Source organism: Aythya ferina (genome assembly GCF_964211825.1).
Source record: "Aythya ferina genome assembly, chromosome: 3".
NCBI lineage: Eukaryota > Metazoa > Chordata > Aves > Anseriformes > Anatidae > Aythya > Aythya ferina.
The window spans coordinates 12,473,859-12,699,975 of NC_140298.1; the positions used below are offsets into that span (position 1 = coordinate 12,473,859).

The 226,117-nt window shown below is 47.1% G+C and overlaps 6 protein-coding genes and 1 long non-coding RNA gene across 37 annotated transcripts; 3 read left to right on the forward strand and 4 right to left on the reverse strand.

Annotated features, from left to right (window-relative positions):
- The first annotated feature begins 5,129 nt into the window (after window positions 1–5,129).
- Window positions 5,130–34,371, forward strand: HNRNPLL (heterogeneous nuclear ribonucleoprotein L like). Of its 2 annotated transcripts, none has more exons than XM_084515868.1 (13): window positions 5,130–5,445; window positions 12,812–12,930; window positions 14,148–14,385; window positions 19,163–19,262; window positions 21,491–21,576; window positions 21,665–21,737; window positions 25,669–25,740; window positions 27,127–27,344; window positions 27,510–27,631; window positions 28,050–28,251; window positions 29,140–29,197; window positions 29,315–29,413; window positions 31,055–34,371. In XM_084515868.1, the coding sequence occupies exons 1-13, from the start codon at window positions 5,236–5,238 to the stop codon at window positions 31,108–31,110; spliced, it is 1,653 nt and encodes a 550-aa protein (XP_084371994.1). In that variant the 5' UTR covers window positions 5,130–5,235; the 3' UTR covers window positions 31,111–34,371. The 2 variants fall into 2 exon arrangements, with proteins under 2 accessions (XP_084371994.1, XP_084371995.1); XM_084515869.1 differs by having other exon boundaries at window positions 5,131–5,445; window positions 19,163–19,248; window positions 21,480–21,576.
- Window positions 34,372–46,186: 11,815 nt separating this feature from the next.
- Window positions 46,187–87,639, forward strand: ATL2 (atlastin GTPase 2). Of its 17 annotated transcripts, XM_084515466.1 has the most exons (15): window positions 61,979–62,040; window positions 62,160–62,449; window positions 65,210–65,490; window positions 69,448–69,582; window positions 70,996–71,100; window positions 72,263–72,313; window positions 74,457–74,513; window positions 75,516–75,608; window positions 75,876–76,014; window positions 76,814–76,941; window positions 79,256–79,312; window positions 80,563–80,634; window positions 83,224–83,655; window positions 85,027–85,041; window positions 85,139–85,883. In XM_084515466.1, exons 1-15 carry the CDS (start codon window positions 61,994–61,996, stop codon window positions 85,244–85,246), a joined length of 2,010 nt encoding a protein of 669 aa, XP_084371592.1. In that variant the 5' UTR covers window positions 61,979–61,993; the 3' UTR covers window positions 85,247–85,883. The 17 variants fall into 17 exon arrangements, with proteins under 17 accessions (XP_084371587.1, XP_084371599.1, XP_084371585.1 ...); XM_084515461.1 differs by lacking the exons at window positions 61,979–62,040; window positions 62,160–62,449; window positions 85,027–85,041 and adding exons at window positions 46,187–46,461; window positions 47,167–47,263 and having other exon boundaries at window positions 85,660–87,639; XM_084515473.1 differs by lacking the exons at window positions 61,979–62,040; window positions 62,160–62,449 and adding exons at window positions 46,191–46,461; window positions 47,167–47,263 and having other exon boundaries at window positions 85,027–85,302.
- A 1,664-nt stretch (window positions 87,640–89,303) lies between these two features.
- EIF4A3 (eukaryotic translation initiation factor 4A3) lies at window positions 89,304–96,912 on the reverse strand. Its single transcript, XM_084515475.1, has 12 exons — window positions 96,681–96,912; window positions 96,356–96,428; window positions 95,454–95,520; window positions 94,364–94,426; window positions 93,757–93,889; window positions 92,637–92,717; window positions 92,119–92,260; window positions 91,277–91,415; window positions 90,525–90,640; window positions 89,948–90,055; window positions 89,737–89,864; window positions 89,304–89,513 (listed from the first exon to the last, which is right to left on the reverse strand). The coding sequence occupies exons 1-12, from the start codon at window positions 96,850–96,852 to the stop codon at window positions 89,497–89,499; spliced, it is 1,239 nt and encodes a 412-aa protein (XP_084371601.1). The 5' UTR covers window positions 96,853–96,912; the 3' UTR covers window positions 89,304–89,496.
- Window positions 96,913–96,974: 62 nt separating this feature from the next.
- On the forward strand, window positions 96,975–112,469 carry LOC311434965 (ninein-like protein). Of its 5 annotated transcripts, none has more exons than XM_084515491.1 (19): window positions 96,975–97,093; window positions 97,267–97,436; window positions 98,565–98,724; window positions 98,971–99,107; window positions 99,188–99,325; window positions 99,613–99,751; window positions 100,453–100,563; window positions 101,203–101,292; window positions 103,086–103,185; window positions 103,676–103,743; window positions 104,231–104,367; window positions 105,478–105,582; window positions 106,229–106,298; window positions 107,428–107,679; window positions 108,034–108,246; window positions 109,084–109,200; window positions 109,296–109,536; window positions 109,875–110,077; window positions 111,956–112,469. In XM_084515491.1, the coding sequence occupies exons 4-17, from the start codon at window positions 99,040–99,042 to the stop codon at window positions 109,482–109,484; spliced, it is 1,797 nt and encodes a 598-aa protein (XP_084371617.1). In that variant the 5' UTR covers window positions 96,975–97,093; window positions 97,267–97,436; window positions 98,565–98,724; window positions 98,971–99,039; the 3' UTR covers window positions 109,485–109,536; window positions 109,875–110,077; window positions 111,956–112,469. The 5 variants fall into 5 exon arrangements, with proteins under 5 accessions (XP_084371617.1, XP_084371620.1, XP_084371619.1 ...); XM_084515494.1 differs by having other exon boundaries at window positions 101,212–101,292; XM_084515492.1 differs by having other exon boundaries at window positions 96,989–97,093; window positions 97,267–97,412.
- On the reverse strand, window positions 110,175–114,293 carry GINS1 (GINS complex subunit 1). Its single transcript, XM_084515496.1, has 7 exons — window positions 114,201–114,293; window positions 114,042–114,106; window positions 113,865–113,960; window positions 113,463–113,553; window positions 112,829–112,945; window positions 111,935–112,009; window positions 110,175–111,773 (listed from the first exon to the last, which is right to left on the reverse strand). Exons 1-7 carry the CDS (start codon window positions 114,273–114,275, stop codon window positions 111,705–111,707), a joined length of 588 nt encoding a protein of 195 aa, XP_084371622.1. The 5' UTR covers window positions 114,276–114,293; the 3' UTR covers window positions 110,175–111,704.
- Window positions 114,294–115,468: 1,175 nt separating this feature from the next.
- On the reverse strand, window positions 115,469–220,862 carry SLC8A1 (solute carrier family 8 member A1). 9 transcript variants are annotated; one of them, XM_084515504.1, is made up of 11 exons: window positions 220,723–220,861; window positions 194,775–196,610; window positions 134,680–134,786; window positions 132,266–132,286; window positions 131,526–131,543; window positions 131,391–131,405; window positions 130,956–131,024; window positions 130,029–130,159; window positions 129,140–129,239; window positions 125,764–126,039; window positions 115,469–124,187 (listed from the first exon to the last, which is right to left on the reverse strand). In XM_084515504.1, the coding sequence occupies exons 1-11, from the start codon at window positions 220,773–220,775 to the stop codon at window positions 123,811–123,813; spliced, it is 3,003 nt and encodes a 1,000-aa protein (XP_084371630.1). In that variant the 5' UTR covers window positions 220,776–220,861; the 3' UTR covers window positions 115,469–123,810. The 9 variants fall into 9 exon arrangements, with proteins under 9 accessions (XP_084371630.1, XP_084371629.1, XP_084371623.1 ...); XM_084515503.1 differs by lacking the exon at window positions 220,723–220,861 and adding an exon at window positions 211,704–211,724; XM_084515497.1 differs by lacking the exon at window positions 220,723–220,861 and adding an exon at window positions 205,939–206,273.
- LOC311434971 lies at window positions 183,845–191,417 on the reverse strand. 2 transcript variants are annotated; one of them, XR_014691860.1, is made up of 3 exons: window positions 191,257–191,417; window positions 186,756–190,680; window positions 183,845–186,658 (listed from the first exon to the last, which is right to left on the reverse strand). It is a non-coding gene; the product is annotated as an uncharacterized lncRNA (long non-coding RNA). The 2 variants fall into 2 exon arrangements; XR_014691861.1 differs by having other exon boundaries at window positions 183,845–190,680.
- Window positions 220,863–226,117: the final 5,255 nt, after the last annotated feature.

The window sequence follows — 226,117 nt, forward strand, 5'->3', positions numbered from 1 at the left end:
GCTGCACACTATGTCTGAGAAACACCACAGAATGACCACCAGTCTGGTCACCTGTTTATCTCTTTTAGCAACAGATAAACACATGTGCCAAGATTACAAAGGAAAAAAATCGAGTGTGTGAAGCCAAAAATGTCTATAATGCAAAATGCTAAGAGACAAATGCAGGCTGATTTTGCCCCTGTGTCCTTATCCTGCTGTGGTAAGGACTTTATTTCATCACGGGTGCCTGGCTTTCCTGGTGTACCGGACAGGGTGTGAGCAAGAGCTCGGTCTTTGCCTTCCTCCCACTCGCCCAGGAGCCTCGCACATGCTTGCAGTTCACTCCTCACCTCTTCCGCTGGTGACAGACAGATTTGTTTTCTTCTCAGTGTTTTTTTGTTACTGTAGGGAAGTGCATCGCTGCTGTGCAAGGTGAGCAGGTGCCGGGGCCTCCTGCTGCAGAGGACGGGCATGTAGACAGCTTTTGGCCACAGGTACTCTTAATATTTTTTCAAGGGACCGTGGGAAATGCCTAGGGCCCGATAACATGGATGATGCAAATTTATTTAATTCTGAGATTTTCAGCCCCAGTGTAAGAAAATGAGGAATAAACAGAGAGCGGCTGGCTGCGGGCAGCTGGTCCGTGTACCCAGTGCCTGGTTTGAGGAGAAAGCAAGGAGAATTAAAACGTCTTTTCCAAACAAATAACAAAAAATATATAGAAGTAAACTTCTCTATCTATCAGACTACCACAGCTGTTTATTGACCCGAATGCACACAGATTTAGGTGTTCAAGCCAGCATCAAACATGCTGAGCAGGCACGGTTTGTCTTGACAGTACCTAGTCTATTGCATGCTTAGTGCTCCTGTTTTTTTACTTCAGAAATCTTGCACCAAATTCACAAGATTAGGCATCTATAAGCTGCTAGCAGACTGCAAAGAGAGATTGCTTGCCAGTGCTGTCCAGCCTAGAGGAGGGCATGGATAAATCCAAATCCAAATAAGCGCTGAGAAATAAATTTCCAGCTGTTTGTCTGGGCTTGATGGTGTTGTCCTCACCCCTCTGCAGCTGAGGCAGTGGTAACTTCCAGAGGCAGGGTGGGCAGAGCTGTTGAGACTAAATGAAAAAAAAAAAAAAAAAAAAAAAAAAGAGCAAAACAGCAAAACCCCTGCAGATTCGTGCCACAGCTGTAGGTAACGAGCACTGATGTAATTGCCCTTGACTTTGCTGCTTGCCAGACTTCACAATCAACCTGTGTGCTACATACTTATCTTGGATATGTTACTGGGTCAGTCCATCAGCCCTCAGCAGCCTTGAGTTTTTGGCAAAGGGGATGAGTTGAAATGACTAACGTGTGAAAGCCACGCTAAGCAGTGCTGTTGGAAGGGAGACCTTAAGCCTTGAATGTAAGAAGTCCAGCAGTGCAGAGCTTCCCAGGGGCTGTCACCCACCACTGCAAGCCGAGACCCTATCCTTCAGGCATTAATGGGTCAGAGAAGTTGAGTTTTGGGTGAGCAAGAACAAAGCCCTCAGCAGCAGAGCCTTCCCTTCCACCAATGGATACTTTCATGGGTAACCAAGGTGCTTCTACCTGTGCCTCTTAAATCAGAGAAATGATCACTATAGGAGAACCATCAAGGAGGAAAAAGGTATAAATGGGACAAAAAGGAAAATAAAAGAGTAGACAAGAGCCCACTTAAGGCTATTTATGAAAGAGAAAGGTAAGGGAGCAGCTTCTGACTCAGAAAATCCTTAAACTTCTGGCTAGTGGAAACTACAAAGCATACCTGTGAACACTAACTCCATACATCCCATTTTTTTCCATTTTGCCATGCACACCTGCTGCTGGCAGCTCTCCAGGACAGGACACTGCCTTCCCTTTGGTCTGGCACACTTTTACGTCACCTCTGATTGACCCAACCAAAAAGCATAGCCTGGGTCTCAGTGTCATATCACCCCTAACCCACTCAGCACAGTAGTGTGTGATGGCTGAAGGGCTCATTTCAACTCACATTTGAGAGTCATATCCAGACCATGTTTACGTGTCACCTTCTTGTTAACGTCCCCCGTGATTGTCATCACTGAATCAATGTATGGTAGTTGTTTTTCGCTTATGACCAAGCAAACAAACCCCTTTTTCCATTTTCCTTTTTCATTGCTCCTTGCATTTTTGTGGCACCTACAAACAGAGATCTTAGTACTGAAAGTGTAATATGTTAGCATGGCACGTGTAATATGAAGTATGGCAATGTAACGTGTTAGTACAATCCTCACCACAATGAGCTAATAGCTTCATGGAATGTAAATTATGGTAAAGGATGTAAGAAATACACGGCAGCAGGAGGAGAGATGTGGAGAGAAAATTGTACTGGTAATGACGTGTTCCCAAACTATGTTCATAATTAGGTGGTTTAAATTTCTACAAGGTTTGAGGATTTTTCTTCATGTCATTGTTTTGGCCTATATGTAATTATTTGGTTGTACTTGACTGCATGGTGGCAAGTAAATAATGCTAATTGCTTTTCTTATTGGAGGGTAGCGGACTGAAACCGTGACTTCTGTTTATCAGCTCTGGGTAATAAAAATTGTATGGAAAGAACTATTTCAGGCAATTTTGGCAGCTTTCATCTCCTCTCTCTTCCATAGAAAAGCAGCAGGTCTGACAAGCAACATACCAGCAAAATCTGACTGCTGAGTCAGATGCTCGGTTTCAAACTTACATAACTGGGATGTATTTCCATATTCCCTCCTGCCTGTCGTGTGCATGAAGCACAAACAGAGGGAAGGACTGGTCCAAGTCTGCTCGCAGTAGCTTAGTGCAGAAGCCAGTGTTGCAACTGAAATAGGAAAAATATCTTGACATCTCCACTGTGGAATGATTAAATACCACATTATGTCAGTGAAGCAGTCTGCTACCAACCATGTGCTGCACAGAAGCATGCTGAAACTTTTCTCTGAACGCTCATTAAATACAAATTTGGTCAAACAGTAAGTCACTTCTTGATTTTCAGAAAGTAATTACAAATACACGTGGGAAAAGAAAATTTAATTAGTAGAGAAAATTATCGCAGCCTTTCAATGCCATTTTCTGACCGTACCTCTGGTACATTCTGTGATTTCTCAGGCTGTTATTTTTTGCAATGATACGGTGCAAATGTCTGCTAAAATCCCACAGTTCTAGCACATAAAGCTAATTTACCAGAAACTTCATATGGCAAGTAGGCACTTATGTCCAAAGCAGAAATATCGGTAGGGTAACATATGTTGTGTATTTAGAAATAAGTCAAGTGCCAAGAAAAGTAAGTTTCATGTCTTCACAGACACCGTGTTCCTCGTTGACTGCTTGAACCTGAACAGACATACATACAGCTTCATATGTGGCCTGGATGCTCTCAAACTTGTAACAGGTATTTGATAAAAATTAAAAGTAAGCATGAGAAATACTGAAAGAAAAACAGGAGTTAAGAAACAAAGACCAAAGAGAAAAACCAAGAAGATGAGAGGCGCTGCGAGGGAGGCTAAATCAAATGTATGTGTCTGCAGATGGCATGGTGAAATGAGCTACCTGAGAGATGCAGATTCAAGTCAGGTCAGGCAGAAAGAGAAACCGAGCCTGGGCCTCCCACTTCTTGGAGGAATGCCTTCACCAGGGGGTTTCAGACGAACAGAAAATGTGTAAACAGCAAACCGTTTGCTTTCTTTTGTAGCCTGCAAGCACCGTTTCAGACTGAACAACGTTTTGATACAAGCATTTTTATTTTTTATATTATTTTTTTCCCCTCCCCTAAACAAGAAGAAAAGAATAACGTTTATTTTGGCCGCCTTCTGAATCACTTCCTTTGCTCTCACTTGGCTGCTGAGCTGCAAAACCCATTCCTCGCACAGCCCTGCGCCCGCTCTCCATTGACCTACTTTCAGCCACATCCACCTGGGCCTGGCAGCACAATCTGCTTCAGCCAAAAAGCACCGTGAGGCCCTTCTATCATCAAGAGCCTTCCTCCAGAAGGAGGATGGGGACTGTGACAGAGATGGGGACTGCGACAGACAGGCGTGGGCTGCGAGACACCGTCAGCAGCACCTCCCTGAAGAAGGGACCCATCTCCTGGTGGCATCGCCTGGGTGAGGTGTGCTGTGCCACCAGCACACGGCAGCCCTGTCACAAGGCGTAGCGCCAGTGATGGAGCCATGGGGGTCACAGCAAGGGTGCAGGCAGCTCTCCATGCCACAGCCCACATCGGTGAGGCGTTGCTCTTCACCTGGAGGGAAGGTGTGGGGAGCTGGGGGTCGGCCTCTTCTCACAGTGACAGGACCAGAGGGGATGGCCTCAAGTTGCACCAGTGGTTTAGGTTGGAAACGAGGAGACATTTCTCCTCAGAAATAGCCAGGCACTGGGACGGGTTGCCCAGGGAGGTGGTGGAGTCACCGTTCCTGGGGGTGTTCAGGGAAAGGCTGGATGTGGTGCTTGGGGACATGGTTAGTGGGTGATGGTGGTGCTTGGACCAGGTGATCTTGAAGGTTTTTTGTGACTGATTCTGTGACTGTGTGAACACGGGGCCACGCCAGCCCACCGGGGCAGCCCCACGAGCTCCCTTTCCTCAGGAGGAAGCTGAGTGCCGGGCACGGAGCCACCTGCAGCAGCCCCAGCTCCCCTCAATGTCTCCCCGTGACCTTGCCGCTCGCCGCCGTGCCGTGGCTGGGGACACACGGGCTCTCCTGCCCTTCAGCCTGGGCAGCGGGCGGCTCCCGCAGCGTGCCCTTCATCGCTGGGAGCCGCCGGGAAGGAGACAAAGGCGGCTCCGGCTCCGCGCGAGGGGCCGGGCGCTGAGGAGCCGTTGGGGCCGCCCGTTGGGGCCGCCTCGCGCTCCCCCCGCCCACCCCCACTGCCGAGCCCTCAGACATCAAAGCGCGCAGCAGGCGGGAGGGGGGGAGGGCGGGACCGCGGACCTCGCGGCGGGCTGACGGACGTAACCACCCACCAATCGCAGAGGCGGTGTCGGGAGACGGGCGTATCGTCTAGCCAATAACAGCAGCGCCCTCTCTCCCGCCCCGGCTCGCAGCCAATCGCCGCGCAGATAGCCGGCGGGGGGGCGTGACCCGCTGGCGGGGCGGGGAGGGGGTGTGCGGGGGGACGGAGCGCGGAGCATCTCTCGCGGGCGCCGCCGCCGCCGTGAGGCGCCGCTCCCGGCCCCGCTCCTCACGCTCGCCGCCGCCGCCCGGCCCTCGTCGTTCCGCGTCCCCCCCCCCCGCACCCCGCCATGTCGTCCCCGTCGTCCGGGGAGCGGTACGAGGAGGAGGAGGAGGAGGACGGCGCCTACGAGAGCCAGGCCAAGCGACTGAAGCCCAGCGCCGCCTCCGCCGCCGCCGCCGCCGCTGAGGAAGGGGAGATCGAGTACAGCGGAGCCGAGGAGGGCGAGAGCCGGCGGGACAAGGCCCCTCCGCCGCGGGGAGGCGGCTTCTCGGGCGGGGTGAGGAGATTGGGGGGGGGCGAGGGTCCCTCTGAGGGGAGAGGGGTCCCTCTGAGGTGAGGGGGGCTCCCTGTGAGGGGGGGGGCTCCTTGTGAGGGGCTGAGGGTCTTATTTTTGGGTCTGGGAATGCTGCTGACCCACCCCTCCCCAAAATATACACCCTCCTTTCCATAATAACCCCCCTCCCCTATCAAACAACCCCTCCCCAAATCCCTCTCCCCCCTCATTTCCCCTCAGGGGGCTCCCTGCTGGATGCCCGCCGCCTTTTCCCCCCTATTAAATCTGTGGGGTTATAACGGGGAGGCTCCGCTTTCCCCCCCCCCTCCCCTCCATGAGGCGCAGCCTGAGGGAAAGGAAGGGCCCTGAGCTCGCTGGGAGTCCGCCAGCCCGGCGCGATTTGGGCTCTTTTTTTTTTTTTTCTCCTTTTTTTTTTTTTTTTTTTGTAACAGTCCGAGGCTTGCCTCCGTGCCGTGGGCAGCTTGTTGTTGTTGTTGCCTTTTGGGATATTGCCATCGCAAGTTTTGTGCTCTCCCTGTTGCTGGGTGTAACTATAGAAACGGACGGCGGGGGAAGAAAGCGAGGCAGAGGGTTTGCTTCTAGCCTTCTGTTTTACCTTATTGTCTGGCAGCACACGGCAGCGAGCCTGATCGTAAGTGGCTGTCGCCTTTCTAAATCTGCTCGTTCCTCTGCTTTCTCCCCACCCCCGGCCACGAACACGGGAGATCACTGTACTTTTTTGCTACGTTTTTCGTGAATTTTTACCTAAGTATCAGGATGGTCCCTGATCCACCCGTCTGGGCTAACAGCGCTTTTGTGTGTACCCTGTGGTTTCTTACTTCGCTAATTGTCCAGATGCTGCTAAGAATTTCTTCTTGATGGCACTTTCTGTTTCCTACTTGAGAAAGCAAAATCAAGGAAGCATTGGCTTAGTGGCAGACCTGGCAATTTAGAGTACTTCTGTCTCATGATTTGACAAAATGAACTTGCTCAACACCAGGGTAAATCAATGAGAGTCTCTTTGCTGTTGATCATCTCTCTGCAGGGTTAGTAGAAGAGTTCCCTGGTATGCTGCAGCAAAGTTGCACCATTTGAGAGAATAATCTAAAGTCTATGATTTCTTGTCACAGAGAATCAGCTCTGTTGCAGTGAAGCCTCCGCAATGTGCCCTGTCATAGAGGCTGCTAGGCTGCTTTGAAATTAGATCTTAGTATGAAAAAAAGTATGCTTGCTTAAATTATCTTGAAGTTCTGTCCTTTAGGAGAGCTGGACATCACAGGATGTTTCAAGTAGGATCAAGGTACTGCTGTTGCGTTTCTTCTTTTCTTCAGTATTTTACAAAATCAGCTAGTTCTTCTTTCAGCTTTTCAGCTCCTCTTTCCTTCAGCTCTTCTTTCCTTCATTTTGGGGTCTTGCTTTGATCGTCTTCATCTTGATCTTAGTATCTCAGTTTATCCCAGTTAACACGCAGGACACACAGCCATGCCCCTTTAGGTTACACGAGTACAGACTATATACAGACTTTACATTTTGGATTTAAAGAACAGCAAGTGCTGAGTCTGATGAGCAAAGAAACAGAAGCAAGCATGTAGGAAGTCTAGAACATGAGGACTTCCAGGCAGCGTGTTGAGTCAGTTGCAGTGTGCCTGAAGGAAGTGTGGAGTTGCCGATTCTTGTTCTCCTAATGCTCTGTAATGGTTTGCTGGCAAAGCTGTATTGACAGCAGCAGTATTGGAGAGGCACCAGTTGTCTTGATGACAGAGATCGAACTAGGTTCTTAGGAGCAAGCTGTAACATCAAGGGGGTACGTGAAAAACGAACATCTGAGTGCTTTTATTAGTAGTTCTGTCTGGGGCTCATGAGAGGAAAAATGTCAGTATCTACTCATACTTAATTTGTGTGAATTTTAGCTTTTTCACTGATTTAAAAAAATGCAGGAAATTGATATATCTGTTTCCTAAGGCATATCATCTTCCTTTCTGACCCAGAGAAACATCCTTAGCATGTGAAAATTATTTCTGGTTCAGGGCAAAGATGTAAGATGGCAGTACGTTGAGAAGGGGAAGAAGTGCAGGTAAGCTGGGTTGCTCAGAAGAGCAGAAAAAGAGTAAGTGAAGGTGAGGCAGGAAGAACTGTAGGGAGTGGGGAACTAGGAGGGAGGAAGGGGAAAATGGATGACGGGTAGAAGGAGTGGTTAGAAGTCTGCCTCAGTGTGTATCTCCTAGAATACAGGCTGTTTCGTGGTAGAACCTGTCTAGTGTTCCCTTTGTCGGGCTACGTTTATTGTCATGGCATTTCCTTGTTCCTCTGTGATTGTTTCATCAGGTTGAGTAAGCCCTTCATGCCTCTAAGTTCTGTATTTTTGCAAATGGGTGCCCTGGAGAGCTGCTTTTGAAAGTGCTTAGAGGGCCTTTCAGCTCCATCCGCTCTCCGTCCCTGAAATGTCTTTTCTTGATTAACGTTGCATTTATATAACCTCATTTTTCTCTAGTATCCACCTGCCTCACTGTCTCCGACATAACTATTCTTAAACACTTCTGCGAAGTAAAGAGGATTTAGTATCCTTGTTCTTGCATTTGGGGAAGTGTGGTATCTAAACATGCAAGAACAGGTTACTGCAAGGTTAGATAGGGATGTGAACTTGCAACATTTCAGCTGCTCTGCTGAAACTTCCAATGTGCAATGCTCTCTCTCGCCTTGCAGTAATGGAAACCAACTCACCTCAAAAGTCGATTGCTTCATGCATGTCACAGGCAGTTGCAGTAACGGTAGCTAGATGGCAACGAGTTCAGATCCTGGCCTGTTTTGTGGTAACTTGCTCATGCATCTGTATATCTTAAATGAAATACATCCTAGAAATCTGTTATGGATCTATTTAAGTATAAATCGTCCTCCTTCCTTTGTCCTCTATCAAAAAAGTGCCTATTGCCTTCAGGCTAGTTGCTCTTCGTCTTCCAGCGCTTCAGGTATTTATGACTGGTAATCATTGCCTGCTGATGCTCGACTTTTATTTTATTTTTGGGAAAGACGTATTTGGATTGTGCTGAACAGAGAGGAAAATAATGATTCAGAATTTGCAAAAAGGGGTCAGAGTGCAGGTACTGTGCTCTGTAGTGGTTGCAATCGCTGAAAGGACGCCATGGTAGGGAGTGCTAGGAAGAGCTATGTATTAAACAAGAGAAATTAAATATCCCCAAACTCCACATCTAAAACAAAACTGAGATTGCCAGGTAGCCTTCTAGTACATGGATTGTGACTAGACTTAACTGCTTTATCTCCCCTGCTTTTCCCCCTCTCCCCACCAAAAACCCCACCAACCAACCAAAAATCTAAAACCAACCATCCAAACAAGCAAGCAAACAAACAAAACCAACAGGATATACAAAACTGGTACGTTCTTCTCCTTCAACGAACCTTAACTTGCTTGGTTCTTCTGAGACCCTGCCTTATTTCACCCTATACTGGGAATACCCTTGTCGCTGCAAAGCTACAGGAATTCCAGGTGGCGTGGGGAGAGGTTTCTCCTGTACCTCTGCAGGGAAGAGACAGAAGTGCTGAAGTCGGGGAGGTGTGCTCAGCAGGGATGGTACGACGATGCGAACGGCTTTAAGTAATGCCATCCTCAGGTAGTACAGCTGGTGGTGGAAGAGTGTGCAGGAAACAGTGCCTGTCTGCTCATGGGAGCCTTTCTTTCTCTGTCAGGCAAGCGAGACCCCATACAACTGGAACCCTGTATGATTTTCTTGTATTTTTTTTTTTCCTTTTCTGAACAGCAAATAGTTTGTTAGCAAGAAACCACTGATATATTTTTAAAATGTTGCCTAAAAATATGTAGGTGAGTAAAGAAAGGAAGTTAAAATGCTACTGTTCTTCTTCGGAGCTGTTTCCGTTGCGGTCATATGCATGTGAAGTAACCAAGCACATGAATGTGATGAAGTTATGGCAGCACTTTCCTGCATGCCTCATCTCTGGAAGCTCGGTTTCAGCGTTAAGCATTTTTAAGCTGATAGCCTCTTTCTTGAGGTACCTTTTCTTGTCATCTTACTGGTCTGGAGCACTTAGAAAGGGAGTCTGTTGCCATTCTCCATTTAATAACTGCGTTGTCTGCCCAGCTAATGATTCTTCAAGAATTGTTATTGAGCTTTCAAAAGATCCCTTAGGCAATGTATATTTGGTGAGTGCAGCAGTAACGTTAGCTAATCTGTTCTCCTGGCTTTGGTGCAGGGCAGGCGTCACGTTGGAGTTCAGCGTGGGGTTTCTGTGCCATCGTGGGAGATGGAGTTGCTGAAAGCCCCCTTTGTAAGCAGACAAATACCGGTGTTGGTTAATCTGTAGGTGAGCAGATGCTTTGATGTAACCTTTGTGTGCTACAGTTGGCACAGAGATACAGTTTTCAAGATACAGTGGCTGTGAGATCATGGTCAAAGTCCTGTATTTTTCACCTATGGGAAGAAAGGTGGCCATCAGCCGGATGATTTGTGTACGTTCTGACCTTGGCTGTGAAGACACTTCACGCTGACAGACATATTTGCTTTTTCATGTGGTCTCGTGGTTTGATTTCTCCTTTTAGAGGAAATCAGGGAGTGTTCTAGATTTGCTCAATACTGCAGCTTGGTAGCTACAAAACTCGTTTGACAATAACACGTATGTCTGCCCTTCGTGAATACTTTTTTGTGCTCAAACATATGCCCGTGGCACGTGTCTGTGTCGTTCAGCAATGTGCTCTGTGAGCGCTAGTTTGTGGCTTCCTGGCTTAGGAATGACTTGTGCTCGGTTCTCGTGCTGCTGCTTATTGCTTCTGGTTAGAAGCTATCTTGAGTAAAGCTGAGGCCTTCTGCTTTGGCCAATTGCACCTTTACTGGTTTTATCTGTGTTTCTGAAACGAGACAGTGATATTTATAGAGAAATGATATGTAGACAGCTCTTAATTTCATGGCAAATTACTGAGATTTCACTGTTGTTTTTTTACTTCATGCTTCTCATGCTTCTCTGTGTTACTACAATAGCAGCAGTGTTATGACTTATTCTTGCTAAATATCCTACTAAAGCATGCACTGTGTATGACGTTAGGGGAGAAAACACTTGGATTTCAAAGCCAAATTTCTGTCTTAACTATAAAAGGAAGCAGAATTTGTATTTGCTGATGGTTCTGAGATTAGTTCCAGCTGAAGCAGAGTGGGTACCTGTACACGTGCATGTAACTCAGGTGTAATGGATTCACAGATACAGGTATAAAAGTATTTCTACTAATATTAGGAAGCTTTTTATCTTGAGTAGGCAGATCTAAATGACTGCTAATAAATACAAAGGAAAATGCATGACAAAAACACATGAACTAGAGCAGAAGATGAGCTGGGAAGGATGGAGACAACTTTCCATCAGGAAGCGTTCTTTGAAAAGCTTGACTTTATGGGGGTGCTAATTAACTAAGGTAACTGCTTTAGTCAGTCTTTGTTTTGGTGCGGAAACCAGTGCTTATAGTTACCAACTGATAGATAGAGAAATATTTTCACGTGAGGTTTCTTGAAGACATTAAAAGAAGAAGCAAAGGGGGGGAAAAAGTGCAGTGTCAACCAGGATCTTGATACAGTAATAACTATGCAGGGCAATTAATAATTGATTTAATAACTTCTAAATAAAGCAAAGCTGCCTGCTAGCTTAACATCTTAGAGTACTAGACTTTGCAGGAAAAACGGGTAATTAGTGTTTTCTGTTGAAGGTTTCCGTAGGTGCTTCTTTCAGCTTAGAAAAGTGTGTGTGGGTAAAGAAGAGAGAAGCTGAAAATAAAAATAACTGTTCTTTCTGCAATAATCTCAGTACCTGCAGTTCAAAGAGTTACGTTTTTATGACTAACTTGAACGCTGTCGCCGGTAATAGACCTCAGCTGGTTAATTTGGGATATGTGGTATCTTAGGTAAATATCAGCAGTCGTGTTTTCCCACAGTTGTCACAGCTCTTATTTAAAGAAATGTGTTGCTACTTGAAATGCTTTCGTAGCGCAGATGACTAGAATGTGAATTAAGCTTAAAAATCGTGCACCAGGTTGTTCTGACAAAGTCCCAAATCCTGGCTTACAGCTCACAAATTCTTGATTGAAAGAAAAGAATACATGATTGCTTTGGGAGAGCTGCGTGTGGAACACAGGAGTTAAGTGCACGGGACTCAGTTTGTAGTTACCTGGGGCATGTTGTTGCCTTGACTCTAGTACAAAAAGATAGGGAAGAGAGGAATGTCTGTAGCAGTAGTGGCAGTCATTGTGGTTACCTAATTACCGGAGCTGAAAACTCCTTTGGGCTGCAGATGGGAATCTCTCTAGTTCCAGAAGATGCTATATTCCTCCTAAAAATAGTGAAAAAATCAGCAAGACTTGCTTCTTAGGTCAAATGCATCGATGCTGTTGCTAAATTTCAGTACAAGAACTTGACACTGCCTTTACCTGTGTTAAATCCGAGTGTTGCTAAGTACTGTGTAGTTCATGCAGTCTTTATTATGTCTAATCCTTTTTTTATTGGCTAACATGATTTCATTCTTTTTTCCACCCTTGGTTTAGAACAAATAAGGTGCGTTTCAGCCCTCCTTTAGGCTTCCCGTGGAAAGATGAGCTGATGGCAGGCCAAATTTGGTCACACAGAACTGAATGTGAAGCCGTTTCAGCACTAGCTCTGAGAAATGTTTGTAGTGGGGTTCTGTGTGCTGATGTGCAACGGCTGCAAGTATTGATGATAATCAGACTTGCAATGAAAAGAAGAAAAGTGCCCATATGTGTCAAAGTTGAGAGCCTTTTAAAAGCATGTATGAAGAGCATTCAGAATTGGAAAGGAGTTCTGGTTCAAATTCTATTTCAGGTATAGGACTGAGCTGGCATTTTCTTGCGTTGTGGGGTACAGCTCTGCATATAGTAGGAAAATAATCAATTTTGATTCAGTTTCCTGTTGGCCCTTATTTGTTCTTGCTTTATTGTTTTTCCCTCTCAGGAAGCAAGATTCCTCTCAAACAAACATTGGCATAAACAAACAGGAAATGTGTCAGAAATGTTTTCTGTTGTGCGTTTCCAAATATCTTTTTCTGTTTTGGAGAAACGGGGTGAAAGACCTTCAATTCAATCGAGTTTTAGTATATTTGTTTCATATTAGAAAAATCTTGCCTGTTAATTAAATCTGCAAATAACTTTATTTTGAGTAGGCTTCAGCAACTAAACTTCGCAGTCCATTTGGAAAGAGGAGTAGAATTGTTTAAAGTATGCTTGGATTGCACATTTAGATGCCTACTTCTGGACCCGGCATTGTGTATGCCAAATAGTTTTAGTTAATGATAGCAGTGTTCCTCGTTCTGTATTGAATTTTAAATGTCGCTGTTCTGTTGTTGCTAGGATGCAGGGGGAAGTCATCACAAAGTCTCTGTTTCTCCTGTCGTCCATGTCCGAGGGCTGTGTGAATCCGTTGTGGAAGCAGATCTTGTGGAAGCTCTCGAAAAGTTTGGAACCATATGGTAGGTCGAACAGTGTCAAGTCATGTCCCTGGACAGGTTGAAAGAATGACTTAGAAATCACTTAGACCTCTTTAAATACCTTACAACGGCCTCTTTGAATCCAGAACTTAGTTGGTAGGAAAACGTAACAATTTTTTAGCTGCATAAAGATTCTCTTTTTCCACACAAAAGTCTGGTTAAGCATACAATGCATGTTCTAGCATCTGCTGTCAGACCTCAGGAGCACAGCTAATCCTAGCCTGACATATGAGCTGTAACAGAACTGCAGAATAGCAGGAGAGTGGCTGTCTTGACATAAATGGATATACCAGGGATAAGGATGTGCCACAAAGCAGATGAGGTGGTTTTTTTCCACAGGCTTTGTATGGGAGGTGTGCTTATGATAGTCCCTTCAGTGTCCAAAGGTTACATACCCTAAACATTCTTCATCTGTGAGCAAAACAATAAAGGTGAATTGGTAGAGACAGCTTATCCCGAGTGCTTCATTCTGGAAGCATGCGTTTCTTTTCAATTCAGTGCTCGTAATGAAGTTATATAACATTTTGTAAATAGTACGGTGGTATTTTTTGCTGCCTAAATATTTAAATAACTGAATTACACTTCTATCAATATCTTGAAATAAATTAATAAAATGAGCACAAGCTTTTTAAGGAATACAGATAGGTGTGCTTTAGGCTGAGAAGTTTATTGTTCCAAAAACTAAACCTGCTGAGGCCTCTTGGATTTGTCAGTATATTAATTTGGTTAACTGTTGGTTAACTGTTTGGTTCTGTTTATTTCTTCTAAGGTAGTTTTGTGTCAGAAAAAGTGTATTTTAATCTCATAGTAACAAAGGTGTTTAGTTTCATGTACCAGCTTTGAATGCTTTTTGTAATTTGCATTTGCTTTGATCCCTTATGTTATAAATGTCTTTAACAAAATTAAAAAAAGACAAGGTAGTTCTAGTAAATGATTACTTAATCATCGTATCGGTTGAACATTCATTTGTATTTAATGTTTTCAGGAAAACTACTGCTCGTTACTTATTTTTCTAACGGATGCATTTCTTAGTTTTATGTGAGTGCTATAGAACTGTGTGACCTGGTTCGTGAAAGGGAGACCTTGCTTCCTTTTATGTCCTAGTTTAGACTTCTTCAGAAAAATGAAATTACCTATGACACTTACTGGATTTCAGAGTAAGTGTATGAGAGAATTTACCATAATGTTTCTCTTACCAGCTACGTCATGATGATGCCATTTAAGCGCCAGGCTCTGGTGGAGTTTGAAAACATAGAAAGTGCCAAGAAATGCGTAACGTTTGCAGCAGATGAACCTGTATACATTGCTGGACAGCAGGCCTTTTTCAACTATTCAACAAGTAAGAGGATTACTCGGCCAGGGAACACGGATGACCCATCTGGTGGAAATAAAGTTCTCCTGCTGTCCATTCAGAATCCTCTCTACCCAATTACAGTGGTACGTTGTTATTATTATTATTTTAATAGTAAAAGGCTGTTGAGGAACAACCTGTTACATTATTTCCACTATGTCCTATTTGTTAAAATTCTACACTGTCAAGCTGAGTCAGGAATTATAGTCGCCTACCAAATGTTTACATCATCTTCATATAAGTAACATGCAGATTCTGGGGGAAAAAAGTGGTTTTTTTTTTGTTTGTTTTGTTTTTTTTTTGATGATTCAGTCCTGTTGTACAGATATTTTGCAATACATTTAAAGACTCCAGTGGTCAAGATTTTGAAATGTTTAAGTTGCTTCATACTTCAGAAGTATTTCCAAATGTGTTGCCATAACATCAGGAACGTTGTTTAGCTTTTAGGCCCTGAGGCGGGTATGTTTAAACAGCGAGTTGTTTTTCCAGTAAGGAAGGTTATTCTACTGCAGCTATTCATTCTTAGGTATTTTTCTGTGGAAAATTGAAACTTCATCTGTTGATGATCAACCACAGTTTGGTAGAATCTTCCTCACTTTTTTTGGAGGGTTGATACGTTTTACTTCTCAGTTACTGTAGTCGTGGTATATATACAGTTGCATCCTAATTTATTGTCATCTGTTTATGGCAGAATTAGTTGAGTTTTAGTGCTACAGAAACTTTTTGCTAGTATTTAATGATACATATTTTCTCACGCACTGAATGTTTGCTTATCTTTTTCATAGCAATTTACAATCTCTGTTGAATTGCATAGGAATGCTTCAAGGGAAAAAACAAGTCTGCTTAAAGCAGACTTGTTACACTGTGATATATGTATGATATAGGCATAAGTTACTTGTTTTTAGAGAAATGTATAGACATAGGACAGTAGGGATCAATTGAAGTGCTTGGGTTGTGTGGAGCCATGTAACTTAATATAAGTGTTCTATCAATGGCGCATAAAGCAGAATTTATTAGCAGATTGAAACTTAGCATTCCTGGAACTACATAATTATAAACAAACAGTTCCATATCATGCTTTTTGCTTTGTTTTGTTGTGAACATAGATAAGTTTTTGGCCTTTGATTCATTAGCACATGGTGAATTTTCTTTTTTCCATCAGTTTTATTTGTAGAAGAGCATGACAAGGTATGAGTTGCATTTTCATGAGGATCTAAAAATACACCTGCTTTGAGCTGTGTGAACAAATCCATTGAGTAAATTGAATTACTCTTTGCACATGACTGTAAAACAGATTTTGGAAACTGTTTCATTCATGTATTTTAAACTTGGTTTGTAAAAGCAGCTGAACTCAAAGTAGATGCTTGACTAAACCGTGGAAGCAGAAACATCAGACTTGGCTAGGGGAGTTTCATGGAAATTCTGAGCATGAAGCCTCTAGCCCAGCAGCTCCTTACAAAGAAAAACAAACAACAAAAAAGGCCACTTTATTTTTCTTCCTGACTGTCCAGAGTATACGAATGAGCACTAAAAGCAGACAGATTTCCAAAATTAATTGCAAGCACTAGAGCTTGCACTAGTCTGCACAGACAGTGCAGACTAGTTGAATCATAGCCACTGGGAAGAGCAATTTTGGAGAATCGCAGAGTGGTTTGCGTTGGAAGGCACCTTAAAGACTGTCCAGTTCCAGCCCCCTGCCATGGGCAGGGACACCTCCCACCAGCCCAGGTTGCCCAAAGCCCCATCCAGCCTGGCCTTGAGCACCTCCAGGGATGGGGCATCCACAGCTTCTCTGGGCAGCCTGTGCCAGTGCCTCACCACCCTCTGAGTGAAGAATTTCTTCCTAATGTCTGATCTACACCTACCCTTTTTTAGTTTAAAATGATTCCCCCTTGTCCTATCACTGCACTCCCTGGCAGGGTCCAGCTTCCTTGTAGACCCCGTTAAGGTACTGGAAGGCCGTTATAAGGTCTCCCTGGAGCCTTCTCTTCTGCAGGCTGAACAACCCCAGCTCCCTTAGCCTGTCTTCACAGGAGGGGTGCTCCAGCCCAGCTGGAGGTAGGTGCTCCAGTTACTTCAGGATGCCTGAGGCAAAGTGGCAAAGTCTGCATTATTGGAGAGGAAAGGGGGAAAAAAAAAAGCCAAACACCCCCTTTTTCTTCTAAATTATTCTCTCCTAAGTGTGAACTCTTCTACAGGTTTCTGTAGATGATTCTATGATACAGTTAGAAGATGCAGATGAAATATTGTGACCAGTTTTAAGTGGCAAGTCTAAATAATGACAACAAACTGCTCAATAGTTCTTAAGAGCTTCTCTTTCAAAACAACATACGTTGTTTGCAGAGAAATTAGTCTGCTCAAGGGCATCTTGTGGAAGAAGCTAAATTGTTCTCCAATTTTGCTGCTGTTTATTCCAGCCACTATAATTATGACTTGCTTCTTTTCTAGCAGATTTATTTTATTATTTTTATTTTTAGAGGCGTGTGGCAGGGAAGGAAAGAAAGGCAGGTTAACTGTATTTAACTCCTAATTGCTTCTCACCCCTTGTTGGATGGAGGGGAGGGTGTGTTTTGAGAATGTTTGTGCCCAAGAGGTGCCATATAGAGCTCTTTGAAGTTCTGTTTCCTAATTTATTTCCACGTGTGCAGACCTTTGTCAAGGATTTGTGTTTAAGAAGAGGCAAACTTGTCTGTTCAAACAGACATCAAAGTGACCTATGCCTCTGCAGTCTTTACGAGTGTGTTCAGCTCTACCTCTGTTCTTGCCTCTTAGGTTTAGAGGGTGAGTAAGAACTTCTGTACCTGCATGAGGAAAATGTGGTATGCCTTCGTAGTTGGAACATTTTAAATTTAACTATCGACTTCTTTTGAGATTAAGTTGCTCTAAGATTAAGATGCTCTAGTGCGTAGGTAATGTGGGCGTTAAATCTTTATTTGAAATATGATCCCACATTTCTCTATCTTGTGAATTACTTGGTTGATTTGATAATCTGAAGTATCTGAATTAACAGATTTAAAAAAAAAACAACAAACACCTGTCTATGTGCGTGCTGGTTAACCACACAAATGGTGTTTTGAGTAGAGCTTAAATTTTGAAAGAACTTTTTTTTAATTAACTCTGAAGGAATCTTTTGAAAGGTGAATTCTGAAAGAAAGGCATATGCCATAAAATTACTGTCTTCTGGAGCTGGGAAGTCTTTGGGACTCTTTTCTTCCAAACAAGAAGAGATGGAGTGCAGCCGTTTGTGCTATTCAGTGTGCCTACAAAATAAAAATAGTTTCATAAGTTTCATTTTTATGGGTTAGGGCATTTAGAATCCCTTCTAAAAATGTCTGTCCATTGTCTTAAAAACCTAAGGTTGACAAACTCCTTTACTTGCTTCATTTAGCTGTGTAAAACAGTCACTAGAGACTAGAGTGTCTGGTGCAAGGCCCCTAAACATGGACAGATTTATTATTATTATTTTTTTAATGTGGCAACACATCCATATATTAAGGCTTGTGGTATTTTTGTATGAGCCAGGAGTTATGCCACTGCAACTGTAGCCAGCAATAAGACACCCTTTTTTCTGTTTTTTTCTACGTCTATGTCTTTTAAGAAATTCAGCATGCTCCCCTGCCCTTTGCTTCCCAATTGCTATCTTATTCTGCAGAAGCTAATAAATGTTACACCTACTTCCTTCTCTCTCTTGTTTCCCAAATAAGCCTGGGGATGTACACTACATTCTTGGAATGAATATGATTTAGATATACAGAAAGGAAGGGAAAAACAGATCGTAGTAGAGTGATTCACTGAGATGTCAGTGCCTTCACCTGCTAGGGTTAACTACAAAACTGGCTGTCTAGTCAGCCTTCAGTGCCCTCAAGTCTTTAAACGTGATCTAACAGGTCTGTTGTTTCAAGAAACCATGGTTCCAAGGTTCTTAGCTTCTCAAGGCCTGTTCTTCAGATTTCTGAGTGTGGGTGTATAATCACGATTAAAAAGATGCATTTTTCATGGCCAAATTCATGCCTCAGTCTAGTTTCTGGTACCATTATGTCTGAATTGTGTGTAATGGACAGTTTGAGGTACCGCGCATCAGATCAAGTCAGGCTTATGAGGTGTTAGGAGTAAGGCAAGTTTCTGTCCTTAGTGTTTGGTTCCCCTGCTGCACTGAGAATGGACTCGAATTTTATTGGTTCCTTTTAATATAGAGAAATGCTTGTGAACGCATTGCTCTAACAGTGAGTTTGTATGAATCCGGTGCTCTCTCCCAGAACTGTTCTCTGCCTGAAGTGGAGAAGCACAGCAACTACTTAGTGTCTTTTAATTTAGGTGAATAGGGTTGAAATTCTCATTTAGATAAGCTTCCTAAGGTTGTACTGTGAACTTCCCTACGTGACTTTTCTGAAGATGAACAAGAACAATTAAAACCCAACAGTAACAAAACCAAAATCTCAGTTGCGGGGGTTTTGAGAAATGAACTGTGCTGTAACTACAATGCCATCTTATCTCTGTTTGCTTTGGTGAAACTACTACAGTGAGGCTACAGCGCGTGATTCAAAGGCAGCACCAGCTTGGAACGTAGATGCAGTTATTGCATTTTAGCACTCTTAATTTAAGATACTTGTTGTTAAACTAATACTTGTATGAGTACATCTTGTGTAAGTTTTTTCCTGTTTTTGAGTTTTTGCTGCCTGTGTAACACCATCCTATAAAAATGCTAATTGTAGAACTATAAATTGTATAGGGAAAATTGTAAATGAAAAGTTAAAAAGCCTTTTCTTTGCTTTTTGTCACTTACATGCTAAAACAAGAAAATGTTCTGTGAACATAAATTGTTTGAAATTTAGCTCTAACTGGAAGTTTTTTCTTCTTTCTTAGGATGTCTTGTATACTGTGTGCAACCCTGTTGGGAAAGTTCAGCGCATTGTGATATTCAAGAGGAATGGAATACAAGCTATGGTTGAATATCCTTTTTGGAGTGTGATTTTTTTTTTTTTTCTTGTAGGTTCTCTACTGCATATGGGGCTTTAACATGAGAATCACAGAAAAATACAATGTAATTTTGAGACAAATATTTAGTTTGTACCCAAGACATTTTAATTTCTGATGTGTATAAGACAAAGCGTCACTCATGTAATCATCATAGGAAAATGATTTGTCAACAGTGGTCTTGATAACCATGTTTATACGTGACCTTAAGGTAATAACTGTTCACATGAAATATGCCGTGGATTTAACAACTCATTAGGCAGAAAAGTTTCATGTCTTCTAGCTGTATGGATTCTCAACGAATGGGTAAGGGATTCTTCAAACTTCTGAAATAGTTCTAATATAGACTGCTGGTCTTACTGTTTTGACTTCAATGAAGCACGAGACCAGCTTAGGCCTTCTTAATCAGTTTATTGTGTGTTGAGAAAATTCCCTGCTCTCTTTTCTTACTGTTTACTGTATTTGTGGAATTAAGTTGTACATCGGATGAATGCTCAGACTTGTTAATGTGTTATTGTGGTTTGCAGAGTACAAAGTCTGATATGATTAAGCCTTAGATTATAAAACTCTAAGACTTATTCCTAGAGATTGATTGCCGTCCATTTCTGTAGCTGCTATTTGGAGAAAATTGTACAGGAATCTCAGGTATTGTTCTGTGATTTCAGGTACTACCCGTGTGGCAGGCTTCATTGGTGCTCATTTTAGTGCTTCAGTAGTGATCATTTCTGTAACATGTCACTGATTTAACTAGTGGCTGCGCTGATGATTTGTCAGGCAAAAAGAATTGCCCTGAATTTCATAAAAGCAAATGAATTGCTGTTTATCTGTGTAGAAGGCTTAAGCCGTGCATCTTAGCAGGATCTTTGACTTCCTATGGTAGTGTGGTAAGTTTGTGGCAAGCAGCGTTGTTTGGGTTAGGTGGCTTGTTGTATTGTTGGGGGATTATTCTGTGAAAGATTAGGGAAGTTGTGGGGAGGATACTGCACGTGTTCTGAAAGTACCGTATTTCTGCCCTTTAAATGAAATTCTGCAACATACCTTTTAAACAAACAAAAAAAAAAACAACACCAAAAACAACAGCAATTATTAAAAAAAAAAAAAAAAAAAAAAAAGAAGAAGAAAGAAAACCAACCTTGCAAATGTATGCGAAGTATAGGTAGCAGTATAGATACACAGTTGAAGGGGCGATGCTTCAAGACAAGACTTGCCTGAAAGGTTCCAAAATTTACTCAAATTTCAGTGATAATTGCAGTACTCTTCACTTCTGCAGATGTGGTCCTACAATTCTAGTCAGCACACAACTTCCTAGAGGCTTGAGAAGCTTAACTTTTCTCACTCAAACCTTTGGCAAACTTGAGCTAGTTAAAGTAAATAAATAAATTCCACTGCAAGCTTAGGTCACAGTGGAAGAAGTTGGGCTGAATGAATTTGGTAAAAACAAAAGGGACATGGCATTGAAACAGAATACTTATGAGATTTTAAGTAACTATATCAAGTGATGGCACAAAATGGTCTGCTGCAGGGTTCAGGACTTCTGGTGCAGTATGTTGCTGAATATGTATGAGATCATGGATTTCCGTGAGGCAAGGCGCACGTGCAAATTTCTGATAGTAATAGAACTAATCTTGGGGTATGCAGAGGATATGAAATAACCTGCTTGTGGGAGCCTTGAGCAGTGGATTTAAAGCAATCTGCTTATTGTGTTGTTGATTGCAAGATGTCTGCTGGTTCATTCAGAGCATCCCTTTTGGTTCTGTGATTGTTTTCTTTGGCGAACAAGCTAAAAAAGGGTTTACTCAATTCTTTTCACTGTAAAGGAACTGCTGACTTCATTAGACTCCCTACCCACATGTCTCTAGCTGCTGGTAGCTGTGAGAAGGGATGCATTGTCTTAAGTCACGCCTTCTCACCCACAAATTTCCATCTCTTTCCCAATGATGCAGCTTGATTTTTCCCTTTTGGTTGTGTTTCAAATAGTCTATTGCTGGTAGCATCTATCTCCTCTGACTAAACTTACTAAATCCACCGGAGTATCCTTTTCAAAATAACATAAACTCAGAGCATCAACAAAATTTACATTTGTAAAGAGTTTAGAGTTCTTGTATGGTCATAGCGAACTATCTGCAGGCGACAGAAATAAATCTATTTCAGAAGAAAGGGACGTGGATGAGACACCTTGGGAAAAAATCCTTAACATGATGTGCATGTTTGAATCAGTGTTTTGTGCCCAGAAGGCAAAGGCAGCACTCAATGGAGCAGATATCTATGCAGGATGCTGTACACTAAAAATTGAATATGCAAGGGTAATGCTTGGACCTTCTCTCTTACTTTTGCTAGCGAAATATTTATACTCCAGACTTAACCTTTTTCACTTTTACTTTATTCGAACAGCCAACTCGACTTAATGTCATTAGAAACGACAACGATAGTTGGGACTACACTAAACCGTATCTGGGCCGACGAGGTAGGTTTCCGTACGTTATCGCGGTAGATGTATGGCTATACTAATGACAATCCTTTATACGTGGTCAGGCTGTATCGCAATAGTCATTTCAAAGCGAGCCAGTGCTGCTGAAGGCTGTGTTCACAAGCCAACCTGTAACCCAGGAAATTAACCCTGAGCCCTAGTGCCCCCTACTGCCGTGTGCTTGAGCCACTTAGTTCAACAAGGAGCCCACACCTGCAAGCACCTTCGCAGTTCTCAAGGACTTGCATTTCTCCAAGCAGCTCTCTCTCTTTGGAGGAGAGGAAACCTGGTACAGACTATTCCTTACAAACTACAAACTTGCACACTGCTTCTCCTGCGAAAGGACTCTTTTTTTTTCCCCTATGTTGGACGAGGCATTAAGAAGGATAGAGGACTTCAGCAGGCTGACTCTACACTTCATCATGCACCACATCGGCATCAGCAAAACCAAACCAAAACAAAAAATCAAACCCTCTGAAAAACCTCAGACTTGCAATTCACCTTGTCTGCATACTGCATGCACCACCACCACAAGTTTTAAAAGGAGGACACTTTTCAGTACTTCAGATTTGCATGGGATGAATAACATGATAGACTGTACCCACTCTGTTCAAGCTTGTATGTATGATGGTCTTATTGCCCTTAAAATTAAAACTGAAAAATTGAGAACCTCCAAAATTAAGAACCTCTCTTGTTGATATCATTGACATTGTAATCTTCTTATTACTTGCTGTATATGAGAGTTGCATTCAGTCTTAAGAGTGTCAATATTGTCTAGTAGTAGGGAAATTCAGTCCTGACCCATAGATAGTTGGAACTGAGCAGTGCAATATCAGATAGGTCCCCTCAGTTATATTTAAATATTAAAACAGGGAGATTCATAATTGATACAGGCATACTGTCTCTTGAGTACTCAGCTGTAAAAACTACCAAAGCGTGACTCATGTCAGTGGGAATTATGACTATATATGTAAAGACAAACTGCTGTGTAGCCTGACTCCTGTAAAGCATTTATTTAAAAATAATCTGTAAATACTGAGTGCAGTGTTGAGTAACTTATGTACAATAATGTGTGCAATGTGAAGTTAGAAAAGTGAAGACAATGTGTCCAAGATAGAGTATCTACTTATCAAAGGCTATATGAGAGCCTGGGCTTTAGCTGTCTCAAGTGACATGCGCTTTCAAAGTAATTCTGCTGAGACGCTGGGCTTGAAAAACTGTTGTACGACTCAAAACATAGGGCTTGAATTTTCAGAATGAAGTTCTTGTAAAAAGTTAACAAGGGAGCTACAGTATTGGTTGCAGCTTGTATATTATGACTATTTGTATGAGGGTGCAATTTTTTTCTCAAATTTCAAAACGCTACTTTGAAGAAACTCAAGGACAAGAAAAAATCATGAGGGATTGGATATGAAAATCTGAAGGATTAATATGACCCTTGTATCTTCTGATCATGGCGGTGTTTGGAGGGTGACTTGTAATATGGTGCATGTAATTGCATTATGTAATTGGCCTGCAGATATGGCTGTATGAACTAAGTGTTCCCCAAGGAAAAAAAAAAAACAAAAAACAAAGAAACAAAAAAAACAACAGTGGAAAATGAAAAACTTGAGAGGTATAGCTTGCTCTTTCTCAAGAACTCTTACTCTACTCTTTTGTTTTCCTTTTTTTGTTACTCTGAATGCCATTCTCTGTTTGGTGTATATCACTACTGCACATATGTGAAAAATGATTATATTTGTATTACGTAGCATGATTTTTCATTTAGTGCGGCCCACATCCATTTGTCTGGAAAATGAGAATGTAAACTGTTGAATGAACACACTGAAAAGAGAGCAGGTGTCTAGAGCAATTACGTCCATGAAGTAATCCAGGACTTGTTTTGAGAGAGTTCTGGTATGTGTGCTTCAACTTGCTCTTGCAGCAACGTTGTTTAGGTTTTGAACTTAATCTGACCCAAGCTGTAGTGGTCTGACTTCACCAAACAAGATTTTAGTCCAGAGGAATTCCATTCTGAGGACAGGCATGCTAATGCATCCTTTCAGAATTTCATTCTGCTCCCCCTGTGCTTTTCCCCTGTCCCTCATGCCCCCCGTGTTGTGTTCCCCTCCACCCCAAAAAAAAACAACCAAACAAAAAAAAAGGACACAGAGGAAATGTGTTTTCTTAATGATATTTTTTTTAAAGAACTCTTTTCTCTATGGTAACAAATTACTTACTTCCCCTGAGTATTGCTGTGCTTAAAAAAGCTTCTTAACAAGTGCCATACTGCATTAGACTGAACCAAAAAAAATCCACCTGTCCTTTAGTATTCTACTGGCTTTTAGCCAGAGAGTTCAAACTGTAGTTTGGAACATTTCTTTTGGTGGTAATAACAGGGTACTCAGCAACTCAGGGACCTGATTAAAAAAAAAATAATAAAAATAAAAATAAAAATTGTAAATCCTGAATGAAAAGAATCTTTATTTTTAACACAGATCAGTTCTTATGTTCCATTGCCTGTTTGCACAAATGTTTCTACTGGCGCAATGAAGTTAGTTCAAGGAAGGAACAAGCCTGGGGAGACCAGAGGGTAGTGGACTGCTCCACCACCAGGAGGAAATATTTGTCAAACTATGAACTCCTGGAATTCTTCCTTTAGAAACTACAGTCTTTCACTTATTACTGTGTACTCTTTCAAAGGATTTAGCTTCCACAGACTGGAATGATAAATTTGATTTTCTGAAAGATGTTTACTACATACAGTTTAAATGCTAAAAATATTTAATATGACTGCCCAATTCTTTTCCAGAGCTAAGAGCGACAGAGCTGTGACTAGAAAAAGGAATGGAAAAACATAACTTGACCAAAATAATCTTTGCTCTGTATGGGCAAAGGCACTCAGCACTGTTCTCTATTCAATCTTTATTGCCAAAGTAAATGTCTGGAACCTGTTCTCAAAATCCTGAGCAGAAAGGGCACATTTTCATCTCCCACTGTTGTGTTGTCTATCATGAATATTTTTTGTTCTTTAAGGGAAGTAACTCCAGCTGCATTGGGCTGGGATTGTCATTTTCAGCAGTCACCCTTAAATTTCCGTGGAACTATCTTAAGCTGAAAAATATCTTGCCCCATGCTTTCCACAAAGAAGTCTGGAAATATATTTTTCTGTGCCATGGAGCATGTATCTGGTTAGAAAATACAGCTTTGACTGCAATGCACTGCTTTCCTCCAGTAATGTAGACCCCTTGCTTAACTTTATGACATAGAGAACTGGGTTTTCTTAAAGGATTGACCGTTGGTTAAGCGCATTATTCAGTAATGTTTCTCTTCAGTTGACCTGTGATGTGCTGCTGATAATGCAATAATGTACAATCCTTTCAGCACGCCCATAAGTCAGTAGGTGTTCTGTAAATATAAATGTACACGTATGTAATGCTCTCTGTTTACTGATTATGAAACCATGTAATACAGGTTGTTGTTGGCTTATGCTGAAACTTCTTGAAAGAAGCCCACTTTGAAAATGTGTTGCTGTTGAAGCTAATATTATGATTCAGGTACTGTCTTTCAAAAGTACTGCATTTCAAATTTGTTTTAAGAGACACATAGGTAAATCCTGCTGTATGGTGTTATCTATACTAATGTGTGATGTCTGTTTAGGAAAACTATTGGGTATTTCCTTAGTCTTTAAATGTCTGCATCTCCTCATTGGCTACTGCCCCCAATCAGCTTAAGTGGAATTTGTTATGCAAATGACAGTCTTTTAATTTCGGTGTCCCAGGGCTATACCTTGTGGTTTTAGATGTATAATGAATGAGAAATTGCTTAAAATTAACAAGGACTCAAATTACATTTTTGCTTCTTAACTAGAAGCTTTGTGTCTTAACTGGAGACATCATGTGCATACTTGTCCATAGTAAACTGTTTCCTTTCCCTTCCCGTATGTTAGACAGAGGGAAGGGCCGCCAGAGGCAAGCTATTTTGGGAGAGCACCCATCGTCATTTAGACATGATGGTTACGGTAAGTAACACAGCATGACAGGTGGTTTTGATTTCTGTACATGTTATGTGGAATTCCGAATATTCAATCGGTGCATAACTGTGGACCTCTACAGCGTGAGTAGTTCCCTATTGTTCTGTGCATGTGGTGCTGTCAGTCCGTGGTCTAAAAATGCTAGTGATGGACTCAAATCTGTAGAGTCTTCATTGCCATAACTCTTCCTTCTATGGAGAGTATCCAGCTTTACAAATACGTTCATTTGAAGAATGTTTTCTCTCAGTTGCCATCACTCTAGCAATGATTGGAAAGTAACATCACCACTGGGAAAGCTGTTTTTTTTTCTAGAAAATGGCAGCATAGCTTCATCAATGGTTTCATGCAACCAAAAGCTCTATGATATCTTTGTGTGCAAAGAAGTGACTTGTTCTGAAAAGGTATAGCCATGTGACTACTTAGGAATGATATGTTGGAGTTAGTTCTATAAAGTGATGCAGTTATTACCGGTGCTATCTGAAGTGAAGATCTGCCATTATTTTCATGGTTTGGATCAAGACCTAAAGGTTTTGAAACTAGTGTCTGGGTTTAGATATGACTATTCCAATTATTTACTGTCAGGTGCAATGTGATTTGTCTTGCATCTTTCTTTTGAAATGTATTATTTCGCCATGTACATTGACCTTCTATCTACTGTTTCCAAAGGCTCCTCAAATCACCAGCATTTGAGTTGGGCCTTGTGTTCAGTGGCCTTCTTTTTTCATTCTTCTGATGCACTCTTCCACCTTAAGTAACGTGGCTTTCTACTCCTGTACTGCTTTCTCCTCCTCATTACTGCTTTTTGCTAATGGGGAAAAAAAGGCAAAAGTCCCTTCTATACTCAGCTTATGTGAATTTCATAATATTTATTGTCTCAGAAGAACAGGGATCCCCTACTCTGTCTAATACTGATGTTTCCTGTAAACAAGAAAAATATTGCATGCTAGCAACATCTCTTCATTTAAAAAGAAGTGGTACCTGTCACTTTACCAGTAGTGGAAAATAAATCATCTTTGTTTTGTATTAGTACTAATAATGAAAACTGATAATCTTGAAGGAATATATCCCGTAATTCAAGCTATCATTAAAATAATTACTGAAATAGCATTTTTTTCCATTTGTGTATAAAAACAATACCATGAAATGGCTCCTCCCTTGTTATCTGGTGATATAAGAATAGACATAGAATATTAAGGGACATAGAAGAGGTCTCTTTTTTATTTTAAATTGGAAAAAACATCAATGGAAACCATGATAAACCTTTTTTTCACCCTGCTCATTTTAATTATGCATTATGTATATGGGATTTAATGCATGATTAAGTAGTGAGACTTGTTTCTAACCATCTGATAACATGATGTTTCATCTCCTTAGGGTCACATGGTCCCTTGTTGCCATTACCAAGCCGCTACCGAATGGGATCTCGAGACACTCCAGAACTCGTTGCTTATCCATTGCCCCAGGCATCCTCCTCATACATGCATGGTGGAAATCCTTCTGGGTCAGTTGTCATGGTTAGTGGATTGCATCAGCTAAAGATGAACTGTTCAAGGGTCTTCAACCTGTTCTGCTTGTACGGAAACATTGAGAAGGTAAGGCATAATTTGGTAGAAGCTTTGAAGCTACTGCAGTGGATTTAGTTATTTTGGAGAAAGCCTGGCTGGGACGGTCTAAAAATATTCCCTGACAGTGTGTGAAATTCTTAATTGGGGCTGTTCATCGCAATGTCACTTTTTTTTTTTCCTTATTTATTTTAGGTGAAATTTATGAAGACTATTCCAGGCACAGCACTGGTTGAAATGGGTGATGAGTACGCTGTAGAAAGAGCTGTCACACATCTCAACAATGTCAAGTTATTTGGAAAGAGACTTAATGTCTGGTAAATATGTTTTGTAAGATTAATGGTCTGAGAGTGGGCAGACGTATTGAGGTTGCAAAGACAGGGTATCCTGTTGTTCTTTTATCATTGTTAGAGTTATGATTTCCAATTTACAACTATTATTTTACTCCAATATATTGTTGTGAATTTGACAGCTGTCAAATTCAGTGCAAACTCATACTAATGACATATATAGGTGCTAATGGATTGGTTGTTAATAAGCTGTATTGACTAATGTGTCTTATCCACCCTTTCTACAGTTATTAAGGAAGGTATCAAATCCAACTTTTCTTGTTCTTCTATTTCAAATTGTTGTAAAGAAATGTCAGGTCTGTTCTGGCTAGATCAATAATCTGTGTGCGAAGTATACAAGTTTTGATTGTTTAAAAATCTTTTACTCTATATTCTTAAATCCCAGTGTTTCCAAGCAGCATTCAGTAGTTCCAAGCCAGATATTTGAACTGGAGGATGGCACGAGTAGTTACAAAGATTTTGCAATGAGTAAGAATAATCGTTTCACCAGTGCTGGCCAAGCATCTAAAAACATCATCCAACCACCCTCTTGTGTGCTGCATTATTATAATGTTCCCTTGTGCGTAACTGAAGAAACATTTGTGAAGGTAGGCAGTTGCAATGACTGTGACAAATAGTGCTTGGGGGCCTTATCCTAGCTTTATGGCGTGCTACTTTTAAAATGAAATAACTGGGATAGTTTGGGGATAGCAACTGGGAGATAATTAGTTCTTAAAATAGCTTTGTAGCCTCTCTCTATAGAAGCCACTACATTTTTACTATTCTGGCCTTACTCTCTTTTTAAAGTGAAAAACAAGATCTTGGAAATAATTTTTTTGTGGAGGTTGAGAAAAAGACTTGTTAAAGAAAGCCAAACATAGTGAAAATTAAGACTGCAGTCCATAAGGGTTTACTGACTCCCTGAGATGATTATTCTAATGACTACTAAGATGTTTTAGAATGGAGAAGAGCTTGCATAAGGAACAGTTTGTACAGTTGCATCCTAAATAAACACTGGATGCTTAAGATATATTATACTGGGCCTCTGAAGTGGAGTCAGTGGTAATTATTTTTCAGTTCAGTGATTTTTATTTTTTTTGTGTGCCTCAGGCTTCATCTTGAAATTTAAATCTGGTTCACAAGTGATATGCTTGTATGTACAACTTTTGCGCTACTGTATTGAAGTGGAAATGTCAACTTGTTTTTTAAATGTATATTTGAGGTGATAGTGACACCTATATTCTAAAAACTGTGCCTATAAAATGTTTGGGAAAACATGGATACAGAAGCCTTGCTTTGCAGGCCATAGAATGGTATTCTAAAGAGTTATTAATCTAAACAAGATTCTTAAATATTCGTCTTCCATAAGGTCTTGGAAGCTCTCATAAAGAGACAGTATTTTCCTTTCTGTGTATCTTCCAGGAACTTAGATTTTTGCTAATGTGTTTATGTGCATTTTTGCTGGGGTTTTACATCTTATTTTATTTTTGTGACAGCTATGTGAGGATCATGAAGTTCTCAGCTTTATTAAATACAAAGTGTTTGATCCAAAACGTAAGTAAACTTGGACCCATTCAAGGGGTTATTTAAGTTCCAGTTCTGATGAGAGCATGCACTGTCAGGAACAGGTTATTTATCCCCCCTCCTCTTTTTTGTTTCTTATTTTGACAGCCTCTGCCAAAACACTCTCTGGTCTGTTGGAATGGGAATGTAAGACAGATGCAGTTGAAGCTCTCACTGTACTTAATCACTACCAGATAAGAGTCCCAAGTAAGTCAGTTTTACTGATATTACTGCTATCAGTTTTTTTCTTTCATGTTGTTACTGTCTTTGTACAAAGTAAAGCTTTACCAGCTCAGTCTGCAGCTAGAAATGGCATTATTTTCATTACATGCTTAGTGTGTGTGTGTATATATATATATCACAGTATACAAATATACCTGGTACAGTGTATCTAGTCCTTTGTAGTTTAGGTTCTGTCTAAATGACACTAATTTTTCCTAGCTTTTGAGTCAACCTGTAGAACTCCAAACATGTTCTGCAACTTTGAAGTTCCAGAAAGTTGTAGGGGGGGGGGAAAAAAAGCGATTTGTGACACAAAAATGAAAGCAGAAAAACTATTGCTTATAATCCACTGTCAAAATCAAACCCAACATATACTGTCTTAACAAAGCTCTTTTGTATCCTTCTCAATAAGTGCAGAGAAATTTGCAATACCTTTGGGTAGAAGATTATTGGAAGTTGCACAGCTTGCTGCTGTGAGTTCAGTGCTCCTGTAGTGGGTTCTCTTTCAAATCGGAAACTTGGAGGCCAAACTAAATAAGAAGGAGGCCAAACTAGTAAGAATGGAGAGGGAGTTCACCTGCTAATTAAATGCACAGTGGGACAGATCTGCATTGGACAATTAAGACAGTTTATAGAAGTAAATGGAATTATTCCAGGTGTTCACCAACATAACTTTGAATCCAGCTTGGTGCCTAACATTATTTTAAGCTACCTTCTCCAAGCTGTTAAGAATTTGTCTCTGCCTGGCAAGTTTCACTAGCTTAAATCTTTCCTATCTCCCCCACCTTTGTGCACCTTCTCAATAATGGACTAAAATTATTTCAGGGGCAGGAATTTTCGTTAAGGTACTCTTGATAACATACTGTTCACAACTTCACATTTATCTCTCAGTTTGGGGTCAAGTTAGACAACAGAAGAATTTACTCTTTCAACATTTAAAAAAAAAAAAAAAAAAAAGCAAACCCTGATGTGTAATCACATACAGCTATTGCTGGAAAACACAATATTTTAAACTAAGGACCGTTTGTTAAGGCTTGCTGTAATAAGGTTGGCTGATGCATCTTCCTTGACCTGAGAGTACCAACCGTGTGCTGGCTGTGGGACTTGGCAGCCTTTCCAAGTAAAGGGAGATTATCTTATGCTTGGCTTTCTGGGAAGTCCTGGGTGTCCTAATTTTTTTTTTTTTTCCCATCAGACATGCATAAATACTGTCCAGTGTCACTCTATCTCTGATAGAAATTCTAAATCCTGACTTTGTGAAATATTTATGCAATTTGCCTTTGAAACTGTCTGTTGAACACTACTCTTGTAAACAGCTCAGATGGGAAGGCAGACAGCAATAATGGCGAAGTCTTTCTTGTGTATAGTACGATATTTGGAATTCTGTCTGCATTCCCTGTGATCAGGCCCATCACTTTGCTTTTATGTCTAAAAAATGCTGGTAAACTATAAAGAACACCTACTTAGAGGTCATCTGGTGTCTGCTGGCTGTTGAGGGTTTGGGGGGAAGCATTACATCCACAGAAGTGGTAAAATTGTCAGATTATGCAAGGTGATTTCCTTGATCAGCAGGAGAGCCATGCACAGGGCACTTTACTGAGCATGTTCCATGTTGTTTCCTGACAGATGGCTCTAACCCTTATACCTTGAAGCTTTGCTTCTCTACTTCATCGCATTTATAGAGAAGAGGACTGCATGTTAAGAGCTACATTCACCTTGATTTGCAAGTTTGAAACTACACTTCGTTCACAAAGCTCTAAAGTGGTTGCTCTAATGTTGCCTTGTTTCAACTTAATTCTAATATCTTTTATCTTGTTTTATAATAAATGGATGTTCCTTCATAAAATACTAAACAGATTTTTTTTTCTTTTTGCCTCTAAGAAATACGTGTTGTAAGCTTACTACAAAGTCTCTCTTTCGTTAGTGTAGTATCTTCAGATCTCTAAGGAAGCACCAGTAGTGTAAACAAGGCAGCGTACCATTCAGACCTTAAAATGTCCATTGTTTTCTTCCAAAATTGAAATATATTTGCGTTTTTGAGGATGTTTAAAGATTAGCAAGTATTTTTCCATTTGTAGTCTTAATTGGCAAATAGAACTGTTACATTGGAATTTTAAATGTAGAACTTGTTTTTCAGTATGTTAAGTGGTGAAGTATGTTGCAATTCTAAAAAGCTTGTATTTATAAAGCGCTTTAATCAGGTTAATGTTGCACATACTGAATTTTTAGCAGTGTAGGCTTACTTGATTTATAGTTCAGACAAAGCTAACATAGCAAATTATTAATTGTACATGTGTATGGTGTGAATTCATACTTATTTATAGTGTGTTTTTTTTTTTTAAAAAAAAAAAAACTATTTTCAGTTTGCATTAGCATGATGGCATCTATAGCTAGTCCCACCATAGGGGCCTTTTTAAAATTAAAATTGCAAGCTTGTATCAGTGTGTTCATCCTCATTTTCCATAACTTAAATTTAAATCTTGGTGTTTAACATATCCTTTTTGAATTCTTTTAAGTAGTTATTATGACTTATTAAATGGTAAAAGTTGGATATATGAGAACAGAAGATTATTCACAGTAGAAATCAAGGTGGTGGAAAAAGTTAAAACAAAAAGCAAGCCCCACCATACCTGGATTGTTGATTTCATTTACACTGGATTCCTTTATCAATGTTTACTTTTGTCTGATTTACCTTACACTTTTGTTACGATGATGGAAGGATTCATAGGGTGAATAGACTTGACTAGCCTCTCGCTTAAACTGAGGTTGTCTCTGCGGGGTTCAGAGAATATAACCCTAATCACATGATGTGAAACTAGTGAGATGAGAAATCTTCCACTTTGGGGAAAATGAGTTACTTGTGTCCCAGGACTTCGGCGCCTCAGTTCTCTCTTCTAGAACTGAAGTTGCACCTTGTTTGGGCCCAACCCCCAGAAACAGGAATCCAAGCAGGAAGTCTGGGAGCTCTTGTCCCAGGCCTGGTGCTTGTTCCCCTTTCTGATTTTGCAGCAAAGTGTTTAGTGCCTCTTTTAGTTCCGCTCTTAGTGATCCAAATAATTTCATCAGGTGTTTTCTTTTATCACACAAGTCCTTCATTCTGTCTTTATGGATTTTATCCGTATCCATCCTTTATGCAAAATTATATTAACGCAGTATGCTTGTCCTTGAGAAAGTATGTTGCAGTATGTTTACAGACTGTGGGCATTGCACATGTTTTTAAATACAGACTAGATTTTCCCCGTTTTTAATTTCAAGGCAAATACACGTAATGACACCAGGGGAAATGTCAGCTGTTCTTCAGGTTTTCCCATCAACTATGATTCATTTTCATCCTGTCTGCCTCCATTTTATTCATGTTCCAGGTAATGAGTATTTCAGGAGTTCAAAGCAGGCTTCTAATACATCTGAACTGGGAACTGAAGGACTGCTGCTCTTTGGCAACTCTTTCTGCACAAGGTTTGGAATAATACCGGCCGCTAGTCTGGAAGATGACAAACAGACTTGCATTGTAGTGGCACTGCTAGTGCTCTTTCAGCCTTAGTGCTTTTCTCCCAGAAACTGCTTCCAGAGAACTCTAGCCTGGAAGGCGATGTGCCATAGCCAGCTACTTGCCAGTAGTGCTGGGTACTAGTGTTCTGTGCTGCCAAGTGGTTTAATTGTGAAACATCTCTCCCAGTCATTCCTTTCTCTTCCATCACCTTGAATGTTCTGTGGAAACCAGTTCCTCCTGTCATAACTTGCATTGCTATTTGTATCAATGTTGTTTGAGAAGTCAAGTGGTTTGCAGTTAAGCATTAAAACTAGTGTGTTATCTGTTGGTCCGGTTTGGGATGTAGGATGTGACCCTAAGAGCATTCAGGTTTAAAAAAGAAAAAGAAAAAAAAGCACTTTAATGTTTCTGTATCCTCGGTGGATCACAGCATTCAGTGCCTAAGATGCTCAGGTGAACAGCATCTTTCCTGTGGCTGCTCAGATCAGTCTGAAAACACTGAAAACAGACTAGCTTTTGGTGTATCTGAGAGTACGTGACACCAACTGGAAGTCCCTGTTTTGCAAAATGAGTAGCCTGTGCCATGTGGGGAAGAAAAGAGTAGAGACTGAGAAGTTGTTTAACCTTCTTCCTACATAAAATAATCATCTTCTTCATGTAAAAGTTGAGAACATGAAAATTCCTTGTTGGTCTCTGGCTGTAAAAAGAAAATAATGTCATTTCCTGGGCCCACAAGGATAGATAGCTGTCCTCAGGGAGGAATGAGGTTGGTCTCCTCCTTCCAAAATCGAGGTCTGTGTTCACCTGTAATCTTGCTCTTTAGAATAGAGCCAAAGCAGTGGGGCAGGTAAAGAGTTGCTCCGAGGGGAGTGACGTTTGTGTGTAATTTGGCAGCCTACCACTTACTGTATTTGTCAGATTAAAATTAAACTACTAAGGTCTCTCAATGCAGTTTTTTCTGTCCCTTTTGCATAAGCCATATATGCAAAATAGTGAGCACTGCTATGCATATTTCTTGCTTGCAAGCAGCTTGCGTTCACGCTGTAATATATTCACGTCTGTTCCACTGTTTAAAAAAAAAAAAGGTTATTTTTTCTAATTGCTCACCTTTCATTGGAAGTAAATGATACATTGAGGTGGAGATCTGTTCATCTTCTTTCATGGTACTCTAATCTTTCTTTGTACTCATTTCCCCTTACATGCAAGAATTGGGAAGAGTTGCTTTTTGACTTTCTATACCACCACAGCAAGATGGAGTGTATCACTAGGGTGATATAAGAAAAGATTTAAAAGGAACCATTCAGGAAATGTTCGGGTGTTTTACTTCATGAAAGGAATGATACAACTTAATGTGATGTTGCTAATTCTGTCTTTTAGTAGGGGATGTTTGGGGTAAGCTGGCTTGTAACTGGCTGAAACCCTCTATTGTAATTAAATGCAACTTGCTCCTTTTCCTGCTGTGTGTTTCCTTGTGAACAGAGCTTGAATTTGTTTGAATATTATGATGTCTTAGCAGGAGACATTCAGTCTCTTCCTTTAAATAATACATTGGAGTCTGAGAACACAAACACACTTGCTCATTTCTTTTTCCACTTCTGGGTTGTGTTTAAATATCTCTTGGATTTTCGTGAGTCTTCTTTTGAAAATACCTTGTATTCTTACATCGGTAGCTACTCGGGTATTTTTGGACGCTCCAGCTTTTTATGTCTACCCAATCTGTTGGTTTATTCCCTTTTGGCAATTACAGAGGTGGTATTAAAAATAATCTTGTTTGCATTGGCATGGCCTTGTCTAGAAATAGCGTGCAAGAAGGCATGGGAAAATAAAACCTGGTTATGGGCTCTGCTTTCTGTGAAGAGTTCTTAATGCAGAAAACATAATTCTTCTGATTATTGACCTTAAAGTAGATGCAGCTATGCTGAAGCTGAGAGCCTTCCACCTTCACAGATCTGGAATCTCAAAGGTAACTTGGGAGTGTCCTGCTGTAAGATTTGCCTTGCAGTAATTACACGTTGCAGCTGTCGTGTGTGATGCTCTGACCAAACCCTGGCGTGTTATCACAGAGGAGCTGATACTGCCCTCTGTATATCTGGCTAAATATAATAATCTGTCAGCCCTAAAAACAAGACAAATCTTGATTTAGATCCCCTGTGAGTAACAGCCCCAAAGAAAAGAAAAATTAAAGTCACCACTGCAGCCTGGTGCTCCCCAGAGTGCTTCAGGTGTGTTGGTTCGCTGCCAATGCTGTTCTATATTGTAGGTTGCATTGCTCCAAGACTGAGAAAGGCCTCAGTGAATAAAAGCATGCCAGAAGTAAATTGTCTCACCTGGTTTGTCGTGGAATTCATGAGTGTGTGGACTAATCTGGTCTAAGCAAGAGACAAGAGCTGCTGTGAGACCCCTGGAAAGGAGGCGCAAAGGAACAAGGGGTGAGCACAGTTCACTGGACCTGCATTTGTCTCCTGGTTCGGGTGCTGGCAAGGATGAGAGGTGGATGTTAAACTGCAGCCAGATGAAGTGGCTGCACGTGTTTAAAGGCCATTCTGTCTTAGAAGTGAGGTTATTTGCACTTCTTTCACTTCTTCTAACTTATGCCATTTTTTCCTCTCAACTGTTAAGAGGACATGTTTTAAACTAATCTACCCTCATCCCAGCCCACCTCTGCTTCCATAATAAGTTGTCTGGGAGTCAACTGAACTGTGAAAAATGCTAATATTCACAAAGGAAGGCTGAGCTGAGAAATTTTTGGTGTCATTCTTCACCTGTAAACCAAAGGATTTGTTTTTTGTTTTTTGTTTTTTGTTTTTTTTGCCTCACCTGTTTCACCCTAGATGCACCAGGTAGCCAGTAAAATAATACCGTGCTCTCAGTTGCACCATGAAAACTGGCACTTGTGGAGAGGGGTGATCAGATGTGTTCACGTGGCAAGGCATTATTTCTGGCGTGCCGTTCAGGTTCTTTGCTAAAGCTGGCAGGGGACAAAGTCTGCGACGAAGGTAAGCTGAAGCAAATAGCTGTTCAGGAGTGGGGATGATGAGGGCCCCGAGTCCGGCAGCTGATTTGTAAAAGGTAAAGAGCTCCCATTCCTAGACAGTTGTATAAGCAAGTGAATGGAACAGAAATATTCTGTGCTTTTAAGTCTCCTAATGCATAATGCTCTTTCCCCGTTAAAAATAAAAGGGTTCTTTCTCCACAGACTGTGATTCCCACAGGATGTGGAGGAACCTAGCACAGCCGGATTAGTAGTGCTTTGGCTGCGTTCCTCTAAGGGAAATAACTTCAGTCCCTTTTCTTGCGTTCAAAAAGCCTTGGTGTCTGTCCTATGCCAAGCCTTCCTGGGCTGGCCTTTCACTGCCAGCTCCCTGGGCTAGAGCCACGCATTAATTTAGATAGGTTCTCTCCTCTTCCTTTTGAACGTTGCAGCTGCTGATGTGAGGTCTTCATTTCTGGCATGATTTATTTAACTTTTTCCTTCTCTGGTGTTTGTAGAGCAGCTGCAGCCTGAATGGGCCTTCACACACGGGAATGAGTACTGCAGAAATGCGACAGGGAGCCAGCAGCTACGTGGTACATTAAAAAGCAAGATAATTAACCCTCTTTTCCAAAGCATCCAGGAATATCAATAGGTCCTGGCAGGGGCCATATAGCAGAATTCATCAGACCATAGCACTACAGTGGGTTTGTAGCGTGGGGGATGGCTGAGGTTAGCAGTTGCTGCAGAGTACAAGATGTAATTATTTAATTTCATGTAAGCCATTACCTGTTTATTTTCTCCTGCCACCGTTTCCTCTCTCCATTAGTGAGCTCATCCTTCTTTAACCTAGTAAGAAAAGTAGGTTGCAAATATCTGTGCTCCATGCAAATTGAAGTCCATAGCAATCAATTAAGCCCCTAGAAGTTATTAGTTGGGGTGCTTGCCTACTAAAACTCCTCTCTGTGGGACTCATTTTCTCTCCCGTAGGCTTTTAAAACAGCAGGCTTTGGATGTTTTAGGAAGCACAATTCGTGTTAGTTGATGATTTCCCTGTAATCTAAGTGTAAACTTCTGGCCTTTTTAAATTTACAGTGCTGATGCAGGGATTTGAATGTAATATAGATTATGCTTCTATTTTCTCTTCTGTTAACCACAGCACTGAAACTGCTAAATCAGATTAAATCAGTGAGCTCCAGATAAGCACCCTCACCAGAGGCTTCAGGAGGCTGAGAAACAGCCCCGTCAGACACTGGCCTGGGTAATCTGTCTTGAAGTTACTGTGTAGCTGCTGGCTGAACCATGGGCACCTGAAACTCTTCACTAGTTTAAGGCAGGAATCCCACTCACTGAGCTTTCACTTCTTACTTACCTATTCTTTTGGGAGGAGCTTTTAAAATTAGAAATAAATTCTTGAGCTCTGAGGATATAGCTCAAACCAGAATATTTTAGTTATACTTAAGTACGTTCATCTCGCCCAATAATTCTCTGCAGGTTTTTCATCTTCTTTTTGCTAAAGTTGTCTGCCTTTTTAAAGATCTTTCTTGTGCCTCTAATGCTTCCTTTTGTGTGTGTGTGGTTTTTTTTCTTAATATGAAGCAGTAAGAACTAATGACAGGATTTAGGTTAGGACTCTGCTATTGATTTATTTCAAAGCATTTCAGAATAACATCCTCTCTAGTCTTGCTTTTAACAGCTACAGCTTTTATCTAATAATAATGAAAACCTACCCTAACACCCAAAAGGATGAGCTTCCCTCCATGAAGACAAATGAGGTGATACTTCCCTGTGTCTTTTGGGATATGGACCCCAAGTTCACAGTTAGGTGTGACCCCATGGCTTTTCTAGCATAGGCCATGACAAACTATTTATGCTCGAGCGTTGCATTCACCTGTCCCAGCCGTCTGTATCCTTGATGACCATGTCATTAAAAATAAAGAGAGCTCTTCCTTTTTATCTCTCAAAGCTTTCAAGCAAAGACTGTTCATCTGTCTTTGCTTTCTGCATATTCTGAAGCTTCTTAGGAAATAGAGCAGGCACGTTGGGGTATGCAGGGACAGTAAAAGCTAACCTTACTCTTTTAGACTGGCAGAGAGCGAGCAGTGGCACTAGTCCCAGGACCACCTGCACAACCTCCATTTCTCACTGCTGAAAACAGCCTGAGCTTTCCAGGAACTCTCCCTTGCGGACCTTTCTAGTGAGCATCCCGGTAAGGATAAACCTTTCACAGGGAGCATTTTGCAAGCACTTGGGCTACTTCTCTTATTCTCCTCTTCAGGTGTTAATGTTTACCACCTCCCCAGTGGTAGTGTGGCTGCCTGTAGCCCTGTATCGGCTGGATTCCTATTAAACACCATGAAAATCAGTGTTTCCAACAGCGTCAGCCTCTTCCATTCCTGTGTTGAGTCATGTGCAAGGGCTGGGCTGAGGCCTGGTTAGCTCATGAGCCAAAAAGGGCGCAGCAGAGCCATAACAACAAACGGCCCAGAGCTCCCAGTTTCACCAGTAGTACAGGAACTTGTCCACGCCTGTCCTCGCAGCTCTGCAAGGAGTCTGTTTAGCCAAACGCCACCACTAACCCTGAGCCAGCCTCGTAGCCGGGGCTGTGCAGTGCCAACACCTGGTTTGCTAGTGAAGGAGCAGCTCGCCCCTTCAGCTTGCAGGACCTTCACAAGCGTGCTAGTCCTCACGGGCACAGCCGGGCTGCTTGCCCTCCTGGCACTACAATTATCTCGGGTCAGGGAGGCCCAGGGCACCTCAGGGAATGCTACTGGACTGGTCGTGCTGGTGTGGGGAGCAGGCGCAGCCTGAACCTGTCCCTGCATGGGCTGTGTGGGTGAGGACTTGCTGATTTCTGCCAGGAACCTGGTAAAAGTGAGTACAGGAGGGCAGTGAAGGATGGGGGGGGGCTGTTGCCACAGTGACATTTTGTGGCTACTTCTCTACGGGCCTCCCATTATGGATTTGTGCCTCCCATCCCTCTCCTGGCTGCTTTCAGGGCCTCTAGTTCTACTTACAAATAAATGATACCATATTTAATAAAGAAGATGGAAAAATGGCTCTCTATGTATAGTCCTGGATTCCCTGTGTGCTAGGCACAGCCCAGCTCATACCATCTACATGACTGGAAGTTGCTTCTGAATTACATACGCACGTACGGTGTCTTCTCAGCCTCCTTTGCCTGAGGAATTGCAAATAAATTGCCTCTTTTGGGTCTGGTAGCCTTTGTGGCAATCTTGACACAATGTTCAAACCTGACAACTCCATCAGATGCACTTTTGGAGCGTGTGACCAGGAGGATTAGGAAGGAAAGCTCCTGGTTTTGTGTCTCTGGGTCTCTAGGCCAGGCTTTGGGGTCTTTAGTGCCTTGTGGAGGGCCCTGCCCTGCTGGCAGGGGACAGCAGGTGGCAGCAAGGAATTCAGGTCCCTTTGTGCCCACCTCTCCCAGCACTTCAGCTGTGGGCAGGGTCTGCAGCCAAAGGCTGGTGGTTGGGCTGGGGATGGTAACACCGTACAGGAGCCCTGTTTTAGGTAGCTTTTACTCTGCCTTTGCTTTGTGCTCGTAGGCTGCTCGAGGTCACAGGATGCTCTCCTGCAGTCCCTGTGCTGTATCACCGCAGGGATGTACGAAGCCAGACGTGTGCAGGAGCTCCCAGCTGCCCGAGCACTCTGTTATTTGCCAGGACAGCCCCTCGGGCTCGTGCGGGGCAGTTTGCCGAGACATCTGTGAGCGAAGAGAGACTGCAGGAGTGTGCCAAGGGCAGCAAGCCCATGCCTTGCCCATCATGGCTACGCTTTGGAGAGGGTGGTGTGTGTACTGTTGTTCCTGCAGAAACCCATCCTCGCCCTGGGAATCCTCTCTGGGTTATCCAGAAACCCCCGCCTTGGAAAACTCGACGTCTGAATCTCTGCTGCAGCCTTGCCAGCTCCGGGGTGTGAGGGAAGGCGTCTCTGCAACCCCTCTCCTAAAAAGCAGCGTTGCAAAAGAGCTCCCCTAGATAACCCAGAAACCTGGATTTGATTCCACTTGTGTAAGCAACTTAATCTACCAGGCGAGGGAGGAGGTTTCATCCCTTTTCCTTGGGGGAGCTGATACGCTTCCAGACGTGTGCAAATGCCCTTGATGCTTCAGGGAAAGTGGCTAAACGTCAGCCTGCCTTTGGAAGAATAAATGGGTTCACTTCCACGGGGGGACAGAATGGAAAAAGACCCAGTGACCAGATGCAGTGGCGTGGGGCCTCAGAAAAGAATTTGTTAAATAAACATGAAGAGGTTTAGCGAGGGGACATTAGACTGCACCATCACGACGGGCTGTAGACGGAGAGGCTGGCGAGGGAGGAATGTGAATGCTGCTGGAGACTTCCTTGGGTCACAGCAGGAGCCCGGCCAAGGCTCGGTCTCAGCAGCTGTTTGCTGCCGAGCTCTGGCCCCTTCCCTGGCTTCCTTTGTGCTGCCTTCGCTCCTGGCAAAGCCCAGGGCCAGCTGCAACGTTGGAGCCAGGTAGCGCGTGGCCAAACGAAAACAATTGGGTGTGACATACCCCTTGTTGGTTATTTTGGGGAAGGTGTCTGTCTTCTTTTTGGTTTCTGTCCTCGTTAAAGGTAACAGAAACTGGCCTCAGACAGGGTTTCAGGAGGTGAGTGGTGTTGGTCACACAGCAACTCCGTAACGCGGTGAAAACCTCGGCACCTTGGTCTGGCTGAGCCATCGCCCTCCCTGCCTTCAGCCTGGTCTCTCCCCTGCTCTCCTTTCCTTCTGCATTTGCTGTATTTGGTGCTGTATTTTGTTTTCCTTTTGCCTGTGCGGACCAGGGCATGTGTTCCCGAAGAGGCAGCCCCAGTCCAGAGGTCTTTCACGGCGCTTAACCTTGGCCATGGATTTTGTAACTCCTGGGGGAGGGCAGCTCAGTTTGGCATTTCTAGCACCGTCCTCCACCTCCAGGCTCTGCGTTAACTCTTGCACAAGCTGCCCTGGTGCTTTGGAGCTGCCTGGCCGGGGACAGGAGCGAGCAGAAAGGGGAAGGGAAGCTGCCAGCAGTTCCTCATGGCCTGTAAATGAAACAAACCAGCTCTGCATGATCAAACCCCTCTGAGCAAGGTGCTGCTGCTTCTGCCAACCGAGATTTAACCCAAGGGGTGAGGGCAGTTCGGCTTTGAAACAGCCAGAAAGTTTTCTGGGTTAAAGAACCACCACGATTCTCTGAAAGCACGCATGGTTTGTGCTGCCTACCTCTGTGGCATCTCCTGGAGCTGACAGGCACAGCCCTCGGGCTCAGATCCCTGCTTCTCAGACAGCATCGTGCCTTTTAGGCCCCTCGATTAATGCTTGGACTTAATTACATTGCAGCAGCTGGCTCCCTTGCCCAGCTGTGGAAAGAGTCAGGGATTTTAAGTAACAGATTTTGCCTTTTGAACCTTTTTTTTAATTTTCTGGGGCTGTTTTTTTTTTTTTTAGCAGTGCTGGTGGGAAGGGGCTCATTGACATCTCTCATCCAGCCCACCCTTAGAGCAGGGCTGGGGCAGAGCAGCAGGGGCTTTGGGCAGCTGGGGCTTAAAATGTCAAGGATGGAGACCCCTCCTCTCCGGGCACATGTCCCAGGTCTGCGCCATCCTTCTGGGGAAGTTTTCCTCATGCCTTGCCTGAACCAGCCAGGCTGTAATTTATGTTATACTGCCTTGACCTCTCGGGAAGACTGGCCCCATCCTCCCTGTACCTGCCTCCCAAAGAACCACGGGCTCTTGCTAAATCCTCCCAAGCCCCTCTCCTTCTACTAACAGCCGGACATCTTCACTGCTCCTGGCTGAGATGGGTCTAAACCAGCAATCTCCACCCCTAGGCCTGTGGTGGGGTGTTAAGTTCCCTCCTCTCCTCCTTCCCTTGCATCTGGGGTGTGCCAGGCAGCCCGGAGCCAGCCGGTCCCCCCCGATCATCTGCAGGATGGTGTCAGATGCCCGAGGCTGCTCCCCCCCAAGGTCTGAAAGATTAGCCTGGAAGTTTTCCGGGTGGGAGATGTCCCAGGGCTGAGGTCAGGGACAGAAATGTAACGTGTGTTATACAATCCCCTGTTAAATAATCGTCCGGGGCCGCTGTGCCTGCCGGGTGGCTGCAGCTGGCGGTGGAGCTGCCTGGAAAACAGGCTGTGCTTTGCAGGGCTGCTGTACCCCAGGCAAGGAGCAGGAAAAGCAATTACATGCTTTGGGGCATCCCGTGCTTTGTCCCATCCTCGCTGCTGCCCTGGGCTTCCCCATTGCCAGCTGCTTTTGGCACAGCAGGCTCACAAGGGCACGAGCTATCTGCAAACCCAGCGTCGTGCTGTTTGCAGCAGGGAGCTGCTCTCTGCATCTCTCAAAGCTGTGGTGAAGCAAAAACTGGGGCTGGGCCACCCTCACACTCTCAAGTCGCCGATTTTGGGCACTGCTGCCCACCTGGGACTGGATAACAGCCCTGTGCAAATGATTTCAAAGATGCTGCAGAACAAAGCAGCTGAAAAAAAGCACGTGGAGGACACCGGGAGCGCTGTAGGAAGGGCGAGGGGTGATCCATGTTGCAAACAAAGCTGGGGAGAGGCCGCGCCGTGCTGTGAGCCTTGCTGCCTTGGGGTTGCCTTCCTTGAGCATGCATTTACAGCTAGTTAGCCTATTTTTGCTGGGTATTTTCTTCCTAATAAGGAGATTTGGCAGGTGGCCGTGCTCCCCTGAGGGTGAGGGAGAACAGCTCAACAAACTGGCACAGGGCAGGGTGAGCTCTTCTTGTTTCCAGCTCAGAGGGTAGAGGGGAAATGGAGACAGCGGGGGGTGACGGGATGGCATGAAGGGAGCTCGAGTTATCCCTCAGTTGCGTTGTGCCCCCAAATCCTGCTCCGACAGGCACAGAGCGGTGTCGGGGTGGTGTAGGAACGATGCTTACAAAGCAGAGGGGGAGTCACGGGATGGGTTCCCTGCGGTCCCTTCTGCTCCATCCCGGAGGCTGCTGTGGGGCAGATCACTCGTGCCACACACACGGCTCACCTGCCCCCACAGCAGGCTGCCCTGCTTTTCCTTTACGGTGCACTGCTCACAGCCCAGGTGCTGCAAAGCTGCAGCACGTCGTGTGCTCATCTCTCTCTGCTGGCAGGTCCTTCGGTGCCCGGCTTCGTGCGATCCAGGGAGGCATTCTGGCTTAACGCAGCTATTTTGTTGTTTAATCCTGCTTGCTTTCCTTTTAACACCTTTCCAAACATCTTAAGCTATCCTTTGTGGTGCTCACCCACTGTTTAAACTGAGAACAAATGATTGTAACTTCATCCTGGGATCTCCAACGAATTTGAGTTTGGGCAGCCAACCCTCTACTACACCCAGGCTGCATTTACCCAAGGTGGGGAGAACCAGGTAAGGAGTAAAAAGCTTCATTTCTTTATTTCTCTTTCTCCCAAGCTAACGTTACTTATCCGCTCAAAACAGATGACATCCCCCTGACTATTATTTCCAAATCTTCCTATGTTTTTTTTCCTGTGATAAGCCATTGGAGCCTTCTTTTGTCAAACTACCTCGATGTGCCGAAAGCCGCTGTCACACTGGCCTTTTGTGGCTGACCTGGTGCACAGAGCAAGGACAGCGCCTGAGTGCATTTTACTTCTGGAAAAGTTGTCTTCCTGGAGGACCCAGACACACTCTCAATGAGCAGTTCTCGGCAAAAAAACTTGCACTGTGCTCTTCTGCGAGGACACGTGCGCTTTGATGGCATTGGAGCAAGCCAGGGAGCAGGACTGGGGCGGGCAGGTACCAGCCCCTGTGACTGTGCCTTGCCCATGCTCTGCCCTCCCCACTCTCTCCCATGTTATGGAGGAGTTTTGGGGCAGGACAACCTCTGCGTCAGACTGGCATAAAGCCAAAGGCAACAGGACCTTGCTCTCACCCCATCCTCTGGGTACTGCTAAAGCTCGACCGCCTGTTTCACTGCAGTTACCCACGGCCGTGGTGCAGGCCCCCTGCTCAGGTGCATTGAAAGGGGCTTGGAGAAAGACCAAACACCATTTTCTAGAGCATAATCTAGTTTTTACTGAGAGTAGATTCGATCTAATTAAATTCACACGTTAACCCAGGCGGATTTAAGCAGCACATTCTGCTTTGTGTCCTAGGCTTGGCCTAGGTTGGCCTGAATCTGGAAATGCAGGTGGCAGAGCTGGGCTGGTGCTTCATGTCTAGGCTCAGCCCCGGGCTTGGATTTGATGCCAGAGGTTGAATCCAGGCAGCTTCAGCCCTGTGTTAAGGATTGTGCCCCCAAACCAAGCCTGGCTCAGAGCAGAACATGCGAGCCAGCCCTTTCCTTTCCTAAGGCCATCGTGCTGGTGGACGAAGCTTTGATCCCCAGAGACCCAGAAGCCACTACAGGGTCTCACACCAGCTCCTGCTGATGACTCTTTGAGCTTGGGCTTTGCTACCTGTGTCCTTGGTAAGGCTCAAGATAGCCCAAATCTTCTCCCATTCAGGGGAGAAGCCAAGCAGGGCAGGGTAGGCTGTGGCTGAGCTGCACCTCAGCTTTTTTTTGGGCCGTGGGAACTCACAGCAGAACCCCTCTTTTAAGCAAAACTCATCTCTCCCGCAGCTAGTCTGGACCTGCACTGGAAGAAACCATCTGAAACCCTGGGAATGAACCACCAGCCTCCTTGTGGGACCTGTAAATCTCGCCCAGCAGAGCCCCAGTCACGTAGCTGTGAAGGATGCAAATAAACTCCGCTGGGTAATGAGCACCCTTTGTACACCGGGGCAATCACATTCAGCCCTGCAAACAACCAGGAGCCAGGTCTGCCTGCACAGGGCTCAATGCAAAACACCCTCCCCGGGTGTAGAGCTGCACCGCTTTACTCAAATCAGTACAAGCCAGCGATGCCTGGCCCTGGGGAGGAGGAGTTAGCTTGCGATGCGAAAGCTCAGGTAAGCTCCAAGGGCAGCACGCCAAGCAGTCAGTCTCACTCCACTACATTAAATAATAAAACGTCTACTCAGCATTTTTCCCAAACGAGACCCTAAATTGATGCTTTCATCCCAAATCGGCTCTGGTAAAGTGACCTTTTTATGCTGAAGAAGCACCAGCAATGTGGACTGAAGCATGGTATCACCAATTGTGTGGGCACCACTGAGCTCTCCTCTTTGTGAGCCAAGAGCCTTGCTGTTTGTAGCAGCAGAGCACAACAGCTCCGTGCCCTGGGGGGAGGCCCTACTGGTTCAGTGATTATTTCTGTTTGATGGGCATTGCAGTGACAGCTGGAGCAATCCCTCTTTTTCTAGGACAAGAGGTTTGGGAGCTAGAGTCCAGGCAGATGGCTAAGTCTTTTCTCTCTGGTGGCTTTGCTGGGCTGAGGAGCCATTCAGAAAGGCCACCAAAGGGACCTGAACCCCTAGGTACATAGAAAGGTCCAGGATAGGTGAAAAAAAAAATTAAACTTTTGTGGAGAAACATTTCATCATGCTGCCATTTGCCACGTGTGTACACACTCCCCACCCCCAGGCTGGTGTCGCTGACCTGCACACAGGCAGGTCACGAAGCCAGAGGCAGACGCAGCCTCTGGGCAAGGCCAGGGGCAGCGTGCTGCCTGTAGACTGAGACATCTCCTTCGACCGTGGGCAGCCCGGGGGGTTGCAGGTGTGTTAGTGCTCTGTTAGCAGCACTGCACCCTCTGTAAGAGTCAGCATGGAGCCCAGGCTTTGGAGGTGGCCACATCTCATTATGCTGTTGCATAACAGCAAGATGGAGATTGCACCGTGTTTATACAGAGCCAAATGATAGGCGTTAGTTTGAGTAAATGTTTGCACATGAAAGCTTCAGCTGGTTAGAGCTCTTCGTTTCCAGCAGCAGAAGTAAACCACTTAGTTATTCAATCCTCTGAAAACTTCAATCACCCTGATAAGGGAAGACAATCACCCTGATAAGGCAGGGCAGAGGAGAAGACTTCCTCCCCATTTGCACCTGTGGGATTGCCACCACCCCAGAGAAGGGAGCAGAGCCTCCCAAAGCACTACCACCGTGCAGAGCATCGCCCTGGAGCCTGCCCACTGCCCTTCCCCTGGTTGTGCTACAGCCCCTTGATTTAAACCCCTTAATCCTGGGGAGATTGTGCAACGACTCTTTCGGGCTGAGAACGGATTACGCCCCGCTTCAAAGGTGCTTGGCACTGGGGCTGCAATCCCAGTTTTGTGTTGGGGGGGGGGGGTGGCAGTAAACTGGCCCAGCCCCTCACGCGAAAGCACCTGCAGGCAATTCCTGCAGCTGATGCCTAGCAACACGCTCTGAGCTGCTCCGACAACAGCTAAAATTCAACGATATTTCATCCTTCCTCCCCAGAGGAGCAGCTCTTGAGTCATCACCGGGGGAGATGGGACGTGTCTCCCACTCAGCTTGCTATAAATGAGTGGTATGCGAGGGGCTGCTCGGTGTCTCTTGAGCACATGTGCTGCTGCCAGCTGAAACGGCCTCTCCTTTAGGCATGCAGGACAGCTGCAGGTTCAGGAGATTTGGTAAATTGTTTTTTTCCTCCTCTTCCTAACTCTCGTTTGGCTCCCAACAGCCTCTCTGCTTCCTCAGAGCTCTCTGCAGGTAAGCTGCTTTGCCCAGGTAGGGGCGGTGCCCCGTATTTCTGTGCTCATGCAGGGCTGAAGGTATCCAACCTGGCATGGATATGAGCTCAGCTCTACTTTAGCTTTGCCTGGGCAAACCTTAAGTCATGTGCTTGCTCCACACCACAGCAAACACGCACATAGCTACAAGCTCAGGGCTGTGCTCAGCGCTCTTTGGTGATGTGATGAGTTTGGGATCACCTGTGTGATGTACACATCTGAGAGAGGCGCTTGTGGGGAGCGGAGAACATCAGTGAGGGAAAAAAGCAAGGAAACCGAGCTTGTTTGTGGGGCTGGGGTCCCCACAAAGGTGGTGAGGCAAATGCCAGCCAGCCCGGGCAGGCCCCAGTGTGTGGGCAGGGAACAAGGTTTGCTATAGAGTCTTCTGTAGCCTGGGTGAGTCTCAGTGGGAAAAGCAAGATGAGAGGCCTTGTGGGGTTTGTCCTAGCTCTAAGGGGCATGCGTTTGGCTCCGTGAGCAAGCCTGAGAGCCGGGTGGATTTCTCAATGGGAGGCTGTTAGGAAATCTCAGGCTTGGCTGAGTGACGTGGCTGCCTCGGCGGTGTCTGGTCGGGTAGCAGCTCCCCCCCAGCTGCTCCCAGAGCCAGCAGCAGGGATGTCTTCTTGCTGAGGACAGGGGGGTTTGCCAGAAGAACCACCTTTATCTCACTGCTGGCTGTTCTCAGCTTTGCCTACAGCCCTGCACAGCCTGGAGGGAAGAGCGAGACCGGCCCTGTCATTTGTTTGGACTCCACAGCCCTGAACAGATGAGGAGAGACACTGGTAAGTGCAATACTTCTGCTAGAGGCCTCTCCAGCTCATCCCAGGACCCGCTGCCCTTTAGGATGGGAGACTGCTCCATTCCCCAGCCCCGGCGTGGTGTTCAGTGTGACTCAGGTGGGTGTTGGGCTTGCTGATTTGTCGCCCTGAAAGTCACCTTAAGCAAACCCAGCAGCATCACAAAGGTTAGAGACAGGGATAGAGAAGTGCTTTACACAGAAAAGTGTGAAAAATCTGAGTCTGATCCAGTATTTATTTTTTTAGTGTCAAGTCAATGCTTGGCTTAAGCAGTCCTAACGCCAACTCTTTGCTAGCCTGCCTCCGAGGAAAGTGGCAAGCAGCTGGGAGGGTAGTGGAGATGGGGACCTTCACTGCCAGGAGTTAACATTTTGGGGGCAAAATTCTTAGCTCAGAGAACATCTCCTTTCTTCATGGGAACAGGACAGAATGAAGCTGGAGCCTTCTGACCTCTAAGTTCTTGACTTCTGTTCTCACGTTACAGCAGCAGCAAATCCTACTGCATGGGGTAGAAATCTATCCATCTGTACACGCAGTATTTCAAACACTTCTCCACGTAAACTGTTCCTGACTTGATCAGAAATAAGGTTGTTTACTAACAACTGAACTGGGAAACGTACTGGAAGTAGAGTGTGTTCTCGGTCCTTTCTGATGTCAAGGAAAGTTTTGCTGTTGACTTGGGATGAGGCTAGAAGGACGGGCAGTGACGCACTCACTTTCCATAGCACGCTGCCACAAATAAGCCAGGGATATTAAACTGCAGGAGGCCTATGGCAAGATTTTTCTCTGCCCTTCTCTACGAAGGGGTGGCATTCTGCTGCTGTTTATACTGACTTAAGTCTAGCTCAGTGAAATTCTTCTTGATGGTTTTATGGTATTGTATATTTTAACTATTAAAAGTGGAATAACTGAATGTGTGAGATTAGTTTGGCCGCTGTATCCTCCTGCAGTTATCTGCTCTGGTTGTGCTAGCTCTTTTGGATGTTAAGGTCCCTCAGGCAGGGACTGTCACCAAGTGGGATGGATCCCAACGTGATGAAGGCCCAAGGTGCTACCAAAAGAAGGATTTGGAGGTGGTTTAGAAATAACTGTGAGGCCACAACAGAGAGCGTGTTGGCTTTTGATCTGACTTCTCCTTCCACCTCCACTTAGTCCAGACTAATTAAAACTTGTGGTTGCTGTCACTTGGAAGCTGTGTCTCGGGGATAAGGCAGTGTAACTCAGGACCTCTACAGAGAGGGAGCAGGTACATGGCTGTGGTGAGCCAGCTTTCTGCAAAGCTGCTCCCACCTCACATTGACCAGGGGAAGAAGCCATGGTCGCTCAGACTGAGCAGGAATAATGTTTAGGTCTTTAATAACAAGCCTAACACCCTTCTGTAGATTAATGAAACACTATGGATATCTTAAAGGAGGCTGTAGGGAGGTGAGGTTGGTCTGTTCTCCCACATACCTGGTGACAGGATGAGGGAAAATGGGCTGAAGGTGCGCCAGGGGAGGTTTATGTTGGATGTTAGGAAGAAATCCTTCACTGAAAGGGTTGTGAGGCATTGGGGTGGGTGGAAGTGGTGGAGTCACCGTCCCTGGAGGTCTTTAAAAGACGTTTAGATGTAGAGCTTAGGGATATGGGTTAGTGGAGGACTGTTAGTGCTAGGTCAGAGGTTGGACCGGGTGATAGTGGAGATCTTTTCCAACCTAGGTGACTCTGTGAGGGCTGCTGGGGCACAGCCGGGGGGGGTGTGGGGGGGAACACCTCATGGCCGCCCCTTCCCAGCAGCGGGCGGCGCTAGGACCCGGCGCGCCCGCTCCTTGAAGCGCGAGCGCGCGCGCCGCCGGCGGCCGCGCGAGGCCTGGGCGGCGGAGCTCTGACGTCACGGCGAGTTAATTTTAAACCCGCACAAGATGGCGGCCAGGGACGCGGCGCGGCGCAGGGGTCCGGCCCGCCAACGGCCCGAGCCCGCAGGTAACGCGCCCCCCCCCCCGCCAACGGCCCCGCCAACGGCCCCGCCGAGGCCCTCAGGCGCCCGCTAACGGCAGCGGGGCCGCCCGCGCGGCTCCCGGCGGCGAGGCGAGGCGCGGGGCCGCGTCCCGGTGGTGTGTGTGTGTGGGGGGGGAGGCCCCGGGTGTTCTCCTTTCCCCCCCCCGGTCCTCCTCAAAATGGCGGGAGGGGGGATCCGGGGGGCTCCGGGGGTTTTGGGCTCGGTCTGTGGCGCTGGGGGAGCCGGGGCAGGCCCCGGGGAGCCGCTTTCCCCCCTCGGTGCGGGGAAGGAGGCGGCTGGCACGGGGCTGGCGGCCGGAATGCGGCCTCCTGGGCCGGGGGGGGCAGCTCTGCGGCCGGAGTTTGCACAGGGCCTCTGCGCGAGGTCGTCTCCCTTAGGGGGTCTTACCAGCGCTGCTCAAACGCCTCATCTCTACAGCTATATATGTGCCTTTGTACGGGTTCGTTTCTCCAGGATATCCCACCAGGATAGCTCAAAAGCTTCGTCTGTACAGCTGTACCCACCGTAAATCCATTTTATGGAGGACCCAGGGCTTGCAGAGGGACTGCCAGACTTAACCAGGCTACCACACTAAACCAGACTACCAGACTAAATCCGAATTGCATCAGGTTTTAGCACCGAACTGTTCTCACATCTCCGTACAACTCTCGCTTAATTTGTTGGAGTGGTTGAACTGGGCACGGTTAAAACAAAAGCCAGCAGGTGCCATGTGGCGTTGTTGGTTTGAGTGGCTTCATCTGCCAGCCAGTGAGGAATGGGGAAGTCTAACAGCGCTGTAAACTGGCAGGTGCAGGGCAGCCACTCTGCTGACTTTCTTATAGGGAGGAAAAGGCAAAAACTACTGAGCGTGTGGAAGTGGCTGGGTATGTTTGGCAGCGCTGCAATTTTAATGACTTAAAGCAGTCCAGAGATTGAAATCGAGGATATAATTGCTTGAGTATTGGTTTCTTTTTACTCCCTCCCCTGCTAGCGCTGCTGAATTTTCTTTGGTGGTTCTCTGCTCTCAGCAGTATGTGGCTTAATAATCTTAGATAAAGTGTTTAGACCATTGCTTAACTTTCTTGGGGTCAGAGTAAGCACCAGCACACCTGTAATAAGTGGCCTTTAAGGTAGCTATGTCATCACTAGCGATGGAAACAAGAGCATGTCACTATTAAGTTGCTTAGGTATTTTAGGCATGGAGCAGCTTAATTGACAGGGTCTGCCTGTACAGCTGTGGGTGATCTGTGCTTGCCTGCAGAAGAGCTTTCTGTATAATGAAATAAAGGAGTGTGGTAGACTGGAATAGTTGGAAGAAGAGGAATGTAACAGGAGAGGCTTAGAACTTCTCTTGTACCACTACCAAGTGTTGCTTAACAGCTGTTCTGTTCCAGCTTACAGTAAAGTCACTAATGATGTTATAATCCCTCCTTAAATAATAGCCACAGCTCTCTGGTGTTTCAACTGGAAATCTTTTGAAAGCAGGGAGAGGGGTGTTGCAGAAGGCTGGATTCTTCCCTTCTCATGTTGTTCCCTTGCTGGCAGCTTATAGGCACTTCTGAAATAGTTCATGTAAAAACTGTTCTGTGCTGGAACTACCCAGAAAGCATTCTTTTAGATATGTTGCCCTCTCCTTGTTCAGGAGGCTGCTCCTGTTTGGGTCAGGTGGGCTGGAGTGCGTGAGCCAGATCTCGTAGGGGGGCTGATACATCTCAGGTGCCGTGTGGTGACTGTGGTCCCTGTGTTCCAGTTCAATATCCGTGATTAATGTTTCGTTACTGACTAGACTAATGAAGTGCTACTGACTGGAGCAAGATACGGTGATACCTGAGTGTCTGTGCTCTCCCCATGTCCTAGTAAGAACAGGAGCACTGCCTCGAGCTGCCTGGACTGTGGATAAATGCAGGTGTGTTGGAGAGAAGGAGGAATGGGGATTTTTCTCCGCAATAGCAAAGCGCTTAGCTCCTGATGGCAGTGTCACAACCTCTCCAGCTCTGAGGGTTGCCCAACTGTGAGAACAGATGTAACGAGCAGACTGAAGTGCAGGTAAATGACTCTGTTTTTGCTTTGGTAGTGAACCATGTCTTGGTGTGCTAATCTCTTAGCACAAGTTGGATCACAGGTTTTATTCAGCACTGTAACTTGTTTCAACTTTGTGCCTGTCATTAGTAGAATGTTGTACATCTCAGCACAGCCTGTAAAAGGTTTTAACAGCTCCAAGGACATTCATGAGGAAAGCTGCCAAGTTTCACTAAAATCTGTCTTTCAGTAAAGTTTGAAGTTGTTTTTTGTAACTGCACTGTAGTTACAAAACGAACTCTATCTGGGGGATGATTTTTGAGGTTCTGATATGGCAGTCTTCTAATGGGAAGTTTTAATCTTTAAAGTTTGACTTGTTTCCTTGTTCTTGCTGTGTGCTGTGCCCACAGTGGGATCTTCAACTTGCCAGTTTGAGTGCTGTTTTCCACCTTTTTGCTAAATCCTGTGGTAACATCTCAAACTTTCTACACTAGCGTTTCAAGGTTTTGTCTTTAATCTCAACTATGGAAAGTGAACAAGACACAAATATTTTATAGGTATCTGCGTAGGCTTGCTGTTTTTGTCATTCATGAGCCACTAGAAACTTTCAGAAGTAATTACAGGCATTGGTTCTGAAGACTTTATTCTTACTGGAAAATGAGTGGTCTATTTCTCAAAACACTTGGGACTATTTCTCAAAACACTTCCAGCAACCTGAACTTTAATGTTGAGCTGTCCAGGAGGAAAGATGAAAGCAGCTTTACTTATTTGCTGAAGGTTGTTCTTGACATTAAGAATATTAATTTATCCTAGAGCTGACTTTGACGCTGTAGTGCTGTAAAGTTGATTTACATCTGAGTATATTTGCTGGGTGGGGGTTTGTTATGAACACCAGAACAAACATATGTTTCATGAGCAAGTTTGAAATACATGTGAAAACTTGGCTAAGATTGATGTCTGCTACTTTGCTTAACTGCGAAGAGATGATCGATACAAAACAAGTACTGCCTATTAGAGTAAGGATGGTAATCAAGTCATTACTAGCGACAAATTAATATGTAATAGGAACTGATTTTCTCAGGGCATTGATGGCTAACTTGGCTTGGCTTCTAACTTCTGTTTATATCAGAAAGATATTAATATATTTTGTGTAGCGTTCATTTCCAGGAAAGCAAGTTTTTTTTTTTTTTTTGTATAGTAAAGACATGTTTTGTAACACATTCACTATAAAAAATCTGAGGAACTCAGAAGGTGTTTAAACTTTGGAAGTCTTTTCTCTATCCACTTAGCAAACTCGAAATGAAATCTGGGGGATTTTGAGGATCTGTCTGTCTTCTTCCCACTGGTAGTTCTTGGTTGACTGAATTTTTATCTCCCAAGACTGGAAGGTTACGCCCATTATCACGCCCATTATCTCCTGTAGCTGTACAAACAAGTTGCTGTGAGGTGACCTAAAGCAGAAAGTAATGCTGAGCAAGTAACTACCTGCTGGTGTCGGACCGGAGTTCTTGCTCTGCAGCAAAGCAAGGAGCTCACCCTCTCTTTTCCTTTTGGGAGCGAGCATACGCATGCCATTAGAGCACCATGGAGGGTAAGTTCACTTAATGAATTGCCTCCATGGCAGGTTATTCGTGTGCTTGCATATCCTGAAGCTATCCAATTGCTTTGCCTGGAGTCAGCTACTGCAAACCCTTGTTACTATGTGGGGTTGTTACTCCTTAAGGTTACAAGGCTGTTTTGTTCCACATTCTGGTGTGCGAATAGTAGGTCTTAGTGCTTAGTATGATCTCTGAAGCTAAATAGGTCTTTTCTCCCTTTCCCATTAAGTAAACAGAGAAAAAATAGCTATGCTAATTTTATAGTGGTTACTAGCTGGCTCCTCTTAATGGCTGGAAGAGCTTAAAGTGGAATGGTTGACACCAAAGATGGCATTACTGAGCCACGCAGCGTCCAGGGTGGCCTGACAAAAACTCCCCGACTGGATGCAGGTAACTGAGTTACAGGATGGCTTGGTGAATGCATGAGCAGGGCTAAGAGGCTGAAATAATGATGCGTTATTTTCTTAGCAAATTTAATGCAAAAGAGAAGTTCATTTGAAAACAAAATGCAGAAATGATTCTCGAAAGGCTGATATTGAAAAGTCTTTCGCCCTGCTTTTCTCTGTCTTACAGGAATGGGTAAGAAGTGTCAAGGCTGTAAGAGTGCACAGGGTGCCTTTTGAGAAAGGACTCAGCTTACAGCTTGATCACTGGGCCTCTGATTTACAGCTTGGGTGTTGTAGGAAGGGTCTTCTTATAGACTTCTGCTAAGAGTGGAGATGTCTTGTTCATGTTGTTCACATCTAACTTTTCTTCTAGCTGTATTTTCAGCTTTACTTTCATGTGTAGAGATTGAACTAATTGGTTGAACTAATTTGGGCTCACATGACAGTGACTTTTAGTGACTTTTGCATGGCAAGGTGTTTTTTTTTTTTTTTTTTTTTTTTTTTTTTTTTTGGTGCTACTTAAGCCTTGGCAGGTTTCTCTTAGACTGAAATAGAAGCTAAAACCTGGAAGGTAGCAGAGTTGGAGACTTGAACTAATAAAATGTTGTACAGATTACAGGCATAGGGTTTAGAATATAATTATCAGTAAATTGATACTGGAAAGCAGAATGTGGTTTGGTCTTATGCAAGTTGTTGCTTGATTGAGATGAGAATCAGGTTCCAGTCTGTAGGTAGTGTCAGAGCACAATACAGGCATGTTGGATTTGTAAGCTTTTGCGGCTATCGGTAAAATATTTGAAGCGTCTCTTGAGCAATAAATTGTGTAATGATTCTAGGACAAGGCTTTTTTTCTCCTTGGTTTGAAAATCGTATAGAAGCCTGTTGGAGAGTATATTAACTGCTTGTACTGATGTGTTAGGACTAATCCTCGTACATTGTGTGTGCTTGGAAAAGTTGTTCTCACCTCTTATCTTCTTGAACAGGATGGTACTGCTGAGTGGAAGAGTGACTGTGGTTATTTTAACTGTCTCTGTAAGCCCAATCCTGCGATACCACTCCTGCAAACTTGTATGCTTTGTCCTGTTTCCCTCCCTTCCCCACCCCTTTCTGCATTTTCAGCCACAGAGGTAGGTGTAAGGGTCTTCTGGTTTTGGCTTGTGGCTGTTTGTTTACCTTGATCTCTGTGCTGTGATCTATGTGCAGAACCTTAAATAATGGGGAGAAATGAAAGCATGTGTAAATCCTCTGCCTAATATGGCAGTCATTACTGTAGTGATTTCAGGAGAGGAGCATTCACTTGAACTGCTGGGCATGGAGGCAGCAGCTCGGCTTCCTTTACTTCTATTGCACAAACATAGAATAGCAGGGAAAATACCGGTGTAGAAAGCAACCTTAAAGGTTCTTGATACAAGAAAAATAATTTCAGAAGTCATCTTGCTTTTAATTGGAGTGTTTTCTTGAATGCTTTGCAGTTCTAAACTAATACTAGGGGATTGTTCTTGGTAATGACAGCAGTGTGACTCCAAACAAGGGCTGAAAGCTGCCCTTGAGGCGTTATCACATATCTTCCAAGCAACAAAGTCTTAAGCTTGTCATGGGGATAAGGGCGGGAATGCAGCACAAAATACTTAAAAGGAAATGTTTCTAAATGCTACCGTGTCAGGCTTCTTAGTACGGAAATTGTTTGGAAAAGTGCAGTAAGCAGTGCTTTCGGGTGTTGGGGCACGGAACTGGGGTATTTTCTACATCTAATAGTACTGTAGAAATAAGTGGCTATTGGAAATCTATCGTACATCCTGTTCTGAGATTTAAAAAGGGAAAGAATCTTTCCAAATAAAATAATGGTGATAGGAGCATTAAAAGAAGCAACTTCTGAAAAAAATGAAGTTAAATAGCAATAGAAGAATAAATGCTGTTCACTGTGAACACTAGGATAGCAGATTTGAATAACTCCTTGTGGAACCTTCAGGTGCTACTGAGAGTCCCGCTTATTTGGAAGACCCTTAAAATGCAGTCTACTACATTTAAAGAGGTTGGAAGTTGGCTTGTGCTACACTGAGACTAAGAATAACATTGGGTGTAAGTACTTTGAGTTGCAGACATATCACTGTTGCATTAAGCAAATATCAAACCGAGCCGTTTGGTCTAAACCCTTGTTGACTTCTCATTTCTGTAGTGCCCTAGAACTGACCAGATTAAGCTTTGGGGAGCTTTACAAAGCAGCACACCGCTATCTTTGTTTGGGTTCATCTTGTAAACTTGGCCTTATCCCCAGGGTTTATCCTCAATACACTGAGAAGAAAGACTTCTGGCACCCACAGACTGAGATCACTGCATGGGGTCTACAAAGACAAATCCGTTGGCTGCAGGAGGATTAAACATAGTTTTCAGACAGTTGCATATTTTCTTCCTGTACCCAAGTGCGAGGTGGCAATTAAAGCACTTGTAGATTAAGCATACGATGTGCTGTCCTGCAGAAAAGTAGTTGGATTGGCACTGAGAGCTTGAGGTAAATACCAGTAGTAACCTGTTTCCCTTCTCTCTGCTCCTTAAATCTGGGATTATTCCCTCTTTTCCTCAGTGCTGTGCTCCCCACAAGGCTAGACTGTTAGCACACAGGTAACAATGGCATTTGCTGTTCCAGGAAAGTGCTGGCTAAAAAAAAAAAGTGAAGACTTATTAATGCTGTTTGAGGCTGCTGTATTAACAAGGGCCATGAATGATGCTAAAGAAGATTAGGTAAGCGTTGAGCCCTTTGGACTGATGCAAAGGTGCTTGTAGCGTGGAACTGAGCTACTGAAGTGGGAGAGTTTTACAGCGCCCATGTGACAAATTAACTGCTGTGATTTTTGAAACCAAGACTCAGCAGAGATCTCTGAATAGGTACAGTATTTTCAGTAGGAGTGTCCAAGGGAACTCTCCTCTAGCACAGGAGGGCCTGTGCTAAGCTCAAGGTCTTGCCACCAGTTACCCACTCCTGACAAAACTAAAGCTGGTGTTAACCTGCGTTTGCAGAGGAAGGAGACCTTGTTAAGTGAAGGTTAACAAGTGTGCTGGCTAACCCTACCTAAATCTGAGCTCTTTCACATCTAGACAAATCCTTGGCAACACACCGTCTGATCCAGTTACAGCCCAGTTGTCTCCCCATCTTCGCAGAGTTATCACATATCGCTCGGTCAGTCCCCACATGAACGCACTCCTTAGCTGTACTTGTGTGTTCGGGGGCTCTGGAGAAGTTTTCCAGCTTGCCTGGCTGGTAGTTAACAAAGCCAAATGTTTCTTTTGGCACCGGTGCTGAGTCAAGCATCTTGTGCCTCCCCCTCGTTTGTGCTGGTGCAGCTGTTTCAGAGGCTGCGGGGTGCACACCGCATCATCTCGTGTGCGTGTTTGTTCAAGATAAGTTTGTGCCTGGACCAAGGACAGTGGTGCCAACGCAGAGGGCAGCAGTCCTGTGCTGTTCAGCAGTACAGATGAATTTACCCTATGCCCTGGGGTCAGATAATGCAGTTGCGTGGCTCCACTTTGCCTGTCTTCACCTCTGGTGCTTGTTGGACTCTTACAGAACTGATAGAGCTCGTAGAAAACGATTCGTATTGGATTGCTTTTTCTGCTGGGGTGTTTTTTTTTTTTTTTTTAATTGGCTTGGCTCTCAGCAGCGCTGGATGCGTTGCAAAATTAGCAGGGAAGGCAGCGTGGTGCTGCGTGGGGCTGCGAATGGGAAGGAGTGGGAGAGCCCTTGTGTGAGGGGGAGCTTAAACCTCGGCTGTGCTGCTGGAGCAGCCTTGGGGAGGGAGGAGGCAGTTCCTGGCACCGTCCCGTTGGCAGAAAAGATGCACTTTGAGCTGGTGTCTTTGCAAGGGACTTCTGCCTGGCAGAGATGTGGAAATGGTGGGGAGCGGGTGCGGGGTTGTGAACGGTGTGGGCTCGGTTAGGTGTTGCGTGGGTCAGTTGCAGGTTAGTGGTTAGCAGCAGGGACTACGGGGAAAACTGCTCGTGGTGTAACCCCATGAAAACAATTTCTTCCTTCAGCCCCGATGAAAGCACCGCACGCAAGGTGTGACTTTCTTTTTGTTTCAGTTATCCCCGAGATGTGATTTGTGTGGTCGGCTTCGCCTCTTCCTGTTTTGCTTCTCGGTGTTCTGGGCGCTGTTTTGTTTGTATGTGCTGTGTTTCCCTCTGCTGTGCACGTGAAAGGGAAGCATGACCGAGGAAAACTGTGTGTGTGTTACTGACACTGCCAGGCTAACCATTTTCCTCGGAAGAGAGAGGAGGAAGGGACCAAAATCATCCATGAAGATGTCTGCAGGTAGTTACTGTGTCAGCTCTGCTGGTTACATGATCTAGAGAAGGCAGTTTCTTAATGGAAACACAATCTCTCCCTGCACTGCTCTTACCTCTGAAATTAAATCTGGAAAACTAATACAATTATGGAGTACAGTGCTGGAAAAGCTGGATGGAGGCTGTCTAAGCTGCAGGTATTTCAGGGGAGGCAGGAAACTGGATGCAGGCTGAAGGCTAGGCTAGAAGAGCACTTTGCTTGGAAGCTTCAGATGAGAGCATGGCCTGATACAGAAGAAGCCTCCTGACTTGCTCTTTTCCTCAAACCTGTTGATGTTCCTGACTGACAGCTTGTTTATCCTGGAAGTGAATATGGAAACTTGCCCTCCAGCATGTCTCCCTGTGTAGCAAAACTCAGCACTTGCTTGAGCCTGTGGCCACAGAACAGATGCAGCAGGGTGTCTAAAGCTGTTCTGGCTACTAATCTAAAGATCAAACGTGGGATAATTGCAGTTGGCATCTCCCACCTTGTTCCTATCTCCCTGTTCTCCTCACTCCAAACCGTGGTTTGGGATAGCTGGTCATTCTCTTGGTTGCTGACATGTGGGAAGTGCATACAAAGTATGTAAGCTGCAGTTATGCACTAAAACAATTAGAAAATATCAGCTGGATTTTCTTGGGTGAGCAACGACCTTAAGGGTGAGGAGAAGGCCTTGTAGTACTTCCATCTACCTTCGTCTTCATATTTTAAAGCAGCGTTCTTTGAGGGGGCTGGAAAAGTACTGGTAAACCTTATTGTGGGTAGAGATCCTGGTAGGCTCTTCAGTGAGTATGCTAATAATAGCTGTGGTTTTTCAGCAGAGTGGAAGGATGAGGAGCGTGCTTTGTCACTATCCCTACCCTCCAAGTTTTCCCTTGTAGCTATGGAGAAACATCCTTCTAAGTTCATGATGTGCTTTCGGGAAAGCAGTCCTTTTATATAAAAAACTCTTTTTGCTGCTTGCTTTCCAGGGCTGGGTCACAGTTTGTGCTGCTCCTGCCTTAGCATCTGCTCATCGGTGTGCTCTTGCTTGTGTGCATTTACTGCAAATAGCCCAATCTGAAGGTTAACTTTCTTGCTGCACCTCTTCATTGAAGGGGAGAGAAAAGCTGGAGGGAGGCTTCGTTTTAATGGAGAATGCAAAATGCCAGCGTAGTGTTTTGCATGGCTGTGGGAGAGCTCTCTGCTCCTGCATGCAGACCCTTCAACAGAGAAAGCAATTTAAAGCACTTCGGGAGTAGACAGACCTATTGTCTGATCAGTTATGATGCTTCGTAGGTATCTAGGTCATCAGAATATCTTTTTTCCTTTTTCCTGGCAGAACTGTAGCTTCAGGTTTTTTGCTTCTGCTAGTAGTTTATGTAACAGTTCCAGATCTGTCCCTTAACATCCCATTGCCCTGAAGGAGCAGAGAGAGTTAAATGTGCCTTTCTCCCCCCTTCTCCTCCTCTGCCACTCTTGTTTGGATATCCAATAAGTCTTTGGAACTTAGCTCATCAGTCCTATTTATAGCTGAAGTATTCAAAACATTTAATTATTTCTGGCCTTAAAATGAGCTACTTGGCAGTATTTGCTAGGCAGCAATAGGGAAGCAGTGATGCATTAAGATCTGCAGCAGCCCCGTAACTTTCATATGGGTCTTGCTGGGAGTTAATTGCATGGAGGTGGACTGCTGGAGAAAGGAGAGGACAATTTTGTGGCTTAAACCTACTTTTTTTTTTTTTTTTTTTTCATCGGATGTGCCAGATTTTTTACCTTGTCCAAATAAGGCTTGAAGGTTAACCTATTTTTTTTTTCTCTGCTCTGGAATTGAATTCACACATGCCTACACTCCCCTTGGTTCACTACATCGAAATGAGAAACATTTAAATAATTTGTCTTTCTGCCTAATGAAGATTTCCTAGGTGAGGCTCCGAGAGAAAGCATCGCATTTAGATGTGGTGCAGTGACTTCTTCATGATAACTTATTTTAAGCTTTTACTTGAAGCTGTGAACTCCCTCGGGGTGTGGAGGTACAGCAGGATTTCAAGCCAGATAGGTGAGAGTTGGTGCAGTCTGCCTCAGCTTGCTTCCCCATTCAAGTGTGGGGGGACCTGGACTGAACTGTGGGTGGAGTGGGGTGTGTTTGGGGGGGATTTGGGTCACTTTGTAAGGATGCAGATGTGTTATTTCTGTAGAGCATTGGGAAAAAGAGTTGAGGGATGCCGAGTGCTGATGTAGCAAGTTGTGACAGAACTTCTGATTTACAATGGACACCTAGCAAAGTGCAGCTTTCCATATAAGCAGGGTTATTAAGACTACGAGCTTGAAGACTTGGACTTTCCCATGTCTCTTTTAACTCCTGGTGACAGAGCAAATGGAAGGAACACTGGTGAGCCATCTACCCTAAATGAAAGTGACTTCTTTAGCTGCCTGTTTATAATGCGAGTCTTCAATCCCATTTGCTTTTTAGTGGCTTAAATTTACTTCTGTGTAGTGCTGCATCTGTGTGCAGTTATCTGGGTCAACCCCAGTGTCCAGAGAAGCAATTACTAGATGGCATTTGGGGCTTGTTGATTGGAAACACACACTGTATCTTAAAACAGAGTTCAGCAATTAGTGTCTTTCCTCTTATGAAGGAACGTGAATGAGGTGTTTAACCAGCTCAGGCTGTATTTGGGTTGAAACTTGAAGGTAGCTCTGTTGGTATTTGGTTTCAATGAATGTGGTTAGGGGGAGAAACTTGCATTTAAAGCAGGTTGTGTCTCTTTTATCTCATAGCATGCAAGTTGAGCTGACTGCTCTCACTCCCATGTTCTTACACTGCAGGGCAAATAGGTCATCAGCTGCTTCTGTGCCCTTTGGGGGAAGCAGGCATTAGCTTCTGTTCATTTCACCTCTTACTTTAAGAAGCGGGTGATTCAGTTGGGTTTGTTCAGATAAAATATTCCCTGTACCTACACAGACAGTTACTGTTCCCAAAACCTGGCTTAGCGTTTCAACAAATGCTGCTTGTTCTGGACACTTAGCCGGTGAGTGTCGGCAGCACGCCTTCTGTAGCAGTTGCTGATGGAGTGCAGAGCTCTTGGGGAAGCTGGCCAGTGGTTTCTTCCTGAGGCTGGATTTGTTTCCGCTCCCGTCTGTCTGCTTCTGTGCCTTGCTGCATGGTTTTGCTTCTCCTGTGTCTCCTAGCCTGCTTCCCTGGCTCAGGAAGCGATTACACACCACTGACATTGTGCAGCAGCTCTACTGCTACTATGAAGGATGCAGGCTGGAAGAGGTTGAAATGGAGAAAGGAGTGATGAGCAAACAGCTACAGGATGAGGACTGAGCGGATGGCAGACTTCGGGACGAGTCCAGCCGACAGTCCTCCTGCATTAGCTTTGGCCGGAGCAGGGTATGTGAGTGCAGTCCGAAGTGCATTCGTTCAATAGTGCACGAGTCTCAAAGGGCAGCTGTGCAGCTTGTAAAAACAAAGCCATGGCTTTCTGGGTCTGCCACGCTGCTCTCCAAGCTCCAACGCCATGTGTTGTGATAGATGAGAGCTGTTCTGTGCGTACGGAAAGCCCGAGGGCCAGTCTTCTGTGCACATGGGCATTTCCACCAGCATCAGGACCAGCTCTGTGCCGTACCCCTGGAACAACCAAGTCCTCGTGAGTGGATGTGCTGGAGCTGTAACCCCAGTCCTGGAATAGAACTGGAAGACTTAACACTTTGGGAAAGTCCAAAACAAAAAAGGCCAACAGCAAAGCAAACAAAAATCCCACCCAAGGCAACAGAATCGTGCTGCTCTGGTTGCCTCTTGAGCTTTCCTGGATGTGTTGTCATGGAGACCTGTGGAGGGAGGCTGCCACGAGCTGTGCAAATCCAGATTACCGTCCAGTTGGCTGGAAACACTCTGGTGTAGGGTGATCCTGCTGGAAAGCCACTTCTGTCCTCGTTTTTCTTACACTTAATTTGCTGGGACTGGGTTGTTAGAATGACCTAGAGTGGCATGTGGCCCTTAGGTGGGGCTTTAGGACAAATCCACCTAAATTCTGTATTTGTAGTAGTGTACTATGACTGCTGGGGCAGGTGAGGAAGGAGGAGAAACAACAACAAAAAAAATCCACCCCTACTAACAATCAGGTATAGGTCAATAAGAATGTTCTGAATTTCATCAGTTCCTTGACAGTGCTGTGAGATTTTTTTTTTATATGATCTACATCCAGGCTTGCTGTAATGCTTCTGCAGCTTCTGGAAAAAAAAAAAAAAAAAGGTGAAGTAGGACTGCTTGTCCTGATCATTGTTTGAGACACTGCTCTGGAAGTAGTTCTTGGAAATGGAATGTGATCCTTCTGCCCAGGACACTGAAGCCTTCTAGAAAGCCTTCCAGCATATTCCAGTGCTCTGACACAGCAACTAGCCAGAGTAACAGGGTAAGCTGCCAGAAGATGTATGGAGAGCCAAAAGGGCTATGATGCCTGCCTTGGAGCCAGTGACAGGTTAGCATACAATGACAGCATTGCTGGGACAAGCATTAGTGCTCATTCCACAGTTAACATGCTTACCCTCGTGTGATATCTGTCCAGGTAATACCTAACCTGTCCAAAATCTCTTGAAGGGAAGGCTGCTCTGTGACGCTCGAGGATGAAGTTAGGAAATCAGCTCTTCTGGATGGATCGAGTTTCCTTTACAGCTGTCAACGCTGTGGTTCTCCAACCTCAAAGTGCTTGATTCATGTCTACGATAGCGTTTTCTGCAGGCAGGTTGGGAGCTGTCAGATGATTTTATTTTGGACTAGCCAGCCTAGTACAACACAAATCCACCAACCAAAGACAGCAAAAAAGACCCCAAACCAGCCTTTTCTCCCCACAGCTAGATGTATTGGATTTTACTTTCAAATTTTTCCTGGTGAGTGAAATATAAAGGGAATTGAACGGGACTGGAGATGAATCTTTTATCCCCTCTGAGTTATATAAGCTGCAGGGGTGCAGAAGACTATTAACAAGATGTGGACTTTCGATGGATGTATCCTGTGCAGGCTCCTGATAGTGCTATCAGCTTGTGATAGGGAGAATCTGCTTGTTTGGAAATCGTTAATGATAAATGATCACACTGCTTGTTTGTCTGGAAAGTATCTTGATGTGAGGAGGCTTCTGTGTTGGCAAAAGGACGTTGCTAAAGTTCCTGCTTTGAGCTCTGCTAAGGATCTGATGATTTCCAGGTAGGAAAAGGTGGTTAATGTCTGGCTGCAATTCAGAGAAGTTGCAGATGTTGCTTTGGATTATTTTGCAGTCTACCTTAGCTTACAAACTTGATGCCTTAGCGCTATCAGTGCAATACACATGTAAATAAAAGAATATAAGGCTGTTTTAAGTAACCAAGTTGAACTTGTCTGGGGAATACTTAGAAGCGGAGGTGCGTGTACTTTGCTACAATTCAAAAGTCTCTTCTTGGAGCTATTTAATGTTTTTATTAATAGAATTATTCCCTTTGTTTCCAAGCTGTGATGCCAAAGGCTTTCTTTACTGTCAAAATCTTTGTGCCTCACTGGGGCCTCCTATGTTTTCTGGCTTACAAAGAATGCTTTCTATGTGGGGCAAATCCTGCTTTGTAAACTTTTTTTCAAAAGAGGGCTTATTTAATTTCTGAGAATAGAAAAGTGTTAGCTGAAGGTGAGATCTTTTTTTTTTTCTTCTGAAATGGCAACCCGTACTCTATCAATGTAGTTTGTGTAGCTTGATGTCCTGCTGACAGCTGCTCTTAAAGTTATTCCTTCCGTTTGTCAGACATGCTGGTGTAATTTTTTTTGGCCTGCTTTGTCAACCAGACTGAGTGAGGGTGATGCTAGGAGCTGTTTTGCACGCCCACTTGGGTAATGCTAGAGTGTGGTTCTAGCTCCTTAGGGCTTACACTCCAGTTTACGTCCTGTTCAAACCAAGTTCTCCACTAGCTTTATTTGTTCAAACCAATACATATGTATTTTTAAAAAAGGTTCAGTGCTGCTGGCCTTTGAAGCAGCACCAACACGATGATTGGAAGCGTCCCCTCTGATTTACAAGAAAGTGAAATGCTGTCAGAACTGTCTAAAGAGACAGCTGCTGGAAAAACTCCAGGGTCACCGTGTTACCAATCTTTCAAGTCCCTGATAATGACTCAAATGTCTCATTACATCCACAAAACAGGCTGTGTTTGAGTACTGTTCCTAAGTCTTGCTGAGGTTGGGATCTGGGATGCAAGATCTGGCAGGAATGGCTTGGTGCAGGTCCTGCGGGTGCTGGCAGGGTCTCTACCATGGATGAATCTAACCGTGGTGGGCTCCGTGGTGCCTTGTGGCACACAGTGCAAGAAAATGCTATTCCTGAGCTGCTCCTGCAGAAAGCATGGGGCCATGTAACACACCTGTGTACATCGTGTGACTGGAAATGGCTTTTTCATTCTCTTGGCAGAAGCAATGCTTGGAAATGTAGGCATGGCAAGCAGTCCAATGGACTGAAACTGAGATGTTCCCAGATGAGTAACTGTTAGGAAGATGCCTCAGTCAGGTTTGTGCACGTGGACTTCTCACAGAGCATGGCAAGCTGTAAATCTGAGTTTTGAGGCAATTCTGTACGCACAAAAACCCTTCCAGAAGCTCGACAGCAAAACTGGGATCAGGCCAGTGGGGGAGTTCCTTTTTTCTCTGGGACAAACTTTGTTATTGTGGTACTTGGACAGGAGCAGAGTTCAGGTTACACTTGTGTGGTTGTGCTTTTTAAAGGCCTCTCACCCAGTAACTCCTGACTTCTGGAAGTCAGAAAGATTAAAATACTGTTACTACTGTGATATATGTTTGTAGGGCCATGTTGGTTTTAGTTCATCATTCATCAATAATGAAATCTGACCTGAGTAGTAGTTCTTTCAGCTACTGAAAGAATGGATTCTGAAGGGTTGACCCGAAAGACTGAAAGCTAAAAAACGAGCTCCTAATATTCTCAACTCTGTTGGAACAGTTGGTACTTACTCTTACTGAATCATGCTTAATAATGTGTCATAGGAAAAGTATGAAGCCAGAAACTGCTTCAGTGCTTGTTTTTTTAATCCCCAAGATGTTAGGCCTTACATGTGCAAACAAGCTTTTTTCCTCTTGCAAGCAGTGAACAGGCACTCTGAAGTCTGTGTTGTATTTGAGAATTGAAACAGGTGTAATGAGTTGGAATTAGGAATTTAGTCTTCTGCTGATGTGGTGCTGGGGTAATGTACTGGATCAGTGGTCTTGTTTGTATGTGTTGGCTACCAAAATTGATAGAAAACATTTGTTTTTTCACAATTGTAGATGATCACCTTCCTATACGCTGTTCCAAAGAGGACAAAAAAAGCTTACTTCTACTATTTTTTTCCAGATGAGAAAAGGCCTGTAGGTTTTTAATGCAAGTTTTACCTAAGAAGCCTTAAATGGGTTTTGATGCTGTAAAATCAGTTTTCTTCTGTGATTTGTTAAAACTTGGGGAATGCTGAAATCTGAAGTGTAGATGACATGCCAGGTTTGAAAATGGACAGGGAACGGCTCTTGATCTTGTCTGCACACGTTCCCAACTACATCATCAAGCCCAGTTTGATTTTTCACTTCACAAAAACGTCTAGTGTCCTAATCTCTGATTTACTAACGTAGTGTAACCTGTCAATTTGCAGGTAAGCATTATGAGGAGGAAGAAGAGGAGGATGCCCTACCTGACTCAGATGCCCTGCCAGACTCGGATGACGAGGTGGATTTGGAGAAGCCGCGCCCCATCCAGATTGTTCTTGCTCATGAAGATGACCATAACTTTGAATTAGATGAAGAAGCATTGGAAAAAATCTTGCTTCAGGAGCACATCAAAGATCTTAACATAGTAGTTGTGTCTGTAGCAGGAGCTTTCCGCAAAGGAAAATCTTTTCTGCTGGACTTCATGCTTAGATACATGTACAACAGGGTGAGTAATTTGGACTTTCCTTGGCAGGAAAAAAAATAGTTTTAGTTGTTCACATTTGTATTTGTTTACTTGAACACAAATAGCAGGTATTTTTTTTTCCTTACAGCAGCTGGCTTCCTCTCCCTCTAAGTATACTGCTACTATGTGAAGAAGTGTACTTAAGTGACGATTTTACAACATACATTTACTGCAGCCATGAAGTGAATTACTGGTGTCCTGATATAAGTGGATTTGAGAAGAACTTGAATAAGGAGAGCATTCAAGGAGGGCCTTCTAGTAGTGCAAGGCCTTACCTAGGTGGTGGTTTGGGAAGATCTTGCTTTGACTCAGCCTCCTGCAGTCAAGTTGTAGTGTTAGCTTATCAATTGCTGCAAAAAGAAATTTGTCAGGTAGCTCCTGGAGGACTAATTCTGTTTACTGAGATACTGAAATACAGCAAAAGGGAGAAAGTCTCCTGTTGCCTGCTTGGAATGTGTCTCTGAACATAGTCCAAGAATTTCTTAGATCCTTTTAAGTCATGGGTTAATGAATGCCTAATCTGAAGCTTAATTCCTTCTTACTTTGTAGTTTTTTGGCTGCTGTTGTTTAGTCTCTACTATACTTTGAATTATTGGCTGTTATGGAGAAGGTGGCATAGGACTTCCTGTGAACATATACATCTTTCTGTCATGGGTTGTGCCGTGTTTTGTTTAATCTGCACAGTGAATATTAACAGTTCAGTGTTTTACTGCTTTTTTGAAGCACTTAAGGAACAGAATGGATTCCTTTGTGGTCATGGTTGTTTGGAGTTGGAATGCTTGGTAGCAGAAATTAACCGCGATTGCATCTATTTTGCTTTTGTGTTAGCTGGCTTGAGGAGAAATGAAGATGAACCCTGCAGTTATAGGAAATATGGGAATATTGTAAAGAAGCTGCTGGTAGTTGGCAGATGAAGACTTCCTTTCTCTCAGTCCAAGTAATGCTTGCTATTGAGTTCTCACTGATCTGCCAAGAGCTCTGTAAGAAAGCCACTGAGGATGTTGGTAGGAGGAATACAGAGTAGCAAGCTGGTGCTCCCAACTTCTTGAGTCTAGGGAGAAATAAACATTGATATGGCTGTTCAGTGGGTCACCTTTTGTATGTGTCTAAATCCTCTCCAGTGTCCTGTTTATATTAGAGCAAAACCAACAAAACCAAACAAAACTTCCAAGAAGTATAGCAATTAGAGCTAAACGGGTGCTAGGTAGAGCAGTGCTAGTTCTTGCCAAAAATGGGCTTGGTCTTCAAGCAAACACTGGAACTTACAGATTGCAAAACAAGTTCAGAGAGCAAAACAGATTGGGACACTTTCAGCCTTGTTTAACAGTGTGCCTCTGTTCACTGCACCGTACAGCCACATTTCTCAGTTTTCTCTAGGTGTCCTTCAAAATACCATTTGTTTCACTGTCTGAAGAAGACAAACTCAGCTATCTAGTGCAACATCACTTGCCTAAAAGGCTCTGCTTCTTACTCTCCATTTGCTGCTTCTGGCCAGGCATTTGTGTTCTCAAGCTACAATGCTTGCAGGCCCTTAGCTGAGCTGATCCTACTCACTGATGCCTTAGAGACACTGTACTTTGAATTGTTTTCCTGCCAGCTCAGTGACGTAAACTGGCTTAGGGAAAGTGTGACAAGCATCAGAGCCACTGCAAACTGAGTGTTAGGAGTTGAGGATGAGAGAAGATGAGTGCAACGCCTCTTCTTTGGAGCCCTGCTGAATTTTATCAAGTCAAACGGTGTCCTCTATGTTTATGCAAGTGGTTTTAGTACAGGAGGGGAGGCCTTGGTATAGTTTTATATATTTTTTAAGTCTGATCTTTGTCTTCAGGCTTAATTCAAGTATGTATTTACCGTGCACTAAATGTTGGCCCTTGCACAAAATACCAGTGCATTTATGTTCATTTTATACACCGATCAAGCAATTCCAGGCTATCCTGTCCTGTTGATATTAAAGTCTGTGATGAAGAACTTGCCAAGATATGTCAGAATCCTATTTTCTTGTCTTACCCGAAAAGCTAGGGGTCATTTGAAAAGTTACTGTTCTTGTGCCAGTTGAAGTCAAAGGTAGGATTTTGAAATGGCTGGAGCTAGTTAGTATCTTCAGGGAGAAGGGTGGCATCTCATTTCAAGCACTGATACTTAGTGTTAAGGTTCATTATTTGAAAGGGGACAGAATAATTCGCCACAAAATAGCAGCAGTTGTGTGTTCAGCAAAGCTGCTGCAAGGATCCTGTGATCTGTTTCATTTTGAGCCTTATTAAGAGCTAGGTGGGGAGACACTAGTAAATTTAGATTTGAAAGCTTTTTCTTACAGGGGTGCGACCTTTCTAGATGTACTGCATATTAATGGCACTATGCAAATAAAGCTGCATTGGTCACTTCCTTGGTATGGAATATTTAAAAGGGCTATGATATAGAACTGCAGTGCAACTTAAAGCTTGATTTCTTCTAGGAGCAAAGCCTTCTGTTTCACTTCTCCCATCTCTTGAATGTCTTTCAAGTCAACTTAATGGATGGAGTTTAAAACACTGAGTTTCTTGGAAAAAAAATGATGTAACAAGCTAGGAATACTTCAGTGTGATGTAAAGCTCAGTCAGAGACAGGGTTAACTGCATAGTCCACAGAACGAAGCAGCCTGAGCTGAATTTGTGCTTAAGACACCAAAGTTCCCTGTGACATGCATCATATGTGGAAATAAATGTGATAATTTGCAGTGATTGAGGTACTTAATTAGTTTTGTTCTGAGCTTCTTCAAGTAAGGGTAATACATTTCTGGACCAAATTTGTATAAATTAAGAATGGATCATATTGTTGCGTAACTTAACAGTTTCTTCTGAAGAACTGAGAAACAAGATTCCACTACCATATACCTGTGAGAGCTAATTCAGCATTGCAGAACTGGATCTTGGAGTGTTCTGAAGCCCAAAGCAGTCTTGGAGCTTCAATTTCTACACTGGTCAGTGGATGAGTAAACATCTCTTTGGATGATTTAAAAACCAAAACCAACAACAAACACGCCCCCCAAAAACAAAGAAAAAACACCTGCAAGGGAACGCCGTTCAGGTTGTGTTTATTTTCACTGGTGAAGGCGTATGTGCATAAAACAGAAAAACTACCTGTAAGGAGCTGTGCCTCTCTTCACTTGGATGCCCGTGCCTGTATTTTGTATCTGCTCATCTTATTTTTCACCTTTGCCATGGTTCATCCAAGTAGCAAAGCTGAATGTTGTGCTCTTAGTTTGGGAGAATGCTGATGCAGAACTGCTTCATTGACTTTCTCCTCTTAGCATAGGCTTGCTTTGCAGCAAATAATGCTGCTGGGCATGAAGGGTGTACGCAGTTATCATTCCTCCCCTCCCTCCATTTTTGAAATAAGCAGTTTCACTTATTCACAGTAAGTATTTCTATTCTGTGCAGCCTCTGGGTGCCACACACTGCTCTCAGAGATGTGAAGAGGTCTGTCCTGAGCTCTTCTGAAAACTTCCAGTGTTGAGTTAGCAAGTTATATATTACAGCGTAGTGCATGGAGAAGCTTCTCCTTTGACCTCCTTTAAAAGTACACTTTCCTGGCTGGTAATCTTCCCTGGGTGGTCAGGGGCAAATTCTTTAAGAGTGTTTCTGTTCTTCTGTCAGTGTGCTGTGCTCTAGCCTGTAAAATAATCACACACTCTGGAGATGTTCTTGAGACCTGAATGCTGTTCACGTGTGCTCTTCAGAGGCTGAAGAGTTGTGTAACTGCTGAAATAGGGTAGACTCCAATGCAAAACTTCCCTGTGGAGCATCCACAACATACAGCAGAGTAGCACTGGGCTTTTAATACTTTATGTAGTGTTGTCAGTCAGCTTGGAGGAAAATGAGGGTGTGCCATGGAAGTCTGCAAAAACACAGCACAGCAAATCTCCTCCTTGGTATTTAATAAGTTTTTCTTCTTGTTTTGTAGACTTCTCCTTGCTGGATAGGTGGAAACACTGAGCCTTTAACTGGGTTTACATGGAGAGGTGGATGTGAACGGGAAACCACTGGCATTCAGATCTGGAGCGAAGTGTTTGTAATTGATAAGCCCAACGGAACAAAGGTAAGCGCTTGATTTAAATAGGTGTATGTGGTGATTTTTTGCCTCTGGGTGGATAGCTTTAGTGCCATGGTTTTAATGGAAGCAGTTCAAAGATGCTTTCCTGTGTGTTCAGTAGCTGTGTAATCTGTTTGGAAACCTTCTATCAGTGCAGGTGTGAGTCTTCCTGCTGGTTTAAAAGATTCGGTCTCCAACAATAGTCCCATTCTGAGATTACTTTATTTTGGCAAAGTCTACTTTGTCAAAGCTTATGGGTGGGTTTTCCTGTGGATGTTTTAGAACTGCATTGGCTATAAATACCATGTATAGACAAATGTTGTGATAAGAACAGTTCTAACAAACACTGTTGGTTTTGGGATTGAGTATGTGCTCTAGCTTGTAATTTTGTTCTAGTGAAATGCAGCACATGGCTGTGAGTATTATAAACAGTTTTGGTGTCTTTAAGCCGGTCCTTCTGTGTAGTTTAACAGGTAGCCCACAAAAAGAAAAGCATGTCTAACAGCAGGGTAAATGGCACAAACTCTACGCTTACCAAAACTGTTGAGCATTTTAACTCTGAATCAACCTAACTGCATAGTTTTGATTTTGGGTGTCTATTTTCATGCTGTAACAACTTCTAATGTTGTCAGTGAACACTTGCTCTGTAACACCAGTGCTGTATTCTCAGCTATTTGTGTTCTCCTGAACTGTAAGCTCTTGATTATTTAACTTTCATAGCCTCTGCATTGCTGAGACAAAAAGGAAACATCTGGTGGTTAATACAGGACACTGATCTTAACCAGCTAGTGGTTTAGAGGCCTGTAGAAGGTTTTGTTAAACTTTATACCTAACCAAATAGTTCTCTGGCTAAAAAACAGCAGTTGTGAGGATCTGTTTGTGCTTTTGAGAAAATAAAATCACTCATTTGTTCTTGTTTATCAGTCAGCCCTAACTGAAAGAGAAGGGAATTGTAGATTCCAAAGATGGCAATTAGAAATGAAGTGGTCTTAATGATAAGACTTCATCCATCCATATCATTCTAGCAGATGGTCAGTGTCACTGCTTTTCTGGAAATAATTAAGACACATTTTAAAACAATCCAGTATAGCTTATTAGAGCTGAGACTGAAGCTCCTCCAGTGAGGAAGAACTACCTTCTACTCTGCTCTGTGCCTTGTTGAGCTGAGGGATGCTATTTCTGTGGGAGAGGGTAACTAATGTAGCAAGGCCAAGGACATAAGGCTGCTGATATGGCTTTGTATTGCTGCTTACTAATCTGTAGGTGTGCATAAATGTGTGTGCAGGGAGCTGGCTAAGGTTTAATAAATAGGTACGGAAGCAGAGAAATGCTCTACTTGAAACAGAATTTAACCCAATGACCTGGAGTTTGAAAGTGTAACAACTTGGTTAACTGTTGCTGCTCTTCAAAACTCTCTAGGTTGCTGTACTACTCATGGATACCCAAGGTGCCTTTGATAGCCAATCCACTATCAAAGACTGTGCAACGGTTTTTGCTCTGAGCACCATGACGAGTTCTGTCCAGGTGAGAATACCTGTGCTGGCCAATAATGACAGCTGTAGGAACCCTCTTGCCCAAGTATGCAAAGAGTCTCTCTCTAGCCACGCTTAGAAAGTTCGCCTGCGTATTTTCCTCCAGCTATTACTGAAGATTTCACATTTAATGTCCCAGTTTTCAGTGTTATATAGGTAAGTTTCTCTGGAATCAAGGTCATTCAAGGCCAAGCTGGGTTAAATTGCTGACTGAACTGGGGAATTCCAAACAAAAATGGCAAAGTAGCAACTGCTTCTATGCAAATGTAGTACAGAAGCTTTAGAAGACTTTAGATGACAAAACTCAGGGTGAAACTACACTTATCTGTTAAATGTACCTCTGCTGCTACTGTTAAACTCCTGACGATTCTCTTGTGCTATGCCCAGTACTCCTTTTAGGCTTGTGTCTTGATGTGCAAGAAGTAAGCAGGTTTTTAAGGGATGTCAAGTGACCTTGTTCAGACATACTCATGTGAACTGTGATGTTTTAGTATGTAGAACACTGCCTATGCCTTGCCCTGTCCCCCTGCCCCTGTTGTTCCTGTGATTAGGACAAGTTATGGGTTATTGATACATCTTTGAGTTTACTGCCGTTCAGTATTGGTTGAATTTATTGAAGCAGTTGTGAGCACCCCGGAGAAAGCCCAACTTCTCCAGGAAGATTTGGAAGCAAAAAAACTGGTGAACTAACTGCTCAGCTCTTTTTGTGTCAGAGGTGATGCTGCTAGATCACTGAGTCCTGGAGCATTTAGATTTGAGGATGACAGATGGGTATGCCCTTCTCAGTCCTACTCTCACACCCATATGATGATTTGAAGCACTCGGCATTACTACTAGATCTCTTTACAGCTTGCTTCCTTGGAAGGATGATCTGGGAAGGATTAGGGTGGCCAGCAGTGATTTTTGTCCCTACCACTTGGTATAGGGAGTGACTTTTTTGAGATGCCTTCTTTGATACTGTTCTAGAGGCTGGCTTTCAGGTAGTTAAATGTTTCTGGAGGTGGTAAAAAAAAAAACAAAAAACAAAAAACAAAAAACAAAACAAACAAACAAACAAACAAAAAAAAAACCAAAAACACTCAAGATGCCTAACAAAGGCTGCATGAAGATAAGGGTTTCAAATTGCATTTTAATTCCTTTACTGTCTCTTACAGGTATACAACTTGTCCCAGAATATTCAGGAAGATGACCTTCAACACTTGCAGGTAAGAATATGCTGAATTTATATTAAGCTGTTTCTGAATTAACAGTCTGGAAATTGTTCTTGATTTTACTACTAATGTAACTGTGATTTGAGAGCAGCTTCCTACTTAATATAAAACTTGAAAGCTGACCTGATACTAAAACTAGTTCGGCCTATTAAAACGTTATTTGCATCAACATCTGTGATGCTGTGATGCTTTCTCTTTGCCAGTGTAGATGTAAAATAGCATAAGTTCCTAATTTGGTGAAATCTTAAGTCTAGTCTGGTCTGTACATTAGAAAGTCTCTGGTCTCTATGTAAGAAATCCCAAAATTCCTGAAAGGATTAGAATGGGAAATGATTTATGAAAGCACATAAGACGCTTCCCATGTTTCTTCTTTTTCCCTAACATAAGAAAATAGATAGTGTTTCATAACTAGTTTCTGTAGAAATTTGGGAGCTTATGTCATGGCAGGAAGATTATCTTCCACTCAGAAACCTTCTCTAGTTTTTCATCTGAAAAACTTCTACAGTCTCATTTTTGCCTAGAAACAAGAGCAGATGAGAGTTGTCCTCTCACTGCTGTGGAGTTTTCATTCTCTAATGGAACATTGTGATCAAAGGCCACTGAATTCTGGCTTCATATGAATGGTGTAAGAGCCTTATCTCCTTAAGTTAAAATCTGTAGCTTCAAAGGCTAGCTTGTGTATTAACAAATATCTGCCTGTGCTCAGGCCACGACCTCGTCACAGCTTAAAACTGTTTTACATGTCCTCTGATTGAAAGGACTTCTGTCTTGTTCAGTGCTGCTAAAGACTGGCTGCCAATACTGGAAGTAGAAATACACTAACTCGACATAATCTTGTGATGCTGTTCTCAGTTAACAGCATTGTATCGCTGGACCAAAACCAAAGCCTACAGGGAAAACAAACGCCATTTAAAAAAAAAAAAAGGTTTAGTAAATTATTTGAAAGCTAGACTTTCCTGATCACCCTGATCCTTCAACAATCTCAGTGCAGTCTGAATGGAGTGTTCCCTTTCTTTTATAGTAGATGGGATTTGAGGGAAGAAAGGGAGGAGAAGGGCAATAAATAAAAGTAAATGCTTGTGTTCCCTGCCCACTGAAGGTGGGAACAAGGAATCATAGTCTGAGGGAAGGAGATATTATTCTGAAATACTCTTACTCTTTGGCTGCATATTTTCCATGTAGGAGGGAATGGAGTGAGGTGGTAAGTTAAGATCTCAGGAACAAGCCACTCATGGGGGTGCTCGACCTCTTCAGAACTTCTTTATGCTCAGGGTGACAAGGGCTTGGAAGTTCACTTGTGTCAAATTAGTCTTGTAAGTTTTCAGATGCTCTTGTAACTGACACAGGGGAAACTGTCCTTTCAGCCACGGACTTTTTTTTCCTGAGGTGTCGAGGGATGAGCTTTAATGCAAAGGAACAGTTACCTTGTTCTAGAGGGCTTCCTCATCTCACTCTCCAAAGTTTATAAAGGGGCTTGTGAGGTACCCTCACCTGACAGCGTTAAACCTGGCTGAAACAGCCAGCATGTGATTTTTTTTGTTCTCATGGGTTTGCTGGCTCACTTAGTCCAGTGAGGAAGAATGCTGCTTTTAGCATTAAAGATGCCTGAAAGCAACCAGGCAAAGACAGCTAGCGCTTTTCTTCTGCTGAAGAGAAAGAACAATTATGAGTTAAGGTCACAGGCTGAAGCAGAGATCTGGGAAGCTGCTGAACTTGGCTAGAGCTGAGGTACTAGGCATTGAAACGCAAGCCAAGTTCCTTGAGATTTCCGGGAATAAATTTTTTGTAGGAAGTAAGGGGGCAAGTGTTAGACAGGCGTACCTCCTTAGCCGAGGTGATGAGTGTTGGAAACTGCCTGGCTGAGAGACGCAGTCAGCTTTCCTCTGAGAATAGCCCACTGGCCACCCACTTAGAGCCCCGGTGTAGTGCCAGTTCTGGAGTGGCAATGTGAAACCAGCAGGAATTGTCTCCTTGAATTTCACTGACCATTGGCGTACTTGTTCTTGAGTTGTACTGACCACTCTAGATCCATAATACAATTTAAGATTGAATGCATTGTTATCTAGTGACATAAAGGATTCTTACAGTAGAAGACTGTTTTCTGTGTGTCACCCTTACGCTCTTCTTTTTTTTTCAGTTGTTTACAGAATATGGAAGACTAGCTATGGAAGAAATATACCAAAAGCCGTTTCAGGTAACTGTGTGTTGAGTCTAAGCAATTGAATGTGTAGAAAATTATCTCAGGATAATTATGAAGAGAACTTAGTTGGGCTGAAGCCAGTCTGTTAGTCTGTTTTTTACGAGACTGGTTTTCCTTCTCTGTCACTATGTTTCTTGGCAAAAACAGTAGAAGAATGCTTAAGATGATCATATTTTAGGCAACTATAGCTTTGTGCCTGGGTTTTAAGCACAAAGGAAGCGTCAAGTGATGCACTGAATTCAAGGAGAAAGTTTTATGTTTCCTTCCCTTCCTAACTCATTTCTTCTTGAGATGTGGTTGGTCTTTGGTGCGTGGTTCTGAATATAGGTCATATGGCCTTGAAGAAATTGAGGGACGTTGCATTTTCATTATTTGAAGCATTAATGGCTACAGTATTTGAATTTTCCAGAACTGCTAGCGTCTCCTGACTATTTCCTAGGCTAGAGGAGAGTTTGAGGCTTCTACTTAGCGGAGACAAGGACTGAGACTTCTCCAAACCCGAATTATCAGATGATTCTTCTTAACCTGTAATGCTACCAGCAGTGAGATTTTGAGACTCTCGTGTCTCTAGAATATTCACCCTGCAACTGTGAGCCCTTTATGTTCCTGTGATTGGCCCAGGCAAGATGGTGTCTTCTTCAAGCACCTCGTCTCAGATAAGATTAATGTCAAGGTTTGTTCTCTGTCTTCAGCTGACAGGAGGAAACAACCATGTTTAATCCTTCTGGGGTAGTAAAAGGCAAACCCATGGAACAGGGAAGCTCTCTTTTTGAGACGCTGAAGTACTTCCTTTCAGATAAGGAGCAAGTTGCACTTGTGTGTATATTGGTGTATTTTTCTTAAAACTAGCAACTACTTGCACCACAAAACTACAAAGCTACTTAATTTAGAATAGCCAAGTTTAGAATCTTTAAAAATTTCAAACAGCTACGTGTGATAGTTCTTGACCTTAGGAATGATGCAAACCATTCACCCCTGTTGTTCTTCCTTTTACAGACACTAATGTTCTTAATTAGAGATTGGAGTTACCCCTATGAACATGCATATGGTTTGGAAGGAGGAAAAAAGTTCCTAGAGAAAAGATTGCAGGTACGTTATGTCTAGTAGTCCTACTCTGATCTAACTTAAGTGACACCTCATTGTCAAGATAGTGATGCACAATGATCTAGGTCTTAAAATGCTTGTGATGTTTCACTTATGCAGGGTTCTTGGGTTTAGAACTCTACATCTTTAACATCTTTAGGTTCAGAAATAAAAGTCTAAACACACTTGTGCTCTTACTGCTTTCAAGCTGGTATTTAGTCTTGAGGTACTGCAAATCTGTATTAGCAGCTCTTACACCTCTTTTTTCTTCAGGTAAAGCAAAACCAGCATGAAGAGTTACAGAACGTAAGGAAGCATATTCACTCCTGTTTCAGTAACCTTGGCTGTTTTCTGTTACCCCACCCTGGTCTTAAAGTTGCAACAAATCCAAATTTCGATGGGAGGTTGAATGGTAGGAAGCTTTCCATTGTGTTTCTTGATTCAGATCACTGAATTCATTTTCTTTTTATCATAGAAGTTAAGCACTGAAATAGTTGGCCATTGAAATGCTTGATTAGAAAAGTGTAGGGCTAAAAGGTGAAATGATAGAATCTAGAAATGCGTATTGTGTGTTCTTGGTTTAAAGGTAAGATGGAATGGATATCTTTATCTGGATGTTGATTGTAATCTTGATTAACTTGAGACATCCCTAAAGGTCATATAATAAGGATTCTAAAGAAAAATAAAGGTTTCAGACGTGAGCGTTCATAAAATGTAGACTTTCCTTTCTTGTTATTGAAAGGCTTTTCTGTAACAACTCTCAAAAGCAAAGGTCAAAAGCTAGAATGACTATAAAATAGCTGTAGGCTTCTGCCACCGCAAATTGCAAAGCAGTTGGGATTCTTACAATTACTGCCTTTCCCCCAATAGAGAGAATATATCAGAATGGCAAAGGCTGAAAACAAGATTTTTGCAGCAGTTTCCCACTGACAAGTTCTGTGGGACAGATCTGTGGGTTCGTGCAAGATGTTGGTGTAATAGGGAAAACGCACTTTGAGTACTACAAGGACTACAGAGTTCTGTTCTCTGTTGGAATTTAATATTTCAAGAGTAAATAGAATTTACTGAAGCTATAGTATGTATTTAAGCCTTTAAATATTTTAAAAATGCAGTTAAGGCTTTTGATGGTATTTTGAGGGGTTATGGGTTGTCAGTGTTCCTTTGGGAAACAAAAGATTAAATACTAACCACTGTTTTCTGACTTTTACTAGATATAGACGAGGATTTTAAGAAAGAACTGCGGAATTTGGTACCATTACTGCTTGCCCCTGAAAACTTGGTAGAAAAAGAGATTAGTGGATCCAAGGTGACCTGTAGAGATCTTGTAGAATACTTCAAGGTAAGCAAACTTATGCTAATTATTTTTGTTAATGGCTTAAAAGAAAGTATTCTAATTTTAGGGCATGTTCTTCCCAGAGAAGATGAAGGTATCTAGGCTGACATTCACTGATCAGCTCAATTTTATGTTCATTTCATTACTGTTTCCAGAACTGGCACACAGCTTCCTGACAGTGTAGCTCTTTTCCAGACTACTATTGGCAAAAGAGTGCTTTTTATTAGTTTGTAAATAAGCTAAAAATACTTCAAGCTCTATTAGAGATTTTTTTACTCTTTAGAAATTCGTTTTTTCTTTTCTTTAAAGAGGGTTTTTGTGTACAGATAGTAAACCAGCTCTTAAACTTCTAGATATGCAGTAAAAACATCAGATATTTTTTCTTCCCCTCCAGGTTTCTTTTACTTGTAAGGAAGATGCTTTTTAAACACTTGCATGTGTAACAACATTTCATGCTATAAAATATTTGTGGATACCTGCAGCTGTTAAACTCCTGAGCCGTTCTGGTATCATGGTGACACCAGCAGTAACGTGATAACATAATCCCTACATCACCAGGAATTGGTCTGATGTGTAGCCTTTTTTTTTTGAATTAGAATGGCTTAAACAGTTGGTTCTGTACAAGAAAGTAGCATTCCACAAGGCATTAATTTTGCATTGCTTCTTCTGAGTGTGTGCGTTGGAGGCAGGACAGAGCTGATGTTATGAAAGTAGTTATGCAAGGGGTGAATCTGAGACCAGAACTCTCAACACTTGTAAAAGGATTTCTTTATTTTGCAAATGAAAGGCATGATGTGGGATGCAGAAGTCGTGGCTACTCTAAGGATGAAATCCTCTCTGGAGCTCATATGCTCGGTCTCTGTATTTACATGGCTGCATATCACTTCTTGTTCCATTTTCTTCTGTAGTAAGACTCGATCCCATATGGTGCAGGGAGTGCATGTTCAACAGCAGTTTAGGAAGGAGTGCACCCTAAAACTGAGTGTGACATCGCAGCTATTGAAAAGCTGCCTGATTCACGTTGCAGTAGCCAGTCTGGGATCTGCTAAGCAGGGTGCTGTGGGAACTCAGTAGTTGCATAACTGAAGAGAACTGCTCCCTTGTGACTGTGGATCTAAAGCTGAGATCGTGAAGCCTGAGTTGGAAACCGGAGGGTTTTTACTCAGAGGAAATAGCTACAGAATCAAGGAGGGTGTCCTGGGAGCAGAGTCCTGTATAATGGTTTTTGTAGGTTGTCCTACCACCTAGAGCAGAAGGTATGTAGGGATCCTGATGACCTTGTTCTCATCTTCTCTAGGGAGAAAATCTTCAGGACAGAGGCTTGTAGACAAGCTGGGGGGAGAGCAGTAGCAGTGTCTCTATGGGGCTGTTCATGGCATGGCTTTGTTGGTTTAACCTGTCCCAAGAACTGTGCTGTAGGACATGGGCCATCTTGTGGGCTGGAGGAGATACATGAAGGATGTTCTCTTCCAGTCTTCCAGCCTTGTGAAACCATGGTGAAAGAAAGCACCCGAGGATTGGCAGGGTGGGGAACAGAGGGACAGCCTGCCTACTTGGCTTCCAGTGGTGTTTTGGCAGTTCAACACCGTACATGTTCCAAGGGAATTCCAAGGGAACAAGGCATGGGGAAATAAATTATGCTTTTTGGCTGTTTGGACAGACCTCTTGCCAGAAAGTCTGTGCAAGTTGGTTGTCTTCATGGTTTTGGAAGAGGGCTCCCTGCCTAGCAAAGACCTTCTAATGCATTTGAGGGAGCGGAAGGCTGTTGCCAAACCTGTCACTTTTTTGAGATAGTGGCTGCGTCTCCTCAAGGTACTCCCCAACTTTGCCAGGCCCCAGCCTCAAGTGCACAGCCCTTACTTATGGAAGGCATGGAAACTTGTATTTTGAAGTGGAAGAAAGTCTGAAAGTGAACACATGCACAGACCAAACTCAGTGGCTTATTGGTGCTTGCACAGAAAGCAAGCCTGTCAGCAGCTATTGAAAGAGAACCACTTTGATAGAGGGATGAACGACTTATTTTAATACTGATGGAAGCACGTTAATTGAAATGCTTCGTGAAAGTTTTGCTTCTGTTTACTAAAACTGGAGATAATAAGGATTTCATGTTAGGCTTTGGGAAAGTAAAGGAGTTAAAACACTGGGGGTAAATGGGTGAATGCCAGACCTGTATGTGTGGAGAAACTTGATTCATTGAATGCTTACCATTATTACAAAGTAATGACTTCTTAGCTCTTTATGTTATCCCTTTTCTCTCCCTCTCCTCAATCATAAATGCTTAGGAAAAAGAAACCTCTTTTTTCTTATTTATTCCATTTAGGCTTACATTAAAATCTATCAAGGAGAGGAGCTACCTCACCCGAAGTCTATGCTGCAGGTATTTTCTTTTCTTTCAAATAACCTGATAGAAAATGTGTATTTCATAAACCCTGTGCAGTTGAAGGTCATGAATGCTGGGAGTCTGCAGTTTCTGCACAGAGCTGTAGCTCTTGAAGGAGCTGTGTGCTGTGAAAGCAGACTGAACTGTGTAGCCTGGGCACACATTTCTTTCCTCAGTCCCATCCCCCAAATGGAGCAGAGGGTATAACCGATTGCTTTCTTTTTAACTGCTTCAATTTCAAGCATGTTTCCTGTAACTTGCTCTTCTGTCAGTATCTTTCAGACTTTATTCGCAGGGCTTTTGGTGCAGCAAACAGAAAGGAAAAAGCGTAAAGTCATGTAGCTAATATCACTGTCTCAGTGTTGGGCTCCTTTATTGCATGTGTGGGTTGTTAGGTTGGATAAGTACACTGAGTTAAGGCCTGTATCTTCTTTACATCTTCTCTGGATCAACCCAAAAATCAGCTTTAAAATGATCTGAACACAAACTGATTGTGCAAAGCTCTGTGTTGAATCCTTAAATTGCTTGCGTTGAAGAGTTTTCATCCAACTGTGGACTCCAGGACTGGTTTTAACCATTTCATATTTATAAGACTCTTTAAATTAAGATTCCTGTGTCACTTCATTAAGATAAGAAGGATGAATAAACAGCCAGAATGGAGTTAATGAACCAATTCTTTAGACTTTGGCAGGAGGAATGGTTCAGAAAACTTGTCACAGTGAAACAAAGGCTGCTATCATTTCTTCCAATTAACATGCCATAGATGTGTCTGTGAGATACAGAAGATGCCATCTTGCAGGATGAGCTAGAATAACTGTCCTGGACACAACACAGGTTGAAAGGTGCCTTAAGTCCTTACAAATTCTGATGCCAAAACTGCACATAATGCAGGAATATTGGCTTGCTTCTTCCTTCACAGGTAGTGATGTATCAGGATTAACATTTAGTAATTTAGAGATCCTTACTTGCTTTTTAACAGTAGAACATTCAGAAGAGATTGCTCATGATGGCAAGCCTGTACAAGCACGTGGGATTTTGTCTGCAGCTGCACTAGAAAGCCCCAAACCCCCTTTCTTCTAGTCGCTCTGTTTTAGTATCTAACCTTCTTTTGTTCATGTGGGGCATTTTCTTGGCAATCTAAGTCCTTGGTAGTCCTTGGTGGTTGTGGGGTGTGTTGGGCAGTGTAACTACATGTGTGTAACTTGCTGGTGATGCTGTAGTGATACGTGGTGCTCAATGTTTTCTAGGCAACAGCTGAGGCGAACAATCTTGCTGCTGTGGCAGGAGCAAAAGACTTGTACAGCAAAGGCATGGAGCAGGTATGATAACTTCTAACTGTCTGCATGCGAATACGGGCCTTCAGTTTTAGTGTTATGTTTGGTGTTGGCTGTGAGCATATTGATGGGGAAAAGTAGCTTAGGCTCCAGGACGTGTTTTGTGTCCTCTGCACTGAGGTTAGGTGTCTGCAGAAAATCCAGGATTCTTTGAGATGTAAACTGGTGAGGAGGTGTGGGAATGGGAGGTCAATATACCACCTGCTAATTCCTCCTGTTGCTCTTAAACATCCTATAATGCGAAATGTGCAGACAGGTGAGGAGATGCGTGGTGGGTCAGGGTAGACCCAAGGGTAGAGTTCTAGGATGGCTTCACACTTTTGAATAGTGGTTATTCACTAGCTGTCCAATGTGTGGATTAAAATCACCCCTTTTTAAAAACAAACAAAAACTTTAATCCAAAAGCTATTTTGTCTGGAAAAAAAATATGCGATTTCTTACTCGCTTCTTCTCTTGAAGGTAGTGACTTACACCACTCCAAGCTGAATGCCTGGATGGACTTCACCCTTTGACTTCCTGGTGTTAGCAATGTTTTATCATGGCAAATTCTGGAAACAGTTGCATGTCTTGCAGAGCTTAACAAGACTATGCTTATTTAGAAACTCTACAACAGGACCAGTGGCTTTAAATGTGAAATCACATGGGTGATAACATGCCACAAACAGAGCTCCGCATTAACTGGGCAAATTCTGGTCTTAATGACTGAAGTAGCTTTCAGTTTTGAAGTTAGATTAAGACCTAATGCTAGTGGCAGGCTAGCCAGCTTCAGTTGTTAGCAGGCTGACTTGAGAATGCTGGTGTAGAGGGATTCCTTCATTTGTTTCCATTTTTGGAAAATCTCTTTAAAATAACTAATGGGTTGCTTCTATTAAAAAAAAAAAAAAGGCTGAATTGTTTCCTACCTTGACTCTTTACTGGCTGTTGAGATACTGTACTCAAAAGGCTTCTTATGTGGGGTAAGGAATAAACAGAAACAGACGTGCTCTCAAACAGACTTTGTTTCCATAGTAATTTTCCCCAGTATTGTGTATATTTTTGTGTCGTAGAGTGTAGCATAGATAAAAACACAAATGTCTTAAATCAACTTCTATCCAGATGTCTCAGTGTTCTTAATGTGACATGACTTTGAAAGTTCTGTTTTAGGAACATCACTTAAGACTGGATTATGTATGGGTATTTCTTACTGTACTGTCTGAGTTCTACTGGTGAACAAAAGCCCTCTTCTGCTGAGTGTGCATAAACAAAATACTCTTCCCCTGATGACCTTAAATGTGAGGAACAACAGGTGCAGGCGCACAGAGCATGAGAACAGTGGTAGTATTTGTGTGGCAAGCGGTGGTCTTGATACATCAGAAGCTCCTAGTGTTTCAGTACTCTGAGCAATGTGCAAAAACAGTTTTGGAGGTTGAGAGACCTGTTTTCCAGGGAGTTTTGCCAGGTACAGAGAACTGTAATAAGGAAAAATCAGACAGGTGCTTGTTAAACTTCATCAGGGGGCAGCAGGTGGGGTGATGGTTTCAGGATCCCGTTGCTTTGAAGCAGCTAGTCAGTGAAGCCATGCAACTTGTGAGGCAGAAAGGGTATCCTGTACTCTGAGAAAGCGATCTTTTCAGTGCCCTGCTGAAGGGGAAGCAGCAGGAGGAGGTTAAAGGTGGTGTGCTCAAGACACAGGATGACAAGCACTACCTTGTGGCAGGAGAGGAAAGGCTGTGGTGTGACATCATATGGAAAGAATCTTCAGTCTTTAGACATGGACCTTTACAGTCAGACTCAGAGCTGATCTGAGCAGTTGGGACCTTTGGCCTAGGTAATCACTAATCATAGTCCATAAGAGGTCAGACATCAGTGTTACAGAGAAGTCATCATTGGAGTCTAACCATTTTCATACCCATGCTGATTTAGGGAGAGGAAGACGGTGGGTGTCCACGTAACAGGTATCTGAGTCCATGGTCTCTTCCCTTCAGCAGAAACATTCTCTCACAAGTTGAGCTGAATCAAGCCTAGAGGACAGTCTAGGGAAGAACAGGCTAAAGATGTCAGCAGCTAGTTCTTGTTTATTCATATCACCTGGTAAGTTCCCTGGGACATGCAAGTGGCAGCAATAAGCAGGAAGTTGCTGAGTGTGCAAAATCTACCTCACTGGTGTTCAAGTTCAGCAGTGAACCTCGTGCTGAGGTGGGTGACATGGTGTGAAAAGCTGAGGGGAGGGCTTCAGAGCGCTATCTAACCTTCCTCAAGCCAAGCTTTGTCCGCCTTCTGGTGTTCCTTATTTCACCTTATAACAGGAAAATATGTTGTGGTTGCTCTCCTCTCCTGGGCTTGCCCAAAGGGATGGACTGAAAATTTTAGTTCTGTCATATGCTATGGCTTCATATCTTAACAGACAGATAAGGCTCTTGCTGGGCCGTGATGCACAGAACCTTTGGCTGCTTCCCTTGGGATGGGACTTTAGACCTTAAAGAGCCAAGGAAGTTGCAGGAGGTAGTCTGCTGGCTTGAGAGGTGGGCGGGTTTGTTTTCAGTACAGCCCAAGATATTTGGGATGCACTGACACCACCTCTGATTGTTCCTACAGATCTGTGGAGGAGATAAGCCTTACATTGCCCCGGCGGACCTCGAGCGGAAGCACCAGGATTACAGAGAGTCGGCTGTCAGGCAGTTCTGCTCGGTGAAGAAGATGGGAGGGGAGGAGTTCTGTCGGCGCTACCAGGAACAACTCGAGACGGAAATCGACGAGATCTATGCAAACTTTGTGAAGCACAACGATGGCAAAAACATCTTTTACGCTGCTCGTACCCCTGCCACTCTATTTGCAGTCATGTTTGCCATGTATATAACCTCAGGACTGACTGGGTTCCTTGGTATGAACTCCATAGCTACCCTGTGTAATCTCGTGCTGGGGATAGCTCTTATATCCTTTTGTACTTGGGCATACGTTAAGTACTCTGGGGAATTCAGAGAAGTTGGAACAGCCATTGATCAGATCGCTGAAGCTATATGGGAACAGGTTGGTATTCATTTTCGTGAAAAATCTTTCCTTGAGCAAACATATCAAATAGTTTCTGCTCAGTGTTGTGAGTAAAAAGCTGGTCTAAACTTAAGGGAGAACACTAGTTCTGCTGCAGGGAAAATCAGGTCAGGAGTACAACCACTCTGCAGTGTTGTCCCACACAAGGAATGTTAAACCAGGAATGTTACTTAAATACATGTGTATATGTGTTACATAAAGGCTTCACTAGCTTCGCTAGGTGCTTGGATGGTAAGAGTGGAGAGACTTGTTAGAAGTCATACTACTTTTTGGGGCAGAGAATTCTGCTTTCAAAGGTAAGTTTAAAGTGGCAAACTTACACTATGGATGTGGTGTGTAAAGTATTTCAAGAAATGTGGAAGGTGGAAACACTGCCCTCCCTCACCTCACCTGATAGCATGACACTGGAGGACTAATTAGGCCTCAAAGAAAACTGGATGATGAGTAACCAGACTAACGTGCAGTAGCTGCTATGAGAGGATGTGCAGCAAGTTTCTTCCTCTGGGAAGACTTGTGTATTCTGTGACCCTTCAAGTAGTGCAGTTGGTGCTACTGCTGTTACAAGAAATACATGCCAGTCAGGTTAACCCCTGAAAGAAGACTTCAGTGTGAGAGAACCGAAGGCCTCTGTACAAAGATTTTGCCTGAATCCAGGTGACGTAGCTGTCCTAGTACAGCCGGTGTGGAGAGCTCCTGACCAACTCTTCTGAGTAGCTTTTCATTTTTCTCACTAAAATAGGTTCTACAAGGTGTTAAGCAAATAACTAACTGGAGACTTCTATACTGCTACAGCCTTCCACATCTGAAAAGTGACTTTGTTCCAGATGAATTCTAGGCAGTGGTACACTAAACTTGTCTGTGAACGACTGTGTAAGGTTATGAACTGCCATGTAAAGTAACTGGAGAGACAAAGTGGATTTCATAATAAGAAATTGAGCATCAGGTACTAAAATTTGAGTTGCAGCCCTTGGCTAGTGGTTAAAATTGAGGCTCTTCTTTACCACCGTAGCTTCTTGCTTTGCATCTTGGGGTTGAAGAGCACTGCAAGAAAAATGGAAGGTGTCAGCTGGATGTGTAGTGCTCACTGTGATAGCACTACTGCTGTAGGATATCTGGAGCGTGTAGGGTTTAATTTGATTTTTGGCCTTCCCTGAGATGAGGGAGAACTTGGTTATGGCTTCTTATGGGCCAGAGGAAGGTGTTCTCCAAAAGAGCTTGCTGGTGGTATTGTTACAGTTACACCACACTGATAATGGGCAAAGCAGCTACAGCAGCTACAGATTCTGGTCCGAGTCTCTTGCATTGTTGTTCTTGCTATTGATTTTTCTTTCTTTTCCTTCCATGCTTCAGAGGAATCCCAGGAAGGTAAGAAGCTACTGGCGATCTTTTTTCCTGACCTTGACTGCCTTTTTCTGCTGCTTTCTAAGAGCCAGTTTCCCTAACAGCTCAATTCATGTTTTAGGTGTTTTCCAAACTCTTTGAAGTCCTTAGATGCCGAACGATTCGCCGTGCTCTTACATCAGTGCCGCGACAGCGACTCTCATCCAACAATAACAAGAAGAAAAACTAGCCAGTATTTTTAACTTTCTTTCTGTATCTGAAGTGTTCACACTTACACATATAGGACAATAAGCTGGACCGTCTGGGCCGGTCTGCATAAATGCTGTAACCATACCAGACTGATGCTGCATATAGGGTATGGAATTGCACATCCATCTTCTAGGAACTATAAAGTGGTTTGAATTCAGAGAAATACTGCTGTATAGGAGGGATATCACTTGTGTTTATAGCATGTGGCTGATTTAACCTCATTACCGTAGCAGCAAAACTCATTTCTCTTTCAGTTCATGTCAGTTTGTTTCAGACTTCAGCATTCCAAGTTTTTTCATTATTTTGAGTCTCATCTTTTTGTATGCGTTTATATTTTCTTTTCCTTGGTTACCTCATTTTTTTTTGTTTCTTTGCACGTTTCTCATTCCACAGGTGTTGAAGCCCATGAGTGATAATTTGGTGGAGGATCATATGAGACAGTCTGTTAAAAACTCTATCAAAGCAGGCCTGACCGAGCAGGTGTCTCACCATGCCAGACTAAAGACAGACTGACAGTTCATCTCCTCTTCAACTCTGCCCTCTCATCTTAGACATGCTTGCTGTACCATGAGAACTCAATAAAAAAAAATAAAAAATAAACCAAAGTTTACAATCAACTGTAGAAGTAGTTTAGTGTGACTGGCTTCACAGATTGCTGCCATCACCTGGGGAGAGTAAGTTTGTCAGTGCTCTGCTCCTGAGACAAACTGGTGCCATGGAGACCGCTGGGGTGGGAGGGAGGGGTGCGTGTTTTTAAGTATAGTCCTGGTGAACTGTGCATGTGTGCGTTTTGGGGAGTGTGTGGGGGAGGCATTTTTTCCCCCGGTGTTTGAGTTGATGCAGTTTCTGGCTTACAGTGGGGAGCCTGTCCTCTGCAGGAGGTAATTTCAGGGAAGTAGCAATCAGACCCACCTGAAGGGTGCTGTCACCAGATGTACCTAGCTCTGCCATGTCCCCTTGCCACCTCTAAGGCAGGAGTTGTTCTGTGTGTCGAGTTGGTGAAGCCATTAGAGCCACTCCGTTGCAGTATGTATCTTGCTTTACTGCCTTTTGTACCAGTGTTACACAAATGCATGTATTGGTTCCTCACGCCGCGGATGGCAGGAGTAGCTGGTGAGGGAGGCGGTGGGTCAGAGCATACGGTGTCTTGCCTTGAACTTGCAGACCTGGTCCCGAGGGAGGTGCATATCAGAACTGAGCTGTCTTTTTCTGCAGTTTAGCCTTCATGTATATAATATTGCCATTAATTCTACTGGGGGAGAAATTCCATCCAAAAACGTTGCCTACAGCTACCAAGCAATGAGTTAGGATTGTCTGTACAGTGTGTTTAGTTTTTATTTTTTAAGAAATCACAGATAGGGCATGTATATGAAATATAAATATATAAATACGATTTTGTATCAAAGTTTTGTAGTTTATGGCAAAACCTGGTTCTGTGGTAGCTAAGTGCAGTCCCTGTAAAGGAATGTTTGTGGCTCATGTAAATGTGTGAATGCATCAACAATTTGAAGTTTTTTGATATATTTGTGATATTTACCTGCCTTGAGCACTGCAATCTCTCACCCCCTTGGGAAAATCAGTGGGAATGTTTGTTGTGAAACTCTTGTCCTCTGTTGCATTTTAAAGTTATTTCCTGTAATTTATTTTCAGTACATGATTAAAATCAGTTGTGTATATATGAAATTAAATTCGTGCTTATTTTTAAAAGATGTTTAAGTATGTATTCTACTACATAAACTATGTCAAATACTTATCCTGACAATTATGTAAACAAATTGTCTATTGTACTTCATAGCTTTCTATTGAAGCTGATGTTTCTCTCATGCTTGTCTCTGAAAGATGACATTTGTCTAGCTCATATCCCCTCCCTGTTTAGGAAAACTTTCTGCTCTTCTAAAGCACGCTTCTTGACTTGTGGAGTTGTGTCAGCTTCTGCCCTCCGACAATTGTATCGTTCTGAAATCTTGTTACAGGATCTGTTTTCACTCTTGACTAAGCATCAACTAAGGCGTTTTCAGATGTGTGGAGTACAAGGGCAGCTAAAGAGTTAACTGCTGTAGTTTCAGCTGGAAATGACTGTGTGCAATAGCTTGTATTTCATTTTTTTCTTCATTCCGCAGTAGTAAAAATTTCCATCAATGTTTGAGCTTCATCAGGCTCCCCTCTCATCAGGGAGGGAAATCATCTGTTTAGAACTAAAGCAATTGCACTGTGACTTTTGTACCCTAAGGAGCTTCTAGGGAGCGGTGGTTGTTACCTGATTTCCAGAGATTAGGGCTCAGCTCCAGGTGAATGATGCTGAAGATGAGGTAGGAATGTTGCATTTTATGGTATCTTTAAAACTGTACAGATTAAATACCGTTATTTAAACAATCTAATGCTTTGGTGCTGAATCTCTTTTCCTTATTAGTCTAAAGACTGAGGAGGCGTGTAGGATGCTTGCCCTGTACCTTCCTGGAGAATGCAAGACGTTTGTCAGCTGTGAGGCTGCGCTGTGCCCTGCAGTGATGGTGAGAGCAGAACCCTGCCCAGGGGTGACCCTAGTGAGGCTGCAAGACTTGACCCAGACTCTACCCTGTCAGCATCAGAGGACTGATGGTGGAAGGGAGTGGGGAAGGGGAGAATTCTGAACCCTGTGCCAGGAAGCTATGAAATGAATGCTTAAAGGCACAGAGAATGGTAGGGACAATTGTCATCCTTCCCCCACTGCCCCAGGTTCCCATTCTGAAGGTTTAGGTTAGTCATTTAGTGTTAGGGGGCTTGTCTGCACTCATACACAGAGCACAGGATTCTCCTGCTGCTGTGGCCGAAGGGATGTGAAACCTATCATGGTGTTACAGTAAGGGCTCACTGCAGAGTGAGGGAGGTTAGTGGTGCGGGGAAGGGGACTTGGGGACTGTGCAGAACCTGCTGTGGGATGCACATGGGAGGAACCGAAGGCAGGAAGAGAGAGATCAAGGTGATTTTGGAGAGGAACAAGTGTGGGAAATGGAAGGTCAAGGGCATAAAAGGTGCTGGTTGTGTGTCAGCAGGCTGCTGGTGAGTGTGCTTGTCTGTCCTGGGTCTGTGTGTGATCGCTGTGTTCTGACCTGTTTTCTCCTTTAACTCCGTTTCTAACCTGCTCCCTGGGTGGGGGGACTCAGGAGACGCTTGAGTGCCACCTGGGGTGGGACCTTGGGCTATGGGGGCTGTGTGGGGAGATGGTAGTAAATGGCAAGCGTGTGCCAGCAGCTGTAGAGCCAGGGCGTGTGTTAGTGTAGAACAGGGGTCTGGGTTAGCCAGGTAAGTGGGAGCCAGCTGGTGAAGCAGCCCTGAGGCCAGGCTGGCTGCACTTACAGGTCTGTTAGGCAACCAGGGACCAGAGCTCCTGTGAGAGGGACTGGAAGGTCCTTGGGGTGCACGGGGGACCAAGAGACATGTGGGTAGTGTGAGTGCTGCCCTCTGCGGGAGGCAGCTGGAGACAGACGAGGCCCTGAACGCTGGTTACTGGAGATACTGGTGCCTTAAAGGCCAGTGCTGGTGAGTGCATGCGTGTTGTGGGAAAGGTGTCAAGATAAAAGATATTTTTGGTTACTTCAGGAAACGTATGAATGTTAGTGATTATTCTACTGTGGTTAGACTGTGTTCTCCCAGCTGGCATCAAGTTAAACAGGAACTCAACTTTACAAACTTCTGCTGAAGTCCCCAGGTTCCTTGCTGATGGGAAAATATTCATCCGGAATAATTAAAAAAACAACTCTGAAAGGTCATAAATGACAGGAACCTTCTATCTTGTAACTCAGTTTTCTTAAAGCAGCTTATGACAAGCTTGCCATAAGCTTTTTCTATGTAAGGCTGATCCCTTGAGAAGCAAGAATGAGTTAAAATCTAAAACGTCTATCAGCTAGCACAGCAAGTGTAAGAGGCTGAACAGGATGCCTGGTATTTTATGATTTTATTATGGTGTCCAGTGCTTTTTTGATTGTGCTATCCTATTGTGGCAGTATCTCAAAGCTTCCTGCCTGTGACTGTCTTAGTTTAGAGTAAGTAAGCACAAATTATGGTAAAACTTCCTTTTTTTTATTGAAAAACATGGGCAGGAGTAAAGACATTATTTACACAAGTTCCTGACTGCAGCCCAACTCAGGAATATATGACCAGCAGTATGAGTAAAAGGAGGTGGGTCCAAGACATAATTATGGAGGCTAACAAATGGTTAGATGAGTACCACTCCCTGATGAACGTGGACCTTCAGATAAGATCAGCAACTGAAACGAGAGAATAAGAAAAAGAAAATGTAAGTATGCACTGAGTGGGCTGAAAGCAACAGCCCAGCAGCAAAGTGCACCCAGATTTTCCCAAATTTTTCCCCTGATTCTCTAGGGGGAGAAAAGAGGGTGTAGTTGGGAATGAGGTACGTGGCAAAACGAAGCCTCCATCCCTTCCAGCTGCAGCGCACCAGCAGCCTCCCTGGGGCAGGCCCATGCTCACCGTTCATGGGCATCTCGTCGATCTGGGTGGAGTAGTACTGCTCGATGTCCCGCAGGATGCGGATGTCATCGTTCTTCACGAAGTTGATCGCTACACCTTTTCGCCCGTATCTGCCTGAGCGGCCGATTCTGTGGAGGTGGAAGGAAAGAGAGACTGGAGCCACCTCAGGGAAGAGTGAGCCAGCTGCATTCCCTCATGGGAACAAGCTTACCTGTGTATGTAGAGTTCTCTGTTGTTGGGCAAGTCGTAATTAATGATCAGGGACACCTGAGGCACATCCAGGCCTCTAGCCCAAACATCTGTTGAGATGAGGACTCGGCTGCAAAGAGAAGGGGACAATGACTCCTGTTGCACCCCTCTGATGGTGTGTGAGGTGCTGAGTTGTCTTTCCAGCACTAGGTTTCCCCACAGCATGCTGACAGCATCCACAAGGCTGCTGTCCCATGCAGAATTGCCAACCTTCAGGGGAGAGACAGATAGTGCAGAGCCAGCTTTCATCTATCTTCCTTGATTTATTTTAAATGCAGCAACTCCCAGCCTGTACTAGCTTGCTGAAGAGGCCAATTCGATGCCTACAAATAGGAGCATTCCTCCTTGGAGGGTGACTATCCCCCACCCCTGAGATACCATAAGAAGATGGATGGGAATCAGAGTTCTGATTTTAAGCTAGAGTAGGAACAAGGCCTTGAGAGAAAGGTTTAAAGGAACCAGTCTTAGAAGCCTATGAGACAATTGAAGAAATCCTGACCTGATGTAGCAATGATGTAAACACTGTTCAAGGGATTTACCTTGCACCAGATCTGAACTCTTTCATGATGGATTCTCTCTCCTTCTGTGGCATGTCCCCATGCATGGATGACACTGTGAAGTTGGCTTCTCTCATCTTCTCTGTCAGCCAGTCTACCTGTGGGTACAGCCAAGCAGCCTGGCTTAGCTACTTGCTGATGGCAGTCAACTACGCAAGCTGGGCTTGGAGAATGTCTGAACACACATGCTGGTAAGGAGTGAGAGACACTTTAACAAGCATTACGGAGCTAATGGAAGCTCCATTAAGCATTATGGAAGTAAATAGTCCTTACAGAGCATCAGCTCTATGACAGGCTTCCATGAACTCCCAAAGGAAAGGAATTAAGGATGTTTATTCAAAACGGGTGGTTTTGTTTTTGGGCTTACAAACAACTACAATAAGCACATTCTTATCCAATGAGTTCTACTAGTCCAAAAAGGCAGCTCCTACCAACTACATCAGTGCTGCCTGTAACCTGTTGTTTACGTTAGGCACATCCTAAAGACACATTTAAGCTCTCTTCTTACTGAACAATTCCCAACAGGGGAAACAACTAGGCCTTTTAGCTGGGTTTGTCCTAGTCATCCTCTCAGAGGAGACCCTCTTTGTGAGAGGAATAAATATTGTTATTCCTCTCACAAAGAGGAATAAATATTGTTATTCCTCTCACAAAGAGGAATAAATTCCTCTTTGAGGAATAAATTCCTCTTTGAGAGAGGAATATATAATGTATCCATCTGGTGGCCACCGTACCTTTCTCTTGGTGTTACAGAAGATGACAGCCTGGGTGATGGTGAGCGTGTCGTAGAGATCGCACAAGGTGTCGAACTTCCATTCCTCCCTCTCCACAGCCACGAAAAACTGCTTGATTCCTTCAAGGGTCAACTCATCACTGTAGGGGAGAAGAAGAGCTGTAACATGCCATGAGGAAGTGAATACAGACAATAACACAGGTAAAAGGGGTGGCTGTGGTTTAGCAGAGCTCACATCTCTGCCCTGGGTGTAGTGGGTTGCACTGAAGCAGACACTATTCTATGAAGTCCCTGGAGAAGTCTGCTCTAAGAAAGGCCTCAAACATTACCTGTGCAACAGACACATGAACTTGGGCACCCTCTCTGCTTTAGACAGCTTCCAAGGGAAATGCTTCTGTTCTCATTATTTTTACGTTCAAACATCTTAGCAAAAGAGACTGATCAGACAAGAGGGAGGCCCTCCCTAGCCAGGCTGCCTACTTACTCCTCTTGATTCTTGGCGAGTTCAGTAACATCTGTGGCAATGCCAGATGTAAGCTCTACCTCCAGAATCAGTCAGCTTTAAGCTTTCTAGCCATACTATATAATAGCAAATTAATGGAGGATGCCTCTGGAGGAGCACAGGAAGCAGGGAGGCCTGAGAGGTGGATTTCCAGAAGAGACTGCTCTATGTGGAGGGATGGGGGAGTCAGGCTGAACAGCAGCGAACAGAATCGGATGAGGATTAAGTCAGACAAGTCTGCTGCTGCTTGAAAGTGGGACACAAGGACATCTGCAAATACCGAGTCAAACTGCACTGGTGAGAAGGAACACTTGTCTCTCTCACATTCCAAGAAAACTCACCGTTTGACCAAGATGCGAATGGGGTCGGTCATGAATTTGTTGGTCATCTCCAGAATTTCATGAGGCAAAGTGGCACTGATCAGAACCACCTGCGTAGCTGGAGGCAAGTATCTGTACACATCATAGATCTGCTCCTTAAAACCTGCAAAAGCAAATCAGGTAGCACAGGACACTTAGCATGTCTTTCGCCTTAAAATCCTCTTTTTTCACAGTCTGAGCTATGAGAACAGTGACTGAATCAATAACTCAGCCAGCATAACCCATTGCTCACCTCTCCCCAGTTCCCCACACCTGGACATGGCTGCGTTGCGCAGTACAGTACAAAAGGCAGCACTCAAGAATTTTTAACTACTGAAAATGACACAGCACCTGAATTGGACAATTTAGGCATGTTACGTAGTTTGGTGCAGCCTGTAATGTAATTGCCTGGCTTTGGCAAAACCAGTTCTTTTTAAGGAGCGGGACTAACACCTGGGACACAGTGGAATCTCAGAGTTGAGTAGAAAGAATTGCTTTACCTTTATTCAGCATTTCGTCTGCTTCATCTAAAACCAACATTTTGATGGCTCGAGTCCTTAAACTTCGACGCCGAATCATATCTGTAAGATTTCATTTTGTAAGATGAAAAGGCTCTGACAGCAAGCAAGCCTACACTGCTCTCAGCCCGTCAGTGCATTTTGCTGGAAGGAGGACAGGCACTTCCCCTGCTGCCAACAGGGACTAGTGTTTGGTGAGGGAAAAAAGCACACCCAAGAGCCACTGCATGCCCTACAACCATGGGCACATCTCTGCCATTCAGCTAAGGGAGCACACATCACAGGGAAGCTCTCAGAACCTCACGTGTGGGAGGCTGTTTGGTAACTGCACGCAGGTGAAGCAGTCTCCCACAGCAACTGCAGCTGGATGTGAGAAATGCAAAGTGCTACCTGAACTTTGTGTCAACAGAGTGGGCAAATCTGCCTCCTGTTCGAAGGAGCACATTGCTTTGTGTAACTCCTTCATACTGTCATAAAAAAGTACCTGCTCTAAAGTGTGCTGTTTGAAGCCAACAGTTCGGCAGCCACCAAATTGTTTTTTGCATTTTTATGTCCTTGCACTTACGGAGACTAACTCTGTGTCCTCCCAGTGACAGGTATTCACATAAGAAAGTGTTGCCTGTTCCTCAGAGATGCAGAAGATGTGAGCTTGAAGGCTAACACTACCACTGGGCAATTGCCATTACCAATAAATATAAAAATCTTTATGTTGTGAAACTAAGAAGTACAGTTGTGTGTACACCTGATTTAAGAAAGAGCTAGGGAGGGCTAGTACACAGAAAATATGGGCCTAATTCTGACATTCAAACAGACCCAGCTCCTCTCTCCTCTAAGACTTTAACCTCTTTCCTAGGATTGCAGTATCTTCCCTGTTAAAAATTACCTGCTAGCGCAAAAAAGAAGAGTAAAGAACCATTCAACAATGAAATGCAAAATATAAACAGAAAATCCCAATATTCTCCCCACTGATTTCTCTGATTTCATATATTACTCCAGTAAATTCAGACTTATCTCTTTTGAATCTAAGTGCACAAACTCTGCAGTGTTCCCCTGGCTCAACTCATCTGAACCTGGAGGGCTGCAGCCTCGCAGAGCTCCTTACCGAACACCCGGCCTGGAGTGCCAGCTACAACGTGCTGCCCGTAATCCAGCTTTCGAATGTCTTCCCCCACATTGGTGCCTCCAATGCAGGCGTGACACTGGACGTTCATGTAGTCTCCCAGAGCAAGAAGACCCTGTTTTGACACAAAGGATGGATTAACCAACTGAGCTCTCATGGAATTTTTTATATGTGAAGAGCTTTGAAGCTGCATGGCTGTTCAGTATTTTTTTCAGAAGATGTAAGCTCAATAAAAATACTTTTTTTTTTTTTTTTAGTTGTTACCCAAACCTCCTTAAGGGCAGGCTTTCAAACACTGAGGACTCACTTAGTCTCTGGGGATCATAACTGCTTTAAAAAAGTACTGTCCTTAAAAATCCAGGTAGGAAGGTGTAATACCTTAAACAACACAGCCATGGAACCAAGAACGGATATAATGCAGATGGGAAAAACAGCCCTATAGCGTAATTTCTTATTCCTTTCAGGAAAACATGTAAATGCTTCCAGAAAGAAAAAGCAGAAGCTGCACTCCTAGCTCTGCTGGGAAACACTTGGGAATTGGCAGCAGGCCTTGCAAGTGCTTTACGGTTGGTGATTGAGGTGCTCCTACCTTCTGAATCTGTACCGCCAGCTCCCGAGTTGGTGCTAAGATCAGGGCCTGGGTCTCACGAACCTGACAAGAACAGGCAATGGTGGCAGTTAGTCACGTGGCAGATAGCATCCAAGTGTAACAGGCAACAGATCTCACAGCACTCTGAAACGTCACACTTCAAAGATTCATCATAAAATTTTGTGCTAAAACCTAGTGTTTGCATGGGTCAGTGCACCTAGAGAGCTGCTCCCACACAGAGCACTTACACAGTAACAGCTTCTTACATTAAGTTGCTTTTGACAAGTCTGGTTTTGGGTGGTTCTTCAGTTGACAGCTCGCTTTTCTACCTAATTGCTGAAATTACTTGTAGAAGTGTGTACTCATCTTACAGGAGACTAGAAAGAAATTTAAGCGACCAAAATTTCCTATTTCCAGTTCAGATAAAAACCTTGCACTGCACAAAAATAATGTTTTGAAGTGTTGGATTTGAAAACTACTGTGAGCACTTTACAGAAACAAAGCAAAAAGCCGACCTTTTCATTCACAACACGCAACGTTTATTTTTACAACCCCAGGCAGTGACAGGTGAATGGCAATCTAGGCTTTACTTAAAGGAGTAACAGCCCACAGAAAATCATTTTACTCATCATCTACACACTTGAGTGGATATTTCAAAAACAATTAGATGGACATGGTACCACTGAGTAAAACACAAGCAAACATGTCAGTCACCAGTCTGCATTTGATTTTGTGCAATGTACGCAGCTGTTCAGATGGGTCGACAATGCTGTTAGGACTGCTGAGGGCAAATCTGCCTGCTCAGAGATTAACTTAGCCCTCTAACAACAAAAATAAAACTGTATGAATGAGGTCAGCTATTAAAACCAACTTCGTAAGATTTTTTTTCTGAATGTATTTCGTCAAGGTGGGTTTAACAGCTAAACTAATGAAATTTTCAGTCAGAGTTTTGCCTCAATTTTACTGCCCATAACTAAGAGTTCAGTGGAATGCTTCATTTGTTCGCTCTTAACAAACAGAGGCTTTTATGATGATGAATCTATTAATTAAAAAACAACAAACAAGATTTCAGCACACGCTGTGAAGTTACCTGTATATCCAAGCACTGCAGAACGGAGATGGAGAACGTTGCTGTTTTTCCTGTTCCGGACTGTGACCTGAGGAACAGATGTTTGGTGAACGCTCTCCATTTCTGGATAAATAACACAGGCAATTTCAACACATTCCACCTCTCTGCCCAAAGGAACTGCCATTCATTTGTTGAAAACAAGTGAACATTGCCACAAAGTGTTGTTATGATCACAGCGTGGTTTGCGGACACACAGCTTTAAAGACTGTAGCATCAGGGACAAAGCACTGTCTATTCCAGGCTCCCTGGCTCTGGCATAGTTACTCTTTATCAGTTCAGTACTTCAGCTTTCTGCCATCTGTCTCGGAAGATCTTTAATTTTTTTAAAGGAAATGTTAGATCACAGAATCCAGCAGTGGCTTAAGTTGGATGGGACCTTAGAGATCACCTGGTTCCATCCCCTGCCATGGGCAGGGACAGCTCCCACCAGGCCAGGCTGCCCAAAGCCCCATCCAGCCTGGCCCTGAGCACCTCCAGGGATGGGGCATCTACAGCTTCTCTGGCAAGGCGCTGCTGTGCCTCACCACCCTCACGGTGAAGAATTTCTTCCTAACATACAATCTAAGCCTATCCTCTTTCAGTTTAAAGCCATTACCCCTTGTCCTATCACTTCACTCCCTGCCAAAGCATCCCTCCCAGCTTTCCCACAGACCCCTTTAGGTACTGGAAGGCCGCTATAAGGCCTCCTTGGGACCAGCTAAGCCAATACAACCCAGAAAGCCGCCAGTTCCCACTAGTGACCCAGCAACACCTTTCCCAATGGCAACCACATCCGTTTTTATGCCACCAGAGACAACACACCAGCCTTCCCCCTGCCTATTCACCCCCTTGGCAGACCTTGCAGACAACGAGCGGCCACCTACTGTGCGATCACGTCCCGGCCCTTGATGATCTGCTTGATGGCTCTCTGCTGGATGGCCGACGGCTTCTCAAACCCTGTGGGAACAGCCGTTAGGGGCCCCAAAACACACACCAACACCCCCATGGCCCCCAGCTCCCTTCCCTTCCCCTTCTCCCCTTCTCTTCGCTTCCCTTCCTCTCCCCTCCCCATTTTCCCTTTCCCTTCCCCTCCCCATTTTCCCTTCCCCTCCCCTTTTTCCCTTTCCTTCCCTTTTTTCCCTTTCCTTCCTCTTCTCCCCCTCCTTTTCTCCCCCTCCCCTCCCCATTTTCCCCTCCCCCCCCCCTCACCGTAGGCGTAGATGCCCCGCAGCAGGTCCTCCCGCAGCCCCATGGTGTCGAAGGTGGGCGTCACGTCCACCTCCTCGCTGGTCTCGAACTCCACCTTGGTCATGTCCTCCTCCTTCATCAGCCGCTTCCTGGCCGAGCCGCTGCCGCCGCCCGAGCCCGCCGAGCCCGACATGGCCGCGGCCTCCCCCGCTGCCTCCTCACACGAGAGACCAGGCTGCGGCGCGCACTGCGCATGCGCACGGGCGGCGTTGAGGGAGCCAGAGAGAGGAGCGCGCATGCGCGGTTGAGGGAAGGGAGGGCGGGCGGTGGTGCCCGTGAGGGGTGGGTGTTGTTACTCGCACTCCCCTCCCGTCGGACATTTTCTGTTCTTCCCGCACCTTTTTTTTTGGTCCTTTTTGGCACCGATCCGTCTGGTGAGCGGCGGGAGGGTGAGAGGGAGCGGGGTGAAGCTGCGTCAGGGGAGGTTTGGAAATCGTGGTGTGTTTGTGGTGTAAAAAATGATAATGAGGGGGGTGCTGGTGCTTAAAGGGACTGCCTCGCCTCCTGCGCCTGCTGAGTTTCTCTTCTCCCACCCTCGTTTTTTTAGGAATTTGGAGGCTTCAGGGCAGCACAGGTGGCCCAGCCCCTTGGCATGCCAGCATCGAGGCTGTTGGTGCTCCTTGGGATGCAGGAAGCAGGGAGGTTTCCTCCATCAGGGATCCCCCCGGCTGCCCTCACCTGCAGCCCCCCCAGGTGCTGCCCCCTAACCCTGCATCTGTAAGTCGTGGCCAGCTCCTTACACAGGGCTTCATTTCTACATCACATCCATACAACGTCTTGCAGACACAAATCCAGCCATCGCACCTAGAAGGGTTCCTCTGATTCCCCCCAAAATACACTCCTAAAGAACGGGTCATGCTGAGAGCAGTTCAGGCAGAGATGTTTCATTTCACAATTGAGTGATTTAATAGATGTTAGTTGAGGGTGGTGACCCGGGGAGTTTTCTACATGTTGGTCATTTTTTGGGGATGGTCTGGACTTCACCCACTGCGTGGTGACTGAATGGCTCCCTCGGGAGCTGCTTGGGTAGGAGCACGCCCTGTGCAGGTGGAATGGGACAATAAAGCTGAACAACAGAGCTCTTAACGGTGGTCTTCTTACAAGGGGGAGAAGGATGCGTATCCTAGCAGAAGGGAAAAGTCACCCCAATTCTAACACTGGCTTCAGAAGCTCTGACATCTCTGTGCCACTTGTGACTGACGTTGTCACCCTTTTAGCACCTGGAGTGAATTTCATCCGTATTTTCCTTGATGTTATATACTTTTTCTTCTTAGTGCTTTTAGTCCCAAGGATTGACTGTGCAGTTGCAAATGCTTTTGAAGTAGATGCTTTAATGCACTAAGGTGGAAGAGGAAAGGCCTTCTCTAAACCTGGAATGAAATTGGTGCTCTTGGAGATGTCACCAGCCCTGTTTTGGCTTTCTGGCAATTGGATCCTGTTCTTTGAGTCAATGTGGCTGAATCTCACCTTTGAGTCAGGGAGGGCCAAGCTGACCTCAGCCTGATTTTAACTTCTAGGCCAAACAAAATGTTGTCTGGCTGTCCCTGTCTGACAGTTTTCAAAAGACCATTGCATGCTGTATAACTTTTGTTGGCCTTTCTGTGGATACTGCATTTTCACAGCTGTGTAGGGAGACCCAAGTATATGGTCTGTTGCTTCCAACTTGCTCCTTGTCATTGCCTGAGAGGTGGCTCATGACATCTCCCTCCTGACAGTTTGCTGTTTTTGGAACTTTCCCCAACATTGATGGGATCCCTGGAGCTTCAGTATTAAAAGCTGTCGGTGTTTCTCTGCCTGTTCTGTCCCGCTGACTTCCCTCTGTTGCTTTTTTGCCTGACATCACAGGAGAGTGAGCATCCTTCCTGCCAAGCTGTGTGAGCCCACATCTCTCCAGTGTCAGCAACAGCACTAGATTCACCAAACCTGAATTTGTTGTTGCTGTCTGAGCCCTGGAAGAACTTCAAAGAGATCCTCAAGGTCCCTGGTGTGGGCTTTTCTGGTGGTGGTGAGTGAAGTGAACAACCAGGCCTTCCAGCAAACAGATCTGGGGTGGAAGAAGCACTTGCAGGCAGGTTTGTGATCAGGGGCTGGCTTTGGCCACCCCAGGGCTGGGGAAAATCTGGGACGGATATGATCAAAGCCCATTTGTGATACGGGGAGTGTCTCTAAGACTGGAGGGCGGTCAGCTGGTGTAACAGTAAAAGTGTTGGAAGAGGGGGGAAAGCAACTCCAGTCTGTGTTTTTCTTCCAGAGGCCAAGCAGCAGCCCAGAGGAGCAGGGGAACCTGGCAGAGGTACCCGCAGCCTTGGGCAGGGCGCTCATGGTCCCCAGGAGTGGGCTTCAGCATGCGGCCGTCACCTCCTACGCGAACAAACTCCAGTGCCTCAGGTAAGGCAGGCTGCTGTGAGGAGGGCCCCTGTGTGAGGTGCGTGGGGTGTCTCTGAATGCCTCACTCGCTGTGCCTGCAGGATCCAGGTGAAGCAGATCTGCAGGGAGAGGGACAAGGCAAGGCTGGACCTGGAGAAAGCGGAGAGACGCTGCCTGCAGCTTGGCAGGGAGTTGGACGAGCAGTACATCGCCCTCAAGCACAGCCAGGGCAAGCTCAAGTAGGAGGGGCTCTTTTGTTTGGGCAGGGAAAATGGCTTTCCTGTGGGTGCCCACAGTCTCTTCCTCCTGTCCCAGTTTTCCTTTCTGAATACCTCACTTGCTTGGCTGTTGTATCAATGGCAGAGAAGTCCCTGAAGACCTCTTATGCTATGTGCATGTCATTTATGGTTCCAACATCCCTCCCCAAACAAGTTCTTGTCTTCTGCTTTTTGTGGGCTGAGCGGGGATGTCTGGACCTCGTGGTAATCTGTGAACGTGCTTCAGTCACGTTGCTTGTCTGTTCTAGGGATGTTCAAGCTGAGATGCAGGCAAAGGAGCTGCTTTTGCAGCAAGCACTCAACCATCAAGCAAAGCTGGAGGCTGATACACAGCTCCTCCAGGGCAAAGAGGCCAGCCTGCATGGAAGACTGAACCTCATGATGAGGGTGAGTAAAACTGCCCTGGATGAAATGTCCTCACTGTAGAGGAGGAGGCAAAGTGGAGCTGGTGATTAAGACAGATAGTTTGTCGTGCTTTTGGTGGGAACGGCAGGAGTTTTATAGAGAAAATATAATTAGCCACATACGTCATGAATTAAATGAATGAATTAAATGAATGAATTAAAATACAGAGCTCGTTCCCTTGCTGTAACATTATTGAGGCCTTGTGTTTTCTGTTGGGAATGATTTGGCCCTTAGTAGCACCTGAACACCTGATGGCTGAGGCTAAAATTGTGCCAGGGACTGTGACAGGAACACAGACAAACGTGTCCCTGTGCTTGGGATGTTCCCAGTGCAGGTCAACGTACTCATGCAGAAAGAGCTCAGGACTAGACACTTGTTGGCTGTGAGGGAAGCCATAGGTTTCTGAAGCAAAGACAAGAGACAAGCCGACAGGGCTGCCTAGCTATTATTCTGCAAAACCTACTCCTGCATCTGTCCTTTGGAGGGACAAGCCAAACCCCAGCCCACGTGGTGTGTATCAGCACCGTGCTGTCCAAAGCAGGGTTTCCCGCGAGCTGTGCTGCTTTCAGCCTGCTGATGTGCCAGTGTTTTACAGCTCCCTGTTGCAGGCCCATGACTGATGAACCCATCCTGCGATGTGAGCACCCACAACATCAAGAGAATCTTCTCCCTTTTGTCTGCAGGAGAACACACAGCTGCAAAACAAGGTCAGGGAGATGACTGAGAAACTGCTGGCCTCTGAGAAGCTGGTGCTGGAGCTGCAGAAAGAGCTCAACCTCGTTGTGCAGGACAAGGTAGCCTTTCTTTCTCTACTGTGGTTAAGTAGGATCTCTTTAGGAACTCGTCAAAAGATTGACCCTTTTCTGTGAAATTTTGTATATTACAGCTCAGTTGTGGGTTCGCCTCCCCTCCCAAATTCATTTTGTAAATTAATGACAGCCTGGAAAGAAAAATGACTTTTGATTTAGGCCTTATAAAGTCTGAAAGAAAAAGAAGGAAGAAAGTTTGCAAGTGTAAAAAATTAGACAAATTCAAAAATTTTCAAGTGAGAACTTCAGAGTTTGGTTTCAAGAAAAGAAAAGCTTTCTTTTTCATGAGTACTGAAGTAAAGGGTTAGTTGTTAGTTAGAATGGGTAGTAAAGGGTTCCACTGCAACGAGGAACCTGGTGAAGTGGATCTGGGGGAAGAAAATGAGTCTGTGTTCTCAGGAGCCAGTTTGGGAAGGTCAGCCTGCCTGTAGTTTGGTGTCTCTGACAGGAATAAAGATGCTTTTCTCCCTCCTTCTGCATTTGACCCATCCTACAGGTGTCAGGAGGAACCCTTCTCCTGAATCTAAGGGCTTAGCACCAAAACAGCAATGATTTTTGTAGAACTTTTGGCTCTCCATTTGTAGAGATGCTGGTTTCCTTGATGAAAAGTGTTTCCTTGTGCAGCTGGAGCAGGTGGAGCCCCACAGCCCGGAGCTCCTGACCCCGAGCGAGCGCTTTGCGGAGATCGTGCTGGAATACGAGCGGCAGTGCCAGGTACGGGTGGGTAGCTCTCCAGCAGAGCTGCTGTGGCAGCACAGCTGTCATCTGCACATCTCTGGGGCTCTTTAGCCTGGGGCAGAGGAGTAGGGGGCAGCTGTGATCAGAACGTGGAGGCAGGGGGTCCCTCTCGCCTTGCTCAGCACCTTTTGGCAGGAGGCACGACACAGCCGTGCCCCTGGTAAAGCAGGCTGATGCCTTGTCCCACAGCTTGTGATCCTCTGTGGATTGGTTCCTCTGCTGGGGTACTGGGAAAGGGGAGGGGATGGGCTGTAAATTCCCACTTTTCTGTAGCCACGGGCTGTGTTGTCTGGGGACTGTGTCGCTCCAAACCACTCCGTTGCAAGGTATTTCCCCTTAAATACAAACAGGAGGCTGTGTTCCTCTGGAAGGGATGCTGTCAGCTAAATCCTTTCTTGTTTTTCCCTTTCCTCTTTCTGGTCCCCATTTCACAACCCCTGCAAAACTCCTTGCTGCTGGACTCTGCTAGAGAGTCAAGGTGAGCCTGTCCAGCTACCTGGTGTGTGTGTGCTTCTGGCGTTGGTGCTGTGCTCGCTGCACCTCCTGCATGGCGCTGTGCCCAGAGCTTTGGGCTCTCTGGGATGTGAGCACAGCCTCCGTTGCCCTTCTGTAATTGTTAATGGTTTGCATATTCTGCATGTTGTGAGTTGTTGGGTGCTATCTGTGTTGGCTCCTGAGCGTGCAGAGTCCAGCACTTCCTGCACTGTCCTTGCTTCCAACTTCTGTGTGTGACTGGGGACTGCCACCGAGCAGAGATGGTGGCTTATTGAGTCACTGCAGCAGGGGCTGAGATCTCTGCGTTTGCAGCAAAGCCCTTTGGATTGAGCAGACAGCCCCTCCTGAAGCTGTGGTTAAAGGCAGACATGCCGGAGCACTATCCAACGCAGCAGTGCTCCAGGTGGCACCAGAGGGTTGGAGATGTTGGGGATGCTTGGTGCTGGAAGTGTTACTGCAGCTGAGCTGCCCCAGGGTGGTTCATGCAGGTGCTGCTGGATGGAGATGAAGCCTTTGGGTTTCATCTGCCCACGTGAAAGCACCCGTTTGGGTTTCTCCTTTCCCTTTGCTGAATGCTGGCAGCCTTCCTCCTCCTCCTCTGTCTGCTCTTTTGTTTAGAATGGAGGTTAAGCAAACTGCCTCTGCTTTTCTCTAGATCTGCTTGGTTATATTTTTAAATTGGGATCAGTGGAAGCCCTTTAGTCTCTTGCAGCCCATCAGTTTTCTGGATGGGGCAGCATGTGGGACATAATTTGATGCCCACTCGAAGTAGGTAGTGCAGAGGGAGGCAGGATCCCTCGTATGCTGTTACTTCAAGCAGATGCCCAGCTCCAGGTATCCACGTGGACGTGGCTCACTGCACAGCGTGGTGTTCAGCTCTGGGACTCGCTGCTGTGGGGCGATGTTGGCACTGAGACTGGACAGAGGCCAGCACAGGAATGGGAGAGCTCTCTGCCCTCAGCGGGCGGTGGGACCTGCCCTATGCCGTGCTTCCCATGAGATCAGCACCCTCTCACCTGCTGCCACCAGGAAACATTGCCTTGTGGGCCCTGCGTGACTTTCATTTCTTCTCTGGCCTTCCAAATCTGTCATCTCTCTGTTCGGAGAGGAAGAAAATCCCCCAGCCTCATTCTCTGCCCATGGTGACAAGGGAGGGGCTCTGCCCTTCATGCTTTGAGAGATCCTTAGTGCTCCCAGCTGCTGAGAGACCCAGTGCTCCCAACTCACGGCCTTGGAAAGCTTCACAGCTGTACTATAACCAGTCTCTGCCTCAGGTGCTGTGGGACCAGAACGGCGTGCTGCGGAGGGAGCTGGAAGCGCTGCGTCTTCAGCTGCAGCAGGAGAGCAGGGCCGAGCGAGGGCTGCCGGCTGCAGGTGAAACACAGGAGGGTTTGCTGCAGCTCTGTCTTGACAAGAGCAAGGTTTCCCAGTGGTGGGACTTTCACGGGAGTGTGGTGTATAGTAGATAAGTGGTATGTGATATAGTGAAGGAGAAATGGGCTGGGGGTTGGGAGGTTCAGGTTGAGCATTAGGAAAAAAGTTTTTGCGCAGAGGGGTGATGTAGCCATCGCGGGACTGGGACTGCTTGCCACGTAGAAGGGAGATAGAAGGGAGATCTTTTGGGATTTGACTGGATGAAGCTGTAGCCATCCTGACCTAGCTTTGGTGATAGTCCTTCTCTGAGCAGGAGGTTGGACTAGAGAGCCAGAGGTCCAGACTCCAGCACGTCCTGGGGTCTGTGCCCATCCTGAGCATCAAGCACAGGGGCAGTGGATTCAGTCCTGTCTGCAAACCTATCCTCATAGAGCTTCTCTCTCTATGTGCCTCTCTCCCAATGCTCTGGCTCCCAATTCTGCGTGCACAGAGACATCACTTACAACGGAGCAACTCCGAGAACAGCTTCAGGACCTGAAGGTGCAGCTGGAAACCAAGGTGAGAGCTGTGGGAGCAGATGTCTGACTTCTCAGCACGACTGCTTGGTGAATGGAGGGGGAACACCTGTCTTCTCCTGCCCATTTCAGCTGGTAGGAAGATGTCCAGCCCTCGCTGGCTGGCAAAGGCTCTGTGGATGTCTCCTGTCACCTTGCATCGAGCTGGGAGCTGTGGGAGCAGCAGCTCCTCACTGCCACCTCTTGGGCAAGGAATTGCTGTGCAGGGTGGAGGAAGGATGGAGGAGATGCAAATAGTGATGCCCCCGCCTCTCCCTTCTCTCCAGGGTCCCAGTACTGCAAACAAGGAGAAAGGGGAGCAGTGCTGGCTGCTGGGGAAGCTGGGACCCGCTGATACCTGCTTGTTAGGGGCTGCTAAGTTCAGCAGGGACCAGGAACCACTAAATCTGTCTGAGTTAGAGCTATTGGAGGAGAGGAAGGGCTCTCAGGAGGACGGTGCTAATATCCCAAATTTTGTCTCTCTCCAACAGGTAAACTATTATGAGAAGGAAATCGAGTTAATGAGGAAAAACTTTGAAAGAGAGAAGAAGGACAGCAAAAAAAGCGTCAAGGCTGAGATGAGCAAGGTGGAAGGCCGGAAAAGAGACCTGGAAGAAACAGTTGCAAGGTACGAGGTAACTCAAAAATGTGTGCAGAGACTGGAGCTGGAGGAGGAGCTTGAGATTGGGCAGGCCAGGGTAGGAACACAGCTCCTTGACGATGTAGGCTGTCCAAGGCAGCAGCTGCACCAGGAAGAAGAGCTGAGGACACATTGCAGGGACAGAGAGGGCCTGGGGTCTGGTATTGTTCTCTTTTTTCATCAGTGTTTTCTTATGATCTTTCTCTTGCTTTGTTCTTCAGCAAACTCGCCTCTACTTCCTAGATCATTGCCATCTGCTGTCTTAAAAGCAGCAAAAAATGGCTTAATTTTCTTTATTTGGCCAATGTAGATTGGTTTGCACAAGAGTGAGGTAATCACTGAATGGATGATCATCCTTTGTATGCTTCTGGTTCTGATTCTGCAACCTCCCCAGGGGACAGAATGGGTTTGTGGAGGAGACTGCAGAGGAATTGGGCAGGAAACTGTTCGTGCCTCTCCCCTCCTGCTTCTCAGCACACCCCGTGACTGCCCCCAACTTTACCTCTTGCCCCACTTGCCTCACTGTCCCTTCGTATTCTTCATGGCCTCTTGCCAGGACCAGAGTCTGCTTCAGCAGCACACAAGAGGAGGATTTTGCTAGGTTGCCAACCCAGTTGTAGGGCAAGAGGAGCTGAGATATGGGGTAGGTATAGGAGAGTTTCTGGCAGAGCAAAGGAACAAGCCCAAATAATAGAGAATAACAGAAGCTGGAACCAAAGCTGAAGGCATTTGTCGTGGAGAAGCAAAAGCTTGGTACACAAGGGGCTGCATTTGGGAAGGAAGCAGAGGGAGCAAAGTTAGGTTTGCCTTCACCCAGCAGACACAGCTGTTCCAGCTATTGTCCTCTGACGCTGTGTGTCCTTACTCCCTTTTATTTCCCTTCCCTTGAAGACCTGCTCCTTCTCTACCTCTGGCATCTCCTGATTGTCCCTACACATTTTGCCTGAGCTATTGGGTGGATGTTTCTCAGATTTCTTTAGTTCTTGATGTCCTTGCAAATGGGAATAGAGCAGGGAGCCTGCATAGGATGCCAAGAGCAAACTGGGCCTTTGCATGATTTTTCCACGATTTTTCTCATTCTGCTGTCTCTCCCTGCAGGGGAGACCTGTGCTGGCTGCTGAAGGAGAACAGCTTGCTGAAAAGTCAGCTTGGGAGGCTCCAGCAAGAGCTGAGGGAGGCAAGGAAGGGCAGCAGACATGATGAGTAAGGGAGGAACCAGCTACGGGAGGCTGGCGGATGGGTGGACAGCTAATGCTTGTAAAAGGGACTGCCACTCAGGTGCATTTGCTAGATTTCTGCTGTCTCAGCCTGCCTTTTGATTACTCATTTCCAAAAACCAGCACTCTCACCCACTTCATTCCACGTGAAAGCTGCTTGTGCTGGGCCAGGCCTGGCTTGGGCAGGCCAGAGGAGAGGGTTCAGGTTTGGGGAAGGCACTGGGGACAGAGGTATGCTGAGGGTGGGATTCTCAGTTACATCAACTTTCTGGTCAGGCTGCTGCCTTAGGAAGCTTGGGATAGGGACTGGGTTCACCCACTGAACTGTAAATCAGGGAGCTGGCTTTCCATTGTGGTTGGTTTCAAGAGTCTCTTAAGCTGGTTTTCCCACTGCACTTCATCCCCTAATCAGGGCATTTAGGCCTCTGGCAATGTTGCAGGACTTTGGGTGTCCCCAGTTGTTTTCCCTGAAGTAGGCTGAGGCACCCGACCCACTCCAGAGTCAGTTCAGGACCATTTTGGCCAGGTTTTGCTTGGTTTTGCAGGCCAAGACTGGATGTGTGGCTCCCTGAAGTGGGGGCCGCGTTTGTGGCTGTCTGGCTTGAAGCTGATCATATCCCTCTCCCTGACAGGAGACACGTGAATGAGTTGGGCAGAGAGGAGGTGCAAGAGCTGGCTGAAACACCGGAGCTGATAGAGTCGGTAAGAAGCCATTAACACGGACAGACTCTTGGCTGGAGGGTTTAGGAGGGCAAAATCTGCATCTGCCTGTGGAGGAGAACAGGAATGCTTGCTTCAAACATCCAAACCTAGTTTTGCTTTTAGAACCAGCTTCATTTTATAGCTTCTCAAGTAGGGAAAGGATGTGTGACAGAAGCTTGTGAAGGCCTTTACAGAAGAGAAAAATCATACTTACTACAAAGCCTCTGGAGAGGTCCTTTTTACTTACTTGCACTCATTCCCCCAGAAGTTTTGCTCGCTCCCAGTCTCAAACCCATGTGCTCACAAACCCTTGAACACGTGTGTGCAAAAGGCCTGGCCAGGACTGCTTGTGTGTAACATGGATGAGTGTTGGATGCTGTCAAGTTCGTTCCCATTCCTGGGATTCCTTGTGACTCAGAACCGCAGACTGCTTTGTGGAAATACCTTCTGTACCCTCCAGGGCCATCACCTGCAACAGGGAGGGCCTTTGCTGACCCTTGCTGAGTTCAGCTTCCATAAACCTTAGGCCACAGGCTCAAAATTTAAAATCTGCTGTCTGGTTTTCCTCTTTGGGAGGAAAGCTGTTGCCTGTTTTCCTGGGAGGCTAGCAGGAGCTGTGTGTGGGCTTTATTGCCACTCTGGTGTTAGGTGCAGGCTTTGTGCTGATACGTTATTTGTGCTGTGGTCTGTCAGACCATGGGCCAGCTGTTGGGAATGATGCCCTGGGAACAGCATCTGGGGGCTGGTGTCCTTTGGTGTTGGAGGCTGCTCTTGTAGCCCTTGTTCCATTCTTGTTGCCTACCTTACCATTCGTGCTGCGTTCACACCAACCTTAATATTTCTGTTACGCATCTCTGTGGTCAGACCCTAGTCCCCCTCGCTGCTTTTCCTGGCAGCCTCCTCCAGGGTTATCAGCTGCGTGGGTTTTCTTAACCACGAATGCAGCTCCTGAACACAGCTGCTGGGATTTGGTCGGGTTGGGAAATGAGGGCACACGTCCTAGGTGTACGCACGGTCCTGCAGTCACAGCAGAGTTTGTGGTTAAGGACCCAGCAGGGACAGGTAAAGTCTCTGTCACTGCTCATCCCTCTCTAAACCTCTGCATTTTTTTTTCCTGAATGTTTTCCAGAGTGAGAAGAGCAAAAGGGAGGTCTCCCAGCTGAACACCAAGCTGTGTCAGCTGAGCTGCGAGCTCCCTGAGCATGAGGCCAGCCACAGCACCGGCCCTGCCACCGCCCAGCTGCAGAGCCAGAGGCTGGTGGAAGCTGAGCAGCTGCAAGGAGCGGAGATGGCAGCAAGGCCAGAGCACCACGGGCAGCATGCAACGTGCTGGACGGAGCTGGAACTGCTTTGGCAGCAGCTCAGGGCCTCGCAGGAGAAGGTGGGTGCTGTTTGGTATCAAAACAGGGTGGCAGGCTGCTGAACAGCCCCTGTGGGGTTGGTGTTGCCCTGCTCAGGGCCGTGCTGGGCACCTTTCCCAGGCAGAAAGGACTGTCCTCTTCCTCTTTGGGGTAGACAAAGGACACTCCCTCCTGCAGCTCCCAGCAGTCTCCATCCCTGGCTTTGCAGGCTGCCTGGCAAGCACCTCTGCCATGGTCCTGCTGCTCTACTGTGGGCGTGCTGACATGAGAGCTGGGGGTGCTGCCTGAGCTCTCCTCTCACCTGCAGCACACCGTGGGGCTGCCCCCTTGTTGGCCCAAAGCTGTAACCAGCTCTCTGCCTTTCTGTGTTGCAGCTTTTAGAAGCCAAAGCGAGCCTGAGCCTGGCCCAGACTCGGCATGCGCTGCAGCTGCAGCAGGCCAAGGCGCAGATGAACAACATGGTGCCAAAGAAACAGTTTGAGCAGCTGCAAGCCAGCTTGAGGGAGGAACAGAGCAGGGCTCGGTGGCTCCAGGAAAACCTCCATCGGCAGGCTGAGCAGGCACACAGGCAGCTGCTCAGGACGCAGGTAAGCGAGGATCAAGGGTGCCAGAAGGAGCACTGCCAGCCTGGGAGGTGGCTGAGGTCACCAGAGGTTTGGGTGGAAGATGCTGCACATCAAGAGCCCCCATAGAAAATGCACTTGATCTTCAAATTCCAGCTGCAGTTTTCATTCCTCACGAACCCAGTCACCAGCCTGTGCTTGAGGAAGAGCCCTCCCCACTCCAATCCACCTACCCCAGGCCAGATACCTTCCCCCTTAGTGGGGCAGGAGCCATGCAGGGAGACGCTGTGCTGGCTCAGGCCTGGGAAAGAGAACTTGAGCCCTCTACGTGGAGACGTAGCCTGCATGGAGTGGGGTGGCTTTATCTGTAGAGCATTGGGTCAACAAGGTGTTGGGGTTTTGTGTGTTCATCCTCTGTTTCAGGACACTGTGATTCAGTCAAACTGACCTGGGCACGGATGGAACAAATCATAATTAAACATCTGGACACAGAAACTGCATCCAGGGAAATTTAATTTTCTCTCTCCCTGGGTTTTTCTGGGCACAGCTGTGAGAAGGAAGACCATTGGCTTATTTTTTTTCTTTTTAACAGAAAACATTGCTGGGAGAGCTGTGTCTTGTCTTAAAATAGGTTGGTGCTGACCTAGGGAAGGTTTTGGGCTCTAGGCACTCCCTCACTGCTCTTGCATCCTGCTGATCCCCCGTTCACCCTTCATAGAATGGCTCAGGTTGGAAGGGACCTTAAAGACCATCCAGTTCCAACCTGGAAGAGAAGAGTGTGAAGATCTGTGTGGTGTGGGGCTGCTGGGGGCCGGGTGGGTGCTGGCACAGCCCCATGTTCGGCTTCGTTGCCCGCTGCAGGAGGAACACGAGCGTCTGCTGCAGGCGGCCATGGAGCAGGCAGAGGGGCTGGAGAGCGAGCTGAGGAGTGCTGAGGCCATGCTGGCAGACAGGGCAGCTCACCTCAAGGACACACAGGTGGGTGCAGGAGGGGCTGGAGCTGCGTTTCTCTGCCGTGCTGGGAGCCCTCTGAGGGCACGCTGAGCCTTAAAGCTTTCCCGTCCTCGCCGCAGGCCCAGCTCTCCAGGAACAAGCTGCTGATTGCAGAGCTCCGTGAGGAGAACAGGGGGTTTGCCATGGCCCTGCAGGCGGCAGAGCTGAAGCAGAAGAGCACTGAGGAGAAGAACCAGGTGTTGGAGGAGCAGGCCTCGGCCCTGAAGCAGCTCATCGGAAAAATCACACCGGCGTCTTTGAGTGTGTAGTGGGGCGCCTGCTGTGGCAGCTGTGCTGCTGGACCTGGCCCGGACTTGTCAGGTGTGGAAGGAGAGATCTGGCTGGGTTGGGAAATGAGCTTTGTCCTCCCTGATCTCGCCAGAATTTTCCTGGGTAGAAAGTAGAAAATTGAGACCAGAGTCCTTCAAGGAAGGTCTTGAATCGCTCCTCTGCAGAGTGTTGCTGTTGGCGCCGCCCTGTTACAGGTGGAAAGCCAGGGCAGGAGAGCTGCAGGTTCCTGCATCTGGCTCTCTCTGAGCAGGAAAGCAGCATCATGGCACTAAAATGTGTGCAATGCTGGCAGCAGCTTCTGCCATCCTGCCTGCTCTGAATTTCAGGAACCTCTTAAAACTGATGCTGAACTCTCTTATTCCCTACAGTTCCTCTAGGGCTCTAGGAGACGGAGCCTGAAGCTTCCTAAAGCCTGAGCCTAGGATTCAAACCAACATCTCTGTGGTGAGCAGGCCAGAGGGGCTTCTCTTCCAGTTTGAGACTCCAAGGCTGGGGGCAGCACTGGTGGCTTTGTACTGTACTTCAGCAAGCCGTCCTCACTGCGCTTCCTCAAAGGAGACCAGGAGGCAGGGTAAGTGAAGGGCAGCACCTTGCCTTCCTTGTTACTCTTCACACACTGACACTGAGTACTGCCAAAATAAGCTGATGAAAAGGCCACAAAGCACTCGTGTGAGCAAATACCAGCTTTATTGATCGGCATGGGGTGTTACCCTCTGCGTGGAGGGATGCATCATTGCTACTACATCACTGCCTTGCTTTGTGCAGGGCCAAGGGTGTTTAGGTAGGGGCTGAAAGGACTCCGGGGGTTCTGGGCTGTGGTGACTACTGCAGGAGAGAGACAAGCCTGACTGCATCAGGGTAGTAAAGCAGAGGCTAACTCACTACAAGCAAGAAAGCTTAAATATCAAGCTGTTGTTGGCATAAGAATAAAAGGGAATAAATTGGCATGACAGCCACACTCAGCTACTGCCTCTAATTCCCAGCTTGGCAGGGCAGCCCCTTGCCATGGGGGACAGGACAGGACAGGGACAATGCGAGTAGAGGGCTGGAGGCTGACTGAGGCCTCTGGTCTAGGACTGCTCTTCTGCCATGGTGGAGGACAGCTGAGATTCCTCTTGCTTTGCCTTGGGGGCAGCCCTGATTCTAGGGGCTCCCAGGGAAGCTGTGTGATGGCAAGGAGGGAAGTTCATGCAGGGTGGCAGAACAAGCCAGGGTTAGCTCAGGGATGTTCCTTGGCTGAGGCTGGGAGAGCAGTGCAAAAATGGCCTGAACACTTGATCCTCTACCTGCGTTCTTCCCTAAGGTATTGGGTTCTGGCTAGGGAAACCTGTGATCTTACACAGAACTTACGTTTTCAGAAGTGTTTCCTCAGCCACTACTCAAAACTGAGCAGTTCCATTATGAAAACTATAGGGAAAGCAGCTCTGCCATCTTACTGTTTTGGTGCTTAAAATCCTTAAAACCTTCTGCTCCCTCTCCCACCCCTCCTCCCAATAGCCCCTAGGCCCTACCAGACCAGGGTGCTGGGGAAGGTGACCCCATAAAGAAAGGGGCACAGTCTGCAGTGCTCATTCACTCAGCACCTTAAGAAAGCACATTTACAGGCCTCTGGGAGACAAAGCTGTGTCTAGTCCTGGAAAGCTCTTTCAGCCTGACCTGACATGTGGAAGAGTTCAGAGACACCTCAATAACCAGTGAAGCATCACCCTGCAGGGACAAAATGGGTTGGCCCAGAGATCCAGGTCAGGGAGTGTTTAATGAACGGAACATTGACTCTTGAACTATAAAAACTGAAGGCTGAAGAAGCTCTTCATTTTGCAGCTGTGGTGTTCTCCCAGCTTCCCCAGCCCAGCTGGTCAGCCTCTTTCTCCCAAAGGCACGGTGTGAACAAAGAGCTGCTCCAAGCCCGACAGCATTCACAGAACTTGCATGTAGCTGTGGGGCGTGGATACAATGGCAGGATTCCCAGGCTTGCTACATTACCAGTATGCACCCTTTGGTCACGCAGCGCTGGCCAATATGGTCTGCACACTTTATAAACTTGGAGCTGGTCTTCACGTCAGGCAGTAATAACTTACACGGAGCTGCAGGTGCTCTGTGCAGAAATGCTGAGGTGGCTGAAGTCCTGCACGCACCAGAGTTCGCTCCCCATTATGCACAGGGCATCAGGCAAAGGCTGTCCCTCCTGTCCTGCACACTTAGGAGAGGATGTGCTCCAGGACTCCTTGTCTGATTAACTGCTCGCATTTCCAGCGGGGCAAGAAGTGCTGCATGGAAACACAGACAAGTTTTTCCCCGAAATCCAGGGGTGCCAGATCAGGCAGGGCTGAACTGCAGGCCTGGGGCACGTCATGGGAGTGAAAGAGAAAAAGGAAAAGAACAGGAAAGGGGTTAGGGCCACAGGACCACATGCTTTTGTCACAAATACCTGGCTGTTCTTCTTCAACAGGACAGTGGTTCCATCTTCGATCTCAAATTCTCCGTAGTCCTTTAAGCACCGCACCTGCAGAGCAGAGGGGCAGCAGTCTCTGGATCAACAGACCTCACACAGCAAATATCTCACAGCACTGCTGACTTAAAACACATGCTCCAGAAGTCCAGGTACCCTCTACCTGATGTTATCTTCCTGCCTTTGCCCGGAGCAAGAAGCACCAGTGAGCAGACCCAGCTCTCCAGAAACTAAAGACCAGCCCTGAAGAATAGCAGCAGCATTTCCAGGAGAACCTCCCCCCACACACAGCAGGAACTGCCCGTCTGTTAACACTGAAACAGTCTTAAAGAGCAGGCTGACTGCCACCACGTGTTCTTTGTAAGAGAGTAAAGGAACAGAGCACTTCAGCTGGTGACTGGTACAATTTTTCACGTGCTCTTGGATGGTTGCATCAACTGTGTAAAATTATTTATAGTCTCACCTATCAAAGTCCATTTAAAATAACAATAAACATTGCCTTGTTCACAACCCATAACATGGGAAGATTTCTAATCACTCCAAAGAGTTATTTGAAAGGAAGAGTTAAGTTTCTGCAAAATAAACACTTAAACTTTTTACTGTGGTTCAGACTCTTCACCCCTACCACACCAGTTCCCTGCAGGCATATAATTCATGTTTCAATGTAATTTGAGCCCTCCATAAGAGAAGAAATAAAATACTGGCAGGAGGAGTTTAAACTGGAAAGCATCAGAGCTCGTGGAAGCTTTGGTGCTCTGGAAGGCTTTACTCAAAGGACTTCCTAATGGGGAGGGAGGTAAAAATATCTGAAAAAGGAGAGACAGCTGGGCAAAAACTGTTTGTTCAGACAGAAATCACCACTCTTCCACTTACTTCGATGTACAGGCTCTTGGGAGGCTTTATGTCCTGCGTAAGGTCCAGCCCCTCCTCTCCGCCTACTGACCTCATGTAGGTAGCCAGGGACTTTTTGTACCGATTGAACCACTCCACCTGCAAACATCAACAGCAGTGCCTCAGGCAAAGCCATGCAGCTCATGCTGACGGGTGCCTGAGGAGCGAGATGCAGTTTGTTTGTGCTGTCAGACCTCTGTTCCTGGCAGCCAACAGCGAATGCAAGTTCGTCTGAAGGGAATAACTGTCCAGGACACAGAGCAATCTGGACTCGGGCTAGCACACATGCAGAGAACACCATGAGCAGCTCTGTGCTTCAGTCCTGAGAGAGAATTTGAGAACAGCACGTAGAGGCCAGAGTTCTGCTGGCTGTGAGTGGGATCTAATGAAGGCCACCCAATCCTTTGAATTGCCAGGCATTACCTGTACTCATTGTACATTCAGGATTCCACCCTTAGAACATTTCGAAACAGACTGACATTTACAGAAAAGCACATGAAGTGCCTTATTTTTTTAGTAGGGACGGGGGAGGGTCATCCATTTTTGACTGTACTAGATAATCCACTGGGGAGATTAAGTGGAAGGAGGGGAATGGTGCAAGACGAGGCAGACTCACTTCTTCAGCCGACATGTGGAACTGGATGGCGTTGGGCAGGATGCTGCCGTACTCCCACCTGAGCGCTCGGATCCGCAGCAACCGGTCGTACCTGGGGCAAGAAACAAGGGGCACGAGCAGCACCTTCACCATACCCGGCTCTGCCCTCAGAGCAGGGGGCAAAGGCTGTGGTTACCCCACCCTCCTCCCTCTAAAGGAGGGGATTTTTGTTAACAGGATGGGATTTTGGGCCTTGTTGTTAATTAACACTTTCAAAGCGCAGGAGCAAGCGGTCTTCCTCCTGGTTTTTGGTGATGCCAGCAGGGAACAGAGGCAGCCCCGCTGGCTGGGCAGAGGAACCCAGGGCAGGTCGCTCTTTTTGGGGTCCCCAGCACCCCACCCCGTTCCCCCCAAGGCACTCACAGATAGGCCACGATGCAGCGCTGGTTCCGTAGCAGGCAGCAGTGGCGAAAGCGGATGAGGAAAATCAGATCTGTCCGGCCCGCCTTCGCTTCGGACCTGCGAGAAGAGCCGCGTTACACCCGTTACAGACCCAGTACAGATGGGTCGGGACCCCCTGGACCCCCCCCCGGCACTCACACATCCGCCTGGTTCCGCTCGTACAGCGCCCGCATCTCCTCCAGCGCCTGCCGCAGCTCCTCCGCCTGCAGCACCGGAGGCACTCGGTGAGGACGAGCCCCGGGGGGCCCCATCCCGGCCCCGGTCCCCTCCCGGTGTCCCCTCCCGGTCCCCGCTCACCCGGAAGGGCGGGAGGTGCCCGCCCGCGGCGCGCTGCAGCTCCCGCACCAGCCCCACCGCCCGCTCTCCCGCCATGCCGCCGCGGCGCGCGCGCGGGAAAGCCGAGCCGCCCCGCAGCCAATGGGAGGCGGCCGAAGGGGCGGGGGGCGCCGAGGACACGCCCCCTCGGGGACCGCCCGGGCGCGCGCGAGCGCCGGGGGTGTGCTGAGAGCGACCCGGGGGTTCCCGCGTTATCCCCGAGCTGGGGGGGGACACCTTGGCATTGATGGTGTCTGCTGTTTTTTTTTTTTTAATTGCACTTTAAAAATCGATTTTTAATTGCATTTTTAAATTGAGTTTTTTAAAATCGATTTTTAATTGCGTTTTTAAAATCGCATTCTTTTGTTTTTAAATTGTATTTTTAATTTGTATTTGTCTTTTAATTACATTTTAAAAATCGCATTCGTTTGCTTTTTTAATTTGCATTTTTAACTTGCATATTTTAAGTTGCCTTTTTTTTTTTTTTAATATGCATCTTTAAAATTGCATCTTTTGGTTTAAGTATAAGTTTTAAATCGCATTTTTGTTTTAATTACATTTTTAATCGCTTTTTAAATTACATTTTTAATCGCTTTTTAAAATTGCATTTTTAATTGCTTTTTTAAAGTGCATTTTTAAAATTTCATTTCTTAAATTGCATTTTAAAATGCCATTTTTTAAACTGCATTTTTAATTCTTTTTTTTAAATTGCTTTTCTAAAACCACATTTTTAAAACTGTATTTTAAAATTGCATTTTGAAACAATGCAATTAAAGATATATATATATATATATATTTTTTTTTTTTTAAAGAGAGGCGTGCCTGTTTCCATCTCTCCTCCTTTGGGTCTTCTCCAGGGTGCTACACATGGTTGTCTCTGGTGACCCCTCCCCATGCTACCCCAACTCGTCCTGTTCCATCTCCCACATCTTCCAAACCTGAAGCTTGCCCAAACTGCAGGGCACGTGGGGGAAGAAAAGATGCGAGGCCTGTTTCCAGATGAGGCAGGGAACCCTTTAGCCCCCGACACCTAGGAAATGGAAATGAAAACCCAGCGGCCCATCTGAGCTAGAAGTGATAAAGGCAGCAAGTGTCGGTCCCTAATTCCAGCTGCAGCTGCTGCAAATCAGCTGCTGGGGTTTGCTGGGGATGGAAATGTAACCGAGCCCAAGTGAAAGCATCAGGCTCTGCCTCGCCTCACTGCTCTGCCAGATTAAACAGGCCTCGTACATAAAAATAGACAAAATGAATGAAGAATTTACAAACATCTATATTTTGTGTTAGGAAATGTGATAAAATTAGGAAAACAGCTGAGGACACTGATTTATACAACTCTGACTATTTCAGGCAATGAGAGGTTTACATAGCACAGTTTAACAAGATAAAAGGTCTCCCACGAAGTACACGGATGACAGACAGCTCATCTGGATTCGACACAACACAGCATCAAGTACACACGTAATGTGATGAACAGTGCCAGGTCATTCCCCAGTTAGGTAACATACAACCTCTTGAATAAGGCAATTCAAATGTAACTCGGAAGTCAAATCACAACATACCCAGGCAGCATGCAGGGGAAAGTCATTTATTTTGTACATCGGAATGACACACCTTGCAACAGGTTCCCATTTTATGCAGTTAGAGCAACAGGATATAAACCATTCAAATAATATATATATGTCAACAGTTGTCTGTACTGGAATAAAGATTATCTGGTTTCTTTTTTTTTCTTCTTTTTTTTTTTTTTTTTTCTTTTCTTTTTTTTTTTTTTTGGTAAAAATAAAACTATTTGAATTCACTAATTAACAAAATGCACAGTGATCAGAAACCCAATTCTTCTCACGGTTGCCATCCCTGCTTTGCTCACCTGTCTCCACGATGCCGTGGCACCGTAACCCTGGCTTCAGGGGAGTGCTTTGCACGCAGGAGCCAAAAACTTGCAGCTCCCATGGCTGCAGACTGTGCCCGGGGCTTTAATCCCATGCCTTGGCTCCTGCAACATCCCTGCCTCCTGATGCCCACAGCCTGCATCCCGTTTCCGTATTACCAATCAATTCCTCTGGCTCTTTACCACCAAGAATTATAAGAAACTGCGAATCTGCTCAGAAGCAAAAAAAAAAAAACAAAACAAAACCAACAACAACAACAACAAAAACCCACACCCAAACGACCAAATAACAGAAAGCTGAGCCCAAAGTCTCTCTGATGTGGTGGAGCCTAAAGGATGCGGCTGAGGAGGGATTTCCAGTGCAACAGGTGTAGGGATCACTAAAGATAATGCCTTTTTTTTCTTTTTTTCCCAATGTTAAAAAGTTCTTTCAAGAGGAAACTATGAAGAAGGGAAATAAGACTTTTCCCTACACAAAAATAATAAAATAAAATTCTGTAATTTCTGAACAGACCCATCTGGGCAGCTTCTCCCTGGTAAAGACCACCTGCCTGTGTCCTGCAGTGGCTGGGGCTCCCCTGGGAATCCCCTCCTGGGATTTTGGGGTTGATTTTGGGATCCCCAGGGAATGGCTTTTGGGGGTCCCTGAACTCACTTTCTTCTGCTGGGTCCTGTTCTTCACTTGACCGCTAAAAAGTGATCTCGTGCCTCCCTGCTACGCCATTTACTGCTCCGGTTAAAATAAAATAATTAAAAAAAAAATCATTGGCATTTTTCATTGCCCTTAAATATACAAAAAAAAGCAAATCTTCAAAAGAGAGCGGGGAGAAAGGTGCTTTCACAATGACATTCAGAGCAAAAAGAGAGAAACGACATTGTACAGGTCATTAGAGAGCTATCTTTGGCAGAATATTTCAAATAAATTATTATTACAAACATTTTCTGCAGTCGTATAGTTACTTGGAACATTTCACTTTCAGCTACGGGGTTACTCGTTCACTACTCTCTATCAATAGGAAAACACCACGAATATATAAAAATAGATGAGCTTAGCACGACTTTCCGGGCTACCATGGCCGCCTCCGATGGTCTCGAAGGCAGCAGGGAGTGGGATTGTGGAGCTCACGCTGCTGGGTGGCTGAGCAGCGGCTGTGAGCGGGGATGGCAGCAGTGCTGGCGACCCCAATTCGGGCTCTGCCCTGGTTTTGATGCCAGGTCCCCGTCCCCACATCCCCAGTCACCCCATGGGATGACTCAGTCCCGACCTTCCCCCCCACCCCTTCTCCACGAACATTTAAGTTTAAATACTTTGCTTTTTTTTTGTTTGTTTGTTTATACAGCATGTACAGAATATACAGCACCGGGTGATTATCTCCCAGTCGACTACGAGCGTCTCCCAAGATGGCCTCTTTTATCAACAAATATATATAAATCGACAGTCATAAAAGAGTCGTACCAACAAATAGTATGGCTTTTCAAAGAGTGTAGCTGCATTGTGCCGTTGAGCTCACAAGGAAGAAGAAGAGAGATGGTGGGGAGGGAGGCTGGAAGCGCGAGCTGGGGGGGAGCCGTTGGCCCCCAAGGGCAGTGCCGGGTGCTGGGGGTGCCGGGCGGCTGTCACGGGAGAGCAGGAAAGCGCCCACCTCGCAGGGTCAGCCCTTCCCCTGGCTTTTTGAGGGCCCCCAAGTCTCTCTGAGCTGTTTCTCCTGCCCTGACATCAGGCCCGAGCCCGCCTCGCTGGTGGAAATGAGAGCGGGATGGAGAAGCTGCTGGCTTGGCTGGGCCTCAGCCAAGAGGGCTGCGCCGCTGTGTCCTCTGCAGGCTCGTGGCAAGAGGCTGTTTTCTGCTTCAGAAAGAGGAGCCGTTGCTTTGCTTTCCCCGTGTTTCGAGTGTGCGGAATGGCTTTTGAGAGCTGGAGTGGTCACTTGAGCATCGAGATAACCGGACCTCTCCGTTACAGGGGAAAATCACTCTTAAATTCCTGCTACAGCTGCTTTTCGCCTAGCTCCTGTCTCATTTTCCACTTTATCAGAACATTATGGTCATTCCCTCAGGCCTCTCCAGCTGAAATCAGGGCTGATGTGAGCACGGGGAGCCCAGGCCTCACCCTTGGCTCTGCCTGCAGGTACCTCTGTCTGGAGACAGCAAACCTCCGCACCCTCTTCTTGCTTGGCTAAGAGCAGATTTGGGCCTGGTGGACAACAGGGACCTCTCCAGGCAACCTGTGGGCTATGGGAGGTATGAAGGTGCCCATTGGGAAGTCCTGGTTTTGACAGCACACCTCATGCCACATCTCTTCATCACAAAGACCCAAGAAGCAGAGGGCTGCGTCCTACCAAACCCGGCATTTTGTGGCTTTCACCGCCACGTAGCAGCACGCTAGAGTTATGATGTTTAGGGGAATTCGGCAACTTCCCTGCACATCCACAAACAAAACTGTTTTGTCAGATTGCTGAGCCACATCCTCAATGGACAAGCTTAAAAGCTGGTTTATCTGCAGAGCTGAGCCTCCTGCTCAACAGCTGAGGGCTTAATGCATTGTGGAAAAAAAAATAAAATAAATAAAAAAGACAAGCTGGACAAGCCTTGTCAGAAGCAGAGTTGTCATCAGGGAAAAAAATACAGAGAGTCTTCTTTCTCACTAACGCAGCAGCTATCATGTCAAAGCATTATCGCAGCATTTTGCTCTCTGGAGCTGCTGGAAGGAGGATGAGCAGTGCTCCCGCCCGGCTCGCTGCACGAATGTGTTTGCTCACGAGCTGTGCAGACAACGGGAGCCACACGGAGCCAACAAAGGAAGGCACAACAGGTGCCTGTTCATTTCCTTCTGCTTGGGGGGAGTCCAGCCATGGGGCATCTAATTGTGGCTCTCATTGCTCAGCGAGACCAAGCCAACGCAAAAGGCTAGGGCTGAAGGCAAGGAGCGATCCAGTCATGCACCTCCCTGCATCCCTAGGAGTCACAAAGCCACCAGTTTCCAAAGGCTTTTGTTATCACCCCTCACTGATAGCAGCTAGGGACACAGACTGAACTAGAAATAGAGAAGAACTAAATCTGGCCTTTACAGAGAGGTCAAGAGGTGCAGGGAGAGATCCCCGTGGCTTTCCTCCATGCCCTGGTAGGGTTTAGGAACTCTAAGTGTGGCTAAGCATCCCAAGTCATCGTGACTGAAGGCTTCACAGCAAGAAGGACATTGTCTCTTGTCTGTGCCCTCCTTTGAACATCCTCATGCCATCACTACACAGCTGGGCAGGGTCTTAATCAAACTCTTCCCACTTTAATGGGGTGAATATTTTTCAGAGCACTGAGAACAGGCGCTGTTTTGAGGTAAAGGAGTTGAGACGGACCTTGAACCCCCCGTTAAAGCAGTTTGCTCTGAAGTGTAGAGCCAGGGTTTGGGGGAACTAGAGTGTCTGTAGGCCTTGATAACGGTGGAAATTCAGCACAAATGATTAATCTTCAGGGCAATAAGAATGAGCAGGAAGGGCTCAGCACACCCACCCTCTGTCCTCCTCAACCTGGAAACTTGCAGGTTCCTTTGCTTGCACAGCCTTGAGTCCGAGATGCCGGGGGTGCGGTGCCGATGCTGCTTCCCACCACCAGCTGCACCAAGACCCATAGCTGCAGCAGTCAGGGCAGGGGTGCCTGCTGTGGCAGCACCTAAAATGGGGTTTCCAGTTCTGTGTGGGACCCCCTGGTGCTCCCCCCATCCCCATGCTCCCTGATGCTGGACATCCCACCGGCAGCGCCCGCCTTGGCAGCTTTCCCGTCCCTCCGCACGAGGGCTGTCGCTGGCTGGCGAGAGGCTCTCGGCACCTCGGCTTCCAAAAGGAGGGAGGCTCAAGTCCTTAAAAGGTGAGGAATCCGGCTGTATTTATTGTCCCCCGGGGGCATTTTGCAAGAATACAGATGCCTCTGGATGCTTTCCTGCGCAAGTCAAGTTTTTACAAGATAAACAGGCTTTCCTGCAGCTGTGCGTGTGCGTGTGGTCGGTCATCGGGAGAGGCCGGAGGGGTTCCTGGTGCTCTGCAAACGTGTTTCCCTGGATGGCGCGGGTGCCAAAGCTTATGGAAAAGCAATGCAAACGCCCTCTGGCATGAAGTTTTCCCTCTTTTCTCTGCCCCTGGCACACTGACACTTTCTGGCTGCTCCCCCTCAGTAAGGCAGCTCCTCCCTAGGTATGGATAAGGTCCCCAACACTGCTGCGCGCGATTCTTACCCGAGCACTTAAAAATAACCCTAACAATAACACACGGCCTCTGCTCCTCTCCTCCCCGCCCACGGCAGAAATAGCATGGCAAGTTTACAGACCGCATCCAGACTTCTGACATATCTGAGGCACGTGGCTACCAGAAAGGGTCCAAAGCCTGCCTCTGCCCTCTTGTCCTTGAAGGAAGTGATGAAAACGGGGAGAAAAACCCACAAATGCCGGCACCGGGGACCTCCAGAGTCTGTGTGTATCGAGGAGGAGTGCAGTTTACAGGCAAACGGGCATCACTCTTTGCATAAGCTCATTGCAGATGCCAAAAGCACGGGGCTGGCGGAGAATAATTGCACAAACAAGGCTGGTGTTAGCCGTGTGATTTAGGCCTTGTCCTGAGCGAGCAGTGCTCCATCACTCCCGCTGGAAAGCTCTGTGAGCAGAACGCTTATTTACTGCCTGTTAAACCGCGCCGCTACACGCGTCCCGTTTGACTTGTTAATGACTTCGGCGACTGTGATTCATCCCGGAGAAGCAAAAGGATGATGAGAGTGAAATACCAGCATCACCTTGCGGAAGATGTAATTACCAGATCAGGAGAAGTGCTTCGCTCTCACAATTCACTGCTTGGGAGAGGCACACGGGCGTGACCGACTGCGCTTGGCTGGGGCTTGACAAAGGCTGGTGGCTGAGCTGCACTCATCCTGGAGGATGCTGAGCAGGGAGAGGGTCAGTGGCTCAGATGGCAAAAAGCAGCTTAGTTTTTTTTGGGAAAAGACCAGACTCATGCAGCCCAGCGATTGCATTAAATCCTCTGGCTGTAGGGGAGCATCATTTACCTGCTTTGGAGCTCCAAAGCCAGGCGCTGCTGCTGCTGCCGGCCTCACTGTGCAACCCCACCCTGAGCCTGCACACCTGAGCCTGGTCCCCTGCAAAGGGACACATTTTAATGGTGCGGAGGGGACCCGGGCTCTTTGCAGCTCTGAGCGTCCCTCTGCGGAGCCCTCCACACATGTGCACTGCCTGGAGGGGGCCCTGCCAGCCGAACCACGAGGCTGTATCAAGAGCAGGAGCAGTTCTGTGCAGCTGGGGAGCACGGGCAAAAAGGGCTGCTAAGTTCCTCGCAGGCAGCTGCGTGACTCTCCCTGAGTCTGGGGGCAAACCAGCACTGACAGGGCGCTCAGCACAGGAGCAGCATCTGGCCCCAAATGGGCTTTACTTGCAAGTTTTGTCCTTGGGCGGTTTCCTGCGTCCCTCTGAGAGCCGCCGCTGCACCCCAGCACGCTGAGCCCGAGGCGTGACGGCGATGGAGCAAGAGGAAAGCTGTGAGATGGGGGAGGAAGGTGTGCTTGGAGGCCCCGATGCCCCCACCAGCAGCAGAAACACAACGAAGGCAAAGCGATGGATAAATAAGAAATGGGTGCAACGTAAAGGGAGACAAGGAGAGGGAAGGGGAGGGGGGGAGGTCCATAGAGAATATGCAGGAGCACTACTGGATCCATGAGGAATCATTACAAACTTTATTTGTCTGTGCATCGTGTACCATTGATAAGGATCATCACAATTAGTGGACTCACTGCCTATAGTGGTGGGCAATACACACAAAGAAAAATCAATGAAGCCAAACAAAACGAAAATGAAATCATTGTACATAAAGGTAATCACAGACCTGAACAACCTGCATTTGTGTTCAATTCCTCCCCCAAAACAATGAGAAACCAAAAAGAAAACCCCAAGAACCCTTCAAAAAAGAAAAAAAAAAAAAAAAAAAGCTTTGACAAGGGAAAAAAATATATATCTTTAGACTCTTGGAGAAAATCTTACAACAGGTTAATTGAAGTTTCCACAGCTTGTTCAAAATGAGTACAGATACCCCAGCCAACCGGTTGTGGTACAGAGGTGCTTCTCAGCCGGGTCAGAGGAGCTCGCCAGTGACGTGCAGGCTGGGGGTTTGCTTTGGGCCACCAGGTGGGTAGTGTGGGGTGAGGAGACACCCAACACCATGCACAACCTTATCCTGGAGATATGGGGTGGTGCTGAGCGACACCTGCCCTGTCTCACCCTTTCCAGAGGGGAGATGCCCTGCTGGACGCATCCCCTTTGCTCTGCCTCCTCTCTGTCACCCTGGCCAAGGCCACAGGTCCCCACCTCACCTCCATGCCAGGGCTGTGCCCTGCTCGGCACCGAGCTCGCCCTCGCTGCATGCTGAATGATCGATCCCAGAGGCAGTGCCTAGTGCTAAGCGCTGCTGGCGGTGCAGACGTGTCCTTTTTTTCCTCAGGGAATGCTTCATGGCTACCTTCAGAGGTGTGGGAGACCCTGTTACGGCCCTTCAGCTCTCACACCGAACTGTTCTGCCTCCAAATGGCTGTGGGGAAGGAGCAGCCCTGAGGACTGATCCCGATGGCTTAGCACTCAGAAACAGGGGCAGTCTCTTGGCCCCCGAGGACACAGAAACACCCGTGTGGCTGTTATTGCTTCTCAGGGACCCATGTGCGAAGCAGTGAATGGTGAAAGCTTTCCCTCCTTTCCCCCACCCTCCCCGTGAAGAGGAAACAAACAACCAAATGAAAAAATTAAAAAACAAAACAAAACAAAACAAAAAACAACTATGGGAGAAACTAAACTACCTAAAATAAATAAAACCAGGTGAAAACACTTGTATCTGCAATGCTCAACCCACATGGCTGGAAGGACTATCGCTATAGGATGCTATATACAGGTAGGGTTCGTTTCAGTCATGCAAAATGTTACTAGTACCACGACAGCATGCCCGGGGGGTGGACGAGGCGGGGGCCATGGGCTGGGCAGAGGACGGGCGCTGCGGGACCTCAGCGTAGGACACCGGACACGAGGCTGCGTCCCCAAAGCACGGAGGGTGGGGGAAAAGGGGAAAATGGGGGGGGGAAGGGAGGAGAAATGCTAATTATACACACATCAAAATGAGAAAAAAAAAATCGAATGACGAAAATGGTTGTGTTCTATCCTTAGAAAGCTCCCAGTTTCCCCTTTTTCTTCAGTCTGGTCTCTCGCTTCTTTCTGCCAGGGCCAGAGGGGACGTTCCCAAGTGGCGAAGGCGGATGGAGGATGCTCGGAGGTTCAGGACCCTCGCTCGCCTCTCCTTCCCTTGCCCACCGGCTCCGTTTCTCACCAGCCGCTCCGGCCTTCCCCGTGCCAACGCGCCCCGGTCGCCTTCGCATCCATCCATCCTCCTGGGGGGGCGGTGAGAGCGATGGGACGGGGCTCGGTCGCTGCCGGCTGCTCTCGCTGGTAGAGTTGCAAAGAGGGGACCCCTGGGAAGGGGGTCCGGCCAGCTTTGGGGTCCCTCCTAGTTCAAAGGACGCTCCAAAGCCGCTTTCCGTCAGCAGGTGTGTGAACATGGCAAATCTCTTTTATTCTTTCTCTGTTCATTATACACAGCGTTATATCTATATCTATACCTATATATTGCTCTATATAGATACATATAGATATATATATATTTACTATCTCTGATTGTTCCTTTAGAAGCCCTTTATGTGGCAGTAGGCTTCCAGAGATGAGAAGAATATGTACAAGAGCCACAGGAGGATAAAGAGTGAGGATGTGAGCAGCTTGGAAGTCCGCGGCCCGCCCAGCTCACCTCCAATTTCGGGTCTCCGCCGATAGAGCAGCACACCCACACTGATAAAAGCAAAAATGGTGAAGAGGGTGACGGAGAAGGCCAGGGTGCCGGGCGAGACTTCAAAGGCTTGTCCATGTGCCGCGTGGTAGATGGCCGCGATGGACCAGGCCACCCCGATGCCCAAGAAAACGTTCACGGCATTGCTCCCGGTGACGTTCCCGATGGAGGCGTCCGCGTACTGGTCCTGTGTCGCTGCTACTTTGCTGGCAAATGTGTCTGCAAGGGGAAGGCAGAGAGAAACCCTCAGGGAACAGGTAGGTAAGGAGGGATGGTGGCGGGCAGCGTGGGGATAGAAATCAAAAGCATCACTGGGGGAATGAAGAATTGGGTAAAGGTACCCAAGGCTCTGCCTACAGGCACTCCTGAGGAAGGAAAGTCAAGGTCCAGGAATGCCCAGGAGGGAAATCTCAAAGTCCTGAAATATGGGGCTTCCCCCAGTATGGCTCGCAGATTCCCCATGGTGCTTCAAGCCAGAGACAGCTCTCCCCAGTACTACAGTGTACTGGCCCCTTCCCCACATCCACTAATATGCTGACTTGTACAAGAAGTGAAGATTGGGAGAGTTTTGTGGGAGCTGGAACGGTCTGTCTCCATCTATCAGGTCTGCTTAAGTTTTGTATTTTCATTTCTGTGTTTGCTTTAATGATTTCTCACCAATGCTTTGTGCCTCACTAAAGTCCAGTGTCCTTTGAAGACCCTGACACTTTGGGAAAGAAGCACACAATTTTCACCCATTTAACAGGGGAGAAAAACCGGGCAGGTACGTGCACACTTGCCCAGCTACTCCAACAGCTTCAAGACCAGCAACAAAAGATAAAACTGTGATAAAACATGCCTGGACTTTTACGCTGCTGATCTTGTGGCTAGTTGACCAGCATGATGCTGTCCTCTGCCATAGGGAAATGTTGGCTTTAGATCCAAACCCAGCAGCTCAGATAATGCCCAGATAACACTACACCATCTGTGAGTGTCTCCCAGTTGAAACAGGAGTAGCCAAATATATCCCAAAAGATTTTCTCTTTTTTCTCTTAAATGTTTCCTGAAATGTCAACTTTTGTCAACAAAAACAGAAGGGAAGACTTTGGCTGTCAAGGGTATGAGACAGTGCTACAAAACTTGCACCTGAAAGTTCTAGTGCCAGAAATCTAAAAAATGCTCCTTCTTTTGCCTGAACCTGATCTCCCTTTTAGTTCTGTTGCTTCCTTTTGGGGCTCTGATAGTGTTAGGCCAGCTTCAAGGCCTTTGCACACCCAAGTGCTGACCACTGGAGGCTTGGGACTGGTGAGAAAATGTCTGACTGAAGCTGGAGGTGGTCAGGTTGGGTTACAGCCCAATCTCCAGGATCTAGACCGTGCCTGGTCAGCACTGTGGTGTGTGGCAATGGAAACTCATGTTATTTCTCCCCCTGGTCAGTGTTCAGTCTCTGCTGTCTTCTGAAGCTCAGTTCATAGACACATCTCCAAATATCTGCAGGGTCACAGCCTTCCAGCAGCTCCACAAGTGGCATTTCTAGCGGCTTCCCTGGCTCAATAGCATCTCGATCCACCTGAACCAAAGCTGAATCTGGACTTCTACAGAGGTGTCTGTGCTGGGTAGAGCACCCTAAGTGTGAACAAGCACCTACCTCACCTGGGAGACAATGTCAAAGGAGAAGACTTTCAGAAAGTGCCAACACAGGCAGCATTTTAATCAAAGACTCTGAGAACAAATGCCATGGAGGCTGTCCACAGAAACAGATACAGCACAGTCTGGGCAGAGATGGACCTTTACAACAAACTGCTGTTGCCCTTACCTGGCACCGATGTCCCCAGTGCGACAAACACGACGGCAGTGACTGAGTCCTTCAAGCCAATGGTGCAGCCAAAGTGGGACGCGAGGTCGCCGATGAAAGCTGTCAGGATGCCGATCATGAGGATGGAGACGACGAAGCAAGCCCAGCCATTCCAGTAGTCTGTCGGGGGCACGAAGGCAAAAAGGACCTTCCAGAAGACGGTCAGAAAGTGCATCACGTAGTCAAAGCAGGAGGGCAGCTTCTCCTCCCCACATTCATCGTCGTCATCGTCTTCCCCTGGAGAAAACCACCAGTGCCTGGTTAGTTGCTCATTCAATTTGGCAAAGCCTTTGTGCTTCCTGCAGCCCCCAAACATCACCTCTCATGGCTTGGGCTCTGCAAAACCTTGACTTCCAAATATCTCATTTTCTGGGCAAAGTACAGGGAGGCACGAGGACCCTTCCTGGCCCCTCTCTGTTGTACAGAGACCCTCCAGAAGCATCAGTCTTGAAAACTGACCTGCATGTCAGAAAATACAGAGCCTCATGCCAGCACCTCTGCCTGGGTTTGACCACCAGATGCTTTCTGAGACTTGGCCCCTGCTCAGTAGCCCCTTCCCCAAAAGGGAAAAGGCTACTTTCTTTTTCACATCCTCCCCCACAACGCAGATATTTAATTGGATAAGAAAACATATAGAGTCTCCCTCAGGGATAACAAGTGGTCTTGCTGTATACCATGTACCAATCCGTAGGTGTTGATTAACCCCACATTTAAATGGGGGCTCCATGCTGTGACAGTGGAGCTACTGGGGAAAGCTGCTCGAGTGCTGCTTGCTTCGTTATTGCTCTTAACTACAACTGCTTTCTGCCTTGATGCAAAGGTGACAATGAAAAGCCAAATCGGGGACCAAGACATGGCATACTTCCTAAGAAGGTGGCCAAACCCTTAGCACTGAAGTTTCAGCCCTTTATGACCAGAAAGCACACAGCATGTGGGAGAAAGAAAAGGAAATAGCCCAGATAGTTCAGTCCTTCACGAGGGTGTTGGTAACCTGTAAAGGGAGCCAACCTGCTCTTGGTTTGCTCCAGCTCCAGTGCAAGTAAACTTTGCTGGCATCCTGGGGGGCGCTCAGCAGAGATCAAGCTGCAGGGGAGAGGGCATGGAGCCAGAGAAAATGTCTCCTCCAGGAGGGTGGTGAAGCCCTGGGACACCTACCCTGGGTGGTGGACATTTCCATCTTTGTGTGTTTTCAACATTTGGCTAAATAAAGCTATAGGAATAAACCTTGGGAAAGTCCTACTCAGTACCCTGCTGGGGTGCAACGTTGCACAAGTATCATTTGGCTTTGAAGAGCCTTTGCAGATCAAGACGTAGGATGGAGGCAGTGGGAAACTTGGTGTCTGTACAATAACGTGATGGAAAATGATGTGTTGGTTGGCTTTAAGGCATTGCACTCATTATGGCAGAAACAGTAGCTAATCGGAAGCATGGTGTTATTATTTTGGCAGACATAGATGCCCCATTCCTGTGCATTGTGGTGGAGATAAGGAACATTTTTTTCAGCCTGGGAAGCCTAGGCTGGACTTTTGCTTTTTGCACAAAGGCTGGTACTGGCAGGAAACACTGTGCTGACACTGTAATTTTGAGGCAGGTATTTTAATCCTCTTCCCAAGCTACTTGGCAGCAGGACTGCTGTGGATCTAGATCTTTACAGAGATGATAAAATAGACTGAAAAATGAACATGAGCACCACTGTCATAATGCTCATCCACATCTGTCTATCATTTCGTTAAGCAGGAATAATGGCCCTCTTTCCAAGAGCTGGCCAGATACTGTTAAGGTGAATTGAAATGCAGAGCAAAGTTGGACAGCGACCCATTCAGGTACAAGCTCACAAACTGCAGCAAGTTCTTGCTTGAGGAGCTAAATCCTAGCAAAAACTTAGGTTCAGAGCTCAGAGACAAACTCATCTTCCCCAGCTGCAAGGGACAGCTCACGCCCACTGAATTATGCCACGTTTATTAAATGTCTGTTAATCATCCTATTAGCACTGATGGTAGTTGTGTATTCAAAGAGTAGTGGTGATGGGGCTTTCAAGTAGCTGCAGTGTTTTCCATACTTTGCAGAGATGAGATCCAAGCTTTTTGATTAGCTTTGCTTTAATATGGGATCCAATTAAATAATTGATTCTGGCATAGATTATTTTATCCATATTAGCTATGAAACCTGCAGCGAGGATTGTCTTGCTTGATATGTTCATGCTGTATCCGAAATAATGGGAGGCTCTTGGCTGGAGGCTCTAAGAATAACTACGCTACAAAGAGAGGGATGGCAATTTGAGGTCATAGCTGCTGCGCAATGTCCTGTCCTCGTTTTCAGATGCAAAGGGTAAATGGTACAGCCGTCACTTTTAATTAACTTGTACTGGGTAGGGGTTGCCATGTACAGAGGAGCTCGAGGTAGGAAGTATGAGTGTTCCCTCATGCATTTCGATGCAAAATTAGCTGGGTGGGCTCCTATTGCCTTCTCTGGTAATTTAATCTAGGCTGGTTGATTTTGCCCTAATGCTTGCAGATGCAGGGCCCAGGCTGAGCTGTAAGGCTGCAACATCCAGCCAGTGAGTTATAACATCTCCAGCTGTTAAAACCACATCTGTGAGAGACCTTATTCTACCTACAACAGAAGTGGGAGTGCTAATACATCCTATATTGGGCATACTGGTAAACGTGGTGCTGGTCCCTGCAAGAGCAGTACAGGAGGGTATTTCTGAGGGAAAGGCAGTTCTTCAGGAGAGGGGGAGATACGATCAGATATGATCTGATGTGAGCAGAGATAGGATGTGTGCTGCAGCTACTGGGCAGCTGAGCCATAATCTACTGCTGAACCAAAACCACAGAGGGCTGGAAGAACAGGAGCATTCCTGTCCCGAACACAAGGGGTCAAGGGCAAATTTTGGCTATCTGAGGGGGGGACACTGACTATCTTCAGGGTTGGGCACCCTCAGCCTAGCACTGTCCCCACTGCAGGGAGCACCAGAGAGGGCGTGCACTGCCACTTCCCACCAGCACCTTCCATGCTGTTCTTTCTGACTTGAAACAGTGCGATTTCCCCCCAGATCTCTCCCACTGAAATGAATTTTCCCCTCTGCCATCTGGTAGCACCCAGAGTGTTTCTCTGCCGGGCGCTACACACTTACTGCAGGAGGTTTCCCACACATCAGACAAGGTGATCTCACGAAAAGATTTAATCAGCTGTCTTATTTATGCAGATGCTGTAAATAACTCCACCACCTGTTTTTCCTCCTGCTGCCTCACTACGATCTGTGTTACTGGTACGGCCAAGCCGAGACACGAGCAAGGCTGATCATAATTCACCTGGAGCAGCAGTCTAAACTCACCCGCACTGACAGTAATAGCCTCAATAAACTGCTCCCTCCAGCTGTTTGTGCCAACCACCAGGGCCAGGTTCGTCTTCTTAATGAGCTTGTCCACTGTGTTCTGCAGATGGAGATGCAGAAGAGAGAATTAGGGGCTATCGGACTGGAGATGTGGGGCTAAAACCCACTGGCACTGGTGCTTACAGCCATACGCTTATGGAAAAAGCTTAGCAGACGCTAAGCTGAGGTCAAGCATCTCGGAAGTGAAAGCAAATGTAAGTATTTCCAATTCCCCTCATTACCACTCAGAAAAGTCTTTTGAAACCTGCTCATGATGGGAATTTGAGTGGTCTCGATGGAGGTTTAACAGCAAATAGCACCGAGGTGCTGCAGCTCCTGTTTTTCACAATGCCTTGGGAAGAATTTTTACCGGGCTGCTTCAAAGCATTGTAAATAACTGGGACTTGAGCGAGGCTCTGCCTCTGTGCACTGCTCAGGAGCTGAAGCTCAGTGCTAGTGGGGAAGGCACTGTGGCTGCAGCGGGCAGGGGATGCTCCTGGGCAGGCTTCACCACAAAGCCACAATGGCTGCTTGCATTTAGGGTATAAGAGCTTTGCCATAGGAATCCCAGGGTCAGGGCTCACTCAAAACTGCCTTTATGTAGGCTATAAAGCATCACTGTGATAGCAAGTTTATATCTGAAAGTAACATGCAGCATTTTGGAGCCCAGTGAGCTCTCAGGCTCACCTGGTTGATGTGTGTGTGTAATAACCACAGGCAATGGTCTGAGACCTTGTGATGCCAGTAGCTGCCCCACTTTGCTGCGATGCCATTAGCGTGTGTTGGCCAATGCTATGCAAAAAGTGGGTCCCCAAGCAGAGGAGTAGAAGGATGGGGATGCGGGTGGTACCTTGAACTCATAGGATTCCTCAATGATGACTTCGAGCTTGGTGTGCTCCCCCAGGACTGGGCGCCCCATCTCTGCAATTCGTCTTTCTTCCTCCTCCTTGCTGGTCAGTGGCTGCTTCTCCTCGTTCTCCTCTGTAAAGCAAAGAGCCCACCTGTGAGCCAGGTCCGGCCGGTCACTCTCTGGAATTGGCTTCCCATCGGAGGGGGAGGTCAGGAAGCCTCCAGGCAGGAGCATGAGCGACAGAGCAGAGGAGAAGAAGAAGGAGGTCATGGAGCGATAGACAAGGTGGTTTTGCTGGGGAATGCTGGCAAAAGAGGTCTGCAGCTCGTCCAACCTCAGGAATAGTCTAATTCACCTTCAGGGCTGGGGAGTATCCCTGGTATCTGCTGCCTTTCCCAGAGGGTTGCTGTGGGGAACAGATCACCACTAAGGCTGCTCCAATTCCCAGCCCTCCAGTTCTGCAGCCAGGTGTGGTTAGGACATTTCCATCACCCCATTACAAGCAGAGAGAGCTGTCAGCAGCCCCAGGGCTGAGGAAGGGACGAGACCCTCCTAAGCAGGGCTTTACCTTTTGGGGATCGGGCTGGCAGCTGGAGAGCATGGGGCTGGAGGAAAAAGCATGGCCAGGAGCTGTCCCCAGGGCATGGCTTGGCCCCAAACCCTGAGAGAGGAGGCAACAGTAGGACTACAAGAGCCATGGAGCTGCTCTGCACTTCCACCAATGTATGTGCAACCTCAGGGCGGGGGGACATTTTGTCACCCTCTCTTGGTGTGACAGCCCGCCCTTGGGGATGAGCAGAAGACCATTGGGGTTGAGAGGGGCTGGGTTTGCTGGAGAGAGGAGTTAATTTGCCCGGGTCAGTAGGTAAACACGCTGGTCAGTCCGTGTTAGACCGCCACGGCCCATGGGTGCCACGCTGCAGGTACCTCGGATGGTGACCACGGTGCGGGGAAGAGGACGCTCTCTAGCCTGGACCTTCCTGAAGATGGGTTTTCCTATCAGAGCGACCAGCAGGAGATCAGCAGGAGGCACCGCACACCCCATGCACACCCTCGTTGTGCCATTAGTAAACTCTACATCCTACTGCACACGGGGTTAGCGTGGCTCCCGCCCGGCTGCCCCCCTGCCTAAAGAGTTGTCACCACCACAGGGAGCTGCTCGAAGGGTCCGGCCACGCGGCCAGAGCCTCGTCAGCCTCAAGGATCGTTTGCAGCGCTCCTGAGGGGCTGCTCTGCGTCCTGTCAGGCCGTGTCATGGCCGCCATGCCCCGCCGAGGGCAGTGGCCATGACGGGTGTGCGGCAGGCTGGGCGTGCTGTGAGAGGACGCGGTGTCAGCGAGGGCGGCCCTGCCGCCTGCTTACCCTTCCAGAGTTTCCCTCCAGGGCGGAACAAAAGCAAAGAGGAAACCGAGAGAGAGGAAAGAGCAGGATGAGCACACGGCCGTTAAGAGGAGAAGGGGTGGTGGGGGTGGGCAGGGGGATAGCAGAGGTCCATACCTGTGATGGTGAAGCCACCTAGATGAAACCAAAAATGAGAGAAAAAGAGAAAGAGAAAGAGAGAAAGAGAGGGTTAGCATCGTCACAGCAGCCCCCCGCAGCCCCCAGGGACATGGGAGTCCTTGCCTGCCCCATGTGGGGCTGGGGGCTGGTCCCTGACCTGCACCCTAGGGATGGTGTGGGGACACCCTGCCCAAATGTGAGCTCTTCAAGCCACATCAGCCACCCCCCAGCACCTAACATAGGCTGCAGAGCCCACCTGGAGGCTGAGGGTATTCTGCTTCCCTCCCCGGCCTGAAAACACAGAGGCTGGGTTTGGCTGTAGATGCTGGAGGCACCATTTGCACCACCTCTTCCAGTTGGGTTGGCCATCTGTCCCACCTCTAAGTCACTATCCTGTCCTCTTTTCGCCATGCCAGCATAAGAGGTGATGGGTTAATCTGCACAGCATGGTTTTGTAACCCGGCATGTCGGTGGGTTTGTTACGGCTGTAACAACACCACTCCCAAAAAAATGCTCCTCGCCATGGCGGGTTACTTCTTGTTAATGAGAGGTAATGAGTTTGGGGTTTTAATCCGAGGGCTGTTGGGGCATCAGGTACCTGATCTTACTTAAATAGTGCTGACCGCCCTAAAAGAGAACATTGTGAGCAAAGAAAAATGTCAAACAAAATCAATCGTCTTCCAAAAAATATGTAGACAAACTGGAAAAATGGAAAAGAAAAAGGAATGCGCGCTTACCAAGCTCATTCAACAACAGGGCTGTGAAGGAGACAGACAGAGACAAACACAGAAGAAGAAAAGTAAATGAATAATGAAATCAAAAGGGATATCCACAGAAAGACTCCAGATCCCAGGGCAGAGATTTCAGATCTGTAAAGCTGCAGGATACCATTAGTGTTGAGAGTGATGCACTAAAAATAAAGGAACAGAAACATTTCATGGGACTGTAGATTTAAAATAAAAATGATTGCAAACATGGGGTGGATATGAGTTAAAAGGCACACTCCAAAAATTCATTTTTCCCCTTCGAATCATATGTGCAAGATCTTCCATTGGTCTCGGGGGCAGTTCTGCCTCGGGGGAGGACACAATACGTCCCACGTGCAGTGGCTACTGGCTTTGACCTCCTCCAGCTGCCTTTTGGGGAGCAACGACTACACTTGAAGGCTGCACTTCTGACATGGAATGAGAGAAGAAAAGTCTGGAGCAAGGTTTGGCTCGGGGATCTGGTCACTCAGCATTTTAGGTGTCTGAAACAAAAGAAAAAGGCTCTCCCTTGGTGCATGGTGGGTCTCTGGCCCCTGAGGCACGGACCTCACCTTGGCTGTGTGGCCCAAGGGTGACGTTTCAGGGATGCTCCCATGTGCAGGGTACCGAGCACACAGCCCACCCCACTTCACAGCCTCTTGTGAAAAACCAAGCACAAAAACCTAACTAAAAAAAAAAAAAAAAAAAAAAGGCGAACACACAAAAAAAACCAGCACGGTCAAGGCAGAAATAGCATCCTTTAAAATCTTGACTTGCCTTCCAGCTACTGAGTTTGCAAAGCTGAACATCCCTCAGGTTTTCTAAATTATCTTTGTGACCAGGAGGGTGAGAAACTTTTTTTTTTTTAAAAAAAAAAAACAGCCTGGCTCCTGCTAACTATTCATATAACCCAGCAAGTCACAAAAACCACCAGGAAACCTGACAGAGGGGAAGGTGCAGCTGACCTGCATGACACCTGTTCTGAAGGGGAATGTGGCATTGCTGCTGGATGTGATTTGAGGCTGAAATGCAGTGGCACCTCCCTGCTCAGCATGGGGACTGCTGGGGACCCTCTTGGCCCTGCACAAGTAGTATGTGCCAGCCCCATGTCTGCTGAAGGGAGAGCTTTTGTCCCAGAAATGAGAAAGCCAGAACAAATGCTGCTACCAATTTGTTACAAAGGCTTTAATAAGGGGCCGTTGTAGGGCAACTAATTATCTTAAGTAGCTCTAAAACCGCTTCTTGCTCGGCCACCAATAGGGCACAGGATTAGCTGTTGCCATTAATTTTTAGTTAATTTCCTGGGGAAAAAAAAAAAAAAAAAACAAACCACAACAAAAAAAACCTGTTGGAAAACTAAGTGAGCCGTGCCTTTTTGGGAAGGCTTTCAGTTAGTTTAGAAATGTTTTTATTTTATGTGATGAAAGAGGAAATTGTTTTTATTATTCCTATGAGAAGCTATTATCCAGTGCAGAGCCATGAAACTTTATTTGAGTGTAACCTGATTTCTCCTGGATTGATTGCATCTTACGGCATTACCTGCTTGTGCCGTGCTTCTCAGCTATTTCCAGACCCTAGTGCCAGCATAAGAAAGGCTAAAATTACTGCTCTGGCCAGGCATTTTACTTCAAGCAGAGGCTATTTTATCTTCTGATAAAAATGATGCAGTGTCACTTGCTTCTGGAGACCGAATTTTCTATCAGATTGAATGAAGCTGCGGCTGCGGTGTGGCAGGCCAGTGTGCTGAAAACATCCCTAGGAGATGGTGATGCTCATCATTCCCTGCCTGGGTCTTCCAGGGGGGCCCTCGTGAGCGAGACGGGGTGCCCCCGAAACAAAAGAGAAAAGAAAAACAGAGCAAAAAGCTGCAAGGGGCCAAGCTTCGAAGGAGGGAGGGCAAAACGGCCGGGAGCCAGAGCGCGAGGAGAAAGGAGTGTGAGAGTAGGGAGACACAGAGAAAAGCGGACGGCAGCGTCTCGAGAGCTGGTCTGGTGTTACTCTCACACCTTTCACTCCTCGTCGTAGCCACACCGGGTCCCCAAGCACAAGGAAGAAACTGCACTCTTTCTCATACTCCTCACGGTCAAGTATTCTAAGGGTAATGAATTTCCTGTGGGAACACAAGACAAAGGCAAACACATGATTGGCATCGCACGCGCATGCAGTTCACGTCCGCCGTGGTGCCGAGATGGTCGGGGAGGGAGGGAAGCGGCTGCACATCACCCTGTGACGGATGGGGAAGGGCAGGAGCATCCCCACCAGCCAGCCTGGGGTTTTTGGGGGGCCCCTGCTCCTGCCTTTTCCCGCAGGCGCTGGGGATGTGAGCTCGGTGTTGCAGGTGCCAGGCATGAGTGAGCCAGACAGGGACACACAGGCTGGGCTCAGCCCCGGAGCACGTCCCCCACCTTTCTTCTCACTCATCTCCACCAGCCGGGGCTCCCCGATCTCTAGGTAGAAGGTCTTGTTTTTCTCATACTCCTCATCATCTATCACCTTGATTGATATCGTTTTGCTGGAACAGAGAAGAAGAAATAGAGATTCAAGAGTAAGGGGGGAAGAGGGAGGAGGGAGACAGGGAGAGGAGGAGGAGGAGGGTGGAAACGCCAGGAGGAGGTGGCTGCGGAGAGAAAACAGTGGGTTCGGTGGCACAGCCAGAGGGGCAGCACAGCCGAAAGCAAAGGGCAGGAGCCGAGAGGCCGAGACAACGAGCACAGTCTGTGGGGTCAGGGTGCCTCCCAAAACCCAGGGTGCAACGCAGCCCCTCGATGACTTGCTCCCGCTTAACCCAGCCCCTGCCGGGGGCTCTGCCTCATCCTGACACCGCACATCCACACACAACATGACCCTCGGCTGCTCCCTATGGGCTTCGCGGGCTCCGACTGGCAAGGGATGCTGCGGTCCCATCCCCAGCTCCTCGGCACGCTGCGTGGCAGAGCCCCTCTGTGCCCTGACAAGTATTTGGCAGCAGAGGCGACATTTTACTCTCACTCGGAGCAAACACCGCCAAGCACTCGGAGGAACAGCCAGGATGATTCCTTGTGCCGTTCGCTATGAGTCAGAGGTGTATTAAGTTTGCCCTTCATGCTCATAATGAAACCGTTTACTCAAGAGCGAGCGATGGCTGTGAAGAGTGTAACAATACAGCGCGGCTCGGTGTAATTGTATTTTATAATGAATATCTGTAATAATTTCTTCGGTTGGTAATTATTGCTGCAACGGGTTTGTACGAAGGAAAAATAGGTACCGAGCGCGCAGCCGATCTTGCTTTGCATTGATGAGTTAGGTGAAATTATTGTGTATTAAAAAACTAATGAAGGATGCAAAAATGCTCACAGCCAAGCTATCCGAGGGCCCGGCAGTATTAACAGAATGGCACGATTTCAAAAATATTACTAACCAAATCAATAATTTTCCTGACAAATCCCATTAAATTGCATCCCGCGCGTCCCCTCCACGTATGAAAAAAAAGCCCTTCTCAGGAAAATTAATTAAAAAAGCTGCGTTCAGCAATACTGAGGGCAGCAGAGGAATCGAGATGCAAACTGCCTATGGGCGTGCTCTGGCTTTCTGTGTGCGGCATTTCTAAGCTCCGCACAATAATCCTCTCTTACAAGAAGAACCCTGGGTGCCCATAAAATACAAAAAGCAGCTCCCGATGCTCAGACTCAACACAAACAGGAACAGAACAATGGGGCCGCAGGACTGAAAGTGCCCCTGCCAGCAGGTGCTGCTGTAATGCAGCTTTCCAGGTGGTCTTCCCAGGGTGCGAGTGAGTGCTCTGTGTTGGGTAGACAGGAGCACTGCTGGTTTTTGCTGTAACAAGGCTGCTGGGACAAAGGGTGGGAGGAAAAACCAACGAGTCTGCTCCCCAAGATGAATTCCCAATCAGCAAAAATTGCTGAGGCAAATGAGTCCCTGGGATGATGCTGCAATCCCAGAGAAAAGGATTTCCTTCTGATGGTGTTGGAGACCACATCTGCCTGAGAAACAAGCGCGTGGAAATAACACAGCTTATTCTTAGAGCACGCCTGATCTCTGTGGCACTGCCTTTTGCCTGCTGGGTCCTGTAGAGCACCCTGAAACGCCCCCACTGCACAGCAAGACTCCCTCAAAAACCAGCAGAGGTCTTGGGTCCTTAGCGGGAGACAAACTATTGCCTTACCCAGCTTTGTGCTCTGATTTAGTCATATGGGACCATTGCTGTGAGCAGCAATGCATTCTTGCTGGTAAAAGAAAGCACTGGCATCAGCCCAGCTGGTGCCACGATGTGTCAGGGGCATTTAGTGCGTGGACTTTCCTCCTGCCTGTGTCCAGGCAGGGAGGATGAAATACTGGGGGAATGTGCTTGGTGGCTCCACTCAGAGCTGCCAACCACCCATGGGAACCACCTGGCTCCAGGCACCCCCTTCCACCCATGTGCTCACACTGACAAAAAGTTGGGCAAAGTGTTGCCAAGGAGAAAGCAGCCAACTGTCTGCATTTCTCTACCAGAAACTGCTCGTCCCCGAGTCCGTAGCCAAGGCAATCGCTGAGGGAATGAGTTTCAGCTCATTTCCATGTACCAGCAATCAAAGAATAAAACAAATCTTGCAGAATTGCAGCTCCAGCTCTTTTCCTCTCACCGACACCCAGCAGCAAGGGAAAGAAGGGGATCTTCCTGAACACGGCGTACAAATTCCTGCCCTTGCTCCAAGACCCACGCTCTTCATCGGGGTTATAGTCTTCGTTTCAAACTACACCATTCCACTCACAGTGTAAAGACCTTTCAGCAGAGCATCGCCACACAACCTTTGGTTTCTAGAACCCATGGAGAAATCCCTTTGGTGGGCGATGCTCCAAGGATGGTGCAACGAGGGAACAGCCACCATGCCTGAGGGCCACCCGGCACAGTTTCTGACCAGTGCCAAGAGCACCTGCCCGTAGGAGGATGTATGAGCAGGACGAGCATACAGACAGTATTTCCAACTGAAGCATTCCCAGCCCCCAGATATCCGTGTCTCAGGGTTTCCAGCCAGCCCAGGTTTCTATGTATTTAGCCATGCTCTGCAGGTTTCTCACGTTTCACTCTGAGCTTGGGTAAACTTCTGGCATTTGCAGTATCCCAGGTGCCAGGGAGAGCAACGTGCTTGCTAACGCCAGCTCGGTGTCATGGGCAGCAAATTGCTGGTCTCGTGGGGTGATGTGTACCTGGTACAAGCATGCCAGCCCACCCACGCTTTCTGAACACATCCCTGGGAAGGGCAAGAGATACCTCAGCCAGACTTTGCTCTCTTGCAGGCTCAGGAAGCACCAGGAGCGACTGGTGGCAACCTACCCAGGCATTTTTTGAAAGGTGGTTTTCATCGCCATGCCCAGATCACACAGGAGCTGGGGCTGAAATAACCAAGTCCTGCATGCAGCTAGTGAAGGCGTGCCCAGTGGGCCACAAAAATGAACATCTCTAAACACACAACCAGCTGCTACAGCAGTCAGTGAGTTGCTTGCCCATAGCATGCTCTCACTGCCGGGACAGACAAACATTTATTCCTGAATCAGTTCAGGGAATAATGCTCTTATGCAGCTTGTCACCCATCCGACTTCCACTGAAAGCCCTGTTCCTTCTCCTAGAGATGCCAAAAAACCCCTAGCTGCTCCTGTGCCTGCCTCTGCAGCACGCAGCTCCTCAGACCCGGGCACCGGGGAGTGCTTTTATGCACTTAGCAGCTTCATTGCTCAAATTTCTGACAGCTACTCGAGGAGGGAAGTTGTCTTGTTGCTGGGAAGGAAAAGGAGGAGACGAGGTTTTTCTTAGACCAGTTGACAAGAAAATTGCACCTGATAGCAGGGAGGTGACAGCGGTGGGAGCCCTCATCCTGGCTGCAGGTGACGTGCGCCTGGCAGGGGGACGAGCGGGAGGGCAACGCGATGCCTGCCCTGCCAGCACAGGGTCACTCCCTCCTCGGGGACAGAAAATGCTCAAACGTGGGCTAGATTGTGCAAACAACCTTGTCACGCAGTTTTATCTGTTAAACGGCGGGCTCTGAGAGAGGAGAGGGTTCATTAAGATTTCTGCCCCAGCCTACGCTCTCTGGAGGCCTTTACCAGCCAAGGATATGGGGATGGCAGCTGTAGCAGGCAATGGGCCTAGGTGGAAAGACACTGGTCATGGGGCCCAGTCTTGGCTCCACTCATGCCAACAGGCTGGAGATGCCTTCTCTGGGGGCATCTCATTTCACTTCCAGCTCCCAGCCAGCGGTTCAGGATGCATAAAGGCCATAAAATGTCTTCTGGTTGACCCTGCGACTCAGAGAGCTCAGATTCAGCCTCTTCTCCGGATGCATAACCATTAAAATCCAATAAAAGACAGGGGAAGATATCCCAACACCCCCAAGCACAAGCAGAAGGGCAGACCAAACCTCCCCAACACAGACAGTGGCTGAGCAGTGGGAACCAGAGAAGGTTTCTGGCTTGGTACAGACTTGGCTCTAGCAAATAGGAGCATCGGTGTGCAAAGTTTGCAGGTAGTTGTCAGAGTGACGTACTTCCTTGCAGTTGGTTAATTAGTCCACCGTAGAGAATAAATTGGCACTACTGACACCATGGGCTGGACATGATGGTCAAAATGGAAATGGGAGTGAGAGGAGAGACCGTGGTGTTGGCCATCCTTAACCCCGTGCCGATGGGGTCCCGTGCTTGTAAGATGCCCCGTGAATCACCCATAAAGGGCCCTTTGCAGATCCCAGGCTTGCTGACGTGAAATGTCTGTGCTTGATGAAAATTTTGCCTAAAGCATGCTGCCAACATGACATGGAGGGCAAAGGAAAACCTGCCTGAAGCTAAGCCTGACACATGCTTTCGGAAGGGTAAATGTAAGCAGATTTGATGCGGCAGCTCAGTTTGCTGGCCCAGCAGCCCAAATCTGAATGGGGCTGCACAGCCCAATGCCTGCCAAAATGTTGAGCACACCAGCCTGGGCACTGCAAACTGGGAAGGGAGGGGAAATTGTCCTTCTCTCTCCACCACTGGAGCCAAAATTAACTTGGTCGCTTTTATTTTCTTGGTTGCCCTCTCCTTCTTTTTCAGAGAAATCAGTCTTGCTGAATCAATCTCTGTGAGAGCACAGGGCTGTGCTGTCATCTCCGTGGCAGCATGAAACAACTGCTCCTCTGGCCTCAGGATGCATTAAGTTTAAATGACAACACACGGCTCAAATACATAACTTTGTCTTGCTTCAGAGCATCGCTACCAGGAGAGCCCTGGAAAAGCCTCGTCTATCCAGCACTCTCCTCCTTGGCCTTGTGGAGAAGCAAGATGTGGGAGGTGGTTTGCAGAGGCAGCAGGACTGAGGGCTGTTGCTGCTTGAATAGCTGGGAGATGACAGGCACAGCTGATGCTCAGTGCCTCAGAAAAGACTTCTGAGGAGCAACAATCACCAGGTAAGATATTGCAAATGCTAGACTGAATGCTGCTTGACGCTCTCCTTACGAAGGCTGTGTTGGGCAGTATTTGTCAGACCAGAGATGCTGCTTTTCTGGGGAATCCCTGATGTTTGCTCTGATCTGAGTGTGAATTTTGCACTCTGGCTAATCCATGCCTTCACTCATCTGCCAATGTCACACTGCACAAAGGGCTGGCTGGCCAAAAAATGCATGAAGTGCCCCAAAACAGGACCTGAGCCCTTCGTCATGCTTAAAAGTTTCCCCTTGCCAGGACAGCTGAAGGTGTGACTGACTCTTGGCTCTGGATATGGTAACACCAGGACAAAACAGTGTTTGCTGTTCTCTCCCAGTCCCATTGCCCTGCACATCCAGGTGTGGTGACCCACCACTGAAAGCTCACTGAGTGCCTGCTGGAGGCAGGATCATGGGGAGGGATCGCACAGGAGTCACTAAGTCTAGATCAGTGTCTGGATCTCCAAGGACAACACGCATAAACAGTGCAATGCAAGCGATGGCTAGGAAGGAAAACACATTTGATGTGAATTTGATCAAAACCACCCCAGCAGGAATTGCTTAAGGCGCCTGGGAAAGCTGACAGAGTAGAAATAACTCATCCCGTGGCTTCACACAAAACTGCCGTTAGTCCCAAAAAATTCAGCCTGTGCTGCAAGCAAGGGGTTTAGTGCCCGGGATTCTTCCCAGCCTAAGACCCTTCCTGCATATAAACCCTTGCAAATGCCATTATGAAGAAGCTGCAGAGTCTGGAGCCAAAATCTGGTATTTCTGCTCTTCCTCTGCCCATCTACTTGGTTGTTCTCATACACATCTTCCCCAAGGGAAGACAACTGGAAACTCATACAATTGCTTCCCACTTCTCCGTGCACCCAAGTACGCACATGGCTTTTCTTCACAGACAGGTTCCCTTTTATGAGAATAATTGCTCCAACCTTTCCAATAAGTACGAGTTGCCCTTCTCTGTGTGCACCTGACATAGTTGCCATGACAATGCTCCTCAAACAGAACACATCACTCTTATTGAAACGGCTTTGGCACTTCCCAAAATGAATTGCAATAAGCTACTGCCAGCAGAGGGGACGTTTCTGCAGCCTTGTAAATTATTTAGCAAACTTTGCTGAGTTTAAGCTGAGTAAACAAAACAGGACAGCATGTGAAACCTAGCAGTGTGCCTTCAGCTTCAGGAATCAGGGTTGAAGGAAGCCCAGAATACGTCTGCTGTGCAATGGCATCAGCTGCTCCAGTGCCTCCCAAAGGAAGACACATTTCAATCTCCCCTGGCATTGGTTTCAGATCAAGGGAGGCTCTCCCTTGTTCAGGAAGATGCTACAATTGGGGTCTTGGCTGCGCCCTGCCCTTCCCTCTATATGGGAAAAGAATTGCTGGGAGGACGCAGGGATGCTCAGTGACAGCAGAGGGCATGCTGCAGAAATTCAGAGGAAAAACATCCGTACTGAATGTGCAAGCTGCCTTTCAGGAGCAGTATCCTGCCTCATTTTACCTCTGCACTGAGTCAGAGAGATGCATCTGGTGGCCAGCCCCAAAAATCAGCCCCTTTTTTTCAAGATGGGAGGTAGAGACACTCCCCCAAAATCTTGGAATGGAGACCCAAATATAGGATCAGAGCCTCCACAGAAAAAAGCACTTCACCATCACTACTTTTATCATCTTTTGTCTAGGGATCAAGTGACTGCTTTGAGACTCAGAAAGTGCCTGTAGCCGAAACGTTTTCTGCTGTGCTGCTCACACCGGCGTGCTCTGCTGCTCCTGACAATGCTTCACACTTACCAAAACACGTGTGCACACATGCAAACTGCAGTCAAAGTGCCAAGCAAAACAACATCTGCCTTGACCAGTCGTGTGTGCACGTGTGTGCAGATGTGATCGGTATCTGCAAGTGCAGCACACAGCACACACCCTGCCTCCTCTCCGTGCTGTGGCCCTGCAGATGCTAATAGGCTCCTAAGCTACGGAAGAGCCTTTTGATCTTTTATTAGCTTGTCACTAAGTGTCACATTGAACTTTTATTAGGAGAAGTTGTAAGTAATCATCTGTCAAGGGATGTTCCAGCGCAAAGCTCACATTTTAGCAATTTAAATGGCTGGCTGCAGAGTGCCCCCCGCTCCAGCCTCTCTTGGGCAAGTCGCCTGTGCTGGACCAGCATCAGGGTGCTACCTGGCTACAAAAAACATGAAGCCTCTGGATGCCACCATATGGGATGCCGCTGTTGTGCAGGCTCGAAGCGTCAGGGATACTCATTTCTTAAGACCAGAACCCAGCTGGTGAGCTACACCCTGGTGCTGCGCAACGCCATCGCTTCCCAGCCTTTTTAAACATTTTCAGGACTTTGGGAGCTGCTAAGAATTGATGCTGATCTCCTCACAGGGGCCTTTCTGAAACTGTCCCAAGAAGAGCAGAGGATCCTCACGGTCTTCTTGGACTCGAGGTCAGGGGCATGTGGACAATTTCACTTACCACTCACTGACCGACACACCGTTGATTTGCTGCCAGATAAATTAAGTTGTGAAATACAGCCCTCTCCACTGAAACTCTGGGTAGAGAAACCCTTTGAAAGAGACACTGGGGGCTCCTGAAATCCCCAAAGATACACGGGGTTAAAACCTGTGGTGGGAGCACAGATGCAAACATGTGTTTGCTAATGAGGACGTTTGTTCAGGAGAGCTTTCGTGCTTCCTCCCGGTGCTGAGATAGGCAGGAAACCAGCCCCAGGAGAAGGACGAAAAAATTCTGCTTCTCCCTCCTGTTACCAAGGAGATTGTTTAAACAAAGCTAAAATAAGAGGAACGGAGTGGCCGAGAGGAACGTGAGCGTAGGGAAGCACTTGAGTGCTCTGTGACAGCTTGCTGCTGCACGCTGCGATGGGCCTGACCTCGGCCAGCGGCTCTTACAGGGGGGACACATCCACATTTCACCTGGGTGAAAGCGGCAAGGAACAGCTAAGAACAGTGATAGAGAAAAGTCCTTGCCCACAGAGGCCTCAGCTGTGTGTCAGGGCCATTTAGAGCAATGGTGGCAGCAGGAGGCATCATTCGGTGCTATTAGCTGAGACCTGTTGGTTGAGGCCCTCGGAGGAGGCCTCGTTGTGGGAGCAGGTTAAATCCAGCTACATCTGCTGCTAAAAAGCCTCCCCTTCACGGCCATCTCTGCACCTCCAGCCCCCATCCATATGCCCAGAGGGCTGATAGACGTATCAAATGCTGGATGTAAAATCCTACTGCGGAGCCCCGTGGAGGCACACGTGCTGGGTTGGCTCCTGTGCCAACCACAGGCCCACCACGCTTCGTGTGAAGGCAGGGCTCCTCCAAGCCCCACATCACACCCCCCAGCTCCAGCTGGAAACTGCCGACATGACGTGGGAGCGGCGATTCCCACACAAAAACACCAGAGCCCAGGAGTTGGTTTCCATCCCGCCGCGATCCCCTGCCTCAGACATCAGGAAGGGAACAGTTCCCAGATGCTGTTTCTCCAGCTGATCCGTGTATCTTACACATGCTCATCTGGATTACTGATGCCCTCAGGGCTTGGAATTAAAGGCAGAGCATGTCGAAGCGCCTGTCGTTAAACTTGCCCAGGACTTTCCACGGAAACTTTGCCAGGCTTTAGCTATTGAGATGGAAACTTTCCAGGTGGGGTGGCCACTGCAGGGAGAGTTACAAGAAGCCCCCACCATCTGGCTGAGTGGTTCATCCGCCAAAGACTCGGTTTAGGGAAAAAGTATGCTGCCTTGCCCATGATTTTTTTTGCTTCTTTTCTCCAAACACCATGCTGAGTAATTCTCTCTTCCTTATGCTTTGCTGCAGAGAATGAAACTTAGCAGAAGGATCTCTCCAGCACTTAGGATGTGCCAATCCCATAAAAATTCGCTTAAATTAGACCAAGTTCTAAGACTCAAAAAACTTGCAAAATGCGTAGGCTCCTTCGAACTGGCAGCTCAAGGTCTTGGAGGATTTCATCTGCTCTGGAAACGCTCCATCCTCTCCCGGTGCCAACCTGACGTTGCAGATGCTGTGCCCTCAGCAGGGCTTTCCCTGTGCCTGGATGCTGCTGAGGAGCTCTGACCGTGACCAGCTCTCCTTTTCTGACTCATTTTTTTTTTTTTTTGGCTGTCCTGATCCTGAGCTCAACTCTGTGAAAGCCTGGAGTAGGACCATGCTCCAGCCTGCCCCTGGCAGAAGAGGGCTCATCACACTGGGTGGCTGCAGGTGGAGTGGTGCTACAGAAGGAGCCTGCTGCCTTTGGGTCCCAGGAAACACCTGGTCAGTTTAAAAGAAGAAGACCTAGAGGTATTTAAGGCAGAAACACCCCTAAAGCGTGTCCTTGAGAGCTTCTACCTAGCCTGGGCCAGGTGGGAACCACAGGGATGGTTTGGAAGTTGCTGGGTAGAAGGAGGGCAGGAGGGATGCTAAGGGGGTGGCTGCCCAAAGTCCTCCCAGTGTAAAGCCTGGGGCCCAGGCAGGGAGAAACAAAGCTATCCTTAATTGCTTTTGGCACCAGAAGTGATGGCATGCTGGTGATGGCACTTGCATTCATACCAATTCACACTACCTCATCTCGATACCTGCTTTTTGACTGAATATCAGGATCCCAGACTGACCGTGTGCCTGTTTATTTGTTACTGCTAGGTGGGGATCCTCTAATAGCCACACACACCTGCAGCTCTATTTTCTCAGTGGAGATCACCTTTATAAAGCTATTTAGGCGTTTAAGGTTAATTTAAGCCCTAACCACAATCACTGCAGCAGGGCCCAAGCATGGTTGGGGTTTCTGGCCACGTGCCTGCAGCCTCCAGCCCCAGCATGTATTGAAGAACACTTTTTTTTTTTTAAATAAAAAGAATCCTTAGTAATCGTCCTTATTGTTTTCCAATTGATAGCTGCTGGAGAGCCTGGAGGATTATTTTGCACAGAGCTGTAAATGATGCCCCATGTTAATGATTGCTTTCACTGATCTTTGCAGGAAAATTCCAGGGTGAATTGTGAAGAAGAGATTTTCCATTTCTATGCCTCAAATAAACAGCTTCATGTCCAAAACCTAGCAGACAGGCTTCAGAAAAGCATGCTTCCAGGCTTCCAGAGAGCCTGAAAGCAGAAATGCCCAAGGTGTATTTATTCCAAGTGGGCGACAACTGATGTGCAGGGGGCCCTGCCAGCGCAGCCGAGAACAAACCCAATCTCCAGCCAGCCGGGTTATGTCCCCGGTACACATATGGTGCCCCACAAATAGCAGGGCCATGTATATTTAATAGGCACTTGCATACACACACACACACATACACAGAGCCCAGAGGCACGCAGGCAAAGCTGCTGCAGCCTCGATGCTGGCTCGCATTGAGAGGGTGATGCCGCAAGCAGCGGAAACCTGTTTGCTGACGTGATGGAGCTATATCCACCATGAATTTTGTCCTTTATTAGGCCTCTGTTATTCACTCTATTATTCATGAACTCAGCCTCGTTTCCTCAAGCCAAGAGCTAATCGGGATGAGTAATTTGGGGATGGCTGCTTTGTCACCGAGCGCTCGCGCCGGCTCCCTGCCTGCTGCCTGCTGCTCCCTCAGATAGTGATTGTCTCTGGAGTAGAAGGAGAAGCTCAGTGAGGTTTTCCATCGGGAAAGGGCGATGCTCAAAGCTGGACATGTGCACACCCCTCGGTTTAGGGCTTTGGCTGCTGATCCAGATGAGGTCCCAGCCCGAATTGCAGTGCCCATGCAGGCACAGCAGTGCCTGGCTGCTCCAGCCCTGACTGCCTTCAGGCGGTCTCAGGGGATACAGGATTTCCATCCCAGGGCTGTAACGAGTGTTAGGAAAATTAACAATATCCAGGCAAATCAAGACCAGCTGCGAAAGTCACTGGAGCCGTTGGGAAATATTTGACTGGCCCACAGGGCTTCCCTTTTTTCTAGCATGTTGATAGCTACAGGAAACAGACACTTTTTAAAGTTTTCACAACTGGGTTTCAGGAGGACTCGTCAGCCTTATTAAATATAGTATTTCACTCTGCGAGCCCTTATTTATTTATTTGTCTTGGCTCTGCCATCCCCATGAAGCTGCCTGGAAGTGAGGAAACATGGCCTCACTGCGTTTCAGGCTGAAGCAGTGCTACAGATCTGCAAGCCAAAGAGGAACAGAAGCCAAGTTAAAAATATACATTCATATATATTCGCAATTATTCTTTGTGGCAAGGGTTTGGGAATTTGTTTTCTTGCTTTCATTGTGTTTATAGACCTTCTTTCCAGATCTGATACTCAGGGAAACATATTTTGCTGCTATATCCAGCAACCATGATGGCATTTTGATTTGCAGTGTGACAGGCTATTCCACAAACTGGGCTCCAGACAGTCCCTGGTAAACAAGAGGAACAAGGCTGGGAAGCAAGCTCTGTGAAAGGCTTGTTCGTGTGGTTTCTAGCTGTTTATTTAACAAAGATCTTTGCACGGGCTGGATTCCATGTATCGCTGCAGCTCAAACTGATGCTGGGCAGCGTGTGCTTCCAGGCGGATTTTGCCCTCGCAGAGAGCATCCTCTCTGTGCTTTGGGGTTCAGCTGCGTGCTTGCATCTCAGGCAGGTTCATCCTGTTCCTCCACACGAGCACGGAAAGAGCCTGAATGCCTCAGAAAAGAAAAGTCCCCAACTTCAGAGCTGAATGTGCACAGCAGAGCTTTGCACCGATTTGCATGTGATTTGCGTTTCATCCCTAATCGCTGCACAAATGTGCGGAAAATACCATTTTAATAAGCTGACTGTGGGCCAGCCAAGCAACCTCACTCACAGTTTGGAGCCAGCCACAGCATCAGCAGTGGTGCAACGTTGCTGCTCAGATAGCCATGGCAAGCCAGGCTGCCAGCCTGGGGCCACCAAGACACCGTGCCACCCACCCAAGCAAGATTCTCCATGCTGTCCATGAATTTTTTTACTTCAACGATCTACCAGCATCTTCAAGGTCATTCCTGCAAGCAGAAGCTGGAGGCATTGAGGCACAGGACTCATCCCATACCTGCCCAAACCGAGGGGCTTGCTCTCAGCAGCCCCCCTCTGTCACCAGAGATACAGACGGCTGCAGAGGACACTGTTCAGGCCACAGGGAGGCCAGACGCTGTGAAGAACGAACTGTCACAGCTGTGACAGGCAGTTCAACAGCAGCTTCTCCTCCTGACCCATCATTTTACCCTGCCAGTGGGCTTTTTGGTGTTTAACCATGTGCAAACTCCACGTGCAGCTCTTTCTGCAGCAGGGTCATGCCTGGTGTCCTGTGTGGGCAAACCAAGCCAGCTGAGTAGCAAACCAGGCCCTGCTCACGCCAGCTCTTGCAGAATGGCTGGTTTTCCTCCCCAAACCTCTCAAAACCTGTTTAATTCACCTTTTAAAGGCTGGATGTTGGGTCAAGACAGAGGATGAGAGGTTCTGACCCACCAAGGAAACTCCCGGGGAAGCCTGCTGTGTCTGAGCTTCTGTAAGACAGAAGTGGACGTTTGTGATCCTGAGGCTGAGATATTCAGCAGAGAAATCCCAGCTCCGCTCGTGACCCACCGTGTGAGGTCTCAGGAGGACGAGTTAGGCCAACAATCTCAGTGCAGCCTTTGAAGGAGGATACTGAAGTCACCCAGTCAAACTGGCCCAGTGCCCGGTGGCCGGTGTCACCCCAGTGGGCAACTGGCCAGTTCGGCAGCTCTGTAAATAATGCGGCCTTTTTAATGAAAGTACGGAACTGGATTTGGATGCCTGGCCCTAACAGACCCAGATTAACCATGGGCTTACTCCACTCTGCTGCTATTTTTATCTCCAAAAAATAGCCTGACCGTGGGCTGCCCAGCACCCTCTGCTTGCGAGCCCTTCCAGCGTGGTTTGACTCAGAAACTGGTTCGACACAAGTGGTCTCCAATATGCCCATGGTGCTGGTCTTTCACCCCTTTCCACATCACTCCTGCTTTGGGATGAATTTTGATCCATGACGTGTGGATGTGGCACTGAGGGACATGGTTTAGTGATGGGACTTGGTAGGTCAGGTTGATGGTTGGACTCGATGATCCTGAAGGTCGTTTCCAGCCTGGATCGTTCTCTGATTCTGTGATTCTCTAAAAATCACTCAGAGGGGAAAGGAGTCAAGCTGGCCAGGTGTCAGAAACGGCTCAGCCACGTTGGATGTGACTGAGCAGCAGCACTGGTAGGTGCGGGCTGAAACGTCCCAGCCAGACGGTGGCACAGGGAGGGTTGCTTGTGCGTCAGGACATCCAGATCTGCTGGAAAACTTGTGTCCCACTGGGTGGAAGCCAAGCAGATATGGCCCCGTCTGCCTTTCTCTCGACACCTCCAGGGCAGCAGTGCCACATACCTCTTCCCAGATAGGCAAGGCATGGAGAAGGCAGAACCTGGCTGATACGGAGGTGTGAAAACCAGCACTGAGCTCATGTTTCGAAACGGAGATCCTTCAGGTCTCCTTATCTCGCCTGCTCCGTGACAGCAGCCAGGCGAGGCTCTGGAAAATATGTCACGGGTTTTTTCCCCCCACTTGTGGTCCTCAAAGGAAGACAGAGTCCTTAAACACAAAGGTGGTTATTAGTGCTCTGGCTCTATTGTTTCCCAGATCTCTGGCCATCAGAAGAGGATGATTAAGTTTTGATCTGGAAGTCATTTCTTTTCTTTTCTTTTCTTTTCTTTTCTTTTCTTTTCTTTTCTTTTCTTTTCTTTTCTTTTCTTTTCTTTTCTTTTCTTTTCTTTTCTTTTCTTTTCTTTTCTTTTCTTTTCTTTTCTTTTCTTTTCTTTTCTTTTCTTTTCTTTTCTTTTTCTCTCTCTCTCTCTTTTTTTTTTTTTTTTTTTTTTTGGAAAAAAAGGAACCACACTCAACCCCCCCACCTCAAATCCCTTGAATGTGAGCTAGAAATCCTGCCAAAGAGCCGCTCCTTTCTAACCACTGGATTTTATACGAAGAAGGAGAAACATTATTCTGCAATTCACTGGGGATTTCTTCTTTATCTTTTCAGTCAGAAGGTGAGAGATGAACACTTATTAAAGGTCAGTATTTCCCGGAACCCAGATTCGGCCTGGTTGTGCAGATGCGAGCGTTAAGCCTTATCTCCATCGCAGTTTCCAGGAAGCTGCCTGCTTTAATTTGCTGATGAGCCATAGCACAGCCCACATCCCCTGGTGTGGACACGGCTGGTGTTGCCTGGCTGAGAACTGTGGCCACCAGTGAGGCTCAGCTCTGTCCCCGGCTCAGCTGAGGGACAGAATATCTCAGGGTGGGATTGGTAGCCTAAATCAAGGTGTCCTTATCTCCCCGTTTAAACACACACCAGTCCAAGAGCCCAGCAGATCACAAAGCTATTCGGCCTTCTGGCCAAAACCATGAAATCCAAATGCCTTTCCCCACGACAAGGGCGAACTGTGGGACTCCCACAGGTGTCACACCGCTCGTTGCAGTTTTTCCAAGCAGACGGGGTTCAGTTCCACCAGCTAATTGCAGAAAGACTCGGCAACTCCATCCATGGCATGACACCTTCAGAAAGATGTGGGTGACCTTGAGGTGCCCTGGAGGATTTTTATGCTTCAATCTGCTTCTGCCATGCTGGGAGAACTCACGGAGTGACTTTTCACCAGATCTCTCTCCTTTTCCCCATATTTCCCTTACAATTTTGATACTTTTTTGCAGTGAGGGAAGCCTCTTCTCCACTTGTACCTGCTGTCAGCACCCCTGTGAGTGAAATGGGGCTGAAGTTGGGTGCCGGGAGGTTTGGCACAGCGAAACCTGGGGCTCAAGGAGGGATTATCATACGCCTGTTGCGTGTGGGACCTGATGTCCAGCTAAGTTAATGCCTGCTTAATCGCTTATAAGCCACTCCGTTCAGAAAGAGTAATAACAATAATCAAAAACCCTCTTTAGTCTCTTTGCTTTGTTTTCCTGTTTGTAAATCCCAAGGCCTTCAACCAAATACTGTCACTGCTGCGCAAACTTAACCGTTAACCTACAAAGAGCCACCAGTGATTATGCCTCTGAAAATAGATTTTATCCCTTCCCTCCACTCTCCTTTGCTGATCGACACACAAAAACGCTTAGTGATTGTTACTTGGCAACCATGGTAAAAATGTACTGAGCCACAAGTGGCTACAAAGGATGAAATCACTGTCATGAAATTTCCAAAATAAGTACCGTAACACCAGAACTCTTATTCCTAAGAGGAACAAATACCTCTCTTCCTGCCTTACGCATTTTTTTCCCCCATTCTTTCTTTTTTTTTTTTTAAATTAACAATGCAAAATTTTCCTTCTTGCTTCTTTGTGAAGCAGAGGCTTCATTCAGATGATATTTCTCCACTAACACATACATTTCTACACCTATCTGGGCCGATGGGGTTTGGAAAGTGCATACACACTCTCTTGAAGTCTGATCACAAATGCACTGTTGTAGAGGGTTTAGGTGGGCAGGGTCCATGCCCTCCTCAAACCCAACCCCAAAGCTAGCTCAGGGTGCTCATGTATGTCCCCATATAGATGTGTGTGCATGCAGATCATCTAAGACATTTCTGAGACTCCCAAAAGCAAGCCCAGACAATATAATATAAGTTTAATCCATCTGAGACTGCTTTAAAACAGACATCACCACTGAGAACAAAAGCTGGGATGGATACCAGTTATTGATTCCTCAACTGCCTGAGCCTACAGTTGTCAAAGGTTCAATTCGTGTCTCCCTAAATCCATCCTTTTCCTATGGCTCAGCTCCTGTACTTAATGCCAAGGAACCCCAGGGACTACAAAAGGAAAAAAAAGAAAGGAAAAAAAAAAAGGAAGAAAAAAAAAGGAACAGAGATGCAACCTGTGGGAGGTATTTTTCTAGGTAATAAATATCTGAGCTTTAATCTTTAATAAAATATTTCACCTCAAGAAGATGTTTGTGTCACAGCTCTTGTATGGAAAATGCTGTGCCTTTACATCTGATTGCAAGCAGTCTTGGGTCGCCTTTGATTAATAAATGTTTCTCTGTTGGTGTCTCAATAAAAATGGGGAGGAATTAATGTTTTTATGTCTTGCTCAGTTCAGAATGTTCAGAGGCTGGCCAGCTTCTGGACAGACTGAACTCTGCACAATCGGGGAGATCTAAAAGCAATGTACACCGGGCTTAATTTTTCAAACAGGAGTCTCTTGGAGTTGTCTAACTTCTCACCAGGGAAATATTTAATTCCAGAGATTAAATACTCTGTCTGGAGACTCAGAGGCAAAAAGTAATGCTGATTAGCATTTGTCTCAAAGCCTAATTATTCACGCTGTTCCCCGTTTAGGGAACATACTTCTTTCAAGATTGTGCATAAATTTGTGCCCACAGATGTCTTTCCTCCTCTGATCGATACCCATTAGTTGCAGCTTTCCCTAGATCTCAGCAACAAGGGCATCCTTTGCCCTGCAGGCCAGTGCTATGTGGGACCAGCCCGGTGAAATCAGCCTCACCCCAGTTTTCAATACACCCCAACCCCAAAGCTCCTGCATACCACACTGGTGCTTCAGACAAGGACGAGGAGCACGAGGAGGTACCTGTCCTCATGTCCTATCTCTCTCCCTTCTGCCTCCCCTTGCATGCAGAGGAATGTGCTCCCTAGCTCAGAGGGAGATGCCTTCACCTGCAAAGCATCACGAAGCAACACCAGGGAGGTAGGTGGGAGATCCATGCACACTGGGCATGTTTTTAAGTAACCTGCCTGGACCAGCAAGACAAAACTAGAATAAAAAATAAAATAAAATAAAATAAAATAAAATAAAATAAAATAAAATAAAATAAAATAAAATAAAATAAAATAAAATAAAACAAAATAAAATAAAATAATAAAAAAAGCCCTATAAAACTACACACAGCATTTTGCATCTGTTTCCTGGAGCTTGTATTCAGCTGGGTTCCGAACTCACCCAGGAAATATTCCTGCTGCCTGCAAGCACTTTAGGAATGGTTTTGGCCACTGGCTTTTTAACTGGCGAGAGCTGCCGAACTGCATCACATCTCCTGTACTTAACCGCTGATTTTTCACAAGTGCACATTTAAAAGACTCTTTCAAAAAATCCCATGGCCGGCTAAATTGCATCTGCTCTCTAAATGCATGGTGCAGACATGCAGAGCTGTGGGTGACTAATAGGTATTTAAGCTCGCTATTATTTTCTTCTGCAAACAGTGGCAAACCACAAACGCTAGTCACACGGGATTTCATTAGCTCACGTGCAGAAGACTTAGCACTCCAGACGGCTGAGGCACGGGGAGAAATTCCAGCTCTGCATCTCCAACACGCGAGCCCGAAATAGGGTGTTCTGGAGAATGCCAGCCCAAACCCATCTCTGTGGGGTCAGTTGGCTTGTTGGCAGATCCCCAGCACGAGCGGGCTGTGGGTATTTGAAGGCTTTGGTTGCAAAAGTGCAGGGTACCAGGACGTGAGCTGGCGGGACTTGCTTCCCCATCCTCCCAGCCCTGCAGCCTTCCCATGTGCTGCCCTGCCTCAAGCGAGCACCCTTACAGCATCACGCCTCGGTGGTGTGCTGCACTGAGATGCTGCATGCATGGGGAGCTACGCTTGCACCAAGCTGTGGCCAAGACTAGCTCAGTAATTTATCCTCTGATTTTGGACAACATCCTACAAGAGGTGATGAATCGCTCCCCGCTCCACGGGTGCTCACATGTGAGCACCAGACAAAAGGATGCCTTGCCTCCATGGCTCTGAAACCGCCTGGAGATAAAGAAGGAAAGGCAGGAGACCTCGGGAAAGCAGCAGGAGCTGTCGGAGGAGCCAAGGGACGGATTAGTTTGCATAATTCATTCCTGCACTTCAAGGGGAGGCTCAGGAGCCAAGGTCTCCTCTTGCTGAAGTTGCTCTCCGCTGTCAGTGTGCAGCGGAGACGCGATCAATCACTGCTGCTGCAGCTCCCCGGTGACATTTCTAAGTGCTCCTCTGAGCGGAGATGAATTAGAGACGGTCGCAGCGCAACCGGGGGGTGCCCAGGTCTCCCTCCTGGGCTCCATCCTTGCTCTCCTCCAGACCACGCTTCCCAAGACAGATGGGATCAAGGCGATACGGCTTGTACACGGCGGCACCGATCCTGCTAACAAGCTATTAACAAGAGGTGCTTTCGGACTGTACCACCTTTAACGGGAGACTGACAACTGCAGAGTAAATCACAGAAAGCAGATAAAACCCAAGTGCTTCTCCGTCTGCACAAAGCCACGGGGCAGCACTCTGATGGCAAGCCAGATGCTGGAAGATGCAGCCCTGTGGTGTGACCCAGCACACACTGCCTCTACCTCCACCTTTGCCTGCCTCGGTTTCCCCTGTCTGCATGATATCAAAGGCTTTGTGAAGCACCTGGGGACCTCTGGGCTATATAAGACCACAGATATTGCTTTGAATTTCTGAGCTACTGCATATTTACACTGATGGCTTCCTCGGGATGAGTACAGGAGGCAGACAGCAGCATGGCCAGTTGGGATTTGGCCCTCAGAGCCTAAACGTGCCCTGGATTTCCTGCGTGCCCATTTCCTCCCTGTCGGTAGCAGCTGCCCTCTGTCAGCAAGGAGAAATCCTCCGCCAGGCTCGTCTCCACACACAGCGAGCTCCCGGGGGCTGCTGCCTCTCGTTGCTCCCTGCTCGCCCAACCGTCTCCATCTCCAGAAGAAAGCCTCCAGCTGCACAGCCTTCCCTCTCAGCTCTCCTCGGAGCCTCAGATCCTGCAACAAAAGGCCTGGAGAGCTGCCTGCATCCTTCTCTCCCACCAGGGGCAAGGACTGCTCCCTCCTGGAAGCACCTGCTCGTGGCAATGCTTCCCTGGGGGGGCACACTCCCCAGTGCCAGGCACAGCTCCTAGCTGCAGCTACTTCTTAATTATTTTAATTTTAATTTTAATTTTTTAAACTGGGTTGCTATTTGTGCCTTCTGCAGATCTCAGGACCTTCCGCTCAGCCCAAGGAGCCGTCAATCTGCTGGGCAGCTGTTGGCACATCTGGGAAGGACGGACGGAGCCCGTGGGCTTGAGCAGCCCTGGGATGGCGCAGCTTGGACGCGGTGCCCTCCATCACCCGCTGCATCCACTCCCCCCAGCAGCTTGAGGGGACCTTTATTTGTCACCAGCGTTACCAGGGCCACAAACCTGGCACACGGCCGCGGCACAGAGAACTAAAAATACACCACTCTCAGCACGGCCCTGGGAAAGAGCGGGATTCCCATGGCACGGCCAAAAAAGCAGGGAGCACAGTGGCACCAGGGCTGCTGTGCAAACCTGCCTTCACCCCCAAGGGGCATGCAGACAGGAGGCCTATAGGAGTGTGTTTTATAGGGCCAGAGAGGTGCAGCGTGTTTGGGATGGGGGGCAAAGTGGGGACAGGGAAGCCCTGGGGATGGCTTCCAGGAGGAACACCCAGCTCTGCTCTCAGCTCAGATCAAGGGGTTTCATTGCCGAGCTACAGAGCAAGGAAGAGAAAGGGGTGGCATCTATCAAAAAGATGGTGATGATGTTGCTAAATGGGGCAGAGGACTTGAGCTGGTCTCTCCAGAGGAGGAAGCAGGGGCAGGGGTCACAGGCAGTGGTGTTTTGGAGAATGCACACTCATTGCCCAGCAGCTGGCTAGGCATGAGGGCATCCGAGCTGGCCAAGCCTTGCTTTGTTCAGAGGCAATGTTCTTGCCAATCTGAGCAATGCGGGATGATGTAAGTGTATCATCCATTATTGCTATTTTCATTTTTGACACATGGAAAAATTAATTTTCTTTTAAAAAGTGATGTATGAAGAACCCAGATTTGCCTGAATAATATACGAACCTCTAATCTGGCTGTTACCCTTTGTCTGAAGCATTAACATTAGCAAAAGGCAATTTAGGATGATTGCTTTTAAGTTGTAAAGCCAATGTTCAATTAGAGCATGAAATGAAAGACTTATCACTAGTACTGGCACAAAGATTTATTCTCAAAGTATTTCCTTTCAGCCATAAAGATGCTGGTTTTGTTGAAAGTGACACGTTTAGAACAATCCACTCTCGTCTAATGTTACTATGAAAAATGGTTTGGAATCAAACATTTTTTTCTATTTAGGATAATGAGAGCGTTTTGTTAAAAATTTCAACATTGCATTTTGAATTTCACCTACGGAGTTGAGTCTGAGCAGAATCCCATTGCCATGGTGGGCGTGTGGGCTGGAGGGGATATTGTTCACCTTCTGCACTGATACCATTAGTGATTTAATGACCAAACAGAGCCCCCAGCAGACTGCCAGGTGTTTTACAATGGCAATTCCCAATTTGTTTGCTCCTTTGGATGGCCAACATATCAGGCTTTCTAGTGAGCCCTCACAGGAGGCATGGGGAGGGAGGGATTTGTGAAGATGAAGCAACTTCGGCAGGAAAAACTGTGTGCAACACATGGGGCTCCACTGGGGAAACGAAAGAGAAAGCAGTGACAAACAGCCTGCCGGTATGTCAGGTTGTTACACGTCACACAGGGCTCTGCAAGTGATCACTTTGTCCTGGATATTGCTGATTTTCTGTCCTGCGAGCCCCCTGGGCATCCATTCAGCCCTATGATGCCCAAAGGGAAGCAGCATATGGTCAAACCAGACTTGGGGTTTGTCTTGAGCTAGGCACAGAGAGTGACCGCTGCTGAAATAAAAAAAAAAGAGCATTTTGGTGCTTGCTGTGCCTAGAAATAGCTGGAGGGTGGCGATGGGGATGAGAAAGCCCCAAGCGACATGTTGGGGAGCAGCGGCGATCCGCCCAGTCCCAAGGAAGCTCGCCAGTACGCCTTGTTCCCACTCAGCACGATTAATTTGGCTGAGCAGCCAGAAGTGGTGAGCCGTCTGCGCGGAGCCCTGCGCTGAATAATAAGCCCCGACGTCGAGACGCGAGGCACGGCCAGGGCGAAGCGGCCAGGGATCTCTGCCAGCTGCCCCTCACCGCCCTGCCGTGCCGTGCCAGGGGTTTGGCACCGCCACACTCCTCTCCCCTCCGAAATGCATCGCGGTCTGCTGGTTTCTTCCATGGAAACAACATGCATGCGAGCGATAACCCACGGGTCAGCTCTCTGCCAGTGTAAAATGGCCAAATTCATCATGCTCAGCGGACAGGCACTGATTTTACACAAGGCAAGGGCCTAGGCCTGAATCGCCACCAGGATCCTTTCCTCTTGGAAGTGAAGTTGGTCCGCTGTGCTTGGGTTGGCAGTGGTTTAGCTTAACGCTATCATACAGCTAGGATTTGGAAAGAGGAGGTGAAGCAAGCCAAGCGGGTATCTGCAATCAATCTGTGCCTGGAATGGACAGAAAATGAGCAACACAGCCCGATTTGGCCTTAGGGTGCTGGTCTGGAAAGCACAGGGAAAAGATTAAAGGAGGACAAGGACATAATATCTCCAAGGGGAATTTATTCCCACAACAGAAATCACTGAGTTCATTTATACAGAACTATTTCTCAAGGCTGTAGCGATTATCACCTCGCTGAGATATTTTCCAGCCGCGCTTTTCAGAGGCCTGGATGGATCAGCATTACACCTTGGTTCTGGGCAGCTTCTGGCAAAAGTTTATATTGCATCAAGAAATGGAAAAAAGTACTAGAAAGTTTCTCGCAATGAGAACATTTGTCACTAAGATGTTTCACGGAATAAACCCTGGGCATGGGACCAAGAGAAGTAATTGGACTGGCCTTGCTCCATGTTTAAGATACTTGTCTTGGGCGTTTGAAATATGAAAAGAATATCAGGTCTTTCTTCCAGAGAGCGGGGAAGAGAGGGGCTGATGGCATTTGTTTCTCAGGCTTTGAAGGCTCACATATCCTAAAGCTGCTGAGGACGCAGCGACAAGGAGCTGACAAGCCGGTAGATAAGTGCATGATGTGTAAAGGCAGCTGAAAGCTGACTTCCATGCTGGGAAACAGTTGTTCTTACCTGCCTGCTCTGAGTTACAGCTCACTGTTGAGACAGGCTCACTGCTGTGGTGGAAGGAGATGTTACCAGCAGAGCAGGCTCCCCGTGGTGGCCAATGCATCCTCCTTCCTAACCCCTGCCGTTTAGGGGTTTAGTCTTTTTAATCAGGTTTAGGTGGTTTAGCCTTTTTAACCAGGCTGCCAGATTTGCTCCCCCAGTTGGTTCAGCAGGGCCTCAGGGGGTGACAAACCACGCTCCTGATGGCATGGGGATGAGCCTGGAGATGGGTGGAGCAACCAAGCGAGGCCAACGTCACCCCAAGTTGGGCACAGCCCCCTCAAAATACTGCAAGCAACCTGTCCTGCCTCGTCTACCTCCCTGCTGACCATGGATGAGTGGTTTTGAAGAACACCGTAGCTTTGCAGGCAGCACTGAACCTTGCCCCCTGCCCTTCAAACTCGGTGTGTGGTCCCAGCTCTGAGAAATGCATCATCACAAGCTCAGCAAAAGTAAGCCAGGACGTTGCAGCCAACGTCACCCTCTCTGGCATGGGAGGGATGAAAACCTGCTGGCCTGAAAGCCCTGAAATGTGTGTTGCTGGAGCAGGCAGGAGCAGCCCAGTGTGCCATGTGGGAGTCACACTGCAGCACACGCTGACGCTCGCCTGGGAGTCGTGCAAGGACACTGTCTCCAGAGAGGCACCTCTCTGCGTGCCTACGGCCTGTGAGAGACGACAGAGATGTTTCCAGCAAGCCTTTTGTTGGCTGCTCCTCTGGGCCATCCATCTGCCACCTCGGTCCCGGAGGAGCTGCTGAGGCGAGGACAAAGCCCAGCTCTTTATGCACTACCCCCTTCCCGAATTGCTGACGGCTTCCGAGGGATGCTGTAAGGATCAGCATATTAAGGACCGTACCTCGTTGATGTTGCATTGCCAGGTAGGCAAGTCCTCAAGCATAGATTAATTGCCTACCTTCTGGAAGTAATTAAAGACTATATAAGCCCTGCTTTCAGCCCAGATAGTACAGGCCACAGGCCTCAGCCCATGAGGCTGCAACTGCACAAAGCCTCTGCCTCCTGAACAGTGCCAGCGAGCTGAGGAAGATGGGTTTACACGCTATTTGTTTGCCAACACAAGGTCTGCCATCAATATTTAAAGCTGAATGAGTCTCAAGAGTAGGGATGAAGAGCCCTTCATAAGGCAGCATCCATCATTTTGGTTTTTAATTTTGTGCTTGCTCACTTGCTGCACAGCATTATATGCACATCGGATAAATGAATAACGGATAAATAATTCACCAAATTGCTCAACCTCTTGATTCTCCCGATCATCACTGAGCTTGGGCATCCTGCACAGGGATCTTGCCCCCACAATGAGTTTCGGGGGGGCAGTTTCTTGCATTATTCACATCGATACATTGCTCAAGGCTTCTGAAATAACCCTGCTAACAGCATAACACTGCAGGTGCCCAGCCGGATCTGCAGAGGCACATCAGTGACGCTCATCCTGTCGATGCCTCTTGGAAGCTCTGAGGACTTCCAGCAGCCCCTGAGCCATGTCTCTGCTCTCTCAGCCCATGCAGCAAGCCCTGGACTCCCATCCTGGCATCCCCAGCAGTTATGGGGGATGTCAGCAATAGCAGTAAGGAGGGTTTGGCATGTTACGTGCACACAGTCAGAAATGCAGTTTCAATGGCAGGCACCACACACACAAAGGCAATTTCCTCCTTCAGAGGTTTTCTGTGGTTGTTTCTGAAGAGCTGCACTGCTGTGCTGCACATTCGGTGCTGCAGGATCATTTGCTGCAGCACCCAGAGTGCCCTTATCTGCAATAAATACTTCCATCCTCTTTCACCCAGACAGCAATAACCTCTCCCAATGCTCAGCTGTGCCCTGATGTCCTGCCTTTGGTTTGAGGGGGGTCTCTCCAGGCTTGGAAAGGCTCCACCTGCCTGCGTTCCCTGCCTGCTGCCTTTCCTACAACAGAGCTGCTGAGCTCCTCGGGAGAACCTCGCTCCCAGGCCCCACACCAGGATTTATGTCACCATTTACGGTGACAAATTGTAAACCGCCTTCCCGGTTCTGGTGTAAAGAGCGTAGCACTTCCTGCTGGAAAATGCTGCATGCACAAGAGCAGAGTTTTCCCAGCAGCACTCAGCAGGCCCTGAACCTCTCTAAAGCAGCTTGTTTTGTGCTGATGGCTTTACAGCTATGGCAGGACTTCTGCAGCCTCTGTCCCCAGGGGGCTAGGCAGGCAGTGCCACCTGCTCCGGTGCAATCCCAGCCGCTCTCCACCTGCAGAAGTGCTGATATGACGTGACAGCCACAATCCAGGTTTGCTCTGGCTTCAGACCTGGTTTGTGAGATGCCTCCTCACAGCTTTGCACATTCCTGGGTCACTCCAGGCTGCTGAGATGTGGGAGCTCAGCAGCTCCATCTAATCAGGGCCAGCCAGTGACGGCGTGTCTTAAAGCTAAGGAACCAGACCCTGTGCACCCAAGTGGGAAAAAACACCCCAACGGGAAAATTTTTCACCCTCTTCGAGTCCTGGGAGCCAGAACTAGCTCTGATGGTGCCCTATCACTGCAGTTTTGGTGATGGTTTATGCAGAGGTGAAGCACCCAAGAGCTCAGTGGTAAGGCGAGGAGCAAGCTGGCATCACAGCAAGAGGGGATGATCTCTCAAACCCTGGTACAGCCTGGCTCTGAAATGCCAATGGTCACACCATCAGGAAGCCCTGTGCAGGCTCAGGGCTTTGCAAGCCTTCTGTTAATTTGACAGAATTTATACTGTCAAATACTGTTTGTACTTCATGCTGGAGTACAAGGGGGTACAAGCAGAGACTGGGGCAGTTTACTCCTTTTCCCTATGCCCCCCCCCCCTCATCCCCAGCTCCACAAAGAGAAAGGAGAGCCCAGCATCAAAGCAAAAGGTGAGCAGATCACTCTGCCTCTCCAGTTCATTTTGTGATGACCTTTAATAATCGCAGAAGGGGAAATGGGCTGGTCAGTTTGCATTAGAAATTCACTGAAGTGTCTGGTGCTTTCTCCGGCTTATCAAATCCAAGCCGCTTGGATGAGCCCAGTGAGCAATTAGTGCTACAACCTACAGCCAGAAACTTCAAAAGCCCATTTGCATATAGTTAGGAAGGAAAATGTTGATTAATTTGTTCTGATACACTCCAGTAAAAAAAAAAAAAAAAAAAAAAAAAAAAAAAAAAAAAAGCTCCAATAGCACCAGGGAGCTCAGGCAGATATAAATTGCTTTGCTGAAGATTGTAAATATTGCATCCATGCCTCCCTGTGTGTTTTAAAGACATCTTCATGGGCTATGCCTGTGTGGAAGAGATTTGTATTAATATTTTACCAAGGAATGCATATTTCATCTGTGAGGTGCTTGCGAGGGAGTGATTTTTTATTTTGAAAAGCTTCTTCAGCTGTGAGGAGATCAAATGTGGATGATACACAGACATGCTACTGCAATAAGCCAGGATGCTGCAGCTGCCCTGATACTAAAAATGCAAAGGACAGGAGGAAAAAAAAAAAAGAGAGAGAGAAAAAAAAGAAAAAGCCAAGGAGAACAAAAAAGATGGAGCAGACAATGCCTCAGTGATGAAGGAAATAAGGCATAAGCACAGCACTGAGCCTAGAGCTTCTCATCACATCCCCCCAAGGCAGGATGACAGAACTGTAAGGCACCTGGACCAGCTGATGGCCTCTTGTGCAACATTAGCAGCTGATATCACATTTTCTCTTTTCCTCTAAGGCAGGCAGCTTCAAACTTCAATTAAATTTTTGACCCTCAGGGGGTAGATTCAAGCTTCCTGTCCTCACAGAATGATCTTCACAGACCACTGAGAAGTTACCTGTGGACTGTCCCAAGTTGCAAATGTTTGTGCTCAGCACAGGATTTATTTATTTCTTTTTTCACAATTTTGTTTGCAGGACTCTGTGTGGTGCTAGGTGATGATACCCAAAGGTATGGTCTCCTTGAGCTTGGAGGCTATGATAAAGTTTACATTCTTCTTAAAACATAACCAAGTTTCACACACTTGCAGAAAAACTGAAGGTGTGAACCAGGTACAACCTAACAGCCCCAATGGCCAATACAGGAGAATCCCTATTTACAGCTCTTGTCACCAAATCAGCTGTCCTGTTAAGGAACACTTGGACCCAGGAATTTTCTTGCAGAACCAGGTCTGCTTGAGTTGATATTCCCACCCTGAGCTGTAAAAGCCAGCTCTCAGGTGGGCTGCAGCTCCATGTGCTCAGCAGCCTGCAGAGCCAGCTCACAGGAACACCAACAGAATCTTTTCTCAGGTGACAAGCAATAGGATGAGAGGAAATGGTAATTCTGTGATTCGTTCTTTCTATGACCATCCATGGTGAGATGACACCCTGGTGCAGGAGGGTGACAAAACCACACGATACCCTCCCATGGCTGCAGCTGCAAACCTGAGCTGCAGGGCTAGGAGACAAAGTGGACGACCCTGTGCAACCAGCAGCATTTTAGGGGGAAAGTTAAGAAGACAGATTGAAAGCAGTGCCTCGTAAAGATCTGGCTACATTTAAAATCTGTCCTGAAGATTTTTCTCTATTTTTTTGTGAGTTGAGCTCTGCTGATCTAAACCCAGTTCAGCTACACTTTCCACAAACATGCCTGCTCTGTGTTCAGCTTCATTTAACTCTGCACAAAACCTGGCCTTGTGTCCTTGGGAAGCATAGCCTGCTATGAAGATGGGAAGAAGCACTTGAAGGATAACAATGCTATGTAAAACACAGGGAGTTCAGTCCAGGTGCTTGAAGGGTGCAAAATCCATGTGCAGAGAGACAGCTGAGAGAGCTGAGGATGTTCTGCCTGGAGAAGAGAAGGCCCTGGGGAGGCCTCATCGCGGCCTTCCAGTACCTAAAGGGGGCTACAAGAAAGCTTGTAGCTTAATGGGGAGTGTACTGATAGGACAAGGGGTAATGGTTTTAAACTAGAAGAGGGTTTAGATATAACGAAGAAATTCTTCACTATGACGCTGGTTAGGCTGAACAGGTTGAATGGGGCTTTGAGCACTCTGGTCTAGTGGGAGGTGTCCCTGCCCATGGCAGAGTGGTGGAAACCTTATGGTCTTTAAGGTCCCTTCCAACCCAAGCCATCCTATGATTCTGTGACATCTCAACACACCGTCTGGAGAAGTTAAAGGGGCTGTGAGCATGAAAGGTCTCACAGGGTACAAGGCCCCCAGGCCAGAGCAGGCGGCTAGGCCACAGCAGGGCCTGGAGGGAGCTGCCCTCACCTCTCTACCACATCACCCCCAGCTTGTCTGGAGCAAAGAAACCCTTCGGCACATCCTGCATCTGTCGGACAGCTCTGCCCGCTCCCCGACGCTGATTTATGGTCTTCTTGTCCAGCTGCCAGAGGAGCCCTTTATACCAGATAACTTTTATCTCAAAATAAGCCCTGGAAAAATACCACAGGCTTTATTTGTCATTTGCTCTGGGAAAGTTTTGAGCTAATAAATAAAGCTAAGTTATTTTAAAGAGCAGCAGCTTTCCTGAAAACTTTAGCTCAGGGATCTGACAGATACAACAATACCTCCATTGCCTAAATACCCGTAACCTCAGTTCCTGCAAAATTAGGTTTCTTAGACTGCAAAGAACAAAACTTTGCAAATCAAATTGCTTCATACTCATGTAATTAGCAATTATCTCCTTGGTGGAAAATGATTCCCCCACACAATATTTGGGTGAATCATACCCAGTTTTTTTTTTTTTTTTTTTCCTTTTTTCTTTTTTGTTGGCATGTGCACTCACACAAACATAGAGGCACATCGGGATCTTGGCCAAGTTTCCCCCTCCTGTTTTTTAATGTCCTTCATTTCAGTACAATTCAGACCAGACGTCTCAGATCTTAAGCCACAGGACATTTCCAAATGCTAGTGTTAGTGCTAGCAGTCCCACTGCCTTACTGACACTGAAAGAAAAGTCATGCATCGGTCAGGAATGTGGTCCTGCTCTGTGATGTGGTCAAGCCAGGACTCCTGAGGACGGCTGAAGAGTTCATGTGCAGTTTTGCAGAGCTGTTTACAGTGCTTGGGCAAAGAGGTGAGAGCATAGCTTCCCTGTGGAGGTATGGACATGCAAAAGGCCACTCCATCATGCAGGAGAAGGACCCTTTGCCAGGGTTTTGAACCCTCATTTTTGCATGATAGATCAGAGCTGTCACATCCTCTGCTGGGAGCTGCTTTTGCTTCAACCTTGCTGAAGCAGCTGTTGTGTGAGACTCCCCTGTAGGAACACCTCCATATTTCTCCTTATTCTCCTAGCCTTGTGGCAGCAGATGAAGCCTTTCATCACTCTCCCAGCTGGAGAAGTTGGCAGGATGATTAAAAAAGGAGTGGACCTTGGTAAATTTGCCCAGTGGTGTTGGCCAAGGTTAATTGTGTCCCCTTGCTCAGGATGCTAAGATGAACACTCATTGCAGCCATTAGAACAATGTATATGTATGCACATATCTATACTCTGGTGGCAACCTGTGGAGATTTGGGCTTCAAAGTCATTTAAACTCTTGAATTGGTTCAGCTCCTAAATCATCAAGTAGAACACAAAAAGCTAAACCACGTGCTAGCATACAATACACCTGCCTCCACCAGCCTTTGAAATGCATGGCCTCAGGACTTCGCCCTGAAAGTGAGGGTTTATATAGACTTTGGATCTAATCCAGATGCTGTAGTTACCCCTCAAAGACAAAATCCCTATGATCCTGCAAAGCAGCATTGCCTACGTGCCCACAAGAGAAACTCAGAGGGGTTCTTATTTTCTTTTTAGACCTGCTGAGACAGGGACCTGTGGGAGCAGCTGGAAAACTGCCTGCCACCCAATGGAGAAAGTAAATACAGCTCTGGCAGGCAGGGCTGGAGGGTGCTTGTAGCAGGATCACTTTACATGCAGAGCTGTCCCCAGGCTTCATTTGCCTGCAGACTGCACTGTCCCTTTCCTATGTCATTTCAATACATGGCTTGACCAGCCCAGCTCGCTTTAGGATGCTGCCAGAATTTCTGCTTCCTGAAGTGAATGCTTCACTGAATACCTAGTGCTTTTCAGTGGGACTGGTCTCCCAGTTTGAAGGGAACTGTGACTATACTGAAATGTAGAAATTCTGAATTCCACCCCCAACACACACATTGCAATGCTGCTTTGGGATAAAAAAAGCTCATAGTCTGTTTTTATGTTCTCTTTCCCCTTTACACTATTTAACATTGTTTCAGAATGGCTCAGTGACAGCATGCATGATACACTCCATTTCTCGCAGCATAAAGCAGATTTTTATTTACAGAATCATTAAGAGAGCAGCTCCTCGTGCTGAATGAGATACCAGCCCTTGCTAGAGCAAAACACTCCCCCCCCTTGCCTTGTCATCAGATAATTTGTCACAGACACTCACTGAACATGAAGCTAGCTTAAACTTTTTGTGAAATCTTCATAAAATGAAGGAACCTGGATCCTCTCAAGGTAAGTCTAAAGCTGAAAGGCTACAACACAAGGCAAGCAAAGGCAGTGGTCCTCATCATGTTCACTGAAGGGGCTGCCACTTATCTTAATTCAGGTTGTGTAACAGTGGCCAGCCATCTCTGCTGCATCACGTAAAACTTGCTGGTGTTGTTTCTGGCCTCCTTAAGGACTCCCTAATATGCTGTCTACCCTCTGCTGATGGAGGCTGTCTGGATCTGCAGTGGTGGAATCATTTCATGGTCCACCTGGAAAAGTAAGAGCTGGCCCATCAACAGCTTCACTGGCTTCAGCAGGCAGCAATGGTTTACACCCTGAAAGAAGCTGCTTCTTTGCTCCCAGGTGGGTTACCAGAGGGGAATTAGATCTGCTTGCATGTTTGCTTGTTTGGGTTTTAGAAAACGTGGCCTCAAGGCTAAGACTTGCCCAGTGCATCAAGCTAGGCAGCTGGTTTGTGGGATGGATGGGCAGCCGATGGTGCAACCTTGAGCCCTGGATCTGCTTAGCCTCATGAGCTCTCTGGCAGAGCGGTATCAGGCCTTCGACGTTTTGGCTTCCTCTCCTGCCTCCTTGCACAACAATTTCTAACAATTGCTTTTTCAATGTACAAAGTGGCTTTGTGCAGTAACTGGATTAAGTTTTGAGAGAGGGTGAGCCATCACTGGAGGCGTCTGGTGTCAGAGCAGGAAATTTGAGGATAAACATCTAAGAGCACTCTGTGCAGCACTATCTGGTGTGTGGTTCAAACAGCTTCAACCTGGTCCAGGCCGTACGAAATGGCGGCAATGACAGGCAGTGATCGATAGTTAAAGAGAGCTGAGAGAGGTCAAGGTTTCAAAAATAGCTTGAAAGCAGAAAAGAAGGAGGAAGAACAAATGGTCAGTGTTCAAGAGGATATGCTCAACAGCAGGGTGCCATGCAGTTGCATGGGAGGATATACAGGGGTTCATAAATTCTTTAAAATTTTGAGAAAAAACAAAACAAAACGTATATACATGCACGTACCTCCATATACATGTATATATACCTACACATGCATATATACATATATATGCAGATTTGACTTAAGGTCAGAGAAGTCTGTGAGAAACTTTAAAGGTACCCACAAAGGGCAAGGAAGTGGAAAGACAAAGTCTGCAGAAATTAATGCAAAGCAATGCACACACTGATGGAAACAAAACAAAACAAAACAAAACAAAAAAACCCTGCATCTTCATGCTCCACATTGCAAATAAGCTGTAACCGCTAGTGAAAAGCAGTCAGCCCAGTGAAGAGCTCCTCTCTGAAAAGAAACCCTTGGACATGGAAACGGTGGATTGAAAAAAAAAATAGCATCAAACCAGCATGATGGCATTTGGTACATCTGCAGGGAGGGCACATATTCACTTTCTGTCATTCTGCCCCAAAAAGGGACAACAGCAGTATCAGGGTGACAGCTAATTAAGGGGTGTAGACATTTCCATAGGAAGACAGGCTGCACAGAGTGGATTTGTTTAGCTTAAAGATAAAGCAATATTTAAAAGGTCTGCCTGACACTTCTCATTTATCCTTCCTTAACAGAAGAGCAAGTGATCTCCTGGAAAAATTGAAGAGTGATGGATTTATGAGCAACAAAAGGATTTTTCTATTTTTACCCAAAGCATGAAAAAGTGTGGCAATAACTGACAAAGTATTTCTGAGGTCAGCAGATTAGTAGGATTAAACAAAGAATTAGATGTTTAGGTGGAAAATGAATTTACTTTAAATGCAAGTTTAGAAAAAAGCGTGGCTGTTACAGTGCCCAATAAAAACTGAAAGCAAGTCAAGGTCTGGAACTCACCTGGCAGACTGTACCCAGAGGAAGGAGGAATTCCTCTGCTCATTTAGCAGAGGCTGATCTAACCCCAGTGGCCAACAGCTGAATTTGTTCTAAGAGAAGCCTGAGGAATCCAGATGCTGATTGCAATTTGTAAATCCATGCAAATAATTAAGAAAAAAAAAATTGCTATGTCTGCAGACAGAAAAAAAAAATAAGTTTTGAATTTGCTGGATAAGGGGAATGACTGAATTTTCTTTCTCTAGTCCGTGTAAGACTCAGCATAACCCTCTGAGGAGGGTTTCCCCTGGCTCCCAGTGGATAGGATTTCGACCATCAGTGTTTTTTAACCTATGGCAGCCCTATTTCCCTATCCTCCCTCCCTGGATTGACTGCTCTCAACCTTGTGCTTTATGGCTGGGCATTTCAGCCAGAAGCGATCGGTTTGGAAAAGAAATTACTTGCAAGCTGCAGAGGGCAAGCAGGCAGCCCGTGGCATGCTTACAAAGGTCACGTCTTCCTGGCCTTTCCTATGGGAAAGTGCTCTCTAAACCTGCTCACACCCATGTCCAGCAGGTTCAGAGCCTGAAGAAACAGCTTGTCATAGCAGGGGAGTGTTTCCAGGGTAAAATAGCCAGGGCTTTGGCAGGGCCATTTCGGTCCAGCCACCCGACTGGGGAAGAAATAATGCCTGTAACATGGCCCTGTGCAGGTCAGTGGGGCCTGGGGAGGCCCCCTGCCTCTCCTCCCTTTGGGGCAGGAGCATCAGCTATAACTTTGCATCCCTAAGCACATCAACACGCATCGGACACGCTCTCCTAGAGCCCCAGCTGCTATTTCTGTCCTCGGGCTTGCAGTTTCTTCCAGCGATGCTGCTGTGGTGTCCAATTAACTCATCAGTCGCAGCTCTATGAGCTTTGCTGGTGCAAACTCTCAAATGCATAAATAATAAATAGGAAAATTAACAAGTTGTCTCTGTTCCTCCGCTCCTTTCAATTGCAAATGCATCTGGTGCAGGCGCCTTGCTGCACACACGCACACGTGTGTGTCCATGCACACAGGGTAGCTAAGTGCCTGCGCTCCAGTTTGATTAATTCTGTGTTTGGTGAGGAGTTCAGTGGCAAGGCTGCACACACAGCTAGAAAACACTGGCTTTAACAGAACCAATTTTCATTAATCTTGCTGCTTCTCTTTCTGCCTCACCAAAGAAAGAACCGAGGTTAATCAGAAAGAAAAAATAAAGGAGTCTCCTTCGCAGAGATGGTGGGAGTTCACAAAGGCCTGCGTTGGTTATTTTCCATATTCCCCTGGGGCCCATGTAGGAACAGACATTTAGTCCAAACTATATTACTTGGCTAACAAGATTTACAAGCAGTTTGAGATAATGCAATCATTTCCAAAATGAAGGAAAGGCATTCTCTAAAAAGTAAAGCTGGGAGGAGGGAGCCGAGGGCTCATTTTCTCAAAATCCATTATGTGCAGCCTGGGCTTTGCGTTTGTGAGAGTGTGTGTTGCTTTCAGGCTCTGAAGGCTGATTTAAAGACCAGCTCTGCATATTCATCAGTAGCCTTTATCTGCAACGTCATTTTTCATCTTCATCTGGATTTTTCCCCTCCCTCCTATCTCCCATGAATCTTCCACAAGCAAACAACGAAATTGAATCAGGCTGCCCGGCCTTGCCTCAGCGCTGCTGCGTGTTACTCCATGCGCTGTCAGCAGCAATGCAAGAGCAGAGGATGCATCAACAGGAACAGAAATGCTTAGCTAATGCAATAACGCCCTGGCAGACGGATGCCTGCTTTGCAGCGTGTCAGATCCCCGGGGATCGCGCCCGCTCCTTATTCACCTGGAACCACGGAGTAACGCGATTAGCTCTCCAAAATGATCAATGACCATCGAGTCGCAGAAAGCAGAGATGGAAAAGCCAACTGCATCGTCCTGCTGCCCCCCTCCTTGCCTACGTGCACACCCATGCATGGGCATGCAGTCTGAGCTAGCCGACCAGGTGTCACCCACTGCACTGACAGTGCCTCCATTGTCCTTGTCATGCATCCTTCTAGGTTCCCTGCCAGAAAGCGACCTTGTCCCAGCTCTGCCAAGCTCTGCATGCTCATCATTTCCATTTTTTCACTGCTTTCTTCGTGCTTGTGCCCCCGGCCGGGGTCCGGCAGAGCTGTGCCCTGAGCTGTCCCCATGTAGGCTGCTGAAGAAGGAGGAGATGGTGGTGGTCGTGGTGCACGGAGGAGCTCCAGGTCACAGAAAGGGCGCAGTCCAGTGCAAGAGAGGATCCAGCGAGGTGTGGCAGAAGGAGCAGAGGGAATAGCAAGGGAGTAAAACTTGCTTCTTCCCTCTGTCAAAGGAGAGTGGCACACCAGAAATTCTGCCTGGCTTTAAGGACAAACGGCCTTCATGCTCTTCAGATCTCACGTGCTCAGTGAGGCTTGGTAAGCGCAGAGGCTGTTTAATATTAATCTTGCTATTTATTATTTACGCAGCAAAAAAGTGCATGCTAAGGAGTGCCTCTAAGATAAAGATGTGCCTAGCCTGGCCCCAAAAAACCCTCCCTTGCTCCTCCCAGCGAGGCCAAGAGGAACAAACTCTTTAAAAAAGTCTGGGAATACGTCCACCGCCAGCGCGGGTGTATGTAGGTCACGGCCATGGAGCGGGGCCCGGGGCTGTGGCCAGGCTGGGTCACGCTGTTTCAGACCAGCACCGTGGCTGTCCTCATCCTCTAAGCTCTTCCTGAACATGCAGGCTTACACTTGCTGATGTGCAAATAGAAACCACAGCTCCAGAAGACACACAATGAAATCAAACTGCCCCCAAACACCCTGCAGAGGCTGCGCCTCCTCTTGACCAAAAAATGTGTGGTTAACCCCCAAAACCAGCAGCAGAAGTCTACCAAGTGTTTTACGAGGGGCCTGGTGAGTAAGCCAGCCAAGCCTCTCAATCACACACTGGATGGATCATTTCATTCCTGTGCTCGTGCCGCAGCGCATCTGTGCGGAGCCATCCCTGCTCCTCGTGTCTCAGGGGACGCAGATAAAAGGATGAGAATAGCTACTAAAACCTGGCGACACAAGGCAAAATTTTCACTCACTCCTGAAAGAGAGGAGTTATTCTACGTGCCTGTCACTGGGGAGCATTAGATATGTGCAGACATGCAGGACCCTGAGTGGTCACACTACTGTGGATAGTTGTGCCCCCAAATTCAAACACAGACTCAGCCTGAGGTGCTGCCCTACTCCTTGTGAAGCCGTGTTGATTTACATTCCGTGCAATGCTCTTGAAATTCAGGGAACAAAACATCTGCAGAGGGGCTCCGGCACTTGTCCCGTGGTGCGACAAGGCCCTGTGTGAACCCACATGCTGTGGGGTGCCGAAGCTTCAAGCACCCCCTCCTCTGACCCCATGCAGCCACCACCCCCAGTCCACCCGTGCTGCTTCCTCAGCAGAGCCTCCCTGGCTGTCCGCCCGGCTTCTCTCATCTCCCAGGATTTTTCCCCAGGCTATCTCCACTCTGGTTTATCTTGAAAGAGCCACAGTCGCAGACGGGTCCCCACGTAACCTACTCCCTACTTTGAATTGCATGAATTATGCAGACACATGGATAAGCCAACAAAAATCTTGCCTTGTTCTCCCGCGGGATTTGGGTCAGCATCTTTGAAGTGTTTGCTTGCTACGTGGAAACTTCTGCTGCACATGCAGGATCTGCCCCACGTGTGCATTAAGTCTCAGGCACCTGCTCCCTCACAGTCTGAGACACCGAGACACCAAGCAGAGTGCAGCCACCCCCAAACCTTGCTCATCAAGCCAGCCCTAATTAATGAATGGCATTTCCAGCAAAACGTACAGATGCGTGGAGCTCACCAGGGGAGCTGGGGCTTTCCCGGGGGTGCCATGGCTGGGATGTGTGTGTGACTCAAAGACCAAACAGCCAAGGCGTTTCCATTCTGAGCCATATCTCCCAGGGTCTCCAGCTCCCGTCTGCTTTCCCAGAACTTGCTTTAATTTCTCTGTGGGCTCTCAGCTTCGAGGCAGTCCCAGCAGCAAGGGAGGCAGGGGCACAAGGGCTCCTCCTATTCCTGCACCATCAAACCCCAAACATGTCAGGCTCTCCAGCTCTCTTTATTTCCTAGTTTATTCTCCCAGGCATTGCCTGGTTTGCTCTGGAGTAACTCCTCTCCAAGGCAGGTTGGGAGGCTGTCCCAGCTTCCAGCATCTGGGTGATAAACCAGGATAATAACATGCTGTGGAACAGCAATTAGAAGGCTGAAAGAAAGGAAAGCAGAGCGAGGGAACGAACATGAATGAAAAGCCCTCATTTTCCTTGAGGCAGGTGTGTGCCGCAGGTCTCTGAAGCACAACTGTGTCCTCACCTTTTGGGTGATCTCCATTTGCACTGGCACCCACAGGCTTGCTCTTGCCTTCTTCCCTGGAAGGTGCCAGCAGCTGACCAACACCAGCAGTCAAGATAACAGAGAGCTAACATATTTCTGCTCTGTCTGGATGCCCTGCCATCAGGAACAGCGGGAATTGCAGGGGGATGCCAAGGCCATGGAGAAATCAGGCTTCACAAGAGCCCAGGACAGAACCTGCCAGACCAGGAACAGACCAACACCACCCTCCTGGAAGGCTTTGTCCTCCTGGAAGGTTTCATCCTGCCTGCGAGGCTGATGCTGGCGTGGTCGTGGGGTCAGCAGGACTGCCCGTTCTCATGGCTGCAACAAGTCCCCAGGCGGTGACTCCAGGCTGACGGCTTGGGATGTTACAGCGGGTTGCACAGCTTCTTGCTCCATTTAGTACACCCCCTGCAGTGCCGCAGAAGAAAGAAGCTTTTGCTACAGTCAGTAATCAACACTTCTTCCAGCTTGCAGGACCTCCTCAGGATGCGGTGCCCATCGTGTCCCCCTGCTCAGCAGCCACACATACCCTGATTGCCAGCCTTTCCTGGAGCCGTGCTGCACTCAGCAGTGCTCAAAGTTATGGTGGTAAAAACTTTCTTTCCCATAGAAAACCAAGCTGTTTCAGAGAGGTGCATCCCAAACTCTCCCCAGCTGGAGTCTGAACACCAGCTGGATCTGTTTGTGTGGGAAGCAAAAAAGCAAACAGGGAATTTCTCCCTCTTGCACTGAGGGAGACCGCGAATATCTCCCTTGCAGATGGCAAGCTGCCAATGACTCCCAAACATGCTGTGGTCTGGACCATGCTCAAAAAACCATCCCGTCACATTAATAGTTTCATCAGCTATCAGTCAGCCTTTTTTTTTTTTTTTTTTTTTTTTTTTTCCCATCCTGCCTTTAGGTCATCAAAGTGCTGAGGGCTGGTGCTGCTCATGAGGGACCAATTTCCTTGCACAACGGTTTTGCACCCATCTCTTCTCCGCACCTTGCTTGCTTCTTCCCCATCCCCAAAGGTTTGTGAGACCTAATTGTCCAATGTTTATGGCCAGAACCAGCAATTTCTGACATTCCACATTTTTGACTCTGAACAGGACATGCTGCAGCAAAACCAAGTGAAGAACCCTGGCTTCACAAGTCAAAATCTTCTTTGGAGCAATGGAAAAACACCTATTTCCCATGCTGGACTAGGATTTGCGCATCTGTCTTCGGTGCCTCGCAAAAGGAATTATGGCTGCCTCATCGGCAGGATTTAGGGCTGCAGTCAGCTCAGAAAGATCACAAGGCGGAATTTACTTTCTGACAGAGGCACTATTTTATTACACCCTCTGCCTTGAATACATATGCCCTTGAGTATATATGCACCCAAGGTCTCCTTGGGCAGAGCTCAGAGAATACAACGGAGAGAAGATCCTGGCCTTTTCCTGAGCAGTTAAGCTTCCTGTCCAAGCACAGTAGGATTGATGGCATAAGACATGCCAGAGAAGGAGTTTCCTCAGTTGTGCAATGTACCAATTTGGGTCTAATTTGCCCTGGCTGCCAGCTCCTAAGATGACGAGTACTTTAACCAGACATGTTCTTAGAGTGCTTCCCTTGCTCATGCGTGCTGAGCTAAATGGTTGCACACTGTGGTTGTGCATCTGAAATTATGGCAGCTGATAAACTGAAGGCAGAAAAGGAAGTTAGAGCTTGAGCAAAAGTCTGCCAAGTTTCTAACAAAATTCAAAACACAGCAATATTTAAGAGTGTACATGAAGCCAGCATTTGTCTGTGTTTCAGTCTGCCTTGAAATCCCCTGAGCAATCAACCCACGTGGAGGCAGCTTAAGGAATGGAAAAATCAGTCACTTCTATTTCTCATGTCTTTTTTAGTCTGCAAGGTACAATATGCAGTGGGAAAATGAGATCCAAACCACTTACTCGGGAACAAAAGCAATTTTGGTTGTTTTCAACTTGCGAAAACCAATGATGCATCTTCCTAGGGCCTCCCATGACAGAAGTCCCATGGATGCTTGACCAAGCATGCAGGCTCACAGGTAAAATCCCCCATCCTCAAACACAAAGGTTTCTCAGAGGAGTGCAGTTGTTCTCTAGCTCCCCAAATGGTCCCTCATTTCCATTCTCCATGGGCACGCATGTGATCTGGGAGACATATTCACAAGTCTAAGTAATAAAAAAATCACTTCCTTCCACCATTACAGCTGCAGTTCGAGCTGCTCACTGCTGCGCTCAATTTACGCCCAAGATTTTAGTCAGTTCATATTAAATATCAAATGGAAGAGGCCCAGTTCTTCGTGGTGGTCTGTGGTTGTGTTCTCCGTCTTGTACAGACAAGGTTTGTGAGATCCCAGCTACCAAGGCCCTCGGACCGACCAGTGTTGTCAGAAAAAGTTTGTCTGGTGGGGGAACACATACAAAGACAGCCCAGACAAGTTTGGAAGTGAGGGTTGCATTTATCCCTTGTGTATCACTCTGTCTGAACATCCGTGTGCTCTGAGACAGGCCTGCAAATGTGATTTCTTCCTGGTTTCCCATCCTAGAAACATCTCAGTGAGGATGTTTCTCTTCCAAGCAAGGAAGGCAAAGCAGCTCTCTCCAGCATAACCAGTGTCTTTGCAGGTATTGCTGTGGCCTGGAGCAGGGCTGGCATGAGCTAGGGGGTCATCTACACAACTTGCTGCTGTGCTGTGGACACCTCTGGTACGGCTGCAAGAGTGGTGATGGAGATGTCAGTCTGGCCTAGGGCATCTGTAGAAGGAGCCTAGGCTGCTCCTTCCTGGGTGAGAGGAGAGGACAAGGTGTTTGGCTCAGCTGCTACCTTCATCCCAAACCTAAACAGGCTGTGGCAATGAGGAGGTCCACCCTATTGTATGGGGAACAAACTCTAATCCCAGGACAAGGTGAGAACTTCTTGTTGATAACAAGCTAATATTATGGTCAAGAGAGGCCCAAGTCTCCTAAGCAATCAAAACCGGATCAAGAGAGCAATAAAGCCAGTTTTCTACATACACATTTCACATTTCTGCTGCTTGCTTTTATCAACTGCAGTATCAGCTCGTGTCATCTGAGAAGTAGTGCCCTACAATCAGATACCTCTGCTTGTGACAGTTCTGGCTTTAAATATTCTCTCTGAAGTACTAATTGTCCTTACGGAGGGCGTTTTTCCCAGCTTTCATATTGAATCTAAGGGATCTTGGATCCTTAAGCAAGGCAGAGTAGATCACTGCATTTGTGTCAAATCCACTTGCTGCTCTGGCTTAGGGAAAAATGCATCATTTCCTTTAAATGTCCAAAATTTTCTTCAGAGGAATAAGGTTACTATCAGAGCTGTCCAAAAAAGTCTTGTTAAAAACTTTTTTTTTCCCCATTGGAAGTTATCTTGAAATTCTTGGCTAAAAATTTCAAGCCCTCACCATCCTTGAAATAAAATGTTTAAGAATCACATTTTAGCTGCCTATTCCATTGCCCTAAGTCCTCATTGTTTCTCTTTCTTACCCATTTCTTTTATTCCCACCTTCTCATTATTTTTTTAAAACTGTCAATAATGGGGAGAAAAAAAAGGAAAAAGTGCTCTCTCACTTCTTATAGCTAGAGACCTTCTAAAGCTGAAGAAATTCTGAAACTATATAAAGTTACAACAGGAATGGTTTTACTTTACATTTGCCATATCAGAGATTTCTTCCCACAAACCCAAGGAATTCTGGAACAGATGAAGGGTAGAAAATGAAAAAAAAAGTTTAAGAATGAGAATAAACCAAAAAAATAAAGAACAAAGAATTTCTTCCCTAACCTTCCCTGTGACTTAACAGTCACCCATCATCCTGTCTGGCAAGATGGAATAATAGCCAGAGAATGAAAATGTGAAGTATCTAGGTTGTAAGTTGGTTTAGGAATTTTTCTTGGGTTAATCCAGCTTTTTTTTTTTTTTTTTTTTTTTTTTTTTTTTTTTTTTTTCCCCACACTGTGAGGTTTTGTATTTTTTTCAATTTTCTTTTCTCCCTTTTCAACCAGCTCTATCCTTCAGACTGCATAATAATTTTTCCTGTTTAATATTTCTCTAGCTCATCTTGCATTTGCTTCCAAAAATAGGCTCAGCACTAATTATTTCTGGTTCTGGGAATAATTAACTCAGACAAGAGCCCTCCCCATACGCAACCTGCCTTGCTCCTGCCCACACATCGCATTGTGTCTACATTTATCACGTCCGAACACAGTTCCACAATCCTTTCTGCAATGAAAATCGTTAGAAGCAGGGTGCCATCCCCTGCCCTGGTATTTTGGTGGTCCTCGGCTCCAAAAACATCCCAAAGCCTCCACCCTGGTGAACTTGTGCCTCTTGGGACACACTACCTTATATAAATATAAGAAGGAAGTCTAGTGGTGGGCAGTTTCCTAGTTACATGCTATTTGTCTTCCGCACCAAGCATCCATTTACCGCTGGTGAGATACGGAGAACGAAGGCTCTGGGGCATTATCAGCCTAAGTCAACACACACTATTAATAATCATTACTTCTGCACTGCCTATTGCTTGGCACCCCCAGCTGGATTAGCTCTGGTTTTTGCATCCCAGCTGCACACATGCTTATTAGCACACCGTCTTTACAACCAATGCAATTACTTGGCAGATTAGTAAATGCTGCATATACGGCAAAAAGACTTTTCTTATCTCGCGAACCATCACAAAACCTCCAGGGCTAGAAAACAATAATAAAGTAATTGTCACGGAGATTAACTAATTTTTTCCTCCATACGTGCTTGAGTGTTTGCTTTTTTTCCGGTTTGCACATGGAATTGCCCCGATTGTTCTGGCAGTACCAGTGCCAGGCACTGTTTTGTATGGTAAGAGGAGCAGCAGGCGAGTGACTGCCTGGGGACAGATCCTATATGCAGGCACAGACGTTTAGGGAAGGACCGGAGATAAGTGCATGAGCTCAGATAGGGATGGATGCTACCCCAGAATCGCCAACTCCTGGCTATTTTCAGAACTTGACGGAATAAGTTTGTCTGCTTTTAATTCTGAAGCATAATATTTACGAGTCCTTTAAACTCTCTGAATTAAGAAGGAAAATAGAAAGAAAGGGAAACCTGGAATAAGGACAAAGCAAACAAAAAAGGTTTCCACAGAAGCCTCCTGATACCTCTTAATGTCCCATGCCAGACAGAAAGATAAAAGCTAAAATCTTAACGCTTCCTACTTCCAGCTGCCCAGGGAGGTGGTGGAGTCCCCACCCCTGGAGGTATTTAAGAGACGTGTGGACCTGGCACTAAGGGACATAATTTAGTGATGGGACTCAGTGGGTCAGGTTGATGGTTGGACTTGATGATATTGAAGGTCTTCTCTACCCTAGATCATTCTGTGATTCTGTGGGCAGAAAATCCTGGCTTTGAAAGGGGACACCAGGGGTCCCCACTGCTGTGGGTCACTGTGTTTCTGTTGCCCAGTGCCCTGGCTGTCCTGTTTGATGAAGATGGATCCTTGTGAGGCTCAGCAAACAAACATCCACAAGTTTCTGGAAAGCCCCATATCTCCTGGGTACATGGTTTGGGGTCACCAAGCTCCTGACTGGAGGCTGCCTTGTTTTTCTCTTTATAATGCACATTAAGAGATATGGGCTGACCAGGAAGAGGCATGATACGGCTGCTGTTTCTCTCCTCTTACTTGACAGCCCCACTAGTGGGGAGCTGAAAAGTAGAGGGCCAACCCCAAAACCCCCCAGCTGGTGCAACGATGCACACCAGCATCTTCCCATGGGCTGGTCCCAGATCCCTGTGCCTCAATTTCCACCCTGTAAGATCAGGAAGGCAGGATCTATTTTTATGTTTAGGCAACACACAGAAGGACACTTTTGGGGCAGGAACCCCCCATGCACTCTGGTTCACTCCCATTCACAGAGCATCAGGCAAATGGGATATGCTGAATGCTGTCTTGAGCTACACACAGCAGGGCAATGATTTTCCTCACTACCCTGACATCTATTTTTAAACTATTGCATATGTTTCCTTTCATTACCAGTCACACTCATTTGCTTTGAAAGGAGGTTACAAATAAGGAGAAAGCCCCTCGTTAATTAAGTGACTGGATGGGTCCATGCCTTTGGCTGAAGTGATTTATTGCCTCCTCCCTCTCTTAGCAGCCACACAGACTTAAAGGCTGCATGAGGAAGAGCTGCTCAGCTCTGGTTTTGGAACAAACTGGGCAAACACCAGTGTTTAAGAGATGGGATTAACCCAAGCTGTTGGCTCTCTGCCTTTTAACCTCTTGGTTCCTTGGAATTGGAGAATCCCAGAATAGCTGAGGTAGGAAGGGACCTCTGAGGCCCTCTGGTTGAGGCCCCTGCTCAAGCAGGGCCACCCAGAGCTGCTCGCCCAGGACCACATCCAGATCCCTAAGGAGGAGACCCCACAGCCTCCGTGGCACCCTGTGCCAGGGCTCTGTCACCCACACAGTTAAGAAGAGCTGCCTGATGGTCAGGGGGAACCTCGTGTTCCAGTTTGTGCTCACTGCCTCTTGTCCTGGCACTGGACACCGCTGCACAGAGCCTAGCTCTGCCCTCTGTGCACCCTCCCTTCAGGAATTTACACACACTGATGAGATCCCCCCAAGCTCCATGCTCCAGGCTGAAGAGCCCCAGCTCACTCAGGCTCCCCCCATAGGAGAGGTGCTCCTTCATCACTTGGTAGCCATGGACACAGACAGAACAAAGGGACTGAGATTTCCTAAAATCTCATTCTACAGGCATAGAAAATTGCAGAAATTACCCCATCTTCTGCTAACCCAAATGATAATGTCTGCCATCCTCAGAGTCAGCCCCAGCAGCTGATGTACAGACAGGTCTCTGGCTGCTTCCAGGGAGAAGGCCAGAAAGTGCCACCAGGAGAAAAACAATATAAAGGAATAACGCAATGGAAAAAAAAAAAAGTTTTAAACAAGCTTCAACAGCCATCATGGAAGCAGAAAATAAGATCCTGGCCTCCAACAAGGTGTTCAAATGCCTTGGTTCTGCGCATCAGAAGAGCTCAGGCAGGCAACCAGAACGATGTTATTTGGAGCAGCTTGCTGGCTTTCCCTGGAGTTTAATAATAGCAACTGTATTTATAAGACTAAAATGTTTTTGTTAAAAGGCTAAGTAGTGGTATGTCACGCTAGTCACTTTAATTTAAAATAAATTCTAAAAGTTCTCACTGGAAAGGCTTGCAGCAAACTATAAATACATGCAATATGCAGATGGATTTTTTTGAAAGCAGATTTATTCTTCTTCAGAGACACTAAATTGCACAAGAGCACGGCATTTCTGTGGCACAAATTTCCAGAGGCCCCGGGAGTCAGGATTTCTAACTGATCTTGCTGCAGTTATATTCTTTTTAGCCCTTCTGCGTGGAGTAGCCACGAATCCCTGGATTCCCATCGCACGGACAGAACCCGTCCCCAGCTCTGGGAGAAGCCAGTGAAGGATGCATGTGACCCTTTTCATCGCATGCGTCCATCTCCTTCGCAAGCCCAGAATTTTGGATCCCAGTGGCTTCCCCTCTCCTGGTGCTCGCAGGGAGCCTCGCAGCGCTGCTGATGGTCTCTCTTTGGCTCCTGAGCACTGCTGGAGCGCGTGATGCCAGACGTGTGCGTTGCCCTAGCAGCAGTCCCACAGCAAAGCAACAGAGCTGCGGCATGGCACGGAGGGCAGAGGTCCTCCACGGCCATGTGGGGCCTCAGCCCCCATCCCTCCAGCACACCCTGGGGATAAGCAGCTCCAAGGCACGCTCCCCTCGAAAGCCTTTTGCCAGGGGCAGCGGTTGTAAAAGACAATGCCAGTGAATTCCTTAGAAGGGGCTGAAGTTAGCCTGCTACCAGATAGCGGGAAATATTTATAATGATCACTTCCAACTGCAGCCTTTCATCTAAAATCTAAACAGAAAGCTGAAATCCCCAGGCCTGTAAGTTGATACCTTGGCTATATATGGTCAAAGAAAAGGATGCTAAGTTCCTAGCAATGAGATCCATTAACCTCTGTTAAAATTAACAAGCCCGCATCGTCAATCAGCTTTGAGGCATGATTGCCACGCGGCGTGTGCGAAGAGCTCTGCTTTCCCGGGGATGTCTCAGCGTGCTGTGCTCACCACCGTATCTGCAACAGTGCCTGGAAATGCACAGAGACGCCCCCCTGCCTCATGCTGTCCTGAATTATCAAGCTCTATTAACTATTGCAAAGTCATCGGGGGACCCACGGGGCTCTGGAAGAGCAGCACCGCTGAGCAGAGGCAGGGCATTTTGCACGATGCTCACTGGCAAGGAGTGGTGGTGTTTTTTTTTTTTTTTTTTTCTGGTGCTCAGGTTTGCAGAAACAGGATGGAGGTGTTTCTTGCTGCCCTCCTGTGCTCCTAGCTGAGGCTTTGCTAATGTAACACCCCAGATGTCAGCGTTGTCCTCCCTCCCTTCAGCTGGCAAATTTTTGCCTACCTCCCAGCTTCTAGGCTTAGTGTGACACCGAAAGAGGTGCTGATTTTGGCTTTGCTGTGCCACTGGGAGGGCAAGGCCATCACCTCTTGGGTGAACCACAGGGTAGGGATGCGTGCCCAGGTAGGACTGCAGACACATGGGCTTGAAAACCAGCGTGGCAGACATGGGGGAAGAGAACGGGTCCATAGCCCTTGAAGAATCATTAGCTTTGGCCTGAGATATCAGCAGCTTTCCCCGTCACGCTGCTGAGCCCATGCACTCCATCACAGAGATGGTTTTGTGCTCAAAAGCTGGCACCCCTGCTCTCAGTCCGCTGTGTGGAGGCTTCCAACAGCTCACCCATAACGTTAATGGTAAACCAGTCAAGTGGGCTTGCCAGTGTGCATTCGTCTGGAGCTGGAGCCCACGACACTTGGTTCTCATTGAGAGATCAGTGACTGCACAGGGCGTCCCACAAGGCAGCCCGACAGGCAGATGAGCTCCAGTCCCGCCGGGGCAGGCTGCTGCTTTTTCACTGCGGCTGGATGCCTCCCCTGCTACCAATTAACTTCGTGTAACTCCGTTTTGAGAAAACAGCAGTGAACATCTGAATTTCTGAAACAGAGATTATAAAAGAAAATGCATGCTTCCTTTTCTGAGACCTAACATGCTGCCTCAACCTGCTTATTGTTACCGGGCAAACAGCAGCAAATTCATTTCTGCATATGTCCTGCCATATGCGGTGACAAAACCACGAGAACCGTTTCTATTTAAACACAAGCCCTCTTTTGTTTCTCTTTCTGTAACTCATGCTGCATCTCAGCAGAGCACAGTCACAAAACCACCAACCACCCAGGTTTTGCTCTCAATCAATGCCAAAGTGCCGCTAAAATCAACTGGCTTTGCCACAGCAAACGGCGAGCTCACGGGGCAGAAGCAACCATCAAACACGACGAGCCTCTCTGCAGTGACGGCGAGGGAGAAGAGGCTGGCTTGAGAGCTGCAGTTTAAAATAACAATTAAAAAATTAAAAATAAACCACCACAGCTTTTGCTGGTAATGATTATGTGGGATGTATCTCGCAGTGCATATTTGGCCACAGAAACATCTTGAGATGATGAAGGTGAAGACAGTAATTCTGATATGCTGCTTTTTGTCTAGTTCTGAGCATGAGAGTGGAGCTTTGGGGCAGCCCCTTACATCCTCCCCAGGATACTATAGAGGGGTCATGCAGGGTGCAAAGCACCCGACAGTGGCCCCGGGCTGTTCCCAGCTCCTGCAATATGGCAATGTCCCTGTGAGGTTCCCCTGCTTGCTGGGTTCTGCATTTATCCTGGCACCTCGCAGCAGATCTTCCAGGAAACCACCTGGTCAGGGTGCACAGCCTTCAAGTGCTGGCATCTCCACCGCACCTCGAGACAGACTGTCTGCAAGTCACTTCTTGCTGCTAAAAATACCCATCTTCTATATATCCACAGGTTTGCAGATGGGAGCTTATATTTTGGCAGCTCCCCTCTCACCTTACCTTGCTTCTCCAGGACGTGGGAGGGGCACAAGGCCATGAAACTCCAAAAACGAGCAAGGGAAATGGGGGTGGAAGGGACAGAGGGGAAGCTGGGTTTGGACACAAGGTCAATAGGAGGAAAAGCAAGAGATGACTATAGGAAGACGGCAGAATAGTGTTTTCCAACCCCAGAGGAGCAAAAATAGGGTTATGGCGTGGTGACACCTTGATGCCTGCTGACCCTTCCCAGCTTCCCCACTTGCTCCAGAGCCATTTTGCTGTCAGATGTGATCTTTTCTGCACTCCTCAGAAGCCTGGTTACCTCTGGTCACCGGTTGAATTAGTAGCTGTTGGATTTTCTCTCTGAAATTTCAGCAGAGAAAACCCGGGGGTTTAGCTACAGGGGAAAGAAAAATCCCCAGGTTTCTCTTCTTTTGTACTCAACTAGAGTTTAAAAAATGAGCTGCCTTTGTCTGCAGCTGATAGCGTTGAGATTTCCAAAGAGCTCCTTTGCTGAAGGAGCAGCTGTGGAGCCTACAAATGAGAACAGCCACAAGACAAGCCACAAACCTTCCTGCTTGAAGGCATTTGCAGCCCTGGCAGTCACTGAGCTGGCTGGCCCCTGCCAGGCTGCACCACCCTCACACCTCTTCTGCCAGGGATGGGAATTCATCACCTGCCAGGAGCTGAAACACTGGCACCCCCATGTACAGGGCAAAGAGCGAGCAGGCTCCTGTTCCCCTGCCGATATGTTCTCCTTCCTCCACTCTGCTCCCAGCTGACAAGATAATGAGGAAGAAGAAGTACAAGGCTGAAAAAAACACATCTCTGGTGAGAGCATTTCAAAAGGCAGCCAGCTTCCAGCAGGCAAGAACTATTTGCCACCACATCAATTACGTACGGAGATGAGAGAAGGTGGTTGACAATGAGGAATTAGATAATGAAAGCTCTGACATAACTCATACCTCCTCCTCCACCACATTTGAACCCCAGCCGGTGTGGCTTCACCTCTACAGCGGGACCCTGGCACGGGGCCTGCCCAGCTCAGGAAATTCCTACAAGTCACTGGTGGCTGTGTTGCACTGTCGGTTTCTCCCACTGAAAGCAGGAGTAGACATTTTATTTTGCCCCGGTTGTCTTCTCTAAAAACAAACCAAATACCCCCATAAAATCTCTGTGATTCCTCTTTCTCTAGATTTTTTTTTTTATGAAAAACAAGTGAGCTGTGATAAGTCTCCAATTTTCCTCGTTTTCACTGAGAAGAGAAATTGTAGTCAGGGACCTCTGAGGAAATACCCACAGTCAAACATTTCCCAGACCCAGCTGTTGTAGGATTGAAAACCTACATGCCTGTACAATGCCTGTCCCCCAGGGACGTAACTGAAATGACCTGTGCAGGCCACCTTGAGCAGCCTCCACACACGTAGCTGTGACACGTTCGTGGCTTAGATCAGCAGATCAGCTGTGAGATGAAGCCTTTCTTCGCAGGCTGTCACTGGCTTTAAAAAACTGATGGCCTCCATCTCAACACGGCCTGCCTGCAGCCAGCAGCCTGATCCCACTGTGAAGAATTAAACCTCGCTCAGGTGTCACTTGGGCTGCCTGGACACACCAGCAGGCAGAGAAGATCCTCAGGAGACACAAGGTGGGCTTCCCTGGGGGATTTACCAGGCCTGGCAGCGAGAGGAGAGAAATCTCACAGGCGAGGGGAAAGCTCACAACCTGCTCGGTCCCTGCATGCCCGTTTCACGCAGTAGGCTCATACCACCCTACCGCATTAATGCCACACGTCTCTTTCCGTGTTAGCAGTCATTAGTACCGTTGTGCCGGGGAGCTAACTGCTGCCAAATCAAGGCCCCCGCTCACAGCAGCTGGTGCAAAGAGAACATCATTTTTGCTTCATTTTTAATGATCCAAATGCAAGCCTAAAGCTACCCGCGTTCAAATGCGTTAGCAGAGCTCACCAGTTCCCCTCTAATTAGTACATGTGCTGAGGCTCAAGAAGAGATAAACGAATAAAGCTCATGCCACAAACCAAAGGGCTCTGTGCCCTGCTCCCCGCAGCTGCTGGTGGACATCACCACGCTCAGCTCTGGATGCAAAGCAGCTCTGCAACTCCTCCACGCTCCTTTGCAGGATTTTCTGTCACATAACAAGGGTGCTAGAAGCAACTCCCTGCTTGCAAAGAGTTGTTGCACAAGCTGCACGACATAATATATTACCTTTTCAACCTGCTTTTTTTTTTTTTTTTTTTTTTCAGAGACGTTGTGATCCTGAAGTGTTATTGCTTTGACTTCTGCCATTTTTTTTGTTTGTTTGTTTTAAGCATTTGCCTGAAATTCAGACCCTGCTTAAGTTTCCAGAGCCAGTGAATGAAAGTTTGGTTCAAGCCGTAACTTGAATTTTCTGTGAAGCAATAAATTAAAAATAAATAAATAAATCACAACTCCTACTTCAGTTGGTTTCTCCAGACTGCCAAACTAATTTATGCACTTGCAACTTTCCTCAAAAGTGGAGCTTTCTTCCCTAAGTAAATACTATTCGCAAAAATCAGTATTTTTTCCCTGATTTACAGCAAAGTAATTTTAAACCTCTGCTCTCGCTGGGACAGAAGACATTGACACAATCACAAATGTGGAGCTTTTCACGCTACCTGTCTCCTTTCTGTCTCTTACGGGTACATGGATATAGCCACCCACACAAAGTGCGGCTACCTTGGCACCAAAATGCTGATCACTAACAGGACAGTTCAGACCACTTTAGCTCTCCCTTCTCCATGCACCATTTGAAATCGAGTTGGCCTTGACGGTGATTTTTCTTGGCAAGGCCTGAAGAATTCTCTTTTCCTTATTGCTTTTACCGTGGCTGCCTAGTGCCAAGCCAGGGCTCTCCCTGCAAGCACACTGAAGCTGAAACTTGTGCAATACCAGCTCAGTGAATTTAAGACATGGATGTCAAATTCATGCTGTAGCAAGAGCCCAACAGCCTTTCACAACTAGCCATCGCAAACACCAGCACCCCAGCCTTGCTCTTGGCTTCAGTGGGACGAGAGGCTTTTGGGCATGAACCCAAACATATTACAGCTCTGCAAGCACTCGCTTGCAGCTGTGGGGGAAGCACTCATACAAATGCGATTTTTCCTTTTTTATCATGTCTTTTCCAGGTCTCTGCTTTGTACCAAGCGTGTGGCAAAGGGTCCAGGTAGGCTGCTGTGGTGCTGCCTTCACCCTGGTGTGGGACACTCCTCTCCTCCACTGTGCACCCGAGACTCGGCCATAGATGGTCCCAGCATGGTATCAGCATGCAATTAGCCTGGCCATGAGGTTATGATGATCAGGGCTGAGAATCAAAGCCGCCCTCACCAGCACAGCCTGGCACGGAGGCAATCGATGTCTGCTCTCACAGGTCTCCTCCCTGTGCTGCCAAAGCTCTCCAGCAGCTTCCCAGGATCTCCACTAAAAATGCACTGCTTCAGCAGCGTAACGAGCTCCCCAGGTTAAGTCTTTTACTGACTCCCTGCAAATCACTGAGAGGACAAACTGCTGTTTCAGTTCATTAGCAAGTGCTTTGTAGAAATCTGTTTGTATATTCGCAAGAGACCAAGGCACTCATTCATTCTAGGCCCAGGAAAACTGGCACTGAGGAGCCTCTCACCTTCCCTTTCAGCTCTGCAGGGTGGAGAATAGAGAGCAATTCTCCCCCAAGAAACACAGCAAATTCTCCCCTGGCACAGCAAGGGCCAGACAGGGCTCTCTGGATTCTATTCAGCATTTTTCTTAAAACCCCAACCCTGGGAGCTCTGGGATTCAACAAGAAATTTAATTTTCACCTAAAACACAATGAGTGAAGAACCCCCTGAGGGTTTAGCTCTTGGCACTGCAAAGGAAAACAGCACCAGAAACACTCAGACAAATAAAACAAACCTCATGGCATTGGCATCGCTTGCAGCTCTTGTGAGATTTAAGCAACCAAACCACCAGGGAAGCTGTCTGTGACAGCATTGCAAATGTGACCCACAGGTTCTGCACATGGACCTGGAAGAAACTGGGGATAAAGACCAGGCCAGAGAGAGGAATACCAGGAGACAAGGATGCAGGAAAATGAGCTCAAGGCTTTTGCTTGTGCTTTTCAAACTTACTGCCTTCAGGCACTTTATATTTGCTAATTAAAGCAGGCACCACCTCCTTTCACACCCAAGGCTGAGCTAAAGCCTTTCTTAAGGGTTTGTACGTAGTTGCTGAGGGAGAGGATTTTTAGAAAACTTCAGGTTGCCTCTGCAGTTCTCTGCTAGATGATACAGATCCATCCAAGCTTTCCGTTCTCATCTTTTTTTACTACATTAATACCCAGAAGCACCTTTGGGATAAAAGCTACTCTTGACGCCCACAAAGCTTGCAGGCTCTGCTAGCCCAGAGCACAACAAAAAACATCTGAACACAAGGCAGGCACTTTGCAGGGAATGCAAACTGCCTTCCTAGCATGGAGAGGGCAAGGTAAAGGATCAGAGGTCAGGGGCTATTTGTGCTCTGAAGGCGAAGGAGCAGGGAGGGGAAGGAGCTGTGTTAGTGCCTAGAGCAAACTCGTGGGAAAATAACCTCAGAGAACCTTGTAGAACTGTGGAGCAAAGGGGAACATCGGCATGGAGCTCCCTGGAGATGCCAGGAGGCCCTGGCTGGCAGGCACAGGGGCAGGAGCTTTGTCTCCTGCAGGTTGGTTTCTCCTGGGCATTTGGAGAAAAGGCCACAAAGGCTGTTTCTCTGCCTCAGGCCAAGTATACCTGTGATCTTATCCAATTTCCATTATGTTTTTAGAATAGCTTTGTCTCCTCTTCATCATGTTTCCATTGCTCAGTGTTTAGGTGTCAGAGGAGCAGAGCAATCCCCACATTTAGCCCCCCAAAGGGATCAGGTTCCCATTACCCGCTATGGCAAAGGGAGGACGCCAAGCAGAAATAAGGAGCTGGTATCCCAGTGGAATTTTCCAAGGTCTTCTAATCAGATATGCTGGCCAGGTGAAGTTTCAAATGCATAGCCCCTCATCCACCACCACCACCTTCAGATCTGTTCATTAGCACCTTCGGGAGGGCTCTCCAAGACCGCCAGTTCTCAGGGGGCTGACACGCGGTGCTTTAATTGTATATAATTAAATACTGCTCCCTTATCTAGATTTCAAAGTTGGCTGTTGGGGCTTCAGCACCAACGCTCTCTTTCCTGCTAATTAGCTTCCTTAATCCGTGCAGCCTTGCTTCTTCCCCCACGGGGACGGGGCTCTCCTGCAGGGAAGCCTGGATTGCGACTAATTATTAGCAAAGGAGAGAGCTGGCAGGTGAGCACCGGCCCTGTCCCAGATAGTTGTTGTGAGCAAAGAGCCCAGATGGGGTGGCCACAGGGAAGCTCTGAAGGTTGCGTGTGTGTGGACGTGTTCGGTCTTTGCTCCATCTGTAGGTTGCTTTGCATGTTACCCCACCACCCATTTGCAGCAGAAGACCACGCAGGACGGAAGCCACCTGCCTGAAGTGCAGCTCACACCATGGTTGCTTTTGCCTGGCTATCACAGAAAAACAGGATAGAGAGAGAGTTCCCAAGACCTCGTCTGACCCAATCCTGTCCTAAAAGAGACAACACGCTGAGCATCTCCAGTAAATCTTCAACCAGTGCCTCTACGTTGACCTCTGCTGTTGACAGAGGTTACCCACTCCCCCAAGCCACGCCTGGGTGGACCCGTATGTACTTGGAGGAAATTCCTTCCTGTCTGATTTGAATCGCCTCCACTGCTGCCTTAAGACCCTGCAGACATGGATTGCCCTTTACATAGCTCAAGGCTTAGCTCTTCCCTAGGCTGCCGTCTAAATTAAACAGTCTGAGTTCTCGCAGCCTCTCTCTGTGGGTCACATTTCTCAGACCACCAGTCATTTTCTGCACTTTCCTCTGGACTCTCCCCAGCTTCTTCTGGAGTTGGTGAATATCTCCGGGATGACGTCGGCCTCATTCATTGAAAAAGCATGACATGGTGAGCTCAGATTTGGCTGCTGGGTCACGATGGCAGCCCCTGCCTCAGTCACTCCCCTCCCACTTAAATTTGTGCTTGGGGCAGTTCTTGCACAAGCGCTTGTCTTCGCAGCATCCTGCTTCCTCTCAGCCCATCTCTCTAAATCCCCATGCTGGCTTTGATAATGCTTCCAACCTGTCCACGCCACCTGCACACTTCAACAACAAACTTTTCCTTTCTGCTCCCAACAAGCTCCAGTTCAGGACGAGCACCCGCTGAACGTCTTTTCACTCCTGTCCAGTGCCACGTTTCTCTTTTCAGGCAGGTTTGACCCCATCACCCTAGTGGCCCATTTAGCCAGCACTTCCTCCCAGCAGCACTAAGCTAGGCAACATGAAAAGCTCTTCTGAAGCTGAGTTACATGACAACCGCTGCTTCTCCTGCACCCAAAAACCTGGCATAAAAGGAAATTAGGTTGGCTTGATAAGATTTGTTCTTGACAAATCTCTGCTGGCTGTTATTCATCTCCTCGTTATCTTCAAGGTACTTACAAATAATGTGTTGATTTATTCGAAGCTCCTCCAGGTACAGAAGCAGACATAATCTGGCTGAACTGCTGCTGAAGGCAGCTCTGGAGCTTGCCCGCAGATCTCATCTCTCACCCAGGAAAACTTTCAAGGGGACAGTGAGCAGCTCTCCCTTGGGTATTCCCCTACCAACATGAGGCTCAATGTCATTATCCACACTCGCTCTGGGGACAGGTGAGTTAAATTATCTCCATCCTCCACCTGTAGGCTTCCTGGAGGTTGTCTCCTGATGCCTCCATGAGCACAGACTGAAGCACATCCAAGGAGAATTATGCTTCTCAGTGGGGTGTGATGTTCAGCTCCCTTTCCCTTCTCCCTCTGCACTAAGGTGTGGGCAGGACATCTTCTCCTCTAATTCTTGGCCGGCTCCTGACCAACCTGACTCCAACCTGACACACCCACGCTGCTCCGTTACACTCTTCCCTGCTCAGCCGACCTATTTTCTGTGGTTTTTATTTTTTTGGTATGATTCTTTCCACGTTCCAGGTCACTGGAGAGCTCGTGAGTCAGGTAAATCTCCCGTTACACTTCCCTCCCTTTCCCCTGTGGTAGGATCATTTGTGCCTGGGCCATTAATACTGACTTTGTTTATATTATTCTTTCCCTGTGTAGGAGTGATAGCTTATCCCCCTTGGTCCCATCACACATCCAGTCACTAAGGAGGAACATAAATTTCAACAAGCAGGCCTGAAGTGTGAATGCAGATCCACTGAACTAAGTGAATGCAAAGCCCTCTGCAGGCTCTGGTGCCAGGCGAGCCCTGCTCCCCACCTGCACGAGCCAAAGACATCTCATCTCAGATCTTCATTGTTCCCAATGAAACCAGTGCATCTTGGAGCACAGTATCTGCGGTCTCCAGGCACGTTTCTTGCCCTTATCTCTTGTGTGCTCAGGGGGCAAGTGCTGGGGAGAAAGGGCAGGCATAAACCGAAGGGCTGAGAGCATCTGCACTGGGAGGACATCCTCTGGAAAGGGCTTTGTTCTGATCGCGGGGATTCCAGTCCATGCCCTGGTTCTTCATCAGGGCTCTGTTTCCCACTGCCAGGCGCATTTAATTGTCACTCGGATTGTGTAGGAAGGCATCCAGACACTATGGAAATGGAGCCATATAGGGACTGGACGGCGGAGGCACATGCTGGTCACCCTCTCACTTGCACAGCAGTGGGAATACTTTTTCCCTTACACTAGGATATTTTTAAAGTGGAGAATGCCGTTATTATTTGTTGTCGCCCAGCATCCAGCATCGCCATTCTTGGAAGCCAGCACAGTGCCACCGATGTCAGTGTCAGAAGCGTTATTAGCAGATTTTTTGATATCTCCCCAGATGCCCTCAGGCTCAGTGGTGTTTGACATGGAGAGGGCTGACCTTCACTGCAACCATGCCCATGACAAAACAGAGAGCACACCTACCACTTCCAGCGCAGAGAGACCTTCACTAACACTGTGGCTGTGAAAGACTAACCTTTAGTCAAAGCTCCTGACCTGGCAGTGCTGTAGAGATAAGGTGGTTCAGCAAGACCAGGCTGGGGGTCTGTTTCTGACTTGGTTGCTTGTCTGCAGGTCCAGCTTCTCCACTTCGCTTGGCTTCAGAGGGTGGCAGGTGCTTCTCTGTCCATCTGCACAAACACTTGGATGTGGTCAGCTGTCTGCTTTTTGTTCTGTCAGTCTTGCTTTAAGCCCACAAAACTACTTAAGTGCCACCCACTGAGGTCAGACCTGGAGGCAAGGTATCAGAGGGAAGAAGGCCGATTCCCAAGCACAACTTGAACTCAGAGCTTGTGTTGGGGTCCTGCACACTTTTTTGGGTTGCATTTACCTCTCGTTGCTCGAGGACTTGCCATGTGTGCACAGGAGGGAGAGGGACGGGTCCCTGCTCTGTCAATAAAACCTGCATGCCACAGCTGGTGCAGTGCCACTGCCAGCAGCACTCAGGCATGTGCCAGGGAAGGAAAGGAGACTGCAGAGAGGGACGGGGCTTCTCCTGCCCCCTGCTCTCACCTCCCCAGCAAGGTGCTAAGGAGCTGTGCTGTTCTCCAGGATAACTCTTTCCCACGCCAACAGGTTTTGGTAGGATTGCTGCTTTAATTTCTTAAAACAAGCCTAGATCCTGCGTTTTATAAATTACTACAATGCATTTAATAGGTAGCCTTTTCATAAAGGAGCACAGCGGATGTGTACGCAAGCCCTGATGAAGCTAATAACTGCCTCTCAATGGCTTTCAGAGAGTTATTACATATTTAAGATCCAAGCTCCCTTAATCAACCACAGAGATGCAGCTGGCAGCGGTAAATTGCCAACAACAGCTCATTACAAATAAGGAAACATTGTTTTTTCAAGGACAAAAACCGTATCATTTCTACAGCTAACCACTCCTGTCCTCACCCCTCTTCCTCCATGTCCCCCCAAGTGACGTGCTGGCACAACTTGCTTCATCCAGTAACACAGCCTCACTGCCTAATCCCCTCCACAGGGGACGCCATCAAATCAAGTTCCTAGATCTCATGCACACGCAGAATGACTTATTTGGGCAAGCAGCACAGACTGCATCCCGCGCTCACCCTCCCCAGGCAAGCCACAGGCAGGGCTTGTCCTACAAGGCTGTGATGTCTTGCTGCAGGAGCACACCCACTGGCTTTACTCTGGGGAGGACCAGATCAGCTCTTAAGACACATAGAGACACAGTTCTGAGAAAGTACATTGCAGGCTTGAGACGTGGGAATGTTTTTTTTTTTTTTTTTTATCAGCCTGTGCATATACACATGATGTCCACATCACTCCATGCCTGGCCTGCATGCAAAGGACAATAGTGAGTGCAAGCCAGGTCCAAACGTGGCCATCCAGTGTGCAGCTGGAGGCTCACATGCACATGCAATTTCCAAGCTCAGACGTTTAGTGGTTCTCCTGAGGCATCCGAAGAACTGAAATCCAGCACCCAGCCCTGTACATCACAGGGTTTCGGATGCAGGCAGCATCTCCCTGTTGCTTGAGGCCCCAAGCAGCATTTCTTTCTTGGTCTTTTCTGTGACGCACAGTAAGACGAGTTGCCACCCTCAGGGATTTTCCATCCTCAGACCAGACCAGGCTTCCTAACTGATGAAGCTGTAGGTAGTGTGGGCACTCACATTTTCATCTTGTGGTAGTGAATTTCCTTTTTTTTTTTTTTTTTTTTTTTCCCATGCCAAACACCCTAGCCCCAAACTGCTTTGCTTTTCTGCTTGATGTTGGAAGGCTCAGACTGCCCTAAACACAACAGGAAGCCAAAATTCAGGTCAATCCCCCTGAAGAAAATATTTCAGGCCTGTTTGATTTCTTCCTCTTGCATTGAGGTATCAATCCATAAGGTACAAAGCAGTGAACACCACAGCGTGGGGTCACCATTTGTGGTTATTCTTCAGTTATGCACCCAAGAATTAGCCTTTAAGCACTTGCAGGCGGCTGGGTGCAGGGGAAGGCCTTATTTCCCTGGATGCAGCTGAGACAAGAGCACAGCAGTTTAAAAGAGACACCCATGGGTGGAAGACATTAAGACTAATTAAGAAAGTTTAGGAGTGTCCAGGAAAGACTAAACATTGTGTGAACAGAGAGGAGAAATAGAAGTGAGAGCACACCCCATTACAGCTGCACCTTTCCCTCCTGGGACAACCAGCTCTTGGTGGAAGGGGAATGCTTGCTTGCTTCACCTTCAGCCTAGTTTACACCAGTCTCTCTGCCACATTGGGATGCTCCCCTCTCCTCGACCGAGTCCTAATACAAGGCTGGCTGTGCTGGAGGTTTCATTTTTCCTTTGAAGCTGCAAGCCATGGATGCAAAACAGAGCCAGAGAGGTCCCAGGGCTGAGTCAGGATTTTATTTTTTGCTATTTCTGTAGAAATACCTCACCCAACTTCTTCTGGAAAAGAAAAAGGGAACTTAAAAAAGCAGTACTGCTTGGTTCCCCCCGCCACAATCTATATTTATTGACATCAACATTTTTAAAGAGCTCTTGGGAGGGAGGCTGTGTGATCTCCAGGGACATTTTCCATAAAAAACATATGATTTAGCTGGTGTTTGTGTCACTGCTAGCATTTGACTCCTAGAACTATGCTTCCTGAGAAATGCCAAAGCTGGCTTGGACGAGTCATATATGACGGGCCAACAATTTCACTCCCTGAGCCTGCAACAGACACCTTGTATAAAAACAGCTAAACTATGTGTTTTATGTATTAATACAGCAAGATGGATTAACATAAGATTGACGATGCATTTACAAGTGTAACCTTATAGGTGAAGTAACAATACAATTTGTTAGCTGTATGATTTTACATAACACCTTCCTCACTGACTTTTTAATGCAGTAAAAACTTTGGTGCTCGTGGTGTGTGGGGGCAGACATCCAGAGTGCAGGTTGTAATAGCTCGCTAGCTGCGATGTCAGCTCGAGGGAAGCTGCTATTTCTTGACCATGAAAGAACACACAGTTTTCATACCTCTTTGCAGTCATCTCTGTAAGAGATGCACCTCCTGATGTTTCAAGACAGCAAGGAGAAGAGATACCATCAGCTGGGGTAAAGATTGCTTCCTCCTCCAAGACAGGAGGATGGACTCCTTTTGAGCTATTTGGTGTTCAATCAGGAGACAAAAACACACTGGCCAGACAAACCACTGACCTCTTTTATGATTACGACACCTGGGGCAGATGGGTGGGCAGGAAGCACCTGTAACATCTTAGTAGTTCATCATCTCATCAAGAAATCTGTAATCATTAACAGAGATGCAAGGCAAAGCCAGAATCACCTTGCTAAGGATGGTCCCAGAGGAGAGGGTCTCTCTTAAACTTACATTGTAGCACCTATGGATGTCTTGGAGCCCCAGGTGCCTGTGCAGCATCACCAAGATGCTGACCTTGCTGGGACACAATTTGGATATCTATAGCTTTCCCACATAGCTGTCAGGATAGAGTATTCCACAGGGGGACCAACATCTTCTCCACTGTACATCTCTGTTTGGACGTCTCTTCAGCACTTACATTGCTATTTTGTGTATTCTGGGAAAGGAGACATCAACAGATTGATTGCAAAATGGGAAACTCTCTCTGGACTCTGTGAACAAATAGCATGTTATGTAATTGGGCCTTTTAGGAAGTGGAGGAAGGTCTCCAGAAGATCAGTATCCTCCCAGCAGTTCCTAATTTTACTGGTCTTACCAGCAAACAAGCCCTCTAATAATAGAGACTTGCACAGTTTTATTTCATCTTTCTGTCCTCCTGCACTTGCCCTACCTTCATTGTTAGAGTCCCAGAGAAACATATCTTGCTCAATTTTATAGAGCTGATCAATACAGCCTAGAATGGCAGAGCTGAAGAGGCACCGAAGACCTTTAGAAAGGGCAGCAAGGCAATCTCTTGGCCACCACAGCATGGGAAATATTGAAGTTTTAGAACTTTATTGAGTCAAATATGCTGCAGAATTGCACAATTCTACATAGCTAAGATTTAGCTGAAGCACAACACTAACAATGACGTGGCAAACAGGCTTTAACTCTATAGTCCACATATTGTGCTAGCACATCTTTATTCCTATCAGGAACAGGAGGCAGTTGCAGGGAGGCAAGTGAGGATGCCCCTAAGCAGCACCTCAGCTTCAGGACCACGTTGCCTTTGTGCTGCAGGGCTGTCCTGAACTTGCACCCAGGCAGACATGGACTTGTGGGAACTCTTCTGCAAGTCAGCCCACACCATCCGACACCTGAACAGGGTCTGTAGCAGGTACCTATTAGATGGGTGCCTACTACCTGCCGGACACGTGGGCAGATGGCAAATTGTAAAATCACTGCCATCCTTCTCCCAAAGTACTAAGGCATGTATGTGTGTGTCTTCTCCCATCTGAATTGAACAAGCCCCTTGGTAAGCACATGGTCCTGCAGCTGCCACCTCCTCTCACTCCATCCACCTAGCTCTCTTCTGCTCCAGGCTGCCAAGTCCTGAAGTGCACGCTGGTGCTTCCCATGTACTGTCCCTCCCTCCCAGCAGTACCAGGGGGAGATGGTTTAAAGACAGTAGAGATATGATGGCAATGCCCTGGCATCTGCATGCAAAAAACCATGCTCAGTTTTCTAAGAAAGCTGTTTTCCCCATATCTTGCTTGGCGTGCACATGCAGATAGCCGGCTAGATAAGGAAGGGAGAGGCTTGCAGTGGGGAGAGCACACCAGCACTCCCTGAGAGGCCAGGGCCCAGCCCTGACAGGATGTGGCCAGCCCACTTCCAGCACACCCCCTGCTTACTACGCTGCTGACAAACATTGACAGCAAAGAGTTCAGTGGAGGAAAGTCCACCAGCAACAGCACGGCGGGACCCGGCGCCGTGCCGGGAGAGGGAAAGCAGCGCCGCCGCACAGCCCAGCCCCACATCAGATATCTCAGATATCTCAGCAAGAGTGCTGGCTGCAGGACAAGGGGGAAGCCCAAGCCCCACTGAGTACTGCCTCAAAGCCACGTAATCACGTCACATCTCGGGGGAACTGAAATCAAACATCAAGGTCTTCCTGACGGCAGCCCAGTTTTGCTAGCAGTGAGTGACCTGGTTAAAAAGTAAAGAGCCTTCGGGGGATGTCCTTATAGCCTAGTTCATTGCAACTCTACAGACACCTTCCTGCTTCCCTCACAAGGAAAAAAAAATCAAATCAAATCAAATAACTGAGTTCCTGTCTACTACAGTTATCGTTCAGGAGTGCAGACCAGGAATAATAGCACATTGTGTGCTCTTGACCCTAGCAAGAGCAACATGCACGTTCTGGTCTCCAAAATGCCGGAGCTATGAAGTTCTTGCTCAATTATTTCTGAGAATCTGAAGCACCGAGTGGTCTAATACCCTGCCTAAGAATTACATCTTGCTGCTTCCAGGAGTTTTGTGTTTCTCCCTGTTCACGTGGAGCAGGTACAGATAACGGAAGGAACATCAGGTCCACTCTCCACCCCCATCTTTGGTTTGCTCTGGCTCCTGAGAGACCAGCTGTAAAAGATGCAACAGCCAAGCCACCTTTTAGGTCTCTTGACACAGAGTGACCTTTATCAGGGACTGCTCCAAGTCCTACTCAGCGTTTTTTTGCTACCAAGTCTACAGCTGGCAAGGCCTGGTCTGTAGGCACAGACCTCACTGCAGGAAGAGCCTGAGGCTGAAGCAACACAAGTCCCAGCTTTTGCTCTTTCAGAGCCACAACTGAGCAAGAAAATATCTTTAAAACATAGCCAAGGATATATGTTTTTAACTGTGATTTACTGGGCTGATTGACATTCTCCACATAATGTGATAAACAAAGCTACAGCACAGTTTTTCCACCTGCTGCCTAGCAATACTCAGGACTAGCCTCCAACAGCTTTCATCCCCCCCTTTTTTAAATTATTATTATTTTTTATTTACAAACAGACAGACATGGCTCTACTTCCATTCTAAACATGAAGTTTCTTTGCATGACAATAGTTTATCAGGGCATGCATTAGAAAGTCACCCAGGACCTTAGAAAAGGAGAAGGAAGAGGCGGCTTTCTCCAAAGCCAACTGAAAGCGAGTATCAGTGGAACAGACTGCGTTCCAGTCCCAAGTGAGCTCAGTCAAGGGGAAGTGGTTACCACAATTCACACACTTGATTTAGACAGGTGACTGCCTGGGGATGGAGGTAACAGCCAGCTCAGTGGTGTTCTCTCCTACGCTGTAGAGCCAAGGCTACAGAGATCTGCTCAGGTCCTGGGTAGAAGGTGGGAGGCTGGCCTCACAAACCAGTCCCATCTCCCAGCTGCTGGAAGGGTGGAGTGCCCCCGAGCAGCTGCCACTCTCTGATCTGCTAACAAGGCAGGAACACAGCATTTCAGGCTCCCTAAAGCACACAAGACCATTCACAGCTTGCTGCTACTCACTGGCACCCACACACCTCCAGTGCAGCTCTGGTAGCCATGTGCATTTTATTTCAGGAGAATGACAGATTGGAAGTAACAAATGAAAGCTTCACTTACACTATCTCATCGTTCTGGAATTCCAGCTCCCCGCAGGTGTCTTCAAAGTCCTCTCCTCCACCTTTGGCTGAGCCTTCAATGGTTTTATAGGGCACAATAACATTTCCTCGTGCGCCAGAGGTTCGCAACACTTTCACTTCCATGGTCCCCACGCTCTCGCTGACATGTGTTACTGGTTCCTCAAAGGTGAAGATGCCAGCATGGTCATCGTCAAAGATGGTGACAGTGGCAGTAGACGGTGAGCCCAGGCAGGCAAGCGTTGAGACACGAGTGGCCTCAAGAATGCCCTCATCTGAGGCCTCAGTGCTCACGCGGACATTGCTGAGATGGACCAGGAAATTCTCATCCTCCTCAAATATGTCATCATCGATTATGCCAACACGGATCTCCTTCTGGGTCTCTCCAGGCTTGAAGACCACAGTCCCTTCAGTGAATTCATAGTCAGAGCCAGCATTGGCCGTTCCATCCTCTGTCCTGAAGTCAACGTACACCGTGTTGGTCAAGTCGCCGCCCCGGCGAATGATGGTCAGGGCGACGGTGCCACAGTTCTCCAGACACTGGTAGGTGCCTTGCTCAAAGTAGAGCTTGCTGATGGGATCGTTTTCTGCCACCTCACTGTTGACCTCATGCATGCTGACAGCTTTGCGGGCCTGGTCTGCAGCATGTCTCTTCAAGATGTTGCCAGCTCCAGTCATGAGCCGAGTGGCCTGGATGCGGTAAAAGGCCCTGCTCTTCTGCTGCTGACTTAGGACCTGGTAGTTGGCCAACTCTATAAGCTGCTCAATTTCCTTGTCGGGATGTTTTTGTTTCAGCTCTTTCAGGATCCGAGCCATTTCTCTCCTGGCTTCCTCATCATCCTGGTCTTTTTCATCCACCTCCAACACCAGTGTCCCATCCAAAAAGTTCTCCACATGAGAATTAGCAACCTTTCCGTCCATCTCAATATCAGCTTTGGAGGAGGGCCGGTCACCCTCATGCTCAATAATCATGCCTCTCTGCTTGCCAGCTCGATATTTCTTGTAGACATACTTGTAAAATAAAAGTCTCCTGTCAGCTATCCAGGCAAACACCACACAGATAGGGAAGAAGAAGAAGGTGAGCAAGCCTTCCCAAACCTCCACAACACCAGGAGAAGACACAGATAAAATAATGTAAAGCCAAGTGTAGGCAAAGATGCTCCAGGCTGCTGTAACAAAAAACACTCGCAAGTGCTTGATCTTCCTTATCTCTCCATCCGGAACAACATAAACACAGATCGCAATGATGACAAACATGTTAAATGCAGCACTTCCAACAATTGTGCTTGGCCCCAAGTCCCCTGCTGTGAAGCCGTGACCACACACTTCGATAACAGACAGAAGGATCTCGGGAGCGGATGAGCCCAAGGCCATCAACGTGAGGTTGGAAACGGTCTCATTCCAGATCCTCACTGTGGTTTTGCTGGTCTCGCCGTTGGGCTTCTTGATGGTTATTTCCCGCTCTTGGGATGTAATGACTTCGATGGAGGACATGAAACGGTCGGCTATGATGGATACTCCCAGGAACATGTACACCATCGCTACAAAATACACTGTTGCCCGAGCTATTTTGTCACCGAACGAGGGGTCTTGGGGTTCCCATATTGGTAAAATCACACCCTTTTTGCAGATGTACGAGCCCGTGCACTCCTCAGACTTGTTTGCAGGCACTTCACTGGGGCTTTCTGCATATATGCCTTCTGCATGGACGAGCAGCACCACCACAACACTCAGGAGTTGGAAATTCACCAGGAAGGTGGGTGGGTGAGTTGCTTGCGACATGGCCGCTTCCACCGAGCAGGTCCCAAATGTCCTCAACCTGCAGAGACAAAAGGAAAGATGCACTGAGGCTGGCCAGAGACAACAGATCTTCTTTTCCACCCAATTTATTTCTCACCTTTCCCAAATGTATAATCAAATTACCCTGTTCCTCAAGAAGACCCATCTAATGAGCCCTAACTGTGTTATGACCACTGCAGATTTCCACATACAAATCTTTAGTTCAGCTATCCGAGCAAGGACTGAGTCAGATGATACCAGTGGGCTAGCACCTACCCCTTTCAGCTACACAGATGTTTAATGCCATTTTCTCTCTCTTTGCTGAAAGCTTATTTCTTCAGTTGTATTTTCCTGTTTCTCATCTAATTAAAACTCTTTATTTTGCTTCATGGCTGGCAGAAGTGTTTCATGTTTCAAAATGATGGAGCACTCCTGCACTGGAATTCAGGGAAGAGCAGGAGGGGACAGGGAAATTACTATAGTCCAATCATTTTTTGGAATATTTTTATTCACTGTAAAGGACATATTTTATAGCCTTTTCTTGCTCACAGTCCTTCCCAAGCATCTACTCCATATCTGCGCGAAGCAAGCTCAAGCCTTGGCAAAACCTTGCTCTTAACGGCACCTCGGTCATACGGCGCACCAGAAGGGCAGTCTTTAATTAATGATTTTGGAGCCATTTCTTCCACAGCGCATCACTTTGCACCTTCCCAAAACTGGAAAGAGCCCCATATGCATCCAAGCATGGCTCTCTTGGCATGCTTCGAGAGGAAGCCTGTCCCTACGCTCTTTTCCCACTAGGTCAGCTTTGCCGGCTTCCCTTGCAAGGGCCTTTCTCACTCCATTTACAACATCAGTCATCAGGCATGACAGCAGTACTTGCCCTTGTCCTGCCTCAGGATTTTCCAGCAGTGTCGGGGAGCTGTTAAAGAGGTTTGCAGTTAGTTAACAGTGCATAAACCTACAGAGCAGATGCCTTAAATTACATAGAGATGCTTAGTGCAAAAACCTGAGCATGCTCAGTGTTAAATTCTCAATTTTACTAGGCAATAAAAGCCAGATTCCTTGTTATTAAAGCTATATTTTCTCCTCAAGGAGAGCCTTTGCCATACTACATTTCTCCATTCCAAGTTAATTTAATCACACAGTACTTAAAAATGCTTCTATGAAGAGAGGAAAATGAACATGTTGATACCTTTACCTTGCTGAAGACTACAGAAGGCTGAACAGGTTTTGCTCGTAAAAAGAAAACAACAGCCCAGAAACAAAACCAAGAGTCTAGTCATGAAAGATTTCAGCTTTTAAGGGAGGGGTAATGTTCTCAGGTCCATACCAGAGATGCGGACATGAGCAGGAGGTACAGACAACATCTCTATAATACCTGGCAGGTCTCACCCCACCATTTGCCACCTGCCTGCTCCTCAGTAAACACAGTGCCGGGTCCCACAGATCATAGACTCACAGAATCATCTGGGTTGGAAACAACCTTCAGGATCATCAAGTCCAGCCACCAACCTGACCTATGGAGTCCCATCACTAAACCCTGTCCCTCAGTGCCACCACTGTCCCTTAGTGCCAGATGCTTAGCCGCACGCGCTTGGAGCTGCAGACCAGCCCATCTGTGCTAAAGGCTGCATCCAGTGACAGTGTCCCAGCTGTCACCTGTGCTTAGATGTGACCCCAGCAGGGGTGGCAAAGCTCACCTTCCCTCTTCCTTCTCGAAGAGGGCTTGTTTCTCAGCACAGCCAGCACTGCTGACTGCAAGCGTACAGCCAGGCGTTCCCAGGGAGAAGCATTTACCCTCCAACAGGGACACACCAACGCCTCCTTGAAAAGGAGCGCCTGATCACCACCACCCCTCTCCTTATGATACAGAAATCACCCCTCCTCATCAGGGCAGGGGCTCGTTATGCAGGGACAGGCTGCGTGCGAAGGAAGAAGTGTCTGGAGGAGTGAGTACCATCTTGCACCCACGTTACGGGATCTACTCCTTACAGAGATGTTGTAACGATGGATGAACGCCCTCCGCTCGATTTGCTTTTATTGAAGAATGCTGTAGTGGGATTATTGGGAGGGAAGAATAATACTGAAAATATATTAAGACAGTTATATGTAAATGGCATCTCCTCACCGGGAATTGTTGTTCTCTGCTGCAGCCCCCTCCCAGTTTTCTAATTAAGTAAGGCAAAAGATACACCGAGCAGGAAGTGAGCAATTCAGAGAGCTGGGTGATAAGAACAGATAAGAGGAACAAGAAAAAGCGTGTCTCCTGTATGAAGCTCAATTTAAAATACAGGAATTGTTTGCATTGGAAATCCTGCTAACGTTACGAGAAGCTCTTGCTGCTGGAGTCAGAAACCCCAAACGTTTCTCCCCAAGTCACAGTCCCCAGACACCTTCTGCTTCCCAATAATGCAGGCTCTAGTCGTCACTTACAGATCTTAAGTAAAAAATAAATGAAAACATGATGTTTACAAAGAAGAGTACCTTGTTGTATGCCATTTTGCAGATAGCTAAGTTGAAACAGATGTGCATTCATGGTCATTGAAGTTTAGCCGAAACATTAATTAGTCACCCAACATCTGTATTCCTGACCGTGTTTCACCCTGCTTCAAACCGACTCTTGGAGATGCTTGATAAAGGGGCTGTCAAAACACAAGCTGGCTTGGTATCTACTCTATTTATCCCAGATAACTCCTAAGCATTTAATTAATTAATTAATTTCAAAAATATGTAGGCTTAAGGAAAATGTAGCGTGGGCATAAAATATTACTCAGCTCTGTGGTTCTTCACCCTCTCTTTCTAAAGGGTAGTAGTTTCAATCAATAGAAAACTCAAAGCATCCACCTGCCCTTGTTCAGTTAATTTTCTCCCTGTGGCAAGTCATATCCTTGCACATGTACAATTATTCAGAGCAACCAGGCATTGTGAAATCCCCTTGGCAAGAGGAGAAAACAGATGGTTCCAGAGAAAATATTATGCTTTGGGTCACTGATTTAGGTCATAAAGAATAGAAGAGTCCCATCATACTTTGGACCAACTCTGCAGTCTTAAAAGGATTTGAGCACTGGAAGTCTCAGCCAGAAAAAAAACTACTCACTAAATCAGATTAATAAGTCACTTGAACTTTATTTGCCATGTTCTTCCCTTTCAAACATTCTAACACAAATATATATTTTTTTAATCAAGTCCCATATTTCGTTAAACAGGAGGAACAAAGCCTAGAGGCTTGCATCTGAGCAATCCATCTTTCTGGCCTTTCCATGCAGCTCTCCATGTACAAACAACATTTTTCCCTGAGACAGCAGGAGACAGGAGACGTGGAGCTTTTCTTGAGAGCCCAGATGGGTGGAGAAGGGCTGGAGCTTAATAAGGAGAAACACACCAGCCTTGGCAATGTGCAGGCAACCTTCTTTGAGTGGCCATAGCATCCAGCAACCCTATGTTGGACTTTCTCCAACATTCTGCAGTGCGGTTATCAAAAAGGATTCAGGTACCCCCCACTCTTCCTACTGGAACCAATTCATAATCAGCGTTATTAGCAGCAGGCTCAGGAATTATGGAGGGTTAGAAAATGCTTGGTCACAACATGCTGGCTACACATACACAACCAGAGCCTGACAATCCAAATCTCTCTGAGAAGCAACTGCTGTAAAATTAGCAGCGTTTCTTTATTTGCACAGTCCAAAATAAACAACTCAGTCCCTGGAGACCCTCTTGCTTGGCATTTGCATGGGGTCTCAGCCCATGGTCAGCAGGCTGCTGCAAACCCAGCAGTAGGAATATTCCCAGACAAATCATTCATATTATTCTCTAACGAGAAGCAAGGCTACCAGAATGCCAGCCTTCCCTTCAAAGCCAACTTTGTTAGCTTTTCATTAAGGTGTCTCAATTGCATTTCCCAGCCAGGCCATCAACAAGAAAAGCAAACACACGAGCTGGCTGTACACGTGTGGTGACGAACCACAAGCTACCACCCTGGATCAGCACAGCCCTGCCCATAAGCATCAACCCTACAACACAGGGCAGACCCAAAGCTCATTTTTTCCCCCGGATCCGGCTGCCTGGAGGCTTTCAGGTAGAGCTGGAGCTAGCCAGCAGAGCCAGCCCCCAGCTCGCTCCCCAGAAGCTCCCCGAAGTGCCAGCAGCTGCTTTTGCAGTCACAGGAGAAAGCCTGCAAGGGGCTGCATGGTCCCTTTGAGGCAAGCTCAGTTTAGATCCAGACCCCAGCCAAGGGACATTTGGCCAGCCTTCCTTCCAGCCTTCAGTGCTGTAAAACCCCAGTTTTTGCCCGCAGTAAGGCTAAGAGGGTTGCAGAGATGTTTGCCTTCTGCCTGGAGAAGGGAGCTCAAGGCTTTCCCCTAGTACTGGGCTTTACAAGCTGGTAGAAGAGAGCTCCTGCTGCCAGCTCGTGCTCTGGCCCCCCAGCTCCGGAGCTGCCAGATGGGGAGAGAGCAGCCTTTTAGCCTCCGCTCTGCCATGAGCTCCTCCAGGCTGAAGGAAGGCTCCTCCAGGCTGGCTGCGTGCTGCGAACAAAGCCAGCCTGAGAGCTGCTCCGTGCTTCAGCAGCACAGAGCTTTTCCTTTGCAGCAGCCTCCCAGAAGTCCCACTCCCATCTGGGCACGGCACCCGGGCCGTATCCACTTTTAGACCCTTCCCGCTGCTTTCCTGCACCTTTGAGTGATGAAGTTCGCAGCCGTTTGCAACAGGCTGGTAGCAGCATCGCTGTTCAGAGCTCTGGAAAAAAAAAATAGCTCTAGCCTGGCTGCCTTCGTTACAGGGCTTGGGCAGGAAAGGTTGGGCTCACGAGGAAGGAGTGGCCACGCAAAAAGAGAGACTTTCCATGGAGAATTCTCTCTCCATCACTTGACAGCAAGCACTCTGCAACGCAGAGCAGCTGTAACACAGCAGCCTTCACACCGTCACAGCCACCCGACTGTGCCTACCCCACTGCGACATCAGCTCCACAATAAGCATTGTTACGGTGAATTTACTGCCAGCCTGTATGGGAAAGTATCCCCACGGCTGTGTCACCGGTGTGCGGGAGGTGGGAGCAGCATCCTCTGAGACCTGAGGTCTCCGAATCCCTGCACCCCTATCCCAGGTTCTCTCGAAGGAGAGCAGCACCTAAGAGTTAAATGCGAGTAGTTTTCTTGCAGAAAGCTTTGCATACCTCATCTGCAGGAGTGTACTTGTACCCAAAGACCTCTCTCCAGAGGCTAACACCTCTCCACCTCCTCCTGACCCTTCCCGGCCATGCAGGAGCCGGTACACCTGCGCCTCATTGAAAGCAGCAATCTGCCTCACAGCAGGGCGGCTTGAGCAAACCCTGCGCTGGGGAAAGATGTGATGACTGTAGGAAAAAAAAAAAAAAAAGCCCCAACAAATCAACTGGTCTCTGACCATCAGTCAGGAAATCAGCCAAGAGTCTAGGTGCAGCTTCCTGCAGCTGAGGCACACAAGGAGGATGCCAACAGCCCTGATCTGGGCACTGCTGTGTGGCACAGCTTTGGTAAAAAGTAGCTCCTGCCAGCTGTGATTTTTACCCATGAAAGCAAGAGAAGAGCCAAAAGCCACGCTGGCTGGACCTCTGGATCCATGGAGGAAAGCTGGAGTGTCCAAAAGCCATGTTGCCACGCAGGGCTGCGGAGCACGATGGCACTTTAAAGGCAGCTTGGAAAGCCCTTGGCTCGCAGCCCTGCTCCTTCTCCCTTCCACCCAGCTCTGTCACTCCGAAACTGTTGGCATCCCCTGCCCATGACCCTCCGGATCTCCACATCGGGAAAATGATTTCCAGGCCGTCAGCATCCTGATTGCATCAGTACAAAACCCATCAAAACCTTTCCAAATATAGTCAGAGGCATGAGCCCTCCATGAAGCCAATCGAGTAAAATACGCACCAGGCCACACTGTTTTCTGTAAGGGACATTAAAAAGTTAGAACAATTATCAGTCCGCAACTGATTTTTCCAAGTATCCTATCTCTCTCTTGCATGCAGCATCCAATCCCCTCCCACAATCTCCCCAGCAACTTTCCAAAATAAACAGATAAATAGAGAAAATAAATCAGCCCCCATAAAAAAATTCAGCCAGATTGGTTGAATTTGGGGGCAGCTTGTAGAGATTGAGCTTGGAATTGTATTTTTTTTTTTTCAGGGAGTCTCCAGCTTTGCTTTTTAATGCATTGAGGCTGAGCGGCAAGTTGTCTCTTTTCCCTGCGATACACGAGCTCAGAGACGAAAATGCCAGGAAACGAGAAGCAAGGGAGAAATTCTTAATTCTTAATTCTTTGTGCTGTATTTTTTTAACATCTCTCCTCCTTGTTGCTGCTGTCTCCAGATCGTTTCTCTATCCCTACCACCTGTTTTTTTTTGTTTTTTTTTGCCTTGTCTTTATTGAGAAGCATCCAATTCTTCTGTAAAATGACTGTTGGGAGGATAAAACACCGCTAACAATCCTTGTGCTCCCAGGTAGGCTGGGAAGGAAGAATTTGCCCAGATCCAAGGGTTTCTGTAGGACAGGGCTTGCTCTCCTCCCTGCCTGCCTGTTCCCGTTTGTCCCTTGGGCTGGTAGCTCTGTGGGGGTCACCTACATGGTGGGATGTGCTCCTGGGTTCTATGGGGGGAAGGAGCAGAAGGCTTCGAGAGAGCAGAGCTCCCCCCTTCCCCAGCTCCCCGCACACATCCAGGGATGGAGAGGTGGGAGAAGTCCCTGGGCACGTGCATGGGGAAAGGGCTGTGGCAGCTTAATTTGGGCTGGAGGCCACCTCGGTGCGCTCCATCCATCAGCTGTGTGTCTCCATCCCTCAGCTGGGTGTCCAGCCCAGGCTGGTGGAGGGTGGTCATCGCCCAGAGGCTCACACCGCTGACTCTAGAGGGAGCCGGACGCCGGTGCTGAGCAGACACACAGGATTTTAGACCGCCAGATCTCAGGAAAGACAATCTGAGCCCCCCGGGCATGCAGGGCCTGGGCCACCTGCCTGCAGAGCAGGGTTAGCCACCCCTCCAGCCCCCACCTCATCTGCCTCCTGCGTCTCCCCAGCAGCTCTTCGCAGCAGCAAATCTCACTTCTATTTGTAGCCAGGTTTCCTTAGGAAGCCAGGCGTATGAAATCACACTTTCCATGTCTGTCTGTCTGTCTGTTTGCTCCCCTCACCTCCCCCCAATTTCAGCTAAACTTGCCAAAGGGGTAGAGATAGTGGAGAAGGCCAAGTCCCTACGAGCTTCCTGAAAAGAGCTGGAGAGATACCATTCATGCACTGGCCAGGAGCTCAGCCCATGTGGGATGCCACAGTCCCAACAGCACCCTGAGCACCCCGCTGCAGACCCAGGCACAGCCAGGACATTTGTGAGCTAGGAACACGTGTGGATCATGGCATGCAGCACTTGTGCTGCTCTAGGTTATTCACAGTGCCCGTATCACATGCCATTTGTGTTGTCCAAGAGGAATGGGTTGGTCCTCTAGAGATGCCCATACCTTGGAGGACACTGGGCTTTGTTACAAGGCGTGAGTTTCGTTAGGATGCTGGAGAAGAGGGGCTTTTCCCCCAGAAGCCAGCAGGGCTGTATGGACCCAGCAACAAAACAGAAAACCAACTTCTGTCCTAGATGTGATGCCAGGAAACTGCAACCCTGAAGGTCCTGAGCAGAGAAAGAAAGGTTTGGACAGTCAGAGAAATGGCTGTACCTCTGTGGCATCATCACGGTGCTGTGGGGACTCCTGAGAGCAAGGACACGAGCCAAGTCCATGCTGTGCTGGGTACAGCAGTGCCAAGAGAGCAAACCTGCTGCAGCCTGGCCAGACCCAGATCAGACATCTCAGGAGCAATTTACAACCGAAGACCTCAAAAAGCTCAGTGAGAGTTGGGTAAAGAAGCAGGGAAAAATTCCTCAGCTTATCTCTGCTAGTTGGTGTTGGCATTCAGGGATGCGAGGATAGAGTGAGTGCATCCTCAAACATCTTGAATGCAAACCCTGGCTCAGGGGAAGCTTTGAGCTCCCCAGTTCCCCAGCATTGGCTTTGGAGTTGTTTATGCTTCCAGAGAAACAGGGCTGGTGGGTATGAGAGGGTTCAACTTTCCTGGGGAGGTGCTGGGGGGGGATTCATGGCTTTACTGGTGGGTTCTGGCTCTAGAAAAGCTTGGCTGTGCCCCCATTTGGTTTAATTGCTGGAAAAGGGGCAAAGTTGCTCTTGAAGAACCAGCTGGAAGGAAAAGGTGAGAAGGAGACATGTATCAGACGCACCCAAGCCAGCACAGCTGCCTCTCTTTGGCGATGCCCACTGCCCCAGCCACACAGCCCAGCTGTTTTCTCCCGGCTGCCACCACCACACCAACGTGCGGGCATCCCAGCTTCCCCTATCCGAACAAAAGCACACCTCTTCTCTTCGGGGCAGCGAGAAAGAGCACGAGAACACCACCAGGAGAGCACCCAGAGGACCCCAGCCTCCCTCGGCCCCCGTTTCCATCGCCTGACTCCCGGTTTTCCAGCACCCGGGACGGGAGGAACGGCTTCAAGAGAAGCGCCAGCGAGAGGAGCCCCTGAAATCAGCCGCTCGCACCCACACGCCCGTGACCTTGTGGTTTTACTACGGCTTTCCTTTCCAGGCTCGGGTCCTCTCCCTAGTGCTTGCTGCATTTCTCCAATGCCTCGGCCGCTCGCTTTTCGCCCCGGAGACGGAGCCGAGCGGCGGGCACGGCTCGGCGGGGAGGGAAGCAACAAGGCTACGATGAAAGAATTAAACTCGCGATGACGGAAGAGCCCCAGCCATGCTTCCACCTAGACAAAGCCTACGTGATGAGCGCTGCCGAGCGCCAGCCCTTCGGGGAAAGGCACAGCCGCTCGGGGAAAAGAAAACGGGGATTTTCGGCGTGGCTGCAGGTGCCTCCGGCCACTCGCCTCGGGACCCCTTTCAAGGCAGAACCCCCCCGGGGCTGGAGGCAAGGCAGCCCGGCTGCAGGCACCGCCACCCCGCCGGGCGGAGGCACGGCTCCCCCCGGGGGACGATGCCCGTAAGACCCCCGGCTGGGGGGGGCGGCTCTCTCCGGCCCCCTCCCCGCTCCCGCACGCTCGACCCTCGGGGTGAAGGGAGGCACCCCCCTCCCCGCGGGCGCGCCTCCCGTCGCGACATGTCGCGACTGGCCGGCGGGGGAGGGAGGCGAGCCCCAATCGCCTCGCCTAAGGTACCGCGGCTGGCTTGCAAAAAGCATTCCCGGCTCGGGGAAGGGATGTGGGGGGGGGGGGGGACAGCAGCATCCCCCAGCGGCTCCCCATCCCCATCCCACCTCCCCCCATCCCGGGGACCCCCCCCATACAGCTCCCCCCCGATGCCGGGGAGGGCAGGGCGAGGGCCGGGGGGTCGCGGACCTACCTGTCGGGGGGTTTGGGGAGGGGAAGAAGGGGGGGGGGGGGGAGAGCAGCAGCCGGAGCCGGTTCAGCAGCGGCGGGGCATCGCGGCGGGGCGCGGGGTGGCGGAGCCCCGGTGCGCGGCTGCGGCGGCGGGAGGGCGGGCGGGAGGAGGAGGAGGAGGAGGAAGGGAGGGAGGGAGGGAGGGTGGATGAAGGGAGGGAGGGAGGGAGGGAGAGAGGGAGGGATGGAGGGAGCGCACACACGCACAGCCCCCGGGATGCGCTCAGCCAGCCCACCCCGCAGGCAGCCTCCTCTCCCTCCGCATCCCTCCGGGGGCTGGGAGAAAACCGCCGGCCCTCCTCCTCCTCCTCCTCCTCCTCCTCTTCCTCCTCCTCCTCCTGCTGCTGCTGCTGCTGCTGGAAATATTTCCCGATTTCCTCCTCGGAGCGAGGGACTTTGAAAGGCAGGGCTGGCTGCGGACCCACCCCCGGCCGCCCTGCCCGCCCTGCCCGGGGCAGCCCCCAGCCCTGCCCCGCTTGACCCCGGGTCCCGATCCTGCCCCCTTGCAGCTTCCCGGGGTGAGCCCGACCCCATTTGCACCCTGCAGGACAGAGGGAGCTGCTGGCAGGCGCTGCCTCCCCCGTACGCCCTCTCCTTCCCCCAGCCCTGGGTTAGGAAGCCCCAGGAAGGATGGTGCAAGGGGTGCCCATGTTGTCCCCATTGCTATCGTGGGGAGGCAGCAGACTTGGGGTGTCCCAAAGGGCCCTGGTTTGATGTTCACCCCCCCCTTCACATCCCCAGCATCATGGTGTTTGCACAGGGCTGTGGGTGCCATGGGGCTGTGGGGTGACAGACTAGGGGCCTGTGGGTCATTTAGCATCCTCCCAAGACCTGTTTCTGGCCACCTCCAGGCCAGCCCCTGAACCTTCCGAGCCTCCTGTCCCCACAAGAGGGTCAGTGGGTTTGGGAGGCCCCGCAGGAAGCCAGCAGCCCCAGCCAGCCCGGAGGAGATGGACTTGGTGCACCTCAGGTTGGCCCAAGCGCCCTTCCTGTGGGCAATTCCCCTGCCGCCGCACCTGAGCGGCTCCTCCACCCTCCGCTGGCTCCGGAGAGGAGCAGATGAACCCGTTGTCCTGCCCTCCAGGCAAAACTGTGGGTTTAGGAACTTAAAATAGGACCAAAGCTAATAACCCTTGCACTTGTAGCCGCAAGTACCTGGTGACCTTGCGTGGCCCTCCTGCTCAGGTGCAACATGAACCCGGGAGAAGTAGAGCCACTACTGCAGCTCCTGCCCCGTCCTACACCTTCTCCCCCTCATCCAGTCCACCTGTAATTTGTGCCACTGCTGGCTTGTTTGTGGACTTCATTTGTGCTTTTATTTATTTCCTTTTTTAAATTTTTATTCTATTCTTTTCTGGTGGGGAGGGTGACATTTCCACATCACTATTTTCTGCCAGTGGGGATGGGAAACTGTATTTCTTTGGTTGGGATCTGGTGTCGGACACGGATAACATCCTGACACCCTCTTTTAAAGCTCTTTGTGATGAGGTGACGAACCAGCAAGTCAGCTAGCTGTTATTGGCGTTACAGCTGCAATCGGTATGTAGTTCTGGTCTCACTTTAAGAGCTTATTGCCTACACGTTGGATGAACATAATTCCAAATCACTTGGCTTAGAGAAGACACTTTTTTTGTGTCCAACAGCTAACTCTGACTGTCAGCCTCACCTCTTTTAAACTCTTCAGGGGAAGAGCACAGTTGCATCTGGCCACGCGTGGTGATCGGATGGGACTTGATTCTCCCACCAGGGTGACTGATGTAGAGGGAGCACAACTAAACGGGGCACCAGACCCGGCTCCGGACCTGGCTGTGTCTTCCTGGTGCTTGGTTTGGCAGTGGCTGCGGGATGCAGGGCGCTGTACAAGGAAAGCAGCTCGCCTGCAGCAAACACAATCCCTGCTGATGCTCCTCGCCCCACACGCTGAAATCTAATCGCTGCAACGGTAAGCAGTGCAGCTCAGATTTTAATTAGCTGTCAGCCGTGAAGCTCTCCCGAAAGCTCCCCGTTTCCCTCGGTTGTGTTGCTGACCTACTTCCCAGCTGTCTCGCTGAACACGGCACACAACTCCTCAGGAGCACCAGGACACTAGCTCTGCTAGCTGGCGAGCTGCTCCCCAAAAAGACAGGCACTTCCCCAGCCCACCTCTCCCTGCCTGCCCCCAGGCATGCTCCTCTCTCCCAGTGCCTCCTGCCCAGACCCTCGGGAAGGCTGCTCCAGCCTAAGGTTGTTTTGGGACATCTGTGGAACAGGGGCTAAAGAAAACCAAAGTCTGTCAGCATTCATGGTGGTGCTCGCTAGCCCATGCAGTTCCCTGCCTTGTATCACCCAGCTTAAACCATGTGAGACAGCAAAGGTGAAAGGAGATGTGGCGTTATCCCACCCGTACCAGAGAGCTGCCTTCATCTGCTTGGAAAGATCTTGATTAGGAGGGATGTGAGGCTGAGGGGCTGGCAGAAGATATCTCCCCACTCTCCAGACCCTCACACACATCTTTCCAGGCGCATGCAGACCTTTGTTTTTCAAAGCCCCCGAGTGAAAGGTGGAGCCGGGCTGTGAAAGAAAGAGTCTAACTCGGGGAGTATCTCCCTTTCCTTCCCTGTCTCTCTTTGCAGCCATGCAAGTGAACACCTACCATTGCAAACACACTTACAACCACTAATTAGCAGTCACAAAATCATGGAGCTTCTCCTGCCGGTGCTAACGAATGGTTCATTCATTCATTCATTCATGCACACCCACAGCTCTCTCCGACAGCAGCCCGCATCTCTCTGCAGTCGCTGGAGGAGGTTTCTGGGTATTGTCTACATACACAGAACAGAAAGACAATCCCTCCCTGTGAATACAGGAGTCACTGGGCTGCGGAGCCTACAGGACAGAGTGGTGCAGGCCAACTCTCCACTCAGTACTTTGTGAAGACATGAACTCCTGCATGCTTTAGAGGAGGGGGACACAACCCCCCAGGTACTCCTTGTGTGAGAAATTCCTGCCTTAAATTCCCTGTAAAAGAGTTGAGTGGCCAGGGAAAGGGCAGTCTTTAGCCCAAACACAGCACAATCATCCATCCTACCATTCTTTCTTGGCCTTATCTGGAGCATCCCCTCAGTGGGATGCTTGGGTTTCTGCTCCAGCTTTTCTGGGTTTGGATAATGCTGGAGGATAACCAGTGAGCCCTCGTCGGTTAGTGCTTAGTCATTTCCGTCCTTGCTTTCCTTGAGTCCCTCAGGAGATGCCAGGGAGATCCTGCAGGAGCATATGGGATGTCACCTCTGGCTTGCCATCCATCTATCACCGCTCCTCGCTGCAGCAGTCCTGAGCGCGCGCCCGCTGAACCTTCGCTGGCTCCTCTCTGCATGTTCTTGGCAGGGACCTAGAGATCCCTGTGAGTTGTATTTCCAAAAAAGATATTCCTAAACATAGTTTCCAGCAGTCTGAGCATTCACTGTCACCTTCACACCTGCCTTTGCTGGCTGGAGGATAAATCAGGCACTTAGAAATGTGAGGGGTGGCGTGGGACACAGTGGTGAGTAGGAAGGGCAGCTCTGTGCTGTACATCTTCTATTTCTCTTTAAGATCTCCAGCTTTTTCACCGTATCTGGTACAGTCTGAGGTCTGACGATCCCGGGGAGCTCTGAACACACAGCAGTGGTCCACTGGCCAGGCAGAGGGCTTAGATGTCGAATGTGTCTTTTACCCCTGGAAAGCTGAGTGCTAAGACCCAGGGAGAAAGCGATATTCAGCGAGAGCATTTGGGTAAGTCTGTGAAAAATTGGCAGCTTATGCTTTGCTCTCATTGCGATGCTCTGGGAGGCTGCAGAGGTAACTTGAGAAACTCTGCTAGTGCCACTCACTAGTTTTCCCTCGAGTGCTCTACTCCGTGTTTCACGGAGGTTTAAATAAAAAATCCAGAGCATCCATTGGTGGGCAGAGCACTCAGCAGCTTGGGAGAGCTTTTTCCTGGAGGAAGGGTTGATGTGTGGCAGACCAAAGAAGGTCTTTGCACGGGAAACCTCCTGGCTGGGTTGAAAGCAGAACTAGCTGTAGGGTCTGGGGATGGATTTAGGGAGCCTGGGAACAGGCAGGGCTGCAAGTATTTTGCAAACGTCTAGTGCGCAAAACAAGACACACGCTTTGAACGCAGCCCCAGAATCCCACTTCTCCTTTGAGTAGAAACTCAAAAGCCTTCTGGCAGCTGTCATTTGTCTCAGCAGCACCAATATCTCACTCCCGTCCCTGTTCCACAGGCCAAAACCGCCTCCTAGCCTGAGTCACTGGAAAACGAAGGACCAGATGTCCCCTGCTTGACTGCCTGTCCCTTAACATCTTTTCCCACCAAAAATAAAAAAAAAATAAAAAAAAATCTTTAGCTGTTACAAAACTGCAGAATACAGGAACTAGAAATGCAGATGCAAGGTCAATTAATTGAAATAAATTTCCCAGTGAAAGCAATAGCCTGGGGACTCAGCTGCCTCCAGAAGAGCATCCTGCAAGGGGCCCTGGAGGAGCAGTGTGCCAGCTCTGGGACACCACTACAAAGGAGCAAGCACGAGCACTCCCTGGTTGAAGCACCAGCTCTTTTCACAGCCACCCCAAGCCTGCCCTGGCCTGGAGAGAACCTGGCTGAACAACAAGAAAAAAAAAAATCCCCTCCTCTCCCCCAAATAAAACAAAAACGTAATTAAAATGTAACTGATTGGTGTGTTCTCCGGGTTTGCCTTCTGTTTTTGAAACCCCAGGTTTTCGTGTTTTCCAGTTTACTTGGTAACCAGAGGAGAGTTAAAAAAATAATGAGAGAGATGAAATATTGGCATGTAACCCTGTGCCTCTAGGAGCTGGGACTCGAAGAAAAAAACAAAGCACAAATACCACGGTGATGTGGCAAGACCTGGAAAGCTGTGCATTGCCAGCTGAAGACTGCGTGATGTTTCCTCGGCATCTCCAGTGTCACATGAGGCCACCACACCCCTCATTTGATTTTAATGCCATGTTCCCATGGCTATCAGCTGGCAACCAGGGGTAAATCAGACGTGGTGCACGGCTCTGGCTGCGGCCCCTGGTCGTGCAGGTAATTTGGCCTCCTCTGCACCATCTGCCTGCCAGCCCCGAGCCAGGCTGGGTGCTCCAGGGAGAAGAGACCTTTTCATTAAAAGCGAGAAGGGACTGACCTCAGCTGCGTCGGAGCACCTTATTTATATTTTATTTATATATTCCGAGCTGAGAAAGCAGCTGGAGCACCTTGCAAAAAACCCATCCCATTAGACAAGAGGATGTGAAATGACTACTCTTAAAGGGAAGCTGGCTGGTCTTCCCTCTAAGGGGCTGTAACGGGTGCTGCGCTGCCAGGGTGGCCTGAAATCTTCCTTTCCTCCTTGCTGCTCCAGCTCTGCCTTCCTCTGCCTCAGCCCTGCCTCGTCTCAAAGAAAGAGGGGAGAAAGAGAAGAAGAGCAGATTTAACTTCCAGATAACCTAATGGCTATGTTTTTTTTTTTTTTTTTTGTTTGTTTGTTTGTTTTGGGGTGGGGTGGGGATAAAGCCAGGATTTTGGAGAAATGAAACCGCACTGTTTGTGAGGCTGTGTTCTCCGTTCAAACCCCACTTGCCAGCCCTGTTCCCCACCTGGAATTTCAAACCTGGCCTCTTCCTAAGCTGTTTAGAGCCCAAAGGCTTTTGCACGGCTTTCCAGATTGCGTGGTGCCTCAACACAACAGCAGCTGGTACTGTGCCACCCACCTCTTGGTCAGAAACCCCCAGGTCTCTTGCGAAAATCTGCTGCTCGTGTGGGGAGCCGTGCTCCTGGCGAAACGGCCTGAGTTGTGAGGCTGTGCTCCTGGGTTTGTGAGTGCAGAAGGGCCACGGGGGTGTGTGTGTGTGTGAGCGTGCGCATGCGTGCAGATGTTTCCTAACGCAGATTGTGCAAGCCCCAACTTCTTCCCTCTGCGCTTCTGCTTACTCAGATGAACTCTTGCTCTCCTGCGAGCGCTCCCCATCTCCTCAGCGGGTGAGACAGTTTCCTGCACGTAGCTGTCAGCCTGGGAACACAGGCTGCTGCGGTGCTTGTGCATGTGCAGGCTGGAGACCAGGGAGCAGAACAGAGCAGGGACCTGGGGATTCACACGTGCCCCAGCTCTGAACCTGAGCTGCTGCCGCACCTCCTGCCCCACCAGGGCTTTCCTCCTTCATTTAACTCCCTTCCACGTGCATCACACACACTAAGAAAGCTTCTGGATGCTGCTCCTTCAAGACACCAGTGTGCTATTTCTGGTCAATTAGAGCCAGGGCTGTTGACAGTGTCTGGCATTTTACTTGCCATCAGTAGACTCCAGAGTTAACATCTGTGTTTATATGAGCAGAGGCATCAGGAAGGAGGGTAACAGCTGCAGAGCCACCAGTGGGAAGAAATAAGAGAAGTGAGAGATCTAGAAGACCTGATCCAAGAGGAAACATTGTAGGAACTCAGACCGTAACATCAAGAGAAGACATATCCTCACAAAGCTGAGGGAATAGGTGTTTCCCACTCCTACTATCTATAAGATAAGAAGTCAGGAGGTTAAATGACAACCAGGGAGCGTGAAGTTTGACATGAGGGTAGGTTAATCAGTAATGGCATGGCCAGCTGGATTGTCTGCAGAGAGGGAGAAGTCACGGGAAGACTTTAAGACCTGGATGAGCAAACCTCTTTCCAGATTGAGTGTCAGTGGCCCAGCTCCCAGCATCATATCATCAGGAAGGTGTGTCTGACAGGTGAACGAGCAAGAGACATGCGTCATTAACTCACTTAGCAACCTCTTCTGATAGCTTTTTGTGTGCACACACAGACATCTTGAAGCTTACCCAGATGCTCTCAGGATCTGGTGGCGCAGGAATGCTTGTGTTGGGAACATTTGTCTGGCCACAGCAGTCCTTCTCAAATCCTTCACTCTCTGTCCTGTCCCACTGCCAGCTACAAGCTGAGGAATGCACACAAATGGCCTGCCCCTGCCCAAACTGCAGCACCAGGACATTTCCCAGAGCAGGGACTAAGTGACATCCACGCAGGTGACTAACCTTGACTTAGGGCTACCTAAAATGCATTGCAATGAAATGGTGCCACCAGACACTGCTGATAACAAACAGAAGGGTAATATATATGAAGCTGACTGTCCCTGGACAGTTACAATCCTAACCAGATAACAGCATGAAAAATGGCAGAAAAGAGAAACATTGGATATAAGAAAAGCAAGGGACTAGCTTAATTGCTAGCCAAAGTAGAAATTACCAAGGCAACCATATGGTGTGTAAGAAATAAGTGTATACAGACAGCAAACCTGGAACCAGCAAGGAAAGTGTAAATATGGGTGGATGGCTTGTCTGGAAGGAGATGAACTTGGTAAAGAAGCAGGACCTGGGAAGAATAGGAGGGACAAAGACAGAAGTAAACAGAGACAGAAGGCAAAGTAAAGCAAATAAGTAAATAAATAAGTAAATAAGACAAAGTAAAGTAAGTACCATACTCAGGACCTATTGGGCCAGGGCTGTTGTTCAGCCCTGTGCTTAGTTGTGGCAGCGAAACATCAGCTTTATTAAGGTTGGAGTGAATCCTGTCTTGTTCTGTAAGTTTCCATAGGCCGCACACATCAAGGCACGTTTCAAGATAATCACACTATCTGTTTCAAAGAGAAGAATGTTAAAGTTGGATATGTTTTTATCAACAGGGACAGAAAATGACTAGCAAACACAAGCAGTGGCACAGCTCAAAATGCTTACAGACTTGTCCTGTTTTGTAGCATTCCTCTAGGTTTGTGCATCAAAACACGCTTAAAAACAGCCTGCTTGGCTATTTTTAAAGTACAAAGATTTAAACTAGGTATCTCTACATCTGGAAGGTCCAGAGGTTTTCTAGTGCCCCACCATGGAGGTACATTTTCAGGCATTTTAACGCATTGAGGCTCATAACAGGCACACGTGGCACAAGGTGCATATCCAGACAGGTTTGTCCCGGCCTCTGAAAATCCAGGGACTGTGACCAAATTATGGATCCTCAGGTAGGTCTTTGAGATTTTAAAATGGAGATTCTGAAGTGTCTAGAAAGGTGTCGATTCATTTTATGAAGTACTCATGACTTGTCCTGAATCTTACTCAATGATTGTTTGCTGAACAGACAAACCATTGCCAGCTAAGCACATTTTCACTGACAGACAGTAAAAGCCTTTATCTTCTTTGATACGGAAATGTTTCTTGGAGCATCTAGTTTCCAGAACCGGTGGCAAAAAAAAAGTGGTTCTCTCTTTCAAAATGAGAGAAACTTTTAAAATCCATTTGCTTTCCAAGCTGTGCTGTGGACTAGGTCGAGCACAGATTGCAGCAGCAACATAAGCACAGGACATCACGCAAGGGTCTGCTGTGGTGCTGGGGCTCATTTCTTTGATGCTAAACCTCTGGGTAAAGTAGCCAGAAAGTTCGAGGAGAACATCTTTCACAGCTGTATATCTGTCTTTTTACAGCATGAATTGACACTACCAAGAAGATTTGGAAGGCCTGCTAGAATGTTTCCACAAAGACTTGGCTGAGCTGCAATTTTGAAAGACATAAAAGGGAGGTAAATTCTGGAAGTTAAACCTATATTAACCCCTTAGTCAGGGTGGGGTTTCTGCCGTGTGCTTGAACATGGGTATAACACGTGGCTGACATCTGAAAGCTCTCACAGCAGGCAGCAGAGCAGCAGTAAACATGGTTATTATGGACGGTCAGTAGGAATGAAGACCTACTTATCCAGCTCAAGATGGGGCAATCCATAACATCTGTCTTGCTCCTGAATTGGGCATTCACCCTGGACAGGAGATACTTTCGGAGCCTCGCTTCAAATAGCTATGCTCTGAAGAGCTGGCTAAATCCAGGAGGTCATCTTAGAATAATATTTGGCGGGCCGAAGTGACTTAACATTTAACATGTTTTAAAGGACCATATGGAATAAGTTACGCCAGAGTAAAACAAACACTTGTCTCTCACATCCAGTGTTATTGTTAGCAACTTATTTGACTGTGTGTATTTCTCAGCAGCGACAATGACTCACTAAATAACAGGATAATACCACGGATCGCTTGCATGTTGCGGTCTGCGGCCACAGGAAGGGTTTTACTTTTGCTGTGTACATGTTGGCAGCCCCGGCGCACTAGCAGCAAATCTAAATGTTTATTGCCGCATCCAGTGCAGAAGCACAAGGCCTCTCTGCTTGGAGCCGTTCTGTAAGCCAAAGGGAAAACGCGGGGCATTTTTAATGTCACGCTTACCAAACTGCAGCCAAAGCAATAGGCTTTGAATTGGACACCAGGAGAGGAGATGTCACCTTTATTTTGCTTTCTTGTTCCAAAGTGTGGATATGGTGATCGCCAATGCTGGCAGTCAGCATGGGAGCAGGCTGTTCCAGAGGAATGGGCCTTGTGTTCCCTGTCTAAGGCACAAACCTCGCTGCAGGTTGCTAATTTTGGACACGGGCATCAAAGCATGCTGACTTGGAAGGGTGAAGAGGTTGCAGGGCAAGAGATAAGAGCGGTCCCTCAAACCCTAGGCCTGTGCAGAAAGCCGAGAGAGGCCAGAGCTGCCTCAGATGGCCAACCACATCCCTTGGCTGCTCCAGAAATCATGCAGGCTTCTGCCTGAGGCCTGACACCATGAGCCCCTGCTTGAAACACAGTGGTTTAGCCCCCTCCATCACCTCCACCAGGCTCCTGCCCTGCCCCTTGCTTCCTAATGCTTGTTGGATCTCTCAGACCAAATTCGGTGTCTGTCAGATCTTCCTGCAGCCTGGGGGACCTCACAGCCTGGAGGAAAACTTTCAGGTGGGTTTCAGTGGAAGATCCAAGCCCACCTGCCATGGGGTTGAGGGCTGTACAGGTAGCCCAGGAGGGCAGCAATTCCCCTTCTCCCCCTGGGCATTGCTGCAGGGATCTATCTAGCTGACAAAGATGGCACCACGACCCCAGACCAGTCATGTTGCAGAAGAAGGGTATCCAATACACCCCAAAGTAGAGAAGAAAGCAAAAGGGGAGCATCCAATGTGCAAAGGTTTCCAACAGGGACTCAGGTAAGCCTTGGTGGTGGGGATAGAAAGGCAGCAGTAGCTGTGCAGGCCACATTCCTGCCCTTAATGCATGTCGTTATTTTTCCATTTTCACATTTTCCTCCAGCTCTCCGCTTTTGCTTATGTAAGAGGAAAAGAAAAACAAGCCAAGTCGATGTTCCAGTGAAAGGAAGGACAACTCTGCGAGAGAGCAGGAAATGGTGTGTGCTGGTGTCATACGGGATTAGTCTGCAACCTCCAGGGCATGCTGCGGTCTGCAGGACAACCTGGGAAACATCCCAGGGACAAAACTGATGAAACTCATCCTGAACAGGATGAAGGGCTTGAAAGCACCGGGAGACTGGGGGGCAGGAAAAAGGCTTTACACCTCATTCTGTATAGCCTATTCCCATGGGGATTAAAACAACCCAAGCACTGAAAAAGTCTATACCCAAACAGCACTCCTTGGCAGAAGAAGCTCTGGAGTGTTTGTCTTCTTTGGGTATTCACAGATGAGCCATTAATCACTGTTAAGTGAGGGGCACGTGTCTTCATGCTGTATTTTTCCTGAAATCCAGGCATTTTCTGGAATCCCAGTTCTGTGAGTGTCTCCCTCCTACCTCTGCCCACCTTTCTGCAGAAGGAAACACGCGGAGTTTTCTGGAGTGCAGCACGTGGCTCTTCTCTGCTCACACATTTGGAAAAGGCCCAGCTAGAGACATCAGAAACTGAAACCTGCACTTCATGTTAGCAGTGTCAGAGTTCAGCATTCCAGGGATTTGGGAAAGATCCTAAAAGCAAACATCCCAAACTCAGGAGGAAGTTGAGCATTAAATGCAAAAGAAATCCAAATATGTTAAAGTATGGAAACCAAAACAACTTCTTCTTTGCCCTGCAGTGACCCTATGCAATAAGAATACAATTGTGATTAGATCACAGCAATGGTTGGAGCCCTAGATAAGAATAAACTGAGTTTTGAAGACCTCCAGACTTACTGCATTGTTTTGCCATGTTTTTCCCCCATGCATTGCCAGAAAAATACTGAGTTCCTTAAAGAATGAATTCAAAAATGAATGTCAACTCATAAATTGCCTGATTTGCTTGTAAATTGGCAGAAAACACCAGCACTGCGTAAAACTGTCATTTTGCTGCCTCCTACCACAGCAGTACATGGAAGATCAGAGGATGAGAGGGGGCGATAATGAAACCTCCTTCTGTTCATAGGATTAAATGCTGGGTGACAGCAAGGTCCTCTCCAAAGTGTGTGACCTCACCACCTGTAGGCAAAGCCCTTCCACCATGCAGGTGTCTGTGCATGGTTTCTTCTGGCTTTTCCTTCCTCTTAACTGAGAGTTCTCCCACCCCTTTCTCTAGAAAAATCCACCTGTGCACCTTAGATGGAAAAACTCTGACCTCAAATGCCTTAACCTCAGCCAAAACCTTGTTGTGTGGCAGAGGAGGACCTAGAAATGCAGTTGTTTTACCAGGTGGCATCCTTCATCCACACACGTAACACTATGACTCAGTTTGTTGGTGAGATCCTGAGGACCTGAAAGCTCACTGTCACTCAAAGGCATTAAGGGCAACTCATGTTATGGGATGGAAAGTTAGGAGTAATTCATGTCTCTAAGTGACCAAAACGGACAACTGGATTTAGACCAGATGAGGTTGATTTACTCACCTCTTCATACTGTGCAGTCAGCTATTTTATACCAAAGTTTTACAAAGAGGAAAAAGCCTGTGAAGCTGAATGGCTCACAGTTTAGCACTGCGACACCAAAAAAATAAAAATAAAAAAACAGCAGTGCAGTTTCTCTAAAGCACAGATATGTAGAGGCATTCTCATTTTCCACATGAAATTCTGCTGTTATGCAAAAGGATTGTGGCCACATGTGCATAAAAGATGCTGGGTGGATTTGTGCAGCCATGCATGAGATGGCAAGCAGTGAGTGTCATGGGACACACGGCAATATTCACAGCCTGCAAACTCAAACTTTTCCTAAAATACCTTTCCTTCTGGAGGAGTGCCTGGGTTTGTGAGTCCCCTAGTGAAACCCTCCCCAGGTTGATCATTGTCCTTTATCCTGAAGATGAAGAGGAGAGAAAAGCGAGGTAGTGTTTTGGGAACAAGAAAGCCAAATAAGACAGCTGCCCATTTTCATGGGCTGTTTTTTGCAACATTACATTCTTTCAGGCCTCTGTTCCTCAGGCAAACCAGATTTGAATTGGCAAATGGGTCTGCAAGTGTCAAGGCTGGGAACAGGCAGGGCTATCCTATAAACCCTTTGTCCTAGAACAAAGGCAATAAAAAGTATCTGGCCAGAGAAGTGGATCAGTCTGTCAATGTGTCCCCAGAATCTGCTCCAATCTTCTGACTCATTAGAGAAAAGACAGAGGTGGTTTCCAGACTCCATCCTTCAAGGAATCACCATAAAAACGTTGAAGTCATTGGAGGGGGGAGAACGCACACTGGGATCGCTGCGAGTCAGAGCCAGTTTGTAATATCTTTGCCAAGTGACTTCACGTTGTAGCCCTCCTCTGCGTGATTTATGCTGAGGACTGTCTCTCCTCGGGCATACCTCACACCACAAGCACGACTTTCCCCCTCACACAAGAAACTGTGCTCAGGCACCAGGACAGCACGTCCTTGCTCACTCCAAGTGCCCTCGTGGCCGAGGCAGCTTCCCCTTGCCTGCGGCCTGCAAGGATGAGCACCGAGCTGGGCCTGATGGTGAGGAAGAGGAGGGCTCCCCCTTCCTCCTCCACTTGCTCCAGCGAGGAGCGCTGTGTGGGAGGACCTCGTGGCGGATGCTCGGAGACTGCAGCGCTCGTCGTGACTAGTTGCTTGCAAAAAACACGCTAGTGATACTACTGCGAGCACTCGATTTGACTATTTATATTCATGCCTAGTGCCTTGGAGTGAGATCCTGTCAGCTTCACACGAGGGACCAAATGAATACCAGCAATACCCACGACTAATCAACAGCAAATATTAATAACAGCTAGTGTGCTGATAACAGTAATAAACCTTAGGGATAACACAGCCCGCCTGATATTGATTTTCACAGAGTGGCACACAAAGGAGGGGTCATTTGCAAGGCTCTTGGGCAGCTCTGCCAAACAGAAAATGGAAGCAATCCCAGTAAGCAAGGAAGACAGAAGCGTCCTTTTATTGTAATAGCAAAAAGATATATATTAAAAAAATCGTTTTCTATTGGCTTAGTAGCAATTATTGGCCACAATTAGTTGAGGGTTCATTTCTGTATGCGCATGTCAATAGAGAAGTGATATGTACTTGTCATAAAAAATAAAAGTTAGCCTGGCACAGAGAAATCTCAGTATAATTGTATTTCCTTTCTACCACATGAAAAGACACCAGGCAAAGGGAAGATGTGCAGCTCAGTGAGTGTGAAAACAAGGATTGTGGGAATATCCATGGAAATGCTTGCAAAATAAGGGGGAAAAGGGAAAAAAAAAAAAAAAAAAGTATGCACAGACTACTACGGAGTTACAAGCAAATACTCCCATTATGTTCTCCTTATGTAATGACAAGGGAAAGCATTTTCATTCATGAATGGAAATGCTTATGACATTTGTGGTCTAGTAATTTCCCTTTACAATCATCCATCATCATATCTCTGGAAATCTCTGACAATTTCAGTCATATTCCTGATATTATGTTCAGTTCTTTCTGTGTAATTTCACTTCACCTGCTCTACTGTTTTTTCCAGTCTATTAACCACCTGAAAAATGAGAAAGCTTTACCTAGCACTTTGCAGTGGGAGTATGAGTACTGTGTTATAACACCTGAAAGCACACAAACTGATATGCAAGTGCCATGCTGTAGCATTTAAAGAAAAATCTTGTGTTTAACTGTACCATCCAAAAGCAACACGATTTGGAGCCAAGGCTACAAAAAGGGTTTTTGATGTGAGTGTGTGTGTTCTGTGTGACAAAACGCCTCAGTGAAGAAAACCTTTCTGCCAAGGGTATACTTTGTTTTTTTTTGTCAGTGCCCGGCTCACAGACTGAACGAAAACCCTGTGAGTTTGAAGGAGAGCGATTACTTCTGTGCTTTGGAAATATTCACAATAGCACACAGCTGTTTTCACCGGGGTCGACTTTCACAACACTGTAATGATGGTTAAAACCGTACCAAAAATCCTTGCACAGGATGTAATCAACCTCAAATCTGCAGAGAAACATTGAGAAACTGCCTTCGAGTGCCAAGAAAAACAACAGCCGTTTACAACAGGCTCTTCCCGATGTCCACTCAGCTCAAGCCACATGTCAAGCAGGACATCTCAAAGCGAAAGTAGGGCAGACTAGAGAAGAAAAGCCCCTTGACTATTTTTAAGATTTTTCTAAGTAGTGACACAAAAAGGCTCAGGCACTGGGCGCCACCACCGATCCCTTCTGCCCCTCTGTGCACCAAGGCTCCAGCATGGGTCAGGCTGCGAGCCCGCATCACGAGTGATAAAACACCCGTTTTCCAAGATTTTTTTTTTTCTTGACTCTTTCAGACACTTGGAAAGTTTCTGTCCCTCCAGCGGCAAAGCTGTTATATGTCATGTTCCTCGCTCTGAGAGCTCGACTGCTACGCCGCTGTTAGAGCCAGCCCATAGCCCCAGATTTACGGGGTTTTCGCAGGATGCCTTTCTAACCAAAAAACCTAGGTGTTCCCGAGAAAAGCTTGAATTGATTTTCACTTACCCCAGCCGCGTCTCAGCCGTTGTGGGTAAAGCAGAATGGAAAAAAGCCCTCATATGATAGTGTCTCTAAATTTACCAGAAAGAAAGGAGCTGGGGTGCTTGTCCTTTAAGTGTCTCTAAAGATGGTTTGCATAGCTGGATCTCAGCTTATCTGTGCTTTTCTGCTTTTGCTTCCATACATGGATCTGTTCCCAACAGTAACTTCAAGCTGTCGAAAAGAAGCTATCTGTCAGCTTTCAGCTTCATCCAACACATAAATGAGCAGAAATAAATAAATAACGATCTTTTCTGATGGCTCCCCTCTCTGATTTGCACCTCAGAACCCCTTTTTCTTTTTTTTTTTTTCTCCCCAGATTAACTTTTTGCTGTTTTTTTTTCCGAAGTAATTCCTAGGTGGAGGCAAATAGATATGACCAAGTCCAATTTTTCTCTTCCCTTTTCTACAAGCTCACATAATTTTATTCTCAGAAATATCTTTTTTGTTGCTGTTGTTGCTTTGCTTATAGGTCAGGGTCCTGTGCGTTTATGACTTGGAAGCATTTCAATGGAATATACATCATGTCTGCAGCAAGGGAAGGTTAAGAGTCAAATTTTTGGAGAGAGAGAGATTATGGAAGAGCCACGTGACTGCTCCCGGATTAGCAGCAGTAGCAGAAGGAAGCATTCCTCTGATATTACAGTAGCCACCGTGGGACGTGCCTGAAACACTGAAGAGTGGAAGCTGCAGTTTGGAAGCTCCTCACAGATGTGTTTGGGAATAAATCACTCCTCATTCTCCTTTCCACCCCTCCATTCTCTCTAGGTTTCAGTTTCAGAAAGGGCTGATATTGGACAAAATTATTATTATTTTTTTTGCACAGGGAGCCCTGTGTCACAAGTCAGGAAACTAGTCAGATAATTAACCTTAACTCTGCCCTTTGTTACCTCTGCTGTACAAATCGGAATGTTAAGGACTCCACTGAAAGAGCTGGACTGATTATATATATAATTATTATTGTGCATTCTGGTGACAACTGCGAGCAAAGAAGATTATGGGGGACCTAACTGACTGCTTCAGACAAGACTCTCTGGGTGACAGAAAATGAGTGAAAGACATATTCAGGCACTTAGATATTGAAGGCTGAACACAACCAGGCCATTTGTATCGACAAAGTCACCCTTGAATCTGGTGGGCTTGATTCACTGCAGAAGGAAATCCCTGGTATATTCCTCCATATGAATGACCTTGTTTCTTTGGGATTTTGCCTAAAAAAAATTTGTTGAACACTTAGCAGAATAAAAGTTTTGATAAGGTCTCGGCAGCTCCACCTCCACAATTACTGATAAGCGTTGAGTTATGTTACAAATTTCCTGATTAAAGGTGATATTAACCTAAGTGTTAGGGCTAACCAAAATGAGATAAGAAAATCAAGACTGTTGGTTTCAATTCATTGCAGAAGTGTCATCCTTATCATAAAGGCAACGTTGAAAACCACAGGTATACATAACTTAGGAAAAACACATGTGGCTTTGGGTACTTGTAAAAAAAAAGATGATAATGCAGCACTCTGAGTTTGGGTAACCACAAGGCCAAGGGGGACAGGCTGTTTTCTGGCTTTGATCTGCCCTTCTGCACAGCCACTGCATGTCACCCTCCGGATGAACAGCACCACCCTCTTTGAACTCAGCCCTCCACAAGATTGGCCAAAAAGCTTTTCATATTTTCCATCAAGAGCTTTTCCATTTGTCCCTGCTAGGAGAGGTGAAGTTTGTGTCAGGGCATGTGGGTGATAAGGTGAAAGACATTTTCCTAAAGCAAAAGAAAAAATGGATGGTGGTGTTACCGTGTACCCAGTGGAGCACAGGCAGGTGGAAATAAATCCCCACTGCCCTCGGTGCCCATTGACTTGTCTCCTTCTCCCCGGTCCCCCTATATCAACCCTCCGTCCACCCTGGGTCCCCAGCGCCAACCTGACCCTGTCTCTGCTGCAGTTTTAAGCCACCAAAGAGGTGTTGAAGCCTCTCTTCTGAATATCAATGTGAATTTCACAAGCGTGGTTTAAATATAGCTGCTTGCTTTCCTGGGAGACCCTGTAGCAGTATTCTCGCTGCAGCAAAAGCTGCACCATATGCCCAGCATTCGCAGCCGCTTCTCAGAGACCGCCAGGGACTTGTTATTCCGTGCTTGGCTCGCACGCTGTTCCAAAAGAAAGGCTTGCCGGGGAGAAAGGATGGAGGGACAGACTGCAGCTGACGTATTTCACACATTCAGATGTGCTGCTCAGGTGCGCCTATGCAGCGTTACACGCTGTGAGGGCCGGACACAGCTCTGAGCAACCTGATCTAACATGGAAGTCAGCCTAGCTCCGAGCAGGGGCTGGACCTCCAGAGGTCTCTCACCACCTAAATTATCCTGTGATTCAGCGAGAAGCTCGGCTTAAAATACAGACATATGGCAGAGGCATAGTAAAGAAATATGAACACTTAAGGCACCTGGGTCAGTTTCTGTCTTCCTCTTTTTTTTTTTTTTTCTTCTTTTCTTGTTTTGTTACCATTTATCTTACAAACTCTTTGAGCGTGGTCCATCTCTCATGTCATACACAGGGCTTGTCTTCAACGTCACTTGGACTTTCCTGCCCTGCAAGTGAAAAATCTCCCTTTTTCCTACGGCAAACTGGTTAAAACGCAGTTGGGCCCGTGCCCAGGTAAAGCAGAAGAAAGTCAGGCAGCCGTTCTTTCCTTGTGTTAAGTATGTAAAGCTCTGCAAGTGAGTAAGCCTTTTTCTGTTTAGGGTAAGCAAGGATGCCTCAAACCTGGGGAGTGTCCAACTCTTAGCCATCATTAAGTGATTGTGTTTCACCAAGGCATAAATTACGGCGCCTTCAGGACAAAGCTAATAGAAAAAATGCTAATTAGTGCTAGTCAGAAATGTTCCAGTGGAACATTTCCCTGTCAGAAACTCTCCCGATTAGTCAAAGTTGAAAAGTTCCAGGAGAACGTGTTGGTCTCGCTGAATCCCTGATACAGCATGGTGGGCTAGGGTGGGGTGGGAGTAAGGAACGAGGGAACTCATCAAAACCCTCTTATTGATCCCCTGCCAGCATATCTGCCTGGCTGCAGGCCTCACGGCAGCTGTAGGGACCGGCGTTTGGGGCAATCTGCCATGCAGACCACGTGCTGGTGACTGAGTCCTGAAAACTCTTGGTTCCTGGATGGCAGCAGTAAATACAGAAGTCAGTGAGACTGCTTGTTTTCCCAGCTCCCTTATTTGTGCAAAATGACCCATCCCTTTTCCAAATTTGATACTCCAGTGGCTTCAACCAGAACTTATGTGCTCCTGAAAGATGAGGCTTGGATTTTGTTCTGGGATTTCTGCTGGAGGAGAAGGAGGAACTAGCCTGATATTAGCTGTGTTTACTTGGCCTCTGTTTTCCACAGGTGTAGCTTATCTGTGCTCTCCTTCCCTGATGTGTAAAACCATCACGCAGTGCTTTTTTTTCATCTCACACTTTCCTGCCTCCCAACAGAGCCACCTCTGAGGCTAGAGATGTGACTATCACCAGCCCAGTCCCTGTGATATCCAAATCTCCAAACCAGCCTCAGGGGCTCCATTTCCATATCCCCTGGGACACTTACAGCTCCCTGGCCAGACTGGCACTGAGCACTGTGCACCTGTGGTGGCAGTCAGAGGGTTCAGCTGATACCAGCACCTCCTGCACCTGCACTGCAGGACCAGGAGATCATGCATGTAACCAGCAGCATGCTTAGGTGGTGCATGCCCTGCTGCATACTTGCTCCTGGCTCTCTGCTAACTCTTTCTTTGCCCCACTCCTTCTGAAATCCTCCTAGCTCTTTGTATTCCGTTTTTTTTTTTTTTTTTTTTTTTTTTTTTTTTTTTTTTTCCCCTGTACAAATGCCTCTGGAGCTGAGGATGCATAGAAGTGACCCTTCGTTCAGCTAGCACCCTCTCTTCAGATCCTAGGGCTGGCAGAAGATGGCTCAAACGCTGATCAGAGTACTGCAGTAACCAAGGCTAAGGATACCCTGAATTGCCAAGCATTAATATTTGATGCATTTCAATATTTAAAGAGCTTGATAAGATAATTTAAGAAACACTGTCACTTTTTAAATTATTTGTAGACAATTTATAATGGAGCAAATCCACTTGGAATGAACAATATTTTGGCTAGGATAGATGTATGGCTCAGACAGCTGCCTTCATTTATTTAAAACATCAGAGGGATGACAATTTTGAAAATCCTCTGCTAGAAACCTCAGATCTCAACAGGCCAGACTCCCAGCCAGCAGAAGCTAGCAGAGGATCCAGGAGGTGTGTTAAGGCTGGTTGCAGTATTGCTGAAGGAAAGTTTTGTTTTTTTGGAAACAAAGTAAAAGGGACAGAGGATTTCCCTGAAAGTTTTGTTTTGTTTTCAGTGAACATATTTGGGTTGTCATCTAGAATTTGAAAACCACAGCTGGAAAAAAAAAAAAAAAAAAAAAGAACTGCTGGTTGCCAAGGGGAAAAAAAAAAAAAAAAGCTGCGGCTGTTTTTCCTGATTTATTTGTTTTCCTGGAAATGTCCTGGCGTAAGTGGCTCCAGCAGTTTTCACCTGATGAGGATCAGCCCCAATGCTGATAGCACTGTCACTCACTCGATAAACACTGTATGAGTCTGTACAAAGTTCCCTGTGACGTCTCCTGTGCATATCACATTGCTGCTGTGTGCCGAAAGCGGAGGACAGGGAGGCGAGGGTGCAATTCCTGCAGTGTTAAATTGTTTAACACAATATGCCTCAGATGCACCCAGCGCACCCAGGGAGCTGTGCGAGGGAAGCTTTGGACATCATCTTGTCCAACCCTCCTGCTCGAGCAGAGCTGCCCAGAGCAGGTTGCCCAGGACGATGTCCATACGACTTTTAAAGATCTTCAATGAGGGACACTCTAAAACCTCTCTGGGCACCCTGTGCCAGGGCTCCATCACCCACACAGTGGAGAAGTCCTTCTTGATGGTCAGGGGAAACCTCCCATGTTCCAGTTTGTGCCCATTGCCTCTTGTCCTGGCACTGGGCACCACTGAAGAAGGTGCTGAATGAAGGGAAGGGAAATGCAGAAGGCATAGAGTTATGCTTTGCTGATGCCTGCAAGCCACCTGGGGACCCCCCACGGCAGGTTTCCTTCAGGCATACCCAAGTGTCACCATCTCAGGAGCTGTCCTGGGAATCCCAGAGGCCATCTTTGGCCCTCTAGGATTAGGAAAGGAGTTTTCCGTGCTGTGGGAGGAGAGGTGTGTCTGAGGGGCTCCCTTGCTGCTGCAGTCTTGTCGGGATGATGGGATTTTGACAACCTTTCTCCAGAGTGTTTTCGTTTCTGTTCATCAGCTTGTTGGTCTGATAACATTAATCAGCACTTCTGTGGAA

Bases quoted from the DNA above. Each gene is read 5' to 3' on its own strand.
- HNRNPLL (XM_084515868.1), top strand. From the start codon at position 5,236: ATGTCGTCCCCGTCGTCCGGGGAGCGGTACGAGGAGGAGGAGGAGGAG. The intron at 27,345-27,509 runs GTAAGGCATAAT...TATTTATTTTAG, and splicing joins TGTACGGAAACATTGAGAAG to GTGAAATTTATGAAGACTAT. The intron at 29,198-29,314 runs GTAAGTAAACTT...TTATTTTGACAG, and splicing joins CAAAGTGTTTGATCCAAAAC to CCTCTGCCAAAACACTCTCT.
- ATL2 (XM_084515457.1), top strand. From the start codon at position 61,994: ATGGAGAGCCAAAAGGGCTATGATGCCTGCCTTGGAGCCAGTGACAG. The intron at 76,942-79,255 runs GTAAGCAAACTT...TATTCCATTTAG, and splicing joins ATCTTGTAGAATACTTCAAG to GCTTACATTAAAATCTATCA. The intron at 83,656-85,026 runs GTTGGTATTCAT...TCCATGCTTCAG, and splicing joins CTGAAGCTATATGGGAACAG to AGGAATCCCAGGAAGGTAAG.
- EIF4A3 (XM_084515475.1), bottom strand. From the start codon at position 96,852: ATGTCGGGCTCGGCGGGCTCGGGCGGCGGCAGCGGCTCGGCCAGGAAG. The intron at 96,429-96,680 runs GTGAGGGGGGGG...CTGTTCCCACAG, and splicing joins GCGGGGCATCTACGCCTACG to GGTTTGAGAAGCCGTCGGCC. The intron at 93,890-94,363 runs GTAGGAGCACCT...GTGTCAAAACAG, and splicing joins TGGCGGTACAGATTCAGAAG to GGTCTTCTTGCTCTGGGAGA.
- LOC311434965 (XM_084515491.1), top strand. From the start codon at position 99,040: ATGGTCCCCAGGAGTGGGCTTCAGCATGCGGCCGTCACCTCCTACGCG. The intron at 105,583-106,228 runs GTAAGGGAGGAA...TCTCCCTGACAG, and splicing joins AAGGGCAGCAGACATGATGA to GAGACACGTGAATGAGTTGG. The intron at 109,201-109,295 runs GTGGGTGCAGGA...TCCTCGCCGCAG, and splicing joins CTCACCTCAAGGACACACAG to GCCCAGCTCTCCAGGAACAA.
- GINS1 (XM_084515496.1), bottom strand. From the start codon at position 114,275: ATGGCGGGAGAGCGGGCGGTGGGGCTGGTGCGGGAGCTGCAGCGCGCC. The intron at 114,107-114,200 runs GTGAGCGGGGAC...CCGGTGCTGCAG, and splicing joins GGCACCTCCCGCCCTTCCGG to GCGGAGGAGCTGCGGCAGGC. The intron at 112,946-113,462 runs GTGAGTCTGCCT...TGATGTTTGCAG, and splicing joins TCCACATGTCGGCTGAAGAA to GTGGAGTGGTTCAATCGGTA.
- SLC8A1 (XM_084515504.1), bottom strand. From the start codon at position 220,775: ATGAGGGCTTTTTTCCATTCTGCTTTACCCACAACGGCTGAGACGCGG. The intron at 134,787-194,774 runs GTAAGTGAAGCT...TCTCTGTTCCAG, and splicing joins TTCCAGAACGATGAGATAGT to CAAAACGATATCAATCAAGG. The intron at 130,160-130,955 runs GTACCTGCAGCG...TTTGCTTTACAG, and splicing joins CACCGTGGTCACCATCCGAG to AGGAGAACGAGGAGAAGCAG.